Genomic DNA, 288,358 nt, shown 5'->3' on the forward strand with positions numbered 1-288,358 from the left:
ACATTGTATTCATTTTTCTGAGTAATCTAGAGATAATCTAATGTATACAGGAGGGCCAGGCATGGTGGCTCATGCCTGTAATCCCAGCACTTTGGGAGGTCGCGGTGGGCGGAACACTTGAGGCCCAGGAGTTCAAGACCAGGCTGACCAACATGGTGAAACCCCATCTCTACTAAAAATACAAAAAGTAGCTGGGCGTGGTGGCACACACCTGTAGTTCCAGCTACTCAAGAGGCTGAGGCATGAGAATTGCTTGAACCTAGCCGAGGTGGAGGTTGCAATGAGCCAAGATTGTGCTACTGCACTCCAGTCTGGGTGACAGAGTGAGACTCCATCTCAAAAATAATAATAATAAATAAAAATAAAGTGTACAGCAGGATGTGCATAGTTAAATGCAAAGACTACATCATTTTATATCAGGGACTTGAGCGTCTATGGGGTTTGGTATCCACGGAAAGTCCTGGAACCAGTCCCCCATGGAAGCCAAGGGATGACTCTAATCAGAAACTCTCAGAAAGAAAACAGAGTTGAATAAACTGACCTTAGAAAACACAGGAGCCGGCCAGACATGGTGGCTCACGCTTGTAATCCTAGCACTTTTGGAGGCCAAGGCGGTCAGATCACCTGAGGTCAGGAGTTTGAGACCAGCCTGGCCAAAAATGGCAAAACCCCGTCTCTATTAAAAATACAAAAATGAGCTGGGCATGGTGGCGCATGCCTGTAATCCCAGCTACTCAGGAGGCTGAGGCAGGAGAATCACTTGAACCCAGGAGGCGAGGTTGCAGTGAGCCGAGATCGTGCCCCTGCACTCCAGCCTGGGTGACAGAGCTAGACTCCATCTCTAAAAACAAAGAAAACACAGGAGCCTGGACAGCTTAGAATATCCCAGAATCCAGGAACTCTCTCAGGGTTTCCACCTCCTGACCTAAAGGCAAATTTCTACAATGAGGCTCTGACGGGCCCGGCCTGGATTATGTGGCCACCTTAGAGGTGGAATCCTGTTACTGGCAGATGTCAAATAAAGGCTGGTATCCCCAAAAAAGGGATGCTAAGCAGCCCAAAGCAAGTATACAAGGTAACATATATGTTAATTAGCTTGATTTAGCCATTCCATGCTGTATACATATATCAAAATATCATATATACCTTAAATATGTATAATTTTTATTTGTAATAAAAAAGTAAAATGAGTCTCTCGTAAACAGAATATAATTGGATCTTGTTTTCTCAACCCATTCAACTTGTATATTTAGCTGTCTCCATTTCACAGGCAAGAAAACTGAGTCTCAGAGAAGTTTGATATGGGTAGTGTGTCAGTCAGATTCTTGTAAGTTGGCCAGAAAGAGAAATATTCTCAGTTTACATTATGAAAGCTGGAAGGCCAAAGTCTCACCACCCAATCAGGGCTGCCAGAGGCTGGCACATCTTCAGGTTACACTCATCACTGACAGCAGTTCTGCAATTCAGGGGACCATCCTAGCTCTGCCCTCTAGGCTCCACCAAGATGGTGACGCAGCATCTCCGGTCTTGGCCTATTCCTCTGCTACCTCCATGCTACTCTCTGTCTCATAGTTTCTGCTGACTTGTGGCTCTTGCCATGACTCAGGTTTCTGTTGACTCATAATTCATGCCAATTCATAGCTCCTATTCACCCATAGCTTCTGCTGACTCAAAGCTTCCTCTTATAACTTTCCTTCTCTGTGTTTCTCTTTCTGCCCCCAATACTGACTACTAATCCTTTCTCTGTCTCATATTCAGATTCTTCAAAAGAAAGCAACTGAATTTTTCAGTTGGTCCTCAATATCCCTATTTGTTGGATTTTCCACCTTAGGTTCGGTGTCCGCTGCTGTCCAGTTAGCTGAATCCTGCAGTTGTAAGTTGCAAAATGGGGTTTATCAGTGTGAATAACCTCTCAGAAGGGGCAGCAATGCAAATGCAATGGGATCCTTCAAACCAAGTAGGACCAAGATTTTGAGTCAAGGTTCTCTGGTTGCAAGTGTTTCCCACCTGAGTATCCGGGTTGCCCTATCCCACAGGATCAAAAAATAATAACTAACACTGACTGTCAAGCACCATCCTAGCCTTACACAGACTATCTCAACTAATCCCGATCCCAGTCCCAGGAGGCAGCCTCTTTAATTGTGCCCATTTCACAGAAATGAAAATTCATTTAGAAAAGGTAAATAACAGGCTCAAAGTTATACTTCTACTAAGTAAATTATCTATCAATAATTACTTTAAGTATAAATGAATTAAATTCCCCAATTAGAAGACATAGAGGAGGTGAATCGGTTGAAAAAACAAGATCCAACTATACTTTGTCTACAAGAGACTCGCTTTACTTTTTGTTATAAATAAAAATTATGAGCTGGGCACGGTGGCTTATGCCTATAATCCCAGCACATTGGGAGGCTGAGGTGGGCGGATCACCTGAGATCAGGAGTTCGAGACCAGCCTGACCAGCATGGATAAACCCTGTCTCTACCAAAAATACAAAATTAGCTGGGCATGGTGGTGCATGCCTGTAATCCCAGCTATTAGGGAGGCTGAAGCAGAAGAATCGCTTGAACTCGGGAGGCAGAGATTGCAGTGAGCTGAGATCGTGCCATTGCACTCCAGCCTGGGCAACAAGAGTGAAACTCTGTCTCAAAAAATAATTATTATTATATTTATGGTGTACATGATTTTTTGATATACGTATACAGTGTGGAATGGCTAAATAAAGCTAATTAACATATATGTTACCTTGTATATGGATCACTTTTGTGGTTAGAACACTTTTATTAACTAGTTACAATAGACCTCTTGAACTTTTTCCTCCTGGCTAATTGAAATTTTTTATCTTTTGACCAATGTCTCCCCAACCTTCTCACAGACACCCTCACCTTGCTTCTGGTAACCACCATTCTACTCTCTACTTCAATGAGTTCAACTTTTTTAGATTCCACATATAAGTGAGATCATGTGGTATTTGTCTTTCTGTGCCTGATTTATTTCACTTAACATAATGTCTTCCAGGTTCATCCACATTGTCACCAATAACAGGATTTCCTTCTTTGTTTCCTTAATTTTATGGAAATGGGTTAAGGCTGAAGAGTATATATACCACATTTGTGTATGTGTATCACATTTTCTTTATCTACTCATCCACTGATGGACACTTAGGTTGATTCTATACTTTGTCTATCGTGAATAATATTGCAGGGAACATGGGAGTGCAGATATCTCTTCAACACACTGACTCCATTTCCTGTATTTATTTATTTATGTATTTATTTTTATTTTTATTTATTTATTTTTTTTTTTCAGACGGAGTCTCACTCTGTTGCCCAGGCTGGAATACAGTGGCACAATGTTGGCTCACTGCAACCTCCATCTCCCAGGTTCAAGTGATTCTCCTGCCTCAGTCTCCTGAGTAGCTGGGATTACAGGCATGCATCACCACACCCAGCTAAGTTTTGTATTTTTAGTAGAGCTGGGGTTTCGCCATGTTGGCCAGGCTGGTCTTGAACTCTAGACCTCAGGTCATTTGCACAGCTTGGCCTCCCAAAGTGCTGAGATTACAGGCATCAGCCACTGTGCCCAGCCCTTCATTTCCTTTAAATACATCATAATAGGATGGCTGGATCATAGAGAAGTTCTATTTTTAGTTTTTTGAGGAATCTCCATACTGTTTTTCATAATCATTATACTAATTTACATTCCTACCAATAGTGTACAAGGGTTCCCTTTTTCTTCATATCCTTGCCAACACTTGTTATCTTTTGTCTTTTTGATAATAGCCATTTTAACAGGTGTGAAGAAGACAATGAAATTGTCTCTTCATGGCCAGGTGTGGTGGCTCATGCCTGTAATCCCAGCACTTTGGAGGCCGAGTGGGGTGGATCACGAGGTCAAGAGATGGAGACCATCCAGGCCAACATGGTGAAACCCTGTCTCTACTAAAAATACAAAAGTTATCTGGGCGTGGTGGTGCATGACTGGAGTCCCAGCTACTCTGGAGGCTGAGACAGGAGAATCACTTAAACCCAAGAGGTGGAGGTTGCAGTGAGCCAAGATCGCGCCACTGCACTCTAGCCTGGCGACAGAGTAAGACTCCATCTCAAAAAAAAGAAAAACAAATTGTCTCTTCACTCTATGGATTGTTTCCTGTGCTGTGCAGAAGCTATTTAGTTTGTTGTAATCCCATTTGTCTATTTTCACTTTTGTTGCTGTGCTTTTGTGGTCATATCCAAAGAAACCATTGCCTAGGTCAATGTCTTAGAGCTTTTTCCCTATGTTTTATTCTAGTAGTTTTACAGTTTCTGGTCATATGTTTATGTCTTTAATACATATTAAACTAGTCTTTGTTTATGGTGTGAGGTCTAATTTCATTCTTCTATATGTAGATATCCAGTTTTCCCAACATCATTTATTGAAGAGACTGTCCTTTCCCTTTTGTATGTTCTCGGCATCTTTATCAAAAACCAATAGACTATAGATGTATGGATTTATTTCTGGGCTCCCTATTCTGTCTCATTGGTCTACCTGTTTTTATGCCATTACCATGCTGTTTTGACTACTATAGCTTTGTAGTATATTTTGAAGTTAGATACTGTGATGCCTCTGGCTTTGTTCTTTTTGCTCAAGATTCCTTTGACTATTCAGTGTCTTTTGTGGTTCCATACCAATTTTAGGATTATTTTTTCAATTTCTGTGAAAAATGCTGTTGGACTTTCTATAGAGAATGCATTAAGTCCATAGATCACTTTGGGACTATGAACTCTTTTTTTTTTTTGAGACGGAGTCTCCCTCTGTCACCCAGGCTGGAGTGCAGTGGCGCAATCTCGGCTCACTGCAAGCTCCGCCTCCTGGGTTCACACCATTCTCCTGCCTCAGCCTCCCAAGTAGCTGGGACTACAGGCGCCCACCATCACATCCAGCTAATTTTTTGTATTTTTAGTAGAGACGGGGTTTCACTGTATTAGCCAGGATGGTCTCAATCTCCTGACCTTGTGATCTACCTGCCTCAGCCTCCCAAAGTGCTGGGATTACAGGTGTGAGCCACCATGCCCAGCTAACACTATGAACTCTTATAATCCATGAACACAGAACATTTTTCCATGTGTTTGTGTGTTTTTAAATTTCTTTCATCAGTGTTTCATTGCTTTCAGTGTACAGATCTTTCACCTCCTTGGTTAAATTCATTCCTGAGTATTTTTTTTTCAGCAATTGTAAATAGGATTGTTTTCTTGATTTCTTTTTCAGATAGTTGCAACAAAAGCAAAAACAGACCACAAAGAAACAAGCAACAGAGCAAAAATCAACCTACGGAATGGGATAAAATATGTGCAAATTGTATATCTAATATGGGGTTAATATCCAAAATACATAAGTAACTCAAACAACTCAATAGCAAGAAAACAAATAACCCAATTTAAAAATGGGCAAAAGGCCTGCATAGACATTTCTCCAAAGAAGACATACAAATGGCCAATAGGTACATGAAAAGATACTCAGCGTCACTAATCATCAGTAAAATGCAAATCAAAACCACAATGAGATATCACCTAACACCTATTAGAATGGCTGTTGTCAAAAGGATGAATAATAACAAGTGTTGGTGAGGATGTGGAGAAAAGGGAGCCTGATGCTTGATATGGTTTGGATATGTGTCCCTACTCAAATCTCATATTCAATTGCAATCCCCAATGTTGGAGGTAGGGCCTGGTGGGAGGTGACTAGATCATGGGGACGGAGTTCTCATGAATTGTTTAGCACCACCCACCCTCCCCGCCTTAGTACTGTAAAGTGACTGATTTCTCACAAGACCTGGTTGTTTAAAAGGAAGAAAGCACCTCCCCTATCTCTCTGTCTTCCTCCTGCTCCCAGCCATGTGAAGTTCCAGCTCCCCCTTCACCTTCCACCATAATTGTAAGTGTTCTGAGGCCTCCCTAGAAGCCAAGCTGAGGCTGCCGTTATTCCTGTACAGCCTGCAGAATCAAGAGCCAATTAAACTTCTTTTCTTAATGAATTACCCCATTTCAGGAATTTCTTTATAGAAGTGAGAGAATGGACTAATGCAGAGCCTTTGTACCCTGTTTGTGGCAACGTAAAATAATACAACCATTATGGAAAGCAAACAACAGAATGTTAGGATGGCTCTTTTCTTTTCTTTTCTTTTCTTTTCTTTTTTTTTCTTTTTTTTTTTTGAGACAGAGTCTCACTCTGTCACCCAGACTGGAGTGCAATGGCACAATCTCAGCTCACTGCAACCTCTACCTCCAAGGTTCAAGCTATTCTTGTTCCTCAGCCTCCCGAGTAGCTGGGATTATGGGCGCGTGCCACCACACCCAGCTAATTTTTGTATTTTTAGTAGAGAAGAGGTTTCATCATGTTCACCAGGCTGCTCTCAAACTCCTAACCTCAGGTGATTCACCCGCCTCAGCCTCCCAAAGTGCTGGGATTACAGGCGTGAGCCACCGCATCTGGCCCAGGATGGCTATTTTCAAAGAAGCAAAAGATAACAAATGCTGGCCAAGATGTAGAGCTCTTTCACTGTAGTTCCAACAAAAAAAGGGTTGTTATTTGTGTGTGTGTGATTTTTTTTCCCCTGAGCAGCCCAGGCAGAGCACACTGGGACCCGTGCACTGTCCTGTTACCTTCACATTTTATCTCCACTGACTCCAGGCCCAACCCCTACTAGAGCTGCAGCTGTGCCTGTGCCCAAAGTCAATAGACTGAGGAGCAGAAAGAGGGAGTGGACTCTTACCCCATGGCTGGCGGACATTAAGCTTTATCTCTAGGCCAGGCGCAGTGGCTCACACCTGTAATCCCAGCACTTTGGGAGGCCAAGGCAGGCAGATCACCTGAGGTCACGAGTTCGAGACCAGCCTGGCTGACATGGTAAAACCTCCCATTTACAAAAAATATTTTTTAAATTAGCCAGGTGTGGTGGTGCGTGCCTGTAGTCCCAGCTTCTTGGAAGGCTGAGGCAGGAGCATCGCTTGAACCTGAAAGGCAGAGGTTGTAGTGAGTGGAGATCGCACCACTGCACTCCAGCCTGGGTGACAGAGCGAGACTCCATCTCAAAAAAAAAAAAAAAGAAAGAAAGAAAAGATTCATCTCTAGCTTGCAAAGCCAAAGTCCACCAACTGCCATTGAGAAGCCCCTAATCCATGAATGAGGGGCTTTAGCTTCCTTCATAGCCAGACAAGGACAGAGGAAATGGAAGAGAGGAGACAGATCAACTACCCAGAGAAGCCAGAAAACCCTCTGCCAGGGAAAATCCCACTTGTAAAAATAAGAGGATTATTTGGCTGTGAAATTTGCTTAATAATTGAATAGAAAACTTATTTTGATTCCCCAGGAAAAACCCAGACATTAAGTAATGTAAATTCCTCTTCAGCCAGGAGCCAAATAAGCAGAAAATATGAATTACTAGAGTCCTCCCCAATGCCAGACCCACATTCTATTTCACAGGAAATAAATAAAGAAAAAAATTCTCTGACATGGGGATTTTTCTCTAATCAGCAAACTGTCAGAATGGGTTGGGGAGGGAACTGCCCACATTTTCCCATCCTCCTTCCTCTCTCTCTCTCTATACCACGGCCCCTCAGAATCACTCACAGAGGACTAATTATATTCCTTGTGTCCGTTTGTGAATCACTTGGATCCTCCAAGGGCTGGCGGAGGAGCAGCTCATGACCCGGCAATGTCATAAATAAGTGATCAATGTCCCAGTAGGCGGAAGCCATCAAGAAGCAGAGAATGGGCTGGGCGTGGTGGCTCACACCTGTAATCCCAGCACTTTGGGAGGTGGAGGCAGACGGATCACCTGAGGTCAGGAATTCAAGACCAGCCTGGCCAACATGGTGAAACCCCGTCTCTACTAAAAATACAAAAATTAGCTGGGCATGGCAGCAGGCACCTGTAATCTCAGCTACTCAGGAGACTAACACAAGAGAATCGCTTGAATCTGGGAGGCGGAGGTTGCAGGGAGCCAAGATCGTGCCACTGGACTCCAGCCTGGGTGACAAGAGTGAAACTCCATCTCAAAAAAATAAAATAAAATAAAATAACAAAAAAAAATAAATAAACAGAGAATGGGGTCAACTCACCCAGCCACATGTGGAAGCAGGCCAGGGCAGGATGAGGGACGGCTTGAACAAATTTTACCTTTCATATGGTAAAAAACTGTTTTTATTTGTTCCAAGTAAATATCCAAGAGTTCAAAAAATAGTTGCAAAACATGATGTTCCCTACTCTCCTTTAAAAGTGATTAAGGCCGGGTGCGGTGCCTCACGCCTGTAATCCCAGCACTTTGGGAGGTTGAGGCAGGCGGATCATGAGGTCAACAGATTAAGACCATCCTGGCCAACATGGTGAAACCCCGTCTCTACTAAAAATACAAAAATTAGCTGGGCGTGGTGGCTCGCACCTGTAGTCCCAGCTACTCAGGAGGCTGAGGCAGGAGAATCGTTTGAACCCAGGAGGCAGAGCTTGCAGTGAGCCGAGATCGCGCCATTGCATTCCAACCTGGGTGACAGAGCGAGACTCCATCTCAAAAAAACAAAACAACAACAACAACAAAAAGTGACTGATTAGCCAGGCGCAGTGGCTCATGCCTGTAATCTCAGCCTTTTGGGAGGCTGAGGCAGGAGGATTGCTTGAGTCCAGGAGTTTGAGAACAGCTTGGGTAAGATGGTGAGGCCTCATCTCCACAAAAAAATTTAAAAAATAAAAAAAATAGCTGGGCATGGTGGCACACACTGTGGTTCCAGCTACACAAGAGGCTGAGGTGGGAGGATCACTTGAGCTCAGGAGGTGGAGGCTACAGTGAGCTGTGTTCTCACCACTGCCTTCCTGCCTGGGTGACAAAGTGAGAACCTGTCTCAAAAAAAAATTTTTTTCATGAGAAAAACAGTGGCTGATTATACAAGCACATGTGATGTTAGAGAGCTGGCGAAAGTCCCACCTGTTTGTTTGGGTTCTGATACTGATAGCAGCTGTCAGGATTTTCTGAACATTGATCCTGTGCCAGACACCGAACTAAATACTTAGCATGTTCATGCGTTTAATCCTCATGATTAGCCCATGAAGCCAATGCAGTGACTAAGACAGAAGCCAGCGTTTGAATCTGCCTCCTCCACACACTAGCTGTACAATCAAGTGACTTGACTTCTCTATGCCTCAGTTTCCTCTTCTATAAAATAGGTATAAAAATAGTACCCATCTTGGCCGGGTGCAGTGGCTGACACCTGTAATCCCAGCACTTTGGGAGGCTGAGGCGGGCGGATCACGAGGTCAAGAGATCGACACCATCTTGGCTAACATGGTGAAACCCTGTCTCTATGGAAAATACAAAAATTAGCTGGTACGCGCCTGTAGTCCCAGCTACTCGGGAGGCTGAGGCAGGAGAATTGCTTGAACCCAGGAGGCAGAGGTTGCAGTGAACCCAGATTGTGCCACTGCAGTCCAGCCTGGCAACAGAGCCAGACTCCATTTCAAAAAAAAAAAAAAAGTACTCATCTTGTAAAACTGCTATGAAAATTAGATGAGTTATACGAACAATATCTGGAACATAGTATGTGCCATAGAAGTATGGCATCATCTTTATCATCATCATCATCATCACAGGCGAGATAACCGAAGCTCAAAGGAAAGAAGGCTACGCTATTTCCCCACAGTCCAGTTGACTCTCAGGCTCATCCTCAAGCCCCTTCCTTCCCCACATTCTTATGCACACCGTTGCTAGGCTGCATTCTTCAAGCCCCCGTCCTTTGGATGCCTTGGGAAGTGGGAACATCACCTCTTCACTCTGCTTTTGGAGCCATCGTGCTGGAAGGACAGCAGGCGTGGACCTCCTCTCCCTAGGCACCTACCCACCACCCACAATGCAACCTCTTCACCTGGCACGAGGCACTCCTGGGAGCTCTCTCCAGCTTCCACTTGCCGTATTGTGTGCTTTTCGAAGAGGATGCAGACATGCAACCCCATCCCACAGCAGCCCACAACTTTAACAACAAAAGAGAACGCATCAAGTAGTGGCTTCTCAGTGTCTTTCACCACACCTGGGCACACCAACTCAGAAAACATGCCCATCCACTCAGTCCCAAAGACATGACTCTTTTTTTTCTTTTTTTTTTTTTTTAACTCTGTGCCTATGCTTACCCAAAGACAATACTGTTCTTCTTTTCTTCTTTTCTTTTTTTTAAGACCAAAAAAAAAGACAAAGTCTCATTCTGTCACCCAGGCTGGAGTACAGTGGTGCTATCTCGGCTCCCTGCAGCTTCTGCATCCCTGGGCTGAAGCGATTCTCCTGCCTCAGACTCTCGAGTAGCTAGGATTACAGGTGTGCACCACCACACCTGGATAATTTTTGTTTTTTTGTTTCTTTGGGTTTTTTATTTTTGTTTAATTAATTTATTTATTTATTTATTTTTCTTGAGACAGAGTCTCGCTCTATCCCCCAGGCCATGATCTCAGCTCACTGCAACCTCTGCCTCCCAGGTTCAGGTGATTCTCCGGCCTCAGTCTCCCGAGTAGCTGGGAATACAGGTATGCACCACCATGCCCGGCTATTTTTTTTTGTATTTTTAGTAGAGACGGGGTTTCACCATGTTGATCAGGCTAGTCTTGAACTCCTGACCTCAGGTGATCCACCAGGCTCAGCCTCCCAAAACGCTGGGATTACAGGTGCGAGCCACACAGCACCCCACCCAATTTTTGTATTTTTAGTAGAGACGGGGTTTCACCATGTTGGCCAGGCTGGTCTCCAACTCCTGACCTCAGGTGATCCACTCGCCTTGCCCTCCCAAAGTGCTGGGATTACAGGAGGGAGCCACCATGCCCAGCAAAGACTGTTCTTCTTAGTGAAGAAAGGAGACAGGAGAAAGATATCTGCTAACTCAAGATGATTTTGGTTTGCTCTTCCTCTATGCCATTTTTCCCATTCCTGCAAACCCCATCATAAGGAGGAAAACAAAAAGAGAAAGAAGGAAAATTTTGACTGCTAGAAAGACCTTACCCAACATAAAAGCATTGCGGATGCATTTGTTTACTCTAAAATTTTCTTGAAGGCCTAGTATAGGCCAGACACTGTGCCGAGTTCAGGACTCCACCTCTGCTGATAGAGCCCTTGTGATACAACAAAGACTTCTTGTTCTCTGAGGGATTGCTATTCATGTGATTTGAATTAATAATAGTAATAACTCAACATCTCACTGGCCCACTGCCCTGCTGGTTCTCAAGGCTCTACGACTTCTACAAAGTGCTCTCTCTTTAGGACTTTTTCCATGGTTTCCTTCATCTCTTTGAGTATATTTAAGACAGTCGATGTAAACTCATTGTCGGCTGGGCATGCTGGCTCATGCCTGTAATCCCAGCACTTTGGGAGGCTGAGGCAGGCAGATCACTTGAGGTCAGGAGTTCAAGACCAGCCTGGCCAACATGGTGAAACCCTGTCTCCACTAAAAATACAAAAATTAGCTGGGCGTGGTGGTGGGCATCTGTAATCCCAGTTACTTGGGAGACTGAGGCACAAGAATCACCTGAACCTGGGAGACAGAGGTTGCAGTGAGCCGAGATTATGCCACTGCACACCAGCCTGAGTGTGCCTTCATCTCAAAAAAAAAAAAAAAGTAATTGTCTAGCCTGGCATTGTGGTGCACACTTGTAGTTCCAGCTACTCAGGAGGCTGAAGCAGGAGACTCACTTGAGCCCAGGAGATAGAGGCTGCAGTGAGCTATGATTGTATTACTGCACTCCAGCCTGAGTGACAGAGGGAGACCCTGTCTCTAAAAAAAAATTAAATAAGTAAATTTTTTTAAAAGTCATTGCTGGGCTGGGCACAGTGGCTCACGCCTCTAATCCAGCACTTTGGGAGGCTGAGGCAGGTGGATCACGAGGTCAGGAGTTTGAGACCAGCCTCACGAACATGATGAAACCCCATCTCTACTAAAAATACAAAAATTAGCTGGGCATGGTGGCATGCACCTGTAATCCCAGCTACTCAGGAGGGTGAGGCAGGAGAATTGCTTCAACCCCGGAGGCGGAGGTTGTTGTGAGCCAAGATCGCGCCATTGCACTCCAGCCTGGGTGACAGAGTGGGACTCCGTCTCAAAAAAAAAAAAAAAAGTCATTGCCAGTAAGACCAATACCTGGGTTGCCACAAGGACAGTATCTAGTCATTTCTTTCTTGCCACAAATGAGTGGAAGTTTATTATTTCTTTCCATGCCATGAGGGTTTTTGTTGACATTTTCAATTTATGGCAACACTGAAAATCAGATTTTCCTCCCTCCCCAGGGTCTATTGTTGCTGTCTATCATGGGTTGCTGTGGTTTGCTTCTTTGGTAAATTTTCCACACTATTTTTGTAAAGTCTGTATTCTTTACTGTTTCTGTTTCTGTTTTTTTCTGTTCCGTTCTTTTTGCTTGTCAGTCAACTGGTATTTTGAGAGCTACCTAAAATGGCTGAAGCCAACAAATAAAGAAGAATAAAATGAAAGAAACAAGAAAACAGGAGAAAGAAAGAGAAAGAGAGGAAGAAAGAGAGAGAGAAAGAAGGCAGGCAGGCAGAAAGGAGAGAAAGGAAGGAAGGAGGGAAGGAAGGAAGAAAGGAAAGAAGGAAGGAAGGAAGGGAGGGAGTGAGGGAGGGAGGAAGGAAGAAAAGAAAAACCCTATCCTAGTCTTTGCAAATTGGATCTGTTTGGGGCACTCTCTCAACCCTTAACCAGGCCATTTATACTCTGCCTTAGCCTTCACTTCCTGCTTGCACAGAGACCGAAGGCCAGCAAGAGATGAAAGCCCAGGGTCTTCTTAGGCCTTTTCTTTTGTTTGTTTTTGTTTTGTTTTGTTTTGAGACAGAGTCTCACTCTGTCACCCAGGCTGGAGTGCAGTGGCACAGTCTCAGCTCACTGTAACCTCCGCCTCCCAGGTAAAGTGATTCTTCTGCCTCAGCCTCCCGGGTAGCTGGGATTACAGGTGTGTGCCACCATGCCCGGCTAATTTTTGTATTTTTAGTAAAGGCAAGATTTCACCATGTTGGCCAGGCTGGTCTCAAACTCCTGACCTCAAGTGATCCAACCACCTTGGCCTCACAAAGTTTCTTAGGCCTTTTCTGAGCATGCAACTGACTATGGGCCTGCACACAGCTTTCTTGATTTCCTGGTTTATGTGGACACTTTTAAAAGCCTCTACAGACACAGATCACTTTTTCCAAACTTTTCCTTCCCAGGCTGCCTGGTCTGTCTATTGCTTGTCCCCAGTGTTGTCCCCTGCCCCAGGGTATTGAGGCCAATACCTATGTCTTTCAATGCTTTTGTCTAAAGCCACCTGGGAAGCCATGCCAGCCCTGAAAATGCTCTGGGTAAAAAGCTCAGAAGCCTTTCTGCTAGTCCTTGGGGAAGTCGTCAGACAGGTGAAGACCTATAACCACAATTTTTTTTTTTTGAGAAAGAGTCACCCTGTCACCCAGGCTGGAGTTCAGTGGCATGATCTTGGCTCACGGCAACCTCCGCCTCCCGGGTTCAAGTGATTCTCCTGCTTCAGCCTCCTGAGTAGCTGTGATTACAGGCGTCCACCACCATGCCCAGCTAATTTTTTGTATTTTTAGTAGAGATGGGGTTTCACCATGTTGGCCAGGCTGGTCTCAAACTCCTGACCTCGTGATTCACCTGCCTTGGCCTCCCAAAATGCTGGGATTACAGGTGTGAGCCACCACACCCAGACTACAACCACAATTCTTTGAGAGTAAATTCTGTGTACTCCCCCTATGCTAGCAACCAGCTCCAGAAGTGCAGGCTGACATCCTCATGGTCCCTGCTGATCTGGAGTTGGGGGGATGTTACATGAGCAAGCAAAAATGCCATCAATCACACTCTCTTATCACAGGAGAGCTTTCTTTCCTTTTTTTTGAGACGGACTTTTGCTTTCACCCAGGCTGGAGGGCAGTGGCACTATCTCGGCTCACTGCCACCTCCTCCTCTTGGGTTCAAGGGATTCTCCTACTTCAGCCTCCTGAGTAGCTGGGATTACAGGCACATGTGCCACCACACCTAGCTAATTTTTGTATTTTTAGTAGATCTGGGGTTTCACCATGTTGGCCAGGCTGGTCTGGAACTCCTGACCTCAGGTGATCCACCCGCCTTGGCCTCCCAAAGTGCTGGGATTACAGGCGTGAGCCACCACACCCAGCCTCAGAGCTTTCTTTCTCCAAATTTTCCCTTGGTAGTTGTAAATTTGTTTGTTTCCCTTTTTAAAAACTAGAAGGCTGGGTGCGGTGGCTCAAGCCTGTAATCCCAGCACTTTGGGAGGCTGAGGCTGGTGAATTGCTTGAGCTCAGGAGTTCAAGACCAGCCTGGGCAACATTGTAAAACCCTGTCTCTACAAAAAATACAAAAATTAGCCTGGCGTGGTGGCTTGCGCCCATGATCCCACCTACTCTGAGGCTGAGGTGGGAGGTCAAGGCTGCAGTGAGCACTCCAGTCTGGGGGACAGAGTGAGACCCCATCTCAAAAAAATGAAATATAACAAAAAGCTAGATCCCAGAGTACTTCAGAAGTCGATTCTGACAGTTTTTGCCACCTCATTAGTTGTGCTGGGGGAGGGATGGAGCCCTGGAATTCCCTACTCCACCATTTTGGGCCACACAGTACCTTTAAAGCGCTCCTCTGTCTCTGGGGAAATTCCTACATTGTGAGTCTATAGATCCCCTAGGTGGAGGCCAGCACTTGTTTTCCCCATCTCCCTTGCAGCCAGTAACCCCCTCAGTTCCTAGCAAGATTGGCTCTCCATCTCACAAATATATTTTTTTTTAAATGGATTTTTCTTTTTTTTTTTTTTTTGAGATGCAGTTTTGCTCTTATTGCTCAGGCTGGAGTGTGTACAGTGGCGCCATCTCGGCTCATTGCAACCTCCGCCTCCCGGCTTCAAGCGATTCTCCTGCCTCAGCCTCCCGAGTAACTGGGATTACAGGTGCGTGCCACCAGGCCCAGCAAATTTTTGTATTTTTAATAGAGATGGGGTTTCACCATTGTTGGCCAGACTGGTCTCAAACTCCTGACTTCAGGTGATCCACCTGCCTCGGCCTCCCAAAGTGCTGGGATTACAGGCGTGAGCCACCACACCCAGCAAAGAGTTTTTTTTTTTTTTTTTTTTTGAGACACATTATCTGTCTCAAATAGGCTGGAGTACAGTGGCACAAACATGACTCACTACAGTCTTGACCTCCTAGGCTCAAGCGATCCTCCCACCTCAGCCTCCTAAGTAGCTGGGACTATAGACTCATGCCACCACACCCAGCTAATTTTTTTTCTTTTTTGTAGAGACAGAGTCTTGTTATGTTACCCAGGCTGGTCTCAAACTCCAGGCTCAAGTGATCATCCCACCTCAGCCTCCCACAGTGCTGGGATTACAGGTGTTAGCCACCACTCCCAGCACTTAAAAACAGATTTACTAATGACCACAAAGGTGTTCCTGTCCACTCAGGATCTTATGTTCAGTACTGGCTCAGCACAATCTGCAGCCCTAAACATCCATTTCATAAAGAACACTGTTCAGGCCCCAAAGAATGTCTCATCTCTGCCGGGCACGGTGGCTCATGCCTGTTTTCCCAGCACTTTGGGAGGCCGAGGCGGGGAGATCACCTGAGGTTGGGAGTTCGAGGCCAGCCTGACCAACATGGAGAAACCCCATCTCTACTAAAAATACAAAATTAACCGGGCATGGTGGCACATGCCTGTAATCCCAGCTACTCGGGAGGCTGAGGCAGAAGAATTGCTTGAACCCAGGAAGCAGAGGTTGCGGTGAGTCGAGATCACGCCATTGCACTCCAGCCTGGGCAACAAGAGCAAAGCTCTGTCTCAAAAAAAAACAAAAAACAAAAAACAGTATCATCTCTTGTCCTAAAATCTCAAAACAAAAGGCATCTATGGCCAGGTGTGGTGGCTCACACCTGTAATCCCAGCACTTTGGGAGGCCGAGGCAGGCAGATCAGTTGAGGTCAGGAGTTTGAGACCAGCCTGGCCAACATGGTGAAACCCCATCTCTACTAAAAAATACAAAAATTAGCGGGGCGTGGTGGTGCGCACCTGTAATCCCAGCTACTCGGGAAGCTGAGGCAGGAGAATGGCTTGAACCAGGGAGGTGGAAGTTGCAGTAAGCCAAGATTGTGCCACTGCCACTCCAGCCTGTGCAGCAGAGCAAATAAATGAATGAATGAATGCAACTATTTTATGTCAGGAAGGTTTGTGGGTTGCAGCTGCTACCAATGTTGGAGACACACATTGCTTCAGAGTATGCAAAGGACTTGAGTGTTGAAACACATAAGTAAGACAAAGCAGAAATTAATTCTTAAATTCCTCTTCTCAGGGAGCCTGAATGCAGTAGATTCTTGTATAACAAGTATCATTTCTCAGAAGTGCTGAGAGTCCATTTTTCTGTTTCTCCTCGTGTTCCAAATTGTGCCTCCAGACATACGAGTTAGAGAGTAATATGGGTCAGGTGTGTTAGTTCATGCCTATAATCCCAGAACTTTGGGAGACTCAGGCAGGAGGATCACTTGTGGCCGACCAGCCTGGGCAACATAATGAGACCCTGTCTCTACAAAAAAAATTAAAACTTTGTTTAAATAAAAATAATAAAAATTTTTAAAAGAGACCAACATGGCTACTCACTGTAGCTGAGGAACATTTAGCCATTTAAACAATTTGTATCACTCTCTAATTTGTATATAAGATTGAGACACAAAATGTATGTTGCAATATCAGTCCTTTAGATGAGCAATTAGATGGACAATGAACACTAGAACTGGGAAAAGTTATTTAATAATAATATGCAATAAGATTTAATTTCTGAAAATATTAAATATAAATTTTTCAGCTTTTATTTTTTATTTTTCATTTTTATGTTTTTTGAGACAGTATTTCGCTCTGTCACCCAGGTTGGAGTGCATTGGCGCGATCACATCTCACTGCAGCCTCAACCTCCCTAGGCTCAGGTGATCCTCCCACCTCAGTGGAGTATCTGGGACTACAGGTGTGTACCTCTATGCTTGGCTAATTTTTGTATTTTTTGTAGAGATCATATTTCATCATGTTGCCCAAGCTGATCTCGAACTCCTGGGCTCAAGTGATCTGTCCACCTCAGCCTCCCAAAGTGGTAGGATTACAGGTGTGAGCCACTGTGCCCACCCAATTTTCAGCTTTAAGCAATTTTTATTTAAAACTTTGTAAAAATACAAAAATTAGCCAAGCACGGTGGCAGGCACCTGTAGTCCTAGTCTCCCAAGTAGCTCGGGAATCATTTCCTGATTCTACAGTTTGAAGATGGTAGATTGTGGGACTTCTCAGACTCCATAATGAGGTAAACCAATGTCTCATAATATATCTTTCTTTTTTTAACTTTTATTTTAAGCTCAGGAGTACAAGTGCAGGTTTGTTACATAGGTACACGTGTGTCATGGGGGTTTGCTGTACAAATTATTTCATCACCCAGGAATTAAGCCTAGTACCCATTAGTTATTTTTCATGATCCTCTCCCTCCTCCCACCCTCCACCCTCCAAAAGGCCCCAGTGTGTGTTGTTCCCTTCTATGTACCTATGTGTTCTCGTTATTTAGCTCCCACTTATAAGTGAGAGCATGCGGTATTTAATTTTCTGTTCCTGTGTTAGTTTGCTAAGGGTAATGGCACTATCACTGATCATTAGAGAAATGCAAATCAAAACTGCAGTGAGATACCATCTAAGCCAGTCAGAACGGCTATTATTAAAAGGTAAAAAAATAATAAATGCTGGCAAGGTTGTGGAGAAAAAGGAACGGCTGGGCGCGGTGGCTCATGCCTGTAATCCCAGCACTTTGGGAGGCCAAGGTGGGCGGATCACGAGGCAGGAGATCGAGACCATCCTGGCTAACACAGTAAAACTCCGTCTCTACTAAAAATACAAAAAACTAGCCGGGCATGGTGGTGGGAGCCTGTAGTCCCAGCTACTCGGGAGGCTGAGGCAGGAGAATGGCGTGAACCTGGGAGGCGGAGCTTGCAGTGAGCCAAGATCACGCCACTGCACTCCAGCCTGGGTGACAGAGTGAGACTCCATCTCAAAAAAAAAAAAAAAAGAACACTTATACACTGTTGGTGGGAGCATAAATTAGTCTAGCCATTGTGGAAGACAGTGTGGTGATTCCTCAAAGACCTAAAGACAGAAATAATATTCGACCCAGCAATCCCATTACTGGGTATGTACCCAAAGGAATATAAACCATTCCATTATAAAAACACTTCCACACATATGTTTATTGCAGCACTATTTACAATAGCAAAGACATGAAATCAACCTAAATGGCCATCAATGATAGACTGGATAAAGAAAATGTGGTACATATACACCATGGAATACTATGCAGCCATAAAAAAGAATGAGATCATGTCCTTTGCAGGGAGGGACATGGATGGAGCTGGAGGCCATAATAAATCTTCCTGTGTATATCTATATATCCTATTTGTTTTGTTTTTCCAAAAAACCCTGACTAATGCAGAGGCTCAAGCCATCTGTCTTCCACTAGACTTTGCTGTATCACTAATGTTGAGCACAGTGCTTGACATGTAACAGGTACTCAGAAAGTGTTGAATAAGAGAATTGAAATGAGATGCTTAAAAGCTACAGACGACTAATGGCTTCTAGGACAACAGACAATCAGAGTCCCTAGCAATGGCTAATTAAACCATTCCAATCTGATGTCCAAAATATTGTGTGCTAGAGACCCCCTTTCTTTTCCCATTAATTGAACAAGCCCTGTCTTTTTTGCTCTTGTAGTCAATTGTTCTTCAAGTGTAATTAGCCCTTGCATTTTGACAGTAAACGAGACTCCAATACTTTGATAAATGGCTTGTTTCTGGAAAAGGAGTATTTGTGAATAGAAAACTCAGTCGTCTTCCCCCTTTCTCCCACCTCTTCCTCTTCCCCCTACTTTGGGTGGCCCTTGGCCTACGCTATTACCTTCAGAAAGGAACAGTGTTTCTTCGAAAAGGATAGCAACACAGAAATAATGGATATCATTCATTGAACACCGCTTACATGGCAGGTGGGTACATTCTATGCAATGCAACAATCCTGAAAAGTCATTTTAAAATATCTTTATGTTCCAGCCGAGTAAACTGAATGAAGCTCATTGAGACTGAAGAACTTGTTAAAATCCCACAGTTACTAGGAGGCTGAATCAAGATTCAAACACACCCAAGTTTGTCTGATGCCAACATCTGTGCCTTTTCTGTGATTCGGTATCTCCCTTAGACCGTAAGGAGTTGGCCCTTGTTGAGAAACTCCTATGGCCTCACTTGTTAGTGGAACAAATAGCATTGGCTTTGCCTCTTAGCAAGGAACAAACACCCTTCCACTTGGTTCAGATTTCTTAACTCCTGTGATCTGTTTTGGTCTTCTCATTAACCCTCTGGGGGCTGGGGGAGTGAGTGATAATTATCACTCACATTAGGTAAGAAAATGGATAGTGTCTCACATGGCTTGCAGTGGGCGGGTATGAGCATCAAATCTAGGCAGCCTGACCAACCACGTCCCCTCCCTTAGCCTTTACATGATGTGCTCTTCATCAGCTGTCTAGCCCTTCCCAATTGACAAAGATTCTTTGTTCATATTCATGATCTCATTTGGTGTGGGGACATGGAGACTGATTTGCTGAATTTTTTTAAAAGATGGAAACACTATGGAAGATCGTCTAAACTAATTCAAATGATTTCCCTTGTCTTGACCCAAGGGGGATGTGTGAATTTCTCAAAATTGTCCATATGACATCATGCTCATTAGGATAGTCACCACCAAAAGAAAAGAAAATAACAAGTGTTGGTGAGGAGGCCAAGAAATTAGAATCTTCGTGTACTATAAATGGGACTGTAAAATGGTATAGGCATTATGGAAAATTGTATGGAATTTTCTCAAAAAAATAAAAATGGAATTACAATATTATCTCACAACCCCACTTTTGGATATACATGCAAAAAAAAATAAGCAGGATATCAAAGAAATCTTAGCACTCTAATGTACATTACCCAACTATTTGTAATAGCCAAGATGTGAGGTCAAATGTCCCTGATGGATGAATGGATGCAGAAAATGCGGTCTATACATGCGATGAATATCATTCAGCCTTAAAAAAGAAGGAAATCTTGCTATATGCTGCAAGTTGGGTGAAACTCAAGGACACTCCACTAAGTGAAATAAGTCAGTCACAAAAGGACAAATGCTCTATGATTCTGATCATAAGAAGTATCTCAAGTAGTCAAAATCATAGGAAGTAGAAAGATGGTTGGTAAGGGCTGGGGGAAAGGAGAGGGGAGGGGGAATTAGTGTTTAATGGGTATAGAGTTTCTGTTTTGTAAGATGCAAGTTTGTGGTGTTCTTGTTTGTTTGTTTGTTTTTTGAGACACAGTCTCGCTGTGTAGCCCAGGCTGGAATGCAGTGGCACAATCTCGCCTCATTGCAACCTCCACCTCCCAGGTTCAAGGGATTTTCCTGCCTCAGCCTACCGAGTAGCTGGGATTACAAATGTATGCCCCCAGGCCCAACTAGTTTTTGTGATTTTAGTAGAGATGAGGTTTTGCCATGTTGGCCAGACTGGTCTTGAACTCCTGACCTCAAGTGATCCGCCTGCCTCCCAAAGTGCTGGGGTTACAGGTATGAGCCACTGCGCCTGGCCAGATGAAAAAGTTTTATAGATCTTTTGCATGACAAAGCAACTATACTTAACACTACGGAAATGTACATTAAAAAATGGTGTGAAGATGGTAAATTTAATGTTATTTGTTTTTTACTACAAAGAATTTTTGAAAAAATGAATGCTGCCTGCTTTTTTTTTTTTTTTTTTTTTTTTTTGGTCCAGGGCTATGCTTCTCTCTCAGGTTGTATGTTATTTTCTTTGCCATAGCAACTTTGAGAAGTAAATGGGTGCTTTTGCTACACCTCAGGGGGAATCAGGTAAGTGAGGTAAACCTACCAGAGAGCCCATCTCTTCCAAGGTGCATTCATTCATCTCCCTTAGAATGGAGATGGAGCTATGAAGTAACCAGGGGTGGCATTATCAGTCCCACATGGGGAAACCAAGACTCAGCATGACCACTGGAGTGTTCAGGGTCACCTGAGAGTATTGGTGATGGAGGGTAGGGTGAGACAAGATCCCAGGAATTCTGATGCTGGGTCCAGAGTTAGTGAAGTAGGAGGAGTGGCACATTTTTAAGACTTGGAACTGAAGAAAGTGGGGAGAAACTTGGATGCTTTTCTTATTTTTATTATTCTATGTAAAGAACTTTCTACAGCACTAAAGTGAATAGTTCCGTTGAGTTGTCCAGCCCTGACCCTTGATCTCAATGCCCATCAGCGGCCTCAGACTTGGGCTTTCTTGTAGGCTGCTAGACCACCAGATGTGTGTGACAGGCACATCCTCCAAGGGAGAGGGAACAGCTCCAGCAAAGGCCCTGGAGTCTGGATCAAACTGCCCAGAAGTTGAGGGCCATTGCATTCACATTTTAGTGTGAATAATCAGATGGCTTTCTTCCTGGTGTCCGGATAAGAATTTTTGACTAAGAGGAGAGTGGAGGCGATTAGGGACAGTGCAGAGCACCCTGGAGATGTCATCATAGAGCCCTACTTACAATGGGGAGGGAGGTCAAAGGTAAAAACCATTTACTTTGAAACGTGGTGTAAGGTGGCCTTCATGTTTTAAAAAGGAGGAAGGGCTCTCCCTTCCCTGATTTCTCTCGTCTGCCTCAGGACTCAGACTAGCCCTTTTAGCAGAGGGAAGCCTATGGAGAGGAGGTCATATACTAGTTGATTTTGGACTAAAGGCATCCCAAAGATGTACTATTTTTTGCTCCCTGCACTATTTTTTTTTAATGGAACCAACGTTTAAAAATAGGATTTCTGCCTTCTCTTAAAACATCAGATGATCTGGTAACGCTGAGCTCCTGTTCTCACATGGGAACAACTGGCTGGAGCTGAGTGGCAGCCATCTCTTTAGAAAGACGTTAATTTGAAGTTTGCTATAGTCCCCATCATTCCTTATATTTCCCCCAACACTGAGACCCAAGTCACTTGAAAGTCAATATGATAATTCAAACACCAGGATTCTTCACTCATTTGTGGGTTTGTGACCTGTGATATTGTGGATTCGTGACCTTTGGTTTAGAGGTCAAGTATAGGGGTTGTGAATAAAACTTGTGTTTGAATCAGATAAGAACTGTACCAATCTCAAAGACGGTGAATTAAAGATTAAAGAAAATATTGCACGCTTGGCATAATGTGTGGAACACAACAGCTATTGTAAACACCCAGTAGGAATGTAAGCTGCAAGAGGGCAGGTAGAAACCGTGCTAATTTAATCCACTGGGGATATGACATTTGATTCTAATTTAATAGATTTAATTCTTTGCAATATCCCCAGTAACTGTTGAATGAATGAGTGAGTGAATGAATGAATGGATGGATGGATGATGGGAGAGCCCGGCGGAGTTTTAAAGGCTGGAATGAAAAGGAAGGTAGTTATGATAACAGCGTTTCGCTGGGACTCCAAGGTGCAGCCAGGAAGAAAAGCCCGCTGGGACGTGCCAGGGTCTGTGACTGCGCTCCGCTGGCACCCAGACGGTAGGTATCTGCAACGTCCCTTGGGAGCCAGACAGGGCTGACTTGCCCAGGACCTGTCAGGGCCATGTCCACTAGCCCTTGCACGGTCTGGTAACTGACAGCATCCTGATTCCTGCACGTTCCCGCCTCTGCCATCTGATCAGCAAAGACAGAGACCCACCCCAGGGATCCACCATCCAAGGGGAGCCCAGCCTTTTCCTCCAAGCCGGGACCGCGCCCACACTAGACATGGCCTCCCTCGGGCTTCACGCAGCAGGACCGCGCCCGCAGCCTCCAGGCATCGCGTCCGGCTGGAGAGGCAGCTATCGTCCCACAGTGAACATGGCCGCCGAGGCGGCTTCAGCGCGGGGCGGGCGGTGCCAGGAGGCGCGTCACGTGAGCGGCCCAGCTGGGCGGACCGCGCGCACGCCGGCTGGCCCCGCCGGCCGCCGCTCGCTCGCTGGCGCCGCTGCGCTTTGAGGTGTGTTGGGAGTGGAGGACCTGGGCCCTGTGAGGCGCGGCGCTGCGGGATGTGGCGGCGGCTGTGGCGGGGCCGCGGGCCAGGCGGGCGGGCGCGGTGATGAGTGTCTGCGGCCGCCGCCTTGTCCAAGGTAACGGCGCCCGGGTCCGGGCCGCCGGCGGCGGCGAGCGGGAAGGAGAAGCGCTCCTTCAGCAAGCGGCTGTTTCGGAGCGGCTGCGCTGGCGGCGGCGGCGCGGGGGACTCTGGGGCGTCCGGGCCGGCCGCGCCCTCCTCGCCCTCTTCTGCACGCTCCGTGGGCAGCTTCATGAGCCGCGTTCTCAAGACGCTGTCCACGCTTTCGCACTTTAGCTCTGAGAGCGCCGCCCCGGACCGCGGCGGCCTCTGCAGCTGCTTCCCGCCGTGCCCGCCGCCGCCGTGCCCGCCGCCACCCGCCTCTCCCGCGCCGCCAAGCCGGTGCCCGGCGTGGCGGGGCTCCGCAACCACTGCAACACGTGCTTCATGAACGCCATGCTGCAGTGCCTCAGCAACACCGAGCTCTTCGCGGAGTGCCTGGCGCTGGGCCAGTACCCGGCGGGGCGGCCTGAGCCCTCGCCAGACCCCGAGCAGCTTACGGGCCGCGGCGCGCAGGGCCAGGGCGAGGTCACTGAGCAGCTGGCGCACCTGGTGCGGGCCCTCTGGACCCTGGAGTACACCTCGCAGCACAGCCGCGACTTCAAGGTGAGCCCGCGCGCCGCCGCGCCCCGACTGCACCCGGAGCCCCTGGGGCACCTGCCCGCCCGGGTCTTCCTTCCCTCGGTTCCTCTTGGCCTGGCAGGCTTCTGCATTGGTTGCTCCGAGTGGTCTGGGCAATCGACCAGTGATTGTAAGGAGATTCATTCATTCATTCATTTATTCACTCACTCACTCACTCAACATGTAATTATTGAGAGCTTACTACATAACATGCCCATACTCTGTGATAATAGGCAATGGGAGTGACGTTGCAATGAACAAGACTGTCCGCCTTCATGGAACTTGCATTTTTGTGGGGTGGGAGTGTTGAGCATGGGTTCAAATCCTGATTCTGCCACTTACTAGCAATGTGACCTCGGGTAAGTTAAGCAGCCTCTCTGTGCTTACAGTTTCTTCATCTGGGACCTACTTTATAAGGTGGTTGTGAGCTGCAAACAAGTTGATATATTAGGTCGAACACTGTGGAATTATCCATATTTCACCGTTTTTTATTTACAGATTGGCACTTTTATAGGGTTCAACCTGATAAGTAAAATACTTCAATATCATGTGTATTTGCTGCTATTATTTTTGTTATTAAAGACTTGAAGAAGTTAACGAGGTAATATCAGATAGTGGTTTGAAGAAAAAAAACCTGCTGATGTGATTGATGTGCTGACAGGCTACTTTTTATTTTTATTTTGTTTTTAGAGACAGGGTCTTGCTCTGTTGCCCAGGCTGGTCTTGAACTCTTGTCCTCAAGCCACCCTCCCCTCTTTGGCCTCCCAAAGTGCTGAGATTACAGGTATGAGCCACTATGCCCAGGCTTTTTTTTTTTTTTTTTTTTTTTTAAGAGACAGGGTCGCTCTGTATCCAGGTTAGTGTTCAATGGTACAATCATAGCTTACTGCAGCCTCAAACTTGGGCTCAAGCAATCCTCCCACCTCAGCCTCTGCAGTAGCTGGGACGACAGGTGCCTGCCACCACTCTCAGCTAATTAAAACTTTTTTTTTCTTGTAGAGACAATTCTTGGTATATTGCCTAGGCTGGTCTTGAATTCCTGGCCTCAAGTGATCCTCTCGTCTCGGCCTCCCAAAGTGCTGAGATTATAGGCATGAGGCACCATGTATGGCTGCTATGATTCCCTTTAACCCCCATAGTAACTAGTCGTGACCCTTGTGTGCATATTCATGAGCAAATGAATGAGCAGGGAATTAACTTCTCTATTTACTTTACTTTGAGCAATGATGGGAGCAGAGAAAGGCTGTTTCCAAACTCTAGAGAAGGAAATTAAACGCTTTCTTTATTTGAAGGTTATGGCTCTCTGTAGCTGGAGAAGAATAATAGTAAGAACTTATTTCCTGACCAGAGTTGCTCCCAGTAATTACACAGATACATTAAGTTGGAAAGTTCTTTCATCTTCTAAAAATAAGGGTTCCTTTTTAACAGTACAGTGACGACTTGGTGAATCTTCCTCGTTTCAGAGTCTTCGTGTCATGAAAGTTATAATCAACTAGGGTAGCTAAGGAAAAGGACAAACTCCTTTAAAAGCAACAGCTGGTGGAAAATATCTACTAGTTAATGATTTCACAATTTTACTAGTGACAGGAAGAAAGGAGAGTAGCTTAATTTCCCTTCAGATGGGAAAGAAAGGAGTATTGGCTGCTTTTTATTTTATATCCAGCTGGAGGAAGGGGTTAGTTACCCTTCAGGTTCTATTGTGATGTCAGGCAGCTGGTTAAGCTGTTGTAGCTGCCGCCACCCCTTCCCAGATTCTGTCAAGCGTCAGAGGGTAGAGCTGGGGGAGGTGGAGGGCATCCAGGGTCAGAGGCTACTCTTTCCCTTTTGAAAATCTGTGAGCCTTTGAGTTTTGAATTTAGTGAGACTCCTAGTGCAGCTGAGATCTTGGGCAGGTCACTGAGCCTCAGTTTCCATATTTTCCTTTTCATTGCCACATAGTAATACCATCCTCACAGATCGTGGTGTTTAACAACCATTGACTCCTTTACACCTGAGTGGTGAAAACATTTTAGCAAGAACAACCAACCAACACACCAACCAACCCAGCCTGTGACAGCAGGTCTGGGACATAAGAAAGGGATGCTGGTAGGACAGAGGCGTAGAAAGGATCTTGCAAAATATCACCAGAGTTAAGTGCTGACGAGAAGTACGCTCCACCTCTACACTAGCTTTGCAAGTCTGATTGTTTTATAGCTTACCTTTGATGCGTAGATGCTCTAGGGTTTTTTTAATTTTTTTATTTTTGTGAGACAGAGTCTCGCTCTGTCACCCAGGCTGGAGTGCAGTGGCATGATCTCGGCTCATTGCAACCTCCACCTCCCGGGTTCAAGCAATTCTCCTGCCTCAGCCTCCCAAGTAGCTGGGATTACAGGCACCCACCACCACACCTGGCTAATTTCTGTATTTTTAGCAGAGACGGGGTTTCACCATGTTGGCTAGGCTGGTCTTGAACTCCTGACCTCCGGTGATCCACCCGCCTCAGCCTCGTGCTAGGATTACAGGCATGAGGCACCATGCCCGGCCATGATGCTCTAAGTTTTGACCACTTGAATTTCAGACTGTTTTTGAAGAGGTGGTATTTATTTATATCTCCAGTGTTCTAGTGCTGGATGACTCACTGAGGAGTATGTCCCGGAGAGGGCACTCACTTCTCAGTATGATACATTCTGTGCCATTGTATCATCGTTGAATAACACAATGATAATCCATGTGCCTGGCATTTTGGGGAATGAGTCTTTTACGTAAGTGACTTCTGAGGTAACTACTTATTTGAACATCAGATCCTTACAATTTTAACCTTTTCTTTTGATTAGATGGCTTGATCATATTATTTTGTACTCATTGCCAGGGTGAGAATCCTAGACATACTCATTTGTTCCTTGGTGACTTAGGGTTGTTATGAACATCATTGATTGATCTCCTTTTAGGTAATATGGAGATTTCTTTTGGGGCTAGTGGGACTACATAGGCCCTATTGAGTGGTTCTGGATTGCTATATTGTTCGAATTCTTATTTCTCCTATGATATTTGCTTTCATTGCTCCCTACCATCTTCATGCTAGTTTTCTCTTGCTTTATCCTGTTGCTGGGATCCTGTACCTCCTACTTCCTCCTGTACTTTTCTTCTTTTCTTTTGAGACAGAATCTCACTCTGTCTCCCAGGCTGGAGTGCAGTGGTGTGATCATGGCTCACTGTAGCCTCTATCTCCCAGGCTCAAGTAATCTTCTCACCTCAGCTCCCCGGTGGCCGGGACCACAGGTGTGCGCCACCATGCCTGGCTAATTTTTAAATTTTTGGTAGAAACCAGGTCTCTCTTTGTTGCCTGGGCTGGTCTCAAACTCTTGGCCACAAGTGATCTTTCTGCCTTGGCCTCCCAAAGTGTTGAGATTATAGGCATGAGACACCATGCCCGACTATTTTGCAGTTTCTAATCTGCTTTTTAGTTAAGTAACTAGATAAATGGAATCGGCTCTAAATAAGATTAACTAAACTGAGTTAGAGTCTGAGCGTCTGACTAAATTAAGAAACTTTAGTGTTTTTCCATTACAATGTCAACTTTTTAATTTTTTATTTTATTTATTTATTTATTTGTTTGTTTGTTTATTTATTTGAGATGCAGCCTTGTTCTGTTGTCCAGGCTGGTGTGCAGTGGCATGATCTCGGCTCACTGCAACCTCCACCTCCCAGGTTCAAGTGATTCTCCTCCTTCAGCCTCATGAGTAGCTGGAATTACAGGCGTGCACCACCACGCCTGGCTAATTTTTGTATTTTTAGTAGAGACAGGGTTTCACCCTGTTGGCCAGGTTGGTCTCGAACTCCTGACCTCAGGTGATCCATCCACCTCGGCCTCCCAGAGTCCGAGGATTACAGGCGTGAGCTGCCGCGCCCAGCCTAATGTCAACTTTTTGAACAAAGTATGGCATACATACAGAAAAATATATATGTCGTTAGTGTACAGCTTGATGTGTTATCCTAAAGTGATAATTTGTAACCCAGATCAAGAAATAGGACATCTCTAACACTCCAGAAGGTACCCTTTCTGGAATGTTAGACTGTCTTCTAACACCATCCATTAGACCGTCTTCTAACACCATTGATTAAACATAGACTGTCTTCTAACACCATCGATTAGTTTTGTCTGTTGTTGGACTTTATTATGAGTGAAATAAGTATATATTGTTTTAAAAACAGCTTTATTGAGATACAGTTAACCTACGATTTAATTCATCCATTTAGTGTACAGTTCGATTATATTCTTGGAGTTGTGCAAACATTATCACAATCAATTTTAGAACATTTTTAATTACCCCCCAAAAAACCCCATACTCATTAGCAGTCGCGCCTTATTTCTCTGGAATATTCCAGCCCTACATGAACGCTAAGCTACATTGTGTCTCTATCTAGTCTGGACATTTCAGATAAAAGGAATCATATATGTGGCCTTTTGCATCTGGCTTCTTTCACTTAGCATGATATTTTCAAGATTAATCATCTTGTAGTATATATCATACTACATTCCGTTTTATAGCTGCAAATTATTCTATTATATGAATATTTCACATTTTGTTTATTCATCTGCTGATGGACATTTGAGTTGTTTCTACTTTGGCTATTATAAATAATGCTGCTGTGAACATTCACCTACAGATTTTTATGTGGAGATGTGTTTTTGTTCCTCGGGTATATTTTAGAGATGGAATTGCTGGGTCATATGGTAACTGTGTTTAATTGTTTGAGGAGCTGTCAGGCACTTTGCCAATGTTGCCATACCATTTTATTCCCACGAGCACTGTGTGAGGGTTCCAGTTTTTCCATATCCTTATCAACACTTGTTAATGTCTGTCTTTTTCTTTATAGCCGTTTGAGTAGGCGTGAAGTGGTATCTCATTGTGGTTTTGGTTTGCAATAAGTATATATTCTTTTGTGTCTGGGTTCTTTTGCTAAAATTTGATAATAGATAACATCTGTTTCTGTAAGAGTAGTGTCTAAAGTTTTGTAGGAAACATGGAAAATATATGCAAGTTGAAATAATAAAATTGACCTACTTGCCTTCCCCTCCCCTGTGTGTGTATAACGTAATTGATATCAAAGCATATATCCAGATTTTCGTCATGTGATCTTAATTTTGTATTGTCTTATGAGTAATTTTCATCATAAAAACTTTTCAGATCATTATATGAAGGTACTATAACCTATTTTTGGGCATGTAGATGGCTTCTGGTTGTAATGAATGTATATTGTACATTAATCTTTCATTTTTGATTATTTCTTGAGGCTACATAAAACGAAATTCCTTTCAGTAGTTACCTATTTCAAAGGCTCTTAAATCATATTATTACCTTATTTACAGAAGGATTTTACCACTAGCATTGTTAAGAATGTGTGGTACCCCACTGTTGTAATTAAAAAAGAAATCTTTAAGTTGCTAAGTAGAAAATAGCATTTCATTGTTTTAATTTGCATTTCTTTGGTTAGTAGGGAGAACAGCTTGATCTATTCTTTGAAGTTACTATGTGATAGTAGCATTTTGATACTAGGGAATAGCCCTATTTTGATTTCACACTCTTCTCTTTGTTTACTGTCTGTATATTCACACACTCATCCATTTAGCATCCACATAAGACAGGAAGGTGACCAAGGCCTGAACTGACTAGAATTGGTAAAGATTGGGCCGGGCCCGGCCAGGCCTAGGCTGGGAAGGTTCTAAATTGTACTTTGCTAGGAGAAGACTGGAGCCAGGATGAGCTGGAGGTGTCTGTGCTGGTTTTTGGGAGATCTGATTCTTGTGTCCAGGATTGAAAGAATGAGCGGAGGCTGTGATTGATTGGAGGCCTAAGAGTCAGCCTGGCTTGCCTGTCAAGTATCCGTAGGGTTGGCTGTGTAGTGTGCCACAGCAGGTCTGTGACTTGCAAGCATCTCAGGCAGTTAAAATTTACTGGGAGTACTCTGGGTTTATGGCGATGTGAATGCGTAATTTATAGTGAAACTTGCTGGATCTGCTTATGAATAGTCTCCCTTAGTTACTACTAAGTGATGTTGCAGTTATAAAAATGCAATAGCAGAATAATGAGTCAACGCAAGGTTATTTCCAGAATATTTTTGATCCCCTTATAAAATCGGCTTCAGTCAAAAACATTTTAGGTCTGTTGTAATAAAATGTCAGTATATTCAAAATCAAGAGGATTTTGCCTCTTGTGTGTGTGTATATAATCTGTGTGTGTTTATAGAAGAAATATATGCATCTTTGGCTTAGGGGTAGTTCAAGGCCTTATCTCATTTTTCCTCTAGTCCTTGCCTTTCCCACCTTATTCTGCCTCCTGGGATGTATAGATCACTTTACTTCCACTTCGGAGAGGAGCACCACTCAGTGAAGAACATTGATTGGCTCTTGTGCTGTGGGCAGGGTCATTGTGCTGAGTTCGTAAGTCTGTATGTTCCTCCTCTACCTTCTTTTACTTGCTCAGAAAGCTGCCACTGCCATTCTTTTTTTCTCTTCCTAGGGTTAAGCATTCATCTCCCACCACCTGGCAAGCCAGGATGGCCTCAAAAGGCCACTGGATGTAGCTGTAGGGATACATTCTTTTTCTCTCTCTAATTTTCCTTTGATGCTGGCTGCTGTCTCTTTCCCCAGTGGTTAAGATCCAGAGGTTGGTTTGGGCTTTGGGTTTAGAGTTACTATAAATGGAAAACTTTGGTTTAAAGCTCCATAGGTCTGTCTCTTGTTTTTAAACAGCCTGAGATATCATTGACACATAAAAATTGTGTATATTTAAAGTGTACAACTTGATGCTTTTTAAACCCTCAACCATTTGTAATGTTTCATGACAGGAATATATAATAATTTATTAGATATTTAGGTGGCTTTTCAGTTTTAACTTTAACTCTTTCAGATTATCATTCTTCCTGTATGATGATCAACTTGCATTGGGACTGGACGTTTGCTTTTTTCTGTTGATTGTAAGTCAAAATTTTCCCCCTTCCTCTTTAAAAAAAGGGTTTGTTTTACTATAGTTTTGAATGGTAGATTGTGTTGGAAAAATGAGAAAGGGTCCAAAAAGAAGATACTTTTGAGTTACTTGAGTTAGTTGATTGGGTAGTTATATACATTTTGGTGACCTGAGCTGACTCTAAACTTGGAGTCAGCAAGTCTTGGCCACTTAAGTTGTGCGGGGAAGGATGAACTATTGGTGGAATTAATCTCCACCAGAAGAGCAGCTTGAGCATTTAAGGTGAAGAACACCCCCTTTACATTACTGATGAGAGACAGATGGAGTTCCCTGAAGCCAGATCTTTGTCTCTGGTGTGTTTGCTTTCTCTAGCATCCTGGGACACTTGGGCAGGACATAGTTCTTCACATGCTGCAAGATGAGAGACGGATGGAGTCCCCTGAAGCCAGATCTTTGTCTCTGGTGTGTTTGCTTTCTCTAGCATCCTGGGACACTTGGGCAGGACATAGTTCTTCACATGCTGCAAGATGAGAGACGGATGGAGTCCCCTGAAGCCAGATCTTTGTCTCTGGTGTGTTTGCTTTCTCTAGCATCCTGGGACACTTGGGCAGGACATAGTTCTTCACATGCTGCAAGATGAGAGACGGATGGAGTCCCCTGAAGCCAGATCTTTGTCTCTGGTGTGTTTGCTTTCTCTAGCATCCTGGGACACTTGGGCAGGACATAGTTCTTCACATGCTGCAAGATGAGAGACGGATGGAGTCCCCTGAAGCCAGATCTTTGTCTCTGGTGTGTTTGCTTTCTCTAGCATCCTGGGACACTTGGGCAGGACATAGTTCTTCACATGCTGCAAGATGAGAGACGGATGGAGTCCCCTGAAGCCAGATCTTTGTCTCTGGTGTGTTTGCTTTCTCTAGCATCCTGGGACACTTGGGCAGGACATAGTTCTTTACATGCTGCAAGATGAGAGACGGATGGAGTTCCCTGAAGCCAGATCTTTGTCTCTGGTGTGTTTGCTTTCTCTAGCATCCTGGGACACTTGGGCAGGACATAGTTCTTCACGTGCTGCAACTTGATCATTCTACATTGTCTGCATTCCTCCTTATTTCTCAAATAACACGCCAATTAGATAAACGGCATTTTTGTTTCTGGGCCATATTTCAGTCATAGGAAGAAATACAAATTGCCACAAAACAAAAACTGCTTAACAAGGATTTATTTAAGAGCAGATAAATTCCCTGAAGCCTCAGGGTTGGTGCAGCTGTAGTTTAGTCGTGCTTTATGTCTAACTGAGAATTGACATTTAGAATGAAGAACGTGAGCCCTGTAGGATGCTGAGTCCTATATGGGGACAAATCATTTTAAGGTACTTTGTTGAAGAAGGATTATGGGCACAAATATTTTAAGGCTTTTTTAATCAGCTGAGGTTGAAGAATAGTGGTAACTGGCCGGGCACGGTGGCTCATGCCTATAATCCCAGCACTGTGGGAGGCTGAGGCAGGCGGCTCACTTGAGGTCAGGAGTTTGAGACCAGCCTGGCCAACATGGTAAAACCCGTCTCTACAAAAAATACAAAAATTAGCTGGGCATGGTGATATGCGCCTGTAATCCCAGCTACTTGGAAGGCTGAGGCAGGAGAATCGCTTGAACTCGGGAGGCGGAGGTCGCAGTGAGCTGAGATTGTGCCACTGCACTCCAGCCTGGGGGACAAAGTGAGACTGTCTCAAAAAAAAAAAAAGAAAAAAAGAAGAGTGGTAACTTTGAAAAGTTACTTTGTTTCTCTGAGGCTAAGTTTTTTCATCCATAAATAAGAATACAGCATAGGGAATTTCCTAAGGGTGAATTTATTTATTTTATTTTATTATTTTTTTGAGACAGAGCCTTGCAGTGTCGCCCAGGCTGGAGTGCAGTGATGCGATCTCAGTTGACTGCAACCTCCGCCCCCTGGGTTCAAGCGATCCTCCTGCCTCAGCCTCTAGAGTAGCTGGGATTACAGGCATGAGCCACTGCACCCAGCCATTAAGGGTGAATTTTATAGAAAATAACATCTATAAGCAATAAGCGTAATGCCTGATACAGTATAAGCGCTCAATAAGTATTAACTGTTATTGTTACCCTTTGCACCAAGCATTGTATTTGCTAGGTATTGGGGAAGTAATATTGAGTAAGACATTATTCCTGTTCACTGTCTAGTGATGCATGTGAGATGGTATGTCCTGGAGATATGAATAAAACGTAATGTAAGAAGTCATATAATGCGCTTATGACAAAGGAGCCTCCCATAAGTTTTGGTGCTTTTGGAAGTGAAGCTCTGGAGCTTTTCCAATGTGGCTGTGTTTGTTCTCAGACTTGGCTTCACATTAGAAATAGTCATTAAAAAGAAGTCACACTTGAAAAAAAAATTAGCAGTGGGCTGCTACCAGGACATGGTTTTTATTTTTAACTTTCCCCAGGTAATTCTAATGTGCAGCCAGGATAGAGAACTAATGCTTTAGATATTTTCTCGTTTTCTTTCTCTTTGGCATTTTTAAGGATTGTGTGGTATCATAGGGTGATTCTTTTCTTTTTTTATTCTATTTTTCAAAACTAACATAATAGCATCTGTACAGAGTTTTAGACTTTACAAAATGCTTTTATGATCTCATTAAAGCCTTACAGTAATCCTTTTAGAAAAGCATTACTATCACCATTCCCATTTTGCAGAAAAGATGACTGAGGCTCAGAGAAGCACATGTTAAGTAAAAAATGGTAGAAAGTTCGGGTGCAGAGACTGACACCTGTAATCCCAGCACTTTGAGAGGCTGAAATGGGAGGATCACTTGAAGTCAGGAGTTCGAGACCAGCCTGGCCAACATGGTGAAACCCCATCTCTACTAAAAATACAAAAATTAGCGGGACGTGGTGGCGTGCACCTGTAGTCCCAGCTACTTGGAGGCTGAGGCAGGAGAATTGCTTGAACCCAGGAGGCGGAAGTTGCAGTGAGCTGAGATCGCACTACTGCGCTCCAGCCTGGGCAGAGAGAGACTCCATCTCAACAACAACAACAACAACAACAACAACAAAAATAAGAAAAGGAAAAAAATCAAAAGTAGTAGAATGAGAACTTGAACTCTGGTATTCATAATCCAGTCTTTCTTTTTCTACTGCATTTCTAGCAGAAAGTTTTTACCATTGTGTAAATACTTACTTGGAGGTCTTCTCTTGCTACTTGTATAATCAGTTGGGACAACTTTTGCTCCTTGTTTGTCTGGCTGAATCCACTTATAGGATATTCCTTTCACTATTTCTCCCTTTTTTCCTGGCTCTTGACCATACTTCAACCCTTAGTTTTGTGGTTTCATGAGTCAGTTATAATTTCTTGAAATGCAGTAACCATTACTCAACCCCTTTATTATAGCCTTTTCTTTTAGGTGAGGAATGCATACTTTACTAGTCGTTATTCAGCAATGAGTCTTTGCCACTAGGTCTTTGTGGTACATATGAATTTGCTTAAAATCTGACACTAATCTTACAGCAGTGCAGATATTCTTTGCTATGCAAATCTGTTTGGTTCCTGAGTTTGCATCCTGAGAACTTGGATATGATGGACACCTATACTTGAGTTATCCTATGCTTGGCCCTTGTGCCTGGAAGGATCAGGAGCTCTGTACAGGTTGACCCTCCTAAATCTGACAATCTGAAATCTGAAATGCTCCAAAATTTGAAACTTTCTGAGCACTCACATGATGCTCAAAAGAAATGCTCATTGGAGCATTTTGGATTTTGAATTTTCAAATTTGGGATACTCAGCTGGTAAGTATAATACAAATAATCAGAAATCTGAAAAAAATATGAACTCTGAAATACCTATGGTTCTGAGCATTTTGGATAAGGGATACTCAACCTGTACCAGGAATAACATGCTTTTCTCTGTGGCCAAATGTGAACAGAGTCCAAGGAATGTGTGTGGCATTTGCTCCTGTCCTCATCAGGTTGTCTTTCCATCCTGGATGGAAGCCCCCTTTCCCTGTGCGTCATTTCTCTCTCCTCTCCCACCAGGGTCCCCTGCTTATCTTTCTGAGGAGGGAGAGTGGTTTGAAGGGTGTGGTGGAGGGCATTCCAGCCCTAGGGGAAGTACATATGAAAGCCTAGAGGCCTTAGGGTCCCTTTCAAGGGGCTGTTGCCCCAGCCAGCAAATATTAGGGGCCTCTCAGTCTTATTTGTCTCCTCTCCCCTCAGAGGAGAAGATAAGGAGGAAGAATAGATGAAGGGCACAGAAGGTCCTATTTCTTCTGTGTCCTAGTATGTCATACTATTGCATGGACACTATATTACCATTTTTTCATGAGTCGTATCTGTTTTTACAGTGTTCATCTATTTGTACAAATTTTATCCCTTATGTTTTAGCTAATTATTCTTCATCAACTTAGTAGGCGTCCTGAAAGTAAAATTCAAACGATGAAACTTTTCTCAAGACAAGCGCTTATTATTTTATTTCCAGCAGCAGCCCATAAGCCAGATTTCACTTTTAGATACTACCCAGCTGTTTGCATTTCATCTATTTCTTTTTCTAAAAATGTAAATACTATTGTCCTCCTGAGTTCTTCTGTTTTTGTTTGTTTGTTTTTGTTTTTGTCCGTGATCACTGGAAACAAATTTTGTGTTTCTTCTGGCATAGAATCAAAGAAAGTGGGCAGTGATTGGGTTTGATGAGTCTTGCAAGCTACCCTTCTTCCCAGAAGAGAAGTCCAACTCCCGATCATTCATGTCAGACCAGTATTGCCACATCCATTTCCCATGGGTGGAAGTCACCAGTGACCGACCGTTGCTTTTTCTTCTTCTTCCTGGAGTTAGGTGAAGGATGTCTTGGACCAGTCAGTATCTTTTCCCTGGAGCCTGGGATGCTTCAACCTCTTTACTAGGGCTCTACAGGAAGAAAGACCCTCATGTCTCATTTTATGGCTCTTTTCTTTTCTGACCCATGTTTCCAACTCTTTTTTTTTTTTTTTTCTTTAAGGGAAAAAAATAAAAACATTCTCTCTTTGAAGGGTAAGGAGAAATTTTATGAAACTTGAAAACCCGGTAAGTGTTTTGCCTTTTACTTTATTATTTAGTAACTATATGCTAAGGATCATCCCAACTGAGGGGAAAATAGGAGCAGGGGTCAAACTTGTTTATAGTAGGATGTATAGGATTTAAGCCAGGAGACCAAGAGACTCAGTTTAATATTTTTTTCCAAACAGAAACACTATACCCAAATTCTGTAAAATAGACACAAATATGTAAGATTAATTTTAAGAAGGTGCATGTTATTTTTTCTTTTCTTTTCTATTTTTTTAAATTTATTTTAAACAGAGACAGGGTCTCGATATGTTGCCCAGGTTGGTCTAGAACTGGGCTCAAGCCATCCTCCTGCCTTGGCCTCCCAATGTGCTGAGATTACAAGCATAAGCCAGCACACCTGGCCCACATTCTGTTTTCTATAGAAATGACATAAATAATTTCTCAGATTGTAGCAATGCTTCTATTTACAGAGGACATTGATAATCAACTTTTTCAAAACTGCAAACATACAGAAAGATTAATTTAGGACATCAAATAAACTAAGGTTTAATTATGAAAAAGATCGTAAAAGGCAAATCAAAGCAACATCAGATGTGACCAAAAACGTATACCAGATCACTTGCCGGGACTCTTGGGGAAGGGCTTGGGTGAAGATTTGGGATGCAGGGGTCTCATCTGCTCATTTGATGAACCAGGATTCGAATCACAGGTTCAGTGAGTTGCCTCTGATAACCAGTGGTTTGTGGCAGAGCTGGAGCTTGAGCTTAGGATTCTTGACTCCTACTGCTTTTCTTTTTTCTGTGATACATACTAAAGGATTGGCCATTAGATTCTTCTGTGTTTTGTTTTGTCTGGGGAAGAGGTAAGATAAGTAGTCCCCTGGGTGTCTGCAGTGGGAATAAGTTACCATTGTGAGGGGTAAAAAGAGGCAGAAAGAGGACCTTTTGTGTTTGTGTATTGAGATTTTCTTTTCCTTAAATTTCCTTTAGGGTCTGATATAGTGATTTAGGGTGGGGTTGACCCAGAATGGTTTTTGCCCTAGTTATGAGGATTGTGGACGTTCTGTTACCTGTTTGGTCGTGCCCAACAAACATGTTGTTGAGCAGCCTTGGCACTCTGCCTTAGACACAGCAGTTGGTGGATAAGTGTGGATGAGTTGAAGTGATAGTGGACAGAAGCGTAAATAAATTTAATGCAGTCTTGATAATTGAACGTACTCTCCACCCTGAAATCTGAATGGATGCTGTGTGTAAAATATCTGCTTTGAAATGTAAGGAAGAGTTTGATTTCAGTTAATTTGTTAGGAATGTCTATGCTGAAACTTTTTTTTTTCTATTTTTTCCCTATTGGGAGTCAATTAAGAGAGAGGATTCAGAACGGAAGCTTGCTGTACTTCTGACAGTTTGTGTGGCCCAACTCTATGCTATGAGATTGTCATTACCCCTGTTACACCTAAGAGCTCCTCTTGGCAGTTGTCCTCTACTTTCTTTACAAAATAAACTCAAAAAACCAGGTTCCCTGCTTTCCTATCTCTAGTTTATCTGCATCCAGGACTATCTTTACCTCCTTCTCTTCCATCTCTCCTACCTACCTTCTGTTTAAGGCCAGTTCCTCTGCAGCCTCTTTTAAATCAATCTCTCCTTTTCCCCTTACCAAAGAATCACCTTTTTTTTTTTTTTTTTTTGAGTAAGGGTCTCGCTCCATTGCCCAGGCTGGAGTGCAGTGATACGATCTCAGCTCACTGCAATCTCCACCTCCCAAGTTCAAGCAACTCTCTTGCCTCAGTCGCCTAAGTAGTTGGGATTACAGGCGCCCACCACCATGCCTGGCTAACTTCTGTATTTTTAGTAGAAATGGGGTTTCACCATGTTGGCGAGGCTGATGTTGAACTCCTGACCTCAGGTCATCCACCCACCTCAGCCTCCCAAAGTGCTGGGATTACAGGTTTGAGCCACTGTACCCAGCCTGAAGAATCATCTTTATTCAGATATCTCCTTTCTGTTAGCTCCTTCCCTTAGCCTGTGGGTCCCTCTGCTCCTGAAGGTCCCCTCCAGATGGCCACAGCATCTTTCCACCATCCTTTTATAACTGAGCTCCTTGGTGATGAAGAATGATCTCTGGCAGTCATTCAAACCCTTGCCTTGTTTCTTTTAACCCTCTCTGATAAATATTCTGCTTCATTGAGATTACATGAGCAAGCAACCTCTTAATTTGCTATTCTAGAGGATCTGCCTCAGAGCCTGCCTGACTTGCCTTTTCTGCAGTAGTTTTCATTGTTGCTTCCGCCTCCGTGGAGGTTTGTCTGTCCTCACTTGTATGATGCCACTCTCTCTCTCCTGGCTGCCACCTCTTTGCTTCTTCACGGGCAGCTTTTCTGTGACCTTTTCCAGTGTTCAAGATTCTGTCCCGGCTGCTTCCTCTTCTTACCAGATGTTCCCTGGGTTCTGTCTCATGTGATAGGCGTGTGCTGCTCTGATTCAAATTTCCAGCTCAAATCTGTTTCCTGAGCACCAGATTTAACCTCACTTGGGGTCATGTTGATACCTCAAATGCAGCTTGTTCAAAACTGTGGTCCCCTAATCTCTTCCTCTGTTCCTGGTTCATTACCTACTTAAGTCAGAAATGGGAGACCTTGGTGTCATCTGCTTTCCTCTTTCGATCCGTCAGTATAGTGACACCTACATGTTTGTCTTACATCCCGAGTCAACCAAGGTTTCATTAGTGCTAATGATGTTTTTTATCAATTCTTTTTTTGGGGGGGATGGAGTTTCACTCTTGTTGCCCAGGCTGGAGTGCAATGGCGTGATCTCGGCTCACCGCAACCTCCACCTCCCGGGTTCAAGCAATTCTCCTGCCTCAGCCTCTTGAGTAGCTGGGACTACAGCCATGCACCACCATGCCCGGCTAATTTTGTATTTTTAGTAGAGACGGGATTTCTCCATTTTGGTCAGGCTGGTCTTCAACTCCCGACCTCAGGTGATCTGCCCACCTCAGCCTCCTAAAGTGCTGGGATTACAGGTGTGAGCCACCGCACCCGGCTATTCATTTTTTTAAAATTAGGAAATCTTCTCTTCTGTAGCTCACGTTCTTCCATTATACATACTAATGCCTTTGGTTTTGATTCTTCTAAATGAGGGGAACATAAGGCCATAAGCCAAACCATTTCAAGACGGAATAAGATTCTTTTTAAAAATTATTTTTCTTTTTATTGAGATGGAGTTTCACTCTTCTCACCTAAGCTGGAGTGCAATGGTGCGTTCTCAGCTCACTGCAACCTCCGCCTCCCGGGTTCAAGCATTTCTCCTGCCTCAGCCTCCCAAGTAGCTGGGATTACAGGCATGTGCCACCATGCCCGACTAATTTTGTGTTAGTAGAGATGGAGTTTCACCATGTTGGTCAGGCTGATTTTGAACTCTTGACCTCAGGTGATCCACCTGTCTCAGCCTCCCAAAGTGCTGGGATTACAGGCGTGAGCCACCATGCCTGGGCCGTTTACATATATATAATGCTAAAGGGAGATAGACATGAAGACTGAGGAAAAAGCACTTGGATTTGGTGATTTAGTGGGGAGGTTTTGTACCGTGGTGAAGACTTCCCATCATGCCTGTTCCTCCTTGTGTACCTGTTTCTGAGATGGCATCCAGTGGTCCCTTCCAGGTATTTGAAACTTTGTTGCTATCAGGATCCTTCTCCCTTGCTCATTTTATTCAGTAAGTTGTGTCAGTGACACCTCCATATTCTCTGTGATATCCCTTTGTTTTTTTCCTCCCGAATCTGAATCTCAAGATCTATAAATGAATATTTTCTTGTTGATTCACATCAAACTGATCATCAGATTGTGATGCAAATCGCAAATCTGTTCCTTCTTTTCACCTCTGTTATCGTTGTCTCAATTGGAATATAGTGGACAGTTTTTCGTTCTCTGGCCTCCTTTATCATTCTTCAACATTTCACACTGTTGATCACCCTTTTCTTCATGAAGCTCTCTTCATTTGACTCTTAGACACCATTCTCCTGATTTTCTCACTACATCTTTGATGGTGTTTTTCTTGGGCTTCTTTGAGCCCCCCACCTAAATATAGGTTACCTCTGCATTCTGTCCTCTGGCTCGATCTCTTATAGATGATGTCTGGGCACTCTCAGCCTTAGTTGAGGTTTCTACCACCACCCATCTGTTGAATTCCAAATCTTTGTCCTTAGCACAGACTCCTCCAGTGAGCCCACAGATCTGTATTTTTCAGTTGTTTACCAGATACCTTCCATTCAGAGCTTCCATAGAACTTTACCTACAATGGATTCGAAAGGGGGGACTCATTCTGGGAACTCTTTCCTGGACTTCCTCCTTTTTTATTTTCTATCTTGATGCAGGGTACTACCAGTTGCTCATCATCTAGGTAAGACACCTGAGTGACATTAATACCTCCTTCCTCCCTCTCCACATTCATTAGGTCACAAATCCTATTGATTCTACCACTCAGATTCCTAAATCTCCCAAATCTGCCTTCCCATTCTGTCCTCACTGCTTTAGCTTAGACTGTCATTATTTCTTGCCTCTTTAGTTTGTTTCCTAACTACTCTCCCATTGTGCAGTTGCCTCCCCTGCTTTCTCTCTTTTTAATTTTTATTTATTTATTTATTTTTTTTTTTTTTGAGATAGAGTCTCGCTCTGTCATCCAGGCTGGAGGGCAGTGGCACGATCTTGGCTCGCTGTAAGCTCTGCCTCCCGGGTTCACGCCATTCTCCTGCCTCAGCCTCCCAAGTCACTAGGACTACAGGCGGGCACTACCACGCCTGGCTAATTTTTTGTATTTTTAGTAGAGACGGGGTTTCACCATGTTAACTAGGATGGTCTCGATCTCCTGACCTCGTGATCCACCCTCCTTGGCCTCCCAAAGTGCTGGGATTACAGGTGTGAGCCACTGCACCCGGCCCCCTGATTTGTCTTTACTCCCATATATAATATGGCTAAAATTCGAGTGCTGGTTATATCTCATTTACAAGTGAAATATTTGGCATGCATTCTCAAAATCTGTTCATCACACTGAGTCATTATTATCCATTTTACTTTGGAGGAGAGTAGTACCAGGCCTCACAAATAGGAAGTGGGGCAACAGAGATCTGAACTCAGGCTGTATGCTCCAGAGCCCATGATCTTAATTTACCATTTCATTTATGGCTCCTTGTGCCATGTTTGAGTGGCCTTTAAAATCTTTCCTGAGCTGGCATCTGACTTTACTGTTTCATATCCTCCTACTCTGCCTAATCTGTTTACTGTTTGATCTCCTCCCATTCTGTCTAATAGATCTGGAATTTCAGGCCTATTTCTACCTTGTTGGTCTTCCTTGAAGGTGTCATATTGTACCTTTGTGTGTTTGTGCATGTTGCTTCCTCAGCCTTGAATCCCTGCCTCTTTATCTTCAAGGCCCAGCTCAAATGACATCTCCTGGAAGGGTTTCTTGTCTATTAGTTAACACCACCATCCTCTTACTTCTTAATTAGCCTCTCTTCTTTTCCCATGATACGCATATACACAACTGCCATATTTATATTTATAGAAAGTTTGTAAATATATATATTCGTATTTAAATAAACTTTTAGGATAGTTTTAGATTTACAGAAAAGTGGCAAAGGTAGCATAGAGTTTCCATGAAGCCCATACTCAGTTTCCTTTTTGTTAATATCCTATGTCACTGTAGTGCATTTGTTATAAGTAAGAAGCTAACACTGGTACATTACTGTTGATTAAATTTGATACTTTATTCAGGTTTCCCCAGTTATTCTCTTGTGCCTTTTTTCTGTTCCAGGCTCCCATGGGATAACACATTACATTTAGTCATCACATCATCTTAGTCTCTTCTGGTCTGTGATTGTTTCTCAGACTTTCCTTATCCTTGAAGACCTTGATAGTTTTGAGAAGCACCAGTCACATTTTTTTTTTTTTTTTTTTTTTTTTTGCAGAATGTCCCTCAGTTTGGGTTTTGTCTGATGTTTTCCTTATGATTAGACTGAGGCCATGGGTTTTTGGGAGGAAGACCAGAGGTAAAATGTTCTTTTCATCACATATCAAGTGCACATGCTAGCAACGTGACTTACCACTGATGATGTCAACCTTGCCCAGCTCTCTGAAGCAATGTTAGTTACTGTGTTAGTAACCATAAGTTACTTTCTACTCCTCTTTCCATTCTCCTTTCTTTGGAAGTAAGTCACTATCCCAAACCGCACTCAAGGTGTAGGGGTGGTAAGCTTTACCTCCTGGAGGGGGGATTATTGATATAAATTATTTGGAATTCCTCTGTAAGGAAGATTTGTCTCTTCTCCCTATTTATTCATTCAGTCATTTAATTATATCAATTAATACTTTTTTATACTTTGGGTTATAACCCAATATTGTTTATTCTGTTGATCAGATTGTTCCAGCTTTGGCTGTTGGGAGTTCTTTTAGATTGGTTCCTGTGTCCCTTTGACATGTCCCCTGTCCCAATGTCGTTGAATCGGCCATTTCTCCAAGGAGCCCTAGTTTTATATTGGAAAATGGTATTAGAAATCAAGATATGGGCACTGGATGTGCACATTGTTACTGGGGTGTCACTACTTCTTCGCCTTTCAGTGTACAGATATATGGATGTGAACCCAAGTTGATATAAATATCTGTAATTATTTATCTGTTCATCTCTATGTTAAGCTAAATAGGAGTTTATACTAACTTCAGCTGATTCATTGCCTTCCTTCCTTGCTTATCTATAACTTCCCTCTCTGACTATGAGAAACTTGGCATCCATCACCACCATCTCATTAACTACACTGTAAGCGTGGACTTTCTCCCTGTCCCCCTCACTAGGCTGTTAGTATCTTGGACACTTATTAAATCTTTGTTGATGAGTGATGAATCTTGAAGCTGTTATGTATCTTACCTAATAAAAGTTTAGCATTTTAGCAAAAGCAATGTAAATCAATCTTGTAAAGTTTGAAACAAAACTTTTAACTGCTTTGTTATGTAACATGTATTCATTGTAGAAAATATGAAAAGTGAGAAGGAAAAAAAGCACCTGTTACTCTATCACCCAGAGATAATACTTAATACGTAGGTATGTGTTATTTTAGAACTTTTTCTTTGTATGTATATGTCTATACCCCCCTAAACGATTTTTACAAGAATACATTCACATTTCACACTACTTATTTATAACCTTTTTTCACTTAATATAGTATTTCTTAAGGATGTCATGTAGTTGTATCATAATTTAACTGTCTTTACTGTTTCAGCTCCTCCTACTCTTAACCAATTCTCTTTTTTAAGATGTCCAAGTTATTACCAATTATTTGCTTTTATAAACCCTGATTAATATTTTCTTAGAAGTCTTGACAGGCTGTTCTGATGATTTCTTTAGATACACTCCTAAAAGTAGAATTGCTGGAGTAAGTGTATTTTAAGGGTTCTGGTACATGTTTCTAGGGGTGAGGTTTTTACACTGGCATCTGTTTTTACTTTTCACTCCTTCTGGGAAGTACTCTCTAACACCCTTGAGATCTTGCATCCCTTTTGGGATTATGAATAAATAGTTTTTCTTTAAAGCCAGGAACTCACAGCTGTTCATGCTGATTTATTTACCTGCATAGACTATTGTGTCAAAGAATGCACTGCAGTACCGGGGAAATTCCCAGCATGATGCCCAGGAGTTTCTGCTGTGGCTTTTGGACCGAGTTCATGAAGACCTCAACCATTCAGTGAAGCAGAGTGGCCAGCCTCCTCTGAAGGTAAGGACGCATGCTGCCCTAGGGCAGTCAGCTAGCCATGAGAGTGTGTAGATTTTTCTACTGAGGACTTGTTGCATTGCGTTAATACAATGAAATTGACTAAGCTCTGGGTGAGTATAAGATTCAATGGCTACTTAAAGGACATTTCATTTTGTTTACTACTGTGCTGGCAGTGTAAGATGCAAGAGCTGTTGTCCCCAAGGAATTTATAGTCTAATGAGAGGGGAAACATTTGCATGTATGATGAGCTTCAGATTAAAAAAAGTGATTCCATTTCACTAAACTGTTTTTAAAGCAGAATATGTTTGCTTTCTATTCTAGTAAGACACATACTCTGTAGTTCACTGGAATGAATACACAATCATAAAGGAAACGTATGTATTTTCTCTGCTGTTGGGATTGGATTTGACCATAGGAGCCCCAGAATGTTCTTATTGAGAAACATAGCAATTAATTCTTAATTTTATACATGTAGTCTTACAAATATGGATAAAATGACTTATATAATGGAAAAAATTTAGACTAAAGGGTTGCTTCCCTTGGGCAGCTTTTAAAGTTTTTGATAATTCTTCTCTGTACTTCAAATTTTAAATTTCTAAGTTTGGTAAGTTGTTAAATTATTCTGATTCAAGGTCCTTTTGTGCCTGAACACTCTATTCTGTCATATGACTATATGCGTGTGGCTGACGCTCCCACCAAATTGAGACATCCTCAAGGTCAGGCACTGGGTCTTATTATCTTTGTATCCTAATGTTCTGTACAGTGCTTCTCTGCATGTGGTAGCAGGTGCTCAGTAACTAATTGTTAGGCGGAGGGACATGAAAAGTTAAATACAACATGAAGTAGAGTGTGATTAGGCATCAACATACACAGCACAACTAATAGGTACTAGGGAATTTAGGCATGGGAAGCATTAGTACTTTTTTTTTTTTTGAGACAGACTTTCGCTCTTGTTGCCCAGGCTGGAGTGCAATGGCGCAATCTCGGCTCACCACAACCTCTGCTTCCTGGGTTCAAGTGATTCTCCTACGTCAGCCTCCTGAGTAGCTGGGATTACAGGCATGTGCCACCACAGCTGGCTAATTTTGTATTTTTAGTAGAGATGGGGTTTCTCCATGTTGGTCAGGCTGGTCTCGAACTCCCGACCTCAAGTGATCCACCCACCCCGGCCTCTCAAAGTGTTGGGATTACAGGCATGAGCCACTGTGCCCGGCCAGGATTAGTACTTTTAAAGTGGTTGGGGATTACTTCTTAGAGGAGATTGGGATGGGGGCTTTGAGAATTGGAGGGAAACTGGAGCATCCTGGGGAAGGGGAGCTGCCCGGCTGAGTGCTGTGCAGACGATCGCTGGCAGAGTCTGTGTGAGGGGATGAGTCCACGCGACCCACATCCTACCTGCTGTGTTCTGGCTCCTTTAGCAGGTGCCCGTCACTGAAGTATCTGCACTTGATGCATAGCTTGTAAAGGAAGTCAAGGTCATTTGTGATTCTCTAGCTTCATCTTCAACCAAGAATTGGTCTTTCTAGTCTGTGAATTTGTACTTTCTTTTTTTTTAGCCACCGTCAGAGACTGATATGATGCCTGAGGGACCATCTTTTCCTGTCTGTAGCACTTTTGTACAAGAACTCTTTCAAGCCCAATATAGGTATGAGAAAATCAGATGTTTCCACTTATTTTGTTTACCTGACATCGTTCTGGGTGATTTTAATGTGAAGCGTCTTACCTTTTTGTTTTGAAGATCTTCTTTGACGTGTCCTCATTGTCAGAAACAGAGCAACACTTTTGATCCTTTCCTTTGCATTTCTTTGCCAATTCCTCTACCCCACACAAGGTAAGAATGGATTTAGTAAAATGAAGACTGTATTTTCTTATGGTATCCCTTTTCCTCTGTAGGCTCCTATTAGGTCTTCTTACTTATTTAGACAGGTAATGGGATTAATAATGGGATTGAATACAGTCATTGCTACAACCTTACAAGAATAAATGCCCTCCTGAGTTTGCAGGGTGAGCAGGCACATGAGGCAAGCAGGGGCTGTGTAGTCTGGCCCGGTTTGTCATCCACACATAGTATCGGGGGATGGGGAGGGCTGCTGAGTGACTTCAGGATTCTCTAGAGACCTTACTTTACATTTCCTGTTTCTTAGTTGCTTTATTTTGAACAATTTCTCAACATTTCCAGGAGTTATGCTGTTCTAAAGAAAATACAAAGCACAGAATCAAGTGTAGATATATTTTTGTTTGGTTCATAGAATGTTCATTTTATGAAGATTGCCTTTTCCAAAGATCTCGATGATTGATAGTTCTGCTTAGAGCCAAGTGAAATTTTTCCATTTGGGCTTCCGAGTAACAGTGTGGGTTAGCTTTAGTTTTTTGTTGATTTCATCTCAGGTTTATTTTGCATCTCCTGTATTTTAGCTGAAATAAGTGACTCATGAGAAGATCTGACTTTGATCTGTACAAGCCTCTCTATGTCACTGTAGTGTATCAAGGCAAATGTTCTCACTGCATGAGGATTGGTGTGGCCGTACCTCTGTCTGGGACTGTTGCCAGACTTCGGGAAGCAGTGTCTATGGAAACAAAGATCCCCACTGATCAGGTAATAAGTCTGCTAAGACCGGTTACACATCAGCCACAAAAGTATTGCTTTCTGTTCTCTTAGGATTTTTTATAGTTCTTTGCCAAGTATGGTTGGATAGAGATTTAAAACCAGTTGCATTTAGAGTTGAGGGAAAAAAATCAAGACCCCAAAGACTAAAATGTATAGGGAAACTTTTCATGTTTCATTTAATTGTGTATGTAATTTTAAAAGAAGCTGTGACTTTACACCAAGACCTTCTTGTAGCTTTGTTCATAAGGTATAATTACTTAACCCTTCTTAAATCATTCCTGTGGATGTGTATGTGGGCACTGGAGTGTCCTCACGGTGTTTGATACTCAAAGAGGCTTTGAAAACTTAAGCAGTGACACTAGAAAACCCCTTCCCATTGTGGTGATAAGAGTGGATATCTTGCTAGTACCGTGTTCTGTATGTAATAGATGCTCAATACGTTTTGTTTTCTCATTACGGCTGGACCAGAGTCTCTTACCTTGTTTAGAGAAGAGAAAGGGAAGTTGTGCCCATGCCGCATCACTTTTGGGGTAAATGTTTGATAAGCAGTTATGTTGAAATTTACCAAAAATACTTTTGACCTGTTTGGACTTGACATGTTTTTGCAGATAGCTTTTACTCAATTTACTATTATTATTTTATCTGGAAAAACATTCCTTATTTAAGATTTATTAAGGAAAGATGACTCAGTAGCTAAATTGCTTTCCCTAGATAGTAGCTTCTGGAAGCTACTGTGTAATCCCTGGACTAATAAAGGTGTTTTGTACTTCGGCCTCATGTGGCCTCATTTGGGAAGTTACCACAGTAAAACAAACACAGCCAGCAGTGTTGCCCTAATATGGCAAATATCTCATATTTTTGCAGGCCAAGTACTGGCATGTTGATAAAATGTTCATATTCTTTCCTACTCTGAAAAGCCCGTTGGCTCTTTCTTCCCTTCAGGATGAGGGAAAGGCAGAAAGGGAGGGAGCGAGGCTTCGGTGGTGTCCAGGGCAAATCTGGTTGCAGCTTTAGAGCTTCCAGCACTGTCTGGCTCCTTTTGCATGTGGTTTAAATTGGTGAAATAATTACAAGTTTGCTGTTGACCTCAGTTTGCTGAAGAGAGTGAATTTTACTTGCATGTTCACCAGCAGAAAAACAACATGGTCATTAAATTCATTGGAAGGAAAATGTGCCAGGAACATTTTTGCTGGACTATTTGTAGAATATACCACCAACCCCTTTTACCTGGTAGATTCACAGAATGTTAGTGCTGGTAGAGGGGACCTCAGGGGTCCAGTCCAACTCCCTTATTTGAAAGAGGCTCAGAAAAGCCGTGGGACTTGTTCAGGTTTGCAGGGCTGGTTGGTGACAGGCCGAACTGGAACCTGCATGCCCAATCCAGTGCTTTTTCACTAGACAGCACAGCTGAGCATATAATGAAGTCTTAAATGTCTCCCGCGTTCTCCTCTCCATCTTTTGTTTTTCTGTTTTGTTTGTTTGTTTGTATGTATGTATGTATGGATTGTTTGAGACAGGGTCTCACTCTGTTGCCCAGGCTGGAGTGCATTGGTGCAATCATGGCTCACTGCAGCCTCAACCTTGTGGGCTCAAGCAGTCCTCCCACCTCAGCTTCCCAAGTAGTGGGAAGGTTCAAGTGATTCTCCAGCCTCCCAAGTAGCTGGGATTACAGACACCTGCCACCATGCCCAGCTAATTTTTGCATTTTTAGTAGAGATGGGGTTTCACCATTTGGCCAGGCTGGTCTCGAAATCCTGACCTCAAGTGATCTGCCCGCCCTCAGCCTCCCAAAAGTGATGGGATTAGAGGTGTGAGCTATCATGCCCAGCCTGGAAAACTCTTGATCAGACAACTTCTAGAGCTGCCCAAAGTGTGGTCTGTGGTCAGTAATGGCCTGAGAACTGTTCCTTGTCTGAGACCAGATAATACAGAACTTGAGGGTACCTGTTTAGAAGGATAGCAATTTAACATTGCTAAAACATCTAAATGCATGATCGTTATTCTAGTAATTCACTTTTATTGTATTTTATGAAAGTATTGGCCCACGATGGATTGGCAAACAAAAGAAGACAAAGCAAAGCTGTCCCTGCAGCACTGACAGTCTGAGAAGCTCTACAGTTCCACCCAGGCTTGGCAACGTAACTACCGAACTTATTTTGGCCTCAGATTTTCCATCTATAAAATGGGGATAAGAAAAGGAAAGCCCAGTCTTTATTTTATTTTATTTTTGAGACAGAGTCTGGCTCTGTTGCTCAGGCTGGATCGTGCAGTGGCGCGATCTTGGCTCCATACCACCTCCACCTCCTGGGTTCAAGCGATTCTCGTGCCTCAGCCTCCTGAGTAGCTGGGATTACAGTCTTATGCCACCATGCCCGGCTAATTTTTGCATTTTTAGTAGAGAAGGGGTTTCACCATGTTGGCCAGGCTGGTCTTCAACTCCTGACCTCAAGTGATCTGCCCACCTTGAGCTCCCAAAGTGCTGGGATTACAGGCATGAGCCACTGTGCCTGGCTGGGAACCCAGTCTTGATTGTTGTCAGCTAGTAGCTGGCCTGGTACTACTGCTAGGCTGTGGTATTCCCTACTTAAGCAATTTCACAGGACGGTCACACTGGAAGATGTCATGCTGACCATGATGAAACAAGACAAAAACAAGACAGTCAGTAATGAATCCTATCTGAGCATGAAAGTATGAGCAGTGGGCAAACCACAAAACAATGGGCAAACGCATCCTCTTCCTCTGACTGACACATGCAGTTACTGCTGCTTTTCCAATGACAGCTTTAGCCCCACTCTATCCCTCCTGCCTCCTACATAAAAATTATGATGATGCCCAGCTGTAGAATTAACACTGCTTTCTGCCAGCTAACCAGAAGCCCCCCAACACACTCTTACTGGGAGACAGCTCCCACTCCCCATGGTGTGCGGTCTCCCTTGTTGCAACTGGTTACTAAACCCATTTCTGTTCAACTACAGGTGTGTTTCTGGTGGCTTCTGGCTGATGAGCATGACAGGAATAATAATAATAATAGGTGGCTATAGGATTAAATGAGTTCATGCATGCAACATGCTTAGAATGATGCCTGGCTCCACGTAAGGCTTATTCAAATATTAGATATTATTATTATTAGGAACAGGGTCTTGCTGTGTTGCCCAGGCTGGAGTGCAGTGATGTGATCATGGCTTACTGTAGCCTCAACCTCCTGGGTTCAAGCAATCCTCCCACTTTAGCCTCCTGAGTAGGTGGGACTACAGGTGTGAGGCACCATTACTGGCCTATTATTAATAATAATATCATCTTTGTCTCTCATAGTGGTGGGCACCACATCTTGCCATAGAAAGACCCCATACTTGCTGGGCACATTGGCTCATGCCTGTAATTCCAGCATGTTCAGAGGCCTAGGCGGGAGTATTACTTGAGCCCAGGAGGTTGAGACCAACCTGGGCAACACAATGAGATCTAGTCTCTACAAAAATTAAAAAATTAGCCAGCTTTTGTGGTGCAAATCTGTGGTCCCAGCTACTACTGGGGAGGGTGAGGTGGGAAGATTGCTTGAGCCCAGGAGGTTGAGGTTTCAGTGAGCTGTAACTGTGCCACTACACTCCAGTCTGTGTGACAGAGCGAGACCCTGTCTCAAAAAATTGAAAGACACACCCCACACTTGTGGGGACACCAAATTTGTGGATTGATTTGGGATAGTGTACTCATCATCTATTGTTGTGTAAAAAATTACCCCAAATGTAGTAGCTGAAAACAGTAAATACCTATTATCTCACAGCTTCTATGGGTCAGGAACCCAGGAACAGCTTAGCTGGGTGGTTCTGACTCAGGACCTCTCATGAGGCTATAGTCAGGCTGTTGGCTAGAGCTGCTGTCACACTGGGACTCAACCAGAGAAGACTCTGCTCCCAAGTTCATTCACATGGGGGCTGTTCCTCCCCATGCAAACCTCGCCATTGAAGGCCTGAATGTCTCTGCAACATGGCAGCTGGTTTCCGAGAGATAGAGAGAGAGGGAGAGCGAGAGAGCAAGCACAACCCTATTCTATTCATGATGCAGACTAGCCCTGGTCTGTGTGTGGTGGGGGATGCCACACAAGGGAATGAATACCTGAAGGCAAGAACAATTGGGACCATCTTGCAGGTTGGCTGCCATAGAGGGCCTCCCTTTTCCTCCAAGTGCCCTCCAACTTTTCCCTCTTGGCTTCAACTTTTTTTGTTTTGTTTTGTTTTGTTTTGTTTTTTGAGACTGAGTCTCACTCTGTCACCCAGGCTGGAGTGCAGTGGTGTGATCTCGGCTCACTGCAACTTCCACCTCCCGAGCTCAAGGGATTCTCCTGCCTCAGCCTCCTGAGTAGCTGGGACTACAGGCGCCCGCCACCATGCTGGGCTAATTTTTTGTATTTTTAATAGAGACGGGGTTTCACCGTGTTAGCCAGGATGGTCTCGATCTCCTGACCTTGTGGTCTGCCCACCTCGGCCTCCCAAAGTTTTGGGATTACAGGCGTGAGCCACCACACCCGGCCAGGCTTCAACTTTAATTTAAACCAAGAAGACATTCTCCATACTCTCTGAATGGAGCTTGAGAGACAAACAAACAAGAAATGAGTGTGAGTATAGCTGGGGTGGGATGGGGCCTACAGGCATTGGAGAAGCAGAAATCTCGTCCTGTCTGTTGACATTTGTCAAGGCCTCTGCAGGGACAGGCTCCTGGGAGACTCTGCAGTCAGCTGCACTTCCAGAGGGAGAAGAGGCATATGCTTTCTCTCTCTCTCTCTCTCTCTCTCCTTTTCTCTTCCTCTCTCCCTCCTCCCTGCAGCAAGAGTCTTGAATGCCTCTGACTGACAGTGTCAGATTGTCTTATCAAAACACGGGTCCGGGACTACATTGTGATTGGCTGTGCAGAACCATTGTGGGGCTGGAGAATTCTTCTCCGAGGGAAATGATTATAAGGCATTTTAAGAACAGCAAGCTGAATGCTACGCACAGCTGGCGGTTCTTGTTTTTGACAAATAATAATTGCCTCAGGTGCAACGGAAAGTGGGGGTGGGGGGCTCTGCGAGTTTATTTTGAAAGGAGGCTCAGTGCACAGTGGTTGGGCTCTGGACAAGGAGGGGTGAGTGGGAGCAACTTGGCTCAGGGGGTCTCAGACTGACTCCATCTGAGGCTGAGGGAGCATCTGGGGTGGCCCTGAGTGACAGTATGTTTCCTTCTGTGCCCCTGGGAACACCTTCTGCCATCCGAGTGGGGAGACAGGGGGTGACTTGTGATTGTAGGAAGGCCTAGATGTTCTGAGCAAACTGACCCAAAGCAGCATCTGTCCTGCATGGGGGCCTGGCCTTGTGAGGGTGATGTGTGAGTGGTTTTTGTGCTTAGAGAGCCCTGGAACTACTGTACGCCTTGCTAGACACTTGGTACTCAAAGTGTGATGCCTGGGCCAGCAGCACCAGCACCAGCCTGGGAGCTTGTAAGAAAAACAGAGGCTCAGGTCCCCCTTAGGGACCTACAGAATCCAAATCTGCATTTTGATTTTTGTTTTTGTCTTTTGTTTTGAATTTTTTCTTGACACAGGATTTCACTCTGTCATCCAGGCTGGAATTCAGGGGTGCAGTCATGGCTCACTGCAACCTCAAACTCCTGGTCTCAAGCAATCCTTCTACTCCTGGGCTCCAGCAATCCTCCCACGTCAGCCTCCTGAGCTGACATGCCCAGTTAATTTTTTTTTTTTTGAGACGAAGTTTCGTTCTTGTTGGCCAGGCTGGAGTGCAATGGCACGATCTCAGCTCACCGCAACCTCTGCCTCCCAGGTTCAAGCGATTCTCCTGCCTCAGCCTCCAGAGTAGCTGGGATTACAGGCCTGTGCCACTGTGCCTGGCTAATTTTTGTATTTTTAGTAGAGATGGGGTTTCACCATGTTGGCCAGGCTGGTCTCGAACTCCTGACCGCATGTGATCTACCTGCCTCTGCCTCCCAAAGTGCTGGGATTACAGGCATGAGCCACTGTACCCATTACATATTTTTTAAGCTTCAAAAAAGAAAATGGGCACTGCCATGAAAAGGAGAAGCTGGAATGAATGCCAGACAGTCAAAAAGCCAACTGTTTTTGATGATTGGAGTGCTGGTTACAGAGGGAGCTCATTTTCTTTTTTAAAAATATATTTAAAAATTTTTTATAAGGCCAAGGTGGGCAGATCACCTGAGGTCAGGTGAAACCCCGTTGCTACCAAAAATACAAAAATTAGCCAGGCATGGTGGCGGGCCCCTGTAATCCCAGCTACTCAGGAGGCTGAGGCAGGAGAATCGCTGGAACCCAGGAGGCAGAGGTTGTGGTGAGCCGAGGTTGTACCACTGCACTCCAGCCTGGGCAACAGAGTGAGACTCTGTCTCAAAAAAAAAAAAAAAAAAAAAAATTATAGATTTACGGGGTACAAGTGAAGATTTCTTACATGCCTATTCTGGGATTTTAGGGTAAACATCACCCGAATAGTGAACATTGTACCCAATAGGTAATTTTTCACTTCTCATTCCCCTCCCACTCTCCTACCTTTTGGAGTCTCCAGTGTCTATTATTCCGCTCTATATGTCCATGTGTACCCTTTGTTTGGGGCTCATTTTCTTTTCTTTTTAAGTAACCTTCATTTAAAAAAAGTTAATATGTGCATTATCGGAAACTGAAAAACACAAGAAGCAAAGAGCAAAGTCATCTACAATCACAAGCAGTGGAACTCATCTTTTTTTTTTTTTTTTTTTTTTTTTTTTTGAGACGGAGTCTCACTCTGTTGCCCAGGCTGAAGTGCAGTGGCATGATCTTGGCTCACTGCAACCTCTGCCTCCCGGGTTCAAGCGATTCTCCTGGCTCAGCCTTCCGAGTAGCTGGGATTACAAGCACCCACCACTATGCCCAACTAATTTTTGTATTTTTAGTAGAGACCAGGTTTCACCATGTTGGCCAGGCTGGTCTCAAACTCCTGACCTCAAGTGATCCGCCTGCCTCAGCCTTCCAAAGTGCCAGATTACAGGCACGAGCCGACGTGCCTGGCCCAGAACACATTCTCTTTATGTGATTTTGTGTCAATGTGGAGAGAGATTCAACAAGGACATGGAGTCTATCAGACTTTGCATTACCCCCTTTTCCTGTATACTAGTTTGATGCTTGCTCTATGCAGATGTCTTGGCTCATGAAGGCCCATGTACATTCTGGAAGACTGTCATGGAGCCGGGGACCAAGTCCTGTGGCTGAGAGGATAAAAGACTCTGTCCCAATCTGGAACTAATCACCTCAGAGTAACACGATGCGGTAGTCCATGGACTTTCACGTCAGACCAAGCTGGGTGTAAAGCCAGGAGCTGCCACTCAGCAGCTGTGTGACCTCAGGCAAGATGCTGTGCCCTCCCCTTCCCCCAGAGAATGGCCTCTGCCTGGCCTGCCTTGTTGAGCACATGAGCTCATGGATTAAGATGTGTAACATGCTCAGCATGGGGCTTGGCACATTACAGTCAGTGCTAAATAAAGGCTAGCCATTAATATTATGTTGATAAATTGTTTTATTTTATATGATTTAAAGATAAGCTTTGAGGTGATGCTGGGGGAGAGTGTGGATGGGAAATGTGATAATTTCAAGAGACTGAGGAAGGCATTCCTAGAAGAGATTGGTGATGGAAACAGCAAGATCTACAGAGCCCTTATGAGGTTTCTTTTTCTTTCTTTCTTTCTTTTTTTTAATTGAGATGGAGTCTCGCTCTGTTGCCCAGGCTGGAGTGCAGTGGCTTGATCTCGGCTCACTGCAACCTTTGCCACCCAGGTTCAAGTGATTCTCGTGCCTCAGCCTCCCAAGTAGCTGGGACTACAGGCGCATGCCATCACACCGGCTAATTTTTTTGTATTTTTAGTAGAGACGGGGTTTCGCCATGTTGGCCAGGCTAGTCTCGAGCTCCTGACCTCATGTGATCCACCAGCCTCAGCCTCCTAAAGTGCTGGGATTACAGGCGTGAGCCACCACGCCCCACCTCCTTATGAGGTTCCTATGTGGTTCTTCACTGAGTTCCAGGGCACTCTTCCCTGGCCAGCAGTAAATCAGGAAGACAGCAGTCCTTAGAGCTGAGGTGGTAACACAGGATGTTTGCAAAAGGGTTGAATATTTCAGGAGAAAATAGCTAATCTTGTCTTTAAAAAATCAGCCAATTAACCAACAAACCATGTGACCTCAGATAAATATTGTTTCCTATCCAGCTCAATTTCCTCATCTCTAAAATGAGAGAGTGTATCCTTTATTCCCTCCATGCCAGGAACTAACTGAGAAGTAGAGCTAGCTATTTGATAATCATCAAACTAAGAGCTTTCTTCTGGTGCACCTGCATTGGAGAACACCCACATAAAACTATAGTAACTGTGATGTGCCATGAAGAAAACGTGCTGTGACAACCAGAGCAGATCTGAGTGAGACAGGGAGCTCAAGATATAACATTTAAGCTCTGAGCTGAAGGAGTAGCTGGAGGTGAGTGCATTCAGCATATGCAAAGATCCTGTGGCAGACTGGAGGAACTGAAAGAAACTCAGTGTGGCTGGAGGGAGAGCAGGTGTAAAACCTCCTACATCAAACCTTGTGAGCCCTATGAAAGATTGCACATGTTGTCCAAAGATTGAACGGTTTTAAGCAGGATCTTAACATCAGCATATTAGCAGGAGCTCACTCTGGCAGCAGGGTGGAAACGGGATGGATCTCTCCTTTTTGGAAAGGATCACATTGTAACCCTTCTCTTGTGAAATTCTCTTTCTCTCATATGGGCTGCTTTTGTTTGTGAGATGAAGAGCAAGAACAGAGTGGTGGTAGATGAGGGCTGCTAGCAGCTCTACCAGAATGGCAGGGCATTTGAGAGCTGAATGGAGAATGGGTGTAATTAAAAGAAAAAAGGTGGAAAGACCTGGCTTGATTTCTCTTGCCAGGAATGATTGTACTACACATTCCTGCTTTAACACTGATTTTGTGTGAAAGGTATATTAGTCCCTAGGCTGAGTTCTCTGCCCAGGGGCAGTACAAGAATGTGAGAAGCAAATACCCTCTCCAGGAGATAAAATTCGAGTGGACTTTTTATGTTATGTCTCAGTTCCCTTGACATGAATTGGCTTTGTCCAGCTGTCAGACAAAAACCCAATGCAACCGTTAATTTGTGATGGCCTTGGATGACGGGTGAAAGTATTAGTCTGTAGCTTAAAACCTCAACAGCGTGTCCTTCCTCCTCCAAAGTGGTAATTAAACACGGTCAGATGTGACTCTTGCCAGGCTGTTTAGTTGTGCTGGGGAAGGTTTCTGAATTAGAGATGATGATTGTAAAATGTTTGTGGGTTGAAGGTCGTCTCTTGGGTATAGAGAAAAGATATATAGAGAGTAGGAGAATTGTGTTCTAGTTATGAGTCATTCATCCAACAAATATCTATTGAGCATTGTCCTGGATACTATTGGTTTCCCACCTGGATCCCACGTAGGAGTCTAAGGCAGCTGCCAGGGAATTGTGCTCAGCTGATGGTGCTGAGAAATGCCTGGGAGGTTACACTTTGCACCCTCCCCAAGGGCAGCCCCCTGCCAAAGGAGAGGCCATATGTAAAGTTGGCCTCTTGATACAGGCTGGTAACTATGTGATGGCCTCATGCCTCAGAGCTCCTTGTGGAGTTGGTCGGAGAACAGGCTTCTGCTGAATCTATATCCTTTCCTTTTCTATCTCACTTCCCTCACTCCCTTTCTCCTGAGGGTGTCAGAAGTGTTCAAACAAGAGTGACTCCATCTTGAGTATGAGCTGGGTGAAATGAAGCTGAGATTTGCTGGGCCGCATTCCCAGGAAGTTAGGTATCCTTAGTCACAGGATGAGGTTGGAGGTCAGCAGGACAAGATACAAGTCATAAAGACCCTGCTGATGGCCGGGCGCCATGGCTTCCACCTGTAATCCCAGCACTCTGGGAGGCCAAGGTGGGCATATCACCTGAGGTCAGGAGTTCAACACCAGCTAGTTTAAGACTAGCGTGACCAACATGGCGAAACCCTCTCTACTAAAAATACAAAAATTAGCTGGGCGTGGTGACAGGCGCCTGTAATCCCAGCTCTTTGGGAGGCTGAGGCATGAGAATCGCTTGAACGAAGGAGGCGGAGGTTGCAGTGAGCCGAGATCATGCCACTTCACTCCAGCCTAGGTGACAGAGTGAGACTCTTGTCTCAAAAATAAATAAATAAAAGACCCTGCTGGTAAAACAGGATTTAATAAAGAAGCCAGCCAAAACCCACCAAAACCAAGATGGTGATGAAAGTGACCTCTTGTTATCCTTGCTGCTCATTATATGCTAATTATAATTCATTAGCATGCTAAAAGACACTCCCATCAGCACCATGACAGTTTACAAATGCCATGGCAACATCCAGAAATTACCCTATATGCTCTAAGAGGAAGAGGAACCCTCAGTTCCAGGAATTCCTGGCCCCCTTCCTAGAAAATTCATGAATAATCCATCCCTGGTTTAGCATATGATTAAGAAATAACCATAAAAATAGCCAACTAGGGCTGCTCTGCCCATGGAGCAGCCATTCTTTTATTCCTTTTCTTTTTAAATAAACTTGCTTTTACTTTACTCTGTGGACTCACCCTGAATTCTTTCTTGCATGAGATCCAAGAACGCTCTCTTGGGGTCTAGATTGGGACCCCTTTCTGGTAACAAGAGCACTCCCTCAATAAAGCAGGGCATAAGTCCCTGATTCAGGCTTTGCTCCTGGGGAACCTGCCTAAGACCTGCTGTGTGTTGGGAACTGTGTCTCGGGCACTGTGTCTATGCCTTGGAGATAGAGTGTTAAACTCTTTGAGCAAAGTCTCTGCCCCAAGGCAGCTCAGTGCCTTCTAGGGGGTCTGATTTTCCATACCCTAGTCTTGTAATTTGTTTTTTCTTTTTTCTTTTTCTGAGATGGAGTCTTGCTCTGTCACCCAGGCTGGAGTGCAGTGGCGTGATCTCAACTCACTGCAACCTCCGCCTCCCGGGTTCAAGTGATTCTTCTGCCTCAGCCTCCCTAGTAGCTGGGACTACAGGTGCATGCCACCACTCCTGGCTAATTTTTTGTATTTTTTTTAGTAGAGAGAGGGTTTCACTGTGTTAGCCAGGATGGTCTCGATCTTCTGTCTTGTGATCCACCCACCTTGGCCTCCCAAAGTGCTGGGATTACAAGCACGAGCGACTGTGCCCGGCCCCTAGTCTTGTAATTTTGAGAAGTCACTGGAGCTAGGCCAGCCTCAAATTTCTTATCAATTGAATGGTGGTAACAGTGCTTGTCTTTACTTTTTTCCTTCTATTTTTTAGTCTTGCACTGTCACCCAGCCTGGAGTGCACTGGCATGATTCCACCTTACTGCGGCCTTGAACTCCTAGGCTCAAGTGATCCTCTGACCTCAGCCTCCCGAGTAGCTGGGACTATAGGTACACGCTACCATATCTGGCTGACTTAAGAAAAAAAATTTTTTTTAGACCCAAGGTTTTACTATTTTGCTCAGGCTGATCTCGAACTCTGGCCTCAATGGATCCTCCTGCCTCGGCCTCTTGAAGTGTTGGGATTACAAACGTGAGCCAGGGCACCCAACCAATGCTTTCCTTTTCTGAAAAGACCAAGCAACAGCAGCAGCAGGATGGTTTAAGCCTTCTTAAGCATCTGTCAGCTGCCCTTCCCCGTCACCACTTCCAGATGACAGCCTTGTCTTCTATTTCTAGCTAGGTTGCTGCTGCTGTACATGGAAACTCTGGATCTCCACTTTAGGACCAATAATTGATAGAAAATTGGCTCTCATGCTGCTACCTAGGTGTTTGTTGAATGAATGAATGATAATATGATTAACAACAGTGCTATCATTCAAGCAGCCCAGATACTGGAATAAGTACTTTATTGCTTCCTTTTTAAATTAAAAAAAAAAAATTTTATAGAGAAGGAAATGGAGGCATTGAAATACCAAGACATACTGAATATGAGAGTAATTCAACAACTATGTAAAACACATATACAGATGTAAAATGTTAGAAGACAGGACTTTGGATGGAAGGATTAATTTGCAGCACTGATGTTTCCTAAGAAAATGGCCGGAAGAAATTTCTTTTGGAATGTTCTTTGTTTTTTCTTTTCTGTTGTTTGTTTTTTTTTTTTTTTTTTTTTTTTTTTTTTGAGACAGAGTTTCACTCTTGTCGCTCAGGCTGGAGTGCAATGGTATGATCTCAGCTCACTGCAACCTCTGCCTCCCAGGTGCAAGTGATTCCCCTGTCTCAGCCCTCCTAGTAGCTGGGATTACAGGCACCCACCACCACATCCAGCTAATTTTTTGTATTTTTAGTAGAGACAGAGGTTTCACCAAGTTGGCCAGGCTGGTTTCGAACTCCTGACCTCAGGTGATCCACCCGCCTCAGCCTCCCAAAGTGCTGAGATTACAGGCATAAGCAACCATGCCCAGCCTGGAAAGCTTTTCTATAACTTGTTCGTTTGTTCAGTTCACATGTGGACAACCCTTTTAACCCATTGTTCAAGGCCATGGAGATTGTTTTTGAAACTTGAAACCAAACACTTACAGATGGCTCCCCCAAAGGATAGAGAAAAGGAAACAAGAAACAAGAAAATCACAACCACCTACTACTATAAAAGGAGCCCACATGATAAAGCTTTTAGAATTTCGGATCTGTACTTCTGCTACTGCTCAGGTTTTAGTGGAGGCAAAATAATGCCGATAGCTAATTTGTTTGGTCATTAAGCTTTGATAGAACTTCAGTCTAAGGGACATACAATTATATTAATGTAGATGCTCCAGAGTCCCTGATTTTATGATCTGTGGATTATTTATCATTGTTTCGGGATAGCAGTAGGTTACTTTGGTTTCATGATTTTTTTAACGTTGGTTCTGGAATCCAAGAGACTTGGTAGGATTCTTTGTTTTTGTCTTTCCTTAATATTATTGTCATCATTTCTTTTCCTTTTTTTTTCATTTGAGACAGTGTCCCACTCTGTTGCCCAGGCTGGAGTGCAAGTGCCATACTCATAGCTCATTGCAACCCTGACCTCCTAGGCTCAAGCGGTCCTCCCACTTCAGCCTCCCAAGTAGCTGGGACTACAGGTGCATGCCACCATGCCTTGCTAATTTTTAAATTTTTTTGTAGACATGGAGGTCTCCCTATGTTGCCCAGGTTGGTCTCGAACTTTTGGGCTCAAGATATCCTCCTGCCTTGGCCTCCCAAGGTACTGGAACTACAGGCAAGAGCCAACATGCCTGGCCTGTTATCATTTTTTTATTTTTCTTGCCTCTGCCATTTACTGTGTGAATTTGGGCAAATTACTCACTTTTTAAAATTTTTTCTCCCCTTCCCTTCCCTTCCCTCCCCTCCCCTTCCCCTCGCCTCCCCTTCCCCTCCCCTCCCTTCCCCTTCCCCTCCCCTCCCTTCCCTTCCCCTCCCCTCCCTTTGTGCCTGCTTGCCTACCTTTCTCTCTCTCTTTCTTTTTAATAGAGATGGGGTCTCACTTTGCTGTCCAGGCTTACCTCAAACTCCTGGACTCAAGTGATTCTCCTTCCTCAGCTTTCCAAATAGCTAGGACTACAGCTGCATGCCACCATGTCTAGCTAATGTATTTGTTTTTGATGATGGCATAACAAAGCACCCAAAAACTTAGTATCTTAAAACAACGCACGGTTTCTAGGGGTCAGGCATCCAGGTACAGCTTAACTGGGACCTCTACTCAGAGGCTCTCACAGGCTGCAATCACGGTGCCCACAAGGTGGCAGTTATCTCAAGATTCAACTTGGGGAGGCTCTACTTCCAGGCTCATGTGGTCATTGGCAGAATTCAGTTCCTTGAGAGTTGTTGGGCTGAGGGCCTCCTTTCATAGCTGGCTGCTGGCCAGAAGCTGCCCTCAGTTTCCTGCTAGATGGTTCTTCCTGACAACAGGGAAGCTTGTTTCATCAAAGCAAACTTGTGAGAAGATATCTCTTATGTCTTTATCTATATCTATCTATATATCTATATCTATATAGAGAAAGAAGACAGAACTCACAGGTTTTTTGTTTTTTTTTAATGATTATGGACAGAATTGCAGCCCTATCCCGATCTCCCAAATCCGCATGTTGAAGTTCTCACTCCCAAAGTGACTGTATTTGGAGATAGGGCCCTTTCAGAGATACTTAAAATAAACCAGGTTACAAGGGTGGGGCCCTAATCTGATAGGACCTGTGTCCTTACAAGAGGAAGAAACATGATAGGAAAGACCATGTGAGAACATAGTGAGAAGGTGGCCGTCTGCAAGGCAGGAAGAGAGCCCTCACCAGAAACCAACCCTGCTGTCCTACCTTGATCTTGGACTTACACCCTCCAGAACTGTGAGAAAATAAGTGCCTGTTGTTTAATCTCCCAGCCTGTGGTATTTTGTTTTGGCAGCCTGAGCTGCCTAATATGATAACCCGATCTTGGAAGTGACATCTCACCACTTTTGCCAGTTCTATTCCTTAGAAGCAAGTCACCAGGTTCAGCCCACACTCCAGGGAGGGGGTTCCACAAGGGCATAAATATGAGAATGAGAGGGTTGGAAGCCACTTAGAGGCTGCCTATCACAGGCACTGCTGTCTCTTCCCAAGATGGCTAAAATATAATAATATTTAACATTTATCTAGCATTTGCATTTAGTATATACTAAACATGGACGACTCATTAATTCTCTCAACAAATGTGTGTGTGAGGTATTATAATTATTCCAGTTTTACAGACGGGGAGACTGAGACTCAGAAAGGTCAAGTAACATGCCCAGGGTCACATAACAAGTAAAGGACAGGACTGCTATCTGAACATAAGTAACTCGCTCAGAGGTCTCACCCTCCCACTCTTGTTTTCCTCCAATCTGCTACCAACACAATAGCCAGAGCATTTGGTCTGTCACCCAGGCTGGAGTGCAGTGGTGCGATCTCAGCTCACTGCAACCTCCACCTCCCAGGTTCAAACTATTCTCATGCCCCAGCCTCCTGAGTAGCTGGGATTATAGGTGTGCGCCACCACACCCAGCTAATTTTTGTATATTTAGTGGAGACAGGGTTTCACCATGTTGGTTAGGCTGGTCTTGAAGTCCTGGCCTCAAGTGATCCCCCCGCCTTGGCCTCCCAAAGTGCTGGGATTACAGGCGTGAGCCACTGCACCTGGCCCAGAGCATTCGTTTAAATCAGACATGCCATCTCATTTAAAACCCTCCAATCCTATTCCACTTTAAATAAGTTCCAAATCCCCCTACTATGATGCTGTGGGCTGAATTATGTATCCCTCACCCTAACCCCCTCCAAATTCTAAGTCCTAACCCTCATTGTTTCCTTCCAAATGCTACCTTCTTTAGAGATAGGGCCTCTGTGGAGGTACTTATGTTAAAATGATTTCATTTGACTGGGCCTTAATCCAATATGACTAGCATCCTTATAAGAAAGGCATAGACAGACACAAGCAGAAGGCAGACCACGTGAAGACGCAGGGAAGAGTCAGCATTTTAAAAACCAAGGAGAGCAGCCCGGAACAGATCCTTCTCTCACAGCCCTCAGAAGGAACCAACCCTGCTGACACCTTGATCTTCAACTTCTAGCCTTTGAACTGCAAGAAAATACATTTCAGTCATTTTAAGCCACCCTGCCAGTGGCACTTTGTGTGGCAGCTCGAGGAAGCAGATGCCTGCCACTTGCTCCTGGCTCACCTAAGCCACGGCAGCCACCTTTCACTTCTTTGCACATACTCTTCCATCTTAGGGCCTTTGCATGTGTGTTTTTTTTTCTGCCTAGAACATTTTTTTCTTCTTGTTTTGAGACAGGGTCTTACTCTGTCACTCATGCTGGAGTGCAGTGACGTGATCATAGCTCACTGCAGCCTCAACCTCCCTGGGCTCAAGTGATTATCCTACCTTAGCCTCCTGACTAGCTAGGACTACAGGCATGTGCCGCCACTCCCAGCTAATTATTTATTTATTTATTTATTTTTTGAGACAGAGTCTTGCTTTGTTGCCCAGGCTGGAGTGCAGTGGCGTGATCTCTGCTCACTGCAACCTCTGCCTCCTGGGTTCAAGCTATTCTCCTGCCTCAGCCTCCCAAGTAGCTGGGACTGCAGGCATGTGCCACTATGCCTGGCTAATTTTTTGTATTTTTAGTAGAGATGGGTTTCACCATATTAGCCAGGATGGTATCCATCTCCTGACCTCGTGATCCACCTGCCTCGGCCTCCCAGCTAACTTTTTTTGTAGAGACAGGGTTTTGCTATGTTGCTTGGGCTGATCTCAAATTCCTGGGCTCAGGAGATCCTCCTGCCTTGGCTTCCCAAAGTGCTGGGATTACAGGCATGAGCCACCACACCCAGCCTCTAGAAGAGTCTTACTTCCCTTCCTCAGTGCTCATTCCCTCTTATTCCTCCACTCTCGGCTTCATTTCACCCCTTTAGTGAAGACTTTAATTCCTTTCTTACCTAAAGAGGTCCGCCTGTTGTTCTCTACCCTAACACACTGTAAATTTCCTTCATTGCACTTACCACAATGTATAATCAGATGTTTCTTTGTTTATTTGTTGCTTTTCTCTCCCCCCTAGAGTGTAGACTATCAAGGACAGGAATTGCATCTGTGTTATTTGCCAGAGCATCTCCAGCATACAACACAGTTCATGGAACCCAGTGCGTGCCCAGCAACGATCAGTTGAACGACTAGAGTAGTGATTCTCAACCCTGGCTGCACAGGAGAGTCACTTGGGGGTGCTTTAAGGAACAATGATCCTTAATTTTCACCCCCCTGAGATGCTGAGTCAGTCCCATGCAACTAGATTGAGGACAAGAGGATAAGGGAAACCATTTCCTTTTCAATCTGTGAAGGTTTGTTACATTTATGGAAAACTTGAACTTCACCACAGTCTTACAGGAAGCATGAAATTGAGCCTTGAGTTTTTTTCTCAGCTGTCCAACTGTTATGGGCCTACAATTGTATAGCTCAGAGTGACAGAGAAGAACTTTGGGGTTGGGAAAGAATTGGAGCAACTTCAAGCAGGAACGAGGTGTGGCACCTTGGGTGCATCTCACTGGGTTCCGCCCATTCTATGGTGTTGGGGTCACTCTGCTGTAGAGCAAGATGCAGAAATGGCCATCTCTGCTTTCCTTATGTGTGTATGTGTGGAGGGGAGGTTTAGTGGATGTCTGTGGTTACTGGAATTCTGTTTGCATTGCGCTGCCCTCTAGGACCAAGGACTTTGATTTTCAAGCTCTTTGGTCAAGGGAGAGAGAGCAGTCTTGAGTCTATCAGAACAGGCCCCTGACAAGTAGAAGTGAACAGTGTTGATGCCCTCCAGCCAAAGACCTCCAGGAACACACCCGTATTGAACAAATTGTGTTTCATGTTCATTGCAGCAACGGAGGACACACACATGTGGAACCATGGAAGGTGTTGGAAAGGACTCATTATAGGATTTGGACTTTGGTTGTGTGATTTTGGGGAGAGTCCAAGCAAGCTGGGATGTGCACTGGTGTGGGTGCAGCCTGAAAGAGAGACAATTTTACCATTGACCCTCTCAATAAATTTTATCTATAAGGAAGGGAGGGAAAGCAGACTAGAGCGAGGCTAAAACTATGCTTGGTGAAGAACACTAGTCACTCGCTTTCACCAGGAGAGGGTCATGTTTGGTATTTTGTGGCTTGAACAATGTTCCTGTTTTGTCTGTGTTCACATGTGATTACAGAGTCTTCTTTCTGTCCTGATTCATCATGACTACAGAGTGGCTTTGTCTAACATTGATGCTCTGTGAAATTGTTTATGTTTAGGAAAACACCAAGATTGACCTGTCAGTGCCAGGCCACTTCCCAGCTGTCAGGGGCTGCTTTCCTCTTTATCACTAGCTTTGGATTTGCTCCTTCCACTACTTTCCTCATCTAAAGTAAGGTAGTCCAGTGTGTTCACACAATTGAGAGCATTTATTACATTAGTCTCCTATCTTTTGCAGGGATAATCACAGCACCATGGTGTGGTAAGTGGCAGTAGAGTATGGTGGTTAAGAACAAGTGCTCTTGAGGTTGGGCATGGTGGCTCACACCAGTAAACCCAGCACTTTGGGAAGCCGAGGCAGAAGTATTGCTTGAATCCGAGAGTTCAAGACCAGCCTGGGCAACATAGCAAGACCCCCGTCTCTTAAAAAAAAGAACAAGTGCTCTTTATTTAGAAAATCTTTTTAGTTGTGTGACCTTGAGCAAGTTCACTTGACCCCCCAGCCTCGACTCCCTCATCTGTAAAATGGGGGTAATAATAGTGACTAACTTATAGGGCGATTATGATGCACCAATGAAATAATGGATGAGGCTGGGTACGGTGGCTCACACCTGTAATCCCAGCAATTTGGGAGGCCGAGGTGGGTGGATTATCTGAGGTGAGGAGTTTGAGACCAGCCTGACCAACATGGTGAAACCCCATCTTACTAAAAATAAAAAAATTAGCCAGGTGTGGTGGTGCATGCCTGTAATCCCAGCTACTCAGGAGGCTGAGGCAGGAGAATCGCTTGAACCTGGGAGGCAGAGGTTGCAGTGAGCCAAGATCGTGCCACTGCACTCTAGCCTGAGCGACAGAGCAAGACTCTGTCTCAAAAAAAAAAAAAAAAAAAAAAAAGCATGAAAAAACTTTTAGCCTGGTATCTGGCCAGCAGTTAGTATATACCATCGACTACCAATGATTCAATAGAACTATATGTTTCTCTGCTTAGTTTATCAGAGTTTGCCTTTGTACCTGTGATGAAAAAAACGGTGGACCGTAAGACCTTGGGACCTTAGTTCCCTGAACCAAGCCAGGACAATTGTATTGTTTCTCCTGGAATTTTGAAATTGGACACCAATGTTTGTCATTCAGGGTTGGATATGTAGACTGGGAAGTGATTTCAAGCATCCTTGAGTGAACACTTTCTGCTCTGTTGACTTAGAAACTTGAGGTTAAAAAAATGTTATAGGAAACCATATTTGTTTGAATGTTTGTTGGAAAGAAAAGCAGAAAAGTAGAGAAAGGTGATCTTTTTTAATTCTTAATTTTTTATTATTTAAAATTTTTTTTATTTTAGGTTTGAGGATACATGTGAAAGTTTGTTACATAAAGATGTGTCACAGAGGTTTGTTGTACATATCATTACATCACCCAGGTATTAAGCTCAGCCCCCAATAGTTATCTTTTCTGCTCCTCTTCCTCCTCCTGCCCTCCCCCGTCAAGTAGACTCCAGTGTCTGTTATTTCCTTCTTTCTGTTTGTAAGTTCTTATCATTTAGCTCCCACTGATACGTGAGAACATGTGGTGTTTGGTTTTCTGTTCCTGCATTAGTTTGCTGAGGATAATAGCCTCCAGCTCCATCCATGTTCCCACAAAAGACACGATCTTGCTCTTTTTTATGGCTGCATAATATTCCATGGTGTATATGTACCACATTTTCTTTATCCAGTCTGTCATTGACAGGCATTTAGGTTGGTTCCATGTGTTTGCTATCGTGAACAGTGCTGCAATGAACATTCACGTGTATGTGTCTTTATGGTAAAATGCTTTATATTCCTCTGGGTATACACCCAGTAATGGGATTGCTGGGTTGATGGTAGTTCTTCTTTTAGCTCAGAAAGGCAATATTCAAAGACAGGAGAATAAACTGGGGTGAGAGAGAGAAGGAGTGAAGAAAGGAGAAAAGAAGAGAGAAGAGAGAGGAAGAGAAGGTTCTATGGAGCTCTAAGTGTTCTATCTGGTCTGCCCTGAGTTAGTAGAGGAATAAGAATAAAGAAAAAAACTGTTGCTAGTCCTCTACGGCCCATCACACACATGGGTGAATCAAATGGGCAAAGCAAGAGTAGAATTTTACACCACCATGCCGTAAACCTGGATTGTTTTGACTGTTGAGCATCTCCTCTCTCTTTTCTTTCTTTCTTTCTTCCTTCTTTCTTTCTTTCTTCCGGCAGTTGCTAAGGTTCAAGGTGAAGGGATCATGGACTTCATCACTCAACATGAGAAATAGGTTACAACCACCTGTCCTCAGCCTCCCAAGTAGCTGGGACTACAAGCATGTGCCACCATGCCTGGCTAATTTTTTAAATTTTTTGGAGAGACTGGGTCTCACTATGTTGCCCAGGCTGGTCTTGAATTCCTGGGCTCAAGTGATCCACCCGCCTTGGCCTCCCAAAGTGCTGGGATTGCAGATGTGAGCCACCGGGCCCGGCTGGTGACACTGGTATTTTTAAAAAGGTACTCAGTGATTTCAATGTGTAGCTAGAGCTGAGAATCACTCCTTCAGACTAATAAAGAAGGTCAATGGCTATTAATGCAACTTCCCTAAAGAATTAAGTTAAAGTCTATGTGTAAGTTTGTCTCTTGTCAACATAGAGTCTAGTTTACTTCTAATTTTGATTATAAAATAGGAAAGTACTTTCCTATACTATAAAAAAGTTTGCTTTAAAAGTCCCAGGACTGATTTATTATGACCTTGAGATTTAAAAACATTTATTATTGGAAACCATGTTTGTTTGAATGTTTATTGTAGAAAAGTCCATTTTTCCTTTTAAGGTCATAGACTAAATTTGTTACAGGAGGTTGATTTTGTGTTCTAAGCCTGTGATCATTAACTTTTCCAGCTCTACCAGGTAGGGTATTGAACCTTTTCTTATTTGATATTCAAATAAATTCTCCTTTACCAAAATGTTATTTTGCAAATAACTAAGTGATTCTAATGGATTAACTTTAAAATGCAATGCCAAATTTTGATTTTCCATGAATGAATAATTTGAAAGAAATTTCTCTGTTCACTACATATACGCCAGAAAGAATATCAGCCTTGGCTTTTGATACATTTTAAATTCCTGGTTCAAGTTTCTTATGCGGCCAAACTGTTCTCAGTGACCTGGGCTTCTGTAAAATGTCCCTGATTCCTTTCATAAAATGCTTAGTTTGGCTTATGCTGCTCGAGTGAGTTTCTGTTACCATCTTTGATAAAGACAATCATTAATCCTGACAGCAGCCTTGCAAAGTGAGTCTTATTATTCCCATTTCACAGATGGATAGTCTGAGTTCTTGGGTACTGGGAAACTTGCTCAAGTCCATACAATTAGGCACTGGTAGTCCCTAGACAACAACCCAGATCAGATCTACTTGACCCCAAAGCTGATGAGTTTCCACCCTCACAGAAGGTCCTAATATGGCACATTGCTTTTTTTTTACATTGGGATATGATTCATGTCTTATAAAACTCACCATTTAAAAGTGTATAATTTAGTGGGTTTAGTGTATTCTCAAGATTTTTCAACTATCACCACTGTCTAATTCTAGGATGTTTTCATCACCCCCCAACCCCAGACCTTCTACCATTCAGCAGCCACTCTTTCACTCCTGTCCCCCAGCCTCTGGCAACCACTAATTTACTTTCTGTCTCTATGGATTTGCCCATTCTGGGTATTTGATATACATGGAGTCATACAATATGTGGCCTTTTGTGTCTTGGTTCTTTCACGAAACACAGTGTTTTCTAATTTCTAATTTCTACATCTCTGTTGTAGAATATATCAGTACTTCATTTCTTTTTATGGCTAAATAACATTCCATTGTATGGATAGACCCCATTTTGTTTATTTATCTGTTTACAGACATTTTGATTATTTCCACCTTTTGGCTACTATAAGATACATTTTTAAAATAACATTGTTATAGAAGTCTCATTTTCCAAATTAAACAGAAGGGCAGGTCCTGTTTCACACACTTTTTTTTTTGTATTAAAAATATATGAGGGCTCTTCCAGTTGCTATTACTGGGTAGCAAATCACACCAATTTTTAGTGCGATAAGCCACAATTTTATTACACTCACAGATCCTGTAGGTCAAGAATCAGACCAGAGAGAGTGGCTTCCTCTGCTTCATGATGTCTGCGGACTCAGCTGGGAAAACTCAAAAGTTGAGGGTGACTTGATGGCTGGGGACTAAAGGCATCTAGAGGAATCTTCTGTCACATGCCTGTATTTCATACTCACTGTTAGCTGAGACTTCAGCTAGCCAGTTAGCCAAAACGTCTGCATGTGGCCTCTCTAGGTGGTCTCTTCAGGTGGGCTAATAGGACTTCCTCACAACATGGTAGCTGGTGTCCAACAGTGAGTAGCTCAAGAAAACAAGGAGGAAGTGCATACGTTTTTTATGCTCTAGCCCTGGAAATCAAATAGTGTGTTTTCTGCTGTGATCTTAATGATTGAGGCAGTTTCTAAGGTTAAAAGGGGAGGGATCACGGACTTCATCACTCAACACGAGAAATAAAAGGTCACATTATGAGAGCATGTGGTATGGGAGATATCACTGTGGCCACCTTTGGAAAAAAAACCATCTGCCACAAGGACCTTGCACTGGGCCTGTGACAGGTATCCAGTAGATCCTTATTTAATTAAATATATTCATGCTTATCAACAAATTACATATTGGCCTGCCTGCTTGTTTGTTCATGAATCCATCTCCTCCTTCAGAAATGACCCCTTCCTGGGCATTATTCTAATGCTTTTATTTCTTAACTTCTGCATTTTCCTAGCTTAGGCAAATCACTTTACTTCTCAGAGCCTCAGTTGTCTTACCCATGTGGACAAACACCCTTGTTCCCACTCTACAAAATTAGTTTGGGAATTCAATGGGCTAGGTTATAAATAGTGCTTACTTTAGATGTTGTTTGGAGGTAAATGTTCAATAAATGATTATTATTATTGCTGTTGTGATTACCTGAATGTAATCCCCATTCTCTTACGCTTTTCAGCATCCTGTCTGAGCCTTTAAGATGAGGAACAAATTATATGTGAGGAGAAATGGCAGAAATTGGAATGCCTCTGCTTTTCTGATTTCCCATTCCCTTCCATTTCTCTTATTAACAAATAAAGGTAAGGAAATCCTGTCCTGTGGATAACTTCCCATTGACTTGCAGAGAGCTCAAACATGCCATGGTAGATATGGATACTGTTTTGTTTTTGTTTTTTGAGATGGAGTCTTGCTAAGTTACCCAGGCTGGAGTGCAGTGGCACGATCTCAGCCCACTGCATCCTCTGCCTTCCAGGTTCAAGTGATTCTCCTGACTCAGCCTCCGGAGTAGCTGGGGTTACAAGCACCTGCCACCACACCCAGCTAATTTTTGTATTTTCAGTAGAGACAAGGTTTAACCATCTTTACTAAACAGACTAGGCCCGTCTTGAACTCCTGACTTCAAGTGATCTGCCCGCCTCAGCCTCCCAACGTGCTGGGATTACAGGTGTGAGACACTGCACCTTGCCAGTGGTGGATATTGTTGATTTAAAATAATATAAACAATAAATCTCCAATCTCAGGGAAGTTTCCAGAGTCCTAAAGTCAAAACTTCTGATCTTGCCATATGCTTGAATTATCCTCAATTAGAGTCCCTGCTGCTGTTGCTTGTCGCTGTAATTATTCTGTCATCGTTAATTCAATGAAGCCTATTAACCCACATCAGATAGTGTATTTATCTACAATGCATGTTACCTGCTCCTCTAGATAAGACAGCTGTCATACTTCAAGTCTGCTGTCTCTTTGTTGAGGTCCAATATTGTCAGTTTGCAAGTGTTTCATATACATTACAGAATCCCCATTAATGGTTGATATGATTGGGCTTTGTGTCCCCACCCAAATCTCATCTTGAATTACATTCCCTATAATCCCCACATGTCAAGGAAGAGACCAGGTGGAGATGATTAAATCATGGGGGCAGTTTCCCCCACGCTGTTTTCATGACAGTGAGTTCTCACGAGATCTGATGGTTTTATAAGGAACGCTTCCCTCTTTGCTCGGCATTTCTCCTTTCTGCTGCCTTGTGAAGAGGCTGCTTTGTTTTCCCCTTCACTTTCTGCCACAATTGTAAGTTTCCTGAGGCCTCCCCAGCCATGCTGAACTGTAAGTCAATTAAACCTCTTTCCTTTATAAATTACACAGTCTCAGGAAGTTCTTTACAGCAGTATGAAAATGGAGTAATACAATGATGTTCTTATAACTTCCCAAAGACTGGAAGGCTTGCTGGTCTTATGAGATACTGAACTGGAGACAGCAGAAAAATGCTTCCTCCTGATATTGTGAGCAACCTCCTCTCTTCTTCCCTCTCTCCTCTTCTCTTTCTTCTGTTTTCCCTTCTAGGAGCCAAGAGCATAGGCTCTGGAACCAGCCTGCCTGGTTTGAATCATGCCTGTGCCTGGGGATCTTGGGCTGGTTGCTTGGTTTCCCTGAGCCTGTTTTTTTTCATCTGTGAAAGAATCACAACCCTGTTGTGAGAATTTAATGTGCTAATCTGCATAAAGCACGTAGACCACTGTGTGGCTCATGCTGGAAGTGTAAGTGTGGTTATTTCTTCCTATTTTCTTCCCTCCCTTCCAAAGGAAGAAAGTCTCTGAGATGCGTGTCTTATGTGGCATATGCTGGACTTGGTGCCTGGGGTTCATTGGCAGACTAGTCCCTCTGGTACCTCCAGCAAGGAAGACAGATGTTAATTATTAATTGATACCCATTGTGATAAATCCCACAAGGTACCATGAATGGGTATAACAGCTCCCTTTCTGTGGAGGAGGTGGAGGTGATCAGGGAAGACTTCCTGGAGGAAGTAACATTTGAACAGAGATCTGAAAAATAAAATTCTTCCAGGAGTGTGTGTGTGTGTGTGTGTGTGTGTGTGTGTGTGTAAGTCAACATCAGAGCACCTCCAGCAGTGGAAACAGTGTATAGGAAGCTCTGAAGTTGTGTGTGTGTGTGTGTGTGTGTGTGTGTGTGTGTGTGTGTGTGTGTGTGTGTGTGTGTGTAAGTCAACATCAGAGCACCTCCAGCAGTGGAAACAGTGTATAGGAAGCTCTGAAGTAGGAAGGATCCTCTGTTAATGGGTTTTTTGTTTTTTTTTTCCTCTTCGAGACAGAGTCTCACTCTGTTGCCCAGGCTGGAATGCAGTGATATAATCTCGGCTCACTGCAACCTCTGCCTCCTGGGTTCAAGCGATTCTCGTACCTCAGCCTCCTGAGCAGCTGGGATTACAGGTGTGTGCCACCATGCCCCGATAATTTTGTATTCTTAATACAGACAGGGTTTCTCAAACTCCTGACCTTAAGTGATCCGTCTGCATCAGCCTCCCAAAGTGCTGGGATTACAAGTGTGAGCCACCGTGCCTGATCCATTAATGTTTTGAATAGGGAATACTTTTACATGGTCCAAATTTCAAAAAATACAAAAGGGTAAACAGTGAAATGTCTCTCTTTTTCCATTTACCACCTTCCCCCTACCTCTATCCCTGAAGCAACAAATGAACCAATTTCTTTGGTATTCTTCTAGAAATATCCTATGCATACATAAGCAAAATGTGTGTGTGTATGGTATATATATACACTATATGTAGAGTGTATATGTGTATATATACTATATATAGTGTGTATATGTGTATATATACTATATATAGTGTGTATATGTATATGTGTAGTGTGTATAGTATATGTATATACATATCCACATTATATATAGTATATATATGATATTCACATATCATCTCCCTTTATTTTTTAATATGAAAAATACTTTTCCGTTATTGGTTTTTTCACCTTTCTCTTAAATATGTATCTTGGAGATCCTTCCTTATGAGTACATAGTTAACTTTCTTATTTTCTTTTCTGAGTGGCAGAGTACACCATGTAGTACCCTATAATTTGTTTAAGCAACCTCCTACTGATGGATGTTTGGGTCATTTCTACTCTTCTGCTATTATTAAAAAAAAGCTGGAATCGATTATCTGATACTGGTGCAATTTGCTCATGTGCAAATGTGTCTGTGGGATAAATTTCTAAAAGTGTAATAGTTGGGTCAAATGATACACTTTTCTCCATAGAGGTTGTAAAAAATGTACACCCTTCCCTCAAACAATGTTTGAGTTCCTATAGTTGCATCAAGCACCATGTGTTATTGAGTTCTTTTTAATTTTGCCAATCTGATAGGTGAAAATTGATATCTCAGCATAGTTTTAATTTGCATTTATCTTCCTCTGAATAACAGAGCATGTTTTCATTTGCCCAAGAATCACTTGTGTTTCTTTTCTTACAAACTGTTCTTATCTTTTGTCCATTTTTCTATGAATCTGCTCTTTTGTTTATTGATTTTATACATTAGGGGAATTAGCCATTTTCCACGCCATGCTTCACAAACATTATTTCCTGGTTTTTCTTTTGTATTTTGACTTTGCTTAGGGTGGTTTTCGTTCTGTAGTTCTGTTTTTTAAAAAACTTTTATGTAATCAAATTGGTTTTTTTTTTGTGTGTGGGCGGGGGGGTGTCTCCTGGATTTGTGACATACTAAGAAAAACCTTTGTCATTTCCAGATCTTAAGATAATCCTATTCTCTAAAAAAACACCTTCAGAAAAGGGGATTCCAGATGCGACTTTAATGATCCTTTCCTGTGCTTGCCAGGCATCATGGTAGAAATACCTTCCTTATGGCCACATTAAACCCCTGATGCTGGAGTGTTTTATTTCACCTTATTGGCAAATATTTCCCCAGCACCTACTATGTGTCAGTGTAGAACTGAACAGCACAGAAGCTACAAAGACTAAGAAGCCAGTAAAAATTCAAATTCCACCACCCAGAAGTAACCACCATAAACCTTTGGTATTTACATGAATGTTTAAAAAAAAAACTCCATAAACATATATTTTTAAGACAAAATAAGATTATTGTACACATAATTTTTCTGACCTGATTTCAGAATATATCCAGGACTTCTTTCTCTGTTATTAACTGTAAATGTAGATTTAATATTTAACATTTAACAACTATGGCAATGATTTACATGTAGCAGGGTTTGTGAAATGACTCCTTATGGATGGACAGTGAGACCATCCTCCCTTTTTCACCATTCTAAGCAATGCTACCAAGAACATCTTTACATCTCTATCTTTGCCCTCTTGTCTTAGACATAGATTCTGGGTCACATTGTTAAACTGTTTTTAGGAAGAATGTGCTGATTTATATTCCCATGAGCAACGTAAGGTATCCCAGAAAGAGGGCGGGAGGTTGGGAGTGGGAGGAGAAGGGGGCGGAGGAGGAAACAGGGTAAATGCTGTTGGTGATAAAAAGGAGACAGTCTCACTGTCTGTCAACAGGGAGGTCATTCAGCAAATCCTGCTACATGCAAATCATGGCATAGTCATGAAATACTACATGTTAAATCTACATTTACAGTTGGTGACAGGGAAAGCAGTCTTGGATTTATTTTGAAATTAGGTCATAAAAATTATGTATGCAATCATCTTATTTTTGTCTTAAAAAAGTATGTTCATAGAGTTTAAAAAAATCATTCATGATAAATACCAAATGTTTATAGTGGTTATTTCTTGGTGGAATTTGAACTGTTTTTTTTTTTTTTTTTAGATGGGGTCTTGCTCTGTTGCCCCGGCTGGAGTCCAGTGGTGTGATCTAGGCTCACTGCAACTTCTGTCTCCTGGGTTCAAGTGATTCTCCTGCCTCAGCCTCCTGAGTAGCTGGGATTACAGGCATCCGCCACCATGCCTGGCTAATTTTTGTATTTTTAGTAGAGATGGGGTTTCACTGCATTGGACAGCTGGTCTTGAACTCCTGACCTCAGGTGATCCACTGCCTTGGCCTCCCAAAGTGCTGGGATTACAGGAGTGAGCCACTGCACCTGGCCTTTTATTGGCTTCTTTATTCATCTTTGTAGTTTCTGGGCTGTTCAGTTGTATATTGACATATAGTAGGTGCTTGGGAAATATTTGCTGATGAAGGCTATTTTGGGAATTAAAAAAATGTATTTCAGGGGGCAGCAAACTATAGCTCCAGGGCCAAATCTGGTCTCTGCCTATTTTTGAAAATAAAGTTTTATTGGGACAACCTCATACACCTGTCCACTTACATACTATCAATGGTTGCTTTGCCTTACAAGGGCAGAGTTAAGTGATTGCAGCAGAGCCCACATGGTCAAAAGAGCCTCAAATATTTACTAACCGATGGTTTACAGAAAACATTTGCTGCCTCCTGGTTTATTTCATTAAAGAAGTTATATTACACCTCTTTGGTGTCTCCATTCACTTTACTACTTATGTCAACATGGGAATGATGACACCAACCTGGAAGAGTCACATACGTAAGGCATACAGCCCAGTTTTTGTCTTTTGGTGCATGTATAATCAATACTAATTCACCTTCCCTTCCTAAAGACTTTTACTCCCAGGAAGTGGAAACAGGAAATGGGCAGGTATGAGGCACCGGGTTGATGCTAGCTTTTCTCTGCTTTTACTTCCCATTTTCTGTCTCAAAGTTTGAGGAGTTCATTTTTTCCCTTCCGAGTAAAAAAAAAAAAATTTTTTTTTTTTTGAGACAGAATCTCACTCTGTCACCCAGGCTGGAGTGCAGTGGCATGATCTCGGCTCACTGCAAGCTCTGCCTCCCAGGTTCAAGCTATTCTCCTGCCTTAGCCTCCCTAGTAGCTGGGACTACAGGTGTGCACCACCACTGCCGGCTAACTTTTGTATTTTTTGAGTAGAGACGGGGTTTTACCATGTTGGTCAGGCTGGTCTCGAACCCCTGACCTTAAGTGATCTGACCACCTTGGCCTCCCAAAGTGCTGGGATTACAGGCGTGAGCCACCATGCCTGGCTTCTGAGTAACTTTCAAACACCTGAAGCCCCAAACTTAGAAGTCACAAGAATCATGTCAAGCCTAATAAATGACTGTTTCTTCCTGTTATCAAACTTTTTAGGGAAACAGGATTTCTTTTACTTACTTGGACTGAACAACACTCACACATATTTAAAAAACATTGTAGGGAGTGTTTTGGATGGATGGCATCAAGGAATAGGGGGTCCGCAGTTGTCATGCACATTAAGGAGTGGCACTGAATTAGGGTGTGTGGGAAATCTGGTAATATCAGAGCATGCAGGCTTCTCAACTTCCGTACTCCTGACATTTTAAGCTGGATGATCCTTTGTTGTGGGGGCTGCAGGATGTCTACCTGGTGTGGTAGACAGAACAATGCCCCCTCTCCTCAAAGATGTTCATGTCTCAACTCCTAGAATCTGTGAATATGTTACATTAAGATGGCAAAATCCAAACCAAAACAAAGCAAGAGAAAACTCTCACAGATGTGATTGAAATGAAAGATCTTGAGATGAGGAGATGATTCGGAATTATTCCGGTGAGACTTAGGTAATTGCAAGGGTCATTATAAGAGAAGATGATGTGACATGATGATAGAATAAGAGTGGGAAGAGAAGATGTTACCCTGTTGCTTTGAAGATGGAGGAAGGAGCCATGAGCCAAGGAGTGCAGGCAGCCTCTAGAAGCCGGGAAAGGTGGGGAACAGATTCTCCCCTAGAGCCTCCAGAAGACATGCAGCCCTGTGGACTCATTTTTGTCTTCTGACCTCTAGAATTGTAAGAATAAATTTGAGTTGTTGAAAACCACTTAATTGGCTGGGTATGGTGGCTCATGCCTGTGATCCCAGTGCTTTGGGAGGCTGAGGCAGGAGTATTGCTTGAACCTAGGAGTTACAGACCAGCCTGGGCCCCATCTCTCCAAAAAATAATTAGCTGGGTATGGTGGCATGACCTGTAGTCGTAGCAGCTCAGGAGGCTAAGATGGGAGGATGGCTTGAGCCTAGGAGGTCATGGCTACAGTGAGCTATGATGGTGCCACTGCCCTACAGCCTGGGTGACAGGGCAAGACCCTGTCTCAAAAAAATGAAACCACTAAATTCATGGCAAGTTTTTACAGTTACAATAAGAAATGGTTACACCTGGTCTCTACCTACTGGATGCCAGTAACACCCCATTATCCCTGCCCCCCCATTTTTTTTTTTTTTTTTAGATGGAGTCTCCCTCTGTCACCCAGGCTGGAGTGCAGTGGCATGGTCTTGGCCCATTGCAACTTCTGCTTCCCAAGTTCAAGCAATTCTCCTGCCTCAGTCTCCCGAGTAGCTGGGATTACAGGTGCCTGCCACCACGCCTGGCTAATTTTTGTATTTTTTGTAAAGATGCAATTTCGCCATGTTGGCCAGGCTGATCTCAAACTCCTGACCTAAAGTGATCCACCTGCCTTGGCCTCCCAAAGTGCTGGGATTACAGGCATGAACCACCCTGCCCAGCCCCCATTCCCAATTTGTGATCACCAAAAATGTCCACAGACATTGTCAGATGCTCTTCGGGGAGAAAAATGGTTCCCAGTTGAGAAGCACTGTATTCGATTCCAACAGCAGCTACAAAAACTCAAATGCAAGAAGTTGGTGCCCTGCACTCAGCTGAGTGCAGTCAGCAGGCTGTGGGGAGCTGGGAGAATAGATAACCCATCATGCTCACTGTTGCTCCTCTCTGCTGCCTTACCCTGTGGGGATTCATGCCTGGATGCTCGGAGAGCGTGGTTGGGCTGACCGAGAATCCTTATTGAATGTGACACCTTTCCCCATTGGACCCCTGCCTCTTAGCCCAAGGATGACAGTCACTCTGTGTGGCAGCTTTTCCCTGTGGGTCAAACTCCTTTGCCTAACTGACCAATTCCTTTCATGCTGGTAGGAAGGACTTCCTTCTGTCTAGGCCACAGTAGCTAAGTGTTGCCTGGTTCCATGCAATAGAAACTGACTCTGATTAATGTAAGGAAAATAAATTCTTGATTGTTAGGATAAGAGGTGCTCTCACTGAATGAGAGAAGAGTTTGTATAGGAAGGAAAATACTAATAGAGCTTCGGAAGCTTAGCAGCAGATGGAATTCATGATCTACCTCTTAAAAATTTTTTTTAGAGACACGGTTTTACTCCATCACCCAGACTAGAGTCTAGTGGCACCATCATAGCTCACTGTATCCTTGACCTCCTGGGCTCAAGCGATCCTGCCACCTCAGCCTCCCAAGTAGCTGAGACTACAGGCACATGCCACCATGCCTGGCTAACTTTTAATTTGCTTTTTGTAGAGACAGGGTCTCTCTCTGTTGCCCAGGCTGGTCTTGAACTCTTGGCCTCAAGCAATCCTCCTACCTCGGCCTCCTGAAGTTATGGGATTAGAGGTGTGAGCCACAGCCCCCAGCCCCTACCTTTCTTGAGTTCTGCCGTTAATGTGTCTCACTTTCCAATCTCGGATTCCAAGTTTGAAATTCCTGGGGGGAGAGAATCTTATTGCTTGGGCTCCATAGATCAACCCACTGAGACCATGGGGAGAGACTTGCCCAAGGTCACACAGCCTGAATAGCAGAGCTGGGCTGCCTCTCTCGACTTCCAGGCCTGTTCTTTTTCCATGATAGTCTTTGGGGAGATGAAATTGTCTAGTTAGACAGCTACCTGAGAGCCAATATAGTAAGAAAAGTTCCTCGCCAGGCTGCTGAAATGACACAGGAACTGAAAACTGTGGACAAACTCGGGCTGTTTTTTCTAGTAGGTATCAGGCATCAAGATGTTTTTAGATAACTAGAGATATTTACTTTGACATATTGAAAAATAGTTATGACAGAGTTTTCGGAGGCATTACCGTGAACCACAGTAGTGTGAGGTTTTAAAAAGCCCCTCCATTTTTTGGCAGTTTCTAATTTCCACCTAAATTCTCTCAGATCTTTTGCTAATTGCCAAGCCTGGTTGAATTTCCAGTTTCTTATTCCTTTCCTGGGACCACTTTAGGCTCTGACTGACTTCTCCTTAGGTCTCTGTTTAAACACCACCATTACAACAGGTTTTATTTAGTTTTTTTTTTTTTTTTTTTCTTTTTAAGATGGAGTCTCACTCTTTCGCCAGGTTGGAGTGCAGTGGTGCGATCTCCACTCACTGCAACCTCTGCCTCCTGGGTTCCAGCGATTATCCTGCCTCAGCCTCTTGAGTAGCTGGGACTACATGTGCAAGCACCACGCCTGGCTAATTTTTGTATTTTTAGTAGAGATGGGTTTTCACCATGTTGGCCAGGATGGTCTTGATCTCTTGACCTTGTGATCTATCCACCTCAGCCTCCCAAAATGCTAGGATTACAGGCATGAGCCACCGTGCCCGGCCCTTATTTAGTTTAAATTCAACAATCAATTCACATTTACTATATAAAAATTCAAAACACAGATATGCCAATTAAAATTTTAAAAATCACCCATAAGCTGACCATCTAGAAAAAAACTGTACATTTCTCTATTCCGCATCCTTCCAGATTATTTTTCTTATCAGTTTATACTTTATGCAAAGTGGTATTATACTTCATCTTCTGTTTTATTACTGACTTTATTCATTTAGTTATTAAAACTCCTTAAATATGTGTTGATTACATTGTTTACTTAATTTTTTTCTTTTTTTTTTTTTTTAGACAAGGTCTTGCTCTGTTGCCCAGGCTGCAGTGTAGTGGTGCAATCTTGCTCACTGCAACCTCCACCTCTCAGGTTCAAGTGATCTTCCCGTTTCAGCCTCCCGAGTAGCTGAGACCATAGGCATGTACCACCATGCCCACTAATTTTTTGTATTTTTAGTAGAGACAGAGTTTTGCCATGTTGGCCAGGCTGGTCTCTAACTCCTAGGCTCAAGTGATCCACCTGCCTCAGCCTCCCACGTTGCTGGGATTATAGGCGTGAGCCACTGCACCTGGCCAATTACACTTTTTAATAGCTTCAAAGCATTCCATTCCCTGGTTATGCCATGATTGATTGAACATATCCATTATTCATTTTTGAGAGAACTTTTTTGTTTCTGTGTTGTTGATGGAGTGATATTATATAGCTGCAGAATAAATCAAACCATGACTAATATTTCATAATTTCATGAATTAACTTTATTTCATTTTGGGTAGTTTTTCAATTTTTTTTCGTCCTTTCTGATTTTAGAATATTTTGTTATGACATCCCTTTGTGACACTGGGGAGAAAATGTACTTTTTCCCCAGGTCAGAGGTATCCAATCTTTTGTCTTTCCTGGGCCACACTGGAAGAAGAATTGTCTTGGGCCACACATAGAATACGCTAACACCGACGACAGCTGATGAGCTAAGAAAGTTGATGAATTTATGTTGAGCCCCATTCAAAGCTGTCTCGGGCCACAGGTTGGATAAGCTTGCCCTAGGTTCTCTCTATGCCTTCGAGCTGCCATTCAGCCTCCTTTGAAAGGTGGATTATCTTATATACACCTATGTATTTTCTGATGCCCACTCTCCCCATTTAACTACCTATGGAGTTCAAAACGAGATGCTCTGTCCAGGGGTCACATTTTGTAACCCACAAAACAGTGCATGAGGACTTCCAGTTTTCTCATAGCACAAGATTTTATTGAGCACCTGCTATGTGCCAGGCAGTGTGCTAGGCTTTGGAGACTTGTACAAGTTATCCTGGGGTATCTCAGAAGGGAAGTCCTTATTTCTTTATTAATTTTTCCTGACGTTCAGGTCGTTAGTCTCACTCTAAACCTGAGGCTTGGAATAGAGGGACCTGAGACACCACATTAGCTGCATGACATTGGGTGACTAGATTACATTCTTTGTATCCATTTTCATATTGATAAAGTTAAATCGGCTCAGGGTGAGGGTTATAACTCTAGCATATATAGACGCCACAGCATATAGTGTTATATGCTGTATAAAAGACACAACACGCAGTAAGTGATTCAATAAGCAATGGCCATCTTTATTATTTATGTTGTTCTCATATTCCACAGAAAGGTTTATGTATCAAGTACAAGAAAATGTATAACCCAGTCATTTGTTTTTTATCCAAGGCAGCTGATGAAGAAGGCACTTATTAGCCCAAAGAGTGAACAGGGTGAGAGGAGGAGGTTATTGGCTGCTTCTCTGGAGTTAATTTAGCCATCATTTCAGAATGGAGCTGGTATGCTTTGAGTGTGAAAGAAACCTGCTGCTTGTTGATAGTCTGGTTTTAATGAGTTATCAGGTGTTAATAACAGCTGAAGTGTAGTAACTTTTCACAGCCATCAGAGGATATTCAGGATGTTTACTGGGTTCTCACTTTTTAGGGTTTTCTGTGGGTGTTAGAGGTTGGGCTGAGGAGGGCCTGATAGGACATGTCTATCTCTGCAAGTCTTAGGCAAAGAAGCTTTGATGATGATGTATTAGGCTGTTCTTGCATTGCTATAATGAAATAGATGAGACTGAGTAATTTATAAGAAAAGAGGTTTATTTGGCTTATGGTTCTGCAGGCTGTACAGGAAGCATAGCTCCAGCATCAGCTTCTAGGGGGGCCTCAAGCTTGTAATCATGGTGGAAGGCAAGGGGGAGGAGGCATATCAGTAGGGCGGGAGGTGCTACATACTTGTAAATGATCATGTGTCGTGTAAACTCACTCACTATCACAAGAACAGCACCAAAGGGATGGTGCTAAACCATTCATGAGAGATCTGCCCCCATGATCCAAATACCTCCCAGGAGGCCCCACCTCCAACAGTGGGGATTAAGTAAGAGTTGGGCGGGGCTCCTTGCTCCTCTTCCCAGTTAATCCTTAATCTCCACCCCAACTCCAGGCAACCACTGAACTTAACCTCCCCTTCTCCTTCCTCTCCTCCTTCCCCTTCCCCTTCCCCTCCCTGAGGTGTCTGTCAGTTACCCAGACTAGAATGTAGTGGCATGGTCTTTGCTCACTGTAGCCTCTGCCTCCTGGGCTCAAGCAATCCTCCCACCTCAGCCTCCTGAGTAGCTGGGACTACAGGCACGTACCACCATGCCTGGCTAATTTGTTGTATTTTTCAAAGAGATGGGGTTTCTCCATGTTGTCCAGGCTGTTCTCGAACTCCTGGGGTCAAGCAATCCACCTGGCTCAACCTCCCAAAGTTCTGGGATTACAGGCATGAGCCACCAGGCCTGGCCCACTGAACTACTTTCTATCCCAATACATTAGACTTTTCTTTCTAGGAGTTTTGTATGAATGAAATCATACAGTATGCGCTCCTGGCTTTTGCTTAGAATAATGCTTTGGTTATTCATCTGTGCTATTTATTGTGTGTATCAGTCATGTTTTTCTATTTTCTCACCTTGAGAAGTATTCTGTTTTATAGTACAAAACAGTGAGTATATCCATTCACCTTGAGGAAGATTTTATTTGAAGAAATCTTTGTCATCAAAAAGCTTGAAAACCAGGGCTCTACCTTGATTCCATAGTCTTGAGAATGATGGATAATTCAATTTACACCATGATTTTCAGTGAGAAAGCAGGTTGCATGTTAAGAGATTAGGTGATAGGATGACTGAAAGGTATTTGTGACCTTATGAAAGGTACGATGTGGCAGGCAGCCTCTATGAGGGACCCCAGCGATCCCTGTCTCCTGGTATTCATGCCTTTGTGTAATACCCTCCCCTTAGCATGAGCTGGACTTACTGACTGACTTCTAGTGAATGGAATATGGCTGTCCTGATGGGCTGTCACTTCTGAAATTAGCTTATAAAAAACCGATTACAGGTATATCTCATTTTATTGCACATAGCTTTATTGTACTTTGCAGTTATTACATTTTTTACAAATAAAAGGTTTGTGTCCCTCAGTCAAACAAAAATACAATGGGTTTCTTTCTAGTCCCCCACCTCAATTTTAGAAATTAAAGAATTTTCTAAACACAGTGAGTAGTAGTTTATATCTGAAGGGTGAATGAAGCAATGAGTGACCAAGCTGCCCACTTAAGGAGGCACCTCAGAACAATAAACAAAGAGCCTGCTCTTTGGTCTCAGACCTGGGTTTGAATTCTAGCTCTGCTACTCCTTGACTGTGAGATCCTGGCCATGTGACTTACCTTTTCTGAGCTTCTATTTTCTCATCTGTGAAATGGGGACAATAATTCTTACATCAGTGCATTAAGTGAGATAATCTAGACAGTTAGCACAGTACCTAACACAACACGATGACTCAATTTATTATTGTTGTTGTTGCATCATTCTTACTTGTAAACACTCAGCTGTCTTCACAAAGTTCAGGAGCTCTTCAATGGGAGACTGTGTCCATTAACAGCCTCATCCCATGGGTAATCTTGAAGACAGATGAGTCTATGGTAGGCTCTGAAACATCTCCTCTTTTACTCTATCGTGGTGTCAAAGACCAGGATGGTGCAGAGGTCCAGGAGTCTGGCCTGTGCAGTCAGAGAAACGGATTTGAACTCTACCTCTTCCACTTATTAACCGAGTGGCCTTGGGAAAATTGTGAGCATCACCAGGCTCATTGTGAAGATGGGGTTAATAACAGCTCCAACCTTATGGCCTTGAGATAATTAATGCATATAAAAATGAAACCATGTCTTTTGCAGCAACATGGATAGAACTGAAGGCCATTATCCTATGTGAAATAACTCAGAAACAGGAGGTCGAATACTGCGTGTGCTCATTGATAAGTGGGAGCTAAACAATGGGTACACACAGACATACAGAGTAAAATAACAGACACTGGAGACTACAAAAGGTGGGAAGGTAGGAGGGGAGTGAGGGTTGAAAAATTACCTCTTGGGTACAATGTTGGCTGTTTGGGTGATGGATACACTAAAAACCTAGACCTCATCATAATGAAAGGTATGCAGGTAAGAAATCTGCACTTATATCCCCTAAATATATACAACTTTTAAAAAATTAAAAAAATGATTAATGTGGGCCAGCACACAGTGATCACTCAGGAAATGCAAGCTCTTATTCTTGTAGGAGTTGAGGGAAGATGCCAAGACCACCCCTCCTCCAACTTTTAATGTCCTGGTATTTTGTCTTAAACATTTTGGAAGCATCCGCAGGCAGGGATTTTGTCCTCCTGCCTCCCTTTGAATGCCAGTGGCCTGTTTGGATGAGTGGAAGGCTCTCCTGCCCCTCCTCCTTTCTTCCCAGGGGTTTTCTTTTGCACTTTGGACTTCTATTCATGGATCCTTCTGCCAGGGACGTGGACCAAGAATAATGGTCCTGTTTTGTGCTGTCACCCCTGTGCTCTCCCTCCTCTCCAGTTCTCAGCAGCTGGCAGGAGATGTTTATAGAAGAAGCCTTTCTTTTTTTAATAGCCTCCTAGGCTGCAACCTCCCAAATGAGAACCTCATTAACCAGAAGGACTCTAGGCTACTGATTTAGATTCCAGTCATACCGAGAGGAGGAAAAATTACAAAGGGAGAAAGAAAAATGCCAATGTACACACGGACTAGTTCCAACATCCTCTCTAATGAAGAATGTATATATCTATTCAGGCTCTGGATGCTAAGGGATTCCTTCCAGATCTCAGTATTTGACCTCTTACTTGGGGGTCACATGGATTCTTCGTGCCTCTTGTGGGCTAGCTGAAAGCAAAAGTAACAATTTCATACTCTTGCCATTGAAACAAGGGGTCTATTACTTTTAAATCATAAGGGCACTTGTTTTAACAGAAATGTTAGTATCTTGGTGAAGATGGGGTCTAAGTTCTTGGTGGCTTCTGAGGATGGTGAAGGGCTCACCTTCTGTCATCCTGAACCATCACTGATGGGACAGTGTCTCTCCATGTGTAGCCATGCAAAGGCCACAGAACAAATGGGTAAAAATATTTGGTGGTCAGAATTCTAGCTCAATAGTCAAGGAAGGCTTCCTGGAGGAGAAAGTGCATTTTGAACTGGGCTTTAAAAGTTGGTGTCAAAGAAAATGCAAGCTGTCCCTCAGAATTAAGACTATAGTTCTGTGAAATAGTGATTGCAAAAATGGCCACAATTATTCTCCTCCCTATAGGCACACCCCTTTGCAATGTGACATTGTAGCTTCTCCTATTAGAGTCTATTTCCCCACCCTTGAATCCAGGCCAGTCTTGTGACTTGCTTTGGCTAATACAGTGTGATGGAGGTGACAGTGTGCCAGTTCTGAGCCTAGATCTCAAGATAACTTGCACACTTCCACTCAATCTCTTGGGATCCTGCCCAACCATCATGTGAACCAGCCCCAGCTAGCCTTTGGGAGGATGGGATGCCACATGGAGAGGAGACAGCCCAGGTGAGGGCCAGTCAGCACCCGACCAACCAGGCAGCTAACTGCTGGTACCTGAGATGGGCCCAATCAAGAGCACAACATTTGCCCAGATAGACCAAGCACACATTGCCAGCCTGCAGAATCATGTGCTAAATGAATGCTTATTGTTTAAGGCTGCTGAATAGTGGTTTGTGATGTAGCAAAACTAACTAGTACAGTTTCCTATGCAGCTGAGTGTATCCACGTGACTAAGTTTCTATATACAAAAACGGTGTGTGTAATTTCTGGGGAATTTCCTTCCAGGGAGAAGGTATGCTCTTCTTCCACTTTTTTTCCTTTATGTTGCCTGGAATGGGAATGTAATAGCTGGAGCTCCAGCAGCCATCTTGGATCATGAAGTAAGTTTAGGAATGGAAGACACTCCTGGCAGAGCAATAAGCTGGGAGGGTCTTGTTCCTCTAAAACCACTGATTACCCTTCCACTTCTATTCTGATACTTCTAAATTTACTAAACAACAGAAATTAATAAACTTTTGTTTAGGCCATTGTTTTGAGTTTTGCAGTTACTCATAGCTGAACCTATTGCAAAAGAATATAGGTGGTCAGGATTTAAACAAGTGGGGAGGAGGGGAAGGCGTGGGGAGGAGGAAGGGAAGGCGTGGGGAGGAGGAGGGGAAGGCGTGGGGAGGAGGAGGGGAAGGCGTGGGGAGGAGGAGGGGAAGGCGTGGGGAGGAGGAGGGGAAGGCGTGGGGAGGAGGAGGGGAAGGCGTGGGGAGGAGCCTCCAGCACCGCGATGCCCAGGAGGCCCCAGGTTAGGCCACCTGCCCAGCCGGTTTGGCCACTTCCCACACCTGACAGGTCAGATGCTGCTCCTGCCACGGGGCCAGCGACGAGCCACAGGCTCCCGAAAAAGGCAAGGGGTTCACTTTAGGAGGGGAGAGGTGGGCGGGACGGGGATGCTCAGGTCCTGGGCTTCAGGAGGGGATGTGGTGCTGGCTTTGATTCTTGATCTTTAACTTACAACTCTGTCAAATGTAGGAGGCTTTTCACATGTATTTTCTGAAGAGAGAAAAGAATCAGTTGTCCCTAAAAAGAGAAAATGAAGAAGAGGGACTCACAGATTTGGACTTGGAGAGGCTGCCGAGGGTCTGAACGGTCTTGGAGATCAACGTCAGCGTCCTGGACGTCTGGGGGTCCTGGGGAGGCAGGAGCGAGAAAGGTCTACGTCAGCTTCACAGAAATGCTGCGACTGTCCCACATCGAGGAGACGAAATGCAGGAGTCACCTCAGAGCTGCTGTGGCTTGTGCATGAGCTACGGAGAAACAGGGGTAGCAACGCAGATGGGACTGGAGGGGGTGGGCATCCCACAGTCTCAGGAGCTGCTGAGATGGTCCCGCAGGCAACATCCGATGGCACCTCGGGGACCCACTCTCTTGGCCCAATGTGCAGAGTGCATCTCAAAGTTGAAAGCATCAGGTTGGGTCATGGCTCTGGGGTGCTGAGTCTCCTGGCGCTGCCTGGGGCTCATCTCAGCCTTCACAGGGTTTGAAGGTTCAACTCAGAAGTGCTGGGGGCCGGGCTTGGTGGCTCACACCTGTAATCCCAGCACTTCGGGAGGCCGAGGCAGGTAGATCACTTGAGGTCAGGAGTTCGAGACCAGCCTGGCCAACATGGTAAAACCCCATCTCTAATAAAAATACAAAATTAGCTGGGCATGGTGGCGCACGTCTGTAATCCAAGCTACTAGGGTGGCTGAGGCACGAGAATTGCTTGAACCCAGGAGGCAGAGGTTGCAGTGAGCCGAGATGGTACCACTGCACTCCAGCCTGGTGACAGAGCAAGACTCGGTCTCAACAAAAAAACAAGAAGTGCTGGGGAACGGGCCATCCCTCACGTCCCCTCGCCCTGGCCATCTCCTTCCAGCTCTGCCACCAGCACGTGCAACACGGTCACCCCAGATCCCTGTACCCTGAGAGCCATGGCCCCAGCAACCACATTGGGGCCTGGAGAAAATCAGTGCTGAATAGGAATCTGTTGACTCAATACACGGATGATACGCCGATTGATACTCCCTATGTGATGGGCAGGGGAGGAGAGCAGGGCGGTGACCAGCAGCTAAAACCCTGGCCAAACCATCCACTGCTTTTGTGACATTGTCTCGACTCCCCCAGAACATACACAGCTTAAATAGGTCGGTGAACAACCTGCAACAAGGACGTTCCAGGACCCAGCGCATCCACCAGCACTCCTCATGCACCGTCCACACACTCCACACACATTCCACACGCACTCCCCATTCCACACACCTTCCACACTCCCCACACACCATCCACACACTCTACACACACTCCACACGCACTCCCCATTCCACACACCTTCCACACTCCCCACACACCATCCACACACTCTACACACACTCCACACACACTCCCCATTCCGCATACCTTCCACACTCCCCATGCACTGTCCACACACTCCACACACACTCCACATGCACTCCCCATTCCACATACCTTCCACACTCCCCACGCACCGTCCACACTCCACACACATTCCACAGCACTCCCCATTCCACACACCTTCCACACTCCCCACGCACTGTCCACACTCCCCACGCACCGTCCACACACTCCACACATTCCACACGCACTCCCCATTCCACACACCTTCCACACTCCCCACGCACTGTCCACACTCCCCACGCACCGTCCACACACTCCACATGCACTCCACACTCCCCACGCACCATCCACGCACTCCACACGCACTCCACACTCCCTACGCGCCATCCACATACTCCGCACGCACTCCCCACACTCCCCATTCCACACAACCTCCATACTTCCCACGCACCGTCCACACACTCCCCACTCACTCCTCATTCCACACACACTCCCCACGCATTCCACACTCCACACGGTCGGCCCCCTACAGCCACGCAGATGCCCCGACCCAGGCCAGTGTCCCAGGACAGCTCAGAAAACCTCGGTCCCTCAGCCGGTCACTCACTGTGTGGTGCGGCGTGAGCTGGAAGAGGTTGGGGGAGAGAATGGCGGGCGCAAAGAACCTCAGGAAGATGAAGCTGCTCACTGCAGTGTACCTGACGTCCGGGTCATCTGCGGGAGACAGAGGCGGGGTGACCTTTTCCCTCGGGCACAGTGGCCTCGTGGGGACACCATGCCCCGGCCCCCTGAGGGTCCACAGGGAAGTCCAGCCACAGTCCTGGATCTATCTCCACCCGTGTCTGTCTCTCTCCCTCTCTCTGTCTCCCTCTCTTTCTCCATCTCTTTGTCTCTCCCCTCATCTCTCTCCCTCCCTCTCTCTCATCTCTCTCCCTCTCTTTGTCTCTCTCCGTCTCTCTCTCTCCATCTCTCTCTCTCCCTCCGTCTCTCTCTCTCTCTCTCCCCCTCTCTTTGTCCCTCTCCCTGTCTCTCTCCCTGTCTCTCTCTCTCCATCTCTGGCTCTCTCTCTCTCCCTCCCTCCCTCTCTCTCCATCTGTCTCTCTCTCTCTCTCTCCATCTCTCTCTCTCCCTCTGTCCCTCTCCCTGTCTATCTCTGTCTCTCCCTCTCTCTCTCTCCCTCTCTCCATCTCTGGCTCTCTCTCTCCCTCTCTCTCTCCATCTGTCTCTCTCTCCATCTCTCTGTCTCTCTCCCTCTCTTTGTCCCTCTTCCTGTCTCTGTCTCTCTCTCCCTCTCTCTCTCTCCATCTGTCTCTGGCTCTCTCCCCCCCTCCCTCTCTTTGTCCCTCTCCCTGTCTCTCTATCTCTGTCTCTCTCTCTCCCTCTCTCTCCGTCTGTCTCTGGCTCTCTCTCTCCCTCTCTCTCTCTCTGGCTCTGGCTCTCTCTCTCTCTCTCCATCTCTCTGTCTCTCTCCCTATCTCCATCTCTCTGTCTCTCTCCCTATCTCCATCTCTCTCTCTCCCTCTTTCTCTCCATCTGTCTCTCTCTCCATCTCTCTTTCTCCCTCTTTGTCTCTCTCTCCATCTGTTTCTCTGTCTCTATCTCTCCGTCTCTATCTCTGTCTCTCTCCATCTCTCTCTCTGTCTCTATCTCTCTCTCCCTGTCTCTGTCTCTCTGTCTCTATCTCTCTCTGTTTCTCCATCTCGGTGTCTCTCTCCGTCTGTCTCTATCTCTCTCCATCTCTATCTCTCTCTCCGTCTGTCTCTGCCTCTCTCTCCATCTCTCCCTGTCTCTATCCATCTCTCTCTCTCTCCCTGTCTCTCTCTCTCTCCATCTCTCCCTGTCTCTCTCCATCTCTCATCACCACCACACAGCACAGCCCCTTTGGTGCCTGCCACAGACTCATTCCACGGTGGTCTGTGCTCATCTGGGTGAGAGGATGTGTTTTATCTCCTCACTTCCACCTTGTTCAAAGTGGGTCTGGGGCTGGGTTGTGCTTGGGAACTGCTTCTCCCAGAACCCTGGGCCCGTCGGCCGGCGCTGTCTGACTGATGTCCTGAGAAACAGGGGTGGGGACAGTGTTTGTCTCCTGGGGACGCAGAAGCGCAGACGGCTCTGCAGGGCCATGGCCACCCTGGGGTGTCTGCAGCTGTCCCGAGGCTGCAGGACACGCAAGGAAGAGAGGAGCCAGTGGCAAGGCCCTCGCTGAGCCTCTCAGCACCCCATAGCCTGAGCCCCGGCGGGGTCTTGAGCATCGCAGGAGACGGGCAGGTGCAGGCACCCAGCTCCTCCCTGAGGGTCGGCAAGGTTGAGAAGTGGGGTTTGGGTGCTGGATGCCCAGGTCCCTGGGGATCTCCGGCTTGGGGGTTTGAAGAAAGGGCAGCTCCCCCAGGGGTCATGTCTCTTCAAAGACACGGGCAGGCAGAGCTGCCAACACCACTCTGGGCCCTGCCAGGGTCGGCCACAAAAAGAAACCACTGGGAAAACCCGGGGGGCCGCATCAGGAAAATTCACATCCCACCCCGACAAAGCCCGGCCGCCCTTCCCGGCCCCCCCAGAGACCACTGCGGTCGTGAACTCCAGGGCTGGGGACCCCCAGAGACCACTGCGGTGGTGAACTCCAGGGCTGGCGTCCCCCGGAGACCACTGAGGTCGTGAACTCCAGGGCTGGGGACCCCCAGAGACCACTGTGGTGGTGAACTCCAGGGCCGCGGACCCCCGGAGACCACTGCGGTCGTGAACTCCAGGGCTGGGGTCCCCCAGAGACCACTGAGGTCGTGAACTCCAGGGCTGGGGTCCCCCGGAGACCACCGCGGTGGTGAACTAGGGAACACTGGCCTGGCACAAACCCTGGAAAAATCCAGCATCAGAACTGGGGTTCACGACCCCGCAGTTCTAGTCCAGCGAGGGCTGCGGGGGGTTCTGCCTGCATGGGGCTATGGTTGTTTCTCAGCAACATAAGGGTGTCCGGGGCACTCACCCTGGAAGCGCTTGGCCGCTGCCTCCCGGAGCGAGAAGAAGATGTCACACATGACGGTCGGGCAGCTCACCCCAGACTCAGTGATGGCGCGGAAGACGCGGTCCACGTACTGCCGTAGGTTCTCCTGCAACAGGACACGGCACTGGGACCCACTCCCGAGGCTGCCCGCAGGTGCGTGTAGCACCAGGGCACGCCCAGGGAGGGGCACGTGGGGAGGGGCTGAGGGCGGGTGCAGGGCAGCTGCGGCAGCGAGACACGTGTGAACAGCCACTCCCTGGAAATCTGTGCTGGGAGCTATGGCGATTCACGTGTGAAAATCACTACACGGGCACCACGTCGGCTCCCCGGCTCGGCCCCGACCTCGTTTACTGAGTGGGGAATGGACACTCACCAGAATGTGCCTGCCCAAGGCAAGAGCTCTGTCTTGTCATTTACATACAGAGATGACCAAACAGCACGCTCTGCAGGAAGTATCATGTGAAGTGACTAAAATGTTGGAGCAAGTTCAACATCAGGGAGTTTTGCTGTTTTAAAACGCAGGACACAGCTCTGGGGACAGCCTGGGGAGGGGAGGTGGGGAGGCCATCCTGTCCTAGGAAAAGGGAGGGGCAGGAGCCATCGCCCAAGGGAAGGCAGAGCCGGGGTGAAGGCAGAGCTGGTCAGGATCCTCCAGGGGAGGCAGAGCCGGGTGTGCAGGGCAGACCCTCCAGGGGAGGCAGAGCTGGGGCATGCAGACCGGATCACTCCAGGGGAGGCAGAGCTGGAATGTGCAGACCGGATCACTCCAGGGGAGGCGGAACTGGCCGAGACCCCCCCAGGGGAGACAGAGCCAGGTGTGCAGGCCGGACCCCACAGAGGGGGCAGAGCCGGGCACACAGGCCAGGCCAAAAGTGGTGGCTGAGGCCTCCCAGCAGTGCAGCCAGCGTACTGTAGCCAGGTGAGGCAGGTATCCCCACGCCCGGTCCTGCTCCCACCCCAACCGGGGTCACGGGGTGAGTCAGAGCTTCCAGGCAGATACCGGCTGAAAAACCCCAAGCAGGTGACGGCTTTGGTTGGTTCATGAACAAAACCTACCATGTTGTTTTCAAGGTTTTCTCTGTCTTTCAACTTCACAGGATCAATTTCACAGGGTTTGTGGCTCTGGCATATCTAGGGAGAGATTTAAGACGGGGCTCTGTGAGTGGGTTCCAGTGGCACAGGTAAGGAGGGAGCGGGGGGTCTCAGGCCTGGCTGAGATGCAGACCCTGAGCCTCATCCAGAAAATGCTGGGACAGCTCCCCGAACCCGGCCACTGGCACGGAGGGGCACGGTGAGGCCGGACTGCAGGGCCACCGTGGGGGTGGTGTCGCCCCGAGCCTCGGCTGCAAGGGGGCAACCCTGGGCCTGTGTCACTGGCTGCCGAGGGACAAGTGAGAGGTCAGGCGCAAACACCAGGCACGGGGCCCAGTCCATGGAGGCGATCAGACGAGCCGGGCTTTCTCAGGGAGCGATGCGCCTGTGATCAGACGAGCCAGGCTTTCTCAGGGAGCGATGCGCCTGTGATCAGACATGCTGGGCTTTCTCAGGGAGCGATGCGCGTCCATGATCAGACGAGCCAGCCTCTCTCAGGGAGTGATGTGCACCCATGATCAGACGAGCCGGGCTTTCTCAGGGAGTGACGTGGGCCTGTGATCAGACGAGCCAGGCTTTCTCAGGGAGTGATGCACACCCGTGATCAGACGAGCCAGGCTTTCTCAGGGAGTGACGCGCACCCATGATCAGACGAGCCGGGCTTTCTCAGGGAGTGACATGCGCCCATGATCAGACGAGCCGGGCTTTCTCAAGGAGTGATGCGTGCCCATGATCAGACGAGCCGGGCTTTCCCAGGGAGTGATGCGCACCCGTGATCAGACAAGTCGGGCTTTCTCGGAGAGTGATGTGCACCAGCCCACACGGACTAGGCCTCACAGGGCTTTAATAATATTTTTACTTCAAAATGCTGCCATGATTTTGCCCACAGAGCAAACCAGAATGCTATGTTAAATTTTCTCACATTTGCAAAGAACCTGTTTACAAAGCCGCTCATAAACGGGGGGCACAGCCTGGCAGGCATCAGAGGGTCAGGTGAGGAGTGGGTGTGCGTGCATCAGAGGGCTGGGTGAGGACTGGGCGTGCAGCTCAAACGTGCCACGCAGCCAGGGCCCAGACACAGGGGACTGCAGGATGTGTGGAGAAAGAAGGTCTCCCTGGGAAGAGCCAGGTTTTTCTTGCATGTTTTCCTTAGTGGAGTGGTGGATTTTCTTATGTATAGTTTTAATTTGGGAGAATTTGGAAGGTTCTGGAGTACACAGGGAACATCCTCTTGATAAAAGTAAATGAATCAGCATCCCTGAGGTGAGGCCGGAGGGGCCGACCTTCAAGCCCCGATCGTGGTCTGGCTGGATCCCTGTGCAGTGCCCTCTGTCGGGGGATATCCTCCCCACGCCCCATGATGCTGAGGACTCTGGGCCCTGTGCTCACCTCCTCGATGGCCGGCTTCAGGGTGACGTGCAGGTAATGCATTCCCGCCAGCTTCATGGTCTCGTCAATGCACTTGGACGCCAGTGAGTTTCCTCAGAAGATGGTGTTGGGGTCCCTGGGAAATGGCGATGGGGACAGCGTTTGTCTCCTGGGGATGCAGAAATGCAGACGGAGCAGAGCCTGGCCCCGAGCACCTGCCTGTAGGCTGTGAGGTCAGCGCACGCCCATCAGTCAGCTTCCTGACGTTTTACAAGGAGCACAACCAGGCCAGGTGCTCGAGGCCCTGGCCATGGAACCGTCCTGTGTCGACACTGCCAGAGGGAACCATTTGGCCGCCTGCGTGGCCACCAGCTCAGGAGGAGCCTGGCTGTCCTTTGCCCTCCCGTCCTCTCACCCTCTGCGGCCTGTGCCTGTGCAGAGAATTGAGCACCAGACCCTGGCAGCATCCAAGGGCCAGCAGAGAAGCAAACCCCTCCTGCCAGCTACAGTGGCCGCAGGTGCAGCCGGATGTTTCTAGAACAGGGTGTCTGGAAACAGCACTAGGCAGGTCCTGAGGGAAGCCGTGCTCCATTTTCATGGGCTCCCAAAGTGCCCCAGGAAGGGGACCTGAGCTGTCCTCGAGCCCTGGGAGCCGTTTCCCCTCCCCACTCACTCACTCTACCCGGGATTTCAAAGGCAAATGGGGCTTTCAAAAAAAAAAAAAAAAAAAAGAATCATTAACTGGGTCTGTGAAAGTAAGCCTGAATCAACATGGTTTCTGGGGACGCTTGAATTCCCTCAAGCCCTGCGCCAGGACGCAGTTCTCGGCGACGACCTTGCCATCCCTGTAGCGGGTCCAGGCCGCTCTTCCCCGGGGCAGGGTGGGCACTCACTGGGTCCTCTTCACGTCCGCGCTGGCGATGGCACTGATGAAGGGCACCACCCTGCCATAGTGTAGGAAGAGCCGCACCAGCGGGACGGCCGCCTCCTGCTTCTCCCAGCAAACCTCACCCAGGATGTGGGCCGCAGATGCTGACACGGGCTGCGGGGAGGGGTGAGGTCAGTGCCAGGGCCTGGGGTGCAGGACTCCCAGAGGCCTGTCCCCACCCTGGCTGGGGTCTCACTTCCAGCCACAATAGATACGGCTCTTTACTGAGACAGAAACACACACATTCGCAAAAGCACCAAACTTCCCATTTGCTGCTGCTTGGCTGGACCTTTGGAGGGGCGTCTACACCTCCTCCTAGCGACCCCCAAATGCAGCCAGCTCTAGGGCCCCTGAGCTAACAGAGGGACTCTGATGATGGGGTCCCCCTCAAACAACCCAGAGAGTCCTCAGCATCACCAGGCTCCTACGGCTCTGTCGACGGACTAGTGCGCCCAGCAAAGGGGTCCAGGCATCTGGACGGGAAACAGGCCAGGCTGGGAGGCATGGGAAAGGCCCCCTCAGGGAGAAGGTGCCCTCTAGGGTGGGCCCGGGTGTGGGGTGGGGCCCCAGGCAGGTGGCACCTCCTGCCCACACCCACAGGCCACGGCGTGGACAAGCACCTCCACGTCCGCAGACTTCAACAGCAGGTCCCGCAGACGGCTGTAACAGTCAGAAGAAAACACATGGTCTTCCGTGTATATCACGTTCAGCCACAGGGAGCCCAGGTCGTCTGGCTTTAGGCTCTTGCTACCATTGTCCCGGGGCTGGAGGAAGTACCTGGGTGGGAGGGACACATGGAGGGGAGGCATGAGGCTGCACCTGCCAAGGAGCAGCTCTCAGGGAAGCCCAGCTGCCTGCTTGAGGCCTACTGGTCAGGAGGGTAATCCTGCAGGACCCCCTAGAGTGCAGCCCCTGGGGATTCCCCACAGAAGACCCCCAGCAGGGCTACCGGGGATCCCCAGAAGGCAAGTGTTGGAGCCAAAGGCGCAGGAGTCAAGCGGGGAAACGCGGAGGGGGATGGGGGCGTGCAACGTGGAGGGAACGGGTTTCCGGGAACCAGCGCAGAAGTGGTCAGTGATTCGCCCTAAGACCCACACCCGGCAGTGTCAGCAGCAGGTGGAAATGAAAATTATTTCAACCAAAGCGTGCCGTGGCTCCTGATGTCACGGGGTGGGGGCCTTGGGCTGGTGAGCCTGGCAGGCCACCTGGGCACCTGGTCATTGTAAGAGACGTTTCCGGCCCGGACATTCTTCCATCTTTGGTTCTACCCCATGCAGTCACCCAGGAGCCCTCTTCTGCTCTCATTTGTGGGCCAGGTAGTCTAAGCTCTCAGGTGGGTGGAGCCTGTGTCCGAGGCCCCCCCATCCCCCGTCAGGTGGGTGGAGCCTGTGTCCAAGGCATTAGCCCCTGTCAGGTGGGTGGAGCCTATCTGAGGCATTAGCAGCCCGGTCAGGTTGGTGGAGCCTGTGTCCGAGACATTAGCGCCCCCGTCAGGTGGGTGGAGCCTGTGTCCGAGGCATTAGCCCCCGCTTAGGTGGGTAAAGCCTGTGTCCGAGGCATTAGTCCTCGTCAGGTGGATAGAGACTGTGTCTGAGGCATTAGCCTCCGTCAGGTGGGTAGAGCCTGAGGCATTAGCCCCTGCTCAGGTGGGTAGAGCCTGTGCCTGAGGCATTAGCCCCTGCCAGGTGGGTGGAGCCTGTGTCTGACGCATTAGCAGCCCCGTCAGGGGGGTGGAGCCTGTATCCAAGACATTGGCGCCCCCCTCAGGTGGGTGGAGCCTGTGTCCGAGGCATTAGCAGCCCTGTCAGGTAGGTGGAGCCTGGGTCTGAGGCATTAAAAGCCCCGTCAGGTGGGTGGAGCCTGTGTCCAAGGCATCAGCCCCACCTCAGGTGGGTGGAGCCTGTGTCCGAGGCATTAGCCTCCGTCAGGTGGGTAGAGCCTGGGTCTGAGGCATTAAAAGCCCCCTCAGGTGGGTGGAGCCTGTGTCTGAGGCATTAGCCCCCCGCCTCAGGTGGGTAGAGCCTGTGTGCAAGGCATTAGCCCCCTGGGGCTCTCTGGGGTATGTGGTGGCTGCCTTGGCTACCAGGGCCAGGGGTTCGCTCAGCATAGGAGGAAGCCTAACTCAGCTCAGGGGGCCTGTGCCCATGCAGTCTTCATAGAATCAAAAGACACGCGTGTTTCACAGTTTCTGGGATGGAGACCTGCCCTCACACATGGCAGAGGGACACATGGGGCGTGAGGCCCCGGCACACAGTCCACGCCTTGGGAATGCACACCTCCCGTGACTCCGGGCCCTCTCAGGAGCTGCCTGTCGCTAAGGGACACACATGAACTGGAGGTAAAATGAAACAATGGCCTGTTCCTTCCACCAAAACACCAAGCATCTGGAGACAACAGGAAAGAAAGGCAGGAGGCAGCAACACACAACATGTCCTGGGGTGGGTTCTGGGTCAGAGCCGACCACTGAGGTCTAGACGTGCAGAGGGGAGTGGAGAACCCTGTAATGCGCCCTCAACAGGAGGTGCTGCCGAGGGCCCAGAACAAGACCCAGAGCGCAGCCGCAGGGCAGGGCCTGCTGTGTGCGCATTCTGGGCTCCTGCACCGGCTGCTGATGCCCTCCCCTACCGGTGTCAGACCTCACGAGCTGCTCGTAGCTCAGGGCCCCGCTTTCACCCAGGATCAGACCCCACGAGCTGCTCGCGGCTCAGGGTCCCGCTTTCGCCCAGGATCAGACCCCGCGAGGTGCTCGTGGCTCAGGGTCCCGCTTTCGCCCAGGATCAGACCCCGCGAGCTGCTCGCGGCTCAGGGTCCCACTTTCGCCCAGGATCAGACCCCGCGAGCTGCTCGTGGCTTAGGGCTGCTTTCACCCACGTTCCCTGTCTTGTTTTGAGGTGCCAGCCATCCTGAGTCCCTGCTCAGTGTGATCCCTGCTGCCTCTCCTCACCTGCCGTTTCTCACCTGCTGTGGGGCAGAAACTCATCAAGCCAGAGCTCGTCAGAGCTACATGCAAAGTAAGAGCAGGTGGGTGCTGGGCACAGCTGAGGACCAGCACAGGTGGCCTCTGTGCCTTTCCACTCAGAGGCAGCACGTGTTTTTGTGGCTCTCAGAGATGCTGAAGTCTGCAGGTGCAACATCATCTTACCACGCCTCGTAGGAGCTGGACTGCCGCAGGACTTTCAACGGGATCTTTAGTTCTCCCAGGAATTCATCTCCAAACTTCAGGTTACTGGCATTCCAAAGGTCGACTCTGAAAAACAGCATTGGGACAGCTCTAGCTGATGGCGGGCAGCCCGGATGAAGCAGAGATTACAGGCCACGCTTTGTTCCCCCAGGAACAGAGTGGAGCCTGCAGCGCCTCCCAGAGTCTCCATCAAGGCTCAGCCCACGGGGCACATTTAAAACACGTCAGACCAGCCTGTGGCTTTGGAATAAAGATGAGTGTCTCCCAGTGGTAATGGGCAGGCAGAGGAAGGCGGAAGGCCATGGGCCCGGACTCAGACCCAGGCTCTTAGATAGGAGGGAGCCTGGGCGTCGCTGCATGCACCCAGGAGCTACATGACCCCAGGCTCTTACATAGGAGGGAGCTGGGCATCGCTGCGTGCACCCAGCAGCTACATGACCCCAGGCTCTGCGGCAGAAGGGAGCCAGGCGTCGCTGCGTGCACCCAGGAGCTACATGACCCCAGGCTCTGTGCCGGGAGGGAGCCAGGAGTCGCTGTGTGCACCCAGGAGCTATGTGGCTGCTGCTGCTCTTGGTTCCAGCACCATCTGTCCCCTTTGCCCACAACAGGCCCAGCACCAGCAGTCTGTGCACGGCGGGCAAGTGAGACCCTCCGGGCCCTGCGGCATGTGCCTCTCGCACCGCCCCAGCATGCAGCCCAACAGCCTCCATCTGCAGGGCTCAATGCAGGGGATGATAGAGAACTTGGGCCCGTAGAGAGGAGGGTGCCCATGGAGGTCGGGCTGCCTGATTCAACATCCAGGGGATGATGGAGAACTTGGGCCCGTAGAGAGGAGGGTGCCCGTGGAGGATGGGCTGCCCGATTCAACATCTAGGGGCTCTGTGCTTTCGTCACATGAAAATGTGCCTCAAAACAAAACTGGGTTCTTGTGAATGCCCTGCCCCTGAATGTAGAACCCTGTCTCCATGGATTGCTCATGATCTAGGGGCACAAAGTGGATTCAGGGGCCACGCACACCACAGCGGGGGGAGAACTGTGGCCATAAACCACAGCATGGTCCACGAATCACCGTGACTAGCCCAGGCCCAGCATTGTGAAGCTTCTGCTAATGTCTAACATGGCAGCGGCTCCCACTAATGTTCTGTCCTAGTGTGGGACGGTACGTGTCCACAGACCTGGGGCTGTGAAATTCTGACAGACACACAGCATCCCCGGCTGCAACAAGTCTACAGGGCTGGTACCCCAGTCCCTCATGGCCAGGACCCACTCATAGGCCTGAAACACCTGAAGTCATACATGGCCAGCCCTACCCACGGGCCTGAAACCACACAGTTACACGTGGCTGGCCCTACCCAGGGGTTAAAACTCGGCAGGCCTAACCACACTGTGGCCATCAGGGGCATCCCCCTGGAGGGAGAAGATTCCAGAAGGCCGGGGATTCTGTTACCCTTGCGAATCCTGCAGGGCAGTGGCACCGCAGAGGCACTGGCGTCTGGGCCGGGGAGGGCTGACAGGCTGCACAGGAACCCACAGCACGTTCCTTTCAGAAGGAACATGAGGGGACCGCTGATCTGCCCATGAACACTTTAAAAAAATGTGCCGAGTGGCCAGGGAGGCACATTTGCCTTTAATAAGGGAAATATTTAAAACATGTTTTGTGTGCTTTTAAAAAATTTAATAACTAGGACTTCACTCTTGAATTCAAAGCTTGGTGTAAAAAGAAACCAATGATGGCGCTTCCTTCTCTTGAAAAAGGGGCTGGCGTGAGTCCCTGGAGAAGGCAGATCTGACTGACCACGCCAGGGACATTCCTACAGTTCAGGACCGAGACCCTATGGGAGGCAGATCTGACCGACCACGTCAGGGATATTCCTATGGTTCAGGACCCTGACCCCTGAGGAGGTGGATCTGACCAATCACATGAGGGACATTCCTACGGTTCAGGACCCTGACCCCTCAGGAGCTGGATCTGACCGACCACGTCAGGGACATTCCCATGGTTCAGGACCCTGACCCCTCAGGAGGTGGATCTGACTGACCACGTCAGGGACATTCTATGGTTCAGGATGGAGACAACTATCGGAGGCGGATCTGACCGATAACATCAGGGACATTCCTATGGTTCTCAACCACAAAACCACGCCTCCCAGCAGCCGTAGGGCCTGAGCCACGCACCGGCTCCACGTGTCCCATTAAGGGTCCCCCCGGGGCAGTGTCAGCCCCTGGGAAGGAGCGTGACCAGGGATTTGATGGCCAGCACATTCTCCAAAATGACCTAAAGAAAGCAGGTGCATCCTAGGCTCAGGGACATCCCAGGCTCGCGGACATCCCAGGCTCAGGGACATCCCAGGCTCGGGGACATCCCAGGCTCAGGGGCATCCCAGGCTCAGGGGCATCCCAGGCTCGGGAGAATCCCAGGCTCGGGAGAATCCCAGGCTCGGGAGAATCGCAGGCTCCGGGTCAGCCCAGGCTCGGGGACATCCCAGGCTCGGGAGCATCCCAGGCTCGGGAGCATCCCAGGCTCAGGGAGCATCCCACGCTCGGGAGAATCCCAGGCTTGGGAGAATCTCAGGCTCAGGATCAGCCCAGGCTCGGGGACATCCCAGGCTCAGGGAGCATCCCAGGCTCGGGAGAATCCCAGGCTCGGGGTCAGCCCAGACTCGGGAGAATCCTAGGCTCAGGGACATCCCAGGCTCGGGAGAATACCAGGCTCGGGGGCATCCCAGGCTAGGGGTCATCCCAGGCTCGGGGTCAGCCCAGGCTTGGGGACATCCCAGGCTCTGATTCAGCCCAGGCTCGGGGACAGCCCAGGCTTGGGGGACATCCCAGGCTCGGGGTCAGCCCAGGATTGGGGACATCCCAGGCTCGGGGTCTCAGGGCCGGCTGGGGAGGGTCAGGAGGGAGCCGTTTCCTTCCTTCTCTGTCCAGCATGTAAAGATTCGGGGGCTTCAGGGGAGGCTCATCTGCCTCTTCATAGGGGATGGGGGCATTCATTGGTACAGAAGGAACAGAGGCTACGTTCAAAAACAAGCAGGAATCCAGCTTATTTTCACTGGAGGGAACCCGCCGGGGTTTGTGAAGGGCACATTCTGATGCCCGCCCTCCCCAGAACTCTGAGTCAGCGGGATCGTGGGGCTCTCTAAATCCTGGGCCTGAGATCGCGTCCTCACCTGCGTGAACCCACAAGCGATTTCCCCATTTCCCGTGTGAGGCATTGAGGAGCCAGGAAAGGGCGGTGGGGGCTCCATGGGCAAAGGCTGAAGATGCAGCTTCTATGACCATACGCAGGAAACATGAACCCAGGACGCCAGGTGAGAGCGTTTCACTCGAGTCAAAGGGGACAGGGTCTCCACAGAGGCCGCCCAGCTGAGAGTCTCAGCAGTGCCGTTGGGTCCTGCTCGGTCAGGGCCAGGCGCCGTGCTGACCCGCCAGTCCCTGCAACCTCTGAGTGAGGCCTGAACCCATGGAAGGCCGAGGGCTTAGAACAAGACCTTAAGAACGGCTGCAGCCCCCGTCACTCCAGGTGGATGAAGCCTTACGGCCAGAGGGATGCGGACCTCTGGCCTTCGCCTCTTCACAGGTATTGCAAGGTGAGCCCTAACACCACCCACAGGCTGTCAATTCAACTACAACTTCTAACATCCTGTTGTGAAAATTACCAAGAAAATGGAAATTCATTTCTATCTATGACCCTATATTTAGTAACAAAGAACAAAAGAGCTGAGGAGTTTGGGTGAAAACTGCCAAGTTGGGGACACAGAGCCTGGTTTTCTCACCTGATTTCGAGCTTGTCCACATCTTCCTCCTCAAAGTCAAAGTGGGACTTCTTGCTGTAGCTACAGGGCCGGGTCACCTGGAGTCAGATGAGAGAGAAAGTGCTGAGACCACGGTGCCACCAGGCGGGGGTATATGTGGACCTAGGCCCCAGGCTGCCCTACCCTCTGCACTTAGCCACACGCCACTCAAGGGCCACAACCAGGAAGGCGCCAGGCGGGATTCGGGATTCAGGCCTGGCTTCCTGAGTGCCAGCATTTCCTACTCACAGTGCCCCTGGAGGGGCAGACCCAGGTGAGACCTACCCCAAGGATGTTCACGGCCACGGCTGGACTCTCCCAGCAGCTCCTGATGGGTGCCGGGCTCTGGGGACCTAAACGTCCCTCACCTGCACCTGCTCTGGGCCTGCCACTCCGTGAGGGAGGGAGGGTCCCCTCTGCCATGGAGACGAAGCAGCACCACCCTCCCGTGGCCCCACCTCAAGGCTCTATTTGCCAACAGGAAGTGAAAAGCGTGAGGTCTGTGGTGCCTGAACCTGGCCAGCCCCTAACAGACCCCAGCACTCTGGGGAGGGTCAGACGGTGGAAAGTCAAGACGCTGCTACCTTCCTCCTGATACCTCCGCACCGTGGGTTCCTTAGAACAGAAAGGAAGTGAAGGCGTGAAGGGTCGAGGCTCCGGGACCCCGCCGCCAGCCAGCAGGGCCCTTGCAGCAGAGCAGGAGCCCGCCCCACGGGCTCCAGGAGACCACAGTCGGTTACCACCTGGAGTTCCGATTTAACCACCATCAGCCGTACACCAGGTCACCTGCGTTTACAAGAAGGGCTCCCTCCTGCCCGGCCTCCCTCCCTGCCCCACCTTCACCGGGCCTCAGCAGTGATGCTGGCTCAGGAGCTCTTAGCTCAAAGTTCTGATGTAGGGCTTGACACCAAAATCATGTTGCTAAAACTGCCTAACCTCTGAGCTTGCACTTCCTGATTGGTAAACTGAGGTGAAGATCACGCAGGGGCAGTTCTCTGCTTCGGGTTGAGGGCTGCTGATGCCTCCTCCTTCCCGACCTATACACCACTGTCCTCAAATTTGCTTCTCCCCAACCTCCCCATCTCATGAAACTCAGGTCAGGCAATGCCTCCTCCAGGAAGCCCCCGGCTCCCCTGCTTCACACCCTGTCTGCAGAGCAGGTCAGGCAATGCCTCCTCCAGGAAGCCCCCGGCTCCCCTGCCTCACGCCCTCTCTGCAGAGCAGGTCAGGCAATGCCTCCTCCAGGAAGCCCCTGGTGACCCTGCCTCACGCCCTCTCTGCAGAGCAGGTCAGGCAATGCCTCCTCCAGGAAGCCCCTGGTGACCCTGCCTCACGCCCTCTCTGCAGAGCAGGTCAGGCAATGCCTCCTCCAGGAAGCCCTCAGTGCCCCTGCCTCACACCGTCTCTGCAGGGCAGGTCGGGAGCTATTGTAGGGGCTTGTCTGTTTGCATCCCTACCACGCTGGCCTGGTGTGGTGGCCTCGGACTCCTCTGTTTTCTCCCACATCTTATCACCAGCTGATGATCAGCATGGTGCTGGCACCTGACACATCTGTTGAGTGAATGAAGGCAGCTCCTACCAAATTTATGAGATTATTTAATCTCATTTAGAGAGTTAAAGGGCCTTAATGTGTCTACTGGAAGAAAATGGTACAGATGCTGCTTCCCATGGAAACGGAACATCTGTTTTCCTGGGTCTGCTCCCAGTAGGTGGCTGTCTGACCACACCCTGCGGGGGACATGCTCCCTCCCCAGGGCTCGGCCTCCAGCTGGGTCAGAAGCAGCTGAAGCCGAAAGAGACAGGGTTCTGGTGAAAGAGGTCCGTGGCTGCTAAGGAAGGGGTGGAGATGGAGTGAAAGGTCACAGAGCCCAAAGAGCAGGGCCCCACATGTCCCACATAGCAGCGGTCAGCGAGGTCCGGGCCTTCCCTGGAGCCCCACAGGTGGTGATGCAGACCATGGTTTTCAGACTGTCTGTGGTCACTAAATTGCTCGAGTAGGCTGAGACCCACGTCTTTACAGAGTGAAATGGGAGTGCACACGGTAGAAACGGTGTGAGAACACTGCAAGTGTGATGAGCACCCGTGTGTGGCCGGGCAGTGGGCGAGCTCTACCCCACTGTGTGTATGACAGCTCTGTGTGTGGTAGCCGAGCCAGCAACCGAGGCGGGGGGAGCTGCCACCTGGAACTCGGTCCATGCTGCAGGATGGAGGTGCAGGTCCTGCACCACCAACAGGGCCCACTCGGCCCCTGGGAGCCTGGCAGCTCCCTGCCTTCCCTCACTCTGGCAAAACCATCTTCTCTGCCTGTCTATAAGTGAGGCTTCCATTTGAGACAGAGAACAGATTCCACCTCCAAAGCCCTCCTCACAGTGGCCCTGAAAGCCTGGCTCTGACTTCGGACACCAAGCTCCCACCTCTGCCTGTGGGGCCCTTTTGAGCCTCAGCAGTGCCAGTGGGTCCTGCTCAGTCAGGACCCACTGACCAGTAGGTCCACTCTCCTACGGTCCCCTGAGAGCTGCATGCATCGAGCCCCACTCAGCCATCATGGCTCAGGGGAGCCCGCCCGACCCCTCAGGCATGACTGGCCATGCTCTTGCCACAGAGGCCTCATCCATCCTCACATCTCCAGGGCCTGTGCAGGGGAGCATTTGTGGATGGGAAGAGCATCTGCCTAAAGGCCCTGCACAGAGCCGTCCCCAAACCGCGCCGGCCACGTGGCAGGTCCTCACTCCACGAGATGCAGCTGTCCCAAAATTGCACCAGCCACATGGCAGGCCGTCACTCCACGAGATGCAGCTGTCCCAAAACCGCGCCGCGGGTCCCACTCCACAGGGGCACCCTTGTACCCTCCTTTTCACGGATTTTGGTGCTTCATAATCTGAGAGGATCTCTGTGTCTGAATCCTTTCCCCTTTGTTTCAAAACCCTGCCTATTTCCACTGGAACAAGCCTTCCGCCTGCTCAGGATGCCTGGGTGGAGCAGCCAAAAAAACAAAAACCCCCAAGGTCCTGGTAATTTGGAAAGCATTAATCTGTCATCTTTTAACTCAAATCTGGGCCAGTTCGGGAGACAACGAATGGCCTTTCTCTCTCGGGAGAGGAGGGAAAGATCCTGGGGCCACGGGTCCAATCCCCAGGGCTGGCTGGCTGGGCTCAGTCCTCTCTGGAAGGAACCCAGGGCCAGCCGGCGGGGCTCGCTCCTCTCTGGAAAGAACTTCCAGAGGGAAGAAATGGAGATCGTTCTGATCCCAGGGCGGGCCTGCCGGCCGGCCGGGTTTGCTCTTCTCTGGAAGGAACTTCCACGGCTGGGCTGGCTTCTCTCTGGAGGGAACCCAGGGCTGGCCGGCGGGGCTGGCTCCTCTCTGGAAGTTCCTTCCAGAGGGAAGAGACCGAGATCGTTCTGATCCAGACTTTCTGCCAACGTGTCTCAGGTGCAGAGTTTTCACTTGACGTTGACCCACGAAGATACCAACCTCAAAATAAAACACTTCATCGAACTGGGGGTTGTTGGTCTTCCTCTTCACTTTCATCTTCTTTGCTTCCAATCCGTTATTGAGAGAGAAAGGATTGGGATTAAAGCAACGCTGCTGATTCCAAGTCTCTCAGTCGTAAAACTGAGCTCTCAAATGCACAAGTCACTTATTGCCTTTATTTATTTTATAAATATTTCTGCTGGTCTCCAATTCCAGATGGTATGCAAATCAGGAACCTTTACTGAGCCAAAAATACCCAGCGTGAAGGGCACGAAGCCTTCATTTTCTACAAAGCAATTTTAGAGCAATAAAGAAAACAAAAGGAAGTAAAAATTCATATTCTACCTCAAAGCACAACCTCCTGCCTCCTCCCAAATGAGGCAGTGGTCTCATGATTTCAGAGCTGGAACCTAGCCCCCCAGGACCAGAACAGAAACCTGAGGCGTGAGGCAACTTGCCTGAAGGGTCCTGCCAGCATCACGGTGGCGTAGGGGTCACACTGTCCATTCATGATGGGGAGACCCTGGCACTCGACGATGCTGAGGAGAGAAGCAGAGGCGGCATCAGGAGGGCACGCAGACACCCGGGCAAATGGTGAGACAGCTCTGGGTCGGGCAGGAGGCCTGAGTTCAAGCTGTGAGATGCAGTTTCCTCACTGGAAGGCAGGGAGGGCCACACCAGCCACTCTGCCTCGGTGTGATGCTGAATCACGCTGGCCGTTTGCAAAAGCCCAAAACAACACCTCTAAGGTGAGCATGTGCTTTAGCGAGGACGCCGGGAGTGTGTGACAGGACATCTAAAGCAGTGTCATCGGGGGGGTGGGGGGCAGGACCCCTAAAACAGCACCATCCTGGGGGCCAGGGCCCCTAAAACAGCATCATCTGGGAGACAGGACCCCTAAAACAGCATCATCTGGGAGCCAGGACCTCCAAAACAGTGTCATCCTGGGGGCCAGGACGCCTAAAAGAGCATCATCCTGGGGGGCCAGAATCTCTAAAACAGCGTCATCCTGGGAGCCAGGACCCCTAAAACAGCGTCATCTGTGAGCCAGAACCTCTAAAACAGTGTCATCTGGGAGCCAGAACCTCTAAATCAGTGTCATCCTGGGGGCCAGGACCCCTAAAACAGCATCATCCTGGAGGGGGGCCAGAACTTCTAAAACAGCGTCATCCTGGGGACCAGGACCCTAAAACAGTGTCATCCTGGAGGGGGACCAGAACTTCTGAAACAGCATCATCCTGGGGCCAGGACCTCTAAAACAGCGTCATCCTGGGGGCCAAGACCCCTAAAACAGCATCATCCTGGGGGGTCAGAACCTCTAAAACTACATCATCCTGGGGGCCAAGACCCCTAAAACAGCATCATCCTGGGGGGTCAGAACCTCTAAAACTGCGTCATCCTGGAGGGGGACCAGAACTACTAAAACAGCATCATCCTGGGGGCCAAGACCCCTAAAACAGCGTCATCCTGGAGCCAGGACCTCTAAAACACTGTCATCTGGGAGCCAGAACCTCTAAAACAGTGTCATCCTGGGACCAGGACCTCTAAAACAGTGTCATCCTGGAGGCCAGGACGTCTAAAAGAGCATCATCCTGGGGGGCCAGAATCTCTAAAACAGCGTCATCCTGGGGGCCAGGACCCCTAAAACAGCATCATCCTGGAGGGGGGCCAGAACTTCTAAAACAGCATCATCCCATGGCCAGGACCAACAGCATCATCCTGCAGCCAGGACCTCTAAAACAGCATCATCCTGGGGGCCAAGACCCCTAAAACAGCATTATCCTGGGGGGCCAGAACCTCTAAAACAATATCATCCTGGGGGGCCAGAACCTCTAAAACAGTATCATCCTGGGGCCAGAACCTCTAAAACAGCATCATCCTGGAGGGGAACCAGAACTTCTAAAACAGCATCATCCTGGGGCCGGGACCTCTAAAATAGTGTCATCCTGGGGGCCAAGACCCCTAAAACAGCATCATCCTAGGGGGCCACAACCTCTAAAACAGCATCATCCTGGGGCCAGAACCTCTAAAACAGCATCATCCTGGGGCCAGAACCTCTAAAACAGCATCGTCCTGGGCGGCCAGGACCTCTAAAACAGCGTCATCCTGGGGGCCAAGACCCCTAAAACAGCATCATCCTGGGGGCCAGAACCTCTAAAACAGCATCATCCTGGAGGGGGACCAGAACTTCCAAAACAGCATCATCCTGGGGGCCAAGACCCCTAAAACAGCATCATCCTGGGACCAGGACCTCTAAAACAGTGTCATCCTGGAGGCCAGGACGTCTAAAAGAGCATCATCCTGGGGGGCCAGAATCTCTAAAACAGCGTCATCCTGGGGGCCAGGACCCCTAAAACAGCATCATCCTGGAGGGGGGCCAGAACTTCTAAAACAGCATCATCCCATGGCCAGGACCAACAGCATCATCCTGCAGCCAGGACCTCTAAAACAGCATCATCCTGGGGGCCAAGACCCCTAAAACAGCATTATCCTGGGGGGCCAGAACCTCTAAAACAATATCATCCTGGGGGGCCAGAACCTCTAAAACAGTATCATCCTGGGGCCAGAACCTCTAAAACAGCATCATCCTGGAGGGGAACCAGAACTTCTAAAACAGCATCATCCTGGGGCCGGGACCTCTAAAATAGTGTCATCCTGGGGGCCAAGACCCCTAAAACAGCATCATCCTAGGGGGCCACAACCTCTAAAACAGCATCATCCTGGGGCCAGAACCTCTAAAACAGCATCATCCTGGGGCCAGAACCTCTAAAACAGCATCGTCCTGGGCGGCCAGGACCTCTAAAACAGCGTCATCCTGGGGGCCAAGACCCCTAAAACAGCATCATCCTGGGGGCCAGAACCTCTAAAACAGCATCATCCTGGAGGGGGACCAGAACTTCCAAAACAGCATCATCCTGGGGGCCAAGACCCCTAAAACAGCATCATCCTGGAGCCAGGATCTCTAAAACAGCGTCATCTGGGAGCCAGAACCTCTAAAACAGTGTCATCCTGGGGCCAGGACCTCTAAAACAGTGTCATCCTGGGGGCCAGGACGTCTAAAAGAGCATCATCCTGGGGGACCGGAATCTCTAAAACAGTGTCATCCTGGGGGCCAGGACCCCTAAAACAGCGTCATCCTGGAGAGGGGCCAGAACTTCTAAAACAGCGTCATCCTGGGGGCCGAGACCCCTAAAACAGCATCATCCTAGGGGGCCAGCACCTCTAAAACAGCATCATCCTGGGGGCTAGAGCCTCTAAAACAGCATCATCCTGGGTGGCCAGGACCTCTAAAACGGTGTCATCCTGGGAGCCAGGACCTCTAAAACAGTGTCATCCTGGGCGCCCAGGACATCTAAAACTGTCATCTTGCGGGGCCGGAACCTCTAAAACAGCATCATCCTGGGGGTTCAAGACCTCTAAAACAGCGTCATCCTTGGAGGGCCAGAACCTCTAAACAGTGTCATTCTGGGGAGCCACCGGCTCTGGAAATTCTTGTGCATTGGTTTGAAAACCCGTGTGCTCCTCGGGAGCCAGATGTGCCACTCGCTGCGCGCTCAGTCCCTGGTGAGGACGTGTCTTACCGTGTGGCGAGCTTGTGGCAGACGACCCCAGTGTCTGTGATGACCTCGCTCAGCTGCAGCTCCAGGTGCACTTTGCCCTGCAAGGCATGAGGACGGGGTGTCAGAGGCTGTGGCGCTGCTCCCACAGGCCACCAGGGCCGCGCAGCCCAGGGAAAGCCTACAGGACAAAGGGAGCAGGCGGCTCTGCCCTGCCCTGGCCGATGGGCACGTCCAACCAACCACCCCACCCCTGGGACGCAGAGTCCCAGCTGTGGCCTTCCTCCAGGAGAGCTGCCCGCCTGACCATTCGGTGCCATGCGGCTGCCCAGGCTTTCGGCTCTGCTGAGACCAGGTCGCTGCCTCAGAAGTGAGGGGTCCAACCGTGTGGGAGACAGCCATTCAGTGAAGCTGACCCCCAAAGGCGTGACGCTGCAGGCTGCTCATGTGTGTCCATCAGGACAAAGCAGAGGGGAAGCACAGCTGTCTCCCGAGCAGGGGCCACTGCCTTTACCTCCCCTCGGGCGAGGCCGGATGGAGGCCTGCAGGAGAGAGCAAAACTCACACAGAGGGCAAGACTCACACAGAGAGCAAGACTCACACAGAGAGCAAGACTCACACAGAGGGCAAGACTCACGCAGAGGGCAAGACTCCGCAGAGGGCAAGACTCACACAGAGGGGAAGACTCACGCAGAGGGCAAGACTCACGCAGAGGGCAAGACTCCGCAGAGGGCAAGACTCCGCAGAGGGCAAGACTCACACAGAGGGGAAGACTCACACAGAGGGCAAGACTCACACAGGGAGCAAGACTCACACAGAGGGCAAGACTCACACAGGGAGCAAGACTCACACAGAGTGGAAGACTCACACAGAGGGGAAGACTCACACAGGGAGCAAGACTCACACAGAGGGCAAGACTCACACAGGGAGCAAGACTCACACAGAGGGCAAGACTCACACAGGGAGCAAGACTCACACAGAGGGGAAGACTCACACAGGGAGCAAGACTCACACAGAGGGCAAGACTCACACAGGGAGCAAGACTCACACAGGGAGCAAGACTCACACAGAGGGCAAGACTCACACAGGGAGCAAGACTCACGCAGAGGGCAAGACTCAGGCAGAGGGCAAGGCTCACGCAGAGGGCAAGGCTCACACAGAGGGCAAGACTCACACAGAGAGCAAGGCTCACGGGGGCTTCTAGCAGAACAGACAGCAAGGCTGCCGTGAGGGTCCACCTGTCTCTCTAGATCCGTCTGTCTCTGTGTGCTGCTGTGTGTCTGTCCACCTGTCTGTCTGTGTGCACGACTGTGGGTGTGTGTCCACCTGTCTGTGCGTACAACTGTGTGTCTGTCTGCCTGTGTGTGCATGCGGTTTGTGTGTGCGGCTGTGTGTGTCCACCTGTGTGAGCAGGCTGCTGTGTGTGCATGTCCACTTGTGTGTGTGTCCGCCTGTGTCCATCTGTGCATCTGGCTGTGTGTGTGTCCATCTGTGCTGCTGTGTGTGTGCAGCTATGTGTCCTCCTGTGTGTGTGGCTGTGTGTCTACCTGTGTGCGTGCAACTGTGTGTATGTGTGTCTGCCTATGCATGTATGCGACTATGTGTGTCCATCTGTGCTGCTGCTGTGTGCGTGTCCGCCTGTGTGTAGCTGTGTGTCCACCTGTGTGTGCGGCTGTGTGTCTGCCTGTGTGCGTGCAACTGTGTGTCTATCTGTGTGTGTGGCTGTGTCCACCTATGTGCATGCGACTGTATGTCCACCTGTGTGTGCATGTGACTGTGTGTATCCGCTTGTGTGTATGTGTCCACCTGTGTGCAGCTGTGTGCATGTTCGCCTGTGTGTGCATGTTCGTCTGTGTGTGTCTGCCTCTCTGTGCATGTGGCTATGTGTCTGTGTGGGCGTGTGACTGTGTGTGCATGTCCATCTGTGTGCACATGGCTGTGTGTCTGCCTGTCTGTGTGTGGCTGTGTGCATGTCCTTCTGTGTGTGTGTGCAACTGTGTCTGCCTGTCTGTGCACGTGGCTGTGTGTGTCCACCTGTGTATGTGTTTGTCCGCCTGTCTGTACATGTGACTGTGTGTGCATGTCTGCCTGTGTGTGCACCACCTGTGTGTATGTGTGACTGTGTCCGCCTCTGTGTGTGTGCGGCTATGTGTGCCTACCTGTGTGTACCACTGTCCCTGTATTTGCTCCAGCCTGAATGGCACTGAATGGATGGGATAGACACAGACTCATCCATGCTTCAGGGGCTCTGCCTGGCCCGGCCCTGAGCTCCAGCTTCTGAGGCTCCGTGGAGGCCAAGGCCTGTTCCGCAGGGCTTGTCCCTGCCTGTGGGAGGGCGGGATGGACGGGCAGAATGCCTGGCGCTAAGACGTGGATGGCAGAACCGACGGCACCCCTGCAGCATGTGACCTGGTGCAGAACCTCGGATGGAGCAGGGACCCTGCTTAGGCCCCACCCACCTAAATGATTAAAAAACCTTAGAGTTCCTTCAAAAATATTCCAGACACCTTGCCAGCCTTGAGAGGTAAATCACCTAATAAGCAAAATAAATAACACAATAATAGCCAAAAAATTAGTCAGGAGATATTTATTCCCTATACAGGTTAAAAATAGCATCTTAACATATGTTCCTAAATTGTTTTTCAAAAACCAAGACCCTCACCAAACAGATCTACCAACACAGACCACAAATACAGGGGGGATCACAGGCCTGAACCCTGAACCCGGCTCTATTCTGAATTTCTTCCTCAGGGGCCGGGGGGGTCATGCCCGTGGGCCAGAGCCAACATTCTTTTCTGCTGATCTCAATTGTTTGGACAAAGCTTCTCCTCCTTAACCAATCACAAATCAAAAACGCTCTATATCCGACCCGTGGGCCACATGTCGTGATGTCTGCCTTCTCAGGTCAAACCGACGTACGGCCTCCATGTACCGATTTATGACTTTGCCACAACCTCGGCCTCCCCACCTTCTGAAACCCTTGCCTGTGAACTCTCGGGATGCCTGCATTGTGGGCGTGGGCTGCCCTGCCGGGGGTGCCCTGCTGTCCATCCCCACTGCCCCCTAGCCGGCATTTAACTCTGTGTGCGGGACCCAGGCATGAGGGTGTCTGCAAAGAGTCCTGAGTGCCCGAAGGCCGCCCAGGGGGATGGCCCCAGGGTCAGCATGTGGGCTGCTCACCTGTGGCCCTGCCAGGCTCCCGTGCTGTGGGGCCACCTGCACACCCCGAAGCCCCTGGTCAGAGAGTGAACATAAAGCTCTTCAGCCCTCACTTGACACCACGTCGGTGCAGCCCCACGGCACCCCCACACTTAACACCACGCCCCACGGCAGCCCCACACTTGACACCATGTCCCACGACACCCCCACACTTGACGCCACGTTCCAGGGCACCCCCACAGTGACACCACGTCCCACGGCACCCCTCACTTGACACCACGTCCCACGGTACCCCCACACTTGACGCCATGTCCCATGGCACCCCCACACTTAACACCACACCCCACGGCACCCCCACACTTGACACCACGTCCCACGGCACCCCCACACTTGACACCACAACCCACAGCACCCCCACACTTAACACCACGCCCCACGGCACCCCCACACTGACACCACACCCCATGGCATTCCCACACACTTGACACCACATCCCACGGCACCCCCACACTTGACACCATGCCCCACGGCACCCCCACACTGACATCACGCCCCACGGCACCCCCACACTGACACCATGCCCCACGGCACCCCCACACTTAACACCACACCCCACGGCATCCCCACACACTTGACACCATGCCCCACGGCACCCCCACACTTAACACCACACCCCACGGCACCCCCACACTTGACACCACGTCCCACAACACCCCCACACTTGACGCCACTTCCCATGGTACCCCCACACTTGACACCATGTCGGTGCAGCCCCACGACACCCCCACACTGACACCACACCCCACGGCACCCTCACACTTGACGCCACATCCCATGGCACCCCCACACTTGACACCACACCCCACGGCACCCCCACACTTGACACCATGCCCCACGGCACCCCCACACTTGACACCATGCCCCACGGTACCTCCCACACTTGACACCATGCCCCACGGCACCCCCACACTTGACACCATGCCCCACGGCACCCCCACACTGACACCACACCCCACGGCATCCCCACACACTTGACACCACGTCCCACGGCACCCCCGCACTTGACACCATGTCAGTGCAGCCCCACGACACCCCCACACTGACACCACACTCCATGGCACCCTCACACTTGACGCCACATCCCATGGCACCCCCACACTGACACCATGTCCCACGGCACCCCCACACTGACACCATGTCCCACAGTGCCCCCTCACTTGACACCACGTCCCACGGCACCCCCACACTTGACACCACGCCCCACGGCACGCCCACCCTTGACCCAGCGCTCACAGGGGGAACGGAACAGGGTCTGTGCTGCCCAGGCGGGTGTGGGAGGTGGGGCCTCCGCTGCTGTCCTGAGACTCTGGGGCCCGGAGGTTGGGTGTGGCCTTCCCGCCCTGTGGCTGCAGCCCCAGAGCAGGTCCTGAGGGGCCACAAGGATGTCGGGCCAGGGAGGTGGGCACGTACCCCATGCCAGCACGGTGGGCGGGGAAAGCAGGTGCCTAAAATGACAACAAAGATCCCACCAAGACCACAACTCCTCTTCCCGCACCCATCAGAGCTCAGAGCTGAGTGGAGTATCCGCCTGTGGTCCTCAAAACCTGGCAGCGGGCCTGCTATCTGTGGCTATCCATGGGGTAAAGGAGTGGCCTGACCACCAAAGACAGGAGAAAGTGCCTGACCCAAGAATAACCAAGAATCCCCACCGCTTCATCCCCGTTCTCAAATGCCGGGCGCAAACTCCCTCAGGACAGAAGCATTCAGATTTGCAAGGCTGTGCAGATGGAGGCAGCTCTATTCATGTTCGGGAGCTTCAGGAAGAGTCACGACCGCATGGGGGGGTCCTGGTACCCAGCAGCAGGCTGTGCTGCCCCTGCCTGCTCTCCCGGCCCCTGGCAGCAGGCTCTGCATCCCCTGTGTGCTCTCCCGGCTCCTGGCCGGGTCCAGGGGCACCTGGCTGGGCACCATCAGGTCCTAAGGCTGCTCCTGTTCCTGCAGCGTGAATCCCTCCCGACCGGCTGACTTGTGTGCTTCCGTCTTCTGCTGATTCAGGAGTGGGAACAAACAAAACCCACCCCTGGAAGGCCCTTTGTCCTGCCAAAAAAGCCAGTGAGTAAATCTGCAGGTGCCAGCACAGGCTGGAGAATCCTAAATGTTTAGAGGTTAAACAACATGGTTCTAAATAACACACGGATCAGAGAACACAAGACAAATTTTAAAATCTTCCGGAATAAACAGAAATGAAAGTGTTACTCATCAAAATCAGTGGGATGCAGCAGGAGCAGTGCTCGGGGTGGAAGGGAATCTGGAGTGCCGGCCGCACAGACTAGAGCAGAAGGGAGATCTGAACGCTGACCTGAGCTTAGAGCAGAAGGGAGATCTGAATGCTGACCTGAGCTTAGAGCAGAAGGGAGATCTGAACGCTGACCTGAGCTTAGAGCAGAAGGGAGATCTGAACGCTGACCTGAGCTTAGAGCTGGGAGACTAAGAAAAATGAGTAAACTAAACCCAGAGCCCAAGAACAGAAAACAGAAGTCAGATCGGAAACCAATAGGTAAAAATCAAAGCCAACAGCAAATTCCTTGAGAGATCAATAAAATTAACAAATCTCAAACCAGGCCAAGAGCAAAAGGGAAAAGGCACAAATTCGCACAGGAAAGGAATGAGAGGACCTGGCTGCCGACCCCGGCACCTGCTTGGACGCTGCACTGAGGTCCCTGGCACTGTACTCCTGCGAACTCACAGACATAGCAAAGGGGCCCCAGCATCCAGCTCCTGACAACGCGTGGCTGCAGTGCCACCTGCTGTCACCCATGGGGCCCTGGGTGGGGGCTGCTGAGGGGTGTATGGAAACTCTGTACTCTGCTCAATTTCCCTGTGAACACAGAACTGCCCCCAAAACAGAGTTAATTAATTTCTAAAAAGCAGCCAGTGGTCCCTATCCATCTTTCTCAGGAAGGCCTTCCCCAGGGAGAGAGCAGCACGCAGAGCCGGGTCAAGGTCCTGGCCCCACCCACCGGCTGCTGTGTCCCCCGCTGAGCAGGCAGCAGCCCAGAGAGCAGCCAGGACAGAGGTGCCTTGGATGCAGGGCTGTTCCACGCCAGCCGCAGAGAGGAGACAAAGTCAGCGGTCAGGTGAGACTGGACGCAGAGGCCATGAGGAAGGAAGCCCAGCCTCGGCCCTCTCCTCCTGCAACCCTGGAGAGATGTGAAAGCTTGACGATGGATGGTGACTTTGTTTGCTCTGAAAATCCTTCCAAGAGGACTGTCTGCTGCACAAACACAAGATTCCCAGGGGCTGTAGCGGGAGGCTGGAATTTCTAGCCCAGTGAGATTTCACGGTGCAACTGGAAGACTCCAAGGGGCAAACACGCAGGTGTCTCTCCGGTGGACGGTGGACTGGGGGGTTTGCTGTGATCCCTTGCAGGGCTGTGCTATTTTCTGAATACATCACAGATGCACTTGAACACCCGGTTTATAAATAGAGCTCAGTGACCTCCAGGCGCCCAGATCACCGCAGATGCCTCGCTGTCACAGGCGGTGCCCCCGCTGGCATCTGACGCTGGCATCTCCCCCACTGGCCCTGCATCGGGGGGAGGGTCAGAGAGCACAACTCTGCATAATAAAGTGATTTAACAAAGACTTTCCAACAGTGGCCGTTCCAGAAGGAAGCAAGAAAGGTTTAATTGTGTTTGCCCCATTTCTGTGACTCACTCGCTGGCCTCCCCCGTGGGCCGCTTCTGTGACACTCGCTGTCTGGACACAGGACTGTTCCTGGGAATCACAGAGCGGAGGGACTCACGGAGCCACACGGCTACCCCCTGCCTTCCTGAAAACAGTCACTGTGACATCTTACGATGAAATGGTGGCTCCTGAGACTGGAGTTGTGGGGGTTTTTTTTCTTCTTCTTTTTTTGAGATGGAGTTTCACTCTTGTTGCCCAGGCTATAGTGCAATGGTGCGATCTCAGCTCACAGCAACCTCTGCCTCCCGGGTTCGAGCGATTCTCCTGCCTCAGCCTCCAGAGTAGCTGGGATTACAGGCATGTGCCACCACACCTGGCTAATTTTGTATTTTTAGTAGAGACGGGGTTTCACCATGTTGGTCAGGCTGGTCTCAAACTCCCGACCTCAGGTGATCCACCCGCCTCCCAAAGTGCTGGGATTACAAGCATGAGCCACCATGCCCAGCCTGGATTTGAGGTTTTAAAGGTTGGCTGGAGTCCAGCAGGGCCACTGCTCCCTGTCATGCTATGTTTTGGGTGGCGTTGGGGCTGACTACGTCAGTGAAGCGAGCAGGGCAGCACCCGAAGCACCTGCCCGGGACCAGAGGGCATTGGAGAGCACTGACCCTGCCTCCTCCCTTTTAGACAACAGCTCGCATTTGCCTTCCATAAAGTGCAAATTCCCGGGAGACTGACACCACTCGGTTCAGGATCCTCACATTCCGGACAGCGAGAGTCAGGCTTGGAGGATGCTGGGCTCGGCCATGGGCATGCAGCCTCAGGCGTCAATTATGAGATTCCACCAGCCGTGAGATCAACCTGCGGCTTTCTTATTCACAGCTTTGTGGAGATGCAACATCTGAGTCCTGATCTTCATGGTGGTTACACCATCTACCCTGTGATGAAGTTGCACCGACTGTCACAACAGCCCATCGACAGGCGACTGGAGCAACAGCACACGCTTCACACTTCGGATCATTCCTCAGCCTCGGAAGGAAGGAGGTTCTGATACCACAAGCGACCTGGAGCACATCACGTGGAGCGACATCATCCTCAGAAAGACCAGCAGGGCAGAGCTCACTCCCATGAGCCACGGGGACTGGCCTGCATCGGAGACAGAGTGCCGTGGGGCTGCCAGCGGGGAAGAGGCAGACTGGAGTGTGTGAATAAAACTCTAGCCAGGGGACAGAGGGGACAGAGGTTCTGTTTTGCAAGATGAAAAGAGCTCTAGAGATGGGTGGTGGTGATGGTTGTACAATATTATGAATATATTTAATGCTGTACCACTGAATTGGATGTTTTAAATGGTTAAAATGGTAAATTTCATGATGTCTCTGTTTTACCACATGAAAAACTGGAAAAAATAGCATAGAATACACAGAGAGAGACACACACAGAAACACGTGCCTGTGAACTGGTGAAATCTGGATAACGTCCGTGGACTGCACAAACGTCGGCATCCTGGTTGACATTGCACCAGCTGCGCACGGCGGTGCCTGTGGAAGCCGGGAGAAGGGAGCACGGCCTTCCATTTGGGGAAGCCAGGAGAAGGGAGCAAGGCCTTCCGTACAGGGCAGCCGGGAGAAGGGAGCACGGCCTTCTGTTTGGGGGAGCTGGGAGAAGGGAGCACGACCTTCCGTTTTCAGGGAAAGGTGGGAATTCGCCCCTTGCCACTCCTGTGTACTGTTTTGGTGCCTTCCTGTAAATCTATAACCATTTCAAAATTAAATCAGTTAAAAAAAAAAAAAGGCAAGAAAGAGGAAAAGCTACACCTGCCAATGAAACCAAAGTTGAATCCGAGGCAAATGACGAGGCCGCACTCTGCCTGCTGCTCAGAGGCCCTTGTGATGGAGACCCCAGTGACAGCGGGTATCCCAGAATAGAAGGGCCGGGGAACTCGCCGACGCGCAGGCAGGAGCGGCCCAGTCACCAAGCCCGGTCTCCCGGGCAGCACGTGGGAAACCCCGCCTTTCTGCCAGGATGCCAAGGTCCACGGGAGCAGCGCACTGGGGCCCTTGTGCTCTGGGGCTGCGAGGACAGTCATTAGTTTTGCAGTAATCACAGCATCCTTCACTTTCCATAGCACGTGTGGGTTCCCCAGCCAGTGCTTTCCTAGGAAGCAGAGTTAATAAGTGTGAGGCACAATTAGCACAGGTCCCTTGGGGCAGGGCCATACCCAGGGCCTCTTGGCTCCACTCCTTAATTTCCATCGAGGGCCTCACCCCGCCCCCCCAGCTGGGCTCATGGTCAACTTCATGAATGAACCCTTTGCTGGCCATGGGAGTGTGCACAGCCCATGACCTCGGCAGATGGCAACCTTGACCCCGTGAAGCGCAGAGGAGGAGGGTTCCTGGGGCAAGAGGGTTCCCGGAGGATGAGGGTTCCCAGAGGACGAGGGTTCCCGGGGCACAAGGGTTCCTGGAGGACACCAGGCCATCCAGTTCCCCAACCCAAATCTGCCCTGAACCTGCGGGCACGGAGCCTCCATCCAACCCACCCAGTTGCCTCTGCTGAAGTCTCGGGCAAAGTCCTCACAAGGAACCTATTTTGGGGATTTGTCCAGGATGCCAGCCTCCAGCAGTAAAAATAACCATCACCGCCACCACTTTACAATGCCCCAGGCGCCATCAAGTGGCACACACACCATTCCAGCACGCCTCACAAACCCACCCAGATGGGAAAACTGAGGCCTGCAGAGGACGTTGGCAGCAATCCGATGAGGGAGCTGGCTCCGAGCCTGGCGGCCTGTGCTGGGACTCTGCACTCAGACACACACTGTGGTCCCAGCTGAGGACCCAGGAAGCCCTCCCATGTCTCCAGGCCGCTGTGCCGCAACCCTACACTCAGACACTCACCCTCCCACGTCCCAGAGCCACTGTGCCACAACCCTACACTCAGACACTCACTGCCGTCCCAGCTGAGGACCCAGGAAGCCCTCCCGCATCCCAGGGCCGGTGTGCCACAACCCTACACTCAGACACTCACCCTCCCACATCCCAGGGCCGCCGTGCCGCAACCCTACACTCAGACACTCACCCTCCCACGTCCCAGGGCCACTGTGCCGCAATCCTACACTCAGACACTCACTGCGGTCCCAGCTGAGGACGCACTCGGGAAACCCCCCCACGTCCCAGGGTTGGGCCACAGTGCCTCTTGCTTGTGGCCTTTGCAGCTGCTCTGTGTCACAGACCAGGGCTCAGAGTGACACCACAGGAGCTGGTGCAGTCTTGGGCTCGGGTGGACTGACCCCCACTGCTCCCTCTCTTACAGGCCAGCCTGGAGCAGCTGTGCTGGGCAGCTGGGCACCGTGCGTCCGTCCGTGAGCAGCTGTGAACACAAGGGTCTGGGACGTGGGCCCCAGCACTGGAGCCCCTGGTCTTGCGTGGGGAGGTGGGACAAGCTCTTCCCACTGGACAGGCCGGGGTGAGCCCCAGTTGGCACACAGTCCCAGCAAGCCAGGGTGAGCCCCTGGCCACTTCCGACAACGGACACGGGAGACGAGAACGTTCTTTCAGCTCAGACCCTTCTTGGCGCCGTGTGCCAGGGAGCAGCCCGCCCAGCCGACCATGGGGAAGCGAGAGTCCCTGATGACTGACCCTGGCTCGGCCCTTCCCCACCCGTGTTTTCTCTTGGCCCTCAATGACGCATGCCTGTCCTTTCCCACCATGTTTGTTTTCACAGCTTCCTCAGTTGTGCATGACAAAGGGCGGCAGCAACCAAAGGGAAAACCCAAAATCCATGCACGGAGCCCGCGCTCACTCCGAGCACAAGCCGGCGAACACGCACAACGCAAAATCCACACGCGGAGCACACACTCACTCTGAGCACAAGCGGGCGAACAAGCACAACCCAAAATCCACACGCGGAGCACGCACTCACTCTGAGCACGAGCGGGTGAACACGTACAACCCAAGATCCGTGCGCGAAGCCCGCGCTCACTCCCAGCACAAGCGGGCGAACATGCACAACCCAAAATCCATGGCAGAGCCCGCGCTCACTCCAAGCACAAGTAGGCGAACACGAAATCTGCTCATCGTTATTCCCAGTCAAGGCCGAAGTCCGATCTACGTCTTTAGCCATAGTCGAAGCCAGGCCTGTCTCGAAGCCCCATGGTGTCCCGGGGCTCTGGTTTTCGGGGCTGTGAGCATGGTCTCACCTGCACTTCCGAGTCGGCATCCACGTGCTGCAGCTGGAACCAGGTGTCCCTGTTGTGGTACTTCTGCAAGTCCTCCTTCTGGATGGCCACCTTCCCTGCAAAACAAGCAGAGAAGATTCACCACGGGCACAGGCCCCAGAGCCAGGACACCTTCGAGCAGAAGCCAGCCCATCATCACCGCAGCTTATTTCCACCAGTTTAATTCAGAATGGGGCACCGGCCGGTGCGGGGCTCATGCCTGGAATCCCCACGCTTGGGAGGCCTGGAGGGAGGGTCGCTTGAGACCAGCCTGGGCGATATGGTAAAACCTTGTCTCTACAAAAAATAAAAGAATGAGCCGGGCATGATGGCACTGTATCTCTAAAAATTGATATTAAAAAGTCAAAATAATCAGGTGCAGGGGTAAGTCTCCACTGTCTCCCTTCCAGTAAGGCATTCCAGAGGCTTCGCTGTGAAGGCAGCAATGTCCTCTCCATTGGCAATGAGCACCTCACTTTCACTGTGGTCCGTTGGCCAGTTCTCACGGCAGGAGGTGCCTCAGAGCTTGCTGCATGCACAAGAGCTCCGTTCTCACAAATGAACATCTCACGCCTCACACACCACCAAGGCAGTGGCATCATGCCGCAAGAGAGACACGTGTGCACCCGTGGGAGCTACAGCCTGAAACACACGTGTGCCTAGAGTGCTTTCCGTGTGTGTGTGGACACACACGCGTGTGCATGCATGTGGGTGCTCAGGTTATTCACAGGCAGGACTGACAGCTAGAATGAGCTGCCACCTTCCCACTCGACATGGGTTGGTCTGAATCTGTGCCTCTAAAGTATAATGAATGAGCCACCTTCTGGGACCCCTGGAGAGCCTGAAAGTGTAGATTCCTGGCCTTCTCCAGACAGAGGAGAACGGAAGCTCTGGTGTGGGCTGGAATCTGCAGCACCACATGTCCCTGGGCACTTGTGTGGGCCCCAAAGTCTGGGGACATCCACTCTAAACAGTTTCCTGTGCCTTAAACAGGCTTAGTACTTTGGAGCTACACTTCCAATGAAAATACATATCAGAATATATTTGTACAATATACGTTTACCTAGTATGGATTTATATGTGTAAATTCGCATCTGTAACCATTATTATCTGCTTATACTTTCACCTCATTCCAGAAACATTCCCGTGGCGGGGCAAATGCGTGCCCATCCCATCCCCGGCAGGACAGGGCTTGTCAGGCGCTGGGCACCGAGCCATCTCCCATCCTGTGTCCCCTCATGGCACCACCACGTCAACCCTGCCAGTGGCCTCCACGCACTGCGGACCACGCCACCCACCACGGCGAGCACCCACACAGCACGTGCACCTCTGTTGACAGACGCACGTGAACTCCTAGGGAGTCGCACACACGTGATGTCTGAGCCCATCGCAGAGCACACATGAGAGCAGGAGTGAGGAAGGAAATGTTGGCAGACTCCTCACGTCTTCGTTCTGTACCCAGAGACACACACGCCCTCCTTAAGGATCTTGGTCCAGTCACTGAAGCGAGAAACTCTGGGTCCCTACAAACCCCGGTTCCACCGCAGCGTCCGCAGCTGCAGGGTCTGAGCACATTGTGCACGACCCGGGCTCCTGGGAGCGGCCTGGGCCTCCTACCCGGCCACCCTGCCTCACGCCAGGACAGCGCAGCCCAGCCCCGGTTCTCTCCTCCAAGGAAGATCCTTTTATATTTCCGTGTCTCAAAAAACTTCCGCAGGCTCCCGTCGGAACAACCCCGGCCTGGCATCCAGCAGCTGCACGCTTCGGCCTGACTCTTTGTCCAGCCTCAGTAAATTCGGGAACACTCCACTGCCAGCCTCTCACAGGCGCCATCTCAGTCGGTCCTGCGGTGACCCGGAAGGGGCAGGTACCACTCTGCACACCCCACAGACGAGCAGGCCGGGGCTGCAGGGAGAGGGAGCTTCCGTCCCCGCCATCCTGCCAGCGTTCCTTCCTATGTTAGCGTCCCCACCCTGCGAGGTCCCAGGACGCATCTTCCCTCAGGAGCTCCTCTGCCCCGCGGGCTCATGCGAGCGAGACCTCTCAGCCTGACTGGTCCGTTCTGTGACTAATCTCAGAGCCCGTGGGCCTGGGCCGCCAGGCCCCTCCCTTGTCTGCAAACTCCGAGGCTCTGAGACACGCCCAGCTCAGCACCAGCTCCAAACCCTATGGGACAGCGCAGGGTCGGCCACATAATGGGGCACCACGTGGCCACAGGACATGGTGGGAGGTGCGGAAGGTGGAAAGAGGCACAAAGACGCTTTCCGAATGCCCAAAGGACAGATGCGGAATCAGGACAGTTTGCCTCCAGTGCTCCTGACACCTGCCATGCATGTCAGCACCTTCATCTCGTGTCCTCAGGGGAGCCGGCTGCACCTCACACCGTCCACTCTGCAAAGCAAAGCAGCCCTGGGAACAGCCCTGGAAGAAGCCCCTTCCCAGCTCCGGGACCCCCGCTCACAGCCGGGGCCGGAGCCCCTTCCCAGCAAACTACAGCTCCGGGACCCCCCGCTCACAGCCAGGGCCGGCCAGTTCCACAGCTACCCCGGACGCAGATACAGCACACAGGCACTCATGGGTTCGTACGATCAGCCTGGCGACCTCATCGGCTCAGCTCTTGCCACACAGACATACACAGACCATCTGGAGCTGCACGGGACGCTGAAACCACCACTGAGGGCAGGCGAGAGCCAAGTCAAGAACCGAGGGGGCCGGCACAGGAAACAGGCCCCAGCACGTGTGGGAGAAGGAACACCAGGGAGGCTCAGAGAGAAACCCAGTGACACACCACGTGGACTCCCTCCAATGGCCTCTAATGGCGCAGACCACGAGGGTGGACCACAGCCAGGACACCTCCTCCTGCACCACCTCACTCGCTGAGCCCCCCCACCCCCTCCCGCCCCCTCCCGCCCCGTCCCGCCCCGCCTCACTCGCTGAGCCCCCCGCCCCGTCCCGCCCCGCCTCACTCGCTGAGCCCCCCCGCCTCACTCGCTGAGCCCCCCGCCCCCTCCCGCCCCGCCTCACTCGCTGAGCCCCCCACCCCCTCCTGCCCCGCCTCACTCACTGAGCCCCCCACCCCCTCCTGCCCCGCCTCACTCGCTGAGCCCCCCGCCCCCACCTCACTCAATGAGCCCCCCGCCCCCCACCTCACTCGCTGAGCGCCCCCCCGCCCCCTCCCGCCCCGCCTCACTCGCTGAGCCCCCCACCCCCTCCTGCCCCGCCTCACTCGCTGAGCCCCCCACCCCCTCCTGCCCCGCCTCACTCGCTGAGCCCCCCGCCCCCACCTCACTCACTGAGCCCCCCGCCCCCCACCTCACTCGCTGAGCGCCCCCCCGCCCCCTCCCGCCCCGCCTCACTCGCTGAGCCCCCCGCCCTCCCACCGGCAGCCCTGGGCGGCCGCCTTTGACTTCAAGGGTCCCGAGTGGGGGCTCTGTCCTCTCCTCTGACGACCGCTGCGTGGCTCTTGCAAAACCCCCCCTTTCCCCCAAACACGAACCTCAGTTTTGAGTCTCACAGGAATAAAGCCACATGAAAGAAAAACGTCTTAAAGCTGAGCTGGGCAATATATTTCAGTGAAAAGGGATAAATCTTCAGACTCCAAGACGCCTTCAGCTGGACAGGAGGGTCAGTTTTGAAGTCCGAAGTTTTAAATACTTGCAATGTCACTGTGTCTTCACATTTTTATGAGCTGAAACTGGGACGGGAGAAGTCACATATTTACGTGGGTAAGAATCTTGTAACTGGCACATGATTACAAGTCTTTAATTTTAGAAGTACTTCACTTAATTTTTTAATAGGTAACAGAAACAGAACAAAATCCACAACATTCAAAAGGATTTAAAATCCCTTCGAGAAGGGATCCCTGCCCCTGCCACCTCATTCCCGACGTGGGGTCATTTCTGTCACCAGCCCCCAGCCTCTCCTTCTAGAAGCCAGCCACATTCAACAGTGGGGGCCGTGGACATTTGAAGCATGCGTGTTCATATTCCCAGATGCTGACCTGAGAGAATGCCTGATCTAAAAGCCACAGCATCTACTTAAATTTCTCTGATGTGCCTAATCCACAGGGTCGTCCCCATCTATTTGAGTCACACCGAAAAGTTTACCGAACACTCTGGGCCTCCCTTTCTCACTTGGGCAAAGGCAGCTGCCTTCTCACCACGAGAGGCCGGAAGGGTCACTTTCTTCTGCTGCATCTGTGCTGGCCAGGCCCGTTCAGAACAGGGGTCTGGAGGGCATCAGACGGGGGACCAGCTGCAGAGGGACCAGAAAAAAAGGGGAAACAGCCACAGGACACAACTGAGCAAGAGCTGCCCGAGACAGGGAATGCGGCTGAGATGCGCGCGCCTCCCTCTGACCCCACCTGTGTCCCAGCCAGGGCGATGAGGAAAAAACAAAGGCCATACAGACCCCAAAGGAAGAAATAAAAGCCTTTATTCATAGAATGTACAAAAAAAAATCTACAAGCAAAGCTAATAGAACTAATTGGTGTGTTTAGCAAGAACAGAGAACACAAAGTCAGTGTGGAGACGTCGACTGCATTTGTACATACAAGCAATGACCATGAAAATTACACAAAAACAGCATCTTTCACAAAATTACGCTTTTAGGTTTGTGCTTTTGGTGGACTACCTAAGAAATCTTTAACCACTCCATTAAACACATAAAACACAGGGAAATAAATGTTTTTAAGTGTGCAAAATGTGTAGGCTGAAAACACATCACAAAACACTGATGACAGAAATTGGAAAGACCCAAGCGTGTGGAAAGATATATCATGTCCATGGATTTGAAGACTCAGTTTTGTTAAGATATTAATTCTCCCCAAATTAATCTATAGATCAATGTAATCCCAGTCAAAATTCCTGTGGGGCTATTTTGGAAATTGAGAAGCTCATTCAAAAGTATATATGGCAATTCAAAGCATCTAGAATAGCAAAACAAGTTTAAGAACAAATTTGATGATCTTACACTACAACATAAGACCTGCTATGAAGCTATAGTGATCAAGACTGTGTGGTATTGGCATGAGGACAGGTGGATCAATATGACGCAGGGCAGGCGAGCCCCAAATTGAGGCTTAGCCTCAGAGGGTCTGTAGCTTCACTCAGAAAAGAATTCGAGAATGAGGTGGTGGTGGAAGAAAACAGTTTTATGGAGGCGGCAGTGACAGCTCTGAAACTGCTCCTGCACAGCAAGGACTCCCCACGGGTGGGGTGTTGAGAGTCTCAGCCATTCCTGCAGAGCAGGGGTGTTGAGAGTGGCACCTCCTGGCACTCCTGCAGTCTTATTATCCTCACTTTTAACTATATGTCAATTAAAGGACAGATTATGCAGACATTTCTAGAAAAAGGGTGGTAATTTCCGAGTCATGGGGTTGTTCCTATGGAAAGGGGTGGTAACCTCCAGGCATTGCCATGGCAATGGTAAGCTGACATGGCACACTGGCAGGCGTGTCTGATGGAAAGCTGCTTCCACCCATCCCTGTCTCAGCTAGTCCTCAATTTGGTTCGGTGTCCAAGCCCTGCCTCCAGAGTCCAGTCCCGCCTCCTACCTCAGATGGAACAGAATACAGAGGCCACAAACAGACCCACACAGTGCAGCCAACTAAGCTGTAAATGTGCCAAAGTCAACAGAGGAAGGGTCGTCTTTCAACCAAGGGCGCCGGAACAAACGGATGTCTATGTGGAAAAAACAGAATCTCGACCCTTTTCTTTGTGCTATAAGTGAAAATTAGCTTGAAACAGATCATGGAACTAAATGTAAACACTGAAAGCACACGCTTTCCAGGAGAAAACTGCCACAACCATGGGATAGGCAAGACTTTCTTAGACATGACACCACAGGTACAAATCATACAAGAAAAAAATGTGATAAACTGGACCATCGAAATTAAAAACTTCTGTTCTTCAAAGACAATGGTAAGAAAATGAAATACAAGCCACAAACTGGAAGAAAATATTTGCAAAGCACACTTGTGATAGACTCGTATCCAGAATATACAGGGAACTTTAAAAAGTAACAAGAAAACAACCCAATTAAAAGGGCAAAAGATTTGAAAAATGTACCAAAGAAGGAATGGAGCCATCACTAAGCCCAAGAAGAGGTCCTCGATGCCACTCTTCACGGACACACAATAAAAGCCACAGTGAGACAGTGCACACCTATGGGAGTGCAAACGGTAACTAGAGAATAAAAACTCACGGTCCTAAGGGCCGGGCAGGATGCGAAACACCTGCTGCTCTCACCCGCTGCTGGAGAGAAGGCAGACTGGGCGGCCACCTGGAGACACGGTTGGGTAGTTTTAATGAAAGTAAACACACACCCTACAGTGGCCCAGCAACCTCGCTCCCACGCATTTATCTCAGAGTAAGAAACAGAAACATTGTCCACACAAAGACCTATCCGAGAATGTTTACGGTGACTTTATTCATAAGTCCTGAGGATTAGACACAATCCAGCGAGTGGATGAGGCGGCTGAGGTGTGTCTGTATGATGGAAACCCACGGGCAGTGGAAGGGGGCGACCTGGCTCACAGCCGCACAGCGCGGGACCAGCGCAGTGGCAGAGGGCTCGGCCCCTCCAGGGTTTGACTCACGTGGCCTCCTGGAAAAGGCAACTGTGGGAACAGGCCCCAGAGCAGCGGCTGCCAGCGGCTGTGGGCCAGGTAGGAAATCCACCCCACAGGGGCCCAAAGGAGTGTTCTGGGCTGTGGGAACATATCTGAGTTGTGCTGCTGTCTACACAACTGCATACATTGGTGAAGGCTACACCTAACAGTGAACTTTACCATATGTCAATTGCAGACCACCTGATTTATACACAAAGAATGGCGGTCTCGGCCGGGCGCGGTGGCTCATGCCTGTAATCGCAGCACTTTGGGAGGCCGAGGTGGGCGGATCACGAGGTCAGCAGATGGAGACCACCTTGGCTAACACGGTGAAACCACGTCTCTACTAAAAATACAAAAAATTAGCCGGGTGTGGTGGCCGGCGCCTCTAGTCCCAGCTGCTTGGGAGGCTGAGGCGGGCGGATCACGAGGTCAGCAGATGGAGACCACCCTGGCTAACACGGTGAAACCCCGTCTCTACTAAAAATACAAAAAATTAGCCGGGTGTGGTGGCGGGTGCCTGTAATCCCAGCTACTCGGGAGGCTGAGGCAGGAGAATGGCGTGAACCCGGGAGGTGGAGGTTGCAGTGAGTCGAGATCGCGCCACTGCACTCCAGCCCGGGCGACAGAGAGACTCCGTCTCAAAAAAAAAAGAAGAAGAAGAAGAAGAAAAAAAAAAAAGAATGGAGGTCTCACTGCACTCCCACCTCCTTGGGAAGCCTCAGAGAGTCTCTAGGGGCTGGAGGGGCAAATGGAGGGGGTGTTACTAGAGCCGGGGCCCAGAGGAAGGTGGAGGCCTAGCGGGAAGAGGAGGGAGGCGCCAGCACGGGGGGCGGAGACTCCAATGCTCCGGACTGACAGCGCCGAGCCGGGCCTCACGCATTTCCGCGGTTCACGCATCCGAGCTGCAGGGAGCCATCATTTCCGGTCTGTGCTCCGTGGGTGCAGCGCCCCGCAGCCGAGTCCAGGCAGAGGCCGCCTCCCTGCGCCTAGAATCCTGAAGGAGCCCGCGCCCCGTGTGTCCCGCAGGTCACGGCCCTGCGGCTGGGAGCCCGGCTTGACTGACAGTTCCCGCCGGCAGCAGCGCTCTGTGGGCCATGGACCCGGGGACAGAGGAGGCTACGGTCACGCGGCCCGGGGCCCGCTGACACTGGACACTTCTTCCTTCTGCTCCTGCTGCGGCGGGAGCTGACTGCGGCCGGTGGAGGAGCCGGGGTGGGCTGAGGAGGGCTGAGGGCAGGCCTTTATTTCCCCAAGTCTCACTTGCGCCGTATCCCGGCAGGGCTTCAGCTGCCTTTCTCGGTTTCTGTCGCCACCACCCTCCCCCTCCAGGCTGAAGATGCCCTCCCATCCCCAACCCCCACCCCCAACCCCATAGGAATATGCCCCCACTCCCTTCTGGCACCTGCTGCGGCACCTCTCACTCCTGGACCTGAACCTGCAACTGAGCACAGCTGTGGCCGCCCCAAGGGAAACTTGCTGGCAGGTGGGGTTTCCTCAGGGCGTGGGCAGCTGCTAGAAACAAGACAACCAGGAGAACCACGCAGCCAGGAAGCCAGTGGCCACCGCGCGCTTCCACCCAGAAACGCATTCCCCAGAACCCGGTGTTTCCTGCCCGGTAACAACATAGTTACCGTCATAAAGATAAATCGTTACCGGAGATCCAGACAGCCACCCATTTTCATGGCTGCGAAAGCCACAGTGAAACATCCAAGTCCAGTCACCGTCATCGTAAAGCCACCAAGGACCACTAGCAGATGACGTCAACAGAATGATTAATAAATATCTGATTTGGTTATTTTCAGAGCACATAACTCCAGAACTAACTTGATCAGCTTCTCTTACTAAAATGTGCAAAAAATTTTTTAAATTTCTTTTTCCTTAGGGTTGTCACTCAAAAAATGTCTCATACACCTTCGAGAATGAATCAAGTCCCTGTGGATTCTCGAGTATAAACTGAGCTGGTGACGAGGCCTGACACGTGGTCACACCTCAATTCGCGCGTGGCGCCCAGCACAGGCTGAGCCCCACCAGATACACCATTAGCCTCCACTGAAAAATCTGGATTCCACACCTCCCTTTCTTCTGGGAACACCCTTGGAGGCCCCTGGCAGGGGCTGAGAACACAGGAGCGAGACACAGGCCTGCCCTGCAGGACCATGGGCTCCAGGAAGCTCTGTCCAGTGGACACAGCACAACAGGCAAAAGAACCACAACCAACGAGTGGGGCACGGGAGGCAGGTCACGGAGGGCAGCCCACCCATGCCGCGGGGTCGGAGGCCATCTCCTGCAGTAGGCCCCAGTCCCGGAGGTGGGCATGGCAGGATGTGGGGATGGAGAAGGAGGTGCCTCAGGAGTGGGGTGCACAGTGGCTGAGCCCGGAGGCAGGAGGGAGAACTGCCAGCCACTAGCCCTGGAGCCGATGCCCTGGTCAGAGGGAGAGAGGAAGAGGGAATCCTTCCGCAGCACCCAGCTTGAATGCGACATGAAGCTATGGGCCTGAACCTGAGGGCCTCCCAGGCAGACACTGAGCAGGGGGGTGCAGGGGTCACGCTGGACCCTCAAGACCATCTCAACAACAAGGCTCCACGAGGCCCAGCACAGCAAGACCCTGAAGGGGGGCCAGGTGCCCACTGCACTCAGGAGCACAAACACCTTCTGCAATCGCATTTCAGGGCCAGGGTGTCCACTGCGGAAGCACCCAGCACAGTGTTCCCGCTCAAAATGAAGTCAAAGGTCAATTATCTGAGATCCATGTGACCCGTTCCATGTATTTTCTAAACAAACTCGGGAGACTTCTATGAAAAGCACAGCAGTTTCTAAGAATAATCACTTGGGTACAGTGAACAACAGTCCCAAAAATGTCCAGGTCCCGACCCCTGCAATGGTGAGGGGACACCGGCCTTATCAATGCCAGGTGAGGCCCTGCCTGGCCCTGAGGGCCTCTGGGTTCACAGCTGCCACCCAGCCAAGCCTGTCTCAATGCCAGGCAGAGAGCAAGACTGGTCAGGATGGGCGTCTCTGTCATCTCTGTCACGGCACTTGCTGTGGAGGCCCGGGACATGGCAGAGTGCAGACAGGAGCCTACGCGTTACCTGCTAACCCGTTTCTCTCATGCCCCCACCCTCAACATCGTGCTGACACACACTAGCTGCCGGCCGCCCAGTGGGGACAGGCTGGGTTTTAGGACACTCAAGCTCTGAGGTGGACCTTTGGCCGTGCCTCTCTCACTTCTGTTTGCCAAGCACTGGGAATGGATCAGATCACAGATCCTGGTCCACAGCTCACAGAGGGACAGGGACAATGAAGAAAGCCCACAACTGAGGGACAGAGGTGAGCGCTGGGGAAAGGGGGGCAGCCGGCGTGGAGTGGAGCGGCCGTGACGCGGTGTGAGGAGCCAGTGTGAGCGGTGAGCCTCAGATGGACACGGACCCTGCCTAGGCACAGCACCCTCGTGGCCTCGCTGGCCTCCTGCACCCCCGGGACCTCAGGCTGCCTCGGGCTGAGCTGGGGGTCCCCCTGGGGGACTCCTCCTCCCGCCCTGTCCCACTCGGCATCCTGGCAGCCATGGAGACGAGGAGCCTGCACCACCTGGGATCTGGGTTCAGGCTGTGGCAGCCAGTACACACTGGCTCCCTAGCCGCCCATCCTGGGCGTGAGCTCAGGTGCCGCAGGACCCCTCCTCCATTCCTGGCTCTCCCGGCGTCATGGCGGGAATTAGCCTGATACCTCAGCCTCCCAGGCCTGCTGCGTGAGGTCTGCTCATGATGGGGTCCTCTGGCTGCATTTAGGAACAAGGAGCTCCCCGAGTAGCCCGAAGTCCACTCTGCCCAGAGGCCCCACAACTTACAGGATGCCACCTTCCTGTGATCCCAGGCAGGGCTGCCCATGAGCTTTCTCCAAGAGCAGCCCCAGCCCTGCTCCAAACACACCATCTCCTGGAAGTCACTGTATTGCCCCAAAAACCAGGGGGAAACTGAGGCCACATGCCCCCACCCCCCACCCGCCCTTCCCATGCCCACACCATGGGGACTAAAGTTGGGACAGGGACAGCCAGGATGTGGTGAGGAGGGAGGGCCCCACATCCGTGCAAAGGTCCCCCCGCAGATGCCTCAGGGAGAAGCCCTGGGAAGTTGTCTGAAGAGGGTCGGGGATGCTGTGCTCTTGTCTTGAGAGGCCACGGAAGCCTCGACTGGCAGCGCTCACTGACCTGAGCCTGGTGTGATGCTCTAGCAGGGACCACAGACGCCAGGCCAGATCCCGAGCGTGGATCAGGAGGAACACCCAGGGCTGCTGTGACCTCGAGCCCTGCAGCAACCCCTCAGCACCATCCAGCCAGGCTCTGGACTGAAATGCTAATACTCCCCTGGTACAGAAAAGGCAGAAAAGGGGAAGTAAATGCTCATTCATCACCTACCTATGATGGAATCCCTCCGGAAAACGTCTCTATCGAAAATGTAGAAGGACAGGTGATGAAAGCTCCGAGGAATTTCACAGTAAAAGTCTTCTCCGTAAAAGGGGCTAGAGAGACAAAGAAAAGCACCAGTTAGAACACAGGCCACGCTCACGCCTCACCCCTGGGGCACACACCTGTGGTCTTAGTTTTAAATGTGCCATGAGAACGCCCTGCAGTGTGTGGCACGCATGAGACATGAACCTGCAGCTCACTGTGGGGTGAAGGGCCTTGTGGCTGCTCCCTGGCCTCCACCTCCAGCCTTTGCACTGCACAGGTGAACTTCTGTAGCTGGGCTGCCTGGCGGTCCAGGAAGCTCAGAGACCTCCACAGAGACCATGGCCACTGCCAGAATGACTTCCATGGTACATGCTCAGGTCTAGATCCAGCCTCGGGGCCATCATGATGTTTTGAAGGTACCTGCTTTGGAGCAGGTGGTGGCTCCCTTTATGCATTAAACATAAAACACAGCACTCCAGTGCCTTGGACCGCTGCTTTTATCCAGAGATCCAGTACAAAGTCCTGACTGCCCAGCCGTCCTCGCTCCTGGGGGAGAGACCCCCGATGCTGTCTGTACTTAGAATCCTCACTTCTGCGGGGGAGGCCCCCACTGCTGACTGTGCTTAGAGTCCTCACTCCTGGAGGAGAGACCCCCGCTGCTGACTGTGCTTAGAGTCCTCGCTCCTTGGGGAGAGACCACGACTGCTGGCTATACTTAGAGTCCTCGCTCCTCGTGGAGAGGCCCCCGCTGCTGACTGTACTTAGAGTCCTCGCTCCTGGGGGAGAGGCCCCCACTGCTGACTGTGCTTAGAGTCCTCGCTCTGCGGGGAGAGACCACGACTGCTGGCTATACTTAGAGTCCTCGCTCCTCGTGGAGAGGCCCCCGCTGCTGACTGTACTTAGAGTCCTCGCTCCTGGGGGAGAGGCCCCCACTGCTGACTGTGCTTAGAGTCCTCGCTCTGCGGGGAGAGACCACGACTGCTGGCTATACTTAGAGTCCTCGCTCCTCGTGGAGAGGCCCCCGCTGCTGACTGTACTTAGAGTCCTCGCTCCTGGGGGAGAGGCCCCCACTGCTGACTGTGCTTAGAGTCCTCGCTCCTGGGGGAGAGGCCGCCACTGCTGACTGTGCTTAGAGTCCTCGCTCCTGGGGGAGAGACCCCCACTGCTGACTGTGCTTAGAGTCCTCGCTCCTGGGGGAGAGGCCCCCGCTGCTGACTGTGCTTAGAGTCCTCGCTCCTGGGGGAGAGGCCCCCGCTGCTGACTGTGCTTAGAGTCCTCGCTCCTGGGGGAGAGGCCCCCGCTGCTGACTGCCCAGCCACCCTCGCTCCTGGGGGAGAGGCCCCCGCTGCTGACTGTGCTTACAGAGTACACAGCTCAGGCCGCCCACACGTGAGTCACCCAGAGATGCAGCCGCCCCACAGATGGAGACTTGAAATAACCGCAACCCCAATAAAGAAGCAGAAGCCAGTGGGCCTGGCCATTCAGCAAACCTCCCTGTTGTTCTGGACTGGCACAGGTGGGGTTAGGTTCCTCCCCATGCTGGACCTGTTGGCGACTACCACGGTGCACACACAGCTACCACCAACTCAGAACTTAAAACAAGCCCACTTTCACGCACATTTATGCTAAGGTCCAAAATAGGAAAGATGTAAGCTATTCATGGAGGAACCATTCTGATAGAAAGCAAAGGAAGGTCAATGGTGCTGGGCCAGGGGGGCGTCCACACAGTCACCAACGGCGCAGGCCCCACCCCAGCCACACACAGAAATGAGCTCAGACCCCGCACCCATGTGTAAGGGTGTAAGGGTTGGAGCTACCAGCCTCTGAGAAGAAAATGAGAATGAACCTGCACCCTAGAGTCAGGTAAAGATGTCTTAGATCTGTCACCAAAAGCACAAGTGCCAAAAGAAAAATAAATGAAAAATCAGACTTCATCAAAATTAAAAAATTTTTTGCATTAAAAGCATTATTTAAAAAGTGAAAAGGGCCAGTGCAGTGGCTCACGCTGTAATCCCAGCACTTTGGGAGGCTGAGACTGGAGAATCACCTAAGATCAGGAGTTCGAGACCAGCCTGGCCAACACGGCAAATCCCCATCTCTACTAAAAATACAAAAATTAGCAGGGCATGGTGGCGGGCGCCTGTAGTCCCAGCTACTCGGGAGGCTGAGGCAGGAAAATCACCTGAACCCGGGAGACAGAGGTTGCAGTGAGCCAAGATTGCACCACTGCACTCCAGCCTGGGTGACAAGAGCAAAACTCAGTCTCAAAAAAATAATAAAAATTAAAAAAATAAAAAATGAAAAGACAGACTAGAAAAAATATTAGTAAGTCAGTTATCTGATAAAGGACTTGTATCCAGAATATATAAAGAACTCTTATAACTCAATAAATGATAACAAATAATTCAGTTTAAAAAGGGGTAAAAGATTTGAACACACATATCACCAAAGAAGACAAATGGCCAACAAGGTATTAACAATGCTCCATGTCATTAGCCCTTGAGAAAATGCAAATTAAACCAGGAGATACGGCACAGGCATAGGCCCAAACCTGGGGTGGGCGACCATTGCTGCCCGGAGCCCAGGTGGGAGGGGCCCAGAGTCCAGGTGGGAGGGGTCCGGAATCCAGGCCCCACCCCTTCGCCCTGCAGTGGCCTTAATGACAGGCATTTCATTTGGATTTCACTGATTTCATTACTTTTATAACTGGGTCAGAGACTAGGTAACGTTTACTCAGAAAACCACTTTTTGTCATAAAACAATCTTCCAAGGGAAGCCTAAAATGCCTACATTGTTTTAAGCATTTTGGAAACACAGCAGTATCCATTTATGCACAAAAGAAACATCACTTTATCTTTCAATGAAGGCAGAATGCTCAGGGACTTCCACAGACTTCCGTTGTAGCAGAATCCTGGTTAATGAAGGCCCATTAGAAAGTCACGTTTCCTTTAAACACATTCTCGAGTTGGTCGTTGACGCAGGCGAGCCATCCTCTGATCTCCTGTGTCTGCGTGGGCACCACTGAGATCTGATGTCAGGGACCCCCAGGGGTGTGTGTGCCCACAGGCATGTGTGTGTGGATGTGTGCACGTGTGTGCCCATGGGTGTGTGGGCCCAGAGGCATATGTGTGTGCGTGTGTGCATGTGTGTGCCCATGGGTGCGTGTGCCCACAGGCATGTGTGTGTGTGTGCATGCATGTGCCCGTACGTGTATGCCCACAGGCACGTGTTTGAGTGTGCATGTGTGTGCCCGTATGTGTGTCCCCACAGGCATGTGTGCGTGTTCGTGCCCACAGGAGATACGGCACAGGCATAGGCCCAAACCTGGGGTGGGCGACCCACAGGCACGTGGATGCATATGCCCACAGGCACGTGTACGTGGGTGTGTGCATGTGTGTGCCCTGGAGCACTTGGGTGCACATGTACACAAAGACACCACAGATGCACCCCACACAATGCACTGCTTTCATAACAAAGCACAGGGGTCGTGACCCCGCCTCCATCCTGTGTAAAGTCACAGCTGCAGGATCTCAGGGCAGGACGCACACTCCCCAGGCAGCGCCCAGCGGCCTCCCTGGAGAAGCTTGGTGCTCTGCAGACAGCGTCCCCACTGGCAGGAAAAACCACCATCAACCTCGAAGCCAAAAGGGACACCAGACGCGCATTTTAATATTCACGACAAGGCCTCAGGTGACGAGCTACTCACAGGACAAGCGTTAACAATTAATAGTAATCCACAAAACATTTGGGATTTTTACAACGACAAAACGGCCTCTTCTGTACATCCCAGAGCAACTTTCAGGGCCACTGACTCCTAAGCGACGGCAGGAAGCTGTGGTGCTTGAATGTGCGGAAGCAGCCTGGACTTGGCGTTTCCAGCCCCGCTCGCTCCCGGCAGAGCCCCAAGAACCAAGGGCTGGAGGCTTCACTTCCTGCTCTGGAGTGGCAGGTGCTCAGGCTGTCCCAGCCACGGTGCATCTCACACAAGAAGCCCAGCGGAAGCACGCACAGCTCCAGGCCTCGCAGCAAATGCATAGCCAAAAGGCGTAAATCAAGCTTCATTCACCGTGGAGAAACCTCAGAACCACAAGCACCGACAGCCAAGCTGCCAGAGAATGGAACGGATGCCCTCCATTGGCACAAACTCCAGCAGCCAGCTTGTCAGGAAGCTGCAGCAGCTTCAGAGCAACCTGGGCCTCGGGGTTCACCTGGCCACCTTGCCGTGAGACGGTGTCACCGTTTCCCGAGAGCCCCCTGCCCCCGCACAGGCACTGAGGACCCCACCACATGGGCCTGTGCCTGCCTCACAGGAAGGCGGGGAGGAGGAAGTAGGTCGGGTTGGATTGCATGTCTGATGGGTGTCCGATGCATGTCCAGTGCGTGTCCAATGTGTGTCCGGTGAGTGGTGTCTGGTGTGTGTCTGATGTGTGTCTGATGCGTGTCCGGTGTGTGTCTGATGTGTGTCTGATGTGTGTCTGATGCATACTTGGTGCGTGTCCTGTGCGTGGTAAGGGGCGGTGAGATGAGGATGCCAGCGTTGAGCACACCCCACACACGGGCACCGCGCACCTGGCATTTAACCCTGCACATTTCCTCACCACCCCGATGCACAGGGTGGGAAACCGAGGCACTCCAACATCTGATGAAACGAAACTAACCCCAGGGATCGTGCCATGACTCAGGCCATGCTGTGTTGCTATAAACCGCTTTTACATTTAGAAAGGGGCACGTCCAGTCTGTGGTGATAATTTTATGGAGTTCGTATGTTTCTCGTAGCTTCCTCTTTCTGCTATTTTTATCTCTTTTTATTGAATGGATTTCTGGTTTATTTATGAATTTTAAGCACCTCAATTTCCACGGACAGGTGTCAGCACCACCAGAAGCCTCACGGGATCTTCCCAGGTGCCCAGCCAACAGCCTCTGCCGTGGGCTTCCCCCCACCGAGCCCCCCACTGCCAAGCAGAGTCACAGTGAGAGGAGCCACTTGTGCAGAGCCTTTGGCAGAGCAACTGAACACCCTGCTACCAGGCAGCCCCCAGGGATGCTGCGCTCTTAGCCCCGCTGCCCAAGCCCTGCTGCACTACCCCTGGGGAGCAAGACCTCTTCCAGCCTCCGCCCAGGAATTTCTCCAGCAACGGCTTTAGAACCTTGCTCCTGAATCGCAGCAGGGGAGGCAGCACTTTGGGGCCCTCTGTCAGGCTGCCCCCCCCCCGCTAAGAGGAGCTGTTGTCCTCGGGAAACACGGGGTCCCCCCTCCTGAAGAAGGGGAACACCACACTCACATTTCCATTTTACACATTTGGAGCTGAGAACCCTGGAGCCAGAACGGGCTCCAGCACAGGCGATGGGTGAGCATTTTGCATCTCTGATGTCATTTATTCTAGTGGTTCCAATTGCCTATTTTAATGTTTTTCTCCTTATTTCATATAACTTTTTAAACTTAATAAAGTTATTACTAACTTTGTTTCCTGCAGGTCACCTCAAGTCTTTCAGAAAACCAGGCAGGACATCTGTAGGCGGCCGGCCGGCCTTATCAACGGAGCCCTGAGCCACCAACCACCGTGACCAGCTTCATTCCCATGAGCCCGACGAGCCCAAGAGGGGAGAGCAGCTGGACTCTGGATGCGAAGTCCACACGGTGTGGAGCAGGGGGCAGGGCTGCCTGGGCAGAGAGGTTTAGACCAGGAGGCCACTGGGGAGGCTGCCCAGAGGAGGAGGCATCGCAGGGCAGTGGGGTCCAGAGAGGTGGCAGTGCTACAGGCCTTGCACTCATTTTAATGAAGGTTCTGCAGGATTTCAAGGAAAGCTGGAGCCAGTCTCTGTGCCAGAATAGAGGGTTTTTCAGCTTCTTAGACCGATGATTTATTTAGGGAATAAGAAGGGTGATTCCAGGGACAGTGGAGGCCCTCACAGGAAGGAAACCTCTCCCCACAGTGACTGTGCACAGAGCCAGCCTGACACCCAAGGCCACGGTGCCATAGCCAGGGAGCCCTGAAGAAACTCCCGGAAGAATGTAAAACCCCCAGCTCAAGGAGGAGAGTGGAGGCAGTTCCCCACCTTCTGGGGGCAGTTAACAACCTCTGAGAATGAACCCATGGCTAAAACCCATAAAACCGCCACCAACCACACCCAGACCTGGAAGGGGCACCTCTAGCTGGGGTGCTCAGCACGAGGGGACCCAGTACAATGGCTTCCCTGGGGCGCGGGCTCGGCCTGCAGGCTGGAGGCTGGAGAGCTGCCATCCTAGCGCACACTGGGTAGATGCGGGTGTTTCCAATATGCTGAAGAGGGCAGGGCCTGGCTGAGGCCCTGGAAGGCCGGAGTCCTGGAGGTCAGTGGGGGGCGGTGAGTTCCCAGGTCACTTCCCCAGGTGTGCGTTTTCTTCACTGTCCTGTCCTATTCATTCATTTTAGCACGGAAGCCAGAACCAGCCGAGTGAAGCCCCTGCCTGACCACTCGGGGGTGTGAGGACAGGGATGAAGGCCGGGAGCATCAGTCAGCTCCTAGAACGGCAGGTTTGTACCTGCAAACGGGGCACCAGAGTGACATCGCCCCAAGACTCCAGGGATGCCATGAGCCCCACGGAGACCACGTGCCTGGCAGGGGCCAGCTCCAGGTGCTGCGGCTATGGCGAGGCCATCACCACCATCCACGCATCCAGCAGGAAGAGCGGATTCCTCGGGCATGAAGCTCACAGCTCACGTTGTCTGCACACCTGCCTGACGACCTCTCCCGAACCTGGATTCCCACCACAGAATTCAGCTCCTCGGGTGCTCACCAGCCCATGACTTGTGGCCACCAGACTGGACAGAACACACAGAGACCATTTCCTGTTTTGCAGAAAATCCTGTTGGGCCATGTCAGTCCTAGAGCCAAAACACAGTGTCCACTTGAGGGTCCAGACCTGAGGCCACCCTCGCTGGGACAGCATCTCCTTCCCTCTCAGAGCAACGCCACTGATGCCCAGACCAGCACCCATGCCCGTCCTTGCCTGCCCGACAATGCCCTTCCCAGGCCCTGCTGCTGTGGACACAGGTGGCCCTGCCCCTTGCAGAGGAGCTGCTCTTCTCCTGAGCCCAGGAGTGCTCTGAAACTTACATCCCAATGAGAACCAAAATCAGGAGTTGAAGTGGGAGTTGAAGGCCAGAGCCTTTTTTGAAGAACTTCCCTAAGCTCTTTTAAATACCTGCATCCAGGCCAGATGCAGTGGCTCACGCCTGTAATCCCAGCACTTTGGGAGGCCATGCCAGAAGGGCCACTTGAGCCCAGGAGTTAGAGATCAACCTGGGCAACACAGCAAGACCCCAACTCAACAGAAAATTTAAAAATTAGATGGGTTTGGTGGTGCATGTCTGTAGGGAGGCAGAGGATCGCTTGAGCCCAGGGTTCCAGGCTGCAGTGAGCTGTGATCGCAGCACTGCACTCCTGCCTGAGTGACAGGGTGAGACCCTGTCTCAAAAAACCAAACACCTGCACCTCCTGCATCTTCACAGTACAGTCCCGCCTGGTGGAGCCGCCGTCAGGCCCTCCCGCATCTTCAGAGCACAGTCCCGCCTGGCAGAGCCGCTGTCAGGCCCTCCTGCATCTTCACAGCACAGTCCCCCCATGCAGCTGCTCCTCCCCACCTAATTCAGGCCCTAGTGAGCTTCACAAGGCCAAAGGGACATCAGTCTCCACCAGGAAGACTATATGGCACGTCTAAATGTAAGAATCTGTGACAGACATTGCTGAAGCCCATGCAAGGGGGCGCAGGTACCCAGGGGGCGCAGGAACCCAGGAGGTGCAGGTACCCAGGAGGCACAGGTACCCAGGAGGCGCAGGTACCCAGGAGGCGCAGGTACCCAGAAGGCGCAGGTACCCAGGAGGCACAGGTGCCCACACGGGCCTTGCTGGGGGAAGCACGACTTTGAAGATGGAGTCCTCCGGGGACGTCCACGTTTCAACGCTGCCTTGCCAGAGGCCAGTTCCCTCATCTCTCAGCCTCAGGACACCACCCACTCCACAGTGTGGCCTGCGGGCACAGAGGGCGCTTGGCTGGGGAAGGGCAGTTGGCTCTGCCCCCAAAGCGGCCTCCCCAGGACACGCCACTGCCTGGCTCGGAGGTTTCTTCCTCTGCCCTGCACAGTGAGACAAGCACATGGCAGGGCCTCCCACACACCAGGACCAAACAACTGGGAGCACCTTTGATGTCTTTGGCCCCCGCCAGGCATGGCTCACTGGACCCAGAAACCACAGTGCTCTCTCCCCATGACTGTTTCAGCTGCCCATCCCTGTTCTAGATTGTGGGAACAGCAGCCGATGAAGCAAAGTCCTGGCCCCGTGGAGCCAGACAAAGAGCACGCAGAACCACGAACGCGCGCAAGGCTGGTGGGGGTGGCACTGTGGCCTCACTCGGGGGACGGGGAGGCTTACAGACGAGTCAGTGCTTGAACAGGGCCATGGACGGTGAGGCCCTGTCCATGGCCCTGTCCGCAGGAGGACAAGTGAACACATGAATGAGGCTGTGGACGGCGCGGAGAGCGCAGGAGGGGTCCAGGCAGAGGGACACCAGGTGCAAAGGCCTCGAGGCAGCAGGGCTTGTGTGTGATGAAGACGTAGGAGCAAGGAGGAGGCCGGCGTGGCCTGGGCAGGGCAGGGCAGGACGGGAGCTTGCTGGGAGCCGAGGTCAGAGGTCAGGGTGTAGCCGAGGCCACGTGGTGCAGAGCAGACATTTCACCACAGCAGCTGGGAACGTGCAGGCCGCATGCAAGACACTGAATGGATGGATGTACGGATGGGGCAGTGGGCGTGCAGGGAGGAATCACCTGTCTCAGGTCAGCAGCCAGGAGCTGCCCAGGCCTGGCACAGTGGACCAGGAAGGGAAGGTCACCCAAGCCTCCACAGGTGGGGCCTTCTGCAGGCAAGGTGCAGCGGTGAGCCCGAGAGGCCACGGTGCCGAGCAAATCCTGGTTGTCCTCATGGGGACCACAGGAATTCAGTTCTGGCAGAGCCAAGACTGCCAGGAAGCCAGGCGGGCTCCTGCAGGAGGTGAGGGGCCTGCGGGGACGCGAAGGGCCAGGACCGGACACGCCCCGTTCCACTCTGCTTCCAGTGAGGCGAGAGGCGGGCAGGATGCAGCTGGAGCCGCGCACGCCCAGAGCTCGGGCCAGGACTGTCCCCCAGTGCTGCGCTCGCCCGCGGTGGAGCTGCGGTGTTATCAATGGTCAGCTCAAGTCCAGCGGCTTGAAAGGAAGGCAGAGGCCCCACCTTCCCTGAGGCTCCCTGTGAAGAGCAGGAGGCTGGGCCCTCGCGAAGACCCCAGCCAGGCTCTGCCACCTCCACAGCCAGCAGACGGGGCCTCCAAAGCCGACAGACGGAGCCCCCACAGCCGGCAGACGGAGCCCCCCACAGCCGGCAGACGGAGCCCCCCACAGCCGGCAGACGGAGCCCCCCACAGCCGGCAGACGGAGCCCCCACAGCCGGCAGACGGAGCCCCCCACAGCCGGCAGACGGAGCCCCCCACAGCCGGCAGACGGAGCCCCCACAGCCGGCAGATGGAGCCCCCCACAGCTGGCAGACGGAGCCCCCCACAGCCGGCAGACGGGGCCTGGGCACTGCACACAGAGACATTTCTTCTTCCCGAGACCTCGCACAGAAATTACTCACTTAAAAGCACTTAGAGTTTTTTCATTTTTCCGGTGGCAAATATTTCGAGGGAATACCACAGAAATAGCCACACCAAAACCCAACTCAGTTCTCCCTTCTCCACCCTCCGCCACAGCCGGGGACGCTGCCTCGATGCGCAGGGCTTCCTCCGCCACGGCCGGGGACGCTGTCTCGATGCGTGGGGCTTGGGTTCTTAGGTCTCTTGATGTTTTTCCTCTTAGAACCGCAAACTACCGTTGCCTGGAAAGGTTTCTAAAAACCCCAGGCGCCCAGGCCCACCTCAGAGAAAAGCTCTTTAAGGGTGATGGGTTATGAAATAGGATCCCTTTGGGAGACCAAGGCAGGCAGATCATGAGGTCAAGAGATTGAGAGCATCCTGGCCAACATGGTGAAACCCCATCTCTACTAAAAAAAAAAAAAAAAAAAAAAAAAAAAAAATTATCTGGGCATGGTGGCAGACGCCTGTAATCCCAGCTACTCAGGAGGCTGAGGCAGGAGAATCACTTGAACATGGGAGGCGGAGGTTGCAGTGAACCGAGATCACACCACTGCACTCCAGCCTGGGCGACAAAGTAAGACTCTGTCTCAAAAAAAAAAAAAAAAAAAAAAAAAAAGAAAGAAAGAAAGAAATAGGAGCCTTGAAATCTATACTAGCCATGGGGTCTAACACGATCCTTAAGTGAACTGCTCATCACAAAGCGTGGCAGGCTGCCTTCTCTCCAGAGGGTTTCTGGTGCCCTGTCCACGGAGGCGGCAGTGGGATTCAGCCGTCACCTGCGCTTGTGGTGGTAACTCCATCTAACTCCATCTGAGACTCAACAGGGGACGCGTCTGCACAGAGCACAGGGCACAGGGGTCAAGCAGGGAGGACGGCGAGGTCAGGCCAGCTCAGGGGACACGGTGGGCGGGGGGCTCCAGATCCCACGGTGGGCAGCAAAGGTGGGGGTCAGGCTGGCGCCGTCCTGGACCATGTCCACGTCTGGGGTCTGCAGGCCCCATCTCCCTTTCCACTGTGCCTATAACCTACATCCAGCAAGACACGATTTTCCACGATGAGTTGATTTGTAATTCCATTTATGTGCAAGTTTTCAGAATTTTCCTGTGGGTCTTTTTTTTTTTACTTCCTTATGATTTGAATTTCGTTTGCTTAAAAAAAAACACACACATGCATAGGAAAGAATGCTTCCTTTCATTTCAATTAAAAACAACAAATTGCTTTTTTTTAAGCAAAAATTCATTGAGGCGGGGGCTCGCATTGTACAAAGAAAATCAGACCCACCGGGATGGCTGTCATCAAAGAGACAGTAACAAGGGTAGGGAGGTGGAGACGCGAATCCAAACACACAACCTGTGGGAAGGTCAAGTGGCCACAGCCGCCACGGAAAACAGGCTGGCGGTTCCTCCAACATTCAACACACAGTCGCCACAGGACCCAGCGTTTCCACCCCCAGGTGTGCAGCAAGAGACATCACAGCCCACGTCTGCATGCAGACTCGGACACGCGTGCTCACAGCCCACGTCCGCACGCAGACTCGGACACGCGTGCTCACAGCCCACGTCCGCACGCAGACTTGGACACGCGAGCTCACAGCCCACGTCCGCACGCAGACTCGGACACGCGTGCTCACAGCCCACGTCTGCACGCAGACTCGGACACACATGCTCACAGCCTCATTCATGACGGCCAGAAAGTGGAAACAAGGCAGGAGGGCCTCGGCTGCTGAGGGAGCAACAGCAGAACAGTGCTCAGCCCTGGAGAGGAAGGACGCCTGGCCCCTGGCCCCACACCACAGGCATCCACAGTGTGGTGCCGACCGACAGGCCATGCACAGAGGCCATGGGCCAGACGCTTCCACTGACACAAAATGCCCAAGAGAGGCACAGCCGGGGACAGAACGCAGACCCGCGTCTGCCGCCGCGGGAGAGGCTGCAAGCCGGAAACTGGAGGATTACAGGGTGCAAGTGTCCTTTTAGGGAGATGAAAATGTTCTAAAATTGGCTGTGGCAATGGTTGCGCAACTCTGCAAATACACTAAAAACCACTGAATTGTACATTTTAAAAAGGGTGAATTGTATGGTGTTTGAATTATACCTCAATAAAGCTATTTTTAAAGAAACAAAATTTTAAATACGTAAAAAAATCAGAAAGTGGAATCTGGAATTAACATTCCAGGAAACATCCTCCTGGGATTTTTTCTCCAAAGATATAAAATAGAATAAAATATATAAATGTTATAGGTTTAAAATATACAAAATATAAATATATTTGTATTACATTTATAACATAAATACGATATTTATAATATAAATATAAGTATATTCATACTATAACTCATTATAATACAAATATATTAAAAATAATAGTAAATATTTATGTTATAAATATAGAAGATATGAATGGAAATACAGGTAAATTTTTTAAATAAAAGTGAGGTTATGTTCCCTGTGACAGAGTCAGCTTTTTCCTTTCACATCAGGCCATGGGCCACTTTCCAAAGAGCTGATAAAATGCTGGGGTCAGACAGCATGTGTGTGTGTGGACAGCAGTGCCAGGTCCCCCTGCCATCCGCACGCTGTGCGGTGGGAGCAGCAGGGGTGAGCACCCTGGGAACGGAGATCTGTGCAGCAGCTGATTGTCCCCGTGGGATGAATTCCTCCAAGGATATGCACTGTCCTGAGGCCTTCGAAACACAAAGCCACAGAACCCTCCAGGGAGTCTGGACCAGCGTCCACCCCCAGCATACGCCATCTTATAAATATTTTTACAGTTTGCTAAACCGGTAGCAAAAACCTGCTTAAATTTTAAATGTCTGGCTCATTGGTGAGGTGGAATGTCCATCTTTTTATGAGCAGTTTTAAATCTCATTTTTTCTTGAAATGCTCTGGGCCTGTTTTCTATTAGAATGACCATCTTTTCGTGCTCAGGATTTAACCCTCTGGGAACTTCTGAATGTGTGTTGCAACTTAAAAGACATATTATTTCACAACATTTAAGGAGGATCTTTTTTGAACTAAAAAAAAAAAACAAATTTGTTAACTTTGTCACCAGTGGGTATGGACATGTGATCGGCCAACTCTGAAATGAGCTCCAGCAGATGGACGCAGCGTCCCAGGACCTGCAGGAGCAGAGGCTGCGAGGCCAGCCATGTCCACCTCGACCACGTCACCTCGTGGGCAGAACGGCCTACGACCCACGTCCTCCCAGCCCCACCCAGAACCCATGGTGAGCGCCCGGCAGGAAGTGGCCACAGCACCATCACTGGAGGCCATGCGGAGTCTGAGGACAGCGGCTTCCCCCCAATGCTGTTGTGGGGAGTCCAGGCTCAGCCTGAGGACTCGGTTCCCTCCACACAGCACCAACACTCCCAGGTGCAAAGCCCAGGCCCACAGACAGCCCCCCGCTGTCCGTGGGTCTCACGGTGGGGGCACCCATTTTCTTTCATCAGCAGGAAGGTTTGTGCTTTCTCCTTCCTGGGCAGCAGAGTTTAAAGCGTATTCCAAAAGAAAAATGAAACCGGCTGAACGCTAGGGCATTCCTCCCATCCCCCATCCTGTTTGGTGGCCTGTGCCGGACAATCTCTTCTTTCTGATGGACTCAAAGGGGCCACACAGCCCCCAGGCGCCCCCCTTCCCATCAGCAGCTTAACCTCAGGGTTTCTCTCGGACAGGCCGGCTTTGTCTCCAGCCGAGGTCGGCAGCCGTCAGATGCAGGATGAATGCCTGGCCCAGGCGGCCCCCACTCACCGCCCGAGGGCTCTGGAACTCTCCTTCCAAATAAAGAAAAAGTGCGGCCTGAGAGAACCAGGCTCGCCTGAAATCCTGCCATGTGGCCTAGGAAATTAACGCAGGCAGCAGCCTCTCCCTCTGAGGCAGAGACCCTGGCAAAGTCTCCTTCCCCTCTGTCATTTCTGGAAGAAGTGCAAAGGAAGTTTCACAGAATCAAGCAAACTTTCACGGGGAAAAAAGAAAAAAACCCTTGCAGAAAACAGTGTTGACCTTTAAGTAGTGGCTCTGATGAGGGGAAACCATCTGAACTGAATTCCTCCTCCTCCTGGAGCCCGGAGCAGGGGCTCAGCTGGGACCAGCAGAGAAACCCCCCGCCTTCTCCACCCTGAGTCACTTCCCAGCATCTGCGCGAGGCTGGCACTGCCCCATCCCGCCTGCGGCTGCTCCCATCGCGGATCATAAGAAAATAAACCTGGTTTCCCAGCTCTGTGCTCTGCTGCCGGCTCGGGGCCCATTTCCCAAACCCTTGGGGGAGCCAGGAGCTGCCAGGGCTGCCCCAGCCTCGGGGTAGAGGGTAAAGGCTGCGTGAAGAGGAACCAAACCCCAAACCGGGTCTGCGAAGCAGCCCTGGGGCTCTCAAGCCAGCCTCTGGGCTGAGCTCTGCGGCTCCTGAGTCACTGCCTGACTCATCCTCAGAGGCGCCCCACAGAGAAGGGGCAACTCGGCCAGGGAAAATGCTCCATCTCCGCAAAGGACAGGAGGAAAAACACACCCACCAGAAGCACATGGCCAGTGCAGGGCCACACAGCCCTGGCTCCCACAGGCTGGAGGCTGGAGGGCAGGGGTCCGCGGTCAGCTCACAGCCCACCCGCCACCCAGCACTGCAGGGCCACACACCCCTGGCTCCCACAGACTGCAGGCTGGAGGATGGGGGTCCGTGGTCAGCTCACAGCCCACCCACCACCCAGCACTGCAGGGCCACGCAGCCCTGGCTCCCAGAGGTCAGAGGCTGGAGGGCAGGGGTCCGTGGTCAGCTCACAGCCCACTCGCCACCCAGCACAGCAGGTCTCCGCAGAAGCCCCGCACACACTGGGTTGCAGCCTCCTGTGGTTCAAGATGGGTGGGGTTGTTTTTTTTGAAATGTTGGCAAATAGAGCTGTGAGTCTTCAAACGGAACCCAAAGACTCAGTGAGGAAAGCAGGCGGGCTGGGCTGAGACTCACAGAGACTCACAGCCGCAGAGGCCGTGGTGAGCCGCCTCACCTCCCCAAGCCTCAGTCTCCCCATCTGTTCAGGGGTACCAAGGAGCTGCCCCTCAGTGCATGGGCTCTGTGGTCGCCAGGCACGCCACACACCACACGCCACACGCCACACGCCACACACCACTGCACACAGCACCCCTATGCGGCTATTCTGAGTTCCTATGCGGCTGAGAGAACCCCCTGCATCATTCTGACACTGGCGTGCTCCTGTGAGCCAGCATGACATGAAAGGACACACATGTGAGTGGAGATGGAGATGCTGGGCCGGGCTTGGGGGTCATACAGACAGGGCCAGGGGTTCTGACCTGCTGGGAGATTTGGGGCCAGCATTCCAGGACTGAGAGAACAGATCCCTGGCCTGGGGTGCTCTGGGGCTGAGGATGGGCCCCCACCTGGGCTGAGGATGGGCCCCCCAACGTGGGCTGAGGACAGGCCCCCCAACCTGGGCTGAGGACGGGCCCCCCGACCTGGGCTGAGGATGGGCCCCCCACCTGGGGCACTCTGGGGCTGAGGATGGGCCCCCCACCTGGGGCACTCTGGGGCTGAGGATGGGCCCCCACCTGGGGTACTCTGGGGCTGAGGATGGGCCCCCAACTGGGGCACTCTGGAGCTGAGGATGGGCCCCCACCTTGGGTATTCTGGGGCTGAGGATGGGCTTCCACCTGGGGCACTTCTGGGGCTGAGGATGGGCCCCCACCTGCAGACACCCCGGGGCTGAGGATGGGCCCCCACCTGGGGTACTCTGGGGCTGAGGATGGGCCCCCACCTGCGGACACCCTGGAGCTGAGGATGGGCCCCCACCTGGGGTACTCTGGGGCTGAGGACGGGTCCCCTACCCCAGCTGTTCTGGGATGTTCTGGGCTTCAAGGAGCCTCCAGTCGTGTCAAGCAGGTTTTTGTTTAAGCTCTAACTTCAGAAAGAGTGAAAATAAATGTTCATGGGAAATGTGACTTTTCATGAGTCGCCTAATGTCAAAGTCGGTGTTTCCTAAGTCAACAACTTGGTTTTTATTAAAAGCATCTGAGAGAATGAACCATCTGTCTCCCAAACCACCAACTTCCTCCTGCCCCTTTCAGTTTCTAACCCCAAATAACTTCTCCCCTCCTGAAAAACTTTGGAGCTGTGGAGACATTTCTTGGTTTAGTCATTTCTACTACACAAAAGTACTATTATGGGGGTGATTTACATCTTGCAGTATGAACAGAAAGAAACCTCCCTGTCTTTAACAAACACCCGCTGCGTGCACACAGGATGGGACGGGCTTCCACCCAGAAGAGCTCAGAGCCTCCCCCTCAGGGCCACCAAGTGAGGGTCCCTGGTGATGTCTGATGTCCTCGTCTGCCTGGGAAGACCTAGCTCTCCTCGCTCAGCTCTAGAAGATCTGTCTGTTCCTTGACTTGTAACTTCTAATTGTACATAAAACACAAACAAAAGCACAAGAACTCCCCCATAATTCCACTTCTCAGAAATCACCATCACATTGATGTTTTTGTCTGCGTATCCAGATCATTTTGGGGGTGCTCATGATTTTTTAAACAAAAAACTTTTCCTACAGACACAGCTTTGTAACCTAACGCATAACCAGCTTTCAGAGCAGGAGTTCAGGCTGTGGCACCTCTGGGTGGAGGAGGCACAGAAACCGGCCACGCCTGCAGTTTCTTCCTGTTGTGGCCACGGCCCCTTCTCCCCGAGATGGGCATGCAAATGAACCCTGCAAAGGACGCTGGGGCAACTCCACAGAAAGGGGGGGCCAGGGCTCCGCATGGGGCAGAGGGCTTTGCCCAGCCTCAACCCCAGCGGCAGGGGATGGGGTCAGACCCAGAACCCTGAGGCAGCACCTCCCTGAGCCAGAACTGTCTGCGTGGATGAGGGTTTGGGGAGAGGTCGGCCACGTGGGCGCAGAGGAAGCAGGCAGGGACAGACACCATTCCACGTCCTTACGTGGATGGAAGGAAATGAGGACACGACACTTACTGAATATTCTTGCAAATGACTGGACTAACCCAGCAGGGAGAGATTTAGGTTCTGTTGTGCGTGACGCCAGCTGCTCCTTTCTGCTGGACGAGACGGTGATTTCTACCACAGTGCAGCCTTGGGGAGCGGGGTTATCTCCTTGTTTTAGGGTTGTGGGTGCCAGCCCAGGGGAGGTCCAGGGCGGGAAGCTAGTTCCCAAACCCCAGCCCTGCCAATCCAATTTCAGGGAGCCTTTTAGTTTAAGTAAATAAGGAAACAAATAGTGGCTGCCCTTTAAATGACTAAAAATGATTGCTCTAAAAGGTATGGATTGTGAACAAAGTTCACTCTCAACCTCAGAAAAATATTTTTCTAGTAGGACAGAAACTGTCAAAATCACTTTCTTGTAGAAGGGCCAGAGAGAAAGGGCTTGTTCTCTGAAATGTGTCCACTTCGATATGTTCTGAAGTTAAACCTGTGACAGACGCTGCCCTTCAACCTCCACCTTGAAAAATACAGAAAAAAGGGAAGACAGAGGACACTCTCTCCAGACGTTGGCTCAGCACTCATTAAAGAGGCCCCACAGACTCCAGGGCCTCAGACACGCAGCCCAGGGAGGAGGCTTGGGGGACACAGGCCCGTGGTGGAGCTGGGTCGGTAACCTCCTTAGTGGGAAAGAGGGAAGAAGAGAAGCTGAGTTCCGCCTTTCCTTCCTCACATGTTCCATTTGCAGCTTCCCACTGAGTCAGACGGCGATATTGGGCAACAGCAAATCAAACTTGACCCAAGTGCTTCTCCCCAGGGAATGTGAGAAGGGGCTCCTGCCAGGCTGCAGACCCAGTGGCCAGAGAGCACCCTGGGGCCCTTCTGAGCTCAGAGATGCAGACGTGGGCTTTTTTCTTTCCACAGCGACTTTGCCAAATGAGCGATCAGACCTTAAAGGTGATGCTGACCTTGGAGGAAGCACACAGGGGGCTGGGAGACTCGGGGGCCGGGAGACTTGGGGGCTGGGAGACTCGGGGGGCTGGGAAACTGGGGGGTGGGAGACTCGGGGGGCCGGGAGACTTGGGGGCTGGGAGACTCGGGGGCCTGGAGACTCAGGGAGCCGGGAGACTCGGGGGGCCGGGAGACTCGGGGGTTGGGAGACTCGGGGGGCTGGGAGATGCGGGGGCTGGGAGACGCGGGGGTTGGGAGACTCGGGGGGCCGGGAGACTCAGGGGCCGGGAGACTTGGGGGCCGGGAGAATCGGGGGCCGGGAGACTCGGGGGGCTGGGAGACTCGGGGGCTGGGAGACTTGGGGGCTGGGAGACTCAGGGGGCTAGGAAACTAGGGGGTGGGAGACTTGGGGGCTGGGAGACTCGGGGGCTGGGAGACTCAGGGGGCCAGGAGAATTGGGGGCCGGGAGACTCGGGGGGCTGGGAGACTCAGGGGGCTGGGAGACTCGGGGGGCCAGAAGACTTGGGGGGCCGGGAGACTCGGGGGCTGGGAGACTCAGAGGGCTGGGAGACTTGGGGGCTGGGAGACTGGGGGGTGGGAGACTCAGGGGCCGGGAGACTCGGGGACCAGGAGACTTGGGGGTGGGAGACTCAGGGGCCGGGAGACTCGGGGACCAGGAGACTTGGGGACCGGCCCCAAAGTGGGTGCCACCATGCATGGAGCGAGGAGTGGGCGGTGGCCAGGGCTAAACTCCCCAGCATACAGGGCAGCCCTGCCTGACACCTGCCTCTCAGGTAGATGTTGACCAATGACTAATACAGGACTACGTTAATGCATATGCACCGATTGAGGGCTTCTGACCACAGATGTAGTGTGGATTCCAGCTGCAAATTTATGAGAGAGCCAGCTTTTGGATTCAAGTACCTTTCCTGCCAACTTTTCGTATGGGATGGGTTGATTTGTGTTTTGCCCTCACACTACAGGGGCGGCCAGCCCGCACAGCCCTCCAAATGGACAGGGCTGCCGGCGTCCACACTAAATGGCACCACAGTTTTACTCTCTTGGAACTGTCCCACATGGGTTTCTCTTTCTTTGCTATCAGTCTTTTGTTGTGTGTGTTTTGGGGTTTTTTTGAGACAAGGTCTTGCTCTGTTGCCCAGGCTGGAGTGCAGTGATGTAATCATGGCTCGCTGTGGCCTCCACCTCCCAAAGTGCTGGGATTACAGGTGTGAGCCACCACACCCGGCCAGAACCAGGATTTCTATTTCTAAATTCTTCTGAAATATCTGAAAGACAATGGGCCCCCATTTCTCAACCTCACCTGAAAGAGAGGTTCCCAAACAGACTCTCCTCTCACTGGCTCTGATTCAGCAGGTCTGAGAGGATCCCAGCCTGATAAAGACTGCCAGTAATTCTCCAGGCCTACAATCCACAGGCCTCTAACAACAGACCATTTAAACACAGAACGGACTTTTATCCAGGGAAGCTCCAAAGGCGCTTCTGAAGGGCCCGGTCATGTCTCTTCCCATTTTCTTCAGAAGAACGGCTGTGCCCAGTCATCACCATGGCAACCCCAAGACACTCTCGCAAAGCCGGACTGGGTGCCTGACAATGCTCCTCAGCCTGCAGTTCTTTTTGACGAGTTATTTCAAAGAACCAGGAGTGTGCATTAACATAACACAAATGACTCTCACTCCTCGCCCTGGAGGGCAGCTGCGCCAAAGCCTTCTGGAAGCACTGTCATTGACGGAGTGATATGAGCCCCAGTCTCTCCGGGGCAGGAGGCCCCTCACAGTTTTCTAGTAGGTAAACTCACCCAGTCATCAGCATGGGTTGTTCATTCCCACTTGGAAGTAGCCAGATGCGAGGACATAGTTCTTTAGCTAAACATGTTCTCAAAATCAAAATAGCTGTTTTGATCAAAGCACACGACCCACGCTTCTGAACTGAACGGTGGAGTCACAGCTACACGGACATGTTCTGTGATCCCCAATAACCCAGCTGCCCATGCTTCCCCCGAGGCCGCGGCACTGAGGCCCTGCCTGGCACACGCTCCCCGGCTTCTCTCTTCCCACCCCCGACATAAATCGCCGTGACTTCCTGTCCCTGTGCATATCCCACACGTGCCACGTCCTGGTGTGCAACTGCAGTGGTCCTCGGAGTACGGCCTGGCCGCTTTGCTGGAGCTTTTCAGAAACACAAGTTCTGGTTGTGCCCTGGACATGCTGGGGTCGGCACCCACATCTTCACACGTTCAAGCTGAGGGGGAATCTTGTTGATTTTAAGAGTTTGTTTTTCTTGGCTGACTCCTCTCTTCCTCAAATCATATCAATAAACACTTTCTAGGCCTCTTACCTCAGTTAACACCCATCTTCTGTATAGCTATTTTAGAAAATTTTACAGGAAGAAAAAAGCTTTCTTAGTACTTCCTCCTCTCTAAATCCTTAATTTGTACTCTTTTGTGGAGTGCGAGCTTCCCAGTTCATCTCTAATTAAAAAGCACTCCTACGAGTCCGCACAGGGGAGCCGCCACCTACATGCACTTCCTGGACAGCGGGAGCATTTAGCCAACACCAGTTCACACCCACGCACCACCAAGGGCAGAAGCTCAGCTGCCTGCACACCAGAGCCCCAGGAAGCATCTCCTCCTCAAACTAAGCAGCAGGAAAATGGGACAGTGATGTACACACTCAGGACATTGTCTACACGCGGGAAAATGGGACGGTGATGTACACGCTCGGGACATTGTCTACATGCGGGAAAATGGGACGGTGATATACACGCTCGGGACATTGTCTACACACAGAAAAATTCCCTACACACGGGAAAATGGGACGGTGATGTACACACTCGGGACATTGTCTACACACAGAAAAATTCTCTACACGTGGGAAAATGGGAAGGTGACGTACATGCTTGGGACGTTCTCCACACGCGGGAAAATGGGAAGGTGATGTACACCCTTGGGACATTCTCTACACCAAAGAAAACACATCAGTGTCAAGTAAAGCAACAGAAGACATTACCAGAGTGACTTTTCCACAATTTTGGTCCTGAAAACCTCCTCCTGGTCCAGGTTCACCGTGCAGTAGCAATCCTTCATCTTGCTTGGCCCCGGGTAAGAGGGAAGGTTTTTGGCTTCACCTAAAAAATAAAAGCGACATACATCATCAGCAGCGTAGAAATGTTTGTTCCCTGCTCATCGCAGACACATTTCCGAACAGTAGATTTACTTCACAGCCATACGCCGGCCTTTGCTTGTGTGCATTCACTAGCTCTCTATAAAGTCTTGGTTTTTTTGCCACAAGTCAAAACGTGGATGTGCTCCCCACGTGTACTGCCGAAAGGCAAGGGACACACACGCCACCCTCAGATGCAAGTCCCGCAAGCAGGGACCCACCAGCCTGGGACTCAGGATTGCTGTGTCTTGTTTACCCGCATTAGTCCTTTTATTTTAATTTTTAACATACAATTTTCCATCTCTGACCTGTTCGAGTGCACAGTTCCGTGGCATTAACCACGTTCACCGAGTTGTGCAAGCATCACCACCGTCCTCTCCGGAACACTCTCATCCTCCCAAACGGAGACTCGGTCCCCATTCAACACACTCCCATCCCCCTCCTGCTGTCTCCCAGCGGCCCTCACCCCACTTTCTGCCTCTGTGGATCTGACTGCTCTGGGGCCTCACGTCGGCGGATCCACAGGACGTGTCCTTTCAGCCCGGCTCACTCTACTCAGCAAGTGTCCTCCAGGGTGGCCCCTGCTGTGGCTGCTGACTGGATTCCCTTCTTTCTTAAGGTTGAATAACTTTCCATGATGCAGAGGGATCTCGTCTTGCTTATTCATTTATCCACTGAGTCCCTTTTTATATTGAATTTTATTTTATGATATTAGGTCAAAGTTGGAGCTAGAATTAAAGGAAAGAGCTCTTTCTTGTGGACATGAGTTAACTGTAAACTCCAGCTGTTCGAATTGCCAGTTAAGAGAAGCGTCCCAGGGAGACCTAAGCTAGGTCCACGTCTCCCTCCCTCAAGCCCACAGAGACGCCACCTGAATGTGCTTGAAGGAAGTGGAGCCAGTTCCTGGCTGGCCCTGCAGAAAACACCCCTGATGCCGGACTCCTTGTTTGCCTGGGGTCAGTCTGGAGGTCATAACTGAACCCCAGCTATGACTTCTCTGCTGGAAGCTTGGAGCACGCCCCAGCGGCAAGCCTAAGGGCCCAGTTTATCGGAGAATAAGGAGTGAGCAGGAAGGGATGAGTGACAGCTGTCAATCCAGACAGCGGATGCCCAGTTTAAGTCCATTCTGTAAAAGAAACACCTCAAACACACTCGCGCCTCCCCAGGGCCTTTTCTGCCTCCGTCATTTGGCTCTAAAGACGCCTGGCAGTGGTGTCTCAATGACGCAGGATGAGAGGACAGATGTAGGCACAGGCACCACACTGAGACCACACCAAGGCTCCTGCTGGTGCCACTCGGGGCCACATCACCTTATTCTTGTTGAAACAAACAAAATCAAAAATGGGAGCAGAGTACAAGTTTCTCAGAACCCCACTTCCACCACTCTGTGCTGAATGTTTCGTATCAACTCAGCAAGCGCACACGTCATGGCTCACATGGGGCAGCTGGCTCATTTCAAAGACGCCAGTTTGCAAACTGGCACGCCAGAAACTCCAAAGGGCAGAGAGAAACTCAGTTTGAAGCTTTTTAAAGACTTTTCGTCCACAATATTAACCTGACGCACTGTGAGAAGGAGCAGAAGCCCCAGGGTCTGGATGAAGCCTCCTGTGTCCACGCCGCATATCTGTGGGTGTTGAGGTGCCGGCAGGCGTTCCCAGCAGCACCCGCTGCTGCCCACATGGAGCAGGTCTCAGGGTCTCAGTGCTTGTGGCCGTTTCCTGCCAGTGCCCCCAACACACAGTCTGCCTCTCTGGGCCTCAAAGTCCTGAACTGCAAAAGCAAGAGACACAGCAGCTCTCGAAGGCTCCTCCAGCTCTGAGATATCTCTAATTCAAAAGGTTCTGGAAGTTTTTATTTTGGGAGTAATTAAGGAAGCATCAATGATAATCGGTTGGTGGGAAAAAGCAAATGAATATTTCCTGATGGGCACTGGACCCTCAGAACACCTCAACACGGCAACTCTCCCGGGACGCGCCTTCTTCACCCGCTGCATGGGAGAACACAGCCAGGCCGCTACGAGGCACCTGGCTCCAGGCCAGGCCTCAGCTCAGTTATCAAATGTCAAAAGACAGGCTTTCTGAAGGTTCCCACCAATGTGAAGGTCCCACACGCAGGCAGCACACGCACACACATGCAGCACACGCACACACACGCAGCACACGCACGCAGGGTGTGTGATAAGTTCACAGGCACGAAGGGGCGAGCACGGCCGGCGAGCTTCTCCAGAGAGGGAAGGGAGCCTGGGGGATGGCAGCTGAGGTTCCCGGAGCACACACAGCCTTCCTGGTTGCCGCGGCTACCCCTGAATTTGAGGGCAGCCACAGCACACCCAGCAAGTCGGACAGGGGCCCCTCCAGCCTCCCGGCCCTGTTTTGGAACTGATAGCTTCTGCAGCAGATAGAAGTCCTTATCCTCAAACACAGCTTGACTTTGCTGACTTTCCTTCTGACACCTTTACGGTGTAACCTGATGCTGACCATATTTCCCTTGGGATTTTATTGGGGTTTTTTTTGTTTTTGTCTTTGGGAGTTTTTTGTTTTCCTTTTGTTTTCTGGGATTTCTTTGTTTTTTGCAACAAATGAGTGTAGATATTTAGCTGTAAATTCCTGTGTTTCTTAAAAGGAGAAAGAAAAAAGCTTTTGAAAGTCCTGTGGAAGATGGTGTTTGTGGATAATATGGAACTGAGATGTGTTCCCACAGGGCCTCAAATCACAGCAGTACCAGCTGTGTCTTCTGAAGGTAGACGCTGCAGGACGGAAACACACAAGCTTTCCCTGGACTCCCTGTAAGACAGACGCTGCACGACATGAAAAGGCCGGGTCTCCCTGTGCTGGCGCCAACACACCGGATTCATCCCTCCCTGCCTCCCTGCCTCCCTGCCTGATGATGCCCAGTCCCGCCGCACTGGCACCAATGCACCGGATTCATCCCTCCCTCCCTCCCCACTCAACGATACCCAGTCCTCCCACACTGGCACCAATGCACCAGATTCATCCCTCCCTCCCTCCCTACCCGACGATGCCCAGTCCCCCCACACTGGCACCAAGGCACTGGGTTCCTCCCTCCCTGTCCGACGATGCCCAGTCCCCGGCCCCAAAACACACCAGGTTCCTCCCTCCCCGCCTGATGGCCCCGTCTTTACCACCTTCTCCCTGCTCACTGTCATCTGGGGCTGAGACTCTTTCTTTTTAATCTACTTTTGCTATGATGCATTTAATAAAAAAAAAGAGGGGGGACAAAATGCAAGCCCATTTCCCTGCCTCAGGCTTCTGATGCCATCACCTCCAGGGCATTGGTTTTGTTTCCAACGGTTAATAAAGCATTGAAACAGAAAAAAAAAAAAAAAAAAACTCCTGAGAAACATCCTGGTTGCTATGACGACAGTAACACCAGGGAGCCTGCTGGACCCACCAACATCCAATGAGCTGCTCAGACCAGGAGGGCTGGAGCTGCTACAGCATGGCCTGGCCATGTCACCCCGGGGCCTCTCCATGTGCCACATGCACCAGGACTGAGCCTCTCCCTGCAGCCCCACAGCTGAGCGGGATGGGGGCTGCCCCACCTCCCAAACAGCTGTTTCTTCTCCACCACACCCCAAACAGCTGGTTCAATTACCTTCACCAAAGGTGCCTGTTCTGTCTCTCTTAGAGGAAACGTGTTTTCTCTTTTTTTCTGGTGCACAGAGACGTTCATATAAAAAGACAAAGCTGTCGGTGGTATACAGTAAGTGCCAAATTATCTGTTGCATGCATGGATGAATAAATGAATTAAAAGAAAAGTAAACTGGTTTCATCCTAATAGCCAAATAAGTAACAGTTCTCATGACCACTTTTCCCATGGACCGTGTCACTAAAACACATGCGGTGTGTTCACCAGCTGGCAGACCGGTGAAGACAGCCAACACAGCACCTCGCATCGGCTCTGAAAACTCAACTAACAGGAGTAAAAGGCAGCACTTAAACACATTTAATGTAAACAGCATAACACCGCAAAACCTGATTTCCAACTCCAGGGATCAGGCAGTGAGTAACAAAAACAAAGGCCCTGATCCGAAGTGTCAGGACTCCCACGCCCACAGCAGCCCTTCTGGGCCGTGGAGGGAAGCTGCACCCTCAGGGTGAGCACAGGCCCAGCCCTGACCGAGGGTTAGGGTGCCCAGGCTTCCCTGGAGACCCACGCAGGGTCTCCAAGTGCTGACAGCGAGCTGTCGGCGTGGCCCGCAGCACCCGGAGCCACACCCCTGTACCCGGGAGGAGCTGTGAGGGCATGGGGAGGTCTCCACAGACCCCACCCCGTGCTGCTCCTCCCTGCAGGCATCCCGGGGAGGGCCCTCAGGTGGGGCTGGCCTCATCTGCTGCTCAGCACAGCAGCGGGCGTCTCCCAGGCACTCAGCAGCTCAGCTCAGCGCCCAGCGAAGAGGGCGAAGGAAGGAATGAAGGCAGCCACGGGTGAGGATGAGGGCCCAGGGCTCCACTGAGCAAAGCTCCTGGCACCAACCCCGACAGAAGACGTCCTGGAGAGGCCAGGGCTGTGCTGGGACTGGCTGCATCCACCCAGGTGGGGCGCTCTTCTCTTTCCCACGTCATCATGGCGTTTTACTCAACTACAGGTCGGCCTCACTGAAATAACGCGGAACGGGTGATGGCGACGGCCCCAGTGCACGGTCCAGCGAAAGCAACCCCTTTCCAGCAATTAAGCCCAGGGCCCGTCGGGGAAGGAGACCCTGCGGGAGAACTTGAGGAAGTGTGGCTCTCAAGGCTCCCAACCTCAGCCTTTTAGTCCTCCCAACACAAAACATTCAAAGGGGTCTAAAAATTTTGCTAGGCACACAGCGTCTTCTAACAACATAAAGTATTTACCAGAACAATAGTCTTGTGCCTAAACTATCTCAATAAATGATGAACAGCCCCGTCTACTTTGGGCTATTTAAAAGCCTGGAACAGCGACCCCAGCCCCGGCCCCTGGGATCCTCACTCGAACAGGTCCTCCTCCAAGCCCTGGCAGGGTCTCAGTGAGGCACAGAAGCCTCTGTGCCATGCGTGGGTACAGACCCCTCTCCGGGCTCTGAGCTGCTGACTGCAAGGCCCGTGTGCCCCCTGGCTGCTGTTCGCCTCTGGACACGGGGGCTCCGTGACTGGCCTCTGAGTGGGCCTGAGTGCCTGTCCGCACCGGCCTCCCCACCCGGCACCCTCCATGGGACGAGGCCGCACATCTCGGTGGGCTGACTGTGGCGCAGAGGCCATAAGAGGAAGAGGTGGGGGGGCCCCGAGGCAGGGGACACAGCGTCTTGAGGACACAGCATGACGCTGACCCCCACGACCCCTGGCAACACAAGTGCCTTCCCGAAGGGCCTGCAAAGCTGCCAGAAACAGGCAGAACTTGGTGAGGCCGTGGGAGTGGAGTTTCCTCTGGGCCGAGTCGAGGGCAGGCAGCACCTGCTCTATCCTCACGCTCAGGAGGGGCAGAGGCCGCTGGGCTTGGATGGAGCCAGGCCCAGGCCTTGTCCAGGGCTCTCCAGGGCACCATGCTCCTCCCTCAAGAGGACTCCTGTGGGTTATGAATGACAGAAGCCCAGGCTGCCATCCTCAAGCAAGGCACTCCCCGATCCTCCTGGCCGGGAGGGGCTGCTGGGAGCCCCTGGCACCAGTGGGTTTCTGTGAGTGGTGGAAGGAGGAGAGGGCTCTGTGGGCTGATTCCAAAACTCCCTGGATGACACCACCTGCCCAGGGAGGGCCGAGCACTGCCGTCCAGGGGGTCTGCCCATCGTCCAGTCTCCTTGAGAGCACCTCCAGTTCCCTCCAGCCTCCACGGCTCTTCAGAGGGCACGGGAGGTTCTGCTGAGGGGCGGGCGACCAGGGCTAGGTGTTAAACCCTCCCAAATAATGGACACATTCAATGTAATTGAAACTTTCACCACAGGGAGACTAAGTCTATGGTGACAGGGTGGCGGGAGGGGTCCTAGAAGGTGCCCACTGTGCTTACTGGAGGCCTGACCCTGACAACGGCTGAAACAGGGGTCTCCCCCAGGGGCCACTGAAACAGGGGTCTCCCCCAGGGGCCACTGAAACAGGGGTCTCCCCCAGGGGCCACCTCCCAAGGCACGCTTGGTTGTCACTATGGGCTGTGCAACTGGCATCTGGTGGGCAGAATGCAGGGTGCCTTCTGTTCAGTGTCCCGCTGCACACGGTGCCCCAGGGCACAGGGCTGTCCACCTAGAACACCAATAGTACCGCACGGCACAGGGCCGTCCACCTAGAACACCAATAGTACCGCACGGCACAGGGCCGTCCACCTAGAACACCAATAGCGCCCCACGGCAGAGGGCCATCCACCTAGAACACCAATAGTGCCGCATGGCAGAGGGCCGTCCACCTAGAACACCGATAGTGCCCCACGGCAGAGGGCCGTCCACCTAGAACACCAATAGTGCCACACAGCAGAGGGCCATCCACCTAGAACACCAATAGTGCCACATGGCAGAGGGCCGTCCACCTAGAACACCAATATTGCCACACGGCAGAGCGCCATCCACCTAGAACACCGATAGTGCCACACGGCACAGGGCCGTCCACCTAGAACACCGATAGTGCCCCACGGCAGAGGGCCGTCCACCTAGAACACCAATAGTGCCACACAGCAGAGAGCCGTCCACCTAGAACACCAAGAGTGCCCCACGGCTGAGGGCCATCCACCCAAAACACAACAGTGCCCCAGTTACATGCTCTTGGTGCAAATGACCCTCCTCTCGTGCTTGGTGCAAAGGCTATTAGAAATGGGCCACAGGGGAGATGCTGCCACATCACGCCAGAGATTCATGCATCCCAAGACCCAAGTGATCCCTAAACATTTAGGAGGAGACCTGGCCTTGGAGCCAGGTCAGCCAGAAGGTTGTCCAGGCCGGGCCTCCCCAGGGCTGCCCAGTCTCCCGATGCAGTATAACCCTCAAGGCGCGGGGGCCGCGTCACCCAGCACTCTGGAAATGCTGTCCGCAGACCACGGCCACCAGCACGTGCACTCTCGTGGTTCCGACTGCCTGTGATTCCAGCTGGTCTACGATGAGCCGCTGGGGAAAATACTTCAAGTCCTGAGATGAATGGAGCAGCAGTGCCTCCGGAATATCCTGAGAAACACGACTCCAAACCCTGTCAGCTGGTTCTAACTGTGCTCACTCTTATAAACAGGTAATAAAATATGGGAAAGGTGATTGCAGACAGGGGACCTCTCCTCCACAGAGGTGTGTCCACCAGGAGACTGAGGCAAATCCTATGGGTTCAAAACCGAAGTTTCACTGGCGGCTGAAAACACCCAGGGAATAATGAGGAAAGAGAAAGTAAAGGTGGGCTGAAATGAAGCCGCCCTTCTGAGTTCACAAAGGAGCAGAGACACACCGGTGCTGCACAGGAACCCTCAGGGCCCCCGTGTTCCTGGCGCGGCAGAGCCTGCCCCGCATCCAGGCTGCATCTCCTGAAGCTGTGACTCCTCTCCTGCGAGTCCACACACAGGACCTCACACCCGCACTCACCGGCTGCGGCTGCACACACAGGAGAGCTTCTCACAGGAGAAATGCCCGGACCCCACCCAGAGATTGCCATTCTTTGACTAGGAGGGGGCTCCAGGCAGTAAGAACAGACATTCATCTTGATTAGAAAGCTTGCAGGTGGTTCTGGTGCAGCCAGGACTGAGAGGCATTACTTACTGCTGAGAACTGAGAAGGTGTGAAGATGGCCCCACCTCCTCGCCCCACTCACCAGGGAGCTGCGGGTCTCACAGGGGCTGGCAGAAGGCCCGAGACGTCCACGTGACGTCCACGTGTGAGACGAAGGACAGCACCGCAACAGCAGAGCTGGAGCTGGAGCGTCTGCAGGTGCCCTGGTTTGCCTCACGCAGTACCAAATTGGGATTGGGAACCCAGTGATGCCTGCACACATATCGGCTGCACCTCAGGAGCAGGGCCTGAGCCTCGGGAACCCTAGTCTCTTATAACGGGCAGTGGCAACAATGCTGACATCTGCCTCAGATAGAGATGCTTTCTTCCTGATCACGGACAGTGGGCAAACCTCCCTGTGTTCCGAGGCTCCGAGGCTGCTCCCCGGGTGGACACACACCCTTGAATGGAGAGTGAGGAACAAAGAGAACTGGGTCTTTCTCCCTCGACGCACGGCACTGAGAGAAAACCATGAAGGACGTCTCCCAGCAGCGTCCCGTCTCTGGAGGCAGCTGCAGAGAAGGAATGGGGGGCGAGGAAAACAACTTTCCTTAACCCAAGCGAGGTTTAGTTCACACCCAGCCTGTATGCGAAAGGGGAACGGACAGGCCTGGGGCTGCACCCCCAGGTGGGTGGTCCCAACAGAGGTTTAACAACACCTGGTTCTCCAGGGGAAAAATGCATGCATGAGCTCAACTAGGTTAACTAAGTCATACATTGCACTAGTGTAAAAGATGTGTAGCACACAACTCACAAAAAATAATGAGATACACAGTCCTCTATTTCAAACTCACAGAGCTAATTGATTTTCACAGCAAACTCTTGTCTCTAAGCCAATCCTGGGCTGCATTTAACCAGGATTTGACAAACGGAGGCAATGCACCCTCTGCTAGCTCGTTCTCAAAAAGTGCGTCATCACTGAGTGTGTTACGTGTCGACCATTAAAACATTTCTCCCACTCATACAAATTATATTAATTAGGCTGACACCTCTTCTGGCTTCCACACTGGGAATGCTGGAGCCTCACTCATTCATCAATGTCACAAGCAACTTTGTTGAATCAGGTAAAGTTTTAAATACCAGAAAAACACTGTCTTAATTTTTTGTGCTATTGCAGTGTAACCGCTATAGACAAGATTATTCAATTCAGGTTAGCAAGATTAGATGATCAACAAAACCTTTGTTCAGACATGAGCTCAATTTCCTCCGACGTGTGGCCCTTCCTGATTTCTGTGGTGTGAACATTCCTGGCCAACGGCAGCCACCAAACCTCTCCGCACTTCTGTTACAGACAAGTCAGAGAGGCCCAGAAAAAGGGACCAAAATTGAAGAACCAGGGAATTTCAGAGGGAAAGGAAGGGAAAATCCAACTGGCAAGCAGACCCCTGGGCCATGTGCTAGGAAGGGGTTGTGCCCAGCGAGGTCTACCCCCAACCAGGACGGGTAGACAGTGGCCCCAGCACGCCCTGCACCCCCTGCACCCCCACGGCCCACCAGGGGCCTGCACCTCTACAGGAAGGACAGAGGGAGGAGGAACCCCTCAGGGCTGGAGAGCTGCCAGCCACTGCTGGTGCTGGGCCCCGCCCCGAGACAGTGTCTAAGCACCACCCCATGGACAATCTGAACCTCGAGGGGCCTGATCCCGGCCCTGACCCATGCCAGGGGCCCCAGCCGGCGCTGCATGCCAGAGATCCGGGCTTTCCTTGGCAAACACGCTCGGCTGTCCTTGTTTCCAAGTCACCCCTGTTGGTAAAACAGTGAAGCTAGCAGTGAAATGCACAAAACCCGAACAGCCCCAGAGTTGGAACTGGAACCTTCCAGGGAAGATGGCAGTGTCTAAGTGTCTCCCTTAACTGCTGCAGGTGCACCTGGGGTCCTGGGGGTGGACGTGAGAGGCTTGTGGGCCCTGAAGTCACCTGCTGGATTCCAAAGTGGGCCATGCCAATGGCGTCTGGAAAACATGGAAAATGCCATTCCCAGAAAATGTGGCACATCATTCACCCTGGACCACGGCACGAGGAAATCAACTCACCCTGGACCACGGCATAAAGACAGACAGGGCCCTCTCATCAGAAAGTGGGGAGCAGAGGTCTCAGTTTCCAAGGGCCCCACAAGCGACGTCTGCAGGGTGAAAGACCCCGTGCCCAGCACCGAAGGACCTGCCCGACACACAGCCCCCAGCCTCGAGCGGAGACCCCCAGACTGCAACAACTGTGCAATGCACATGACCTCCCTTTGGTTGTGAGTCACAGGACTGTCTTAAAAAGAGTGTCTTCTTCCAGTGCCAGAAAACAGAAAGACGGGGGCTGTGAAGCCCAGGATCCACAGCAGGCGGGGGGTAGGCGGGCGGGGTGTAGGTGGGCAGTGGGCAGGCAGCGGGCTGAGAAGCAGAGCAGAGCCCCAGCCAGGAGCCCAGAGGGCGGCAGAGCAGGAGGCACCGAACCAGACCGTCGGACCTGTGCTGTGGGAGAGCGAGAGTGAAGGAGGAAGAGAGACGGAGACAGAGAGACGGTAAGGGGGAGAGGGACAGAGAGACGGAGGCAGGGAGGGACAGAGAGGGAGTGAGACCGCTTCCTACAGGAAGAACCAAGCTCAGGTCCCACCCTCCCCCGGAGCCTGGTGCAGCTGCGTGGGATGGGCAGGAGGTGCGAGGGGTTCTGTCTCTGACGTTTTGTGCCAGCACTGCCCTCTACACACACTCTCAGGAACCATCACGACCCCATTTTGCAGGAGAAGATGCTGAGGCCCAGGGTGGTGAGCAGGCCACACGGCCGGTGGCAGGGGCAGAAGTGGGACTGCAGCCCACCAGGTGGTGTCACGGCCAAGGCCGCAGCGTCACTGCCCGTCCTGCCTCGCCTACCCCCAGGGCAATGCTCCCAACTAAACCACCTCTGTCCTATGGTCTCCGGGGCTTCCTGACCCCTGGGGAGGGCAGCGAAGCCTGTGGAGGCTGGAGTCCTGTGGGCTGGGGGATGACAGGAAGACCAAGTCGTCTGTATAATCGCCGTGGACACAGCCAGCAGTGCCACCCACCCACCCACCCACAAGGCAACACGGGGCCTGAGTCCAGCCCCAGGCAGGTGGGCTTCCAGAGTTAGGGTCCCTGAACCAAACCACCCCTGCTGCTCGCTCACCTCTAAGAGTGAGGCTGCAATGCTGTCAGCCAAGGATGCTCACGTGGGCAGCTCCGGTGCAGCCGGCCCCAGGGGGAGAAATGCAGCTGTGGCTGTCGTGGAGGTGGCTGTGGCCAATGGCCGTGACTGTTGCTGTGTTTGGCAGAGAAGCCAGGTGCACTGGCTCTGTGCTTCAAGGAGACCTAGAGGGTGTCCCCCAAGTCGGCCGGAAATGTGTGCACATTCGCCCTACCCCACTGTGCACCTGGCCCAAGTCGGGAGAGATGCCCAAGAGACCACAGCCAGCTTCAGCACAGTGAAGGCTGCCTTGGCCCTTCGGGGTGTCTGGGAAGAGCTTGGCATTCTCTCTGGGGTAGCTCTCACCCTCGCAAAGCACAGAGAACACCAAGAACCCCAGACACACGCTACATCCAAAGGGAAGGTCAGGCGGCTCCCAGACGGGGGGACGGGCGACACAGAAACAAGCCGCCGAGGAGCACCTGACACCGGAGCCCAAGTCTCGGTTCAGCACCGCCACTCCCGATGCGTCCACGCTGCCCCAGCCACAGACACCCACAAGCGATGAGACCTGAGATGCCACCACACCCTGGCCAGAGGCTCAGCCCACAGCCCACACCCCATGACCTGTACCCACAAAACCTGTAGCTAGCAGGAACCGGCCTCTCTGCCTGACCCTGTCATCAGGGGCGGGAACTCCGGTGGCGGGCACACCCAGCACAATTACAGGGCGAGCATCCGATGCCCTCCTAGTGGGCTGGCCACAAAGCCTCTCATCAGCCGCCCCGTGGAGAACCACAAACAAAAGCCTGAACCGCCCGAGATTTGGCATCTCAATGGCACCTTCAGAATAGGAGAAAATAGCAAATCAATACTTTGGTTTTCCGTTCCTTATTTACGACTCAGGACAAGACTGCCTGAGAGAGCATCAGACTCCAAGTGCAGGCTGCAGTGCAGTGTCTGTTCTGGAGGGGGGGGCTACCCCCTCTGCAGCCCACACACGCTCACCCCCTCCCCAGCCCACACATGTTCACCCCCTCCCCAGCCCACACATGTTCACCCTTCCCTCCCCACACACGCTCACCCCTTCCCCTCCCCACACACGCTACCTCCTCCCCTCCCCACACACGCTCACCCCTTCCCCTCCCCACACACGCTACCTCCTCCCCTCCCCACACATGCTCACCCCTTCCCCTCCCCACACACGCTACCCCCTCCCCTCCCCACACACGCTCACCCCCTCCCCTCCCCACACACGCTCACCCCTTCCCCTCCCCACACACGCTCACCCCTTCCCCTCCCCACACACGCTACCTCCTCCCCTCCCCACACACGCTCACCCCTTCCCCTCCCCACACATGCTACCCCCTCCCCTCCCCACACACGCTACCCCCTCCCCTCCCCACACACGCTCACCCCTTCCCCTCCCCACACACGCTCACCCCTTCCCCTCCCCACACATGCTCACCCCTTCCCCTCCCCACACACGCTCACCCCTTCCCCTCCCCACACACGCTCACCCCTTCCCCTCCCCACACACGTTTACCCCTCCCCAGCCCACACACGTTCACCTGAGTGTTGCCAACACCAGTGTCAGCAGCCCTCACAGGAAGGGTGGCCCCCAGGCCCTCGTCCCCCCATGCCCAGCCTCCACCTCGGGCCATAAACACCCTTTGGCCAATTGGCACACCCTCCTCCAACAGACTGTGACCTCCCCAAGCCCCAGAATCCCTGGAGATGGAGAGCACGCCTGGCCCCCAGCCAGGGCAGGTAGTCTCCAGGGCCAAGCCGTCACCTCAGGAGGGTGGGTGGGGCTCTCCCCAGGTGGAGGGCAGCTCCGGGACTGGGAGGACGACCCCCACGCAAGCCCCCACCCCGCCCTTGGGCTCCAGCCTCATCCCCAGCAGCCGCCAGCCCTCTGAGATGCCAGGGTGCCATGGACCCTGCACCAAGAGGTGCTCACTGGGCAGCCGTGTGACCAGCAAGCAGAGGCAGGTTCACAGCAGCAGCAGAGCTCTCCAGAGGCAACTCCACCAAGGGGTGCCGCAGAGCTCTGTACCCCCAAATTTATGAGGAGCCCAACTTTGGGAGGGGACACCTAGGGGAAAAGGGCTCAGGAGGCCTCAGCCAAGAAGGAGCAGCACCGGCAGCCCCCCTCCTCCAGCACGGGAACAGGGACTGCTGGCATCGAAGCTCCTCGCCTGCCTCCTGCCTGACAAGGCCACAGGCACATCCGGGGCCAGCATTGACCAAACAGACGCTCCCTCCACCTCGCTTCCCCCAGCCTGAGGCTGGATGGGAGGCACTGGCGTCTACAGCAGACCCACAGCATTCCAGAAATGACAGAAACCAGGCCAGGCTCTGAGCAGCCTGTCCGTCGTCCTGACACCTGACCATGACGGCATATTTACAGTGTCTTCTCAATCTTTGAAAAATATTTTTAAGAGAACATGAGAATAAATCAATACTCCAGTGGCCTAAGGAAGTCAGCTAGCTGTGAAACTATTATGGTAAGCTACACAGTGAGGGGAATCAGCTTGGGGGAAAGGAAGCGGGCATTCCACAGTGCGAGACTCTGACACCCAGAGCGCCTTGCACCTGCCCTGAGCCGAGCAGTCCTGACCCTGCAGAGCTGCCGTTCCACTGGGGCCATGGCAGGAAATCGCAGGCACTGAATGGGAGGAAGAGGATGATCGGGTGTTGGGATGGGTGCGCATCTCAGAGCAGCACATGGCAGCCTCTGGATGGGTGTGCATCACAGAGCGGCACACAGCAGCCTCTGGATGGATCACAGCCTCTGATGGGTGCATCACAGAGCAGCACATGGCCTCTGCTGTCTTTTCTGATGAACTTTCAATACATAGAAACATATGGGTTTAATGTTTCCTGTGTGTGTTTACAGATGTGTGTTTAATATTGAATGTGTGTGCGCGCACTGTATCTCCACGGGGCAAAATAAGAATGGAGAGAAACTAACGCAAAGAAAGACGCTAACGTGCTAGGCTTTCAGTGGGGACAACTTCTCATTCTTGAAAAGTTAAAATTAGCTTTTCCAAAACATCTATAAAGCAACAGAAATGCTTACAAATTTAACAGCATTTGAGATTATTATAAATAAAAATGTTAGGTCTAACTTCTCTTTTGCCAACATTTCCTTCGTTTATATTAAATATTGACAGTCAACTCATTACGTGTAACAATAATGGCAATTTTTCCTAATGAAGTTTAAACATAAAATATAAAATGTAATGTAATTCGGAGCTTTGTAAATAAATGCCCATTTTACTTAGCGTAGGTGTAGAAAATTCACACACAAGTCTCACTTAGAACATGCTTCCCACTCCGGAGCATAAGCCCCTGGCATGGGGAGGGGTTGGGCTCTGTCTGAACTGATCACCACCATTGCTTTATTAATTGTTTTTGGTTTAACACCTGAATCAGCTGGGTGCAAACTATGACACACGTTACAAAACCACCTGTCCATCCTCCATGCACATGGAAGGCACATGGCCACAGAAACCAAACTATACGCTGTGTCCCTTTTAGAAAGCTCTGCGTATGTTTAAAATTAAAAGTCTCGTAAGGAAACTATTTTTCTGTATTTTAAAATGTTCTTAATTCCAAAGAAATAGATATTCATTCCAGCCAGTTAAGTCTCCAGGTAGAAAAAGTTAACTTTTTTCCCTCCCTCAGCCAGGCCCCCCCGAGAGCCGCAGTGGCGAAGACAGCCTGGTGTGCACGCCCCCACCTCCTCTCTCATGTGCATGGCCACACCTCCATCAGATGTGCAGGCATTTCAACATGGCAGTCTCCATCCAGCCACGGTCTGCGGACAGCGTTCAGGCTCCAGCCTTGACCCTGGGCACCCTGACCCTCACGGGGGACGTGGCCTGTGTGTCTGCCTTTGTGTCTGGTCCTCGCAGGGGAGGGGCCTGTGTGTTCCACCTTCATGTCCTGACCCTCGCAGGGGACGGGCCTGTGTGTCCTGCCTTCATGCACCCTGATGCCATGGGTCTGATTTTCCCACGCTGGAGGTCTGCTTCTGAACGGCTGCATCTCCTCCTGAAGGGGAAGCCGTCTGTTCACCCATGTGCCTGTCCTGTCTGAGGCCTGGGCTCTTCCTACCCAAGGGTTGGGGGCTGGCCTTTCCCTCATGACGCAGGCAGGCGGCCGGGGCTCCCCGGAACTCCAGGCTGCTGCGGGTGTCCGCTCTGCCCTGGATGAAGCTCTAGAAGATTCCTGTGGAAGCGACTGTGTCTAGGGGAGCCCATTCCCCAGTTTAAAGGACGTCCCCCACCATGGCTATCCACATGCCCAGTCCTCTCAGGAAGTTCCAGGCTGCCAGGATCAGAGGAAGCAGAAGCCGCTGTCCTTCAGCAGGGCCCTGCAAGAGCAGGATGAATCAGCGGGGCCATTCAGAACAAGGCTCAAATTACTGCTGTACTTTTCAGAATGGAGCCAGGCTCAGTGTTTCAGAACCAGAGGCTGACGTGGATCAGCTCACGCCCGGCCTGGGACCTGAGCCAGCGCCTGAGTGCCACTCTCCACAGCCGCCTCAAAGGCTAAGCCTCTCTAAGCCTGCTTCCCCGCCGGCATGGTGGGGGTGGCCCTGCAGGATTCCCTGAACACTACGAAAAACCTGAGCCCCGCGTCCGGCCACTGGATAAGGACCTCTCCGAGCCTTTCTCCTTCCCACTCATTCCCACCCCCAGGCAGGAGCAACCAGCGCTGAGAAGTCCTGTCATCCCCACAGCCCATCATCCTCCGTCATCCCGTCCATCACCCTGCGTCTGTCACCCCACAGCCCATCATCCTCTGTCATCCCCTGTCCGTTACCCTGCATCCGTCATCCCCCATCACCCCGCATCTGTCAGTCACCCCGTGTCCGTCATCCCCTGTCCGTCACCCCATGTCTATCACCCTGCATCTGTCACCCTGTGACCATCACCCCTGTCTGTCACCCCACATCCGTCACCCCACATCCGTCATCCCACGTCCGTCATCCCGTGTCCATCACCCCACGTCCGTCACCCCCATCCATCACCCCGCATCTGTCATCCCCCGTCCATCACCCCACATCTGTCATCCCGTCTGTCACCCCACATCCGTCATCCCCCATCTGTCACCCTCCACCCGTCACCCCACGTCCGTCATCCCCCGTCCATCACCCCACGTCCATCACCCTGTGTCCGTCATCCTCCGTCCGTCACCCCGTGTCCGTGATCCCCGTCTGTCACCCTGCATCCATCACCCCGCGTCCATCACCCCACGTCCATTATCCCATCTGTCACCCCGTATCCGTCATCCACATCCCATCACCATGGTGCTGTTTTCTTGGTGCTAGAGCAAGGTGGGATTCACACCTTGTGTGCACAGCTTCTGAGTCACTGAGTGGCTGGGCACAGCCTCACTCGGGAGCAGGGACCCACAGAGGGTGTGGTGATGACACAGCCCTCGACTTGCTCTCCAGCCAGGAGTTCTTCTGATACCTCGAGGACACTCTGGACCCTGTGTCTGGGTCCCAGCCCTTCCGTAACAATGTGGCTCCTCTGAATCAGTCACAAGGAAGATCCAACTTAACACAGAGAGTTTTTCCCAAACAGCAGAACTGGCGGCAACACAGGCATCCTGCAGTTCAGTGCACCGCACGCAGCGTGCGGGTGTCGGAGGGCGAGGCTGCCGTGGGCTCCCGGCGGATGGTGACAGGGCAGGCCCAGGTCTCTATCACAGCAAAGCCTCTCTATTCGGCCCCCTCCGCCTGTTTACAACCTCAAGCTGGGTCAAAACCCCAGGGGTACTCAGAGGGAGCATTTCTCCCCAGCTGGATTCCTTAAGCCAGAGGGCAGGCAGCAGGGCCCTGGCCTGACAAACACACACGGGCCCCCGACCACGACCGGGTTCGTGATGGTCACAGGATGTTCTGGTGGCTTCATTTTCAGTCCACACCTCTGGTGCCAGGGTCTTGCTCGGCATTTGTGTGAACGGCGACCACGTGAAGCCTCTGTCTTGAGAAAAGTGTAAACAGCAGCTGCCTTTCAAGGCACTGAGGCCTTTCTCGAACTCAGTTGGTTTGCGCTGGGTGGTTCCCAGTCCAAATCCTCAGACCTGTTCACAGCCTCCTCTTGCCTCAAGCATCTTAGAGCTCCACTCCAATCCACACCCCAGCTGCCTTTTACAAAATCGCAAGCCAATGACAGCTCGAAAATAAAGTGAGAAAAACACTGACCAACATTTACTCAGCGCCTGTGGTGGGCTGCGAACGTTGACACAGGGTCCTCTCTAATCTTCTTACATGCAGATCAGCCACGAGGGCCACGGAGAGGAGAAAAGCGCAGCTGAGCTGTTTTCTCTTAAAGCAACATAAACGTCAAAGCAAAACTGGAGCCCAGGACTCTCTGACTTAAGCTCATCCTCCTTCTGCTGCATCCCGGCTGTGCACACCCGGAGACCAGGCCGTCGAGCCTCCAAACGCTGTGAGCAGCCTCCTCCTGCTGTGGCTTCCAAAGAGACATCACCAGAGGCGGGGCTGGCGCAGGGCCACGAGGCAGGGGACTGGGTCTCTTTGACCGGGGGTGGTCTCACGGCAGCACGAGGCTCAGCATCGTGTGGGTCTAGCTCTGGGACACGAGGCAGCCCCCAGAACACCCTTGGGGTGCAACTGCCTGGTGAACGTCCCGTCTCCTCAGCCACCCACAGATGCTGCCACAGCTGCACCCTCAGGGCAACGAGCATCTGGCGGAGCCCAGTGAGAGCCGTGAGACACAGACCTCAGGGCCAGGCCCTCTCCCCATCACAGAAACCTGACCAGTCACACGTGGCTGCAGCTTGGGTGGTTGGTAAAATTATTCCTTCTATAACCAGAAAAAAATAGTGAATCAACAGAAACAGAAATGCTCAGAATAAAACATAAAAAATCGAAGTCAGTGGGACAGAATTCAGCAGTGCCCAGGAGGGCCTGGAACCTGGACCCCTGCTCTGGGTCCATGGGCTTACACGGCTGCCAGGACCAGGGAGAGACAGACCCGGGCCCCTGACCAAACCCTGTGCTGTAACGCCCGCAAGGTAGATTTTAAGTAATTTAAAAATTATCAAAAGGATAACATTTCATGCCTGTGAACATTACGTGCGACTCAAATCTCAGTGTCTGAAATAAGGTGAAATGGATACAGCCCGGCTCACTGGATGGCACCGTGCCTGCGGCTGCTTCCCTGCACAGCTGCGTGACCCCTGGCCCCACACAGGACAGGTTCCGCGCACTCAGCCGCCACCTTCCTTGCACGGCTTCTCAGGAAAGCAGCAGGCAGCTGTGGCCCAGCGTAAGCCGGCAAAGCACTTCTCTCCCACAGCCCCGTTTCCTCATCAGCAACAAACACAACGAGCTTCCTCCCCTGGCTGCTGTGAGGACCGACAGCCCCTCCTGGCACCTGCACAGGGCGTGACACACACATCACAGCCGTCTTCACCCGCTCAGCCTCCCTCGTCCCCACGGCCCGGACCGGAGCCTCAGAGCACCAGGACACACCCATCCGGACACCAGCAGGTTTGACCCCACAGACTGTGCTTGGCTGGGGAGTGAGAATCCTCCTGAGAGAGCCACGGTGTCCCAGTTGGGGGGCAGCAGAATGAGGGTCTGGCCGTGGGCCCCAGTCAGGGGCTGAGCCACGCTCTGGTCAGGAACGACATCGCCAGACACTTGTCATAATCCAGGGCTGCTCAAAGTAAAAAAAACCCTAAAACTGCAACATGGAACGGCACAAACGAGCTGCAGGCCAAGTTCCAACGGGCTGAGCCTCAAACGAGCTGCAGGCCGAGTTCTAACCGGCTGAGCCACAAACGAGCTGCAGGCCGAGTTCCAACGGGCTGAGCCTCAAACGAGCTGCAGGCCGAGTTCCAACGGGCTGAGCCTCAAATGAGCTGCAGGCCGAGTTCTAACGGGCTGAGCCACAAACACGCTGCAGGCCGAGTTCTAACAGGCTGAGCCTCAAACGAGCTGCAGGCCGAGTTCCAACGGGCTGAGCCTCTAAGGAGGGAAACGTCACTTCCTGCGTCACACAGAGCCCAGCCTCTCCACATCCACTGACAGCCTTGGTATTTGCAACTATGTCCATGACCATCTCTGTTTCTCCAAAACAGCCTCTAGCTACATAAGCTGTTCAGAAAACCTCACGTGTAAAGCAGAGAATGTCAAACCTCCATCTGTGGTCAGGAATTAGGACATTCCCAGCTGCAATTTGAGCAAAAACGGCGCTTCCAGAGGATCATCAGATCCTGTGTCTTGGTTGGGGTTGGGGCCCATCAACTTAAAATAGCTTCTGTTTATGCTGGTGAAGGAGGCACAGACTTTGCCCTATCTAATTCCAAGGAACAGGCGAGGGTGGGAGCTGTAGTGGAAGAGACAAAAGCAAAAGGCAGATTCGCCCCTTTGTGTGGTCCCGTAAGTGACACTGTCCCTCCCTCTCCCTGGAAACAGCGGCCCACAGGCACACCCCCAGCACCTGGGACAAGGGCACACCAGGCTAATTTTTAATCAGATGGATTTAGTGATAGCAAATAAAGAGAAGGAGAACAAAACCCTCAGCCAGGCTATTGTGAATGGGTGTTACCAAAAAATGGCATTAGCAGGGCACCAGGGGCCAGGCCAGCTCCAGGCAGCCCTGCATCTGCTCATCAATCCCCAGAGTCTTCCAGGGGACCCGGGGCAGCCGGAACCTGACCGGGTGGAGGATTTCCACCACGAGAAAGTCAGGGCCCTCCCCGAAGGAGCAGGAGCTCTGCAGGTGACTGTTCAGGAAGCTGGTCTGCTCCTGATACTCCGCAGGAAGAGAATCGCAGTCTTTAGACTGGGGTCTCAGATTTCAGGTGGATGGGAACTCTCTGCAGGGCCTGTGGAAAGAGAGATCCCAGCCCCAGCTCTGTAGGGGTGGGGCCTGCCACGAGCACTTCACACACGTGCCCGGAGATGCTGGTGCTGCAGGTATGGGGACCCCGCTAGGAGAGCCCCGGGTTAAGGGTTGGTAACTGGAGAATGGGGTGGGGGTATGCCAGTTCTCCCTGCTTGCCCTGGTCCCACACACTCAGGCCTCTGTGGCCAGCGTGGTCCTCCTTTCCCACAGCCAAGGTGCCCCAACTGCCAGCGTCCACTCCCCTTGGGGCCACAGGGGACACCAACATCCGAGGCAGAGGCACCGATGTGGGCTCATCTCTCAGCTCAAAGGGTTTCCAAGAGAATCCTCAGCAAAAAAGCAACACTCCCCGTTCAGAGAGTGAATCAGAGGCCAGCAGGAGGCTGGGAAGGTGCTTAGCTCAGGGAGGGCTGGAGGGTGGGGCTGGGAGGCACTAAAGCCCTTGGGGCTCAGAGAAAGGCCCAGCCCATCCCAGCAGAGGCCGACCAGGACTCCAGAGTGCGCAGAGGCCCTGCCATGCACGGGAAGCCTTTCCTGACTTGGGGACAGGAGCTGGAGGGCTGGGATGATCCTAAGGGGATGCTTGGCCATAAGCCACACGCCAACTCCAGAGCCCAATAGCTGCTGCCCATCCTGGGCTGTTTCCATGGATGAGGCTTCTCTGAGTGTAAGTTTGTCTGCTTAGCCACACCAGCCTCCTCCTGGCACGTCGTCTCTCACAGGCACCTTCTTCCATGGAGACTGGGGGCCTCAGACGGCTCCTCCCGACAGGGCCCAGCACTTGGGCAGACGCACCTGTGGCTTGAGCTCAGCACAACACACAGTGGCTGGCGAAGAACGGAAGGAGAATTTGAGAAATGTATCTAAAATGTCAAGCAGACCTCTGCTACATTCACTGGGAAGAACCATGTTGCTTCTGACGAATTTCTTAAAAAGAGAGAAAGATGCCAATGAGAAAACCAGAGGGGACAAATGCTACCCGGGAATGTAAAACAGTTGCCATCAGAGACTGGCTGGCTCACACCGCGTCCATCAGCCCACCCCACCACGGCGAGCGTCTGCGATGTCTGTAGTGTCTGCGATGTCCATACGGCTTGCACCACGTCCATCAGTCCACCCACCATGGCGAGTGTCTGCGATGTCTGTAGTATCTGCGATGTCCATGCAGCTCTCACCATGTCCATCAATCCACCCCACCACGACGAGCGTCTGCGATGTCCGTGCAGGGGAGAGAGACCTGCCCTATCCTCAGCACGGCCCATGTGATGTTAGAAAGGCAACCGCAAATTCAGCTGTGGAGTGCAAAACGAATTTCCTCCTGTCACACGCTAACTTTCTGTTCTGGATTTCCTGGGGTTTCCTTTATTAGACTTGAGTCCAGAACTCCTCTGGAAACATTCTCTGGGATATCTCGGCCTGGCAGGCAGGGGGGTGAAGGAACGGGGACACGGACGGATGGAGGGAGATGAATCAATCAGCAAATGCTCCTTGCACATTTCCTAGCTCTGTCAGCCAAAGTGAGGTCTGACCACAAAAGCTACCCATTCACTTGCTAAATGGTACAAAATGGGCCCAGACCCTCATTTTACCTTTAAGTAAATAACAGCATATTCTCGTCTGGTTCTTTAAACCACACAGGCCAAAATGAGTTGAGCACTATTATGTATTTAATTGACTCATAAAAGCAACTTGTTTTTCTTCATCCTTTGCCAACCTTTGTTTATGAGCATCCCTTGATAAAATGTGGGCAGGCTTTCATTGTAAACCCGAGGGCAGGTTAAACACGCTCCCTCCAAAGCTTACTTGGCATTGATTTTTCAGCCACCCGTCTTCATGTGCAGGGACAGGGCAGAGTCGTGACCAACAGTGGAAAGACCCACAGCTCCCAGCTCTGGGGACGACGGGGGGTGCTAAGCTGGGAAATTCCCAGGCACGACCCCTGGCCGTGGGTGAAAGCACCCCCAGCCCCACCCCCAGTTGTGAGCTGCTGCAGGTTCCCCAGCCCCACCCCCAGTTGTGGGCCACTACAGGTCCCGGCAGGAGAAGGCCTCTCCACAGAGAGGTCACTGAACAAGGCACAGGGACAGGTCTGGCCATGTAAAAATACTTGGAACCCATGGGAGGCTTTGCGTGTGGTGTCATCAGCAGCTTCCATTATGTCCAGTGGCAACATGTTTAAGGCCCCTGTGCCGCCGTGTGGTAGCAGTTTTCCCGAGCGTCTCCTGGCTGGGACGGCTGGTGAGGATGTCAGTTCAATAAATGAACATGCCACCTTGGTGACACAGAGGCTGGACAGTCACACCCACCCTCGGCCCGGGCAAGGCCACGTGTCCCACAAAACATAAGGCTTGGGTTAGTGTCGGGCATGCAGGGGAGGCGCCTGCCTGCGTGAAGGCTGGTCACAAGACAACTTCCCAGTTTACAAAATGGTTAACTGATTCATTAATACTCACTTCCTGTCACAAGAGACTCGCGCCCTAGAGATAAAGCCGTCAGAGGCAGAGCGCAGGCCTGGAAGCAGCTGGTCATGTCCATGCCCTCTGCAGGCCACGTGTCCCCCGCACTGTTGCCTGCCGATTTGGTGGCTCCTCCCATAACACATAGCCTCCTATGTATGTTTTTACCCTACAAACACTCTCTAACCGGTCCAGAGGTCAGAAACAGCCGCAGTCTCCTACCTCTATTGCTTCTCAAGGGAAAAGCACAGCCTGGAATGATGAGGAGCCCCCACGCCTTCTCGGTCTCCTGTAACTACGTTGCTACAGATATATGTGTTTGTGTGAAGCTATATTTAAATGTGAGATTATTCTTCTTGGTTAATATTTTACTTTCTGTCATAACCAGCATGCTTAAAGAAGAAACCCAAACGCTCTGTCAATGGGACACGTGCTCAGAGGCCGCCTGCAGTTGAGGCAGGTGACATTCTGGGGTCCCTGGGAAGTTGTCATCACTCTGCTGACATGAGTGTGGATGTTGAGGCCTGGAGGGTGACAGGTCACACAGCCAGAGCCTGGCAGCAGCACAGGGGTGGAACCCACGGTCCCCTGCAGGCCTGTGCCCTCTCAGCCAGCCTTGCAACGCACAGCTAACGCTCTTCAAGAAAACATTCTCTGGAGGAATCCTGCTGGTCCTGAAGTTTTTGGCCTTGAGAAGGTCATCACAGACACCCCTCCCCTCGGGCCAGGCCTGCTGTCTTGTCTGAGGGGCCCTATTTTATCTGAGGTGATTTGCAACTCTGAAACACACATACATGAAATAGAAATACCGTCCTCCCTATTAACCTAGAGACCCCCATCCCTACCCCTCCCTATTAATGCTTTTTCATAAACATGCCGCATTCTGAGGAATCCAAAAGACTCCAGCGAAGGACAGACCACTGTTCCAAGCCCCTGGGAAAGCGGAAACTGGTGACTGAGCGGCGCCCGTCAGAGCTGTTAAAATGTGAGGGAAAACTGCACCTTACGGCAGACGAACCCTTAGAAGAGGCAAAACACTACTGAGTTAATGCTTAATTTATTTGTAATGATAAAAGTGTTTTTATCACTGTAAATAATTTGGAAAAAGTTATTCAATGGCAGCCTAATAATTTTGCTTAACGAAAAATTAACTCTGCAAATACAGTTTCTACTATTCACGCGGAGCCTGCAGGCTTGGAGAATCCTCTGCATCAGTGTGGGTGTGCACGTGTGTGAGGGGTGCACGTGTGTGAGGGGTGCATGTGTGTGAGGGGTGTATGCAATGCTCCTGTATACACATCTGTGGGTGTGCACGTGTGTGAGGGGTGCATGTGTGTGAGAGGTGCACGTGTGTGAGGGGTGCATGTGTGTGAGGGGTGCACGTGTGTGAGGGGTGCACGTGTCTAAGGGGTGCATGCACACACACCTGTATGCACGTGTGTGAGGGGTGCAGGTGTGTGAGGGGTGCACGTGTGTGAGGGGTGCACGTGTCTAAGGGGTGCATGTGTGTGAGGGGTGCATGCAATGCTCCTGTATGCACATCTGTGGGTGTGCATGTGTGTGAGGGGTGCACGTGTGTGAGGGGTGCATGTGTGTGAAGGGTGAGTGCAATGCTCCTGTATGCACATCTGTGGGTGAGCACGTGTGTGAGGGGTGCACGTGTCTAAGGGGTGCATGCACACACACCTGTATGCATGTGTGTGAGGGGTGCACGTGTGTGAGGGGTACATGCACACGCACCTGTGTGCACATGTGGATGTTGCCGTGCACACGTCTGCACACCAAGTGTCCGTGAGTGCGCAGGAACAGCCGGTTAGAAGTGCCTTAATCTTCCTGAGCACAATAGTAGCTCACCTCTTCAAGGAGGCTGAAAATTCTCATTATGATTCTCATAAATACGTGGCCACGTTGATGGGTTTGTCTTATTTATCCCTTACTCTATAATAACTTGGAAGGCACAGCCAATATTTCCCTTATATCCTGGGACAGCCCCAGTTCATGGCTCCCGACGACTGCGGCTGCCTCCCAGGAACCCCAGGGGGACAAACTCAGGCCCACCCCCGCCTACTTGACTCAAACCCCCCAGCCAAGTGCCTGTGGGAGGACATTTTAGTGGGTGGGGAAGCTTCTGAAAAATAACTGTACTCTATCTAATATTTGTAATTAACACATCAAGTAAAACTAAAAGCTTTTGCCTTGCCATTGTTGCCTTTTGGTGGGTGACCTTAAAAAGTCATCCATCTCACACTGACTCTATCACATCCCAACTTTAGCCCCAAATCCTAATAAACACACCAGTTAAGAATGCACAGCACATTTTTACAAGCCTCACAATTTTCTGATTAGATGCACAGAAATGTCCCAATATTTCTGATATATTTTATTTGAAAACCAATGTCACCACCACTTTTAAGCCACAGGCATACTAAAATCTGGACTAGCTTCTAAGCGAGTGGCAGCTTTCAAGCTCCGCACACTCAATGTGACCATCCACAAATCTATGATGAATTATTAACCAGACCAGGCTAGCCCACTGCCTGGCCTTCTCTGCTGAAAGTCAGCAGCTGTATCCTGCATGAAAAACACCAGCATTCTTGTGTTCATAAAACCCACTGGTTCCAGTGCAGCTACCCAGAGGGAAGCCTTGGGTGTGGGCAGCGACAGGGGTGTGGGTGCCACCGTGGGGGCCCCCAGAAGGAAACCAGGGGAGCACAGAACTAAATGGTCACCCATGACAATGAATCATGATCTGGTGGAAAGAAATCAAAGCGCTTTTATTTGGGGATGACATTGGCTGGCTGCCCCTCCCTCTCCACACCCCCCTTTCCTCCTGACCCACCCACCCCAGCTCTTTTCCCGGGCCTGGGAAGGGCACATGGAGGGCAGAAAGGGCTTCCCTAAAGAAAACACAGAAATACACTTTATAAAACAAAATAAACTTAAAAACAAAGGCACTTAGCAAAAACGTAGTGGAAAGTGTTTTTTCCTTTCCAGTCTTTCATTTTCACTTAGCATTTCCATAAACACATTCTTGGGTCCAAATGCTGAGAAACTCTTTCTCTAAATACTCGAGGAGTGCTGAATGGAGCAGGAAATGATGAAGACAGAAAGGAATGCCACTGATTCCAGATGGATGGGACCAGCTGGGGAATTCAAGAAGCCGTATGGAGGTCCTGGAGACAATTGCTCACGCCTCTGAGGGCCGATCGCTCAGGATCCCCCAGCAGCAGGGAGAGAACCAGCAGGGCCCCCCCTCCTCTCTCCAGCCAGGCATCGATCAGGGCCACCCCTCCTCTCTCCAGCCAGGCGTCGATCACGGCCACCCCTCCTCTCTCCAGCCAGGCGTCGATCAGGGCCCCCCTCCTCTCTCCAGCCAGGTGTTGATCAGGGCCACCCCCCTCCAGCCAGGCATCAATCAGGGCACCCACTCCTCTCTCCAGCCAGGCGTCGATCAGGGCCCCCCCTCCTCTCCAGCCAGGCATCGATCAGGGCCCCCCCTCCTCTCTCCAGCCAGGCATCGATAAGGGCCCCCCCACTCCAGCCAGGTGTCGATCAGGCCCCCCCCTCCTCTCTCCAGCCAGGCGTCGATCAGGGCCCCCCTCCTCTCCAGCCAGGCATCGATCAGGGCCCCCCCTCCTCTCTCCAGCCAGGCGTTGATGCCATTCGAGGGGTCTGGACCAACGAGCCCTGGTGGAGAACAATCCCCACAGAGAACTCCGTGTGACCCTGCCCCACAGATAACACGGAAAGGGACTTTTCATCATCAGAACCTACTGATCTAGAAGTGATCAAACACTCTCTTCTTCTGACTTCCTATCACCAGGCACGGGTGAGGAGGAACACCAGTAATTTCTTACTAATTACAGCTCAAGCACCAATGTTTGTCCACCGTTTTCTTCTCACACAGATCTAAGAGGATCAAGTTTATTCCCAGAATAACATCTGTCTCATTTGAATTCCAGTGTGCTTCCCTGAGTGGCACAGCCGAGCTAGTCTTGGGCTCTGGAACAGTCCAAAGACTGGGGACTCCCCTGTAACACGCAGCCACCTAAGAGAACAGGTCAGTGACAAGTAGAGGGAAAAGCTATTAGGAAAAAGAACAACTTGTGGGCCTAAAAACAAGACGTTTCTTATACAAATACAAAATATTAGAAAATCGCACAGCAGTTGCCAGAAAAGATCTCAAGTTGTGGAAAGTAGAAAGGCAGGTGCATCCCAGCACTGCGGCTGGAGGCAGGAGGCCACCCGCGGGGCACTCGGACCCTGGTGCCCCAAACACATCCCGCCAAGCCTCCTGGGACCAGGCCCCTGAGAGCCACGGGGCTGTCTGGAGAGTGTCCCCAGCCTCAGCCACGTGGGGTAGAATAAAAACGATTAAGAACTGCTTGAGAAGTTTTAAACTCCATGCATCCTACTCAGCACAGATTGGCCCGTTTCTTCTGCCACGGATCTTGGCTAAAGGAAAAGCCGGCAGAAGCCCACCGGAGCCTCCCTTACTTCCACCCAACACTGCACATCAAGCCGTGCAACCCTGCCCCAAACGGTCCCAGGGTCATGGGTGTGCATACGTGTGCAGTGTGTGCAAGCATGTCACAAGAGGAGGCCTCCGAGGAACATAAGGATGAGGACTCCTCCCTCAGCCTGAACCTCTGCCTCTCAGGCACAGCTCGACCTTCGACCTTCGGCTTCCCCAGGGAAAGACTTTGAACACTTCACTCCTCTGTAGCCCTGAGGACGCGGGTGGCCAGACCAGTCCCTGAGTGCAGCAGCATGGCCGTGTGAGTTTATGGCCCATTGCACTAGCCCTGTACAGTGAATGAGATACTAGTTGTTTACAGCTGTGAGCATGCACAGCCCCCTGCACGCTCAGGAAGGAGCTTCTCGGAATCTCTCTCCTGCCTCGCACCATGCAGCTGGGCTAGCAGAGCCAGGTTTGTGGGCCGAGTACAGGAGCCTGCTCCCACTGTCGCTGCAGGTGACTGGCTGAGGGGCACATAGGGCCCAGAGGCTCCTACCTCTAGCCACCTAAACTAATGAAGAGTCCAGCCTGTGGGGCCCACCGCAAATCCCAGAATCTCAGCAGTCAGTCTTGGACATTTGTTGTCGGGGAGGGAGAGGATCTGGGAGGCCAGGCGTCCCTTCCAGACTGCACAGCGGGCCACGGCGGCAGAGCTTCCCCAGGCTGCTCCAGCCTCCAGGGCCCCTTGGCAGTCAGCCCCACCCCCGGCCAGCAAGGCTTCCTGAGAAGGCTGAGCTTGGCAGCTACAGACTGGGGGGATCTGGAATTCCCCAGAAAAGCCCTCATCCCAAAGGCCATGGGAAAACCAGCCCTGTTGGAGGATCCCACCCTGACCTCGGAGGAGAGTCCAGCACGGCCAGTCCCCTGGGCTCTGCACGCAGATGGTTTTCCCAGAACTGGTTCCTCTTCCTGAATCTCTGCTAATGGCCCTGTCCACCACTCTGACCCCAGCCTTGGAAACCCCCATGCAGCCTGGGCCAGAATGAAGTAGGCGCCCAGAGGCTCAGGGCGCTTGGGGCCGAACCACCCCCAGCTCCACCGCCTCCTTCCTGCCCCCGAGCCGTGCCTTCCCCTGCTGGGTGGGCTTGCTCTGCATCTGGGAGCACCTGGGCCTGGGGGTACAGGCGGGTTCGCCCCTGCCCATTGGAGGGAAATGTTCTGACGTGGAAGCAGAGGGCGCAGCATTCAGGAGAACCAGTGGGGCCTCCACACAGGGCGACATAGTTAGGAAGGGGGTCTCCGGCAGGTCGGCCCCGAGTGAGGCACGCAGCTAGGAAGGGGGTCCCCGGCAGGTCAGCCCCGAGTGAGGGACGCAGCTAGGAAGGGGGTCTCCGGCAGGTCGGCCCCGAGTGAGGCACGCAGCTAGGAAGGGGGTCTCCGGCAGGTCAGCCCCGAGTGAGGGACGCAGCTAGGAAGGGGGTCTCCGGCAGGTCGGCCCCGAGTGAGGGACGCAGCTAGGAAGGGGGTCTCCGGCAGGTCGGCCCCGAGTGAGGGACGCAGCTAGGAAGGGGGTCTCTGGCAGGTCGGCCCCGAGTGAGGGACGCAGCTAGGAAGGGGGTGTCCGGCAGGTCGGTCCCGAGTGAGGGACGCTGCTAGGAAGGGGGTCTCCGGCAGGTCGGCCCCGAGTGAGGGGGACGCTGCTAGGAAGGGGGTCTCCGGCAGGTCGGCCCCGAGTGAGGCACGCAGCTAGGAAGGGGGTCTCCGGCAGGTCAGCCCTGAGTGAGGGACGCAGCTAGGAAGGGGGTCTCCGGCAGGTCGGCCCCGAGTGAGGGGGACGCTGCTAGGAAGGGGGTCTCCGGCTGGTCGGCCCTAAGTGAGGGACGCAGCTAGGAAGGGGGTCTCCAGCAGGTTGGCCCCAGCCCTGACTCCAGGCCTCTGCGTCTCACTGCTGCCCAAAGCAAGGACCACTGGCTGCCGTGATAGCTGCCACAGTGCTGAGCAGGCCCAGCCAACGCTGCATGAGAAAGGGCTCTAGGAAGGAAAAGGCCGCAGCAGCACCCAGCCTCCTAGAAAGGGATTCCGTGAGCCACAAAGGCACCTGGGCTGTGGTCATCAGAGTCCACCACAAGACAACCTTCCCGGGTCCCTACACCCTGGATGCAGCTTCGGTGCGTGCCCGGCATGGAGATGCTCCTGCTGCCGGCATGGCTTTGGGGACAGCACTTTCCTCCTGGAGCCTCAGAGGAGGGGGGCAGGAAACACGTGTCCTGCACAGTCACCACTGGACGCCAAGGTAGCCGCCCCAGCAGCGGCCATGGGCTGAGGCTGGCCCTCAGGCTCCCAGAGCAATGGCTGCTCTGGGGAAGAGAAAACACAGAAGTGACAAGATCAAGGCAAACTAGCTGCTCCAGCACCTCGAGGGTTTGGAGCCAAAACAAGAAAGCTCCAGAGCTGAAAAGAAGAGTGAAACCTTTTCCTTCAGAAGGAACACAGCTAAAGAGAAGATTTAGGGGTACATGCAAGGGCCCTCAGCTACTCTGTGCAGCCCTTCAAAGCAGGCAAAAGGCCAGGAATGAAACCTAACGCAGAAATGGGAACTGGCTCCAACGCTACATGAACAGCTGGCCTGGGCGATCACGCCCAATTCAGACCCAGGCTGCAGCTTGGAGATGATGAAGTCCAAAAACCAAACTCCAGGAAGACACAATAACAATCACCCCTAAGCTTTGTCAGGCATCTCAGAGAATCCTCCGTCCTACCCTGGGCACGCCATGAGCACCAAGCAGGGAGGGTGACTCTCAGCAAGGGGCTGAGGACTCTGGCCTATCCTGGGGTGAGGGAGGCACCCAGGGGCTGGGCCATGCGGGGCTGGGAGCCACGGCCCCCATGCATGTCCTGAGTGGACATCTGTCTGGTCAGTGGTCAGAAAAAGGATCCCCACAGTGTCTAGGAAAGACTCAGACCCCTTACCAACCTCTGGAGTTTTATCCTATGGGCAGTCAGGGCCAAGACGGATGATTCTTTACAGGTTGGAAATTATTCAGATAACATAAAAGAAACAATGTAAAGAGGAAAGAACAGGTGCAAGAGTCGTTCCTCGATCAATTCCAGGTCAAGGCACCGGTTTCTGTCCCCAGTGTGGCTCCTGTCTCCTGACCCAGCCCCCGGCCCAGCCCCCAGGAGCCCGGCACGGTGTCTCTCGGGACCCAGGACACGTGGGTCAGCGCTGCAGCCGTTACTAGCTGTGTTGTGATACCAGCAGGGCACTGACTGTCCCCAGAAGGAATAAAACTGAGCCTTAAATTTGGGTGATTGTTCCAAATGTGGGATTCAAGCTTATTTGAAAACGAAAACTAAGAATGCCAAATTTCAGGGTGGCTAGAGCTACAGCCTGAGGAATCCAACCCTGTCTGCAGAAACACACCTAATATTTTCAGACACTCATAGAACAAGGAACCACTATTTTTGAGAAAATACTCACAGAAAAACAAAATCTCCCAGACACTCTGATGCCGTTTGACCAATAACCCATGGGGAAACTCACTTCCGAGGATCCAGGCCCAATGAGGGGGTTCCCGGGCACCTTGGTGACTCTGAAACTCGCATCTACAGCAAAGCTTGAACGTTTGTAACTGTTCACTTTGGGCTCTGCGTCACACCCAGAGAGACCCTGAACCATCTGTCACAGGTGACGTAACCCTCAGTTCCCCTTTACCTGTGCCAGAGCCTCCTAGACACAAAGGCTGGAGCCCCAAAACCTGTCAGGGGCCTGTCAGGGGCCGGGGCCTCTCAGGGGCCAGCCACAACTGCACTCCGCCTGTCACTGCTGGATGCCCGCTGCGGCCTGACGGAGCCACTCCCTCACCTGTCCACACGCATTTCCCACACAGCACATCATCTTGAATGAAGGCAAGTTGTTTTCTTTCTCGGCCTTGGCGTCCTCCACAGCCGACACCGTTCTTGCAGTCTGTGAAGGGATGATTTCTAAGCTCCGCCTTTGTTCTTCACTCACTCACCCACCGTATACATAGTTGCACATTGATGCATAATAGACATATACTTGCTGCTACGGAAGGCCTTGTATTCCTGTCTCTCTTCCTACCACAGCACTCCTGCCATCCCACAGGTAATGCAATTAGCAGGCTGTGTGGGTCTTATCCCTGATCTGCGCACACTCATCTGATCTGTGTTTATCATTTTTCTAGGGGGTGGTGTTGGACGCTCTCATTTTGCTTCTTTCGAATCCTATGCCGTGGAACTTCCTGCGAGTCATGTGGTTTGGCCTGGGCTTAATATGTTCCTTGAAAGCCACAGAGCAGCCCACGTGTGGATGCACATGACATAATCACCATTTCAGTTGGCGACTGCTCATTGGGCTGTTCTTGCATTGCTATAAAGAAACACCTGAGACTGGGTAATTCAAAATAAACGAGGTTTATTGGTCATGGTGCTGCAGGCTGTACAGGAAGTATGGAGGCATCTGCTTCTGGGGAGGCCTCGGGAAGCTTCCAGTCATGGCAGAAGGTGAAGGGGGAGTAGGGGTCTCACACGGCGAGAGCAGGGACAAGAGCGCGAGGTGGGAGGTACCGCCGCACACTTTTAAACCACCGGATCTCACGAGAACTCACTCACTATCGTGAGAACAGCACCAAGAGGATGGCGCTGAGCTGTTCATATAAATCCACCCCCAAGATCCAGTCACTTCCCACCAGGCCCCACTTCCAACGACGGGGTGACAGTTCGACAGGAGATTGGTGGGAACACCCCAACTCCTCAACATTGCTTCTACTGTTTGCTATTTGCTCACTCAGCCACTAGCCACAGGTGCTGCTGCAGTAGACGTGTCTGTTCATCGCCTTCACCTACGGTTCAAAGCTAGAAGCTCTGGTTGCACGGCAAGCCCCTTCTTTCCTGTGTGAACACAGATCCCTGCTCTGACCTGCGGCTGGGTAAGACGAGATGTGCTCAGTGAACTGCCTCCCCGACCCCCCACCACAGTTCCACAACTGCTGTCCAACTTCGCACCCTCCAGAGGTACCAGCACCTGCTGTCCAACCTCGCACCCTCCAGAGATACCAGCACCTGCTGTCCAACCTTGCACCCTCCAGAGGTACCGGCACCTGCTGTCCAACCTTGCACCCTCCAGAGGTACCGGCACCTGTGGGGTGTGACACCGCATCCCCATGGGACCCCATGTGGCCCCTTCTGTCAACCCATCGGCCAGAGGCCCATCCACACGTCCCACTGGCCCCTCCAGCTAAATTATCTGGGCCCCTCAAAGGCCAGGCCTTGCATCTCATAACACCAGCCCAACCCAAATGATTCCTTCCCTTCCTGAGACCTCACTCTCTCTTCAGGGGCAAGTTCAAAGCTACCCCTCCCAGACCCCCTCCAAGATGACAGCCAAAACCAAAGCCACCTCTCTCTTCAGGAGCAAGTTCAAAGCCATCCCTCCCAGACACCCAGATGACAGCCAAAACCAAAAACAAAAGCCACCTCTCCAGAGTGTGAGCTCTCCTGGATCTCACCACCCTCCTACTTATTAAAGTGTAGCTCTTTTTCAATTTATATATTTGCTTACATAGAAGTCCAATTCATTACAGACGAATAGGTAGCTTCAAATTCTGCTAGAATAATACCTCCCATCTATGAAGATCTGAGCAGGGGAAGTGCCTGCGTGCATCTAAGTCCCATTAATCTCTGCAAAAGAAGGCCTTGGCCTCCACTTTCACAAACCAGGAAACCAAGGCAGAGAGAGGTTAGGGGTCATCTAAAATCAAAGAATTGTCAAGAAACGTGGCCAGCACGCAGTCTCAGGTGTCTGATTCCAAGTGGGTTCGCTACATCCGCCTCTCCTCCGAGGGCCCCCAGGAGCTCTCCTCCTCACCAAGCCCCTCCCACCATCACTCAGCAGCCCTCACTTTCAAAACCTTAGCAGCCACCACTTTGCTTGTGGCTGTTTCCAGCCAATACGTCCATCTCCTTTCTAAATACATACACGTCTATGTTTAAAACATGACGCGCCACCTGCAAACACGGTGCCACAGCCTCAGGTAGACGCTGTTCATCCACTCTGTACCTGTGCGGTTCACACGCTCATTAGCTCCAAATGCCTCATTTGCTTCCATTAGCTCCAAAGAAGCAAATCAAAGTGTTTTCCACCAATGCTAGATTCCCTTCCAGGAATGACACCCCCAGGGCTGCCTCCGGGGTCCACACTCTGCCCTCCAGTCCAGCACCCTGGCTGAGTCCACCTGCCAGGCACCATTTGCTCACACGCCTGAAGGCTGGATGGGTGGCTGTGGCCCTGCTTAAAGGATCACCTCTGCATCTCCAAACTGTCTTCCCAGCACACCCTGTGTCTTGGGCCTCCCAGGCCACTGTCCACCCACACAGACCAGCAGCCCCTTCCTTCCTTCCCTGCCTGAACACTGCCTGCTTCATGTCCCTAAAGTCACCAACAAGTCTCTCTGTTCTCCAACTCTCCATGATTCCCCCCATTCAAATCCAAGATCACAGAGAAGAAACAGCTCTCTAAACTGACAGGCAGGCTGCAGTGGTGAGCACCTGTGTCCCAGCTACTCAGGAAGTTGAAGCAGGAAGATCCCTTGAGTCCTGGAGTTGGAGAGTTGGAGACCAGCCTGGGCAACATAGTGAGGCCCAGTCTCAAAGAAAAAAAACTTAATGGACAATACTAAGTGGTGAGGAGAAGAACTCGGATCCCAGGAGCCCATGGAGCTGGGCGGCTTGGGCCCAGATAAGTCCGTGGGTCTCCCTTTCTCCACCTCAATGCCGTGGAGTTTCAAGAATTTAGACAAAATGAGATAATACATGGAAACGACCCCCTTAGCATCTGCATCCCACCTCCACACCCACACACGCACAGGAAACCCACTCCCCTTTCCAGGCAAGGCCCGGGCCCCAGGCTGAACCTGCCCCTGCCGGAGCCCCTGCTGTTTCCCAGGTGCAGCCAAGCCCTGCACCTTCATCCTCAGGGCTTAAAAATAGCACAGGCAGCTTAGCTGAGCTCGGTTAATAAAATATCCAAGTTAATTTTAGCATTAGGGGAATCTAGAATCTCTGATGCCAAGGCCCATGCGTGGCCACACAGCCCCTCCTTACACTGTCAGACAGACACGGGGAAAGCCACAGCATGGCCAGTATCCCTCCCTCACATTCACAAAACACTTCTCTTACCTGAGTGAGCCCTAGCCCTGTGAAGACACTGTTGCTACTTTCACTTATTAAACAGACCATCACCTAATTTGATGCCTGTAACAGCCCTATGACCAGCGGCCTCCACCTCCCGTTAGGGAGTCCATCAGGCTGAGAGTGTCAGCTGCCACTTCTAGCAGAGCCAGGCCAGAGCCCTGACCTTCTAGCCCAGGAGCTGGGGCCAGGGAGGCACAGTCCAGGGGACCCTCCAGGCACCCCACTTGTCATTCTCCCTATTCTCACCCGGTGCCACCTCCTCCTGCTTCAGGTGGGATTCTGTTTGTGATCAGGAGAGGGATAGCTGGGGCTGGAGGCCGGCAGCCCCTGGCCCTCACTGCCCCACAGGCCTGCAGGCACCAGCGGTTCAATGTTGGGCCAGACCGGCCGTGGGTCTTCTTCATGGACAAGCTCCAGCCTCACAGGAAGGGAGCAAGAGCCCAGTGGAGCCACAGGCACTGCGCCCAGAGGAGAAAGAAGGGAGCGACCAGAGAGCCACAGGAAGCCCCAGCGGGGAGCACACAGCAGGCCCGGCATCCCATGGACGGCATTCCCAGGACGCTGACTGCCTCCGGCTCGACGGTAGGGGCACAGCGGTGCAAGAGCCTTTCCCACCCTGGATCGCAGGGCTGGCTTTTTTTTTTTTTTTTAACAGATTGAGAGAAACACCTTATGTATTGCTCTTTATTGAACACATGTATCAAGATAAGGTGCCGCATTTAAAAACAAGCAGTAAGTATTGTGGAAACGGAAGACATCACTGCGAGGGGAGGAGGCACTACACGCCTTGGGGGTGGGGGCCCCAAAACAACGCCGTGGCCGTGGCGGAAGTGCCCTCCCTGTGGGTCCCTGACTCATGGAAAGTCAGAAGCACCGGCTTCCTCAAAGCAGCGATCACATAGGAAGTGTGGCTCAGTCATGCATGATACACAGACTCTACTGTGAAAGGTTAATGACTGTTTCCAAAGACACAGTGTTTAAGATGTTTAAGTGTACAGAAGGACATATCCAAAATGATTCCACAAAACTGAAATGCAGAAAGCCAGATTCTTCAAGACAAAGACTCCAAATTGTTACCATCAAAGCACCTCACTTCTACGTGGTGCTCTCCTCTTATTACCTCACCTGCAAGAGCTGGAAGGACAAAGAAAGAGGAAGGGGAAGGAGGAAGAGATTCTTTCCATTTTTCCCAATTTCAACGTTTGAATGAGGCCACACACCACCACACATTTCAAAGCTATTTAAGAATTTAAATGGCCAATGCCCCTGTACCTTAAAAAAAAGCTCCCAATGCCCCCAAAAATGTGCTGCCTTTTTTTCTTAGTAAGAGTAGTAGCAGAATTGCTTATGGTAGAACTTTAGGGACAATTCTTGTTCTGGGAGTGAGGGGGCAAGGTGTTAACTTAACCCTGAACAACACTGCCTTGTACATTCCCACAGGATATAGTAGACAATAATTGACTGCCTTTTGCAAACGGAAAAATGAGGTTATGAAGGGGAAGACACCGGCCCTGGGTCATGCAGCAAGTCACTGGCAGACTCATGTGCAAATCCAGCATTCCTGGAGACAAGGCTCAGATGTGAATGACGGCGAGGGGCCCTCAAATCAACCACAGGGGCACCGTCTTGTCTGCACCTTCAAGACCAGGGACTCAGGCAGGGCAAGTCAGAGCCAAGGTTGGCCATGAATGTGGATTAAAGAAAGAGCCTGAGGAGCTCAGTGGCCCCCTGGCACCAGTGCCGCTCAGGGTCATCCTCTACTTCGCTTCTACAGATGGGCTTTCCGCTGGAGCCCCGGGGTATCAGGCCAGCAGCACAGTTACATGAGACTAACCCCAAACCAGCGCACCCACAGGTCACCCTCGTGATCTCCAGCCCAGACTGCATCTCCACTCAAATGCAGGAGGTGCCCTGTCTCCCCAGCTACTTGGGGCACAGATAGCCCTCAGGCAGCCGGCCCCACAGGTGACCTATGGGGGGGAGAGGAAACGGGGACTTCTCACTGCAGCCACATCCAGAGAGTTGGGCAGCTGGCATTTGAACCTCTCTACCGGTCCTCACTGCTGCTGCCCCTGGGAGGGTCAAAGGTTCAGATAATATCCAGGCCCCACGTAGGATTAGCAGCCTTAGCCTCAGCTGAGCCAGGGTTTCACTGGCTTGTTTAAAGTGGAGCACAGAGCCTGACCCAGTGGTGGCATCTCCAAACCTCCTTGTCTCGGAGGGATCCTCCAGGGGTGCCTGACCCCCACGCCTGTCGGAAGTGGGGCCTAGTGCCCGCAGGCTGGTGAAGCTGCCTTCTGGGACACTCAGGGTCTGAGTGTCTGGTCTGAGACTCTGGTCTTCCCTCGCCCTCCTGCTCTACTTCCCATGCCTTCTGTAAAGTCCTGCCGTAGACTGAATCGTAGCCCTTCCTGGAGTACACAGCGACCACGCTGTGCCGGCTGTGGGCCCCCCACCCGCGAGCCGCAAAGCCCCAGGCCACCTCTGCCTGCTGCCTGGAGACCTCGCACTGCCCCACAGGGGCACCCACCTCCAGCCCTCCTGCTGCCGTGACTGAGGAAACCCAGTGCTTCTCACACCTCTCGGACTCGCTCGCTGAACCAAGCAGCCTTGGCTGAAGGAAAGAGCGGCAAACTGACCCCCACGGGCCGCGACCTTTCCCCACCCAGGCAAGGCGACCTCAGACACTTCAGGGAGCGCCAACTCTGGCTCTCTTGTATAAAAGTGACAGCAGATTTAAACTACATTAACAGAAGAAATCCCTCCTCTCTGGACTACTCAAAGCGGAAGTGCCGCCACATCCTAGCTGCAGCGCTTCTGGGCCAAATATCAAGACAGTGTCTCAGCGATGATCCGCAAACCAAAATAAAGCCGACAGGAAACAGCCCGCTGGTTTAGGGGAGCTGGAATGCCTCCGGCAGCATCAAATGTCATCAACAACTGACACTCAGCCCGTTCCCGGAGGCCTCTTCACACGGGAAGAGGCCGGCTGCGAAGTGCGGCTCAGTGGGGGAGAAGGACCGTGGGGACCGCGACACTGCAGGCCCTGGAAGCCTCTCCAGCCTGAACCGCGCTGTGGTCCAGCACACTCATGGCATGAATATGCAACAGTCACTCCAGGAAACGGTCTTGCTCTGGGGGAGGGGGAGGACTTCCACATCACTCTCCCAAGATAAAACAACCAGGGAAAAGCAGATCCCTCCAGATAAACCAGAAGTCCAGAAACAGCCTCCTCTCCGGAAACGCCTCCCGGAGCCCACTTCAGAAGCTGCTGAAGCCCAGAGAAAAACCGCAGCCTCGCAGGCCCTGGCCACCACCAGCTCGCCCGCCACTTCTCAGTGGAAGGGGACTTGGTGCCCATGGGTCCGGGGTCTCCCCGCCCCGCGGGAGCCCTCAGCCAGAACGCCCCACCAGCACACACGCACACATGCACACACACACACGTGTGCACACATGCACACACACGAACGCGCGCGCGCGCACACACACACACACACAAATACACACGCGCGCACACATGCATCCACACACAAATACGCACCCACACATGCACCCACAAACGCACGCGCACACACACCCACCCACACATGGACACACACAGGCACACACAAACGCGCGCACACAGGCACAGACGCGCGCGCACGGCAGCAGCAGCGCGCCCGGGCCTCACGCCCCTGGGGAGAGGCGTGAAGGAGCCTCCACATTCCCCGGAAAGGAAGTTTCTGGGCGCAGCGGAGAAAGGGAGATGCCGAGACCCCGACGTCAGTGGATTTGACACCTGAAGTGCAGGCGCCCAGACAGCCTCAGGCGCGCGCACTCCTGCAAACACGCGGGGTACACGCTCGGGCGCACACGCGGGGGCGCACACGCGGACAGACGTCCCTCGGCGCAGGGACCCCACCTCCTCCGCCGCTACCAGGGACCGGGGCCGCTCCGGGCGCAGAGGAGGCGCAGGGAGCCGCGTTCCCCCGGAGCCGACTCGACCCAGTCCGAGCCCCGAGGAGGGGGGGAGCTGGGGAGGGGCCGCGGCGCCGGACCAGCCGTTCTCCGGGGAGCGCGCCGCGCCTGGAAGGCGTCTCCGCCGGGGTCCCCAGCAAGGATCTGGGGAGGAGAGGCGGGCGCGGGAGAGGACAGGGTCGGGCCGGGGGGTCGGACGCGTCGCTGCCGGCGGACACTCACCGATCTTGATCTTCACGCTCTGGAAGACCCGGAGCCCCTCGTCCTCCGCCACCATGCTGCGCGTCCGCGCCCGCCGGGCCTCGCCCCGAAGCGCGCGCCGAGCCCGGGCAGCTCGGGCGGAGCAGGAGGAGCGGCGGCGCCGGAGCCCCGAGCGCGGCCGAGGGTCCGCCCGCCTGCAAGACCGCCAGTTGGCCGAGGGCGAGTGCGCGGACCGGGAGGCTCCGCCCGCGGCCCGGCCCCTGCTCCCAACTGGCCCGGGCCCTGCAGTGGCGGGGTTGGCAGGGACGGCGCTGGCGGGCGGCAGAGACCCGAGGGGCGCAGGTTTCGGCTTCCCCCGAGGCCTCGGCCCCCGCCCCCGCCCCCGCCCCCGCCCCCGCCCCGCGGATTGGCCGCTGAGCGGAAGGGACCTCCGCGGGCTGCCTGGCGGAAGAGACGAAGGGAGGTCGCCGGCTCGGCCCGGGCCCGCTGAGCGGGGCTGAGCGAGGCTGAGCGATTCACTCGCGTACGAACTTTGCAAAGAGAAGTTCACGTACAACGATCTGGCAGGGAGGAATCCCGCGCCCAGCTCCAGCTCCTGAGATGCGATCCGAAGACACCTGCTGCAGACGCACGCGGGGGGCGGGGACACATGCACGCACACACAGCCCCCCACCCCAGACCCCCGGCATGGGCAGGTCCCCCAGTCCTCCTGCAGACCCCGGCATGGGCAGGTCCCCACCCCAGTCCCCCTTCAGACCCTGGCATGAGCAGGTCCCCCCGCAGTTCCCCTGCAGACCCCGGCATGGGCAGGTCTCCCCACCCAGTCCCCCTGTAGACCCCGGCATGGGCAGGTCTCCCCATCCAGTTCCCCTGCAGACCCCGGCATGGGCAGGTCCCCCCACCCAGTCCCCCTGTAGACCCCGGCATGGGCAGGTCTCCCCATCCAGTTCCCCTGTAGACCCCGGCATGGGCAGGTCCCCCCACCCAGTCCCCCTGCAGACCCCGGCATGGGCAGGTCTCCCCACCCCAGTCCCCCTGCACACCCCAGCATGGGCAGGTACCATCCTCGCCTCCCTTTCTTCTGTCTCGAATTCGCCTCCTCCCTGACCTCCTCTCTGAGGAGTATGTTTGTGTGTGTGTGTTCATGTAGGTGTGTGTATGAACTGAGACTCTACACTCCCTCCTCTATGTTGCAAAACTTCATTGCACCCAGCGCCACACACACACCCTACACATATATACACACATACATACACCACACATATACTACATATACATATACATACACATAGACACCACACACACACTACACACATGTACACACATACATATACACACACATACACACACCCTACATACATACACCACACATACACACACCACATATACATATATACACATTCACACTTATATACACACAACACAGACACCACACACATATACTACCCATACGCATGCACAGACATACACACTAAACATACATGCACACACCTACGTGAACATACACAAACACACACACACTGCATAGAGAGGAACAGGAGCTTCATAAAGATAGAGGCCTATTTTTTTCCACTGCTTATCTTCACCTCCTAAAAAGCAGTTCCATGCGTTGAAAGAATGAATGGCCTTTCTTCCCCTGACTGCTGGGAGCCTGCAACCACAGGGGCCTCTCTTGTCCTCAGCCCTTGCATGCCTGGTGCTTACCGGGGCCGAACAGGAGGTTAAGGTGGCACCCCTGGCTCTTCCAACCCAGAGCCTCTGTGCCTAGCGCTGGCCCTGGGTGGCGTCTGCAGTGGGTGCTGTGGACGCCATCCACACCCCTGCTTTATAACGGAGACTGTACTCCCGTTTGGGGCCACTGGAAGCAAGCCGGCTCCTGTGTTTCTCCGAGGACCAGCGGAGTCCTGTGTGGTAGCCCAGCCACAAAGCTGCTTCTCTGCCATCCCTCCGCCCTCACAGGCCTGCTGATAAACTCAACGCAGATCTCGTTTGGTGTTTGTTTCTAGGGGACAGCTGGGGTCAGGAGTGAATCTCCAGGCTGCAGCAGTGGCAGCCGGGACGGGAGCCCCTTGGAAGGAAACGCACTGGCAGTGGCAGGATCTTGGGTGCTGGAGAGTTTGGGAAAGTCTCAGATACATGGACTATGGAATCAGGTGGCTCGTGTTGAGGGCAAGATAATGAAAAGATCACCACCTGAAACAAGGGTGGCACATTAACGGGCCTCCTCAGTACCACATAAGACACTCATCTCCTGTGACCAGAGGAAAACCAAAAAACTGGATCAGGGCCAGGACTTAACCGCGTAGAAGACAGAGCTCCAGAGAAGGCCAGGTGCTCGGTCATGGAAGGTGCTGTTCCAGGGCTGGGTGCTCGGCCACGGAATGTGCTGTTCCAGGGCTGGGTGCTCGGCCACGGAATGTGCTGTTCCAAGCTCTGGACCCTGACCGGGAAGAAGAGAGGCCCTGAGGCTTGCAATGGGGCCAGCTGAATGAATGCACTCAAAAATCTTGAATCCCAGATTCCTCTAAATCTTCTGGGCCTGAAGAGGTGTCACATTTCTCTCTGTTAAGGACAAATGCTGTTTCTGTGCTTGAAGACACTGCAGAGACCTCTGCAAGGCGACATGCCTGCCACCCACCTCCAGCTCAGCTCCTCCAGGTCAGCATCATTAAGCTGGAGAAGTGCTGAGGCTAAAAACTGAGGAAGAGACAGTTGGCCAAGGAGCTTCAGGACCCAAATGCATGTACCAGCATGAGCCAGGGGTAAATGCAGAACTAGAGCCAAAGAACATTGGATTCAGGGGAGGCAGAATGTAGAGTTAGATATTAGAATTCATTGACATGGGCGCATTCAATCATGATACAGGGTTTAGCACCTGGGAGGTGCTCTGTGCTGCTAGGATGGCCTTTTCAACTTGTAAAATAAAGCAATGTCCCACATTAAGCAGCTGTCTGTCAGGATTGGAAAAGGCACTCCTGGGGTCCAGGCTCCCTGCACCGGCTGGTGGCCCAGGCCCAGACATCAGCAGGGCTGGAGCAGGGCTTCTCTGGTGCTCCTGCCGGTGGCTGAGGTGCACAGTCACCCTCTCCTCCTGGCAAATGGGCACTCCTCTCCCAGTCATGAAGGAGAAAACACGCATCTCCCTGACTCACTCCTTAACCCAGCCACAAACTTCACTGGGTTAGCCTCAGTCCATTTCACTCCTACATCTTGAAACTGTGGTCCTCTTTACGATACCACAAGAACTTGGGGGGTGGACAGTCCCAGAGAAAAAGTTTGTGCTGCACAAATGGATGCTGGGCACAACCAGAGTGCCCCACAGATGGTCGACTCAGACCCCACGTGCATCTCTCCCCAGTCGGTCCCTAAAACCCACTCTCAGTGCTTATCCAGGCACATCGGAGCAAGGTATCTGTATGTGCGGCCTCCGGCCCTCTGAGAAGCACAGGGGCTAAGCATACATCCAGGGCTCCCTCAACAAAACACAGCGCCACAGAGCTGCCCAAGCACCGGCCTTCTCACATTTGTGTTCTAAATGATGCATTTGGTCATTCGTTTTCTAAATTAGAAAGTTGTCCCTTAGAGCTGTGATAATAAGAGCCAGGAAACAAAATATTGAGAGATGAAAGGAACAGACGATGACCCAATAGAAAATCTCTATAATTTATTCTTTTAATGACCTTGGTGTTACACTTTGCTGTCTTTGATATACTCTTCTGTTCACGTATCAATCCATTGACAAGTGGACATTCATTCATTTCCAAAACAGCATTATTAGATCATATCTGAACAATCTACTTTCAAAGGATTTGAAGCCACATAAATGACCAGTACACAACAGAATAATTTTTGGAGGGTTCAAAGTAAGAACTGAAGGAAGAATGGTGGAATCAGGTATCTGAATCTGAAAGAGCCCATCCTGCCAGGTGCATCCCAAGGGGCTCATTGGGCCTGAATTCCAAATGGAGGCACGCGACCCTTTGCTGACTAGCAGTCACATGCCAGCTCTGCGTTCCTGGAAGTGTTGGAACTTTCATAGCTGTCTATTCATGCTGCCGGAATCAACCGAGGCCAGAAAAATCCCAATTTGCCCTCTGGACCAAACCAATAGACTGCTACCAGGCTCTACCAAACAGAACGAAGCAAGTCTGCCTCCCTTACCTGCATAAAGCCCAGAATGAGATCCTGGGCAGGGATTCCCTTGTGGAAGACAATCCCACCTTTCGTCTCTGGAACGCACTTTTGTTTTGTTCCAAAGGCAGCATCTCCCAGTTTGCAAACTGCTTGCTGGAATAACGTCTCTTTCCCTTTTTTTTTTTTTTTTTTTTCTTTTTTTGAGACGGAGTTTCGCTCTTGTTGCCCAGGCTGGAGTGCAATGGCGCAATCTCGGCACTTACCGCAACCTCCGCCTCCCAGATTCAAGCAGTTCTCCTGCCTCAGCCTCCCAAGTAGCTGGGATTACAGGCATGCACCACCACGCCCGGCTAATTTTGTATTTTTAGTAGAGACGGGGTTTCTCCATGTTGAGGATGGTCTCGAACTCCTGACTTCAGGTGATCCACCCGCCTCAGCCTCCCAAAGTGCTGGGGTTACAGGTGTGAGCCACCGTGCCCAGCCCGTCTATTTCCTTTTAAAAGAAACTTTTTTTAGTGGACTTGTTGACACATCTAAGGTGAGAACAGCTGAACATAAAGCTCCACACTGAGCTTCCTGATAGCCAAGTTGAAAAGGGAAATATGGAAATATGAATCTTACACAAGTCACATTATCTAATAAAAGGAAGCATGTCAGACTTTCAAGAAAGACAGTACTTTAGCCCATAAGGCAATACAAGAAATTTTTTAGGGAATTCTTTTCAAAAGGAATATTGGACAAGTTAGGGGAGGATGTTTTAAATCTCAAATGACACTCACTACAGGGCCTAGAACATGGTAAATGCTCAATGAATATTTGTTGAATGAATGTAGTAAAAATATAACATTAAATCATAACTCTCGCATAAAATTTATGTAGGCACTTAGAAGTCAAAGAAAATAGCTTTCTAGTGACCTGATGAGCTGCAGGAGAACACATTTGGAGAATCTAGAGAGATGAATAAATAGCCACCGAAGAGTGTTTCTCAAATATTAGTTGAGCCACACAACTGAGAGAAGCAGACAGGTCCACACCAAGGTTCCTGTGGATGCCGAGGCCTGGTGGTCTGTGTTGTTGATGGACAGGAGACCCAATGCTCTGCTGGGCTTATCAACTACAGTCGGAGGCCCAGGTGGGCCTTACTACGGAGCATCATGGTCTCGTTCTCATCTTCTCGAAACACAGAGAGAGAGGAAAGAAGCAGCCTAGACCCCCGAGTCACGAAGCGGACAGCACGGTGGCGGTGGGTGTAGACACGGTGGCGGTGGGTGTACACATGGTGGCCGTGGGTGTAGACACAGTAGCAGCACTGCACGGTGGCAGTGGGTGTACACATGGTGGCAGTGGATGTAGACACGGTGGCAGTGGGTGTAGACACGGTGGAGGTGGGTGTAGACACGGTGGCGGTGGGTGTAGACACGGTGGCAGCACCGCACAGTGGAGGTGGGTGTAGACATGGTGGCAGTGGGTGTAGACACAGTGGAGGTGGGTGTAGACACGGTGGCATTGGGTGTAGACACGGTGGTGGTGGGTGTAGACACGGTGGCAGCACCACACGGTGGAGGTGGGTGTAGACACGGTGGCATTGGGTGTAGACACGGTGGCATTGGGTGTAGACACGGTGGCGGTGGGTGTAGACACGGTGGCAGCACTGCACAGTGGAGGTGGGTGTAGACACGGTGGTGGTGGGTGTAGACACGGTAGCAGCACCGCACGGTGGAGGTGGGTGTAGACACGGTGGAGGTGGGTGTAGACACGGTGGAGGTGGGTGTAGACACGGTGGTGGCACCGCACGGAACACTCAAAGCCCACTTTCTGGCTGTGATGGCCGAGGAGAGCTGCCCTCCCCTCCGAGTGGCCCGTCCTAGGTACCCTTGAGCCTCACAAGCTCAGTTGCCAACCTCCCGGCTTCAGGGAGGGGTGGAGCAGCAGGCGGGGCAGGAAATTCACCACCAGGTTGTGCAGGGCAGGGCGGGAGAGCAGAGGGAGACGCTCACGCCCCCCCGCAGAAGCCGTGGGTGCTGATGAATGCCAGTCAGCCCACAAATCCCTGGCACCTTGACTGAGACAACGACCGCGGCTGCTTTCATTACACTTAGGAGTTGTGAGCTACCGCGTCAATTACTTTTATTTCTTCAACTAGCTTCCTGTGAAGCTAACTCACCTCCCCAGATTGTCTCCCAGTTTCTTCGTCTGTAAAATGGGGCTGGCAGCAGTGCCCGCCCGCAGGCCTGTGCTGGGACCGAGCTGCGTGTGCTGTGTGTCCTGTGTCTGGCAGATAAGAAACAGTCGGCTAGAGGTAGCTTTTCTCGTGGTTATTTTTCCCGAGAGCACTGGCAGGCATTTTTCCTCTCTGCCATCCTCCCGGCACTGCACACTGTGTCGGGCCCCTGGTGGATTTGCAGATCTAACCCTTGTACGGACATAAACCACACCAGGAACACAGAAGAGAAGCCGAAGTGTGGGTGCCGCCCCCAGGGAGCCCCCGCAGTCTGCCCAGGCTCAGCCTCCCACCCACAAGGAAGGCTGTGGATTAGGAGAGTGAGGAAAATGCCCTTCAAAATACGTGATGCATAAAAAACACAAATGTTCACTGCAGATTCATTTGTAATAGCAGAAAACTGGAGGCAACTTTCAAGCTGTCCTTCAGCAGGTAAAGGGTGAACTGCATGAAAAGCAGCAAGCAAGCGGGTGCACAGTGTTGCAGGTGAGCCTCAGGGGAACTGGGCCGAGTGAAGGGAGACAATCTCAAGCTGACAAAGTCACAGAAACGGAAAGCAGATCAGCGGGTGTCAGCGGTCAGGGGTCAGGGGCCAGGGAGGGGGTGGGAGGTGGCTGTGGCTGGAAAAGGAGCAGGAGAGATGCTCGTGGGATGGAAATGTCCGGCATCTGCACAGGGATCTGCACACAGGGCACAACTGCCCAGCTCTAGACACACTCACACACACACTCCCTCACACACACACGGGACACAACTGCCCAGCTCGTCCCTCACACACACATGTGCACACACTCCCTCTCACACACATGCACACACACTCACATGGGACACAACTGCCCACAACTAAACACACTCACAAGTGCACACTCCATCACACACACACACGTGCACACACACACTCCCTCACACATGTAAGCACACACGCACACATGCTCACACACTCCCTCATTCACACACACACACTCCCTCACATGCACACACCCTCCATTCACACACACAAGCACACACAACCCTCCCTCACTCACACATGCAAGCACACTCATGTGCACATGCTCACACACATCCTCACTCACACACACACTTCCTCACACACACCCACCCACATGCACTCACACACATGCACACACACTCCCCTCACTCATGCACACATACACACACTTCCTCACACACTCACACATAAGCATACTCATACATGCTCACAACCCTCCCCTCCCTCATACACTCACACCCACATGCACACCCTCGTACATACACATATGCTCACACAGTCCCTCTCACACACACTCCCGGTCCCTCACACTCACACACAAGCACACACACATGCACACACTCATGCACTCCCTCCTTCACACACATTCACGCTCCTCGCACACACTCATACTCACACCCACATGCACACATGCACACAGACACACTGATACACACACACAGACACCCACATGCACACAGACACACACACAAGCATACCCATATGCATACATACAGACACACTGATACACTCACATGCACACCTACATGCACACACACTGATACACACACACATGCATACCAACATGCACACATACACGTAGACACACTGATACTCTCACACACTCACACGCACCCCCACATACAGACACACACACACCCACATATACACGGACGCACTGACAGACTCACATGCACACCCATACACATACACTGACACACACCCATACTGACACACATGCTCACACCCAGTGTATGTGCAGCTGGTGCCATCCCCCCTCAGGCACTGGATCCCATCGGTGACCACTCCTTGCTTTGCAAGATGCTGCTGTGGGGGGAACTGGGCAAAGGGAACAGGCACTCCCTGCATTATTCCTTACGACTGTGTGTGAATCTGCAATTATCTCAAGAGAACCGTTTAAAGCAAGAGGACTATGTGGGAGTGGACACCAGCTCCCTGGCCCTGTCCTGCTCTTGCCGCAGCCCCCACCTGCCCGAGGCCTCTGCTGTGGGAACTGGAACCTCCCTCACAGGAAGGGCGTGACCTCATGTTTACCAGCCCTGCCCTGAGCGCAGAGCCCTTCGTGGAAATTGGTGCCTTGTTGTCATGAGAGGAAGGTCGAGGCTGGGAGAAACCTCAGGTTCTTGTGGGCATGGCGCTGCCTCGCGGTTTGATTGCAGGAGGACTTACGGCGGCTCCGAGATGGGTGGCTTGGCCTGGAACAGGAGGAGCCAGGGCGAGGGCAGCTGCTGGGCGCCATGACCCTGGCTCCTACTGCAGGCTTTCCTCTGGGCCCCCTGTTCCAGAACCTTCTCCCTCTCAGGCCACCTGTGTCTGTGCCCCTCAGGAAGCAAGCAGGCTTTCTGCAGACCAGGCTCTCTCCACCCTCCAGGAGGCGTGGCTGTCAGAGGAGCCGGCTGGCGCCCCACTGCTCTCCAAGCCAACCAGCACCAGGTGTGAAAGGAGTCAAATGTGTCCCAACGTATAAACGATGTTTATCCTGACTAGACAGGCAGCATCTTGATGTTTTACATTCTGTTTTAGCTTCCTAGACTAACCTCGTGTACTCAGCTTCTAAATGAGTGTCAGGCCCCTCAAGTAGATGCCGTGAGCAGCTGCTGTGTGCACGTGTGTGTGCTTGTATGTGTGTGTGTGTGTGAGGACGTGTGTGAGCATGTGCGCATGTGCTGAAGGTGCCAGCTCAGGACGACCAAGCATTACGTGTTCAGGAATTTTGCAAGCTGGTTGTTAAACAGAGCCATTACTAAAAATTCAATTCGATGGGCTTATCGAGTTTATAAAATTACACGAACCCATGCTCTGGGGTCGCTGACATCTGTTCTATGGTGGAAATACAGTCACGCACCACATAACAATGTTTTGATATGGTGGAAATACAGTCACGCACCATATAACAATGTTTTGGTCAAGCAGGGTGGTCTCATAGGATTGTAGCGCCATATTCTTACTGTCCTCTCCCGGGTTAGTTGTGTTTGGACACACATACGCCACTGTGTTGCAGTCGCCTGTGGTATTTGGTACAGGAGCCTGCACACAGGAGGCCCGGCCATCCAGGCATGTGTAAGTCACCATGAGGCCCGCACAGCAAAATCACCCAGCCATGTATTTCTCAGAGTGCATCCCTGTCGCGAAGCCATGGTGAGTGTGAACGCAGGGAGTGCTGCCTGCACCTCCTCCCACCTAGGAGTGTCTCACGCCCTCCCCCAACCCCGTTTTTTCCTGAGTCATTTGTTAAACCTTGGCCCCGCTTGTGACTGGCAGTTTGAAATGCCCTGTTCAAGTCAGCTCCCCTCCCTGGCGCACACCACCTTCCTGTTTCCTGTGAAGAGGGCTGAAGGGAGGCTGTGGGGGCTCAACGTGTGACCAGTAGGTACTCAGCTGGGAGCGGTGCACACTCCAACTCAGGGTCCAGAGCTGTCATCCCACAAGGTCCTGCCTCTCGACTCATGCCTACCTCCGAGGTAAGGACCATCTGCCCACAGCCTGGGCTTTAAGGCGCTGCAGCTGGAAACTGTCAGCCCACCTGGAATGGTCCCCTGAGATGTGGCTCTGTGAAGGGCTGGGGCAGGTTCTGGCTCCGGGCACGTGGACTCGCCCACCCAGGTCCAGGACCCAGGCACAGAGGCTGGGCTGATTCCTGGGGGTCTCTCTGTGCCCTCCCTGAGCAGCCCCTGGGGGATTTGCAGGGTGTGGGGTCTTTGTGGGGCCTTGTCCTTCAGAGCTTCCTATTTGCCCCTTTCAAATTGATTGAAGAAACCTTGGGGGGTCAGGAGAGAGCCGAGAATCAGGACTGAGTGACAACAGCGAGCTGCCCTCCAAGGCCACCTCTGACTGGGGAGGCTCCCGCGTGGCTTTGCAGTCACTGGGCTGATGAGGCCTTCCGCCCTTACAACACAGGTTCAACTACAATACCTCAAACTCAACCCCAACAGCTATGAAAGCAGCATCGGGGAATTGGAACGAAATCACTCCCGATCCCACCTCTGCTACATCCGAGCCGTGTCTGTTCCTGCGTTCATTTCCTGCAATTTTACTCCCCAGCATTCGTGTTTTCATGTGGTTCTAACTAAGGCCCCAGAGGCTACAGCCCCACACCGTCCTTGCAGAAGCTGTAGCTCATCTCCTTCGCTATTTTAATTGAATGGGCACCAAGCGTTTGCCCTGGACCACCTGTGAAAGGCACCGAGGGAGAAGCCATGGGCTCAGGACCCCCCGGCCAGGGCTCGCCTTAGGACCCTTTACATATTTGAAGGGAGGCCAGGAAAGTGCGACCACAGTTTCACTCTCTTATCACTCTGCCTGCATTTTTCAGGCTTCAATAAAAGCACATGCAATTAGAGGGGCTCTGTTCTTCCTGGAGAAAGAACACTGCAAATTACAGGGTATCTCTAATGAGCCATGGACCGGAAGACAGCATCACTGACCCCTCATCATCTCAGACTCCCCTCTTGCCTCTCCCACCATGACTGGCTGGATGACCAAGTAGGGGCCTGAGTGTTCAGCTACAAAGACAAGCAGCTCCATGCAGCCTCCAGAGAGGAAGAGAGGCAGGTGGCTAGAGAGCCCCATGTGACAGATGGGCTGGTCCGGGCAGGAGGAAGGAGGGCAGGGGCTGGAGAGCCCCTGAGGACCAATGGGGCTTCTTGGCTTAAATGCCATGGGTGGGAGCTGGGGCAGCAGGGGTTCATGAGGCACTCACCTGGATTATCTGTCATTGTTGTAGCTCATACAGTCCAAGGGCCTCAGACTATAAATGTGTGGTGGTGAATTAACTACCTGTTGTGACGTTATCCTGGTCCTGTGAAGATTTACAAGGAGCCGTGTCACTCCTCTGCCAAAACCCTGGACTGTCCTCCTGTCCCCCTTGGCACAAATCACAAAGCCCCATCGTGCACACAGGAGCCCGGGTGCTCAGGCCTTACCCAGCAGCTCCAGGCCTCCTGGCTCCAACCCTCTGCCTTCTTGCTTTCCCTTCAGCAGGACAGATCTCTCCCTTCCCGGGGCCTTTGCACATTCCCTCTGTAGGAATGCTCTGTCCTGCTCTCTGCAGGAATTCCCTCTGCAGGAATGCTCTGTCCCCAGCGATCTGTGTTGCTTCTCCCTGTGGACACCTGAGAGGGAGATTTCCTCGACTACACAATGTCGAATAACTGGCCCTTACCTGCATCTGCCCTGCTTTATTTTTCTGGGTAACACGCAGGTAACACGCCTCACCACCTGGCCTGCTCACTGATGTGACCGCTCATCGACCCTCCCAGACTCAATGGGGTGAAGATATCTCATTCCTAATTGCATCTCACTTAGCAGTGATAAACAGAAGAGGAATCCACATTCAGACAGTCGATGCTTCCAGTGTTTCCTCCAATACTCGAGAATCTGCTCCACAGGTGAACGGACTTCTCCAACTGCTGATAGAAATGGTAGTACTCGTGGTGGTGGGAACCCACACCCACCCTCAGACACCAACTCGCAGCATCTCCGCAGGCCCAACAGCCCCCGCTCCAGTGGCGCAGAGACCCCCGAAGGCCGGCACCTGGATGTTCCCCTTGAGCTATTCACTTAAGAAAAAACAGTCCATTCTCCACCGGGCACTCTTCTCATTCATTCTGAGAATTGAAAATCAGGCTTTTTATTTGTTTGTTTTGTTTTTAACCTCAAACAGCGTTGTTTCTAAACTATGGGGAGTGAATCCAAATCTGAAGACAGAATGGACTGAACTTCAGGGATGCCTGGGCTGCTGGCTCTCAGCTCACCCGTGCCCACCTACCCCGTGCCCACCCGCTTTACTTACCATCCTTGAAAGTCTTCTCAGTCTCAGCCATGGCCCATGGCAGCCCAGGCAGCCCTTGCCTTCTGCTCCCTGCGAGGGAGCCCCTGGAGGGCGGCAGTGGAAGAGACGCTCTGAAGCCTCAGAACAGCTCCAGAGACCAGCAGGCAGCCCTTCCATTGCTGTGTGCTGGCCTGACATCCGCCCGCGTGAACCCCCTCGCACACACACGTACACGCACACACATGTACACGCACACACATGTACACGCACACACACAGATTACCCACATGCCCATTCAAACCACAACTTAATAACAAGGAACTGAAAAAAAAAAGGCTATTAGACCCAAATGAGAATCATAAGGTGGATCCCAATGAGAATTGTCTGCAGCATCGCAGTCACCGCTGTGTCTGAGACAGGATTTTCCATTTCAGCAGCAGATCTAAACCTGATGCCCAGGACCTGTTTTAAGCAGTGAATCAAAGATCACAGAAGTTAAAGTTTGGCAAGTTTTCGATGTCAAGGAGATGGAAAGCCTAAAATCAGTTTCTGAACCACTAAATTAGAGAGAACAGCCTTGCTCATGAATTTTCCAGAATTCCACAAACAATTAAGAAGACCCAGGGTAGGAAACACATACGATTTGTTTTCTTTGATGGTTAAGTTGGTTTAAGGCACAGAGTGAGAACACAGGTAAAAAGAAGCAACTGTTCAAGCCCCAAGGAGAATCCAGAACCGACCCAGCCCCCATGGAGAATCCAGGATCCATCCAGCCCCCAAGGAGAATCCAGAACCGACCCAGCCTCCAAGGAGAACCTAGAACCGATTCAGCGCCCCCAGAGATCCCAGAACCGACCCAGCCCCCATGGAGAATCCAGGATCCATCCAGCCCCCAAGGAGAATCCAGAACCGACCCAGCCTCCAAGGAGAACCCAGAACCGACTCAGCACCCCCAGGGATCCCAGAACCGACCCAGCCCCCAAGGAGATCCCACAACCGACTCAGCCTCCAAGGAGAACCCAGAACCGACTCAGTGCCCCCAGAGACCCCAGAACCGACCCAGCCCCATGGAGAATCCCCCTCTCCAAGAAACACCCAAGAATGATCAATAAATACTTCATAAAAAAAAAAAATTTTCTGGAATTCACATTTTAAAAATAAAAAACCAAACAGGTGAATTTAACTTTTATTTAACTCAATATATCTAAAATACCAAATATCATTTCAATATATAATAAATATAAAATTACTAGACTATTTTACAGTTTTTGGTCTTATGGCTTTGACATGTGGTGTGTAATTTAAGCTTATAGCACATCTCAATTTGGACTATCGCATTTCAAGGCTCGGTAGTCACCTGTCATTAATGGCTACTGTAATGGGCATTAAAAGTCTAAGAACTTGTCTTCTGTAGTTTTCCTACATAGGGAGATAATTTCTGGGCAGTCTGTTGTCAGTATATGGCCCTTTGAAAATGATGCCTAGTTGTTATTGAAACAGAATAAATTGGCCATTGGGCATTTGGTACAAAAAAAAAAAAAAAAAAAGAGCTTACTCTATACAGGCATTGGGGGCTAAGCAGTGAAAAAAATCTAAGCACCTACACTCAAGGAGTTTATAGTCAAAGTGACTGAAATACAAATAAACTAGCAGTTCTAACAGTGAGAAAAGCTTAGGGTTCTGGGAGTGGGGGAGTGATGAAAAAATGCTTATCATATGATAGGTGCACAATCAATACTTAAATGAATTTATGTATTGCAAAAATGATGAATAAATAGAATCAACAACATAACAGACGCCTTCCTCCAACACAATAAAAATAAAACAAAAAACAAACACAAAAGAAAACAAAACAAAAAACGGTCAAAACAGTCAGGAGGTTTCTTGAGTCTCCTGATATCATCAGCTCGATGAAATGGTACAGGTCTCAGGTGACACTGGACGGGAGGTGTTTGTGGTCTCAGAAAATCATCAACTGGAGAAGGTGGAACAGGTACCAGAAGACACTCGGGAGGTGTCTTCAGGCTCAGAGAATCATCAACTGCAGAAGGTGGAAGGGGTGCGAAAAAACACTCAGGAGGTTCCTTGGGTCTCCTAAAATCATCAGCTCGAGGAAATGCTACAGGTCCCAGGCGACGCTCAATGGGAGGTGCCTGTGGTGTGAGAAAATCATCAACTGGAGAAGGTGGAAGGGGTACCAGAAGACACTCGGGAGGTGTCTGCAGCCTCAGAGAATCATCAACTGGAGAAGGTGGAAGGGGTGCAAAAAAACAGTCAGGAGGTTTCTTGAGTCTCCTAATATCAGCTCGATGAAATGGTACAGGTCTCAGGTGACACTGTAGTTGAGGTGTTTTTGGTGTGAGAAAATCATCAACTGCAGAAGGTGGAAGAGGTACCACAAGACACTTGGGAGGTTTCTTCAGGCTCAGAGAATCATCAACTGGAGAAGGTGGAAGGGGTGCAGAAAAACAGTCAGGAGGTTTCTTGAGTCTCCTGATATCATCAGCTCGAGGAAATGCTACAGGTCCCAGGCGACAACGCTTGATGGGAGGTTCCTGTGATGTGAGAAAATCGTCAACTGGAGAAGGTGGAAGGGGTAAGAAAAAACAGTCGGGAGGTTCCTTGGGTCTCCTAAAATCATCAGCTTGAGGAAATGCTACAGGTCCCAGGTGACGACGCTTGATGGGAGGTGCCGGTGGTGTGAGAAAATCATCAACTGGAGAAGGTGGAAGGGGTACCAGAAGACACTCGTGAGGTGGCTTCAGGCTCAGAGAATCATCAACTGGAGAAGGTGGAAGGGGTGCGAAAAAACAGTCAGGAGGTTTCTTGAGTCTCCTGATATCATCAGCTCGAGGAAATGCTACAGGTCCCAGGCGACAACGCTTGATGGGAGGTTCCTCTGATGTGAGAAAATCGTCAACTGGAGAAGGTGGAAGGGGTAAGAAAAAACAGTCGGGAGGTTCCTTGGGTCTCCTAAAATCCTCAGCTCGAGGAAATGCTACAGGTCCCAGGTGATGACGCTTGATGGGAGGTGCTGGTGGTGTGAGAAAATCATCAACTGGAGAAGGTGGAAGGGGTACCAGAAGACACTCGGGAGGTGTCTTCAGGCTCAGAGAATCATCAACTGGAGAAGGTGCAAGGGGTGCAAAAAAAAAGTCAGGAGGTTTCTTGAGTCTCCTGATATCATCACCTCGAGGAAATGCTACAGGTCCCAGGCGACAACGCTTGATGGGAGGTTCCTCTGATGTGAGAAAATCATCAACTGGAGAAGGTGGAAGGGGTAAGAAAAGACAGTCGGGAGGTTCCTTGGGTCTCCTAAAATCCTCAGCTTGAGGAAATGCTACAGGTCCCAGGTGATGACGCTCGATGGGAGGTGCCTGTGGTGTGAGAAAATCATCAACTGGAGAAGGTGGAAGGGGTACCAGAAGACACTCGGGAGGTGTCTGCAGCCTCAGAGAATCATCAACTGGAGAAGGTGGAAGGGGTGTGAAAAAACAGTCAGGAGGTTTCTTGAGTCTCCTAATATCATCAGCTCGATGAAACGGTACAGGTCTCAGGTGACACTGTAGTTGAGGTGTTTTTGGTGTGAGAAAATCATCAACTGCAGAAGGTGGAAGAGGTACCACAAGACACTCGGGAGGTGTCTTCAGGCTCAGAGAATCATCAACTGGAGAAGGTGGAAGGGGTGTGAAAAAACAGTCAGGAGGTTTCTTGAGTCTCCTGATATCATCAGCTTGATGAAATGGTACAGGTCTCAGGTGACACTGGACGGGAGGTGTTTGTGGTCTCAGAAAATCATCAACTGGAGAAGGTGGAAGGGGTACCAGAAGACACTCGGGAGGTGTCTTGAGGCTCAGAGAATCATCAACTGGAAAAGGGGAAATTGGTATGAAAAGACCCTCGGGAGGTGTCTTGAGTCTCGGAAAATCATTAGCTCGAGGAAGTGGTTCAGGTCCCAGGGCACACTCGTCTTGAGGTGTCTCTCTTCTCAGAAAATCATCAGTTGTTGAATGTGGTTGAGGTCCTAGTAGACACTGTAGTCGAGAAAGAGTCAGCAGTCTCAGACACCCTTTAACTGATGGATGTGGTTGACCTCTCAGATCACACTGAGGTGGAGGAGTTGGCTTGTGGCCCATCCTTTTTCTTAAAGTTTCAGCCATGAGGTAGGGCCAGTAGGGCAACCCTGAGGAATGATGGTGCTCCACTGCCGCCATCCTGACCTGTAGGGCCGAAGGAGGAAATGTTTTCACACATATTCATTTGATGGACAAAATTACCGCCACCAACACAGGCTGCACCTTATGTTGCTGGTGATAGATTTTTGCACCTTTCCATCCTCCAGGTTTCAAAATAGCAGTATCAGTGTCATAATATCACCCTTCCACTGAGTACTGCCCACAGCTGGGGAGTAAAGAAAAGTCACTGGGACACACTGTTGTCTCCACATGCCACTGTGTCTGTTTGCAAATGTAGGCAGGCTGGGGTCCTGCCCCAGGGAAGACAGAATCATAACAGAGTAATAAAGAAGCATGTTTGAGACACAGGAGTGTCTATGTCTATCCTCTTTCCTCCCTCACAGCCATCACCAGAGCATGTTTCTTGCACCAGGTCAACAGAGAGTAAGAGAGGCATGAAAAGCCCATTGTCCACACATGTTGCAGCTTCTTTTTGGAGAATGTTTTCCAGGCCTTTTATGTTCTGTCTCTGATTCTCAGAACTCTGCAAGGTCAGTCTGACCACCCTGCTCCAAATCGAAGAAAACAGAGGTTTCCAGAGGAAGGAGAAATTGTGCCCAGGGTCACACAGCTTGCAAGAGGCAGAGTGGAAGTTGATTCCAGCTCTGCCTGCGGGACCCTCTCATTTCCCCTCTGTTTCCCTTCTGGACAAAGGATCTTCTTCACTCTGGAGGTGCCACCCATGAGAACAAAGAGCTCTGGAGAGATGTGGATTCCTGAAGAGCTTCAGGGGAACTGGGAGAGGGATTTCTGACAGAACAATCTTATCTCAAGAAGTCAGTTAGACATGGCTGTAATATTTCTTTTCACTCCCAGGTAATACCAAATTGTAAGTGCACTACGACATAAAGAATACCCCATGGAAAAATGAGGTGGGAATTCTAAAGAAAGCAAGTTTTAAAACTGTGTTTCACTTCAAGTGTACAAGTCCCATCATGTGTAATCATAGGACTCAGCAGCTTTTGAAGGTACAGAGGCCACACAAGAATCAGCTTAGCTGAGCATCATTTAAGGCCTTCATTTGGAATTGTCCCTGTAGGTAATAAGTTACATTCACTCTTCACTAATTCACAGTCAGGGCCTATTTGCTATTACAAATATGGAACCTCTGACACTTTGAATATTAGATCAGGGGCCCCACTGGGTGGGTATGAAGGTGTTTTTGCACAACATGGTTACCAACAGGGATGGGACTGTGACGAACTATGGAATTGGCCTTGTCAAAGAGCATTCAAAATTGCACAAAGCACAAATTAATGTTAAATTAATGCATTTTCACTATTTTTACTTCTGGGAATACAGCAGATATTTCAAACGTTAATCACCTACATTATGGCAGAATGCAAACAAAATCACAGCAAAAGAAAATCCCACATATTTCGGAAATGAGACCCCACAACATCTTGGGTAAGGTGGATCAGTCAGAGTTCACCGCGCCATGAGACCTACAGTACTGGAGGTCAGTGGTGCCTCCTCGTGTTATTTCTGGAAACAGAACAGTAAAAGCCCTTCAGCCCTCGGTCCCTGAGCTTTTATGGATTCTGGAGGTGCCACCAACAATGATCAGCTGGGAATGGAGAAGCCTGAAAGCTCATGGAGAAGATTTTGCTTCTCAAGAAGTCGAGACAGAAAAGGCACCACAGAACCTACAGAGCAGAGGCCAGGCCAGGAGAGGGCATTGTCGGAAAAGACCAAAGCGTCCTGATATAGGAAGAGTGAAAACGTCCCCAGCATTTACCTTTGTCTTCTCTGTGTTTTCAGCTGGGACGCCGCTCCTGTTCCTCATGGGAACCCAATGATGTCCTGAATCTGCTAAGGGCCAGAGAAGGGAATGGGGCTAAATCTGGCTTGCATGTTCTGTGCAGAATAAGAAACCCTCCACACCCTCCGATGCCATCTCACTCTCTGCCACACAGGTCCCTTACCAGAGGCACAGGGTTTATTGACCACATGCCTCAGAGGACTCTGGAGCCCTCTGGACCCTCATCCTTGAGGAAGATACCACAGAGCCCTGGTCCAGGGGTATTCTTAACTCTCAACAGGCTGTGAACAGGTCGGGCTCCAACCAGCTGGAAATGAGCTCTAAATCAGTATATATCAGAGGAAATCACTCATCATGTGAGCACAGACTCAAAATTAAAATAGGAACAGCCATGGTTGGAAGAATATCAATAAACCCTGGACAGGAACAGCACTGCTCCTCTTCTTCAAGCCATAGGGACATTTAAAATTCTGTGGATTCATAGTTAATCTAACTTTCATACCTGGCCAGGTATTATCAATACTTATGAACAGAAATGGACATAAAGAGATGAACAGTCATGAGAAAAGGTAAGAGCTACAGAAATTAACTGGAAAGTTTTAGGGTTATACTTCAAATGTTAGAGGAGTAGGATTACATAGAAATCTAACTTACTAATGGAGTTATATAGTTGACAATAAACAACTTAAAAAGAATGAAGGAAGTTCCAAAAAGTGTAAATAAATGCTTCTTTTCTTAAAGCAGATCTCAAGCTACAATATTGATCCATGAAGACACGGCCAGAAAATCTGTGCTCTCATCAGCACATGTGGCTCCCATTCTAAAGTGCTATTGTTGTTTTCTCAAGTGAAAGAAAAATAAATCCTTCACACTGAGTCAAGGTGGAAAGGCGAGCTGGCCCATCTGCCTTCTAGGCTCATCTCCTCAGTTAAAAGTAACCAAGACATCAGGGTGGGGCAACGTCCACAGTCAGTGGAGCGGCCTGAGCTCCACCATTCACAGGGGACTAGCCAAGAGCCATTCAGCTCGGGCACCTGAGGAAAATAGGGTCCTGCCACCCAGCGAGACAACTGTTCTCTTTATAAGTGCTTGGAATTGTTTCCAGGAAACATAACAATCACCCCACCCGAGCCCTCATCCCCAAAAGGAGAAGCAAGGTGTGTGGATTGTGCAGCACCAATTAAGCGGCTGCCTTCACAGCAAGCTCCTACCCCTCCAGAAAGGGTTCTCTAGGCCCGGTCGTCCCTGGACTGGCTCCAGACTCATGTGTCTCTCTGGCACTCTCTGCTTTTGCCTCATTTCACACCTAGAAGACATAGAAAGAATTGACTTGAAGAATTAAAACACCAAGTTCTTTACTAGATGCTCAAAGCTGTATCTCAAAACAAAAACATCCTTTAAAATGTCCATCACAATGACCTACCTGTGCCGCTTGTAGGCAGCCTTCCTCTCTGCCATCCACCTTTGCAAGGCTTGAGCACAGAGGTGTGGGGAGAAAAATACATCCATGTCCTGACCTGGCAGACTATGTCCAAAAGCAAGGAAAACAAACAAACTTCCTGAGTTGGCAAGAGGCTTTCTTACAGAAGGGGCGATCTGAAAAAGCCAACACATGAGAAATTGAATGTTGAGAGAGTCTAAGGGCCGTGGCATCATCTGCATCAGCACTGAACTATCCTGCAACTGCGGGGAGGAAGCTCCTTACTTTGCACCTGTAGTAGTCCTCTGCCCACCGCTGCAACTCTTGCGTGCGTTGAAACGGTTGCCTATGGATTACAATCACTTTCATCAGATAAAGCACCACTTTCAGGATGACTTTAAATAATCTGCCATGTTTCTGTTATCCTCACAACTGTACCCTTACACTATCTATACCTAGAAAACGTATTTCAGATGGCTGTAAGAGTACAGTCTGAGCCGGTCGCGGTGGCTGACGCCTGTAATCCCAGCACTCTGGGAGGCCGAGGCGGGTGGATCACGAGGTCAGGAGATTGAGAACATCCTGGCTAATACGGTGAAACCCCATCTCTACTAAAAATACAAAGAATTAGCCGGGCGTGGTGGCAGGCACCTGTAATCCCAGCTACTCGGGAGGCTGAGGCAGGGGAATCACTTGAACCTGGGAGGCGGAGGTTACAGTGAGCCAAGATCACGTCATTGCACTCCAGGCTGGGTGACAGAGTGAGACTCCACCTCAGAAAAAATAACAAAAACAAAAACAAAAACAGTACAGTCTGATCCAAACTGTTGCTGTATTGATTCCTCCTCTTTTGCTTATTGCCTGCTGACTTCTGAGTTGACAATTTCCTTCCCCATTCTCAGTATATCCCTAATTCATCCTTCATTGAGCATCTTTTATCATAAAGCTCTATTCTCTTTGTATTAATATCCTTGCCGTGTTTCACAGGGCAGAAACAGCTGGGCTTATAAACAGGCATAGTCCTTTTGAAGGATGTGGTTGATCCTACAACAACACACTTTCCTAAGGATGACAACAACTCACTCCACCCCTAGAATAGCTGGTAACCGAGTTTCCACACAGTCTAGCTGGCAACGGGGTCAGGAGACATTTTGCTACTTCACATCTTTTGGTCACTGGTAAATCTTAAGGTACTTTGTTTTCTGTTTTGTCAACTCTCTCTCTCTCTCTCTGGATATGTCTTCTGACCATTTGTTTCTATTTCTGCATTTACTGGGTCTAAACATTGTACAAAGGTTAAAAACAACATTCCAATGGGGGTTTCCTAAGAGGGTGGGGTTCAGCTTCTCAACTCACAGTTGGGTGTGTATTTCTTTCATATCCAATTTCCCATTCTCCTCTGCCTCTGATAGCTGCCTCTCGTTTTCTGCTTGCTCACATTCTTTCATGTTTTGTTTCCTGAGATTAGAAGGGAGGGAAATGCACACACATGATCCACCAGCCCGTGTGGGATTCCCTCTGCCCTTCTGGCATCTGAAGGCTGTGATTCAAAGATCCCCCCTGCAACCTTCCCATAAATGAACCAACTGATTCTCACAACCAAAGGGAGAATTGACACCTCTCATTGAGGGACAAAGAAATATCACACTCTGGCCTGCTGGCAAGTCACCTGTCATTTCCAGCTCATCTTCATAGTTCTATAGTTAGTCCTATTCTTTAGTAAATATAAAGACTATTAAAAGCTTCTATGAGGTGCACTGTGTGTGTCTCTGGGGTCAGTCTTGTGCTTGACACAGCGAAAGCTCATTTTAGTTCAGTGTGAAAAACCAGACCTCACCACCTCATCACAACTAACTCCATCGGAAGCAGAGGATTGCTCCTCATCTGCCTCCTCCTGTGGGAGACCTGATTCTCAGTCAGAGGCTGATGCCGGAACTGAGACCATCAGACATAGGGAGATCCTTCCAGAATATGGTGTCATTAACCCTGCAGTTCACTACTGCACTTTGCCATGATTCAGGACTGGAACTCTTGTCATCGACTTTAAAGATCCTGGTTGAGAGAAAAGGCAATCTGAATGCTGGGTGCATCTATTGAATTAGAAATGACCGGAATGGCTCCTAAGTCAGGGTGTTATGTCCTGAAAATAGATGACAACTGCAAACCCTCCACCCTGGTGTTGACTGACTTTAACAAGGTTCAGTTCACAGAGAGTGAGGGCAGAAAAAGGAAATGGCCTAAAAAGGTAAGTTTGCTGTGTTGCCCTCACACCACTTGATTCATGCTCCTGATCCTAAGGACCTCACCTGATACTTGGTTTTATAGGAAGGATGTGTAAAATTCCCAGAATGCTAGGAAACAGGGACAAAAACACTTCAAAGAGAAAGTTAATGAACTTGTTTCTGACCACAGGGCATCCTTCAGCACACGCTGTCTGGAGTGGCCTCAAACAAGGAGTGTGTGGTGAGCTGCTGAGAATGCAATGGGAGCAGGGTCCTGTCCCCACGCTAAATGAGCTCACAGATTAATGCAAATGAGAAGCCAGTGAGGACCTCACTACTCCTGCTGTGCACTTGGGAACTACAAACACAAAACCTGACTCTGGAGGGAAGCTAAGGAAGCATTCTAATCTTGAGCTGACATAAGTGCATCTGAAGCTTCCGATCTCCGATGAGAACGATGGGGGACACCAAACAGAATATAAAACCCATGATTGAATACATCAAATTGCTAACATGGCAGTAAACAGACATGAGGTCAAGATGGAGAAGAAGGAAACCCAGGACAAAAGTCAGCCTTGCATTTGGAACCCATTTCCCTGAGTTTCACTGCTGAATTCCAGAAGGGACTACTGAGATGCAAAGAAGCAGAGCAGCTTTTGTATACATGCATGCGATTAGATGAAAAACAAGTGGATTGAGGGTCTGCCAATGAAAGCGATCCATACTGAAGTCCACTGGCTCTGGTTGAGACCCAGAAGAGTCACACATCAGAACAGAGGTGGATAGGAAATACCCTGGCCTTTGTAGGGACTAAGCCTGCACTGACGACCTCAATTGCAGCCTGTATGGAGGACCCCTGACCATCCCCCAGAGGTAGACTCCCATCTCTTCTGCAACAAGATAACATGCTACTCGGCCTCAATTCATTGCTAAATATTTTTTAACAAGTATCTCACATTTAACAAAAAAAGATCAGTCATATGGCAGCAAAATACAATGTAATATGACCAAAACGTGAAAGACTGAAAATGAATCTGGAGGTGAGCCAAGCATTGAATTCAACAATCCAGGCTGGGAGCAGTGGCTCACGCTGGGAGGCAGACGCAGGCGGATCACCTGAGGTCAGGAGTTCAAGACTAGCCTGGCCAACATGGTGAACCCCGGTCTTTACTAAAAATACAAAAATTGGGCTGGGCACAGTGGCTCACGCCTGTAATCCCAGCACATTGGGAGGCCAAGGTGTGCAGATCATGATGTCAGGAGTTCTAGACCAGCCTGGCCAATATGGTGAAACCCCACCTCTACTAAAAATACAAAAATTATCCGGGCATGGTGGCATATGCCTGTAGTCCCAGCTACTCAAGAGGCTGAGGGATAAGAATCGCTTGAACCTGGGAGGCGGAGGTTGCAGTGAGCCAAGATCACACCACTGCACTCTAGCCTGGGTGACAGAGTGAGACTCTGTCTCAAAAAAAAAAAAAATTGGCTGACTGTGGTGGCACACACCTGTAATCCAAGCTACTCGGGAGGCTGAGGCAGAATTGCTTCAACCTGGGAGGCAGAGGTTGCAGTGAGCCAATATTGCGCCATAGCACTCCAGCCTGGCGACAGAGTGAGACTCTATCTCAAAATTTAAAAAAAAAAAAAAAAAAAAAAAAGGCTGGGTATGGTGGCTCACACCTCTAATCCAGCACTTTGGGAGGCTGAGGCGGGTGGATCACCTGAGGTCAGAAGTTCGAGACCAGCCTGGACAACATGGCGAAACCCCATCTCTAGTAAAAATACAAAAATTAGCTGGGCATGGTGGTGGGCACCTGTAATCCCAGCTACTTGGGAGGCTGAGGCAGGAGAATTGCTTGAACCCAAAAGGCAGTGAGTCGAGATTCTGCCATTGCACTACAGCCTGGGCAACAAGAGCAAAGCTCCATCTCAGGAAAAAAAAGAGAAAGGAAAACCAATGCCAGTACTAGCACCTCCTCTTCCCCCGAAAAAATTACAAACAAGAATGTAGGAAGGGAAACGAATTATGCGGATTAAACTAATCAAGCAGAAAGGACAAACTCAGTTTTGAACCCACTGAATTTGCCACAAATATTGTAGAAAATATTCTCAAGGACTTTACAGTTGTCTACTTTGATTGGCACATGGTTCATAACAACAGTATTTGTGTCAAGGCACATCTTACTCTTCCTCGGCAGTCTTCCTCTGTCCATTGATTTTGTAATGACTGTTGACCTTCCCTGTCACCTTACGGACTTCAGCTCGAACTTTGGCTTCCATATGTCTCCATGAAGTAAAGAGGTCTTCCCGGCCAAATTTAATTCCTGGAAAGGAAGAAACCCTTTTCTTTGTGTGCATACAAATGGACCTCGGCCCTTGGTGAGGGTGAGGAGAGGAGAAGGTGAGAAACCTGAGGGCAAGAAGCTGTTCTTTCCCTTTCCAGGGCAAACTCATTTCCACACTATGGGGACTCCAACAGAGCCATACCTTCCCGGCTACGGCTATTGGACCTCCAGGCTTTCCGCTGTACATCCTTGGATCCGTCATGTACATTTTGTGACTTTAAGACAGTCTTGAGGAAAGACACCTAGGAAATAATAATTTAAGAATGACGGCTGGGCACGCTGGCTCATGCCTATAATCCCAGCACTTTGGGAGGCCGAGGCGGGTGGATCACGGGGTCAGGAGTTCAAGACCAGCTGGCCAAGATGGTGAAACCCCGTCTCTACTAAAAATACAAAAATTAGCCGGGCATGGCTGCGGGCACCTGTAATCCGAGCTACTCGGGAGGCTGAGGCAAAGAACCATTTGAAGCCGGGAGGCGGAAGTTGCAGTGAGCCAAGATCACCGGGAGGTGGTGCATGCCTGTAATCCCAACTACTCGGGAGGCTGAGGCAGGAGAATCGCTTCAAACCAGGAGGAAAATGTTGTAGTGAGCTGAGATTGTGCCATTGCACTCCAACCTGGGCAACAAGATTGAAACTCTGTCTCAAAAAAAAAAAAAAAAAAAAAATAGGCCAGGTGCGGTAGCTCACGCCTGTAATCCCAGCACTTTGGGAGGCCGAGGCAGGTGAATCACAAGGTCAAGAGATGGAGACCATCCTGGCCAACATGGTGAAACCCCGTCTCTACTAAAAATGCAAAAATTAGCTGAGCATGGTGGCGCACGCCTGTAGTCCCAGCTACTAGGGAGGCTGAGGCAGGAGAACTGCTTGAACCTGGGAGGCAGAGGTTGCAGTGAGCCGAGATCACACCACTGCACTCCAGCCTGGTGACAGAGACTCCGTCTCAAAAAAAAAAAAAAAAAAAAAGACATGAATATACTTCACACAACTGAACTGTACACTTCAACACGGTTAGATGGTAATTATCATGTTATAAGTATTTTACCACAGGTTAACATGTTTCACAACTTGAAAAGGAAGTAATTACCTTCAGCTCTCCGAGTTCTAGAATTTGTAACATTTCACCCCCTGCTCCTTCCTGATCTGCACTGGAGCATCTTCCTTCTATCCCTGCTCTACTCAGAGTCCACTTTCCCTTCCCTCACATCAGCTTCATTGAGGCTGGTTTGAACCTAACGCAAAACATTCTCACTAACGACTGAATTCCCACCAAGATTTCCATATTATCACAGTATGCTTTTAATCTTCTAAGATATTAAATATTTGTTCTCATCATAGCTAAAATGCAATGCAAATCCCATCTCAGATGTGGGTCAGATACCTATGAATCTCCTGAGGTAGTTATTGAAATAACTTTTTTTTTTTTTTTTTTTGGGATGGAGTGTCACTCTCACCCATGCTGAAGTGCAGTGGCGCTACCTTGGCTCACGGCAACCTCCACCTCCCAGATTCAAGCAATTCTTGTGCCTCAGCCTCCCAAGTAGCTGGGATTACGGGTGCCCGCTACCATGCCTGGCTAATTTTTGTCTTTTTAGTAGAGATGGGGTTGCACCGTGTTGGCCCATCTGGTCTTGAACTCCTGACCTCAAGTGATCCACCTGCCTCAGCCTCCCAAAGTGCTGGGATTACAGGCATGAGCCACCACACCTGGCCTGAAATAATATCTTTCAAATTCTTTGCAGAATTTGTTCTTTTCTGATTTCTGCACATAGGATAAAAAACAAAACATGTACTAGGATTTCGAGAGAAGCATGGGTAATCTAAAAAGATGAAAGAGCAACCACACCTATCCCACAGCTACGCTAGATTTCATAGGAAAGGTAGCTGGCCCAGTTTGGAGCTAGGAGGAATGTCAAACACATGAAGAAATGAGAAGCAAGGAAATGCCATCATGCATGAATGCTTCATGGCACCCATGATGTCCCTGCTTAGGAGGTAGTGGTATAGATGACTAGATGATAAGGACAAAGATGAGAAGGTGTGAAGTTGTCCAAGTCCAACAGCTCAACTGAACTTTCCTAAATGGAATTTTTAAAAAGTGGTAAATTTAAAAACTTCCCCCGGCTCACGTGGTGGCTCACGCTTGTAATCCCAGCACTTTGGGAGGCTGAGGCGGGCGGATCATTTGAGGTCGGGTTTTGAGACTAGCCTGGCCAACATGGTAAAACCCCGACTCTACTAAAAATACAAAAATTAGCTGGGCATGGTGGTGGGCACCTGTAATCCCAGCTACTTGAGAGGCTGAGGCAGGGGAATCGCTTGAAGCCAGGAGGTGGAGGTTGCAGTGAGCCAAGATCACACCATTATACTCCAGCCTGGGCAACACAGGGAGACTCGTCTCGGGGCTGGGAAAAAAAAAAGAAAAAAAAAACTTCCTCCAATTTATACCGAAAATTCTCTCTTCAGGACTAAGTGGCATAGAGAATGTTAAATGTGCCTCGATATCTTCATAACTCATATATTTTCTGTTTTCTACATATCTTGAAAGGCAGTGCCAAATGACGTGTAATTATCTAGGTGGTAAAACTGAAACATACTTCCTCTTCCCTTGAATATAAAAAAGCATTGTGGTATTAGTACTTTTATCTTGGATCATTGTTCAGAAGGAGGTTCAGCCCCCAGACAACCACATTTTTACTGCCATGAATGGCAAGAGAAAATGTAGAGCTCAACTTACCCAATGGAAAAAAGGCTCAAAAGACAAATTATGGCACAACTTAGCAGCCAAATTCTTACCAAGTACAGACTTTTGACATACTGATCTCTCTCCAGTTGCAACTGGGAACATGCACTTTGAATGATGTCATTCAAAATTACCCTGCCCAGACACACTTTTCATTGATTCTCTGGAGGGCAGTTCTAAGAGATTCTCTGGGGCTTTCTCTGCATCATGAGACGCAGTGCAGTTCTGCCCTTCATCTTCTGGCAGTTTGTCACCTCATCCCTATGACCTCAGAGGAACTTTGTCTCAGGCCAATTGTTTGTTCCTTGAGCTCTTCCATTTCCCCTAAAAATCATTTGCTGCCCCTCTAAATGGCCTACATCTCCATCTATCTCCCTCTCCCCTCAGAAGAGGGTGCTCTTTAAGCATCAACCATCCGGCCCTTCTAGCAGTCTCATTTTTCAGCTGGTTCCCATGTTTATGCCTGTTCTATGTTTTTCTTCTCCTGTTAAGCTGTCTGTTGTCAGCTCATTTCTGCAGTGAATCTTCAGAGAGGAGACTGGAAGCTTTCCTTCCACCCATATGCTAGAACTATAAAGCAGAAGAGTTTAGAAAGAATTTCCTATTTAAGTGATGAAACCTCATACTCCATTTCTGATAAATAACACTAAGGTTAAAAAAAGTTATTTTTGACCAAAAGCTCTGTTGACATTTTATTAAACAAACACCAACCTATTTAATTTTCATAATGTAAATGGCAGATATTTTCATAATTCTTATGCTAATAAATCATTTCCCTGATTTTTTGGGTAAAACCACATATTCATAATGAAGTCCAGAAACGTGAATTGTTTTAAATAATTTCTTCTTATTTGTGATTACAAGTATACCTCTACAGAAAGTTAGTATACTCACACAAAGGCTAGTTTTCCAGAGGAAAATGGCAAGTGTAGAAATTCCCAGAAACACAATAATGATAACTATCCAAGGAATTCCACAAAAGTCAGTCCCAGGATGAAAATCATCAGGCAGAGAATTGATAACCTGGAATAATAATAGTTGAAATAATGAAAAGGTCAATGACACTGACAATATTTCACTCAGAAAGAATCATCCTTAGAAACCGTCAACCTCCTCCAAAAGGTAACCACATCCCTCAGATATCACCGTGGGATTCCACTGCTACAAAAAAGAACAGAAGTTAGAAGTCTCATGTTTTTCAGATGGCTGGTAGTGTTTTTAGGCATTGCAAATGTGGGGTGTCATCTTTCTTGGTATAAAGCAGGGATATCCAATCTTTTGGCTTCCCTGGCTATATTAAAAGAAGCAAAGTTGTCTTGAGCCACACATAACATACACTAACACTAACAATAGCTGATGATCTAAAAAAAGCTCTTTTTTTTTTTTTTTTTGGAGACAGTGTTCCGCTCTGCTCAGTCGTCCAGGCTGGAGTGCAGTGGTGCAATCTCGGCTCACTGCAACCTCCAGCTCCTGGGCTCAAGCCATTCTCCTCCCTCAGCCTCCCGAGTAGCTGAGATTACAGGTCTCTGCCACCATGCCCGACTAATTTTTGTATTTTTAGTACAGATGAGGTTTCACCATGTTGGCCAGGCTGGTCTCGAACTCCTGACAGGCGATCTGCCTGCCTCGGCCTCCCAAAGTGCTGGGATTACAGGCGTGAGCCACCGTGCCTGGCCATTTTTTTGCTTTTGTTTTTGTCTGTTGTTTTTGAGGTGGGGTGTCACTCTGTCACCCAGGCTGGAGTGCAGTGGCGTGCTCTCGGCTCATTGCAACCTCTGCCTCTCAGGTTCAAGTGATTCTCCTGCCTCAGCCTCCTGAGTAGCTGGGAGTACAGGTGCCTGACAGTGCACTCAGCAAATTTTTGTATTTTTTGTGGAGATGGGGTTTTGCCATGTTGGCCAGGGTGGTCTCAAACTCCTGACCTCAGGTAATCTGCCCGCCTCAGCCTCCCAAAGTGCTGGGATTAGAGGCAAGAGCCACTGCACCTGGCCAGAATCTCATAATGTTTTAAGAAAGTTTACAAATTTGTGTTGAACTGCATTCAAAACTGTCCTGGGCCACATGCAGCCCATCACTCATGGGTAAGACAAGCTAAGTATAAAGTAATTATCTTATCTTTTCTTTTCTGTTTTGAGACAAAGTCTTGCTCTGTTACCCAGGCTAGATTGCAGTGGCATGATCTCAGGTCCCTGCAACCTCCGCCTCCCGGGTTCAAGCGATTCTCCTGCCTCAGCCTACTGAGTAACTGGGATTACAGGTGCCTGCCACTGTGGTCGGCTAATTTTTGTATTTTTAGTAGAGACAGGGTTTCACCATGTTGGCCAGGCTGGTCTCCAACTCCTGACCTCATGATCTACTTGCCTCGGCCTCCCAAAGTGCTGGGAATACAGGTGTGAGCCACTGCGCTTGGCCAGTAGTTATCTTTTCTTTAAAGTTATTTACTTGTTTTTCAAATTGACATGTAACATTGGATGCATTTATTATATATCACATGATAAAAGAATCCCTCTAAATAATACTTCTCGCTTGGATTATGTGAATCTTTGTCATTTAAAGCTCAGCATAAGTAAAAAAAAAAAAAAAAAAAAAAAAATACAATGAAGGGATTACTTCATTCACAAATAAGTATCAAATTTTAGTGCTTAAAAATTAACAAGGTGGGCCGGGCGCGGTGGCTCATGCTTGTAATCCCAGCAATTTGGGAAGCCGAGGTGGGTGGATCACAAGATCAGGAGATTGAGACCATCCTAGCTAACATGGTGAAACCCCATCTCTACTAAAAATACAAAAAATTAGCAGGGCCCGGTGGCACGCGCCTATAGTTCCAGCTACTCGGGAGGCTGAGGCAGACGAATCACTTGAACCAGGGAGGCAGAGGTTGCAGTGAGCCGAGATTGCACCACTGCACTCAGCCTGGGTGACAGAGTGAGACTCCGTCTCCAAAAAAAAAAAAAAAAAAAAGACCAAGGTGGAGATCACGGAAATGGCATGAAGAGTGTGGGATTTCTCTAAGATTGTTCATATTCATTCCATTAGACGCTTATGTGACTGAAGACGAAGACTTCCCCTGAGTAAGTTCAGACAGCTTGTGATAGCATTTCTACATCGATTCCTCAGGATTTAACTATATATTTTTGAAAACATCTCAATTTTAAATGTTTCTTTCAAGATGGTGAATTAAACAGAGATAGCCCTTCAACAGGTTGAACTCAGCATATGCTGAGTCTGAAATGCAAATCACGGAGTTAGAGAACCATACAACAATGGTAATGATTCAGAAACATGGTGTTGAGCAGAATAAGGCAGACACAAAAGAGTACCTATGGCATGGCATGCATCTGTATACGCGAAATTCCAGAATAAGCAAGCTAACCCATGATAAGAAAGAGACTGGCCGGGAAGAGTGAGACTTCACTTTCTGGGGTGACATAACAGTTAGATCTTGGCTGGGCACGATGGTTTACGCTTGTAATCCCAACGCTTTGGGAGGCCGAGGCGGGTGGATCAACTGAGGTCGGGAGTTCAAAACCAGCCTGACCAACAAGGAGAAACCCTATCTCTACTAAAAATACAAAATTAGCTGGGCGTGGTGGCACACGGCTGTAATCCCAGCCACTCGGGAGGCTGAGGCAGGAGAATTGCTCGAACCTGGGAAGCAGAGGTTGCGGTGAGCTGATATTGTACCACTGCACTCCAATGGGCAACAAGGGATATTGTGCCATTGCACTCCAGCCTGGGCAACAAGGGAGAAACTCTGTCTCAAAAAAATGATAATAATAAAATAAAAATAAAAATAATAAAAATAAAATAATGTAGATCTTGAACGGGGGTTGGGTTATGCTAGTGTACGTACTTTCCAAAGTTAGTAAACTTACACTTAAGGTTATATATTTTGGCCGCGCACGGTGGCTCACGCCTGTAATCCCAGCACTTTGGGAGGCTGAGGCAGGCGGATCACGAGGTCGAGAGATGGAGACTATCCTGGCGAACATGGTGAAACCCCGTCTATACTAAAAATACAAAAATTAGCCAGGCGTGGTGGTCTGCGCTTGTAATCCCAGCTACTCAGGAGGCTGAGGCAGGACAACTGCTTGAACCCCAGAAGCGGAGGTTGCCGTGAGCCGAGATCTTGCCACTGCACTCCAGCCTGGGTGACAGAGTGAGACTCTGTCTTAAAAAATAAAAATAAAAACAAAGTCGTCAAACCAGATGACACAAATCAAATGATATTTCACTTTGTTTTGGTCCATTTCGTTTTTCTGAGACAAGAGTGCAGCGGGGCCATCTCGGCTAACTGCAACTTCCAGCTCTTAGGCCCAAGCGATCCTCCCACCTCAGCCTCTCCGTTAACTGGAATAACAGGTATGCACCACCAGGCCCGACTAATCTTTTTTGGAATTTTTTGTAGAGATGGGGTTTCGCTATGATGCCCTGGCTAGTCTTCAACTCCTGGACTCAAGTGATCTGCCCACCTCGGCCCCCTAAAGTGCTGGGATTACAGGCCTGAGCTGTGTAATTTCATGCCGCGTGACACAGCCCGCTAACAAGGAAGAAACCCCGCGGGTCCAGCGTCTACTCACATAGGTGGGGTGATGGCTGATAAATCCCAGCAGGAGGAGCCAAAAGAGCAGCCACCACACCGGCATGTCCTGGTCCTCTCAGGGAGCCCTGAGGCAGCCAGGACAGAGGCGGGGGTGGCTTAGGGCGGGGGGAGGGAAGGGGACGGGGACGGGGATGGGGAGGTGGAGGGAAGGGGGAGGGGAGGGGAGGGGAGGGGAGGGGAGGGGAGGGGAGGGAAGGGAAGGGAAAGGAGGAGAAGGGGGCTGTTGGGCACCTGGAGGTGGAAGAGGAGGAGGAGGAGGAGGAGGAAAAAGGGGTCTGGGAAAGGATCCGGTTCAAATTAAGTTCTCAAGCGCTGGTGGAAGGTTTAGCTACAGGTCACGGAGAAGGTCAATCAGGGAAGCAACAGGACGCGCAGGGCAAGGGAGCGTGAGGCTTAGGAGCAGTTAGATGGAGACCAAGGTTCCGCTTTCCACCAAACCTTCTTCGGTCTGGGCCCTCTCTTAGCAACCCTGGGATTTTATACTCCCTCTCCACCAATCCCTGACGCCGGTGGTGCGGCCTCACAATGGACATCCCACGAGCGCCCCGCCATTGGACGAGCGCCCCGCCATTCCAATGCCCCCTCCCCCATCTCAGCCCCCCACCCTCCTCCCAAGAACAGGTCCTCTCTGGAACCTTCACAAACCTGATTTCTGGTCCTCCCCAACCAGCTCCCTGTCCCTGCTTCTGGGCACTCCTTCCTTCCTGAGCTCCCAGGGTTCCTCAAGGTCAAACACGGAGAAACCCTATCGCTACTAAAAATACAAAATTAACTGGGTGTGGTGGCACACGGCTGTAATCCCAGCCACTCGGGAGGCTGAGGCAGGAGAATTGCTCGAACCTGGGAAGCAGAGGTTGCGGTGAGCTGATATTGTACCACTGTACTCCAATGGGCAACAAGGGATATTGTGCCATTGTACTCCAGCCTGGGCAACAAGGGAGAAACTCTGTCTCAAAAAAATAATAATAATAAAATAAAAATAAAAATAATAAAATTAAAATAATGTAGATCTTGAATGGGGGTTGGGTTATGCTGGTGTATGTACTTTCCAAAGTTAGTAAACTTACACTTAAGGTTGTATGTTTTGGCCGGGCGCGGCGGCTCACGCCTGTAATCCCAGCACTTTGGGAGGCTGAGGCAGGCGGATCACGAGGTCGAGAGATGGAGACTATCCTGGCGAACATGGTGAAACCCAGTCTATACTAAAAATACAAAAATTAGCCAGGCGTGGTGGTCTGCGCTTGTAATCCCAGCTACTCAGGAGGCTGAGGCAGGACAATTGCTTGAACCCCAGAAGCGGAGGTTGCCGTGAGCCGAGATCTTGCCGCTGCACTCCAGCCTGGGCGACAGAGTGAGACTCTGTCTAAAAAAAACAAAGTCGTCAAACCAGATGACACAAATCAAATGATATTTCACTTTGTTTTGGTCCATTTCGTTTTTCTGAGACAAGAGTGCAGCGGGGCCATCTCGGCTAACTGCAACTTCCAGCTCTTAGGCCCAAGGGATCCTCCCACCTCAGCCTCTCCGTTAACTGGAATAACAGGTATGCACCACCAGGCCCGACTAATCTTTTTTGGAATTTTTTGTAGAGATGGGGTTTCGCTATGATGCCCTGGCTAGTCTTCAACTCCTGGACTCAAGTGATCTGCCCACCTCGGCCCCCTAAAGTGCTGGGATTACAGGCCTGAGCTGTGTAATTTCATGCCGCGTGACACAGCCCGCTAACAAGGAAGAAACCCCGCGGGTCCAGCGTCTACTCACATAGGTGGGGTGATGGCTGATAAATCCCAGCAGGAGGAGCCAAAAGAGCAGCCACCACACCGACATGTCCTGGTCCTCTCAGGGAGCCCTGAGGCGGCCAGGACAGAGGCGGGGGTGGCTTAGGGCTGGGGGAGGGAAGGGGACGGGGACGGGGAGGCGGAGGGGAGGGGGAGGGGAGGAGAGGGAAGGGAAGGGAAAGGAGGAGAAGGGGGCTGTTGGGCACCTGGAGGTGGAAGAGGAGGAGGAGGAGGAGGAGAAAGGGGTCTGGGAAAGGATCCGGTTCAAATTAAGTTCTCAAGCGCTGGTGGAAGGTTTAGCTACAGGTCACGGAGAAGGTCAATCAGGGAAGCAACAGGACGTGCAGGGCAAGGGAGCCTGAGGCTTAGGAGCAGTTACATGGAGACCAAGGTTCTGCTTTCCACCAAACCTTCTTCGGTCTGGGCCCTCTCTTAGCAACCCTGGGATTTTATACTCCCTCTCCACCAATCCCTGACACTGGTGGTGGAGCGGTGACGCCTGGGACATAAGACATAAGTTCAATTTGGGACAGAAGATTGAGGGACATGGCACCATCCAAGTAGACATGTTAAGAATTAAAAAAATAAAAATTAAAAAGCTATCAGGAAAGTAGCTGGAAATGGGTCTACAGCCCCAAGAGGAGCCTGAACTGAAAATATACATATGAAATGGGAGTTTAAAAACTAGATTCCTGGACAGATGCAGTGGCTCACGCCTATAATCCCAGCACTTTGGGAGGCCAAGGCGGGCGGATCGTCTGAGGTCAGGAGTTTGAGACCAGCCTGACCAACGTGGTGAAACCTCATTTCTACTAAAAATATAAAAAATCTGCTGGGTGTGGTGGCTGGCGCCTATAATCCCAGCTATTCAGAAGGCCAAGGCAAGAGAATCGCTTGAACCTGGGAGGCAGAGGTTGCAGTGAACCGAGATTGCGCAACTACACTCCAGCCTGGGCAACAGAGCGAGACTCCATATCAAAAAACAAACAAACAAACAAACAACAACAACAACAACAAAAAAAACCCAGATTCCTAATTTTACTCTCCCCCAACCAACCCCCCAAATCAGGTCAACTTGTACATGTATTCTTTCTAAATATCAGAATCAAAAATTAACTACGAAAAGTAAGAACTTTTTGCCCATGCTTTTTAAAATGTTTGAAAATACTGAACTTTTACAGTCTAGGTACTTACTGGAAAATAATCTGGTTCTCACCTTTTCCCTTGTTGCCCAGTGCAGGCTCGGTTACACACCAACAGGACAATCTTGTCGCTGCCTGCTCTTGAGGTGGGCGAATCCATTTTCCCTTGCTTTGCTGCAGTTTGTGTAGGAGAAGACAGTCTATGATAATCCAAGCCAAATTTCAAGTGGTTTAGGTTGTTGTTTAAATGAATTCCTGAAATAGAATAAAAACAACTCATTTTATCTCTTCAAAATTATTTTTATTCACTCATTATGAAGAAATTTACCCAACAGAGAAAATTTTTTTTAAAAATGTCATTATGTAAATTAAACTGCAATCAAAAAAAGAAACATCCTACTTAGATTACTCATCTAGCCGTTAGAGAATTTCTTTAGCATCCATTATTATTTCCTTTAAACTAGCCTTACCTATCTTAAAAACTGAAAATTAAAACTGCACTTCAGTGAATGTTAGATAGTTTTAGAAGGGCATGTGTGCTAAGATGATTCACCAAGAAAATTTAGTGAGGTCATGCAACCAGTAATCAAACAAATTTTTAAAAAATAAAGATGAGAATATGTGGAATGTTCTTCAATATTAAATAGCAGTTTCTTCTCCCTGATTAAAGAGCCAGACTTATAAGAAATAAAAGGTAAATTACACACTACACCTACTAGACTCAGAGCCATCAGGAGAATCTTCCAACTTGGAATACAGTCTACTAGACTGGATCAATCCACATTAAAGTTAACAAAAATATATATTTGACAGGCACAGTACTGATCCTCCCAAATGCTCCAAAGCAGAGCTCCCTGTCAATCAAAGTACCCAGCAACTCAGCACCCAGCACAACCCCAATAAATGCCTGACTACCTGTTCATTCCTTTAATCCTTTGGAAGTACAGCCTAGGGAAATGACACCCCAGCTGGAAAAGAGAAGAAACCCCTCCTACCACCACCATAAATAATAACACCACCAGAAAGAGAATAAAATACAAATGGCTTACACAAAAGTATTTATAGCAGAATGCTGGCAATAACCTCAATACTCAGCAATCTAAGACTCACTGAACCTATTAAGATACCTCAACATTATAACAATTTAAAATGACAAGTACATAGTTAATGCCAATATAAAGTCCAGATGGAGTTTAAAAGAACAACACATAAAAACTAGAAATAAGAAAAAAGCTGAATCTTTTTCAAGCCACTAGAGGGAAGAAAACTTTTTAAGCTTAAACACCATAAAGAAATCACAAAAGGAACAGGAGTAGATCTTACTTCCTAACCATTTTAAACTCTGGTATGAGAAAATAAAAATAATAGATATCTGAAGTTGAGACAATAAACTCGTTTCCCAGGTTCTTGGCAGAGGTAAGGGTGGGAAGACCTGTTCTCCTAGAATTGATGTGGACTCCTGACGAGATGAGGGGATGCCACATTGTCAACTGCACAGAAATCAAGCTCTGTGTTCAAACTGTGGACGCATTTACTGCCAGCTGTGTGAGCTGGGAGTGGTTACTTCATCTCCAAGTCTCAGCTTCCTCACTGGTAATGTGGGGAAAGCAGTAGCCTCATTATGTATTGAACAAAACATCTGTTAAGGCCTTAGGATAGAGGCTAATGCACACTCAATAAGGCAGTCTCTGGCTAGAATACAATAACCTTTGGATTCACCAAATTCACTTATAAATAGAAGCTTAGTGTTAACCCTAAGCAACTGGGGTGGGAACAGGATTTTGAGAAACTTTCAGTTGAACAAACATTACCTGGGCTCTTGCTGCATATTAAGAACTATACTGCACTGCTGGGTATAGCAAGATAAAGCAAAATGTGGCCCCAGCTCCAGAGGACTTCACAGTGTGGTGGGAAGGACAGAGAAGAAAACAAATCATTTCCACATAACACACTGGTGTGAGAGATTAACAGAAGAGCAGGAGTTCAACAGCCAGCCTGCAGGTAAAGGGAGTGAGGAAAGGCCCTCTGGACAAGATAATTTAGGTGTTTTTTACTGTAATGCAATAAAATTAGAAACAATCCAAACAAAAACACATACGGGGAAATGTAACAACTGGAAAAGAAAGACAAACAAGCACCTGGGTCAAAGAAGAAGAAGTGAAATAATAGACTATCTAGAAAATATTGTAAATATGAGTAGACCAGACAAAACTGAATTGTAAGCTGGCATTGGAGAAAGCTGGCCAACCCAATATACAAGATCACCAAAAGAATCAGAAACTGGAGGCGCCAGAGGCCTCTGGAAGTAGAGGGTGAAGTAAAAGAGGAATTAAAATAAGGACTTTCAACAAGAGCACCAAGACCATTCAACGAGGACAGTACAATCTCTTCATCAAATGGTGCTGGGACAAGTAAATATTTACTTGTCCCAGAATGGAGTTTGGTCCCTACCTCATACAATTTATAAAAATTAACTTAAAATGTATCAACAACCTAAATGTAAGAGCTAAAACTACAAAACTCAGAAGAAAACACAAGAGTAAATCTTTATGACCTTGGATGTGGTGACGGATTCTTAGATATGACAACAAAATTATCAGCAACAAAAGAAAAAACAGACTTCATCAAAATGAAGAACTTTTGTACATCAAAGAACACTATCCAGAAAGAGAAAAAACCCAGAGAATGGAATAAAATACTTGCAAGTCATATATCCCGTAACGGTCTAGTATTATACATCCTTACAAAGAATTCTTACAACTCAACAAAAAGATAATGCAATTTAAAATGGGAAAAAGACTTGAATAGACATTTCTCCAAAGAGAATATGTAAATGGCCAAACAAGCACATGACAAGATGTTCATCATCACTTACTATAAGAGAAATGCAAGTCAAAACCTCAATGAAGTAACACTTCACATTCACCAGGATGGCTAAAATCAAAAAGATGAAAAATCAATGTTGGCAAAGATGTGGAGAAATTAGAACTCTCATCTATTGCTGGTGGAAACGTAAAATGATCCAGCTCCTGTGGAAAACAATTTGGCAATTCCCCAAGAAGACAACCATAGAATTATGACATGATCCATCAATTCCATTCCTAGGTATACACCCAAAAGAACTGAAAACAGGTATTCAAACAAATACTAGTACACAAATGCTCATAGTAGGACTATTCACAATAGACAAAAGGTAGGAAAAAAACAAATGCCCATCAACAGATTAATGAACAAAATGTGGTACATGCATATGTATGTATGGAATCATGTTCAGCCATTAAAAAGGAATGACGTGGATCCATTCAAAGATGGACGAACAGGAACAGCTCTGGTCTGCAGCTCCCAGCATGATCGACGCAGAAGACGGGTGATTTCTGCATTTCCAACCGAGATACCTAGTTCATCTCATTGGGACGGTTGGACAGTGGGTGCCACCCACGGAGGGTGAGCTGAAGCAGAGTGGGGCGTCACCTCACCTGGGAAGCTCAAGGGGTCGGGGGATTTACCTTTCCTAGCCAAGGGAAGCTGTGACAGACTGTACCTGGAAAAACAGGACACTTCTGCCCAAAAGACACTTCTGCGCTTTTTCCAAGGTCTCAGCAACCAGCAGACAAGGAGATTCTCTCCTGTGCCTGGCTCGGTGGGTCCCATGCCCACAGAGCCTTGCTCACTGCTAGTGCAGCAGTCTGAGAACGAACTGTGAGGCGGCAGCCTGGCTGGGGGAGGGGCATCCACCATTGCTGAGGCTTGAGTAGGTAAACAGAGCGGCCAGGAAGCTCGAACTGGGCAGAGCCCCCCCGCAGCTCAGCAAGGCCTGCTGCCTCTATAGACTCCTCCTCTGAGGGCAGGGCATAGCTGAACAAAAGGCAGCAGACAGCTTCTGCAGACTTAAGGGTCCTTGTCTGACAGCTCTGAAGACAGCAGTGGTTCTCCCAGCATGGCATTTGAGCTCTGAGAATGGACAGACTGCCTCCTCAAGTGGGTCCCTGACTCCCATGTAGCCTAACTGGGAGACACCTCCCAGTAGGAACCAACAGACACCTCACACAGGCGGGTGCCCGTCTGGGACGAAGCTTCCAGAGGAAGGATCAGGCAGCAATATTTGCTGTTCTGCAGCCTCCACTGGTAATACCCAGGCAAACATGGTCTGGAGTGGACCTCCAGCAAACTCCAACAGACCTGCAGTTGAGGGACCTGATCAGTAGGAGGAAAACTAACAAACAGAAAGGAATAGCACCAACATCAACAAAAAGGACATCTACACCAAAACCCCATCTGTAGGTCACCAACATCAAAGATCAAAGGTAGATAAAACCACAAAGATGGGGAGAAACCAGAGCAGCAAGGCTGAAAATTCTAAAAACCAGAGCGCCTCTTCTCCTCCAAAGGATTGCAGCTCCTCGCCAGCAATGGAACAAAGCTAGATGGAGAATGACTTTGATGAGTTGACAGAAGTAGGCTTCAGAAGGTTGGTTCTCTGAGCTAAAGGAGCATGTTCAAACCCAACGCAAGGAAGCTAAAAACTTGAAAAAAAGGTTAGATGAATGGCTAACTAGAATAAACAATGAAGAGAAGAGCTTAAATGACCTGATGGAGCTGAAAACCATGGCATGAGAACTTTGTGATGCATGCACAAGCTTCAATAGCCAATTCGATCAAGTGAAAGGGTATCAGTGACTGAAGATCAAATTAATGAAATAAAGTGAGAACACAAGGTTAGAGAAAAAGAGTAAAAAGAAATGAACAAAGCTTCCAAGAAATATGGGGCTACGTGAAGAGACCAAATCTATGTTTGATTGCTCTACCTGAAAGTGATGGGAAGAATGGAACCAAGCTGGAAAACACTCTTCAGGACATTATCCAGGAGAACTTCCCCAACCTAGCAAGGCAAGCCAACATTCAAATTCAGGAAATATAGAGAACACCACAAAGATACTCCTCGAGAAGAACAACCCCAAGACACATAACTGTCAGATTCACCAAGGCTGAAATGAAGGAAAAAATATTAAGGGCAGCCAGAGTGAAAGGTCAGGTTACCCACAAAGGGAAGCCCATCAGACTAACAGCAGATCTCTCGGCAGAAACCCTACAAGCCAGAAGACAGTGGGGCCAATATTCAACATTCTTAAAGGAAAGAATTTTCAACCCAAAATTTATATCCAGCCAACCTAAGCTTCATAAGTGAAGGAGAAATAAAATCCTTTACAGACAAGCAAATGCTGAGAGATTTTGTCACCACCAGGCCTGCCTTACAAGAGCTCCTGAAGGAAGCACTAAACATGGAAAGGAACAACCGGTACCAGCCACTGCAAAAACATGCCAAATTGTAAAGACCATCAATGCTAGGAAGAAACTGCATCAATTAACGGGCAGAATAACCAACTAACATCGTAATAACAGGATCAAATTCACACATAACAATATTAACCTTAAATGTAAATGGGCTAAATGCCCCAATTAAAAGACAGACTGGCAAACTGGATAGAGTCAAGACCCATCAGTGTGCGGTATTCAGGAGACCCATCTCATGTGCAGAGACACACGTAGGCTCAAAATAAAGGATGGAGGAAGATCTACCAAGCAAATGAAAAGCAAAAAAAAGCAGGGGTTGCAATCCTAGTCTCTCATAAAACAGACTTTAAACCAACAAAGATCAAAAGAGAAAAAGAAGGCCATTACATAATGGTACAGGGATCAATTCAACAAGAAGAGCTAACTATCCTAAATATATATGCAACCAATACAGGAGCACCCAGACTCATAAACCAAGTCCTTAGAGACCTACAAAGAGACTTAGACTCCCACACAATAATGGGAGACTTTAACATCCCACTGTCAATATTAAACAGATTGACAAGACAGAAGGTTAACAAGGATATCCAGGACTTGAACTCAGCTCTGCACCAAGCAGACCTAATAGACATCTACAGAATTCTCCACCCCAAATCAACAGAATATACATTCTTCTCAGCACCACATCGCACTTATTCTAAAATTGACCACATAAATGGAAGTAAAGCACTCCTCAGCAACTGTAAAAGAACAGAAACCACAACAAACTGTCTCTCAGACCACAGTGCAACTAAATTAGAACTCCGGATTAAGAAACTCACTCAAAACTGTACAACTACATGGAAACTGAAGAACCTGCTCCTGAATGACTACTGGGTAAATAACAAAATGAAGGCAGAAATAAAGACGTTCTTTGAAAACAATGAGAACAAAGACAACGTACCAGAATCTCTGGGACACATTTAAAGCAGTGTGTAGAGGGAAATTTATAGCACTAAATGCCCACAAGAGAAAGCAGGAAAGATTTAAAATCAACACCCTAACATCACAATTAAAAGAACTAGAGAAGCAAGAGCAAACACATTCAAAAGCTAGCAGAAGGCAAGAAATAACCAAGATCAAAGCAGAACTGAAAGAGATAGAGACACAAAAAACCCTTCAAAAAAATAAATGAATCTAGGAGCTGGTTTTTTGAAAAAACCAACAAAATTGATAGACCGCTAGCAAGACTAACAAAGAAAAAAAGAGAGAAGAATCAAATAGACACAATAAAAATGATAAAGGGGATATCACCACTGATCCCACAGAAATACAAACTACCATCAGAGAATACTATAAATACCTCTACACAAATAAACTAGAAAATCTAGAAGAAATGGATAAATTCCTGGACACATACACCCTCCCAAGACTAAACCAGGCAGAAGTTGAATCTCTGAATAGACCAATAACAGGCTCTGAAATTGAGGCAATAATTAATAGCCTACCAACCAAAAAGAGTCCAGGACCAGACTGATTCACAGCCACATTCTAGGAGCTGGTACCATTCCTTCTGAAACTATTCCAATCAACAGAAAAAGAGGGAATCCTCCCTAACTCATTTTATGAGGTCAGCATCATCCTGATACCAAAGCCTGGCAGAGACACAACAAATAAAAGAATTTTAGACCAATATCTCTGATGAACATCGATGCAAAAATCCTCAATAAAATACTGGCAAACTGAATCCAGCAGCACATCAAAAAGCTTATCCACTATGATCAAGTTGGCTTCATCTCTGGGATGCAAGGCTGCTTCAACATATGCAAGTCAATAAACGTAATCCATCACATAAACAGAACCAATGACAAAAACCATACGATTATCTCAATAAATGCAGAAAAGGCCTTCAACAAAATTCAACAGCTCTTCATGCTAACAACTCTCAATAAACTAGATATTGATGGAATGTATATCAAAATAATAAGAGCTATTTATGACAAACCCACAGCCAATATCATACTGAATGGGCAAAAACTGGAAGCATTCCCTTTGAAAACTGGCACAAGACAAGGATGCCCTCTCTCACCACTCCTATTAAATATAGTGTTGGAAGTTCTGGCCAGGGCAATCAGGCAAGAGAAAGAAATAAAGGGTATTCAATTAGGAAAAGACGAAGTCAAATTGTCCCTGTTTGCAGATGACATGATTGTATATCTAGAAAACCCCATCGTCTCAGCCCAAAATCTCCTTAAACTGATAAGCAACTTCAGCAAAGTCTCAGGATACAAAATCAATATGCAAAAATCACAAGCATTCCTATACACCAATAACAGACAGAGAGCCAAATCATGAGTGAACTCCCATTCACAATTGCTTCAAAGAGAATAAAATACCTAGGAATCCAACTTACAAGGGATGCGAAGGACCTCTTCAAGGAGAACTACAAACCACTGCTCAATGAAATAAAAGAGAACACAAACAAATGGAAGAACATTCCATGCTCATGGATAGGAAGAATCAATATCGTGAAAATGGCCATACTGCCCAGGGTAATTTACAGATTCAATGTCATCCCCATCAACCTACCAATGACTTTCTTCACAGAATTGGAAAAAACCACTTTAAAGTTCATATGGAACCAAAAAAGAGCCTGCATTGCCAAGACAGTCCTAAGCAAAAAGAACAAAGCTGGAGGCATCACGCTACCTAACTTCAAACTATACTACAAGGCTACAGTAACCAAAACAGCATGGTACTGGTACCAACACAGAGATACAGACCAATGGAACAGAACAGAGGCCTCAGAAGTAACCACACATCTACAACCATCTGATCTTTGACAAATCTAACAAAAACAAGCAATGGGGAAAGGATTCCCTATTTAATAAATGGTGCTGGGAAAACTGGCTAGCCATATGTAGAAAGCTGAAACTGGATCTCTTCCTTACACCTTATACAAAAATTAATCCAAGGTGGATTAAAGACTTAAATCTTAGACCTAGAACCATAAAAACCCTAGAAGAAAACCTAGGCAATATCTTTAGGGACATAGGCATGAGCAAGGACTTCATGATTAAAACACCAAAAGCAAAGGAAACAAAAGCCAAAATTGACAAATGGGATCTAATTAAACTAAAGAGCTTCTGCACGGCAAAAGAAACTACCATCAGAGTAAACAGGCAACCTACAGAATGGGAGAAAATTTTTGCAATCTACCCATCTGACAAAGGGCTAATATCCAGAATCAACAAAGAACTCAAACAAATTTACAAGAAAAAAACAACCCCATCAAAAAGTGGGCAAAGGATATGAACAGACACTTCTCAAAAGAAGACATTTATGCATCCAACAGACACAGGAAAAAGTGCTCATCATCACTGCTCATCAGAGAAATGCAAATCAAAACCACAATGAGATACCATCGCACGCCAATTAGAATGGCAATCATTAAAAAGTCAGGAAACAACAGATGCTGGAGAGGATGTGGAGAAATAAGAATGCTTTTACACTGTTGGTGGGAGTGTAAATTAGTTCAACCATTGTGGAAGACAGTGTCACAATTCCTCAAGGATCTAGAATTAGAATTACCCTTTGACCCAGCAATCCCATTACTGGGTATATACCCAAAGGATTATATATCATGCTACTAAAAAGACACATGCACATGCACATAAAAAATTAACTCAAAATGGTTCAAAAAACTATAATATAAGAGCTAAAACTATAAAACTCTTAAAAGAAATTATGCGGTAAATCTTTATGACTTTGGATTTGATAAAGTGTCAGATATGACAACAAAAGCACAAGCAAAAAAAAAAAAATAGATAAACTGGACTTCAACAAAACTAAGAACTTTTATGTTTCAAAGGACATTATCAGGTAGTTAAAAGACCACCCACAGAATGGGAGAAAATATTTGCAAATCATATATCTGATAAGGGTCTAGTATTCAGCATATGTGAAAATTCCTAAAACTCAACAACAAATAGCAAACAATGCAATTTTAAGATGGGTAAAATATTTGAACAGACATTTTTCCAAATATAATATACAAATGGCCAACAAGCACAAGAAAAGATGCTCAACATGATGTCAGTCACAAACACAAATCAAAACCATAATGAGATACCACTTCATACCCACTACAATGGCTAAAATTAAAGAGTCAGATAATAATCAAGTGTCGGCAAGGACGTAGAGAAACTGGAACCCTCAAACACTGCTGATAAAAATGTAACGTGGTGTGGCCACTTTGGAAAACAGTCTGTAAGTTCCCCCAGATGATTAAACATAGAGTTACCACGCAACCCAGCAGTTCTATTCCCAGGTATGAAGAGAAACGAAAACATAAGTCCACACAAAAACTTGTGTGGAATGTTCACAGGAGCATTATTCATATTAGCCAGAAGGTGGAAACAACCCAAATGTTCATTAACAATGAATAAACAAAATGTGATCTATTCAAACAATAAAATATTATTTGGCCACAAAAAGGAATTAAGTATGATATATGCTACAACATGAATGAATCTTGAAAACATCACACTAAGTAAAGCCAGTCACAAAATACCACGTATTGTATGATTCCATTTATATGGAAGTCTAGACTAGGGAAATCTGTAGAAACAGAAAGAAGAATAGTGGGCTGGGTGTGGTGGCTCATGCCTGTAAGATTACCAGCACTTTGGGAGGCTGAGGCAGGTGGATCACTTGAGGTCAGGAGTTCGAGACCAGCCTGGCCAACATGGTGAAACCCCATCTCTACTAAAAATATAAAAATTAGACAGGTGTGGTGGCATGCGCCTGTGATCCCAGCTACTCGGGAGGCTAAGGCTGCAGTGAGCCAAGATCATGCACTGCACTCCAGCCTGAGCGACACAGCAAGACTCTGTCTCAAAAAGAAAAAGAGAGAGAGAGAAAGTAGAATAGTGACTGCTTAGAGCTTGGCAGGATGGGGAGACTGGAAGGTACCTTGGGGAGACAAAGCAGGAGCTAACGAGAATAGAAGCTGGAGAAGTGAATCCTCAGCACAGCAAATGGTAGGGAACATGGAAAAGCACATGGCATGTCTGAGAAACAGAGTAACCTGAAAGAGAAGACCTGAGGAAGGAGAGGAAATGGGAGTAGAGAGACTGGAAAGAAAGGCAAGGACCAAATCATGGCAGGGGAGGAGGGCGTTATGCTCCTTCCAAGGTGTTTAGATTTGATCTTAGAAAAGGGGAATCACTGGTAAATCAATAGCATGTAACATGATCAGAACTGTGTATTAGAGTAAGTCTGTGGAGAAATAACTAGAAAGGAGAAAGCTCAGTGGTAAAGATAAAAACTTACTGGAAAAGCTCAGTTGGGACTGGCCTGAACTATGTCAGTGGCAGTAGAATAAAGGCGAAAAATGCAGTGTGTGTCAACAGCTCTATGAGAATTTTGAAGGAGAAGTTATCAAGCTTGGATCCAGTTTGAGTGAAGAAGAGGATAGTAGTGCCATTATTTCTAGAAAAAATGCAGGAGCAACCAATCTAAGAAAGAAATGCTAAGGGTAAGACACCTGTAGGATTTCTAAGTCGAAATTCCAGTAGGGAGGTGGAAGTCAAGGAATGGAACTGGAATCAAAAGAAAAGTTGAGGCTGGGGGGGAATTCAGTTCAAAAAATCAAGGCATGGAAAATCCTGATAAGAGCGGCGGTTCTCACTTTAGCTTGCATCATGATCACCTACCTAAAGGGCTTCTTTACCAGAGTTTCTCCTTTACTAGGTGTGGAGTAGGGACCAAGAATTTGCATTTCTAACCAGTTCCCAGGTAATACTGATGCATTAACAACCACTAGGGTAGAGCAAAAGAAGAGGAGCCCTAGGAGGAACCCTGAAGAATGCTGTGGCCAGGAGCAAAGTCTGAGTTGCTTGGTAACTCTTAAAATCAGAATAACCCCGTAACTCCAGGCACAGTGAGGAGACAAGCTAAGTTCCAAATCACAGCCCAAACCACAGTAAGAGGAACACTACTGTCCAGGGCTTTACTTCATTTTGCTGCCTATCAATGAAGAGTTACATGCAAATTTCTTAAAAGCAGGTACCAAGAAAACATTCTATAGCAAAAATGTCAGAATCTTAAGAGGTGATAGCAAAATTAAAAAGAAAAAAAAAAACAACCTATGGCATAGTATATCCTCCTGAATGTCATGATAAGATGCCAAAAAGGCTACTTAAAGGAGGTCACAGTCAGTCCTGAATCTCAATAAGAGGTTTTCCCAACTAAACTATGGATATATCTTTGCCTAAAACAGTAAGAGCTGCCTTCTTCTAGGAAAATATTACTGTAAGATTTTTACCATTATACCATCATAAAAAAATTATGTGTATTTTACCACAATTTAAAAAAAATGTATATCATTATATAATAGACAACTAAAAGGGTAGACTATAGTTAAACCTGCAAACCCAGGTGGCATTATGGAAACAGGAGCTCATTTACCTCTTTGACTGAGAATTCCTTCAAGCCTAAATATTTTGGGAGTCTCAAAGGCAAAAATACAGTCACTTTCATGGACTGTTTCCAGGTCGTCTGTATCACAAAAGGAACAATGGAACCCATCATAGTACATTTCTGTTAACACAATCTAAAAATAGGAAAAATGTAAACAGTTGGGTAACTGGAAATTCGATACTAATTGATCTCCCAATTCTATGAACTTCTCCAGACCATCAGGACTGGCAGTGGTCTGAGAGAGCTCTGAAACATCTCGCAGAGCCCACTTTATTTGCCTTTAATGAGAGAATCCTGGAAGCACAGTATCCTCTGTAATTATATAACAATATACAGTCACCCCTCCATATCTGTGGGTGCTACATCTGTGGATTCAACCAACTGCAGATCAAAAATATTCAGAAGAAAAAAAAAGGATGATTGAATGTATACTGAACAGTCTTTTTTTCTTGTCATTATTCCCTAAACAATATAGCATAACAACTATTTACATAACATTTACACTGTATTAAGTATTGTAAGTTATCTGGAGATGATTTAAAGTATATTGGAGGTACAACTATTATGTATCCATAAAATAAAAAGTAAAAATAAATAAAGTATACAGGATGATATGCTTAGGTTCTATGCAAATACTGTGCCATGTTATAAAAGGGATTAAAGCACTGTGGATTTTGGTATCCTAGTGCAAGGGTTCCTACAACCAATCCCATGGACACTGAGGGAAACCTGTACCCTGATGCAGAACTCCATGACTCTTAACTCCAGAGTTTCTCTAAGTTTTAATGTAGAAGAGAACCAGGAGATCACAATGTCTAACCTCCATTTCACTGAAAGAAGAGACGCCAAGAGACTTGCCTAAAGTTCTACAACGATTCAGCCTCATGTCGAGGACAGAGTCCACATCTGACTCTGAGGCTTTCTCCCATATCATTTAATTTTCTATTTTTCAAGCCTAAACCATGGGTATTTGTATTGAAAAAAAAAATCAACTCAAATGTCCAAAAATACTAACTAATTAAACGTAGTATAGCCTTACTGGAATTATAAAGCTACTAAAAAGAATAAACTATATATATTTGCACTAACATGCAAAAATCTAAATACAAAGCAAGGTAAAAATAATATGTGTAAATGACTCTACTTATATAAAATAATGTATATATGCATGGAAAAAATCTAAATGAATACTATATAACATAGTATTAAAGTTAGTAACCCTTAGCATTAAGATACCTAGTATGAGATACTTCCTCTTTCTGTTATATTTCAAGAAATGGTTATTTTACAATAAAACAGAAAAACAGGACAGGCATGGCGGCTCAAGCCTGTAATCCCAGCACTTTGGGAGGCCAAGACAGAAGGACTGCTGAGGCCAGGAGTTCAAGACCAGCCTGGGCAACATGCCAAAACCTCATCTCTATGAAAAATACAAAAATCAGCTGGGTGTGGTGGCATGCGCCTACAATCCCCACTACTTGGGAAGCTGAGGTGGGAGGACTGCTTGAGCCCACAAGGTTGAGGCTGCAGTGAGCCATGATTGCACCAATGCACTCCAGCCTGGGCAACAGAGTGAGACCCTGTCTCAAACAATCCATACATACATACATACAAACAAACAAACAAAACAGAAAAACAAAAGATGGAGAGGAGAACACGGGAGACATTTAAAGACTTCATTATATGCTCAGCCGTGCTGTCTAGTGAAAAAGCACTGGATTGGGCATGCAGGTTCCAGTTCGGCCTGTCACCAACCAGCCCTGCAAACCTGAACAAGTCCCACGGCTTTTCTGAGCCTCTTTCAAATAAGGGAGTTGGACTGGACCCCTGAGGTCCCCTCTACCAGCACTAACATTCTGTGAATCTACCAGGTAAAAGGGGTTGGTGGTATATTCTACAAATAGTCCAGCAAAAACGTTCCTGGCACATTTTCCTTCTAATGAATTTAATGACCATGTTGTTTTTCTGCCGGTGAACATGCAAGTAAAATTCACTCTCTTCAGCAAACTGAGGTCAACAGCAAACTTGTAATTATTTCACCAATTTAAACCACATGCAAAAGGAGCCAGACAGTGCTGGAAGCTCTAAAGATGCAACCAGATTTGCCCTGGACACCATCGAAGCCTCGCTCCCTCCCTTTCTGCCTTTCCCTCATCCTGAAGGGAAGAAAGAGCCAACGGGCTTTTCAGAGTAGGAAAGAATATGAACATTTTATCAACATGCCAGTACTTGGCCTGCAAAAATATGAGATATTTGCCATATTAGGGCAACACTGCTGGCTGTGTTTGTTTTACTGTGGTAACTTCCCAAATGAGGCCACATGAGGCCGAAGTACAAAACACCTTTATTAGTCCAGGGATTACACAGTAGCTTCCAGAAGCTACTACCTAGGGAGAGCAATTTAGCTACTGAGTCATCTTTCCTTAATAAATCTTAAATAAGGAATGTTTTTCCAGATAAAATAATAATAGTAAATTGAGTAAAAGCTATCTGCAAAAACATGTCAAGTCCAAACAGGTCAAAAGTATTTTTGGTAAATTTCAACATAACTGCTTATCAAACATTTACCCCAAAAGGGATGCGGCATGGGCACAACTTCCCTTTCTCTTCTCTAAACAAGGTAAGAGACTCTGGTCCAGCTGTAATGAGAAAACAAAACGTATTGAACATCTATTACATACAGAACACGGTACTAGCAAGATATCCACTCTTATCACCACAATGGGAAGGGGTTTTCTAGTGTCACTGCTTAAGTTTTCAAAGCCTCTTTGAGTATCAAACACTGTGAGGATGCTCCAGTGCCCACATACACATCCACAGGAATGATTTAAGAAGGGTTAAGTAATTATACCTTATGAACAAAGCTACAAGAAGGTCTTGGTGTAAAGTCACAGCTTCTTTTAAAATTACATACACAATTAAATGAAACATGAAAAGTTTCCCTATACATTTTAGTCTTTGGGGTCTTGATTTTTTTCCCTCAACTCTAAATGCAACTGGTTTTAAATCTCTATCCAACCATACTTGGCAAAGAACTATAAAAAATCCTAAGAGAACAGAAAGCAATACTTTTGTGGCTCATGTGTAACTGGTCTTAGCAGACTTATTACCTGATCAGTGGGGATCTTTGTTTCCATAGACACTGCTTCCCGAAGTCTGGCAACAGTCCCAGACAGAGGTACGGCCACACCAATCCTCATGCAGTGAGAACATTTGCCTTGATACACTACAGTGACATAGAGAGGCTTGTACAGATCAAAGTCAGATCTTCTCATTAGTCACTTATTTCAACTAAAATACAGAAGATGCAAAATAAACCTGAGATGAAATCAACAAAAAACTAAAGCTAACCCACACTGTTACTCGGAAGCCCAAATGGAAAAATTTCACTTGGCTCTAAGCAGAACTATCAATCATCGAGATCTTTGGAAAAGGCAATCTTCATAAAATGAACATTCTATGAACCAAACAAAAATATATCTACACTTGATTCTGTGCTTTGTATTTTCTTTAGAACAGCATAACTCCTGGAAATGTTGAGAAATTGTTCAAAATAAAGCAACTAAGAAACAGGAAATGTAAAGTAAGGTCTCTAGAGAATCCTGAAGTCACTCAGCAGCCCTCCCCATCCCCCGATACTATGTGTGGATGACAAACCGGGCCAGACTACACAGCCCCTGCTTGCCTCATGTGCCTGCTCACCCTGCAAACTCAGGAGGGCATTTATTCTTGTAAGGTTGTAGCAATGACTGTATTCAATCCCATTATTAATCCCATTACCTGTCTAAATAAGTAAGAAGACCTAATAGGAGCCTACAGAGGAAAAGGGATACCATAAGAAAATACAGTCTTCATTTTACTAAATCCATTCTTACCTTGTGTGGGTAGAGGAATTGGCAAAGAAATGCAAAGGAAAGGATCAAAACTGTTGCTCTGTTTCTGACAATGAGGACACGTCAAAGAAGATCTTCAAAACAAAAAGGTAAGACGCTTCACATTAAAATCACCCAGAACGATGTCAGGTAAACAAAATAAGTGGAAACATCTGATTTTCTCATACCTATATTGGGCTTGAAAGAGTTCTTGTACAAAAGTGCTACAGACAGGAAAAGACGGTCCCTCAGGCATCATATCAGTCTCTGACAGTGGCTAAAAAAAAAGAAAGTACAATTTCACAGACTAGAAAGACCAATTCTTGGTTGAAGATGAAGCTAGAGAATCACAAATGACCTTGACTTCCTTTACAAGCTATGCATCAAGTGCAGATACTTCAGTGACGGGCACCTGCTAAAGGAGCCAGAACACAGCAGGTAGGATGTGGGTCGCGTGGACTCATCCCCTCACACAGACTCTGCCAGCGATCGTCTCTGCACAGCACTCAGCCGGGCAGCTCCCCTTCCCCAGGATGCTCCAGTTTCCCTCCAATTCTCAAAGCCCCCATCCCAATCTCCTCTAAGAAGTAATCCCCAACCACTTTAAAAGTACTAATCCTGGCCGGGCACAGTGGCTCATGCCTGTAATCCCAACACTTTGAGAGGCCGGGGTGGGTGGATCACTTGAGGTCGGGAGTTCGAGACCAGCCTGACCAACATGGAGAAACCCCATCTCTACTAAAAATACAAAATTAGCCGGCTGTGGTGGCACATGCCTGTAATCCCAGCTACTCAGGAGGCTGACGTAGGAGAATCACTTGAACCCAGGAAGCAGAGGTTGTGGTGAGCCGAGATTGCGCCATTGCACTCCAGCCTGGGCAACAAGAGCGAAAGTCTGTCTCAAAAAAAAAAAAGTACTAATGCTTCCCATGCCTAAATTCCCTAGTACCTATTAGTTGTGCTGTGTATGTTGATGCCTAATCACACTCTACTTCATGTTGTATTTAACTTTTCATGTCCCTCCGCCTAACAATTAGTTACTGAGCACCTGCTACCACATGCAGAGAGCACTGTACAGAACATTAGGATACAAAGATAATAAGACCCAGTGCCTGACCTTGAGGATGTCTCAATTTGGTGGGAGCGTCAGCCACACGCATACAGTCATATGACAGAATAGAGTGTTCAGGCACAAAAGGACCTTGAATCAGAATAATTTAACAACTTACCAAACTTAGAAATTTAAAATTTGAAGTACAGAGCAGAATTATCAAAAACTTTAAAAGCTGCCCAAGGGAAGCAACCCTTTAGTCTAAATTTTTTCCATTATATAAGTCATTTTATCCATATTTGTAAGACTATATGTATAAAATTAAGAATTAATTGCTATGTTTCTCAATAAGAACATTCTGGGGCTCCTATGGTCAAATCCAATCCCAACAGCAGAGAAAATACATACGTTTCCTTTATGATTGTGTATTCATTCCAGTGAACTACAGAGTATGTGTCTTACTAGAATAGAAAGCAAACATATTCTGCTTTAAAAACAGTTTAGTGAAATGGAATCACTTTTTTTAATCTGAAGCTCATCATACATGCAAATGTTTCCCCTCTCATTAGACTATAAATTCCTTGGGGACAACAGCTCTTGTATCTCACACTGCCAGCACAGTAGTAAACAAAATGAAATGTCCTTTAAGTAGCCATTGAATCTTATACTCACCCAGAGCTTAGTCAATTTCATTGTATTAACGCAATGCAACAAGTCCTCAGTAGAAAAATCTACACACTCTCATGGCTAGCTGACTGCCCTAGGGCAGCATGCGTCCTTACCTTCAGAGGAGGCTGGCCACTCTGCTTCACTGAATGGTTGAGGTCTTCATGAACTCGGTCCAAAAGCCACAGCAGAAACTCCTGGGCATCATGCTGGGAATTTCCCCGGTACTGCAGTGCATTCTTTGACACAATAGTCTATGCAGGTAAATAAATCAGCATGAACACCTGTGAGTTCCTGGCTTTAAAGAAAAACTATTTATTCATAATCCCAAAAGGGATGCAAGATCTCAAGGGTGTTAGAGAGTACTTCCCAGAAGGAGTGAAAAGTAAAAACAGATGCCAGTGTAAAAACCTCACCCCTAGAAACATGTACCAGAACCCTTAAAATACACTTACTCCAGCAATTCTACTTTTAGGAGTGTATCTAAAGAAATCATCAGAACAGCCTGTCAAGACTTCTAAGAAAATATTAATCAGGGTTTATAAAAGCAAATAATTGGTAATAACTTGGACATCTTAAAAAAGAGAATTGGTTAAGAGTAGGAGGAGCTGAAACTTAAGTAAAGACAGTTAAATTACGATACAACTACATGACATCCTTAAGAAACACTATATTAAGTGAAAAAAGGTTATAAATAAGTAGTGTGAAATGTGAATGTATTCTTGTAAAAATCGTTTAGGGGGGTGTAGACATATACATACAAAGAAAAAGTTCTAAAATAACACATACCTACATATTAAGTATTATCTCTGGGTGATAGAGTAACAGGTGCTTTTTTTCCTTCTCACTTTTCATATTTTCTACAATGAATACATGTTACATAACAAAGCAGTTAAAAGTTTTGTTTCAAACTTTACAAGACTGATTTACATTGCTTTTGCTAAAACGCTAAACTTTTATTAGGTAAGATACATAACAGCTTCAAGATTCATCACTCATCAACAAAGATTTAATAAGTGTCTAAGATACTAACAGCCTAGTGAGGGGGACAGGGAGAAAGTCCACGCTTACAGTGTAGTTAATGGGATGGTGGTGATGGATGCCAAGTTTCTCATAGTCAGAGAGGGAAGTTACAGATAAGCAAGGAGGGAAGGCAATGAATCAGCTGAAGTTAGTATAAACTCCTATTTAGCTTAACATAGAGATGAACAGATAAATAATTACAGATATTTATATAAACTTGGGTTCACATCCATATATCTGTACACTGAAAGGCGAAGAAGTAGTGACACCCCAGTAACAATGTGCACATCAGTGCCCATATCTTGGTTTCTAATACCATTTTCCAATATAAAACTAGGGCACCTTGGAGAAATGGCCGATTCAACGACATTGGGACAGGGGACACGTCGTCAATGGGACACAGGAACCAATCTAAAAGAACTCCCAACAGCCAAAGCTGGAACAATCTGATCAACAGAATAAACAATATTGGGTTATAACCCAAAGTATAAAAAAGTATTAATTGATATAATTAAATGACTGAATGAATAAATAGGGAGAAGAGACAAATCTTCCTTACAGAGGAATTCCAAATAATTTATATCAATAATCCCCCCTCCAGGAGGTAAAGCTTACCACCCCTACACCTTGAGTGCGGTTTGGGATAGTGACTTACTTCCAGAGACAGGAGAATGGAAAGAGGAGTAGAAAGTAACTTATGGTTACTAACACAGTAACTAACACTGCTTCAGAGAGCTGGGCAAGGTTGACATCATCAGTGGTAAGTCACGTTGCTAGCATGTGCACTTGATATGTGATGAAAAGAACATTTTACCTCTGGTCTTCCTCCCAAAAACCCATGGCCTCAGTCTAATCATAAGGAAAACATCAGACAAAACCCAAACTGAGGGACATTCTGCAAAAAAAAAAAAAAAAATGTGACTGGTGCTTCTCAAAACTATCAAGGTCTTCAAGGATAAGGAAAGTCTGAGAAACAATCACAGACCAGAAGAGACTAAGATGATGTGATGACTAAATGTAATGTGTTATCCCATGGGAGCCTGGAACAGAAAAAAGGCACAAGAGAATAACTGGGGAAACCTGAATAAAGTATCAAATTTAATCAACAGTAATGTACCAGTGTTAGCTTCTTACTTATAACAAATGCACTACAGTGACATAGGATATTAACAAAAAGGAAACTGAGTATGGGCTTCATGGAAACTCTATGCTACCTTTGCCACTTTTCTGTAAATCTAAAACTATCCTAAAAGTTTATTTAAATACGAATATATATATTTACAAACTTTCTATAAATATAAATATGGCAGTTGTGTATATGCATATCATGGGAAAAGAAGAGAGGCTAATTAAGAAGTAAGAGGACGGTGGTGTTAACTAATAGACAAGAAACCCTTCCAGGAGATGTCATTTGAGCTGGGCCTTGAAGATAAAGAGGCAGGGATCCAAGGCTGAGGAAGCAACATGCACAAACACACAAAGGTACAATATGACATCTTCAAGGAAGACCAACAAGGTAGAAATAGGCCTGAAATTCCAGATCTATTAGACAGAATGGGAGGAGATCAAACAGTAAACAGATTAGGCAGAGTAGGAGGATATGAAACAGTAAAGTCAGATGCCAGCTCAGGAAAGATTTTAAAGGCCACTCAAACATGGCACAGGGAGCCATAAATGAAATGGTAAATTAAGATCATGGGCTCTGGAGCATACAGCCTGAGTTCAGATCTCTGTTGCCCCACTTCCTATTTGTGAGGCCTGGTACTACTCTCCTCCAAAGTAAAATGGATAATAATGACTCAGTGTGATGAACAGATTTTGAGAATGCATGCCAAATATTTCACTTGTAAATGAGATATAACCAGCACTCAAATTTTAGCCATATTATATATGGGAGTAAAGACAAATCAGGGGGCCGGGTGCAGTGGCTCACACCTGTAATCCCAGCACTTTGGGAGGCCAAGGAGGGTGGATCACGAGGTCAGGAGATCGAGACCATCCTAGTTAACATGGTGAAACCCCGTCTCTACTAAAAATACAAAAAATTAGCCAGGCGTGGTAGTGCCCGCCTGTAGTCCTAGTGACTTGGGAGGCTGAGGCAGGAGAATGGTGTGAACCCGGGAGGCAGAGCTTGCAGTGAGCCAAGATCATGCCACTGCCCTCCAGCCTGGATGACAGAGCGAGACTCTATCTCAAAATAAATAAATAAATAAATAAATAAAAATTAAAAAGAGAGAAAGCAGGGGAGGCAACTGCACAATGGGAGAGTAGTTAGGAAACAAACTAAAGAGGCAAGAAATAATGACAGTCTAAGCTAAAGCAGTGAGGACAGAATGGGAAGGCAGATTTGGGAGATTTAGGAATCTGAGTGGTAGAATCAATACGATTTGTGACCTAATGAATGTGGAGAGGGAGGAAGGAGGCATTAATGTCACTCAGGTGTCTTACCTAGATGATGAGCAACTGGTAGTACCCTGCATCAAGATAGAAAATAAAAAAGGAGGAAGTCCAGGAAAGAGTTCCCAGAATGAGTCCCCCCTTTCGAATCCATTGTAGCTAAAGTTCTATGGAACCTCTGAATGGAAGGTATCTGGTAAACAACTGAAAAATACAGATCTGTGGGCTCACTGGAGGAGTCTGTGCTAAGGACAAAGATTTGGAATTCAACAGATGGGTGGTGGTAGAAACCTCAACTAAGGCTGAGAGTGCCCAGACATCATCTATAAGAGATCGAGCCAGAGGACAGAATGCAGAGGTAACCTATACTTAGGTGGGGGGCTCAAAGAAGCCCAAGAAAAACACCATCAAAGATGTAGTGAGAAAATCAGGAGAATGGTGTCTAAGAGTCAAATGAAGAGAGCTTCATGAACAAAAGGGTGATCAACAGTGTGAAATGTTGACGAATGATAAAGGAGGCCAGAGAACAAAAAACTGTCTACTATATTCCAATTAAGACAACGATAACAGAGGTGAAAAGAAGGAACAGATTTGCGATTTGCATCACAATCTGATGATCAGTTTGATGTGAATCAACAAGAAAATATTCATTTATAGATCTTGAGATTCAGATTCGGGAGGAAAAAAACAAAGGGATATCACAGAGAATACGGAGGTGTCACTGACACAACTTACTGAATAAAATGAGCAAGGGAGAAGGATCCTGATAGCAACAAAGTTTCAAATACCTGGAAGGGACCACTGGATGCCATCTCAGAAACAGGTACACAAGGAAGAACAGGCGTGATGGGAAGTCTTCACCACGGTACAAAACTTCCCCACTAAATCACCAAATCCAAGTGCTTTTTCCTCAGTCTTCATGTCTATCTCCCTTTAGCATTATATATATGTAAACGGCCCAGGCATGGTGGCTCACGCCTGTAATCCCAGCACTTTGGGAGGCTGAGACAGGTGGATCACCTGAGGTCAAGAGTTCAAAATCAGCCTGACCAACATGGTGAAACTCCGTCTCTACTAACACAAAATTAGTCGGGCGTGGTGGCACATGCCTGTAATCCCAGCTACTTGGGAGGCTGAGGCAGGAGAAATGCTTGAACCCGGGAGGCGGAGGTTGCAGTGAGCTGAGAACGCACCATTGCACTCCAGCTTAGGAGAGAAGAGTGAAACTCCATCTCAATAAAAAGAAAAATAATTTAAAAAAAATCTTATTCCATCTTGAAATGGTTTGGCTTATGGCCTTATGTTCCCCTCATTCAGAAGAATCAAAACCAAAGGCATTAGTATGTATAATGGAAGAATGTGAGCTACAGAAGAGAAGATTTCCTAATTTTAAAAAAATGAATAGCCGGGTGCGGTGGCTCACACCTGTAATCCCAGCACTTTGGGAGGCTGAGGTGGGCAGATCACCTGAGGTCGGGAGTTGAAGACCAGCCTGACCAACATGGAGAAATCCCGTCTCTACTAAAAATACAAAATTAGCCGGGCATGGTGGTGCATGGCTGTAGTCCCAGCTACTCAAGAGGCTGAGGCAGGAGAATTGCTTGAACCCGGGAGGTGGAGGTTGTGGTGAGCCGAGATCACGCCATTGCACTCCAGCCTGGGCAACAAGAGTGAAACTCCGTCCCCCCCAAAAAAAAGAATTGATAAAAAACATCATTAGCACTAATGAAACCTTGGTTGACTCGGGATGTAAGACAAACATGTAGGTGTCACTATACTGACGGATCGAAAGAGGAAAGCAGATGACACCAAGGTCTCCCATTTCTGACTTAAGTAGGTAATGAACCAGGAACAGAGGAAGAGATTAGGGGACCACAGTTTTGAACAAGCTGCATTTGAGGTATCAACATGATCCCAAGTGAGGTTAAATCTGGTGCTCGGGAAACAGATTTGAGCTGGAAATTTGAATCAGAGCAGCACACGCCTATCACATGAGACAGAACCCAGGGAACATCTGGTAAGAAGAGGAAGCAGCCGGGACAGAATCTTGAACACTGGAAAAGGTCACAGAAAAGCTGCCCGTGAAGAAGCAAAGAGGTGGCAGCCAGGAGAGAGAGAGTGGCATCATACAAGTGAGGACAGAGAAACCTCCACGGAGGCGGAAGCAACAATGAAAACTACTGCAGAAAAGGCAAGTCAGGCAGGCTCTGAGGCAGATCCTCTAGAATAGCAAATTAAGAGGCTGCTTGCTCATGTAATCTCAATGAAGCAGAATATTTATCAGAGAGGGTTAAAAGAAACAAGGCAAGGGTTTGAATGACTGCCAGAGATCATTCTTCATCACCAAGGAGCTCAGTTATAAAAGGATGGAGGAAAGATGCTGTGACCATCTGGAGGGGACCTTCAGGAGCAGAGGGACCCACAGGCTAAGGGAAGGAGCTAACAGAAAGGAGATATCTGAATAAAGATGATTCTTCAGGCTGGGTACAGTGGCTCAAACCTGTAATCCCAGCACTTTGGGAGGCTGAGGTGGGTGGATGACCTGAGGTCAGGAGTTCAACATCAGCCTCGCCAACATGGTGAAACCCCATCTCTACTAAAAATACAGAAGTTAGCCAGGCGTGGTGGTGGGCGCCTGTAATCCCAACTACTTAGGCGACTGAGGCAGGAGAGTTGCTTTAACCTGGGAGGTGGAGATTGCAGTGAGCTGAGATCGCATCACTGCACTCCAGCCTGGGCAATGGAGCAAGACCCTTACTCAAAAAAAAAAAAAAAAAAAGGTGATTCTTTGGTAAGGGGAAAAGGAGAGATTGATTTAAAAGAGGCTGCAGAGGAACTGGCCTTAAACAGAAGGTAGGTAGGAGAGATGGAAGAGAAGGAGGTAAAGATAGTCCTGGATGCAGATAAACTAGTGATAGGAAAGCAGGGAACCTGGTTTTTTGAGTTTATTTTGTAAAGAAAGTAGAGGACAACTGCCAAGAGGAGCTCTTACGTGTAACAGGGGTAATGACAATCTCATAGCATAGAGTTGGGCCACACAAACTGTCAGAAGTACAGCAAGCTTCTGTTCTGAATCCTCTCTCTTAATTGACTCCCAATGGGGAAAAAATAGAAAAAAAAAAAGTTTCAGCATAGACATTCCTAACAAATTAACTGAAATCAAACTCTTCCTCACATTTCAAAGCAGATATTTTATACACAGCATCCATTCAGATTTCAGGGTGGAGAGTACGTTCAATTATCAAGACTGCATTAAATTTATTTACGCTTCTGTCCACTATCACTTCAACTCATCCACACTTATCCACCAACTGCTGTGTTCTAAGGCAGAGTGCCAATGCTGCTCAACAACATGTTTGTTGGGCACAACCAAACAGGTAACAGAACGTCCACAATCCTCATAACTAGGGCAAAAACCATTCTGGGTCAACCCCACCCTAAATCACTATATCAGACCCTAAAGGAAATTTAAGGAAAAGAAAATCTCAATACACAAACACAAAAGGTCCTCTTCTGCCTCTTTTTACCCCTCACAATGGTAACTTATTCCCACTGCAGATACCCAGGGGACTACTTATCTTACCTCTTCCCCAGACAAAACAAAACACAGAAGAATCTAATGGCCAATCCTTTAGTATGTATCACAGAAAAAAGAAAAGCAGTAGGAGTCAAGAATCCTAAGCTCAAGCTCCGGCTCTGCCACAAACCGCTGGTTATCAGAGGCAACTCACTGAACCTGTGATTCGAATCCTGGTTCACCAAATGAGCAGATGAGACCCCTGCATCCCAAATCTTCACCCAAGCCCTTCCCCAAGAGTCCCGGCAAGTGATCTGGTATACGTTTTTGGTCACATCTGATGTTGCTTTGATTTGCCTTTTACGATCTTTTTTCATAATTAAACCTTAGTTTATTTGATGTCCTAAATTAATCTTTCTGTATGTTTGCAGTTTTGAAAAAGTTGATTATCAATGTCCTCTGTAAATAGAAGCATTGCTACAATCTGAGAAATTATTGATGTCATTTCTATAGAAAACAGAATGTGGGCCAGGTGTGCTGGCTTATGCTTGTAATCTCAGCACATTGGGAGGCCAAGGCAGGAGGATGGCTTGAGCCCAGTTCTAGACCAACCTGGGCAACATATCGAGACCCTGTCTCTATTTAAAATAAATTAAAAAAAATAGAAAAGAAAAGAAAAAATAACATGCACCTTCTTAAAATTAATCTTACATATTTGTGTCTATTTTACAGAATTTGGGTATAGTGTTTCTGTTTGGAAAAAAATATTAAACTGAGTCTCTTGGTCTCCTGGCTTAAATCCTGTACATCCTACTATAAACAGGTTTGACCCCTGCTCCTATTTTCCCCTCAGTTGGGATGATCCTTAGCATATAGTTACTAAATAATAAAGTAAAAGGCAAAACACTTACCGGGTTTTCAAGTTTCATAAAATTTCTCCTTACCCTTCAAAGAGAGAATGTTTTTATTTTTTTCCCTTAAAGAAAAAAAAAAAAAAAAAGAGTTGGAAACATGGGTCAGAAAAGAAAAGAGCCATAAAATTAGACATGAGGGTCTTTCTTCCTGTAGAGCCCTAGTAAAGAGGCTGAAGCATCCCGGGCTCCAGGGAAAAGATACTGACTGGTCCAAGACATCCTTCACCTAACTCCAGGAAGAAGAAGAAAAAGCAACGGTCGGTCACTGGTGACTTCCACCCATGGGAAATGGATGTGGCAATACTGGTCTGACATGAATGATCGGGAGTTGGACTTCTCTTTTGGGAAGAAGGGTAGCTTGCAAGACTCATCAAACCCAATCATTGCCCACTTTCTTTGATTCTATGCCAGAAGAAACACAAAATTTGTTTCCAGTGATCACGGACAAAAACAAAAACAAACAAACAAAAACAGAAGAACTCAGGAGGACAATAGTATTTACATTTTTAGAAAAAGAAATAGATGAAATGCAAACAGCTGGGTAGTATCTAAAAGTGAAATCTGGCTTATGGGCTGCTGCTGGAAATAAAATAATAAGCGCTTGTCTTGAGAAAAGTTTCATCGTTTGAATTTTACTTTCAGGACGCCTACTAAGTTGATGAAGAATAATTAGCTAAAACATAAGGGATAAAATTTGTACAAATAGATGAACACTGTAAAAACAGATACGACTCATGAAAAAATGGTAATATAGTGTCCATGCAATAGTATGACATACTAGGACACAGAATAAATAGGGCCTTCTGTGCCCTTCATCTATTCTTCCTCCTCATCTTCTCCTCTGAGGGGAGAGGAGACAAATAAGACTGAGAGGCCCCTAATATTTGCTGGCTGGGGCAACAGCCCCTTGAAAGGGACCCTAAGGCCTCTAGGCTTTCATATGTACTTCCCCTAGGGCTGGAATGCCCTCCACCACACCCTTCAAACAGCTCTCCCTCCTGAGAAAGATAAGCAGGGGACCTTGGTGGGAGAGGAGAGAGAAATGAGGCACAGGGAAAGGGGGCTTCCATCCAGGATGGAAAGACAACCTGATGAGGACAGGAGCAAATGCCACACACATTCCTTGGACTCTGTTCACATTTGGCCACAGAGAAAAGCATGTTATTCCTGGTACAGGTTGAGTATCCCTTATCCAAAATGTTCAGAACCATAGGTATTTCAGAGTTCATATTTTTTTCAGATTTCTGATTATTTGTATTATACTTACCAGCTGAGTATCCCAAATTTGAAAATTCAAAATCCAAAATGCTCCAATGAGCATTTCTTTTGAGCATCATGTGAGTGCTCAGAAAGTTTCAAATTTTGGAGCATTTCAGATTTCAGATTGTCAGATTTAGGAGGGTCAACCTGTACAGAGCTCCTGATCCTTCCAGGCACAAGGGCCAAGCATAGGATAACTCAAGTATAGGTGTCCATCATATCCAAGTTCTCAGGATGCAAACTCAGGAACGAAATAGATTTGTATAGCAAAGAATATCTGCACTGCTGTAAGATTAGTGTCAGATTTTAAGCAAATTCATATGTACCACAAAGACCTAGTGGCAAAGACTCATTGCTGAATAACGACTAGTAAAGTATGCATTCCTCACCTAAAAGAAAAGGCTATAATAAAGGGGCTGAGTAATGGTTACTGCATTTCAAGAAATTATAACTGACTCGTGAAACCACAAAACTAAGGGTTGAAGTATGGTCAAGAGCCAGGAAAAAAGGGAGAAATAGTGAAAGGAATATCCTATAAGTGGATTCAGCCAGACAAACAAGGAGCAAAAGTTGTCCCAACTGATTATACAAGTAGCAAGAGAAGACCTCCAAGTAAGTATTTACACAATGGTAAAAACTTTCTGCTAGAAATGCAGTAGAAAAAGAAAGACTGGATTATGAATACCAGAGTTCAAGTTCTCATTCTACTACTTTTGATTTTTTTCATTTTCTTATTTTTGTTGTTGTTGTTGTTGTTGTTGACATGGAGTCTCTCTCTGCCCAGGCTGGAGCGCAGTAGTGCGATCTCAGCTCACTGCAACTTCCACCTCCCGGGTTCAAGCAATTCTCCTGCCTCAGCCTCCAAGTAGCTGGGACTACAGGTGCACGCCACCACGTCCCGCTAATTTTTGTATTTTTAGTAGAGATGGGGTTTCACCATGTTGGCCAGGCTGGTCTCGAACTCCTGACTTCAAGTGATCCTCCCATTTCAGCCTCTCAAAGTGCTGGGATTACAGGTGTCAATCTCTCCACCCGAACTTTCTACCATTTTTTACTTAACACGTGCTTCTCTGAGCCTCAGTCATCTTTTCTGCAAAATGGGAATGGTGATAGTAATGCTTTTCTAAAAGGATTACTGTAAGGCTTTAATGAGATCATAAAAGCATTTTGTAAAGTCTAAAACTCTGTACAGATGCTATTATGTTAGTTTTGAAAAATAGAATAAAAAAAGAAAAGAATTACCCTATGATACCACACAATCCTTAAAAATGCCAAAGAGAAAGAAAACGAGAAAATATCTAAAGCATTAGTTCTCTATCCTGGCTGCACATTAGAATTACCTGGGGAAAGTTAAAAATAAAAACCATGTCCTGGCAGCAGCCCACTGCTAATTTTTTTTTCAAGTGTGACTTATTTTTAATGACTATTTCTAACGTGAAGCCAAGTCTGAGAACAAACACAGCCACATTGGAAAAGCTCCAGAGTTTCACTTCCAAAAGCACCAAAACTTATGGGAGGCTCCTTTGTCATAAGCGCATTATATGACTTCTTACATTACGTTTTATTCATATCTCCAGGACATACCATCTCACATGCATCACTAGACAGTGAACAGGAATAATGTCTTACTCAATATTACTTCCCCAATACCTAGCAAATACAATGCTTGGTGCAAAGGGTAACAATAACAGTTAATACTTATAGAGCGCTTACACTGTATCAGGCATTACGCTTATTGCTTATAGATGTTATTTTCTATAAAATTCACCCTTAATGGCTGGGTGCAGTGGCTCATGCCTGTAATCCCAGCTACTCTAGAGGCTGAGGCAGGAGGGTCGCTTGAACCCAGGAGGCGGAGGTTGCAGTCAACTGAGATCGCATCACCGCACTGCAGCCTGGGCAACACTGCAAGGCTCTGTCTCAAAAAAATAATAAAATAAAATAAATAAATTCACCCTTAGGAAATTCCCTATGCTGTATTCTTATTTATGGATGAAAAAACTTAGCCTCAGAGAAACAAAGTAACTTTTCAAAGTCACCACTCTTCTTTTTTTCTTTCTTTTTTTTGAGACAGTCTCACTTTGTCCCCCAGGCTGGAGTGCAGTGGCACAATCTCAGCTCACTGCGACCTCCGCCTCCCGAGTTCAAGCGATTCTCCTGCCTCAGCCTTCCAAGTAGCTGGGATTACAGGCGCATATCACCATGCCCAGCTGATTTTTGTATTTTTTGTAGAGACGGGTTTTACCATGTTGGCCAGGCTGGTCTCAAACTCCTGACCTCAAGTGAGCCGCCTGCCTCAGCCTCCCACAGTGCTGGGATTATAGGCATGAGCCACCGTGCCCGGCCAGTTACCACTATTCTTCAACCTCAGCTGATTAAAAAAGCCTTAAAATATTTTTGCCCATAATCCTTCTTCAACAAAGTACCTTAAAATGATTTGTCCCCATATAGGACTCAGCATCCTACAGGGCTCAGGTTCTTCATTCTAAACGTCAATTCTCAGTTAGACATAAAGCACGACTAAACTACAGCTGCACCAACCCTGAGGCTTCAGGGAATTTATCTGCTCTTAAATAAATCCTTGTTAAGCAGTTTTTGTTTTGTGGCAATTTGTATTTCTTCCTATGACTGAAATATGGCCCAGAAACAAAAATGCCGTTTATCTAATTGGCGTGTTATTTGAGAAATAAGGAGGAATGCAGACAATGTAGAATGATCAAGTTGCAGCATGTAAAGAACTATGTCCTGCCCAAGAGTCCCAGGATGCTAGAGAAAGCAAACACACCAGAGACAAAGATCTGGCTTCAGGGAACTCCATCCGTCTCTCATCTTGCAGCATGTAAAGAACTATGTCCTGCCCAAGTGTCCCAGGATGCTAGAGAAAGCAAACACACCAGAGACAAAGATCTGGCTTCAGGGAACTCCATCCGTCTCTCATCTTGCAGCATGTAAAGAACTATGTCCTGCCCAAGTGTCCCAGGATGCTAGAGAAAGCAAACACACCAGAGACAAAGATCTGGCTTCAGGGAACTCCATCCGTCTCTCATCTTGCAGCATGTGAAGAACTATGTCCTGCCCAAGTGTCCCAGGATGCTAGAGAAAGCAAACACACCAGAGACAAAGATCTGGCTTCAGGGGACTCCATCCGTCTCTCATCTTGCAGCATGTGAAGAACTATGTCCTGCCCAAGTGTCCCAGGATGCTAGAGAAAGCAAACACACCAGAGACAAAGATCTGGCTTCAGGGAACTCCATCCGTCTCTCATCTTGCAGCATGTGAAGAACTATGTCCTGCCCAAGTGTCCCAGGATGCTAGAGAAAGCAAACACACCAGAGACAAAGATCTGGCTTCAGGGAACTCCATCCGTCTCTCATCTTGCAGCATGTGAAGAACTATGTCCTGCCCAAGTGTCCCAGGATGCTAGAGAAAGCAAACACACCAGAGACAAAGATCTGGCTTCAGGGAACTCCATCTGTCTCTCATCAGTAATGTAAAGGGGGTGTTCTTCACCTTAAATGCTCAAGCTGCTCTTCTGGTGGAGATTAATTCCACCAATAGTTCATCCTTCCCCGCACAACTTAAGTGGCCAAGACTTGCTGACTCCAAGTTTAGAGTCAGCTCAGGTCACCAAAATGTATTTAACTACCCAATCAACTAACTCAAGTAACTCAAAAGTATCTTCTTTTTGGACCCTTTCTCATTTTTCCAACACAATCTACCATTCAAAACTATAGTAAAACAAACCCTTTTTTTAAGGAGGAAGGGGGGAAATTTTGACTTACAATCAACACAAAAAAGCAAACGTCCAGTCCCAATGCAAGTTGATCATCATACAGGAAGAATGATAATCTGAAAGAGTTAAAGTTAAAACTGAAAAGCCACCTAAATATATAATAAATTATTATATATTCCTGTCATGAAACATTACAAACGGTTGAGGGTTTAAAAAGCATCAAGTTGTACACTTTAAATATACACAATTTTTATGTGTCAATGATATCTCAGGCTGTTTAAAAACAAGAGACAGACCTATGGAGCTTTAAACCAAAGTTTTCCATTTATAGTAACTCTAAACCCAAAGCCCAAACCAACCTCTGGATCTTAACCACTGGGGAAAGAGACAGCAGCCAGCATCAAAGGAAAATTAGAGAGAGAAAAAGAATGTATCCCTACAGCTACATCCAGTGGCCTTTTGAGGCCATCCTGGCTTGCCAGGTGGTGGGAGATGAATGCTTAACCCTAGGAAGAGAAAAAAAGAATGGCAGTGGCAGCTTTCTGAGCAAGTAAAAGAAGGTAGAGAAGGAACATACAGACTTACGAACTCAGCACAATGACCCTGCCCACAGCACAAGAGCCAATCAATGTTCTTCACTGAGTGGTGCTCCTCTCCGTGAAGTAAAGTGACCTATACATCCCAGGAGGCAGAATAAGGTGGGAAAGGCAAGGACTAGAGGAAAAATGAGATAAGGCCTTGAACTACCCCTAAGCCAAAGATGCATATATTTCTTCTATAAACACACACAGATTATATACACACACACAAGAGGCAAAATCCTCTTGATTTTGAATATACTGACATTTTATTACAACAGACCTAAAATGTTTTTGACTGAAGCCGATTTTATAAGGGGATCCAAAATATTCTGGAAATAACCTTGCGTTGACTCATTATTCTGCTACTGCATTTTTATAACTGCAACATCACTTAGTAGTAACTAAGGGAGACTATTCATAAGCAGATCCAGCAAGTTTCACTATAAATTATGCATTCACATCGCCATAAACCCAGAGTACTCCCAGTAAATTTTAACTGCCTGAGATGCTTGCAAGTCACAGACCTGCTGTGGCACTCTACACAGCCAACCCTATGGATACTTGACAGGCAAGCCAGGCTGACTCTTAGGCCTCCAATCAATCACAGCCTCCGCTCATTCTTTCAATCCTGGACACAAGAATCAGATCTCCTAAAAACCAGCACAGACACCTCCAGCTCATCCTGGCTCCAGTCTTCTCCTAGCAAAGTACAATTTAGAACCTTCCCAGCCTAGGCCTGGCCGGGCCCGGCCCAATCTTTACCAATTCTAGTCAGTTCAGGCCTTGGTCACCTGCCTGTCTTATGTGGATGCTAAATGGATGAGTGTGTGAATATACAGACAGTAAACAAAGAGAAGAGTGTGAAATCAAAATAGGGCTATTCCCTAGTATCAAAATGCTACTATCACATAGTAACTTCAAAGAATAGATCAAGCTGTTCTCCCTACTAACCAAAGAAATGCAAATTAAAACAATGAAATGCTATTTTCTACTTAGCAACTTAAAGATTTCTTTTTTAATAACAACAGTGGGGTACCACACATTCTTAACAATGCTAGTGGTAAAATCCTTCTGTAAATAAGGTAATAATATGATTTAAGAGCCTTTGAAATAGGTAACTACTGAAAGGAATTTCGTTTTATGTAGCCTCAAGAAATAATCAAAAGTGAAAGATTAATGTACAATATACATTCATTACAAACAGAAGCCATCTACATGCCCAAAAATAGGTTATAGTACCTTCATATAATGATCTGAAAAGTTTTTATGATGAAAATTACTCATAAGACAATACGAAATTAAGATCACATGACGAAAATCTGGATATATGCTTTGATATCAATTACGTTATACACACACAGGGGAGGGGAAGGCAAGTAAGTCAATTTTATTATTTCAACTTGCATATATTTTCCATGTTTCCTACAAAACTTTAGACACTACTCTTACAGAAATAGATGTTATCTATTATCAAATTTTAGCAAAAGAACCCAGACACAAAAGAATATATACTTATTGCAAACCAAAACCACAATGAGATACCACTTCACGCCTACTCAAACGGCTATAAAGAAAAAGACAGACATTAACAAGTGTTGAGAAGGATATGGAAAAACTGGAACCCTCACACAGTCCTCGTGGGAATAAAATGGTATGGCAACATTGGCAAAGTGCCTGACAGCTCCTCAAACAATTAAACACAGTTACCATATGACCCAGCAATTCCATCTCTAAAATATACCTGAGGAACAAAAACACATCTCCACATAAAAATCTGTACGTGAATGTTCACAGCAGCATTATTTATAATTGCCAAAGTAGAAACAACTCAAACGTCCATCAGCAGATGAATAAACAAAATGTGAAATATTCATATAATAGAATATTTTGCAGCTATAAAACGGAATGTAGTATGATATATACTACAAGATGATTAATCTTGAAAATATCATGCTAAGTGAAAGAAGCCAGATGCAAAAGGCCACATATATGATTCCTTTTATCTGAAATGTCCAGACTAGATAGAGACACAATGTAGCTTAGCGTTCATGTAGGGCTGGAATATTCCACAGAAATAAGGAGTGACTGCTAATGAGTATGGGGTTTTTTGGGGGGTAATTAAAAATGTTCTAAAATTGATTGTGATAATGTTTGCACAACTCCAAGAATATAATCGAACTGTACACTAAATGGATGAATTAAATCGTAGGTTAACTGTATCTCAATAAAGCTGTTTTTAAAACAATATATACTTCTTTCACTCATAATAAAGTCCAACAACAGACAAAACTAATCGATGGTGTTAGAAGACAGTCTATGTTTAATCAATGGTGTTAGAAGACGGTCTAATGGATGGTGTTAGAAGACAGTCTAACATTCCAGAAAGGGTACCTTCTGGAGTGTTAGAGATGTCCTATTTCTTGATCTGGGTTACAAATTATCACTTTAGGATAACACATCAACCTGTACGCTAACGACATATATATTTTTCTGTATGTATGCCATACTTTGTTCAAAAAGTTGACATTAGGCTGGGCGCAGCAGCTCACGCCTGTAATCCTCGGACTCTGGGAGGCCGAGGTGGATGGATCACCTGAGGTCAGGAGTTCGAGACCAACCTGGCCAACAGGGTGAAACCCTGTCTCTACTAAAAATACAAAAATTAGCCAGGCGTGGTGGTGCACGCCTGTAATTCCAGCTACTCATGAGGCTGAAGGACGAGAAGCACTTGAACCTGGGAGGTGGAGGTTTCACTGAGCCGAGATCATGCCACTGCACACCAGCCTGGACAACAGAACAAGGCTGCATCTCAAATAAATAAACAAACAAATAAATAAATAAATAAAATAAAAAATTAAAAAGTTGACATTAAAATGGAAAAACACTAAAGTTTCTTAATTTAGTCAGACGCTCAGACTCTAACTCAGTTTAGTTAATCTTATTTAGAGCCGATTCCATTTATCTAGTTACTTAACTAAAAAGCAGATTAGAAACTGCAAAATAGTCAGGCATGGTGTCTCATGCCTATAATCTCAACACTTTGGGAGGCCAAGGCAGAAAGATCACTTGTGGCCAAGAGTTTGAGACCAGCCCAGGCAACAAAGAGAGACCTGGTTTCTACCAAAAATTTAAAAATTAGCCAGGCATGGTGGCGCACACCTGTGGTCCCGGCCACCGGGGAGCTGAGGTGAGAAGATTACTTGAGCCTGGGAGATAGAGGCTACAGTGAGCCATGATCACACCACTGCACTCCAGCCTGGGAGACAGAGTGAGATTCTGTCTCAAAAGAAAAGAAGAAAAGTACAGGAGGAAGTAGGAGGTACAGGATCCCAGCAACAGGATAAAGCAAGAGAAAACTAGCATGAAGATGGTAGGGAGCAATGAAAGCAAATATCATAGGAGAAATAAGAATTCGAACAATATAGCAATCCAGAACCACTCAATAGGGCCTATGTAGTCCCACTAGCCCCAAAAGAAACCTCCATATTACCTAAAAGGAGATCAATCAATGATGTTCATAACAACCCTAAGTCACCAAGGAACAAATGAGTATGTCTAGGATTCTCACCCTGGCAATGAGTACAAAATAATATGATCAAGCCATCTAATCAAAAGAAAAGGTTAAAATTGTAAGGATCTGATGTTCAAATAAGTAGTTACCTCAGAAGTCACTTATGTAAAAGACTCATTCCCCAAAATGCCAGGCACATGGATTATCATTGTGTTATTCAACGATGATACAATGGCACAGAATGTATCATACTGAGAAGTGAGTGCCCTCTCCGGGACATACTCCTCAGTGAGTCATCCAGCACTAGAACACTGGAGATATAAATAAATACCACCTCTTCAAAAACAGTCTGAAATTCAAGTGGTCAAAACTTAGAGCATCATGGCCGGGCATGGTGCCTCATGCCTGTAATCCTAGCACGAGGCTGAGGCGGGTGGATCACCGGAGGTCAGGAGTTCAAGACCAGCCTAGCCAACATGGTGAAACCCCGTCTCTGCTAAAAATACAGAAATTAGCCAGGTGTGGTGGTGGGTGCCTGTAATCCCAGCTACTTGGGAGGCTGAGGCAGGAGAATTGCTTGAACCCGGGAGGTGGAGGTTGCAATGAGCCGAGATCATGCCACTGCACTCCAGCCTGGGTGACAGAGCAAGACTCTGTCTCACAAAAATAAAAAAATTAAAAAAACCCTAGAGCATCTACGCATCAAAGGTAAGCTATAAAACAATCAGACTTGCAAAGCTAGTGTAGAGGTGGAGCGTACTTCTCGTCAGCACTTAACTATGGTGATATTTTGCAAGATCCTTTCTACGCCTCTGTCCTACCAGCATCCCTTTCTTATGTCCCAGACCTGCTGTCACAGGCTGGGTTGGTTGGTGTGTTGGTTGGTTGTTCTTGCTAAAATGTTTTCACCACTCAGGTGTAAAGGAGTCGATGGTTGTTAAACACCACGATCTGTGAGGATGGTATTACTATGTGGCAATGAAAAGGAAAATATGGAAACTGAGGCTCAGTGACCTGCCCAAGATCTCAGCTGCACTAGGAGTCTCACTACATTCAAAACTCATAGGCTCACAGATTTTCAAAAGGGAAAGAGTAGCCTCAGACCCTGGATGCCCTCCACCTCCCCCAGCTCTACCCTCTGACGCTTGACAGAATCTGGGAAGGGGTGGCGGCAGCTACAACAGCTTAACCAGCTGCCTGACATCACAATAGAACCTGAAGGGTAACTAACCCCTTCCTCCAGCTGGATATAAAATAAAAAGCAGCCAATAGTCCTTTCTTTCCCATCTGAAGGGAAATTAAGCTACTCTCCTTTCTTCCTGTCACTAGTAAAATTGTGAAATCATTAACTAGTAGATATTTTCCACCAGCTGTTGCTTTTAAAGGAGTTTGTCCTTTTCCTTAGCTACCCTAGTTTATTACAACTTCCACGACACGAAGACTCTGAAACGAGGAAGATTCACCAAGTCGTCACTGTACTGTTAAAAAGGAACTCTTATTTTTAGAAGATTAAAGAACTTTCCAACTTAATGTATCTGTGTAATTACTGGGAGCAACTCTGGTCAGGGAATAAGTTCTTACTATTATTCTTCTCCAGCTACAGAGAGCCATAACGTTCAAATAAAGAAAGTGTTTAATTTCCTTCTCTAGAGTTTGGCAACAGCCTTTCTCTGCTCCCATCATTGCTCAAAGTAAAGTAAATAGAGAAGTTAATTCCCTGCTCATTCATTTGCTCATGAATATGCACACAAGGGTCACGACTAGTTACTATGGGGGTTAAAGGGAATCATAGCAGCCATACATGGTGCCTCATGCCTATAATCTCAGCACTTTGGGAGGCCGAGACGAGAGGATCACTTGAGGCCAGGAATTCAAGACCAGCCTAGGCAATATACCAAGAATTGTCTCTACAAGAAAAAAAAAGTTTTAATCAGCTGAGAGTGGTGGCAGGCACCTGTCGTCCCAGCTACTGCAGAGGCTGAGGTGGGAGGATTGCTTGAGCCCAAGTTTGAGGCTGCAGTAAGCTATGACTGCACCATTGAACACTAACCTGGATACAGAGCGACCCTGTCTCTTAAAAAAAAAAAAAAAAAAAAAGCCTGGGCATAGTGGCTCATACCTGTAATCTCAGCACTTTGGGAGGCCAAAGAGGGGAGGGTGGCTTGAGGACAAGAGTTCAAGACCAGCCTGGACAACAGAGCAAGACCCTGTCTCTAAAAACAAAATAAAAATAAAAAGTAGCCTGTCAGCACATCAATCACATCAGCAGGTTTTTTTTCTTCAAACCACTATCTGATATTACCTCGTTAACTTCTTCAAGTCTTTAATAACAAAAATAATAGCAGCAAATACACATGATATTGAAGTATTTTACTTATCAGGTTGAACCCTATAAAAGTGCCAATCTGTAAATAAAAAACGGTGAAATATGGATAATTCCACAGTGTTCGACCTAATATATCAACTTGTTTGCAGCTCACAACCACCTTATAAAGTAGGTCCCAGATGAAGAAACTGTAAGCACAGAGAGGCTGCTTAACTTACCCGAGGTCACATTGCTAGTAAGTGGCAGAATCAGGATTTGAACCCATGCTCAACACTCCCACCCCACAAAAATGCAAGTTCCATGAAGGCGGACAGTCTTGTTCATTGCAACGTCACTCCCATTGCCTATTATCACAGAGTATGGGCATGTATGTAGTAAGCTCTCAATAAATACATGTTGAGTGAGTGAGTGAGTGAATAAATGAATGAATGAATGAATCTCCTTACAATCACTGGTCGATTGCCCAGACCACTCGGAGCAACCAATGCAGAAGCCTGCCAGGCCAAGAGGAACCGAGGGAAGGAAGACCTGGGCGGGCAGGTGCCCCAGGGGCTCCGGGTGCAGTCGGGGCGCGGCGGCGCGCGGGCTCACCTTGAAGTCGCGGCTGTGCTGCGAGGTGTACTCCAGGGTCCAGAGGGCCCGCACCAGGTGCGCCAGCTGCTCAGTGACCTCGCCCTGGCCCTGCGCGCCGCGGCCCGTAGGCTGCTCGGGGTGAGGCGAGGGCTCAGGCCGCCCCGCCGGGTACTGGCCCAGCGCCAGGCACTCCGCGAAGAGCTCGGTGTTGCTGAGGCACTGCAGCATGGCGTTCATGAAGCACGTGTTGCAGTGGTTGCGGAGCCCCGCCACGCCGGGCACCGGCTTGGCGGCGCGGGACAGGCGGGCGGCGGCGGGCACGGCGGCGGCCGGCCCCGGCGGGAAGCAGCTGCAGAGGCCGCCGAGGTCCGGGGCGGCGCTCTCAGAGCTAAAGTCCGAGAGCGTGGACAGCGTCTTGAGAACGCGGCTCATGAAGCTGCCCACCGAGCGTGCAGAAGAGGGCGAGGAGGGCGCGGCCGGCCCGGACGCCCCGGAGTCCCCCGCGCCGCCGCCGCTAGCGCGGCGGCTCGGAAACAGCCGCTTGCTGAAGGAGCGCTTCTCCTTCCCGCTCGCCGCCGCCGGCGGCCCGGACCCGGGCGCCGTTACCTTGGACATGGCGGCGGCCGCAGACACTCATCACCGTGCCCGCCCGCCTGGCCCGCGGCCCCGCCACAGCCGCCGCCGCATCTCGCAGCTCCGCGCCTCACCGGCCCGGGTGCTCCACTCCCAACACACCTCAAAGCGCAGCGGCGCCAGCGAGCGAGCGGCGGCCGGCGGGGCCAGCGGGCGGGCGCGCGCGCGGTCCGCCCAGCTGGGCCGCTCACGTGACGCGCCTCCCGGCACCGCCCGCCCCGCGCTGAAGCCGCCTAGGCCGCCATGTTCACTGTGGGACGATAGCTGCCTCTCCAGCCGGACGCGATGCCTGGAGGCTGTGGGCGCGGTCCTGCTGCGTGAAGCCTGAGGGAGGCCATGTCTAGTGTGGGCGCGGTCCCGGCTTGGAGGAAAAGGCTGGGCTCCCCTTGGATGGTGGATCCCTGGGGTGGGTCTCTGTCTTTGTTGATCAGATGGCAGAGGCGGGAACGTGCAGGAATCAGGATGCTGTCAGTTACCAGACCGTGCAAGGGCTGGTGGACATGGCCCTGACAGGTCCTGGGCAAGTCAGCCCTGTCTGGTTCCCAAGGGACGTTGCAGATACCTACCGTCTGGGTGCCAGCGGAGTGCAGTCACAAACCCTGGCACGTCCCAGCGGGCTTTTCTTCCTGGCTGCACCTTGGAGCCCCAGCGAAACGCTGTTATCATAACTACCTTCCTTTTCATTCCAGCCTTTAAAACTCCGCCGGGCTCTCCCATCATCCATCCATCCATTAATTCATTCACTCACTCATTCATTCAACAGTTACTGGGGATATTGCAAAGAATTAAATCTATTAAATTAGAATCAAATGTCATATCCCCAGTGGATTAAATTAGCACGGTTTCTACCTGCCCTCTTGCAGCTTACATTCCTACTGGGTGTTTACAATAGCTGTTGTGTTCCACACATTATGCCAAGCATGCAATATTTTCTTTAATCTTTAATTCACCGTCTTTGAGATTGGTACAGTTCTTATCTGATTCAAACACAAGTTTTATTCACAACCCCTATACTTGACCTCTAAACCAAAGGTCACGAATCCACAATATCACAGGTCACAAACCCACAAATGAGTGAAGAATCCTGGTGTTTGAATTATCATATTGACTTTCAAGTGACTTGGGTCTCAGTGTTGGGGGAAATATAAGGAATGATGGGGACTATAGCAAACTTCAAATTAACGTCTTTCTAAAGAGATGGCTGCCACTCAGCTCCAGCCAGTTGTTCCCATGTGAGAACGGGAGCTCAGCGTTACCAGATCATCTGATGTTTTAAGAGAAGGCAGAAATCCTATTTTTAAACGTTGGTTCCATTAAAAAAAAATAGTGCAGGGAGCAAAAAATAGTACATCTTTGAGATGCCCTTAGTCAAAAATCAACTAGTATATGACCTCCTCTCTATAGGCTTCCCTCTGCTAAAAGGGCTAGTCTGAGTCCTGAGGCAGACGAGAGAAATCAGGGAAGGGAGAGCCCTTCCTCCTTTTTAAAACATGAAGGCCACCTTACACCACGTTTCAAAGTAAATGGTTTTTACCTTTGACCTCCCTCCCCATTGTAAGTAGGGCTCTATGATGACATCTCCAGGGTGCTCTGCACTGTCCCTAATCGCCTCCACTCTCCTCTTAGTCAAAATTCTTATCTGGACACCAGGAAGAAAGCCATCTGATTATTCACACTAAAATGTGAATGCAATGGCCCTCAACTTCTGGGCAGTTTGATCCAGACTCCAGGGCCTTTGCTGGAGCTGTTCCCTCTCCCTTGGAGGATGTGCCTGTCACACACATCTGGTGGTCTAGCAGCCTACAAGAAAGCCCAAGTCTGAGGCCGCTGATGGGCATTGAGATCAAGGGTCAGGGCTGGACAACTCAACGGAACTATTCACTTTAGTGCTGTAGAAAGTTCTTTACATAGAATAATAAAAATAAGAAAAGCATCCAAGTTTCTCACCACTTTCTTCAGTTCCAAGTCTTAAAAATGTGCCACTCCTCCTACTTCACTAACTCTGGACCCAGCATCAGAATTCCTGGGATCTTGTCTCACCCTACCCTCCATCACCAATACTCTCAGGTGACCCTGAACACTCCAGTGGTCATGCTGAGTCTTGGTTTCCCCATGTGGGACTGATAATGCCACCCCTGGTTACTTCATAGCTCCATCTCCATTCTAAGGGAGATGAATGAATGCACCTTGGAAGAGATGGGCTCTCTGGTAGGTTTACCTCACTTACCTGATTCCCCCTGAGGTGTAGCAAAAGCACCCATTTACTTCTCAAAGTTGCTATGGCAAAGAAAATAACATACAACCTGAGAGAGAAGCATAGCCCTGGACCAAAAAAAAAAAAAAAAAGCAGGCAGCATTCATTTTTTCAAAAATTCTTTGTAGTAAAAAACAAATAACATTAAATTTACCATCTTCACACCATTTTTTAATGTACATTTCCGTAGTGTTAAGTATAGTTGCTTTGTCATGCAAAAGATCTATAAAACTTTTTCATCTGGCCAGGCGCAGTGGCTCATACCTGTAACCCCAGCACTTTGGGAGGCAGGCGGATCACTTGAGGTCAGGAGTTCAAGACCAGTCTGGCCAACATGGCAAAACCTCATCTCTACTAAAATCACAAAAACTAGTTGTGCCTGGGGGCATACATTTGTAATCCCAGCTACTCGGTAGGCTGAGGCAGGAAAATCCCTTGAACCTGGGAGGTGGAGGTTGCAATGAGGCGAGATTGTGCCACTGCATTCCAGCCTGGGCTACAGAGCGAGACTGTGTCTCAAAAAACAAACAAACAAACAAGAACACCACAAACTTGCATCTTACAAAACAGAAACTCTATACCCATTAAACACTAATTCCCCCTCCCCTCTCCTTTCCCCCAGCCCTTACCAACCATCTTTCTACTTCCTATGATTTTGACTACTTGAGATACTTCTTATGATCAGAATCATAGAGCATTTGTCCTTTTGTGACTGACTTATTTCACTTAGTGGAGTGTCCTTGAGTTTCACCCAACTTGCAGCATATAGCAAGATTTCCTTCTTTTTTAAGGCTGAATGATATTCATCGCATGTATAGACCACATTTTCTGCATCCATTCATCCATCAGGGACATTTGACCTCACATCTTGGCTATTACAAATAGTTGGGTAATGTACATTAGAGTGCTAAGATTTCTTTGATATCCTGCTTCTTTTTTTTTTTTTTGCATGTATATCCAAAAGTGGGGTTGTGAGATAATATTGTAATTCCATTTTTATTTTTTTGAGAAAATTCCATACAATTTTCCTTAATGCCTATGCCATTTTACAGTCCCATTTATAGTACACGAAGATTCTAATTTCTTGGCCTCCTCACCAACACTTGTTATTTTCTTTTCTTTTGATGGTGACTATCCTAATGAGCATGATGTCATATGGACAATTTTGAGAAATTCACACATCCCCCTTGGGTCAAGACAAGGGAAATCATTTGAATTAGTTTAGACGATCTTCCATAGTGTTTCCATCTTTTAAAAAAATTCAGCAAATCAGTCTCCATGTCCCCACACCAAATGAGATCACGAATATGAACAAAGAATCTTTGTCAATTGGGAAGGGCTAGACAGCTGATGAAGAGCACATCATGTAAAGGCTAAGGGAGGGGACGTGGTTGGTCAGGCTGCCTAGATTTGATGCTCATACCCGCCCACTGCAAGCCATGTGAGACACTATCCATTTTCCTACCTAATGCGAATGATAATTATCACTCACTCCCCCCACCCCCAGAGGGTTAATGAGAAGACCAAAACAGATCACAGGAGTTAAGAAATCTGAACCAAGTGGAAGGGTGTTTGTTCCTTGCTAAGAGGCAAAGCCAATGCTATTTGTTCCACTAACAAGTGAGGCCATAGGAGTTTCTCAACAAGGGCCAACTCCTTACGGTCTAAGGGAGATACCGAATCACAGAAAAGGCACAGATGTTGGCATCAGACAAACTTGGGTGTGTTTGAATCTTGATTCAGCCTCCTAGTAACTGTGGGATTTTAACAAGTTCTTCAGTCTCAATGAGCTTCATTCAGTTTACTCAGCTGGAACATAACGATATTTTAAAATGACTTTTCAGGATTGTTGCATTGCATAGAATGTACCCACCTGCCATGTAAGCGGTGTTCAATGAATGATAACCATTATTTCTGTGTTGCTATCCTTTTCGAAGAAACACTGTTCCTTTCTGAAGGTAATAGCGTAGGCCAAGGGCCACCCAAAGTAGGGGGAAGAGGTGGGAGAAAGGGGGAAGATGACTGAGTTTTCTATTCACAAATACTCCTTTTCCAGAAACAAGCCATTTATCAAAGTATTGGAGTCTCGTTTACTGTCAAAATGCAAGGGCTAATTACACTTGAAGAACAATTGACTACAAGAGCAAAAAAGACAGGGCTTGTTCAATTAATGGGAAAAGAAAGGGGGTCTCTAGCACACAATATTTTGGACATCAGATTGGAATGGTTTAATTAGCCATTGCTAGGGACTCTGATTGTCTGTTGTCCTAGAAGCCATTAGTCGTCTGTAGCTTTTAAGCATCTCATTTCAATTCTCTCATTCAACACTTTCTGAGTACCTGTTACATGTCAAGCACTGTGCTCAACATTAGTGATACAGCAAAGTCCAGTGGAAGACAGATGGCTTGAGCCTCTGCATTAGTCAGGGTTTTTTGGAAAAACAAAACAAATAGGATATACAGAGATACACAGGAAGATTTATTATGGCCTCCAGCTCCATCCATGTCCCTGCAAAGGACATGATCTCATTCTTTTTTATGGCTGCATAGTATTCCATGGTGTATATGTACCACATTTTCTTTATCCAGTCTATCATTGATGGCCATTTAGGTTGATTTCATGTCTTTGCTATTGTAAATAGTGCTGCAATAAACATATGTGTGGAAGTGTTTTTATAATGGAATGGTTTATATTCCTTTGGGTACATACCCAGTAATGGGATTGCTGGGTCGAATATTATTTCTGTCTTTAGGTCTTTGAGGAATCACCACACTGTCTTCCACAATGGCTAGACTAATTTATGCTCCCACCAACAGTGTATAAGAGTTCTTTTTTTTTTTTTTTTCTTGAGATGGAGTCTCACTCTGTCACCCAGGCTGGAGTGCAGTGGCGTGATCTTGGCTCACTGCAAGCTCCGCCTCCCAGGTTCACGCCATTCTCCTGCCTCAGCCTCCCGAGTAGCTGGGACTACAGGCTCCCGCCACCATGCCCGGCTAGTTTTTTGTATTTTTAGTAGAGACGGAGTTTTACTGTGTTAGCCAGGATGGTCTCGATCTCCTGACCTCGCGATCCGCCCACCTTGGCCTCCCAAAGTGCTGGGATTACAGGCATGAGCCACCGTGCCCAGCCGTTCCTTTTTCTCCACAACCTTGCCAGCATTTATTATTTTTTTACCTTTTAATAATAGCCGTTCTGACTGGCTTAGATGGTATCTCACTGCAGTTTTGATTTGCATTTCTCTAATGATCAGTGATAGTGCCATTACCCTTAGCAAACTAACACAGGAACAGAAAATTAAATACCGCATGCTCTCACTTATAAGTGGGAGCTAAATAACGAGAACACATAGGTACATAGAAGGGAACAACACACACTGGGGCCTTTTGGAGGGTGGAGGGTGGGAGGAGGGAGAGGATCATGAAAAATAACTAATGGGTACTAGGCTTAATTCCTGGGTGATGAAATAATTTGTACAGCAAACCCCCATGACACACGTGTACCTATGTAACAAACCTGCACTTGTACTCCTGAGCTTAAAATAAAAGTTAAAAAAAGAAAGATATATTATGAGACATTCGTTTACCTCATTATGGAGTCTGAGAAGTCCCACAATCTACCATCTTCAGACTGTAGAATCAGGAAAGCTGGGTTGTAATTCTAGTGCAAGTCCAAAGTCCTGAGAACCAGGAGAACAATGATGTGCATCCCAGTTTGAGTCTGAAGGCTCGAGAACCTGGAACTCTGATGTCTCAAGGGCAGGAGAGGATGGATGTCTCAGCTCAAGCAGAGAAAACAAACTCACCCTTTCTCTGCCTTTGGTTTTTATTCAGGCTCTCAGTGGACTGAATGATACCAACCTACATTCAGTAGAGTCATCATCTTTACTCAGTCTACTGACTCAAACAGTAACCTCTTCCAGAAACACTCTCACAGACACACCCAGAAATAATGTTTTACCAGCTATCTGGGCACCACTTAGCCCAGTCAAGTTGACATATAAAATTAGTCATCATGCCCCCTTATGGGCATCTCAGATTTATTATGTCTTCAAAGAGCTCTCATTTTATCCAACCTCATGCTCCTCTGCCAGCTTTCACATTTCAGTAAAAGGCCTCTGCACCTGCCCAGTTGCTCATGGCAAAAACCACCCTTGCTTTCAAAGTCATCCTTGATTTATCTCTGCTAGAACTCACCTTCAATAGATCAACAAGTCCTGTCTGTTTTATCATCAAAGTAGGTCTTGACTTCTACTCTTCTGTAAGCACATGGCCATTACCCTAGTCTAAGGCACCTACTCTTGTCTGGGTTATTGCAAAAGCCTCCTTACAAAAAAAAAAAAAGTGAACTTTTTGTGTCTATCCCTGCTTCCCATTGTAATACACACAACATCTAGGGTTGTCTTTTGAAATGGTTAATCATGTTGTGCTATTCCTCTGCTTGAAATCCTTTAATATATTTTCATTGCTCTTAGATAGAGCCTAGAGTCACTAAAATAGCCTACAAGTTTTCACATGTTCTATCCACACCCACTCCTATAACCTCATCTCAGACCAGGTCCTGATTGTTGGCTAAGACTTAGGCCTATCAAGCACTTTCTTGCCTCCAAGCGTGTGCCCTTGTTCTCATTGTGCTTACTCTTTCCCTTATCTATTCCCAAGCCTAGTTCTTTCTCATCTTTCAGGGCTCAATTGAAACATCACTTCTTCAAAGAGGTGGTCCCAACCTCACGATCCAAGTGACCTCTCCCAGTTACTCTCCAGCCCATCACCTTATTTATTTCTTCCACAGCACTCACCCCATTGGTAACTGCCTGACTCATGTGAGTTTGTTGGATGCCATAATCCCCCCTAGTCAATTGGTATCATGACGGCAGGGGCTTTGTCACTCTTGTTCACAGTTGCATTCCCAGTGCCTTACATGGTGCCTGGCACATAGTAAACTGTCAACCAATATTAATTAACTAAGTGAATGAAGGGGATAATGTGAAGGACAGCATAAGAGCTAAAAACAAAAATGTAAAAAAGGTACATGTGCACGTATGTTCATTGTAGCACTATTCACAGTAGCAAAGACATGGAATCAACTCAAATGCCCATCAGTGATAGACTGGATCAAGAAAACGTGGTACATATGCACCATGGAATACTATGCAGCCATAAAAAGGAATGAGATCATGTCCTTTGCAGGGACATAGATGGAACTGGAAGGCTTTATCCTCAGGAAACTAACTCAGGAACAGAAAACCAAACACTGCGTGTTCTCACTTATAAGTGGGAGCTGAACAATGAGAACACGTGGACACAGGGAGGGGAACAACACACACTGGGGCCTGTTGGGGGGTGGGGTGGGAGGAGGGAGAGCATTAGGAAAAAGAGCTAATGCATGCTGGGCTTAATACCTAGGTGCTGGATTGATAGGTGCAACAAACCACCCTGGCACATGTTTATCTATGTAACAGGCTGCACATCCTGCACACATACCCCAGCACTTAAAATGAAAATAAAAATTAATTTTTTAAAAAAGATAATGTAAAAAACTCTACTTCCTTCCTCTAAAGAGCATTGTACAATGGTGTTTTTAGGAAAAATAAAGAATCTTCACCAAAAACGCACATATCAGATAGGAGATGATACTCACACAAGAACAGAGGCAGGGAGCCCTCACTGCAGAAGCAAGACTCTGAAACCAAAAGAGGAGGAGGAGAGCGAGAGGCATGAGAACCTAGAGAAAATGTAGCAGAGGGAAAAACCAAGGAAAATAAAAACAGTCTTCATGCCAGTAGTGTGTAAACTCCAGAAAGAGAGCTTTCAAAGAAGACATGCTGTGAGCTAGGCTCATGATGTTGAATAGCAGTTTTCTAGATTAACAAGAGGATTAAATGAAAATCAGGATGAGGGGTAAAGGACTGATGGATTGGAGCATAAAATGCATTACAGCCACAAAGAATGGTTGAACATGCCACAAAAGCACACGGTCACTGAGAAACAACGTGGAATATCCAGCTAATTCCAGCATAGTCACTGCCTCATTAATAGGGGATGGAGGAAAGACAGCCAGGATGATCCGAAATCTCAGTGAAATCGAAACAAGAGTCAACTCTCCAATACCTGGGAGTGGGTGATTCATAATTAAATCATCACAGAATCCTGGGAATACTCAATGGGGCTTACATTGCAGGAGGTGATGAGTAATATTTTCTGGACCCTGGTGTTGGGAGAAAAGAAGTCCATTATTCTGCTGAGCCCTCGTAGAAGATGAAGGATCACCTCCTCCATAAACAAAGAATCGATTATAGAAGCTTGGCTTTCCTCCTCCCATCCTTCTGAGACTTGTAATCAATTCTTATTTAGTTCTCACCTACTTAGCAAATCCCAGCAAAGACTAGAGCATGTCCCAAATCCTGCTTCCATACTAACCTGGTTAATATTCAAACTGGCTGCTCTTAGATGAGTAAATATTGAACCCAGGGCCAGGTGTAGGTGGGGAGGGAGTAGCAGGAACTGAATGTTTAAGGTGACATGAGAAGAATGGCATTTTATCCTTATATCTGTGGAAGGACTTTACCCAAGAAAGTGGCCTAGACATGATGAGAGGAAGTGGCTCTGACCATGGTGCAGTGCATGGATTGGAGAGAAAGAGCCTGTAGGCAAAATACCTGGGAAACGAAGTGTGAAAAGAAGGGGGAAATTTGAGGCATGTTTGGTAAGTACTGATAAGGAAAGAGTTGGTTGATTATTGGATGTAACAAGCAGAGATGAGGGAGGATCTGGAATGACACCCAGATATTAAGCTCACATCACTGGGTGAATGTGGTTATTCATTAACATTGGTAACACTAAAAGAATAAGTGGATTCAGGAAACATCAAAGACGTTCTCAGTTTTCACATTTCTTCTTGGGCGTTCATCACTGCAAGAGTTTCTCCACTCTCCAGTGGTGGATTGTATTACTTGCTCACAATGACTTGCACCCTATCCATTCTAGCCATGCTTCCCATGCCTGCCCTATTGCCATTGGGCTTGGCAGCCAAGGGACGTGTTTTGACTGATGGAATGTGAACAGATATGACAATCACCATATCCAATCAGTAGCTATAAATGAACTCCTGAAATTTGGTTCTGTGCTCTTCAGCCTCTGTCATCTATCATGAGAGTAGCATGCCCCCAAGCGTGGCTGCTCCTTGAGAATACAAGAGGAGAGAGCCCAGCCCAGCTCAGGAGAGCCATGGGTGACCTTTGGCACAGATATAATATAAGTTAGAAACCTACAGCTCTTGGATTTGGGAATTGTTTGTTGCTGCAGCAAAAGCTGATTATGACACTTCCAAAATCTTAGTGACCCTAGAAAGTGACTTACCATCTCTGAATTCCTTATTCCATCATTGGGGAAGTTGAACTAAATGACTCCAAACTTCTTCTTGGTTCAAAAGTGTTTGTTCTTTTAAAGACTGTGTTGGTGTTCTATGATATAATGTTATTTGGGTGTTCAAGCAATTTTTTTTTCTTTCCAAAGATACAGATAAATAAGACAACTTCAACTTAGCCAAACTCTAGCCTGGCAGTTAACAGTACCAAACTAGGACAAGGCCAAAGTGCAAAGACCTGAGGTGGTTTAAGCTGCTGCAGCAGAACTTCTATTCTGAAGACCGTGAGATTAAAAAAAAAAAAAAAAACCTATAAAGCACAAACCCGCTGCATTCAGCTGCTCCGGTTATTTATATGAGCATTTCCCGATTCAAATTGCATGCTCAAATCAAATTTTCCTGGTTTATGCCTTCTTCAGCAATTACTTAAAGGCAGTTTACCTCTCTCTGGAGGAACACAGCAGAAAGGCCTATAGACAAAATCTCTGACTCAGGGACAGATAAACGCACTCTAGGCCTAGTGTTGCAGAAGTCACTTTGCCTACAGAGGTGAATGCAGATGAGCCTCCTGGCTGTTTTTCAGCCCAGCTGATTCTCCAAGGAGGAGGTGGAGACCCACAGAAATTGAAGGAGGGGGTAAGCCTTGGGGATGGGGAGGAATAAACTAACTTCTCTTCATGGAGTTTCTTTTGTGGGTGTCCTGTGGTTTGGATGTGGTTAGTCTCTCTCAAGTTGAAATTTGATCCCCAGTGGGGCAGCATCAGGAAGTGGGGCCTAGTGGGAGTTGTTTGGGTTATGGGGATGGATCTCCTGTGAATAGATTAATGTCTCTCTCAAGAATGAGTAAGCTCCTACTCTCTCAGGAATGGATTAGCTCACCTGAGAGTGGGTTGTTAAAAAGAGCCTGGCCTCCTTGGCTTCTCTCTCTTGCTTTCTCTCTCACCATGTAATCTCTTTGCATATACCCACTCCCCCTCCACTTTCCACCATGAGTTGAAGCAGTCTGAAGCCCTCACCAGATGCAGATGCCTAATTTTAGACTTTCCACCCACCAGGATCATAAGCCAAATAATCATCTTTTCTTCATAAATTACCCAATCTCAGGTATTCCATTATAGCAACACAAGGTGGACTAAGACAGGGGGTAGCAGGTCAACAGCTGAAAGCTGCTCCCACTCCAGTGAGATTGAGAAAAGTCAAAGGTGCACAGGGAACACATAATCATTTTTGTACCAAAAAGTTTCTGGACCCTCTAAGATTCACCCTAACCAAGATGAACCTACCACAAAACAATGCAACATTCAAAACCTATGTTCTGTGTGGCATCAGCTTGCCTTTAATTCACTTTTCCACATTTGGGAGGATTCCCTCATCTTCCATCAAAGAAGCATCATTTGTTCATTTATTTTCTCATTGATTAATTTCCTTAGTCACTAATTCTCCTTTATATTTCCTTCTTCTTTCAGTTGTTCAACTTGATGATCCTTCTCTTGATTTGACTGCCTGACATCTGCTACTTTTTCTTTTAATAACAGCATCCTGGCTTTATTTTGGGAGACAGCTCTCCACTGTTCCCACCACATATGGCAGAAGTGAAGGTGCCCCATAATCCATTTCCTCCTCTCTAGAATCAGATGCACAACATTGACCTGACCAAACAGAATGCCATATTGTCACAGCCAGAGTGATTGGTTTGAGGATAGATGGACATATGGCCCAAGCCTACCCAAGGGAACCCTCCCTGGAACTTTTGCTAGAATTATTAGAAAAAAAAAAAAAAAGAAAAAAAATCCAATAACTCATTGTGAATTAATTAAATAAATCAAGCCAGGAAGGATTAACACAGATAAAATATTCCTAGTTAATAAAACATATCATGGAAAAAAAAGTCAAGGTAGTTAGTTCTGAATCTACCACTTACTAACTTGGAAGACCTTGGACAAATCATCTCAATGAATATGTCTTTGTAGTCATGATAATGACTATTCTTTGTGGGTAAGGGTCTGTGAATAGGCCCCACCCACTCTCCTATCCAGGTGGCTGGAAGCAAAGAACTTTAAGATGATGGAGTTGCTGCTGGGTGTGGTGGGTCACACCTGTAATCCCAGCACATTGGAAGGCCAAGGTGAGTGGATCACCTGAGGTCAGAAGTTTGAGACCAGGCTGGCCAACATGGCAAAACCCTGTCTCTACTAAAAATACAAAAAAAAAAAAAAACCCTAGCTGGGCATGGTGGTGGGCACCTGTAATCCCAGCTACTTGGGAGGCTGAGGCAGGAGAATTTCTTGAACCCAAGAGGTGGAGGTTGCAGTGAGCCGAGATCACGCCGCTGCACTCCAGCCTGGGCAGTGGAGCGAGACTCTGTCTCAAAAAAAAAAAAAAAAAAGACGGAGTTACACAATGGAAACATCCCAGATCCCTGAGTCACTGTTCAAGGAGAAAAGCCAAGGAGACTCCTAAACCACCTCTGACTTTAATGTGAAAGAGACATATGTCTTTGCTACATTAAATTAGAAATGTGGCAATTTGGTTTACTGCTGCACAGCAAGTCTAACTAATATAACAAACATAGGTTCAATAATTCACGGATACCCGAAAGATAACACAGATACCATGGCTTTATGACATGAAGCCATTTTGTCAAGACATGACTTTGAATGGTGCCTTCTGCCAAGACATGACTTTGAATGGGCAGGTGTCTAGCAACAGAGGAAGCAGATGCTCTTTCTGCTGACCAGCATATTATTTCCAAGATGCTCCAGTGGTTTGTGAGAACAAGAATATTTGAAATTGGGATTGATCCTATAGTTCACCATGAGTATGTGGTGATTATAAAATAATCTCAATGTGCCATTGGGAAAAGATAAGGACCAAGAATTCGACCATGGAAATGGGTAAATGTGGACAAACCACCTAAGATAATGGCATGCTGAAAAGAGGGCAGCAGAGATGAGTCAGATTTAAGAAGCTATAAAAATCGAGAAAGAGAAGATAAATTCAATAACAGGAATGGCAGTATCTGCTGCAATGGAGGAAATAAAGGCATAGTGATTGAAATCATAAGCCTTGGAATCAGTTTAATGCAACAAGGATTAAATGCAAAGATCTAATGCAACAGTGTTTGAATTCCATTTCTGCTACTGACTAGCTGTGTAATCTTGAGCAAGTCACTTTATCTCTCAGCCTGAATTTTCTCATCTGAAATATAAGGATTAAGAGGGTCCTTACCCTACCTCATGGAGTATTGAAAGGATGAAACTAAATGATCCATGTAAAGTGCTTAGTACACAGTAAGAGCTCAATAAATTATCATAATGATATTGGCATTGTAAAAGAAAGCAAGAACAAAGAGGTATATCTGGAAGAGATGAAGAAATTAAAAGGAGAAAGAGGGTGGTAGGGTCATTAGGGTGGGAGCCAAGCGCCACCACCAATGAATAAAAGGGCAGAAACAAAGAATCAGTACCACTATTTAGCACTTTATTTTATTATGTTTGAATTATGATAGCTTTGATTTGGCTAATTGCAAAAAGTACAGGTTTCAACTGGACTTGCCTTTAGTTAAAATAAAGGCAAATAAATTTTTAAAACATAAACGCTATATTTCACAAGAAATCAGTTGTTATTATCAACTACATATTCAGTTTTTTAAAGGAAGAAGATGACTATTAAACCACATAGCATTTGGGGGACATTAAAGGAAATTTTCTTCCTCTGTAGAGCATTGTACAATGATGTTTTTATGAAAAATAAAATATCTTCACCAGAAATAAAAGCACATATCAGACGGTAGATGGTACTTAGACAAGAACAGAGGCAGGGAGCCCTCACTGCAGAAGCAAGGCTCTGAAATCCACAGAGGAGGAGAGAGAGAGGCATGAAAATCTAGAGACAATGTAGCGGAGGGAAAAAACAAAGAAAATGAAAACAGTCTTCATGCCAGTAGTGTGTGAACTCCCGAAAGAGAAGAAGTCCAGGAGGGGATAAAGAATAGAGACAGAGATGAGAGGGGAAAGCAAAACACAGGAAGTCAAAGGAGGAGAGCTGAGTCCAAAAGAAGCTTTGAAAGGTTGACTGAAACACAGAGATGTAGAAGAGGCACAGCTTAAAGCAGAAACAAGCACTAGAAATAGCTTCAATACACAGAACAGGAGAATTTTTAATGACTGCATGGGTTTCTGAATTCCCAAAAGCTCTGGAAACCAAATTTTTTAAAATTAAGGTTGGCAGAAATTCATTTGGCAACAAAACTTGACCAGAACTGAAATGAGGCTATGTATGCCCTTTATTTATCTCACATCCCACCTAGCATGAACATCCACATATTTAATGGCAGTAATGAGCTGACCAGGAAGTGCTACTGCAGACTCCATTGGAAGTGGGATGTTGTGGAATGTATAGTTTATGCACCACATTACCTTTCTAATTTCCATAACATTCCTTATTTTAAGACATATGTCCTCAAGGGTTTCCAGTCAAGGATTGTGAGCTTCTATTAGAAGATACAAAGCTGGGAACAGTGGCTCATCTTTGTAATCCCAGCTCTTTAGGAGACTGGAGGATTGCTTGAGGTCAGAAGTTCAAGACCAGCCTGCACAACCAAGACCTCATCTCTACAAAATAAAAACTTAGCTAGGCATGATGGTGCACATCTGTAGTCCCAGCACCTCAAGGGCTGAGAGTCCTCAACCCTCAAGGGCTGATGCAGGAGGATTCGCTTGAGCCCAGGAGTTCGAGGCTGCAATGAATTATGATCACATCACTGCACTTCAGCCTGGGAGACAGAGAAAGTGATCCAATCTCTAAAAAACAAAGATGACAATGACGATGATGATGTTGAAGACGATGATGACACAGGACTGGACTGAAAAGAGATACTTGTTTCTAATGAAGTTAACAAAACCTGCCATTTCTTGAGTATATAGCACTTACCATACCAAGTGCTATAGACTCAATATTTCATTTAATCCTCACACTGTATCAGATTTCATTTTATTTATTTATTTATTTATTTTGTAGACACTGCAAGTGAGGTTTGGAGAATTGAAGTAATTTGCACCCCCACATCCTGTTTATACAAAGCTAGCAAGAGGCAGAGTTTAGGATTTGAACCCAGCTATGTGACTTTAGAGTATGAACACCTACTAGGTCATGCTGTTGAAACCATGCCCCACAGGGTTAAAGAAACCAGTGACTAACAGAAATCTTGAGCTTATCTTGCAGGAATAAGATACAGTTTGCTGGCCGGGCGTGGTGGCTCACACCTGTAATCCCAGTACTTTGGGAGGCCAAGGTGGGTGGATCAGGCAGTCAGATCGAGACCATCTTGGCTAACACGGTGAAACCCCGTTTCTACTAAAAATATAAAAAATTAGCCGTGCATGGTGGAAGACGCCTGTAGTCCCAGCTACTCGGGAGGCTGAGGCAGGAGAATGTCGTGAACCCGGGAGGCGGAGCTTGCAGTGAGCCAAGATGGCGCCACTGCACTCCAGCCTGGGCGGGCGACAGAGCAAAACTCCATCTCAAAAAAAAAAAAAAAAAAGATACACTTTGCTACAATCCCCCCCAGCTTACAAAACTGACCGAAACAGATTGGAACCAATATGGCTGACTGGAGCCTGCACAGAACAAACTTGCTCACCAAATGAGTAATCTTTTGATGTCACAGCCTGAATTTTCACCACGTTTCATACCAACTCCCTCCAAATTTGCACATGCAACTTATGAAGAAGTGTGAAGAGGCAATGGAATGTCCAAGGGACTTTCTAAACACCCCTTCCTTTCAGCCAATCACTGTTCAGCCCTAAAACCCCACCCCTAACATCGCTCCCCTAAATCTGCAGCTGTAAGGCCAGTATGGGGAGACAGACTTGAGCATGACTGTCTCTCTGCTTGGCCACCTGGCAATAAACCTTTCTTGCTACAAAAATCTGGTGCTTTGGTGTTTGGCTTTCAGTTGCATAGGCAAAGGGACCTACTTTAGTTCAATGACACTACCTCCCCATTAGCTGCAAGGAAAGAACAGACGTAAGGGTTCTCACCCCATATGCCCTCACCCCATAAGCCATTCCCAGATATGATTTTATATAATCTTCATAGTAATTCAATGAAGTCATATGATTATTGTCCATCTAAGGAGTTGAACAACTTGTCCAGAGTCTCATTATTAACTGGTCAGACATCAAAGCATTTTCTCCCCAATTGTAGTGATTTCAAAAGAGATTGTATGAGAGTCTTGTTTAAAAGAAAAGAAAGTAGCAAGTTGAGGAAATCATTGCCTTTAGAATAAACATTCTGGCCGGGCGCAGTGGCTCACGCCTGTAATCCCAGCACTTTGGGAAGCCAAGGCAGGCGGATCACGAGGTGAAGACATCAAGACCATCTTGGCCAACATAGTGAAACCCTGTCTCTACTAAAAATACAAAAATTAGCTGGGTGTGGTCGCGTGCACCTATAGTCCCAGCTACTTGGGAGGCTGAGGCAGGAGAATTGCTTGAACCCGGGAGGCAGAAGTTGCAGTGAGCCGAGATCGTGCCACTGCACACCAGCCTGGCGACAAAGCGAAACTATCTCAAAAAAAAAAAAAAGAATAAACATTCCCCACAATGGGCCCAGCACAATGGCTCAGGCCTGTAATCCCAGCACTTTGGGAAGCCAAGGTGGGCAGATCACTTGAGGTCAGGTGTTTGAGACAGCCTGGCCTACATGGTGAAAACCCATCTCTATTAAAAATACAAAAACTAGCTGGGTGTGATGGCACCCGTAATCCCAGCTACTCAGGCGGCTGAGGCAGGAGAATCCCTTGAACCTGGGAGGTGGGAGTTGCAGTGAGCCAAGATCATCCCACTGCACTCCAGTCTGAGCAGCAGAGCAAGACCCTGTCTCAAAAAAAAAAAAAAAAAAGAAGAAGTTTATGGCAGTTGTGGTGCCAAGGATGGTTTTGGAGTGGGGAATAGTTTGTTCCCCCATAATCTCCATTAGCAAATCTCCCATCCCTTGATATAGACAACTGATGTTTTCTCATTCTTAGGTTAGGAAATGTCCCTTTAGCCCAAACCTCCCTTCCAACTCAACTCCTAAGTTCATCTTTTTTAGAGATTCTGAAATTAGGTAACAAAAATACAAAAGCTAAAAATTGTATCATAATTAGGAGAAACTGTTCAGGAGGGTAAAATATATAACCAAAGAGAATGAGGGAATAAAACAGATGATAGTAAAATAGTGAAAATTCAACAAGGAATTGATATACAAAATCTGTGAACATTCTATCAAATGTGATGAAGGAAGAGAATCTGAAAACACTTTATAATTTTGCAAAACCATGCGAGACTCAAATGAACAAGAGATGATATGGAGTCACAAGAGCTAGGTGTGTGTCCTGCCTTCATCCTGCCATAGTTTGATCTCTAACTTCTGTGAATTTAATTAAATACTTGTTTCTAGCAACCAAACAGCACTTAGCTCTACAGTATATGGTATCAGTGTGTAGGTGTGTGTATACAACATGTACAAGGAAATACTGTGACCTTTTATGCTGTGTTGGTATTTCTAACCAGGCAATAGGTGGAACATTTTGAACATGTTTTTGAACATGTTTATCTGTCTGAATACTCCAAAACAACACATTTGCTTTGTGCTCTAAATATAGCAACATCCACTTCCTTCTCCACATGTTTGCTAAGGCAAAATATTTTGTCTGTAAAGATATGCCATTTCCAATGTTTTGAACTCTTCCTTTGGTTTCAACAGTTTGGCAACAGTGTTTTTAAGGATTTAATGTAGGTATCACTCAGGATAAGGTTGTTGAGGGTAGGACAACAAACACACCTAATGTCACTCATTTAAAACAACAAATTTCAGCCATCCTTGTGAGATTAAAAAAATAAAAATAAAACAAAAGTTTATGTCTTGCTCGAGGTTCATCCTATAGTTTGGTCGGGGAGGCTGAAGTAATCAACACATATGACTGGATGTCACAGTAACCAGGCAGGCAGATGAGCAATTCAAAAGTGTGGTCTCAGAAGGGAACTCACTTCCAGTACCTGAAAGGTTAGAAAGGGCAGGGTGAGGGGAGAAAGACACAGGGACCGTGTCTAAATGGTAACCTTACCAGTAACTAGATTCTCTCAAATTACAGTAAGCAAGGATGAACTTGGAAATATTTATTTTATGTGTAATTCTAAAGTCCAAACTCAAGGTGAAAGAAATATCACTTTCTTTATGAAACCAGCCCAATTATCCCATAGAACTGATATTTATGGTTCTTAAAATAAAGTAGAAATTGACATTCCCAGTCTTAAAACTTGAGAAATTTCCATTTACCTTATCTGAGTTCCTTTCTCGGGAAACTGACCATGAGGTAGTATCAAGAAACTGAAACTTACCAGGTCACTGCAGTGAGACACCAGACCCCTCATCTGTCATGATTGCCTAACCAACCAACTGCTATCAATTCCTCCCTAATTCATATTTTCCCACACTAGTTCCTGTTGACTATGACTCTTCCTTACCCTCCCCCAGTTCCTATTTTCCCACATGTAGTTACATTTATTCCCTACTGTATAAACCCCAAATTTTAGTCAGATGGGGTGATGGATTTGGGATTTGTCTCCTGTCTCCTGGGTGACATCACCCATATTAAAAAATCTTCCTTTGTAATGCTTATTGTCTCTATGATTGGCTTTCTGTGCAGCAAACAACTGGATCTTGGGCAAATCCCTGGTGTTTGATAACATAATTCTGGTGCTATGACTCAGATTGCATTAGTCAAAGTCCCTCTGGCTTTGAGCCATCATCCCTATGAACTTCCATGAAGTTTAGCCTCAGTTACTCTGTCAGATGCAGAGTAAATAGAGTTTCATGTCACAGTAAGCAATAGAAAGTGTCTACCCAAACCTCAGTCCACTTGGCTGTCACCAGTGTATACTCTGCTTCACTCTACATGGTGACTTCAATCCAAGTGGTTCTGCAGTGTATAGGTCATGCTTGGGGCCTGGAGATCCTTGGCAGACCCAGGTCCCCCAGTCTTCCTGGGAGCGGCTTTCCCTTGAGATCTTGCCACCTTCCAGGAGCATTCCCACAGAGCAAGGCTCAGTCTCCATCACTCTCTGAACATACAGACTCCTTTCCCTCTCAGTCTCAAGGAACCTCTACTCCTCCCTCTCTGCTCCTACAAAGTCCCTCTTCCCTCTGAGATGGCTAGCATCAATGGACTGAGATTTCTACCAAAGATAGGAAACCCCATCATCTTTAGACTGCTTCTGTTTATGACAGCTAAAAATACTGAACAACGAGATGAAAGAGCAAGACACAAGTATATTGGGAGGAAAGCACTTCAAAAGGAGGAAACAGAAGGACAGACACCCTGAGGTGGGGGTAGAGGCCAGTGTGCCTTCAATGGTGTGAGTAAAGAAAGGATTGGTAGAAGACAAGAACCAATTAGTGACTGAGTCCAAACCATGCAAAAAAGAGATAATCCCAAAAATAATGACTACCATTTATACAGTGCTTACTAACTACATGTTGGGACCATTCTAACTTCTCATAACAACTCTATAGGATGGCAGTAATATTCTCTCCATTTCACAGATGAGAAAATTGAGAATCAGAATGGTATGATCAATTGCTTGAACAAGTGGCAAAATCAGGACTCACACTCAGGCAGATGACTCCAGAATCTGAACGCTTAAATACTGCACCACACTGCCCATCTTTTTTGCCCAGGCAAAAAGTCAGAAAAATGCAGAGAGAATCAAGAGTGAGAAGATAAGCCACAGAATGAGAGAAAAGATTTGCAAAAGACGTATCTCATAAAGGTCTACCATCTAAAATATGCAAAGAATCCTTAAAACTCAAAAATAAGACAACAAACAACCCAATTTAAAATGGGCAAAAGACCTGAACAGGCACCTCACAAAGATATACAGATAGCAAATAAGCATAAGAAAAGATGCTCACCATCATATGTTATTAGGAAGCTGCAAATTCAGACAACCATGACACATCACTACACACCTATTAGAATGGCCAAAATCCAAAACACTGAAAACACCAAATGCTGGTGAGGATGTGGAGCAACAGGAATTTTCATTCATTGCTGATGGGAATGCAAAATGGTACAGGCACTTTGGAAGGCACTTTGGAGGTTTCTTACAAAACTAAACATACCCTTACAATATGATCCAGAAATTGCACTCTTTGGTATATTTACTCAAATGGATTGAAAACTTAACATCCACACAAAAACCCACACAGAGATGTTTATAGCCTCTTCCTTCATAATTGCCAAAACTTGGAAGCAACCAAGACGCCCTTCAGTAGGTGAATGGATAATCTATGTACATCCAGAGAATTCAATGTTATGCAGTATTAAAAAGAAATGAGCTATCAAGTCATAAAAAGCATGGAGGAATGTTAAATGCATATTACTAAGCAAAACAAGCCAACCTGAAAAGGCTGTGTTCTATATGACTCCAGCTCTATGACATTCTGGAAAAATCAAAATGATGGAGACAGTAAAAGGATCAGGGATTGCCAGAGGTTGAGGGGAGGGAGGGAGAGAGGAGCAGTTGGATCCCAGAGGATTTTTAGGACAGTGAAACTACTCTGTATGTTGTTATAATGGTAGATACATGTCATTAAGCATTTGTCAAAACCCATTGAATGAACAACAGCAAGAATGAACCCTAATGTAAACTTGGTCTTTGGATGATAATGATGTGTCAATGTAGATTTATCAATTATAACAAATGTACCATTCTGTGGGGATGTTGATAATGAGGGAGGCTATGCATGTGAGGAAGCAGGGGGTATGTGAGAAGTTCTGCTGCAAACCTAAAGGTGCCTTAAAAAATAAAGTATGTTTAAAACAATAATAACAATTTAAAAGAGGAGATAAGGAAGAACCTGGCTGCCTGGTGGCAGGAGAAAAAGGTAAAATATGAGGAGAGAGATGTTGATTTATTTTTTTAAAATCTTTCTACATAAGGGTGCATGCATTTATTTATCAAATATTTATTGTGTGCCGTGCTGGGTACTACTTATTATTATTTTTTTTTTGAGACAGAGTCTCACTCTGTTGCCCAGGCTGGAGTACAGTGGTGTGATCTTGGCTCACTGCAACCTCCACCTCCAGGGTTCAAGCGATTCTCCTGCCTCAGCCTCCCAAGTAGCTGGGATTACAGGCATGTGCCACCATGCCTGGCTAATTTTTGTATTTTTAGTAGAGACAGGGTTTCGCCATGTTGCCAGGCTAGTCATGAACTCCTGACCTTGTGATCTGCCTCCCTCAGCCTCCCAAAGTGCTGGGATTACAGGCATGAGCCACCATGCCCAGCCAAGTGCTGGGTACTATAATCAATAATGGTGATAAATTAGGAAAGAAAACAGACAAGATTCCTACTAGAATGAACATATATCCCACTCCCTTTGAGCAATGTCTCATTCAAAACTTTCAGAGGAGAATGTAATGGGTCTAATTAATCATAGTCCTATGTAGAGATGGACTCTTACATGAGGCTACTTCATTGGCTACTTTTAGCTCAAGTGCCAGTCCCTGTCCAGTCAGCTATGGCCAGGTGGAAGGTTCACATAACACCAAATATGAAACAAATATGAGGTTCACATGAAACCTCAACAGGAGGGTCCGGGGGGACACGTGGACAGAGAGGCACTTCAAGTCTTGGAGATGCCACTCCTGGAACATTGTAATCTTAAAATTCAGTCTCAGTTTAAAATAATCAACAGTTACTCTACTCAGATTCCTAAAGGAGCTATTTGACAGGAGCTCAAGGAGAAACATTAAATTTGAGGAGGAAAAAACCCCAGACAAAGAAACCTATAGTTACACAGAATTGGAACAACCAACCCCGCAATTAGATTCAAGTTTCCTTACATCCAAGAGAAGGCTCTGGTAGCACTGGTTATGAGAGAGGCAATTCGGCCCAATCTCCAGCTTTCAGTACCATCTGCTGCCTTTGTGTGAAGTATTGTGATTTTGTACAAGTGAAAAGTATAAACAGACCTCTAAAAAGGTTCCATTAATAAAGGAAATCAAAAGGCAAAGGAAATTTGTATCTGATTCCCTGGTTCTGATTTACTGGGCATCAGTGAACAAACAAGGCTCTTTGATGATGAGCGGAGGGTGATACTTTGAAATTGCTTTGCCCCTCTGCCCCATCAGATCCCAAAAGGACTGTTTCTGGACAGGGGATTTGAGTGGCTCATGTTTCTGGCTGAATGATAATATTCTTCTTACTTTTTGGCTAGTGGAATTGGGTTTGGTTTGACCAGCTAAGACCCCAAACAGTTTGTGTCACTAACAGTTTCTCAGCATAACTGGAATTCTTCCCTTCCATCTGTTGCTGGTTGAATATTTTATTATTTTCCATGATGTCATTATTTTTGCTGCTGTTGATTTGGCATAAACTAACACCATTCCCTCCACACCACGTGTGGCTTATGCAACACACTAAAAACACAGCTTGGAGAGCTTGACTGATGGACATGCCTGAGTGTGAACCACTAAGTCTGCTTTTCAGCAGTGGCTTCATGGCATATCCTCTCCTTGTGCCTCCCCTTCCTAAATGTAATGCAGGGCCTTCTGAGCTTTGAGCACAAGGCAGAAAAATCCACAGGTCCAATGATCCTTTTTGTAAATTTCTCATGAGCTTTGAGACATGAGAAGCTATACTGGTCTATGTTGGCTTGAGTCTTCATGGGAGAAGAGAAATTGGCACTTGGCTGAGAGGTTCTGGGCACAAGAAGAACTGCTTTGGGAGCCTGGCACCCAAGTTCAATGTACGCAAGGCAGAGGGACTTCCTTGCCATTGCAGCAGAGGAGCACAATGGCAGCACAATGCAGGGACCATGGCACATTTGTAAAAGAGCCCATGCACCCATCAGAGTGGCAGGGAATCAGGGTTGTTATGGAAGACTGCAGCGGAAGTACAGCACAGAGTTGTCATCCTCAAGTGGTTTGCAGGAGACACATTTCAAAAACAAACAAAAAAGACTTGAGTGAAAAAAACCTAAGAGTTAGCACACATTCTAGCACACATGAGACATCTCTGCAGGACTCCTGAAAACACTGGGGTCCACCAGGAAGAGGCAAAAGCTGTAAGCCTCTATGGTCTGAACATTTGTCTCAAAATGACCTCATTTATACCAAGAAGCTGGTGAGATCTGGGATATTTGGCATACCTAAAGGGATTTGGGTTACTCCCAGTAAATAATCAATATTTGTTACAAAGAATAGGGGTAAGAAAATAATACAGAAGACAAAACCTGTTTCATTATATCACTATTCTTCCAAGATCCAGCCCTACTAAGGTGCCCTGGGTCCTCCTAACCCTGTGTTTCTATTTTACAACAAAAATTGTCTTCTGTCCAGAAAGGAGTGTGAAAATCCAATCATAAACATTTGCCAACTCAGTGCTGAAAAGTTACCTGCTCCAAGTATAGAATTTCTGGCACAATCTTGGAAGAAGAAGGCTGGAAAACTTGACTTCGAGACCTCATATCAGGCTGCCTCAGCAAAATTAAGCAGACTCTGAATTATCCAACCTGCTTTTAGCATCCTCCAGCTAATCCCAGCCTGGGCCCTGGGACTCCTGGGTTTAATGAAGCAAGTCCTATGGCTGACAGTCTTGCTATGGGCCACAACTGGGTCCCTGAATGCCAGCACTGTCCTGGAATAGGTGAAGGACTCTGTTTCAGGAGGACTGGGAACAGCAGAAGTATGCATTACTGTTGACAACCCCAATGCAATGTACAAAGTTTTGACATTAATGAAACTAAATTCTTCAGGATAAGAAAATCAGCCAGATGCCAACTAGTAGGTGGGAAACATAAGTTCTCACCACCCCAGAAGCATTAAATTAAGGTTGAGAGGCTGAACTTGGAATGCCAGCCAAGGCACCATCCTAGGAGGCTGAATTTGGAAATCAATTAAGGGGAAGGAAAGGATGGGAGCCCAGCCATATCCTTGCTGCAGCAGGGAGAGAGCAGGGTTTGACTGACGGTGCTATATTGAGCCCCCGTAGCATATGTGTGTCTCCATGTCTGTTTTCACTTCATGGAGGAAAATTGCTAGAGAGGAAAAAAAGTCCTAGACTAAGCAGAAAAAAAACTGTAACTGTTCACAAGAAAACTTCAGAGGGTTTGGGAAGCATGAATGGCAGTCTGGCCGACAGCAGAAGGATTGCTCTTGTTCAGGAGGGGCTGTGACTATGTATTGATCCACCTACACTCTTGGGACATTTCGTTGGTGTCTAATACTTTGAGATCGGGTGACATAACAAGAGGAATTCCTTGTAGAGCAGAGAGGAAATGGTTATGCTATTTGGAGATCAGCTTCAGAACCTTTTCATATCTGTGCTCCTAACAACTGGGCTAGCAGGCCTTAAATAAGAAAAATTTGGAGTACAGGAATTCTCTCCTGGACTCTGGGAAGCTGACAATGCGTCATGGCTATGGTCAAGAATCCAGGGTGCTCAAAGGCTTTGCTGTGCCGCCACCCCATCTGAGCAAAGCCTCGGGCCATTCCTGCACACGGTTTCCATGTTCCATGTCACAGGACCTGAAACCAGTGTTGCATCTGATTGCACCAGGAATTAGCAACAGAGGCAAATACAGACATCCATTGGATGGAGCAGGGGAGACCAAGAGCCATGGAGGTGGTCCCGTGGGCTGCTGTATTCTGAAAAGGGATTATTCCATCAGCAGAGGATGTTGTGGGGTACCACCCAGACCTCCCCTCAGGACTGAGGCTCACATTCCCCTAGCTGGTGGGAGTGCTGGTAGCCAACAGATGTCAGCTCAGTCCATCTCTGAAAATCACCCTCAGTGAAAGAAAGCCACCTCACCTGCAGTCATACCCCCCACTAAGGGCAGCTCATATCCAATAACAGACCAGTGTTAGAAATATTAAGACCTGACCGTCTTGCTTGAAGGGGATAAATCTGAACACCATCCCAGCTCCAAAGCATCCCCATGGTGTTGGCTGAGGCCTCTGCTGAGACTGCATCAAAGTCCAACATCTCTTCCACCCAGTCCCATTGTCGGCACTCCACCCATAATGCTGATCCCAAAAGCTCTCCCTCAAAAAAGTCCCTGCAGGCAAATCTATACCTGAGAGCCTGTTTCCAGGAAGCCCAACCTAAGATGCCATTCAATCTGATCTTTTCTCCTAGGAAGTTTGACTTGATGAAGATATTCGGTTGGTGCAAAATTAATCGTGGTTTCTGCCATTACTTTTAATGAGAGAGAGAGAACGCTGGAAGTAGTGAGGCACTCAGAGAAACCGGGAAACAGAAGGCCACAACACAACAGAAGACACAAGGAAACAGAAGCTGTGAATATGCAGGAACCAATATCTGGAGGTAAAGGGAGGTCAGTGCAGCAAGTAGGCAAAGCTGCATTATGAAAATAGCATGACTAGATGAGACTGTATTAACCATACTCCACAGAGAGCGGCAATTGGAGGTTTAAAAAAATTTTTCAAACCTCAGCAGACCCACACACAAAATTTTTTTAACCTCCAATTATGGTAAGATACCGGTAACATAAAATTTACTACTGCAACAATTTTTAAATGTGTAGTTCTGTTGGAGCTTTTGCTCTCTTTACTTCATGAGCCACAATAAACCGGTGCCTGAAGCACCTGGAGGGAGTACCTATTTCTGAAAGTCCCCAAGCCAATGCATAGGGGATAAGAGCAGGCACACTGAAGTTAAGCAGACCTACTGAGGTCTAATTCCCTACTGGGTTTAAATCCTCATTCTACACCTTTCTACCCACGTGACTTTGGGCAAGTGATTAGAACTGACAAGCCTCACTATTCATAATAGCAAAGACATGGAATTGACCTAAGTGCCCATCAGTGACAGACTGGATAAAGAAAATGTGGTACCCATACACCATGGAATACTATGCAGCCATAAAAAACAACGGTATCATGTCCTTTGCAGGGACACGGATGCAGCTGGAGGCAGTTATCCTTAGGAAACTAAGGAACAGAAAACCAAATCCTGCATATTCTTACTTATCAAGTGGCAGCTCAATTATGAGAACACATAGACACACAGAGGGAAATCACACACACTGGGGCCTTTTGGAGGATGAGGAATGGGGGGAGGGAGAGGATCAGGAAAAATAACTAATGGGTACTAGGCTTAATACCTGGATGGTGAATAACCAGTACAAGAAACACCCATGACACAAGTTCACCTATGTAACAAACCTGCACTTGTACTCCTGAACTTAAAAATAAAAGTTAAAAGACAAACAAAAGAACCAGCCAGGTGTGGTAGCTCACACATGTAAACATAGCCCTTTGGGAGGCTGCGGCAGGAGGATTGCTTGAGGCCAAGAGCTCAAGACCAACCTGGCAAACACAGTAAGAGTCCATATCTAATTTTAAAAAATAATAAAATTATTGTATTAAAAAAATTGACAAGCCCCGATGTCTTCATCTGTATAATGGTGGTGGGAGGCGGGGGCAGGATGGCACAGTGACTAAGAAACACAGCCAGACAGGTCAGACTCTGGTATATACAGAAATAGAATCCTGGGCAAGTTTCTTCACCTCCCTGAGCCTGTTAGATCACCTGCAAAAGTGGAAGATAATAGAACCTTCCTCATAGCATTATACAGGGATAAATGAGATCATCCTTACAACATTCCTAACATGGTAGCTACTGTATTTTCAGTAGTTTCAACTCTGGTTAAAATGCCCAGAGTGGTATTAGGAAATTGGCTTTGGTTTTTTAAATTGTTTCTTTAGTGGAAAGGAATAAGGTCAAGACTTACATCCCTAGGGACAGCACAGAATCCTCTTGCCGCTTCCAGAAAAAAGACACCGCCCTCCATGTATGAAAAAGCCATGGTACAAATCAAGCTCTGTCCTCCCACTGTCCCTCCTGTTCAGCTGCAGTGGCTGGAAGCCAAGTCCAGGATTTAGATGGAAGCTTCCGCCTGAGCTTCCCGGCAGGGACTCCTCATGGTCCCAGATTTTGGAGCAATAGATAAGGCTCAGAGGCAACAGACCTGGTAGGGGCGGCCGTCTGGCAGAGCGGTGGGGCGGTGGGGACTAATGGGCCACCGTGGGGGTCTGAGTCTGTATTTCTGCCCCTGTCATAACAAACAGAGCCACAAATGCCAGGAAAAGTCTTCTGTGTGTCCTAGTCCTCCTCCCTTCCACCTGCCCCAATGGTCTTTCTCCTAATTTTTTTTTCTTCTTCACCAGCCCTTTGCAGTTCTACTCCCCATATCACTGGCCACATCACCTGCCAGTCTCTCCTGCACCCCATACCCCTGTAGCAGTCATTCTGTCTCTCCCCTTTCTCTCTCCCCTCTTCCTCTCTCTCTCTCCTCTTCTCTACCTCCTCCCTCTCCCCTTCTTACTTCTCTTGCTTCTCTCTTCATCTCTCTCTCCTTTCTCTCCTTCTCTTCCTCTATGCCCCTTTCTCTCCCTCTCCCTACCCCTCTCTCTCCCTCTTTCTCTCCCCTTCTCTCTGTTTCTCTTCCTCCCTTTCTCTCTCCCTCTCTACCCCCTCTCCTCCTCCTCTCTCCCTTCCTCTCTTTCTCTCCCTCCCTCTCTCTACCCCTCCATCTTTTTTTTTTTTTTTTGAGACAGAGTCTCACTCTGTTGCCCAGGCTGGAGTGCAGTGTCATGATCTCGGCTCACCACATCTGCCTCCTAGGTTCAAGCGATTCTCCTGCCTCAGCCTCCCAAGTAGCTGAGACTACAGGTGTGTGCCACCATGCCCAGCTAATTTTTGTATTTTTAGTAGAGATGGGGTTTCCCTATGTTGGCAAGGCTGGTCTCGAACTCCTGACCTCATGATCTACCCGCCTCATCCTCCTAAAGTGCTGGGATTACAGGCGTGAGCCACCGTGCCCGGCCAACACGTCTCGCACTCTTACTGTTCCTGTTTCTTTCACTCTGCCTTTCTTTGCTTTTCCCTGTCATCCTCGCTGGTGTTTTTCTGTTGTTCCTTCTCCATCTCTCTTGAGCTCCATCTGACTATCTTTCTTAACTCTGCATCTCTGGGTCTTTCTGCCTCTGGTTCTGTTGCTCAGTTCTCTATGTAGCTCTTTGTCTCTTTGGCTTTACCTCTTGGTCTTTCTCTCCATTTGCCTCTGTGTGTCTCTCTTTCAGGTCAGGAAAGAGGACAGGTGAGTGCTCTGGTCTGGTACATCCCAATATGCTTCTGAGTCTTTCACCACATCTGGGGCTGACTCAGCTACCTGGCACCTGGGCCTGCTGGAGTGCTCAGTGAGGGAAAAGCCACCTGAAGATCTGCCTGCTGAGTGGGCTCAACCCCTAGGCCAGTCTGTCCCAAACAGTGGCCACTTCCCTCTGCCGTCATTGTCAGAATGGACAGCATAAGAGTTTGAGAGGTGGCCAAGCCCTCAGTCTACCCACCCCAGCCAGGTGAGCAAAAGAGGGAGACAGAGCCCTGCAGCATTGGGATCCTACTGGGGCTTTGCAGTTTGCCATTCTCCATGAGCTGGGCTGCTGCTTCTTGACTGGCAGTGAGAGGTGCAGGAAAAAGGAACTTAATTTACACAGAGACCTAGGAATCAGGAGTCAGGCTACTTCACCAACCCGCTTGCTGCATGACCTCATGAAAGTCTCTTGCCTTCTCCGGTTCTCAATCTCTTGTCTGTGAAATGAGGCTCTCTAGCCTTATCGCTAGCAAATATTTAAGAACATGGATCTGGGACAGTCACCCCCAGGTCCCTCCAGGGCAGACAATGAACCAGGACACTTCTGTACAGCCTCGTCAGCTATTAACATGTTGAAAGAATTCTACCGGTTAGAGTTATTTCCCTGAACTCCCAGAGTCACTCCCATCACTCTGGCC

The 288,358-nt window shown here is 48.5% G+C and overlaps 4 protein-coding genes and 1 long non-coding RNA gene across 25 annotated transcripts in view; 1 reads left to right on the top strand and 4 right to left on the bottom strand.

Moving 5' to 3' along the window:
* Positions 1–23,026: 23,026 nt before the first annotated feature.
* LOC129015280 (ubiquitin carboxyl-terminal hydrolase 31-like) lies at positions 23,027–85,204 on the top strand. Of its 9 annotated transcripts, XR_010124471.1 has the most exons (7): positions 23,052–23,802; positions 43,425–43,562; positions 45,119–45,207; positions 45,301–45,393; positions 46,043–46,158; positions 48,206–48,308; positions 85,102–85,204. XR_010124471.1 is itself a non-coding variant. In XM_063655196.1 (6 exons), the coding sequence occupies exons 1-5, from the start codon at positions 23,584–23,586 to the stop codon at positions 46,152–46,154; spliced, it is 651 nt and encodes a 216-aa protein (XP_063511266.1). In that variant the 5' UTR covers positions 23,052–23,583; the 3' UTR covers positions 46,155–46,158; positions 85,102–85,117. The 9 variants fall into 9 exon arrangements, 8 of the variants coding, with proteins under 8 accessions (XP_063511267.1, XP_063511266.1, XP_063511263.1 ...); XM_063655196.1 differs by lacking the exon at positions 48,206–48,308 and having other exon boundaries at positions 85,102–85,117; XM_063655193.1 differs by lacking the exons at positions 48,206–48,308; positions 85,102–85,204 and adding an exon at positions 73,584–74,065 and having other exon boundaries at positions 46,023–46,158.
* Positions 81,582–188,057, bottom strand: LOC129015281 (ras GTPase-activating protein 3-like). Its single transcript, XM_054452960.2, is given in 17 exon segments — positions 81,582–83,094; positions 85,182–85,259; positions 87,074–87,180; positions 89,444–89,567; positions 90,518–90,592; positions 91,943–92,057; positions 92,815–92,963; positions 93,470–93,626; positions 95,992–96,096; positions 99,807–99,883; positions 103,297–103,366; positions 103,752–103,835; positions 106,878–106,954; positions 117,894–117,988; positions 128,939–129,042; positions 149,522–149,639; positions 187,720–188,057. Coding segments are annotated over 17 exon segments (1,902 nt in total). The 5' UTR covers positions 187,775–188,057; the 3' UTR covers positions 81,582–82,782.
* LOC134738609 (uncharacterized) lies at positions 163,515–168,504 on the bottom strand. The gene is made up of 2 exons (XR_010124472.1): positions 165,874–168,504; positions 163,515–164,894 (listed from the first exon to the last, which is right to left on the bottom strand). It is a non-coding gene; the product is annotated as an uncharacterized LOC134738609 (long non-coding RNA).
* Positions 188,058–200,982: 12,925 nt separating the features above from the next.
* LOC129015283 (nuclear pore complex-interacting protein family member B13-like) lies at positions 200,983–219,587 on the bottom strand. Of its 2 annotated transcripts, none has more exons than XM_063655201.1 (10): positions 219,120–219,587; positions 215,434–215,562; positions 211,939–212,038; positions 211,637–211,775; positions 208,586–208,687; positions 207,515–207,575; positions 207,233–207,405; positions 207,021–207,115; positions 205,786–205,856; positions 200,983–204,032 (listed from the first exon to the last, which is right to left on the bottom strand). In XM_063655201.1, exons 1-10 carry the CDS (start codon positions 219,183–219,185, stop codon positions 201,561–201,563), a joined length of 3,408 nt encoding a protein of 1,135 aa, XP_063511271.1. In that variant the 5' UTR covers positions 219,186–219,587; the 3' UTR covers positions 200,983–201,560. The 2 variants fall into 2 exon arrangements, with proteins under 2 accessions (XP_063511271.1, XP_054308942.2); XM_054452967.2 differs by having other exon boundaries at positions 205,786–205,859.
* A 2,553-nt stretch (positions 219,588–222,140) lies between these two features.
* Positions 222,141–288,358, bottom strand: part of LOC129015285 (ubiquitin carboxyl-terminal hydrolase 31-like) — a 107,847-nt gene continuing 41,629 nt past the window's right edge. The window contains exons 3-11 of one of the 12 annotated variants that reach the window (XM_063655203.1): positions 265,711–265,803; positions 259,259–264,079; positions 239,522–239,659; positions 237,877–237,965; positions 237,692–237,783; positions 236,927–237,042; positions 236,385–236,455; positions 233,805–233,894; positions 222,181–222,317 (exon numbers count right to left, since the gene is read on the bottom strand). In XM_063655203.1, the coding sequence (XP_063511273.1) occupies positions 233,873–233,894; positions 236,385–236,455; positions 236,927–237,042; positions 237,692–237,783; positions 237,877–237,965; positions 239,522–239,659; positions 259,259–259,855 (1,125 nt within the window). In that variant the 5' untranslated portion in view covers positions 259,856–264,079; positions 265,711–265,803 and the 3' untranslated portion in view covers positions 222,181–222,317; positions 233,805–233,872. Of the gene's footprint in view, positions 222,318–233,804; positions 233,950–236,384; positions 236,456–236,926; positions 237,062–237,690; positions 237,784–237,876; positions 237,966–239,521; positions 239,660–240,194; positions 241,324–247,253; positions 247,319–258,460; positions 264,080–265,710; positions 265,804–272,948; positions 277,532–288,358 lie in introns of those variants that run through there. The other 11 variants (XM_063655202.1, XM_063655204.1, XM_063655205.1 and 8 more) reach the window with 11 other exon arrangements.

Source organism: Pongo pygmaeus, chromosome 18, assembly GCF_028885625.2.
Source record: "Pongo pygmaeus isolate AG05252 chromosome 18, NHGRI_mPonPyg2-v2.0_pri, whole genome shotgun sequence".
NCBI classification, from domain to species: Eukaryota; Metazoa; Chordata; class Mammalia; order Primates; family Hominidae; genus Pongo; species Pongo pygmaeus.

What these genes read in the sequence shown, in the direction of transcription:
- LOC129015280 (XM_063655191.1), top strand. Translation starts at nt 23,584, where the DNA reads ATGAACGCCATGCTGCAGTGCCTCAGCAACACCGAGCTCTTCGCGGAG. An exon ending in GTGGCCAGCCTCCTCTGAAG is followed by an intron (nt 43,563 to 45,118) that starts GTAAGGACGCAT and finishes CTTTTTTTTTAG; the next exon opens with CCACCGTCAGAGACTGATAT. An exon ending in CAAAGATCCCCACTGATCAG is followed by an intron (nt 46,159 to 62,763) that starts GTAATAAGTCTG and finishes TCTCCCCCCTAG; the next exon opens with AGTGTAGACTATCAAGGACA.
- LOC129015283 (XM_054452967.2), bottom strand. Translation starts at nt 219,185, where the DNA reads ATGCCGGTGTGGTGGCTGCTCTTTTGGCTCCTCCTGCTGGGATTTATC. An exon ending in AGAGAACCCTTTCTGGAGGG is followed by an intron (nt 205,860 to 207,020) that starts GTAGGAGCTTGC and finishes TCTGGCCCTTAG; the next exon opens with CAGATTCAGGACATCATTGG. An exon ending in AAAACACAGAGAAGACAAAG is followed by an intron (nt 204,033 to 205,785) that starts GTAAATGCTGGG and finishes TCGGCCCTACAG; the next exon opens with GTCAGGATGGCGGCAGTGGA.